Source organism: Sinohyriopsis cumingii, chromosome 14 (genome assembly GCF_028554795.1).
Source record: "Sinohyriopsis cumingii isolate HCF-2022 chromosome 14, ASM2855479v2, whole genome shotgun sequence".
Taxonomy (NCBI): Eukaryota; Metazoa; Mollusca; class Bivalvia; order Unionida; family Unionidae; genus Sinohyriopsis; species Sinohyriopsis cumingii.
In genome coordinates this window covers 47,617,300-47,905,657 of record NC_142974.1, presented here as the reverse complement: position 1 = coordinate 47,905,657, position 288,358 = coordinate 47,617,300, and the positions used below count along the sequence as shown (strand labels likewise).

Below are 288,358 nucleotides of genomic sequence, written 5' to 3'. Positions count from 1 at the left end.
AATATAGACCCCGAAAGCTGTCTTTTATTAAGAGCTTGCATGTCAGCCGCTTTTGAGCGAAGGCTGAATAGTACATTAATCCAGTTCTGTACAATATCAAATCGAAAACTCCACTCTATTGCATTTACATATCCACCCAGCCACTTTAAACTGTAGCGAGGTAATCACTGAGATTTGTTAATAAAAAACAATTGAGTAGATTCAAAATTGTTGTTGATTGCCATATTCGAAATAAAGACGTCATCTTGCCGTTCGTTTGTATGGAGACCATGTTATTGACAGTCCAACATGTGCATTTGGTCATCCGTATGATGAAAATATCAATTACGTTCCAAAATGTAACAACTTTGTCAAGGAAACTAAAACGATTTATATATGCCTTCGGTTTTATGAGTTTTACATACAGTAGACTCCTACTACCAATCCATTTGGATGTTTACATAAACCAGATAATAAAGTGTTCAAAACAGCATATGAATTTATCATCAAATTTTCAATTTGCACCAAAAGCATCATTCAGCGCTATTTAAAATGATAAATTTAACTTAGGTGGAGACAGAAAGGTACAGGTCGGTTCTACTTTTTTTCTCGAAACGTTCGTTCTAATGATGCTCAGTTAATTTGCATGAATAAAGTGAAAACTTAATATCTGCTAATCGAATGTTCACATTATAAATTATATAAATTATATCAATTACAAAATCTTCTTTCTGCGTTCGTGTTTGTTATGTCCACCAAACAAGCACCTCTAATACAGGGTTGTATTGTGTAATGAATTATATTTTTCACACAGCCATTCCCGTGTGATTCCAAAATAACACTTGAATAGTTTGATGTTTTAGAGACATTAACTGGAAACTGCGTCTTAGTCCATTTGCAATTAATATGATATGAACTGATATTGTTTTAGAAAACATTTTGTTAAGTCTTACCTTTATCAAAACGTATTATCCTTGCGCTGTATTGAATAATACATTAACTGAAGAAAATACTGTTATATATCTATATCTTTATCGCGTCTTGGTCTGCTACTTGCCACGACTGATTAAGAGTCTTTGTTGCCGAATATACAGTGCCCTAGATATAGGACAGCTTGCTGGCACATCGAAGGCAATACATTTTTCTCAAGCACGTTATTTCCGATAAATTATAGAACTATTCTTTAACACGTGGTGACAACATGTCATGCACGCTTGAAGGTAAATAATATTTATGCAAGAGAAAGATCTCTATCTATTTATATAGGTTTAAATCGAAGAGGAACACAATGAAATTCTTAGATTCAATGTTTATTGCAAAAATATCCATGCAAATAATTTGCAGAAGAGTTACACATGTACGCTCTCGGTAAATTGATTACCAACCTTCTATTGATAATTTAATCTACTTTTCCTTGTTATATTTGGCGATAGAATATCAAGTTTGATTAATACTAGGAGCATATACAAGTGTAGAAGAGGATATTTGTAAAGTTAGAACTTGTTTAGTTTGTAAAGTATAATTATATGAACTCGCTGCCCTAAACTAACTGCTTCGAGGCTGATCTTGTTGTACTCAACACTGGCAAAACTAAAATTGTACTTATTTCAATACAACGAATAAGATCAAATTTCAATAATGATTGGAACAACTTTCAATAAAGACGAGATATCTATAACTGGATGAATACACTTGCAAATCATCTATCACTATTCACTGTGTTCAAATACGGCAGGAAGGAAATGAACTATATCCAATTACTAACTTTTCAGAACGGGTTTATATGACCTCACGAGAAAGGCATAGGGTCATATATTTTAATAGTTCCATATTCCCATATAAACATTAACTTTGCAGATTAAATGTCAGTTCACAAAATGAAAACATAACAAACCTGGCATGCCATCCACAAAATTAATTCACTCAAATAATTGGCCATTCATACGATGCGAGCTAATTGTATGATTATTCAATTTATATCTTATCTACTTAAAAGCAAACGTATGTAATGCAAATAAAACAAAATGGAAACAATATTACAACCAAAACTCATCTTCTGAGACAACGTTTAAAAATCACGTATTCCATTTCAAAATATGAAAAAGGAATCATGATTTGCTTCCATTAATTGAAAACGTAGAGCTGGAACAGAAAATCTGAAGTAACTTGTAGTACTCTGCATGCTTTCTTCTTTGCAGAATATAATACCAGTTTGTTCAAAGACATACATACAGATTAAAACAGTATATATTCGTAAAAATATACGAATATAAGTATTATGCTTTTCTCTTCTTTTTTTTTTTTTGGGGGGGGGGTCAGGGCATAATTAGAGACATCTAAAATCCAGATAACTTAAATCTAGTTTCCCATCAATCAATTTGCTTTATATCTCTTGACAGAAACATGACGTAGCATATGTGTGTCGACTGTAAGACACACTATGTTGCCAAATAATCTATGGGGACTTGCAGCCAGTTTATCTTCAGGAAGATTCGAAAAAGTGATAGTAAGATTATAAATTCCAGAAATTAAACACGTTAGCTTTCTCTGTCACAATTTTAATCAATTTATTTTTCACAATATCATAATATGCAGTTGAATTCGAAAATCTACCCTAAACTACTATATATTACACGTAATTTACATTTATTCAAATGAGGCACATTAATATTATGCAGTGGGTCTTTTTAATTGGCACTAGAAACAACCTCACTAAACATATATTGTAAACCTCACTGCTCCTTTATTGCACCATAAGCATGTTTACTTGAAATATGATATTTTTCCCCAAAAGATTACTTTCACTATTTATGTTTATATTTTAGCAATATTTTTAAACTTAGAAGCAAGAGAAGAAAGTTGAATATGCATAATAATTTGGACACCACCAGTCAAATGCAATCGTTTTTCTTTTTAAACAAAAGTGCTGAAATTAATGTATTCTCAACAAAATATATACACTAGCATTCCAGCAGAGAAAGCGTGGAACAGTTTCCCATATTAGACCCTTCACTGCCAAGCAACATCAAACTTGTTAATCACTAATCAATCAAAAATGTATAATCGTCAAGAAAATTCCGCTAGAAGGGTATATTAGTTGATAATTCAAATGTACACCGTATTTATTTCCGTTTCTATAACCTACAGGAGAATTTTAATATGTTTCTTTGGCAAGAATTTAAGCCCCATGTCTCATATATATATATTTTTTGTCGACATACATGGTTGCATGGTTTAACATATTTGAGTGTTAACGGTAGTCATTCAGATCCTATTGCTCACTTTATGGACAGTAGGTTGCGCAGCTACAATCGTACGCTGAGTAGATGTTGACTCTCTCTAAACGCACATCTATGTAATAGTGAATCTGTGGAGGGTAAGGGATGTGTAGAAGGAGATAATACAGTATGACATTATGTAGCATATATGCTTTATATATATATATATATATATATATATATATATATATATATATATATATATATATATATATATATATATATATATATATATATATATATATATATATATATATATATATATATATATATCACCCTCAGATATTAATGTATAACACTTTTTGCGTTTTTGTATAAAGGAAACTACTTTTTATTTACTTCGGAACTCTCTTTAAAAAATGATCATTACTATTTGATTATTAGCATTAGCAGTATTTTTAGTATTAGTATTAGTATTATTAACAATAATGAAGTTTAACTAAAAAAAGATATAAAAAAGTACCTGGCTAATGTGAGTATTTGTGAATAATTGTTTTTTTTCTTCTGTTTTGTTACAGTTGGGACAATACGATAAGACTAGGTGATATTAGATTTCAATGACATGAGCTAAGCGAGGATGAAATAGAGGAGATAATCAGTTTCAGATGTATCACAATGAGTTGAGAAGATAACAATGCTTCGTACATTCTGCAAAACAATGCACGTATTATAGAGACAATGTCACGTGCGTGTGGTTCATCGCTCAAATGTTAACTTCATAAATCGCATCAAGATGACTTAACCTATGACAATAACGACATACACATGAATGCAATAAAAACGTATTTCCTTTCCGTCAGATCTCATCTATTTTGCTATGTTCGTGCCTTGCAATAAGGAATATGTACCTCTATGCTAGTGGAAACTTGATTTGCTATCTTAAATCTAAACTACTATAGATAAATAGTTCTATCTTAATGCTTCTTTCTTATATGTCTACATATTTTACTCTCGCACAGTACAGTCTCATGCCAACTCCGCTCTTCCTAACATTAAAAACAAAATTTTTTCCACATTGCGGACATTCTTCATGTTTAAGGTTGTGTGGGGAATCATCTTCGTGTGTACTACACCTCTTTTGTACTACAGATCCAGAGTCATAATTATTAAGTCAATATCTTTAAAAAGTTAGTATTACTCTCGTCCTAATTTTGTTATTGTTAATGGTATTATTTATACGTATTGTAATTGTTATGATTATTATAATTATTGTCATTATTATTATTATTATTATTATTATTATTATTAATGGTATTATTATTATTAATTGTATTACTATTGAAGTTGGGTTAAAAATTCTGAACATCATATCAACAAAACCACCGAGATAATACATCACGTCAGAAACACCGCTGAAGCAGCTTTTAATAATTGTTCCGTTTTGTTTTATAATTGTGAGAAAATTGCAATGGAACCATAAGATATTTGATATCAATGATATGAGCTAAACAGTGATGAAAGAGAGGAGATTATCATTTTCAACAATAACGTATACGATGCGTTGAGAAGATAATAATGTAAAATCCAGTTATTTGCCAAATAAAGTCTGTGTTGTTTCACACTCAGATAAAAGATGATCATGTTAAGATGTAACTTATACGATAAATTGACAAGATCACAATGTAAAGGTTAAGGTTACCGATGCGGGTATTTTCCAGATCATGACAATGTTTATCGGTCACATTTTTTCTTAAAATTTGCGTCTAGAATAAATAAGTTAAGGAATAACGACATGCACAGTGATGCTAGAAAAACTCAATATTTTCTTCCCGTCGCGCCTCGACTTTTGTTGTGTAACTGGCTAGGAATAAAGAAGATTTATCTCTATAACATTTCAAGCTTCAATTTTATTTTTAAAGTTGAATGAGAAATTGCCGCCTATAAGTAGTTGTTTTACGTCTGTCTTACATATCTAAGTCAGTTACACTCGCCCATCATGTTTCGTAACAATTGATACCAAGCCTTACCAACATTAAAAGCAACATACTTTATATTTACCATATTTATATTTACAATATTTCTTACATTATTTAATTTTAAGGTGGGGCCCCGAGTGGCCGAGTGGTTTAAAGCGCTCACCGTTTCTGATCACTGCCATACCACCTCTGTCTGCGTGGGTTCGAGTCCAAGGCTCGGCTAGCGTGGGTACGTGGGAAAGCCTTTCAGTAGCTTCTCGTGGGTCGGTGATTCTTCCCTGGGTTTTCCAGGGTTATTCCTCCACCAGTTATACTGGCCGCCATGTATAGCCTATCTTGTGCTGAAAAATGGCGTTAAACCCATAACAAAAACAGTAATGTTAAGGTCTCGAAACTTTATGTAAGGGTGCATATTTGTGGCAATTAATAGTAGCTATATGTGAGGTATTTGTTTCGTTTATATATCTTTGCCCTAACCTATCCTAAGTTATTATCTGGACGGATCGTATTGAATCTAATTACACTTTATCACAAGCTGCTCCACGTCTAGCTAACTGCTACTCCTAAAGTCACTGAACAGTATGTTACTGGATCAAAGTGTGCGAAATAGAATCATAGTGTAAATAGGTCAATGTGACGCAGAATGTAATCCTTCAGTAAACTAATTTTACCTTTGGTCGAAGATGATTTTAAAACACTACTTGTATGCATTCCTTAAACGTGTTTTCTTGCACCCTGTATTACTGTTACATACGTAGCTGTGGGTGTCCTATATGTAATATATCAATCACTCATTTTGTTCATACCACTATCTGTGAAAAATGAAATACTTTTTCAAGTACGATTTGCTGCTGTTTCTTTAAGCACAATATGTTATCATATCAAACGACTAGAAGCAGATTGTACACGTCCATGTAAATAGCCTTTTCCATGCATATTCCTGGGTTACGGTTCGTTTCTATAAGCAAATAAATCTAAGGTCAGTGAAAGTTATACATCATACTGGAAGACTGCAACTGTAATCAACATTTAATGCTTAAGTTAGTAATGTTCAGATTCAGATGACACTTCTTGTTCTTGGCATCCGTCCGTCTACGGGAGACGATGGTGTAGCTCCAGAGTAAGCTTTTGTTTATCCTTCTTTCTAGCTATCTTTTCAGCTTGTTTTATTTTTCCGTCTTACTCGGCTTTTTGAACTCCCTGCCTGACAGCTAGACGCCAGGTGTAACGGTAGTTATCACAGCTCTCCCAGTCGTTGACATTGATGTTGGCCGTCTTCATGTCCTTCTTGCAAACATCTTTGTAGGGCCGACGTGGTCGTCCAGTCGGTCGTGCACCTTCTGCTGACTTCCCATACAACTGGTCCTTGGGAATGCGGCCTGGGTCCATTCTCTTGACATGGCCGAGCCAGCGAAGGCGCCTCTCGCTGAGAATGGAGAACATGCTGAACCTCTGTGTAGGTACTTTGTCCTGCCACTGGATGTGCAGAATGCGCCGCAGACATCTCAGGCGGAAGCTGTTTAGTTTCCTCTCGTGTCTTGCATAAGTGGTCCATGTTTTGCAGCTGTAGTGAGCTGAGCACAACAGGCTTTGTAGACACGCATTTTGCTTTTCTCTGTCAGGTTTGCGTTGTTCCAGACGCTCTGGTTAAGTCTGGTAATCTCTGCTGCTGCCTTGGCAATCAATCATGCCGTTAACCTCAGAATCAGTGGAGATTAAGATGGAGACGGTGGACCCGAGGTATGTGAAGTTCTCGACAACTTCCAAGTTGTACCCGTCGATGGTAACAGATGGAGACGAGTCTGCGTCCTGCGCCATGACGTTCGTTTTCTTCAAACTGATGGTCAGTCCAAATTTCTTACAGGCATGGGAGAGGCGGCATACTAGCTGCTGAAGTACATCTTCCGTGTGTGATGTCAAGGCTGCAATTCACGGATGAGTACCTCTGTGACTTTAGTCTGAGCACGTAGACGGGCGATGTCGAACAGCTTGCCGTCAGCCCTGGTATTGATGTACACTCCCTCGCTGAAGACCTCATGGTCAGCTCCCACTCTAGCATTGAGTTCTCCTAGTAAGTGAAGGCCTTCATTGTTGTGGATACTGGATATTGCCTGATCTAGAGCCTCATAGAACCTGTCTTTCTCTTCGTGGGTGGAACAGAGGGTTGGGGCGTACACGCTGATCATGTTGAACGGGAGGAGGGCAAGGATTCTCTCAGTACCTGATGACGCAGGTTCAATGAAGGCGACTAACCTGTTCTTTACGGCAAAGCCTACTGCGTGCTGCCTAGTTCATCCGAGTGCTTCCACTGCGAAAATAACGTGTAATTGGCTTCCCTGATATGCCGCTGTTAGCCAGTCGGGTCTCCTGGAGGCAGACAATATAGATGTTCAGTCGGGATAATTCTCTGTCAGTCTTTCGTGCATCGTCAATCTGCTGTAGGTCAGCGTTCAATCCAGTACACATGGTCCTGATGTTTCAGGTTGCAAAATGAAGAGCTGGATTGTTCTTATTTCTTCGTTGAATCTTTCCTGGTGCGGAGTTTTTGGCCCACTTGTCGAGATGGTTAGCTAAGGTCCACGCACCCAGTGAAGCAGGCAGGCCATGACGGGCAGCAACTTACTGACTGGGGGCTGCCCTGCTTGAGTCGGGCGTTAGCTGTCCAGTGATACCTGGAACAACTCTCCCACCGTCACACGTAACCCCTGGCACCAAGCTCTACGCCAATCGAGCTTTGACTTAGAACCGCTAAACTGCTACTTCTCGTCTTGTGCTGACGCAGTACGACGACTCTGGAGAGTCCTCTGAAGTGGAGCTACGACGCCTGGAAAGGATGGTTTGGATGATCAGCTGTTGTCAATGCAGCAGATCCCCCCTTTCGCCTCAGCTGGTGGGTCCAAGGGAACGACGAATTTCGATACAGCTTGGCACCAACGGCGTCGCATGTGTTGCCGGAATGACGTTTAAGTCAATGTCAGACCGCCTTACTCCCTTAGCCTTTCCCATGAGCGGGTAGAGCCGCAAGGCAGCAAATGTTTGGAATCGGAGTTTTCCTTCCCCTAGATTTGCTACCATCCAAGGTGTACGAGTCCCGTCTAATCGAAACAACTGGTTTTAAGGCGCCAGTGGCCCGCCTTCACCCCTTCTCCTGTTAGTGGAAAATGTGTTCCTCCGGATTTCAAATCTAAGCGATGTTATTCAGGGTTTATTCATAGTGATAGCCTGAAAAAAACATATCCCGATTGCAAAACAATTCAGCATAAAAGCTATACAAGTTGTTTGCGATAATCTATTGGCACGGTCGGTGAGGTTTCTGGTAATGCTTTCTAGGGGATCAAAGACAGACTCACGCGATTAGTACACATACCACCATCAGTCCGACGACATGCAGTAAAACTGATGATCACCGATGTGATGCCAGCAAGTGTCGGTAAAAAATAAATTAAACCACAAATGAACGGTTGAAATAATTAGCTGGTAGGCCATCATTGACAAAACAAGCCGGCGCCAAGATGGGAAAAATATAACGGAAAAACTAAGAGCAGGTGTTGGTCTCTCGGGTAGTCGTCGGTATTATTGATCGGCGTTAGAACATCGTTATAGACAGCAGCGAATATAATTAAAATGTTGAAGCGTGTTTCTGATTCCACATTTTACATGGATGCACAAATACTCAAAAATGAGTCGATACGTGATTTTCATTATTATTCTTATGAAGCACAAATACGAAGCTAACGTGTTCGAATCTAACTACAAGTCCAAGATACGGCCAGGTATTGCCTACCCGTCGAGGCTTTCATTGAAGCTCAGGGTAGACATCATAAATTGGATGGTTACCCATATGGTGCTCAACAAGTTGTATTTTTTAGAACCAGATTTGTGCCATTATTTAACAATGCACGATATATTATCGAAGGCCGATACATTGAAGTATGCTATGATAATGCTGTCGTTGCCGTGACGATATTGGGTCTGGCAAGATATGAGGATGATTATTCGCGGTAATCTGGTCCGTCGATTATGTTTGCAAAAGATACCGTTCATTACGCTGATAGTAAACCTCAAACGTTTCGCAAACTAAGAAACAACGGTAATACAGCCGTCGCTGACATTGAAACTTTATATCTTCCAAACGCGTTTTTTTAATCTGAGATTCGCATCACGTATAAACCTAATTGATACGTAAGGAAGATCTAGCTACCCAATACCACTGTCACATATATTTGTGTTTTGAAGAATTGTTTGAAACGATATCTTCGGGGACAAACACACAGTTGTACTTGTGCGAAAAGCCACGGATGATGATGCTATCAGGCATTCTGAAGGAGGTGATCGAGCTGTCTCCAGAGACCGGAGTGTACATTTGCATGGCAAATCAAATCACAACATCGAGTTTCAGCACCACGACATGTATTTGTAGCTTCTCAGGATATCAGACGACAGAATTCTCGAGTAGGAAATCATATGGTATTGGACCCACTAGGGGCTAGTGAAGTCTCTCTGACGATAATGAGATAATAAGTGATGCTGTGTTTTGAAAATATTCATGTTGGATGCACGTATCATTGCTTGATGGCATTTATTCGGTGCGATCAACATGTTGATTTCAGGCTTCAGATCTCTTTCTGATATTTCTCAACGTTATATCCGATCTGCTATTTTTCGTTGGAACACCTAGATTTTTTTAGGCATTCTGTCGTTAACATGCATTTTCGACCACGAGCTATTGCACTGATATTTGGTGATTTATAATTATAGAGCAACCGCACTTATAATATCGGACTAAACAATGTTGTTTGAAGACGTTTTTGGACCAATAAGAGTCATTGATACATCCGCAGAAAACATATTCGGCAAGACGCTGAAAAGAGGCAACCGGACAACGATTTAAGACCTCAAAAGAAGGGACTGGGTCTAAAATTACCAGGAAATTGGAACGGTCTAGGTTTGAGAAGCGAAAACTTCGGCAAAGATTCCAGTATCCAATCTTGTTTTTATCTATGATGCATGGCGATTAAACATAAAAAAACATCGTAGTGGTTTTCTTCTGTGATTAGTTACCAGAAAACCCAAACCTAGTTAAAACTGGTATCATTAAACTCGACGGCCGTTCTGATCCAGGTACTCATTTTGATTATCACGCGGCTGACCCACGAATAGTTGTTTATTTCACTTCGTACTGTCAGTCAGAATCGATAGATTTTTTACAGTATCGTGGCTTCGTCGGTGACACACCAATCTGATATTCAACATTAACAACACAGACAATAACTGATATACCAATATGAAGTCTAGAAGTTCTTGCCTTACTTAAATCAATGTTATTGCCACCGGCGCTGCTAGATACATTTGTGCACGAGTACAACTGCAGAAGGCATCGTTTTAAACAGGTCAATGATTTATAATGTAAGATATTTACGGAAGATCTGATAGCGGCAAGGCCCAGGTGACATTTATATGTTAGCCCAAGCAACACTAGAGGAACTTGCTGATCTTTTGCGTCTCACAGGAACTCATCCGGATGTGATGTTTATATTTCAGGATCGTCATGGATGGCTAAAGACGATTAATTTCAAATGGGTCGATACTATCCTGCGAGTTTCAGGTACGACCAACAACACAATCGTTGTAATTACAGCCGACGGGAGAATCGAAGGCTCAGGCGTATCACTCACAATTATTTAGAGTAATCTAAGTAGGCGTTTTGCTAATGCCGTCGATACAATGACTGGTTAACTAGGGAGTAAATACAGTCGCTAACTTGAGAGAAACCAAGATCGGGATGATGACGTTGCAATGAAGAAATAAGTTGGCATGAAGGTCGTCGCGAACAGAACGTCGTTCAGAACAATATGTGAAGACTTAGCCGTATTCGGAGCTGAATATAACAATCAGGTGAACGAGTTTACAAATTGTCTCAGATACATAGGTAGACACGTTAATGGATTATTTGGAAATCCAGCGGCCGACGACATTAGTCTCACTGAAATTCGCAAATGACTCAATGACATCGGCAACAAATAAAAAATGTTACCGCTGGTGTTGTTCATACGACCAGCCCACCAACGCGGTTTGCACAGTAGCGTCTGGATCAGATACATGGTCACAAGAAAACAACTCCATGAAACATACCGATGACGTCACTAGGGCGTACAACACTGTATGTTTACCGCCGTTAAATTTAGGATATATACATATGGAGTTACTCCAACTATAGATTTTCCGTAACCGTGTCGGTCGTGTTAAATCAAAGAACTTAGGAAAAATTCATACTGAAGCAAGCAGATGAAGTCTTAACTGCTCCAAAGTATTATTGGTGTATGTAATTCTTCGTGAAGATACCTCATTTGAGAACTTAGTATATACCATAATGAATCCCTCGCAGTCCTTTCGGTATAACCAAGCATGTGCGGTAAAGCCATCGCTGGAAGAAATCATCACCGAGCACATGATAAAACAAAAAATGTCGCAGACGAATCATCGTCAACAACAATTTTGTATAAGGAGACTCTTCGCTTGTCTCTGGAACAACGATGTTAATCAGCACGTTATCATCAAACCAAGTGATATCATCCATGGATGGATTTGGTTTCGCTGTTGTTGTCGGTGTTTCTTATAAACAACAACAAAATCAATAGCATATTACATGTTCTTACATGTACATTCACTGGTGAATAAGTTTTACTGAATAAATAAGCAAAGGGAGAAAAGAAATCTACTATTTTGAGGGGAAACCATAGTCACTCTCTGATTCTAACATTTCATCTAATTTTATATTAAAGGTATTAATACATTGTTATGGCAGAAATATTTCATTAATAAGACTGACTAATACAGTAAAACTGTGTTACTGTCATGACAAATCAGATTCTTAATGAATAGATACAATGATGATAAAATGATGTGACCTATCCAGAGAGACCACATAACTTGAGCGAACATCATATTTGGGGCATAAAAGGTAGTCTTTGAAGACTAGTTTATTTCGATGATTTACAAAATGCCTTTACTTTGAAAATGATTGCAACCAAAACAATCATAATAAGGCACACTCAAAAGCCATCTCAAATGTGTCTGAAATGCTATTACTAGTACTTTATAAAGCAATTAATTTTATCTAAGCTGTTCAAATGAAACGTGTTATATCTATTAATAACTGGTAAACAAGCGTCTAATATGTTAGAGTGTAATTTAATGTGTAACACGATAGTGATGTCTAGTATGCAGTCATTTCATTATCAAAATTAAATTAATTAAATAAAGGATCAGTTGAAAAATTCAGAGAAAATACAAAATAGGATCAATACGGATTTTAGTGAATGATATTGTACTAACAGAGATGTTAGTTTCCGGTCTCTTTGACAGGAAAATGTCTCAACCCAAATGACCTCATTAAGACATTTGTTTACTTTCTTGCCAATGGGCATCAATTTCTTACATTGGTGGTCTCAAGCGTAATTGCTCAAATATAATCAAAAGAGCAGAGAACATTTTTTTAACTAATACAAGCGCTATAGCCCATTTTAACTTCCCGAATCACTCCTTCCTTCATATATCCGATATTTGTTTTATTTTATCATGTGCCTGTTGATGATTTATCTCAGCGTTGGCTCTAACGCACACGCATGGTTATAAAATAGGACTGCGGAGTAATCATTATGGTATATATACCAAGTTACTAAATGAGGTGTTTTCACGACGATTTCTAGACACCACCAATATGTCGCTGCGGTTAAGACTATAACTGCTGGTTTTATTATTAATGTTTCTTTGGTACTTTGATTTAACACGACCGACACGGTTACGTGTGATCTATAGTTGGAATAACACCAACATCCTCAATTTAGTGGCGCTAAAAACAGAGAGTATGTACACCCCGGTGACCTCAGCGGTATGTTTGATGGAGTTGATTTGTTGTGACCATGCCGCTGATCCAGACGCTAATGTGTATACCGCGTTGATGGGTAGAGTTGTATAAACACCAACGACGGTAACCATTTTGATTTTTCAGGCGATGTCATTGAGTCGTGTGCTAATTCCAGTAAAACTAATGTAGACGACTGCAGGATTTCCAAAGAAAATGTTAAGTTATCTACCTAAGAATCTGTGCAAATGTGTAAACTAGGACACATAATAGTTATTTTCAGTTCTGAATAAGACCAATCCTCTCTGATTGTTCTTAACGAGGTCCTTTTCGCGACGTCGTTCCTGTCCAATTGATTCTTCTTGCAGCATCATCGTCCTAACTGGGGTTTCTCATGTTAGTTATTCTATTTCCGGTAAAGTTGAGCTTTAGCAACACTTCTACTGATATCACTATGGATCATCGTGAGTGATACGCCTGACTCTTGTATTCTTCAGCCGCTGGTAAATACTACGAATTTATTGTTGGTCGCATATGAAACTTGCAAGATAATATCGACACATTTGCTAGTGTGCGTCTTTATCAATCCATGCCGATTATGAAAAATAACAACCACAGCCGGATCAATCACTGCAAAACGCAAAATATCACAAGTTCATCTCATGTTGAATGAGCTAACATATCAATGTCACTTGAGATATTTATGCGGCGTAGTCGGTGCAATTAACACGGCGTTAAGTAAGGAAAGATATTCTAGACCGTACATGGGTGGATAAGTTATTGTCTATGTTAGTAATGTTGAATATCAGATTGGTAGGTCAACAGCTAAGCCACGATAATGTGCCAGTCAGTATCAATCGAAAAAAAAACTCAACGAGACCCAAGCGCGTATGCATCCCAATTAGTATCTGGACCAGAACGGCCATCAAGATTAATGATACCATTCTCAATTAGGTTTGGGTTTTTTCCGGTAACTGATCACGCACGAGAACACCTCTGATTTATTGTTATGTTCAAATGCCTAGAAGCATTAAGTAAATCAAAATTGGAAAACGGAATCTTTCACGAAGCCTCAGACAACATATGTACCAAGTGCCTGTTAATCGTATACCCCGTCCGTTTTTCAACGTCGTTAATGCTTGACCGGTTGCCTTTGTTATAGCAATGCCTTACATGTTTTATACGGGCGTATCAATGACTCTCATTCCAACAATGCCTTCAAGCAACATTGTTTTGTCCGATAGCATAACAGCGGTTGCTCTATAATCGGCATAACCAGATGACATTGTACCACCTTGAGCTCCAAAATATATTTCAACTACAGACAAAAACAAAATATAGGTGATCCAACGAGAAATAGCAGATCTGATATAGAGTTGAGAAATCCCACAGAGATCTACAATCCCGAACCAATATTCTGATCGCGACCTTTATATGTCTCAACCGATCATCTGCACATGAAACATGATTATTTCCAACATCCAGAAGCACTTTTTCAGATCGTATATATATATATATATATATATATATATATATATATATATATATATATATATATATATATATATATATATACCATTTTAAGTGGGTTATAGGCAGACTAATTGTCCTCATACTCACGTTGTGGGCATTGGAATCTGCCCACAACCAGCCTCATCTTTATCGCCACTATGATCCCAAATTTCAATAAAATAAACGTACATACTCGTTTCTAGATCTTAAATCTCCTACAAACACGGATCTACTACACAAATGATTGCCTTTTTCATGCTGAATTACAATTTCTAGGGTATGGAATTGAATTGAATTATATATATATATATATATATATATATATATATATATATATATATATATATATATATATATATATATATCAGTTACTTCCCATTGTGAACTAAGGCTTAACAGGCAGAGCGAAAGATTGACCAGGACGTAATACCTTTCATATTGTCTGCCTGTTCTCATGTGAGGTATCTCAACTGCCCAGAACGTAAGTTGCATGATGAAAACTGCCTATAAGTCCCCAACAGCCATATATATATATATATATATATATATATATATATATATATATATATATATATATATATATATATATATATATATATATATAGGCAATAATAACTATTATACAAAAAGTATTCAGCAGTTATAACTCTTAACATAACTCATTTTGAGTGATATCTTTAAAAATGTCGTAATGACTGTTTCGTCTTTACTGATTTCTAATTATTTTATTAAAAAAGGAAACAATATGTTCACTCCATGTACTGTCGTCTGGACTCTTCAAATAATACTCTTTCAAGGGGATTTAGAGTATCACGCAGGTGCAGATATAATGCAGTGAATGGCTCCATCACTCGTATTTAAAAGGCCGATAGGAAGCCAATTATTGGTGGTGGTAAATAATCCAATACCTACGTTTTTCTTCTTAATTATGTATATGAACATCGTTTTTAGGTAATAAACTTGACACCTGAATAACATCAGCTGTCCAGTGAATTTGCAAAGTAGTTACTTTGAAATGCTAATGTCTTGATAGGACTACACCACATTTATTTTAGCAAAGGAAAAACAATTTATGTATTGCATAAAGTTGGACAGAAAGGGTAGTTACAATTGCATCCCATATGCTATAATGTTGCTACCTACTGGGACAACCCATACAACTGGAAATTACTATGTTAACTGTCCTGCATATTTGTGCCAGATTCCATTGAAAATCTTCATGAACCATCACTAATTTTGCATAATGGACTTATCCAAATTATGATCATCTTATTGGAATATACTAAATTGTTAGGTTTGTACAGTTTGTGTTCAAACTGAATTATTCCTTTTGATTAAAATTTTCTTTTACAAAATGCCAGTGTAAGCTTATTTGGCACTTACGTTAGACAAGATTCAATATGACACTATTCCCTCCCTGTTACCTGGGAAGAAACTCAATGGTTAGTATGCTGAATTCATGATAATTGGGTTGCCAGTTTGAATCCTGCCTCGATTAACTTGGTTTCCTCCTGTGGGTCTCGGAACAAACAACTTCACTCTCCCAGCCTTAGCACTGAATAGTCAAAATTTATAATGTGCCTTTAAGCACCATTGCCAGCCAATCAATTTGGGTAATGTAGGCCCTTAATTCATGGCAACTGAAGAAGGATTACTATCAGTAGTATTGGTAAGGTCTGACAAATAAACTAATAGATTTTGCCGTGTCATTAGATCAAGAAAGACTCTGTTTTTTCTTGTCTATCTTGATTCGTTCCTGTTTTTCTGTAAATGACTTCTAAAGATCTTATGATACTTGTTTTTATAACAGGCAGAGTTGCCAGATTGCAAATGTTGTTTTTCTTTTCGGAATATTTTACCAGAACTTTATATTGACAGTGCAACCATGCCAACACCAAAGTCTTTCTTTGGCATATCTGTTTTTATGTTCAGGGGCCCTCCTAGTATATCATGTAATTTAATTATCTGTTCCACTCGTTAAGTTTAACAGCCAATCACTATTTTAATAAAGTAACCTAGCACTTTACCAATTTCATCTACTTCTAACAATTTACTGTTTTATCAAAAGATCTAAACTTTGGTACTAATGAACGACATCACATACTTTCCTAGTCTTGGTCACCACGACATTTTGCTTTGTGTCTTCCTCACTATATCCTTGGTCAAGGTATATAACTCCCATTGCCTAAGCACAATATAACCTTCATGTGTTGATATGTCACACAACACAAATCAAATCTGATGCATTTGTCTGCAATTAATATAGCTTGATGATGTACATTTACCATCATCAAAACTATACCATAGAATAAATATGCTTTTCAGTGCAGCTCGAATGTTGTTGACATTTTTATGTTTGTAATATTTATCCAAGTATACTTATATTTCAAGTAAAATCTATTCATGCTATTAATAACCTGGTGACGTTTCTTCATTATTGTTATACAGTGCAACAAATTGTTGGCAGGTGTCAGTTTTGTGTGTGTTGTTGATGGGTTGTCTATTGGTAAAATATCATGTCATTGTTTATTGGCCATAAATGTTGCATCCATGACATCACCTTTTGGCAAATCGTTTAAGAAAATGATATGTGTTCAAGAACAACTCATCCTCAGCCAATTTGTTCTGGGATAGTTCATTCCTTAAGAATTCATCCCCTTGGGTCATTCATTCCCATGGCAATTTTATCATATTGAAATAGCATCTCAGGTATTTGGGTGCTGTGGATGTTAAGTAAAGATAGACGGATTATATATTAATAACTGTTACTGATATATTCAGTGATTTCCAAATTATATTTAATAATAATAATAATATTAATAATAATAATATAATTATAATAATAATCATAATAATAATAAAGTATGTTCAATAATAGGAAAACTTAGATGTAATGTTTAAAAATTGCTATTAATCTAGCGGTCAGACATGGCATACACACAGACACACATACATACAATCATAGAAAAAGTCATCAAAAGGCAATGTTTGCAAAAGGTGGGTTCAAATGACTATTTGCGAACTGGACATGTCGGTCATCGCACATGTCCGTCATCTTTTAACAATCGTTTAAGCACCATACAACCACAAAGCAGAAGATGAAAGAGGCATGAAAGCTTTTTTAATGGACTTGCCAAATACATATACTTGTGCAAGGATAAATATTGATATTTCATCTGATCCATACACCATGCGCTTTTTAACTTGATGGTGTACCAGTGTCAGTACCTATCAGACCATTAAAAAGAATATTTATTTTCTCTGTGTCTTTGGAGGCAGTTGGTTTTCAGACACCACAAAGTGTCTGCCAAAATAATTTTAATGCAGTATAATTTTGAGATGACATGCTACCAAACAATTTTTCATGAATTTCTGTTTTCAGGCGCAATAAGAGAACTGTTGTTTTACTTTCAAGTAACAGTCTCAGTGCGTTTATCAGTAATTGAACAAGTCAAATTTATCTTAATCAGTCATGAAAAGGTATAAAATTATCTCGAAGAATACTTCTGCTTAATTAGCAAGAAATATTGAATGCAATCATGAACTTACCAATAACTAATTATGTGACAGTGGTCATGGAAGATATGTCGTGTTCTCTTTTTTGTTTTGACTGCTATTTTTGTGCAGGTCACCACGTGACAGTGTCTTTGTGTAAAAATGAGATGTGGCATGAATGACTAAATATGTGTATGATAGTGAATGCATAACACTGTAAGAAAGATTTCAGTAGATGTCTTATCATGTTTAATTACATTTTGTGGATATCAAAATGTATTGGAAGGGTTTTTATGATTGTTTATTTTTTAATTGCTAATTCGTTTAACACAAGTGTGTTTGGTTGTCAATGTAGACATCATTACACGAGAGACAAACAGGAATATCAGTATTGTAATTAGCAGCCATGAGCGCCTATTTTATATCATCACACAAGACATACAATAATAAAATTACAAAGAATCTTGAAACAAAATATTCAGCCCCTACTACATTTTGTTTTATTTTTTCTATAGAAGCAGCATATCACGTGGTCACACTGCATCGAATACAGTTACGATAATACCAGTATTATGGTCGGCAGGAACTGCTCAGTTCTGACCAGAATTTGCTCAGAGAATCCAGCAGGGAACTTTGAACATCAGTACCTGTCTGTAAAATCTAATGGACATTGGAATATAATCTTAATTAAATGCAGTTTATCAATAGTTCAGTTGGGAGTTTGAAAATATAAATGTACTTTGTGTTTGTCTTTGCACTCATTTGAGACTGGATGGAACTTTGTGCATTTTTTTAAATGTCTGTGCGGTTGTTATTCTAAGTGAATCAACTATATTTTGTTTGTAAGCGTATTAAATGCTTTAAAGGAAATACGCGTTATTTTCTTGTATTCAGGTTTGAATTTCCAGTCATATGCTATAGGTTTATATGAAAAGAGTTTATTCTGAATTGGACGATCTTACCTTGGGCTGGTGGTGAGCGCACTGCCCCTGACCCCGACCTAAAAACACCTTTTTGAGTCCCAGTAACCATTTGGAAATATGGCAGGTATGCCATTGTAAGGCTCTGCATCTGTCTGTGGACAGTTGCTTCTTACCATCCTGGAGTCTATATTCTGATCAAATTTCAGTCAAACATGGACTATAGGTTTATATCATCAAAATCTCTGCAAATTTCAATAATAAGTAAGATACATGCATATTAATGACTTGATCTTTAGGCAACCTGTTGTTTCTCTAATGCAACATATTAAGAAATTTTAGTCACAGTAAATGAAAGCTGCATAGAGGCATGTCAACATTTTCTCCATTGACCGTGTTGCAAATGCACGTAACTTTACCTTATACCAGTCCCAATATCAGAAGTATTTAATAACCAGAGCAGAACCATAAATATCACACTAGTGTTAATATTTGTACACTTTAATTTTGGTGGTATAGGTGAAACATTGAAATAGTTAGCATTTAAACAGTCCTTTTGAATAATTATTATGCATTTCTTTCACAGGGCAATATTTGTTGGTCCCAAAGTCGGACACATGCCCCCAAACCCCAGCCCATGAGGAAAAGTGGGCTATTTTAAAAATGCATATTGTATTTTCTCAACATAGCAACCAATATTATGCTAAAGACAGGAATACAAGACATATAACAATTATTCCTGAGATGTCATTGATAAAGTTTACAGGTTGAATAGAAACAGAACATATCAGGTTCATAGAGGTCAAAGGGTACAATGTTTGCTTCTTCCAACACTAAGGTACAATTTATTAAATTGCTCTTTATCTACCTGTCTGTTTATAATCTATCATATTTTGCTTGTATACGTACCTACCAGTAAAAATATATATTTCCAATGTCATACACACATACATAGATAAACAAGGTTATCAAATGGAAAGGTTTGCTATACTAGACCAACAAATGGGTTCACTATATTAGACCAACAAATGGGTTCAAATGACTATTTACCTACTCAATATGTCAGTCATCAGACATGAGGTGTCCAAAATTATCCCACGCAGTTATTTGGTCATCATGTTGTAAGACTTGTTTAAACACCATACAGTCTCAAAGCAGAAGATAAAAGAGACATGAATGTTTTTTTCATAGTCTTACCAAATTCCTTAATTTCAACAATTGTGCAACGATAAATATTGACATTACATCCGATCCATGCACCATGCACTTTTTAACTAGAATGTGTGGCAGTGGCAGTTCCTATCAGACCTTTATTTTCTGTGTCTTTTTAGGCTGTTGGTTTTCAGACACCAAAAAGTGTTTGCCAAAATCATTTTTAATGCAGCATAATTTTGAGATGATATGTTACAAAACAATTTTTCATGGACTTATGTTTTCAGACACAATCTAAGTAGAATTTGTTTTATTTTCAAGCAACAGTCTCGGTGCATTTATCAGTAATTGAACAAGTCAAAATTTATCTTAATCAGTCATGAATAGGAAAAGTGAGCTTTTTTAAAAATGCATATTGTATTTTCTCAACATAGCAACCAGTATTATGTTAAATACAGGAACACAAGACTTACCACATTCATTCCAGGGAGTGCTGGAAACACAGTGATTAGGGTCATCTGGAAGTAAAATGTAAACAGTACACACTTTCACATTAAATGTAGATTACAGTGCCGTCTTCCAGTATGATAGATAGCGTTTAATGACCTTATATTTTTTTGTGTATATAAACTAAATAAAAACCTTTGAATACGCATGGATAAAGCTAGCAAGGAAAAGGCTATTTAGAAATGGACATGTCCAGTATTTTTCTAATCGTTTGATATGATAACATATTGTGCTTAAGGAAACAACAACGAATCGTACTTGAAAAATGATTTCATTTTTCATTGAAAGTAATATGGACAAAATGAGTCATTGATCTATTACATATAGGACACATGTAGCTACGTATTTAAGAGTAATACAGTTTGCAAGAAAATGCATTCATGTGCATGTCGCTATTGCCTTATGATAGGTAATCTTGGTAGGAGCTATGAAGATATAATTTAAGCAATAAACTACACTGACGTGACATTATCTGCATTATACGTGCATTTGAAACTGAAAGTTCACAATGTTTTCTTCTCAACTCATCGTATGTGTTACATCTGAAAATTATTATCTCCACTCTTTCATCGGCTCTTATCTCATGTCATTGAAATATAATCTCACCTATTCTCTTCGTACTGTTCTTACTGTCATAAAACAGAAGAAATAAACAATTATTCACAAATACTTGTTCAGGAGTCTGTAAAGAGACGGTATTTTTTCGTATTAGCCTGGTGTGTTTGTTATATTTGTTTTGCCCAGAATTTAAAAGCCGGTCTCATGCATAAGTGAATAGTACAATATTAGTCGACATATATGGCTGCATGCTTTAACAAATTTGAGTGTTAACGGTAGCCATTCAGATCATATTGCTCACTGTATGGACAGTAGGTTGCGCATTTACAATTGTACACTGAGTGGATATTGACTCTCTAAAAACGCACATATGTCATAGTGAATTTGTCGAAGGGAAGGGATGTGAAGAAGGAAATAATACAGTATGACATTAGGTAGTATATATGCTTTACATATATATGTATCACTCTATATGCATTACATATATATGTATCACTCTATATGCATTACATATATATGTATCACTCTCAGATATTAATGTATAACACTTTTTGAGTTTTTGGAAACTACTTTTATTTACTTCGGAACTCTCTTTAAAACATGGTTATTACTATTGGATCATTAGAATTAGTAGTATTTTTAGTATTAGTATTATTATTATTAACAATAATGAAGATTGACTAAAATATATGTAAAAAGCACCGGACTAATGCGAAAAAAAATACCGTCACGCGTCAAACACCTGGACAAGTATTTGTGAATAATTGTTTCTTTCTTCTGTTTTGTAACAATAGGGACGGTACGATGAGACTAGGTGATATTCGATTTCAATGACATGAGCTAAGCGAGGATGAAATAGAGGAGATAATCAATTTCAGATGTATCACAATGAGTTGAGAAGACAACAGTGCTTTATACGTTCAGCTTAAAAATGCACGTTTTATAGAGATAATGTCACGTGTGTGTGGTTGATCGCTCGAATGTTATCTTCATAGATCGCATGAAGATGACTTAACCTAATACCATAACGACAAACATGGATGCTAGAAAAACATATTTTCTTTCCGTCAGATCTCATATATTTTGTTATGTACGTGCCTTGCAATAAAGAATATGTATATATATGGCAGTGGAAGCTTGATTAGCTATCTTAAATCTAGACTAATATAGCCGCCGATAAATAGTTATATCTTAATGTTTCTTTCTTACATATTTAAATATTTCACTCTCGCACAATATAGTCCCATGCCAATTCCGCTCTTCCTAACATTAAAAACAACATATTGTAATTTGTTCCATATTGCGTACATTCTTCAAGTTTAAGGTTGTGCGGGGAATCATCTTCGTGTGTACTACACCACCTTTGTATTACAGATCCATAGTAACACTTATTAAGTCGATATGTTTAAAAATGTAGTATTACTCTCGTCCTAATAGTGTTATTGTTAATGGCATTATTTATACGCATTGTAATTATTATAATTATTGTTATTATCATTATTATTATTATTATTATTATTATTATTATTATTATTATTATTATTATTATTGAAGTTGAGTTAAAAATGCAAAACGTCATATCAACAAAACCACCGAGATAATATATCATGTCTGAAACACCGTAGCAAGCATTTTTAAATAATTCTTCCTCTTTGTTTTGTAAATGTAAGAAAATTGCAATGGAACCATAGGATATTTGATTTCAATGATATGAGCTAAACAGTGTTGAAAGAGAGAAGATTATCATTTTCAACAATAAAGTATACGATGCGTTGAGAAGATAATAATGAAAAATCCAGCTATTTGACAAATAAAGGCTGTGTTGTTTCACACTCAGATAAGAGATGATCATGTTAAGATGTAACTTATACGATGAGTTGACAAGATAACAATGTAAAGGTTAAGGTTACCGATGCGGGTTTTATCCAGATCATGACAATGTTTATCGGTCAAATTTTTTCTTAAAATTTGCATCTAGAATATATGTCAAGTAATAAAGACATACACAGGGATGCTAGAAAAACTCAATATTTTCTTCGTCTTGCCTCGACTTTTGTTGTGTAAATGGCTAGGAATAATGAAGATTTATCTCTATAACATTTTAAGCTTCATTATTTAAATTTTAATGAGAAATAGCCACCTATACGTAGTTGTTTTGTGTCTGTCTTGCATATCTTATTCAGTTACACTCTCCCATCATGTTTCGTAACAACTGATACCAAGGCTTGCAACATTAAAAGCAACATACTTTATATTTACCATATTTATATTTACAATATTTAATATATTCTTTAAGTTTAAGGTCTCGAAACTGTGTGCAAGGGTGCATATTAGTTGTCAGTAATAGTAGCTATATGTGATGTATATGACGTGCTTCAATCTTCATCAATATCGTCGTCAAATATTACGACATACATTGCTAGTGAAATGGCGTTTCGAATATAGAGGACATATTTATTGTTTGCCATGAATTTTAGTTTGTTTCGTTTGTATATCTTAGTCCTACCCTATCCTAAGTTATTCTCTGGACGGACCGTATTGAATCTAATTACACTGTATCACAAGCTGGTCCACGTCTAACAAACTGCTACTCCTAAAGTCACTATACATTATGTTTCTGTATCAACTTCATAGATAGATAGATAGATAGATAGATAGATAGATAGATAGATAGATAGATAGATAGATAGATAGATAGATAAATAGATAGATTGATAGATAGACAGATAGATAGATTGATGTATAGATAGATAGATAGATAGACTGAGAGATAGAGAGATCGATTCAGTCGAAGGATAACTACATGCATCTGATGATTTTCCTGCTTATGAAAATATCTTACAGTTATTAACTACAGATTTCTTGCTTTGAAATTTCCAATTTATGGTTGCAATATATTAGATATTGATCATTGGACATGTGGGAGGGATTCTGCAGTTCAGGAAGTCTGAGACTGAGAGTTATCTGACAACTTTAATGATGTTTTATACATTTGATAACTGAACCAAACGTTGAGATCAGCAAACCCCCATGATGTGAAAAGGAATGCACTCTCAATCTGGATTGTAGCATATATATATATATATATATATATATATATATATATATATATATATATATATATATATATATATATATATATATATATATATATGTATGTATATATATATATATATATATATATATATATATATATATATATATATATATATATATATATATATATATATATATATATATATATATATATATATATATATATATATATATATATATATATATATATATATATATATATATATATATATATATGTAACGAGATGTATAGATAGATAGTTCAGCATAGCATAGTTACAATCGTAGATTATATATATACAAAATCGGTACTGTCTAACGATTTTATATTTAATTGCTTACTTCAAAAGATGCAACTGAGTTTGTATAGCTAATTTGCATTGTTGTTTGGTCTGTTCGTTTTATAATGCCCTATATCCTTTGTATGATTGATGTTTGTACAACACCTTGTCCAAAATCAAACAATAGTTGTTCTTGATTAGACACTATAATGATGTTTTTAATTTTGTAAACAAAAAATACGTAATTAATATTTCACTGGAAGCGCGTTTTCTATGTTTAAATAAATATACAGGTCTGATTCGATGATATTATATTTATCAGGTTTTTGTTATAATTGTATTAACAAATTTTACATTGTAATCTAATCAGCTTGTTATCTGTTTCAACATTTAACCAAAACTGGCATATTATTATCTTAAAATTACAATGATGATCTGGATCAGATCGAAGGTTCATACTGTTGTAAAACTGATAGATTATTTTTTTCATGGTTTGACATTTTTATGCAAAATCTGTCTGATTGTTGCTTTCAATATTGTATATGGGTGGTGTTATGAACTGAATTTCTTATTCACGGGAAATTCAAAGTGCATTTAAATAATATTTTTGGACAGACACAAGTTATTTTGCAATTATTGCGAACTGAGACAAGGACATATGGAATTATATTATTGTGATTGTTTGGAATACTGCTAGCACACCATACTTTCAGTCACTGGTTTCATACTTTATTCAAGAGTCATGCACATCAACCCCTACAGAGCCTTTAATAACAACACCACTGAAATTTGTCTAGCAATTTATTTATTATACCTGAAGACCAAACATTTTCAGTTATTTGGGATTTAGTTACTCTACGGTCCATTTACGTTTTTACATTTTTCTAGGTAAAGAAAAATAACAAGCTATAAGACTTGTTGGTTTTCGGACTTTTATATTAGTTTTAGACCATACAGTCATTAAAAAACAAGGAAAACACGAGTTCGCAATAGTTTCAGTTCATTTCGGAAGTCTTATTTACAAACTGCAATCAGTCGCATTACATTTCTGTAGAGGTACGTTATGTTTCTTGTTTGTGTTTGGTTGGTATATACCACGACATTGTTTAGACAGTAAAGCTGTGTGTTCGAAATATGTTTTCATTTTTACCTATCCTCAAGGAAACTATTGGCTATAAATCTCACACTTTGATCTCTACCTGGGTGTGGTCTCCAAGTATATTACTGGTCACAAAAGTATATACACGCCCAGTAAGGAAGTAAAATCTCTATATAAGTTTAATTCAGACCAATTGGCACAAAGCCGTCTTTTGCTTAGAAGAGATATTCTGTTCCGTGAAACTGCAAACGTAATCGTTTTTAAGATGAGACAAATCTACCTTTTTGTCTAATATGACTATCCATTCAACCATTTAATAGTCTGATAAATACCATTTTGCAGCAGTTATTCTTAAACTCCAAATGTTTAGCCTTTTAATGAATATAATTTAATATATACAAAGTAATTATAAAAATTTGATGTTCATGCCCGAATCGCCCTAATTGTAAACAAAAGTCATTATTGACATGCCGTCTAGATTTATGTGCTGTATTAAGAGTTCCTTTCATGTATTTGATACATATTTCATCGTCTATATATTTGTTTAATTGTTTGTATTGACTGATCATTGTTGAAATAAAATGTTAGCATAATGCAAAACGGGAAATACGATTTTATGCAGAATGCAACTCACTTGAAATGTTTAGGATGAACTCAGACACTTGTTAAGTTGCTGATAATTTACATGCGCCATTTGCAATATGAAAATTCGAGGACTCCATAATATAGTGTTAGCTATATTTTTTCATCACGACGTTTAAACTACGCAATTCATACACCATTTCCTTAATAATAATAATAATAATAATAATAGTAATAATAATAATGAGGACTTTGTATAGCGCCTAATCTTTAGAAGCTCTAAGCGCTTTATAACATTAGACAACACCTATAAGATAAAAAACATATAAAGATATGATTACAAAAACAAACACCATGAAATTAGAAAACATAAATAAAACATGCTGAGAATATTTAAGGTAGGAAAAATTATTATTTCCTATCCAATTGTTTTAGAAATCGCCACTGCTGCTTTAGAAACTGAAAACAACTTGCTGCATTAACCATTATACTTCAAAATTTGTATTTTTCTTAATTTAAGGATGAAGCACGATTAAATCATTTCGCCCCATTTGTTTATGTTTGAAAATATGGTGGGATAACAGTTTTGTTAATTTAACCTTAGCGTTTTCGTTTTTCTTGAATGAAGTGAAACATGTGGAAGGCAAATAGATCAATTATTTGTAACATCGCATAACAGATTGCAGATTGCAAACATAATTCAGATTACATAATGAGTTGTATATTGCCCTCTTGATATTGGGAATAAAACCGTGGTATTGTGGGGAACAGAACAAAAATTGATTCAAATAAATCAACTTAACTTCTTCAAGGTATAAGCTGATCAGTCTCTTAATTGTCTATTCATCCATATGTTGCCTACTTATCTAGGAAATGTATGACATAATTAAATCTTTTCATCGTAGATGACACGTGACTTTCTTTCCGTCTCTATTGTCCTCTTCCTCGTCCTGCTGCCATTGGTTATGTGTGGCACAATAAGTAGTGGTAAAATAGATGTCCAAAAAGACATCGAAGAGAAGGTCGACGAGATGAACCAACTTATGAAGGAAGTCATTGAGGTATTAAAAGCACACATGTACTGTTTATGTGTTTCAATCATAACGATCACATTAGTTTGAACGCATTGTTTCATCATCGATCTAGAATGATTGTCGCATTAAAAGATGAAAACATGTAGACTTTCACAAATATAGAATATCAAGTAATGGTTTTACTTCGTCATCATATGGCAAATCAGAATGTTAATCACTGTTAGGATCCTAACGGTGTTATCAGCACCGACAACATAATTTGTACATTGTGTCATTGCTAAACTTAGTTTTGCGTTCAGGGGACGAACAATAGTAGATGCAGTAGTATTAATTGCTTTTGATGTTGTTGATGAAGATATATATATATATATATATATATATATATATATATATATATATATATATATATATATATATATATATATATATATGTTCAGTTTTAGAACCTGTGTTTTCCGTTGATTTGTTGTTAAGCTTCCATACTATTGTAAATAACAGGAGGTTCCCTATGCAGTAGGAAGACAAATACAAGCTGAAAAGAAGGTTGCCGACGAGTGTAAGATTATTTATACATATATTATAATATTCCGCGTATTTCTAATGATAAAATGTATGATGCATGTACATGCACTACTATATTTTACGTTACAGAACTGTTTAACGTTGATGAGTAGAAATGACGTGCTCAAGATAAATGATAACAACATGACGACTATAACGAAATATCGGACAGGCTCATTATGAACATATGATAATTCTGCAGAAAATAAAGCTATCCAATTAATTCTCGTAAACATTAATTCATTGAGATTAAAAATGGCGTAAATTTAGACAACATTTACGTTATGCATTCCTAAGTCTCTAATTAAATACAATCTCCATATATATATATATATATATATATATATATATATATATATATATATATATATATATATATATATATATATGTATATATATATATATATTTCTATATATACCTGCATATATGTAAATGCACACATAAAAATATATATATAAATGCACACATATAAATATATACATAAATACATACCTACATGCATACATATATATATATACATACAATCGTCCATCTATACAGGGAAACCTACAGTCAGGCATGTGTACATATATACATACATACAGAATACATACACACATTCATACAGAATTATGCATGAATACATGAATTCATACATAAAAGCATACACACATACGTTCATTCATGCGTACATACAAACATGCATACATACATACATACATACATACATACATACATACATACATACATACATACATACATATATACATGCATACAAAGATACATACATACATACATACATACATACATGCAAAATAGAAAACTGAGTAGCTAGAAGTTAGTTATCGGCGAATGATCTAGTGACACGTCCTTGGTGACAAAACCAAGAAATTTCAGTTTGAATTATTTTGACAATGGCTTTTGATTTCGGGGCTAAAGTAATTATCCAGAGGAAATGTACTAAATTGTGCCGGGAAGTAGCTGGATGAAGGCGAGGAAGACTCACATTATATCCCTCAAGCTATTATTGTACCTAAGAGAACAAATGAAAAATATGTTTACAATTATGACAAATATATTTTTGAATATCTTTATATTTTCATAAAATGTACATTAATTCATTGAAATGCACGAAACCATGCATAGCATTAGTCACGTGTCCATCTTTCCCCTATTAACGCCTAAAAAGTCATATTGCTGGTCAGTATAGAACGGTCTTAATAAATGCATTGAGTCGCTGATTCCTTATCGGTAAGGTCGGGGTCTATATTATCTGTCGAAATTGAGTCGTGGCATTTACTGTATGTATCTTGTCTCTAAATTCAAGCTTAGCAGCGTAATTTCAAATGCACTGTTATCTATCAAATATTGTACGCCTTCAACATTTAGTTGATACATGAGGGATAAAGAGTACTAATGCCGTTATAATTGTAAGATGCACATCTTTTTTAATTTTTATTCCTATGCAGCAAACTCATATCCAAGAATATCCTATGTTAATAATGTCAATGTAAATTTATACGTGGAGTTTGTTTAAATTTGAAGTCAACAAATTCATATAAGACATGCATAGTGATGATACTATATTGCCGTGATACCGTATCAATGTTACTTTATTTTCTGTCACAGACGCAGCTGTGAAAAAGGAACTTGAGAAAGAAGGAAAGTGGGTTCTTGGATGGTGAAAATATGGCAGACAGAGAATGTACATGTTACCTTCGTACAAGTTGATGACAACATTGACTCCCTGTTTTGACAACGAATACTCCCGAGAAACATATATATTGATATATAATGTATGAGAAAAACATTGCTATAAAGCTCGTGATAAAAAATGTTCTCTCTTAAGTCTCTCATTTATTTATGGTTGTCAGATGTATGCAGATTCTATATGCAACTGCAACTATCGATCTATCAACCTATCAGTCTGTCAATCAATATATGTATCTATCTATCAGTCTTTTTACATATCTCTCTCTATCTTTCTATCTATAAATCTATGTATCTGTTATTCTATATTTATAGCTACCTATCTTCCATCTTATGTTTGTCTAATATCTACCTCTAGACACACACATATTCAGAGATACGAGGGGACACAGCATGAAGTAACAGTAGAGGAATAATTTGCTTGTAGTTGCGACCCAAATTAACAGACTGGTGTTTAAAATTAAGACCTTAACATAAACATGTGTGTCTGTCTAAATGACTTAGATAAACGATCGAAGACACAGGACAACCGAATTTACAAGTAAGATGTTATGTGAATGTAGGAATGATGGTTATGATTGCTATGAGAAATTCCTCTAATCTTCTTCAAGATCCAAACACAAATGTTAACTATCTACAACAATTTTTAATGGCGAAAATAACGACGTTCCATGCTACATTATAGTACAGTATGGTTGGCAAAGTACTGAAAACAGAAAACGATAAACGATATCCTTGAAGATGAAATTCGTTCTGCCGGTGCAATAACTTTTGACCTCTCATTGTATGAATTGGTGACATTTCGGACTAAGGGGAGCTCCAGGCATATTCTGCCGTTATGTTTATTTTTTCGGCTCTCAGTGAAATATTGTAAGGTAAAAGGAGTTGACCATCAAGCATAAAGCAAGTTACCACCCTTTGGAAAACTAATGACTTTAGTTATTTTAATTATTTACTTCGACCCTACTATTTCTTACTGTGGAAAGATAATTTCATGTCAAAATATTTCCATCATTTATATAGACATTTTTGTACTATATAAACATAAAAATGAGTGCATCCAAAACATTTGAATAATATGCATTAATGTGTTTATATCTAAAACACTATTAAAAATGTGTGTTGCCCATGGCAGTGATCTTCAACCACAAGAGTTCCTGTCCGTTATATACATAGTTGGCAATTTAGGAATCATATGAATGTATGTGTGGATGTAGATATGTATTTATGTATGTATGTATGTATGTATGTATGAATGTTTTTAGGTAGGTATATATGTATGAATGTGTGCATGTTCGTTGGAATGGATGTATTAACACAAAGCGGGGATTTTTAAATGCCAATTGTACTGCAATATATTTCTTTTTAGGGCAGCGTTCACACAGAAACGAGAGCCAAGAATGATCTTAACATAATACTTTGTTAGGGGTCTCTCGCCTTAGATTAGTTATATCATTGGCTGTATCTTGTTCTATGATGTCTGGACAATTTAATCTCTCGTCGGAGTGGTTTGACTACACGTCATCACTGCACGAAAAAACAATTTATACGTATTGTTTATCTTTATATATATATATATATATATATATATATATATATATATATATATATATATATATATATATATATATATATATATATATATATATACTATTTTAGGTTATGGACATAATCACACTCACGTTTTGGGCAGATTAAAGTAAAGTGGGCAGATTGAAATCTGCCTGCAGCCAACGTCAGATTTATCTCCACTATTATCCGACATTTCAAGAAAATAAACATACATTCTCGTTTATAGATCTTAAATCTCCTACAAACACGTATCTACTACAAAAGTGATTGCTTTTTGATGTTTAATTACGATTTCTAGAGTATTGAATTGAACTGAATTATGTATATGAATTACTTCCCAATGTGAACTAAGGCTTAACAGTCATCGCGAAAGATTGACCCGGAAGTAATTCCTTTCATATTGTCTGCCCAGAACGTAAGTTGCAGGATGAAAAATCTGCATATAAGTCGCCAGCAGCCAAAATACATACACATATATATATATATATATATATATATATATATATATATATATATATATATATATATATAGGCAATACATTTTTATTATAGGAGAAGTATTCAGCAGTTGTAATTCTTAACGTAACGTATTTTGAGTGATATCTTTTAAAACATCGTAATAACTGGCCTCTAGCCACGACAGTTTCGGTTTTACTGTATGCTAATTATTTTATTATAAAAGGAAACAATATGTTCACTCCACGTAATATCGACTGCACTCACCAAATACAATTATTTCAATGGGATTTAGAGTATCACGCAGGTACAGATACTGTTCAGTGAATGGCTCGTATACTCGGTGTTATGAGTGGGGCGCAGGGAAGAGGAAATCGTGCAAACGTCTTGAAAAGGCCAATAGGAAACCAAGTATTGGTGGTGGTAAATAATCCAATACCCACATTTGTCTTCCTTAGTAATGTATATGAACATCGCTTTTAGGTAATGAACTTGACACCTGAATAACATCAATCAATTTGCAAAGTAATTGCTTTGAAGTGCTACTGTATTGATAGGACTACAAAACATTTATGTTAGTAAAGGACAAACAATTGATGTATTGCATCAAAGTTGGACAGCATTGGTTATTACAGTTGCATCACATATGCTATAATATTGCTACTTACTGGGACAACCCATGCAACTGGAAATTAATATATTAACTGTCCAGTATTTTTGTGCCAGATTTCATTCACAATCTTCATATACCATAACAATTTTGCCGAATAGACTTATCCAAATTGTGATCATTTTATTTAAATATACTAAAATGTTAGGTTTGTACAGTTTGTTTTCAAACTTAATGATACTTTTTGATAAAACATAATTAACAAATGCCAGTATAAGCTTATTTGGCACTTACTTTAGACAAGTTTCAAAATGACACTATTCCCTCCCTGTTCCTTGGGAAGTAACTCAATGGTTAGTATGCTGGATGTATGATCGTTGGGTCGCCATTTTGAATCCTGCACCAATTAATTGGGTTGGCTGTTGTGGGTGTGAGACGGGTTTTAACATGACAAGATTCCCGCCCATTTAATTTGGGTAGTGACTCAGTAGTTAGTATGCTGGATTCATGATCATTGGCTCGCCAGTTTGAATCATGCCTCAATTAACTTTGTTGGCTGCTGTGGCACACCTGTTTTTCTGTTCAAGGGCCCTCCTGGTACATCATGTAATTTAAATATCTGTTCCACTCGTTAAGTTTAACAGCCAATCACTATTTTAATAAAGTAACCTAGCACTTTACCAATTTCATCTACTTCTAACAATTTACTGTTTTTATCAAAAGATCAATACTTTGGTACCAATGAATAACATCACCTACTTCCCTAGTCTTGGTCACCACGATATTTGCTTTGTGTCTCCTCACTGTATCATTGGTCAAGGTATATAACTCCCATTGCTTAAACACAATATAACCTTCATGTGTTGATGTGTCACACAACAACAATCCAATCCGATACATTTACCTGCAATTACTATAGATTGATGATGAACATTTACCATCATCAAAACTATACCTTATAATAAATATGCTTTTAAGTACAGCTCGAATATTGTTGACTTTGTATGTTTGTAATATTTATCCAAGTGTACTTATATTTAAAGTAAAATCTATTCAGAATCCAAAGAAAACTTTTTTTTTCAAGTAACATTCTCAGTGCGTTTATCAGTAATTGAACAAGTTAAATTTATCTTAATCAGTCATGAATAAGTATAAAAATTTTTCGGAAAATACTTCTGCTTACCTAGCAAGAAAAATTGAATGTAATCATGAATTTACCAATAACTAATTATGTGACATTGATCATGGAAGATATGCTGTGTTCTTTTTTGGTTTGACTGATATTTTTGTGCCACGTGACAGTGTCTCTGTGTAAAAATGAGATGCGGTATGTATGATTCAATGTGTGTATGATAGTGAATGCATTCCACTGTCAAAAATATTTCAGTAGATGTATGATCATGTTTAACTGTATTTTTTGTTAAAATGTATTGGAAGGGTACTTATCATTATTTCCTTTTTACTTGCTTGATTCATTTCACACAAGTGTGAATGGTTGTCAGTGTAGACATCATTACACAAGAGACAAACAGGAATATCAGTAGTGTAATTAGTAGCCATGAACCCCTATTTTATATCATCAAACAACATACAAAATAATAAAATTACAAGGAATCTTGAAACAAAAGATTCAGCCCCTAATGCAATTTGTGTTATGTATTCTATAGAACCAGCATATCACGTGGTCACACTGCATCTAATACAGTTACGATAATGCCAGTATTATGGTCGTCAAGAACAGCTCAGTTCTGACCAGAACTCGCTCAGAAAATCCAACAGGAACTTTGAACAACAGTACCGTCCAGTCTCAAATGAGTGCAAAGACAAACACAAAGTACATTTATATTTTCAAACCCCCAACTGAACTATTGATTGACTGCATTTAATTAAGACTATAATGCAATGTCCATTATATTTTAAAGACAGAAACTTTGTTCATTTTTTAAATTTCTGCGTGGTTCTGATTCTGTGAGTGTACACGTGTGTTTGATTGGTGATGATATTTGACAATGCTAAGTGAACCAACTATATGTTGTTTGTAAGCGTATTAAATGATATGAAGAAAACATGTGTTATTCTCTTGTATTTCCAGTAATTTTCTATAGGTTTATATGAAAAGAATTTATTCTGAATTGGACGATCTTGTTTGGGCGTGGGGGTGGTGAGCGCACTGCCACCCACCCCAAAAACACATTTTTTAGTCTCACTAACCATCTGGAAATATGGCAAGTATGCCATTGTAAGGCCCTGCTTATTCTGTCGCCAGTTGCTTCTTACCATCCTGGAGTCCATATTCTTATCCAATTTCAGTAAAACATGGAATATAGGTTTATATCATCAAAATCTCCGAAAATTTCAATAATAAGTAAGATGCATGCATATTAATGAGTTGATCTTGCATCCGATTGCCTAAACTTGTTACCACTATTTGTATCTGATTTTGATCAAACTTGGAATATATCCTTAAACCATTAAGATCTCTGACAAGACTGTTATTGACCAAGATCCAAGCATGCTAATAAGGTGAACTTGTATTTGATTGGTTGAGCTTGTTACCACCTATGGAAGCCATATTTTGTTTCCTTTTTAATCATAATTGCAATAAGGGTTTATAGCATTAAGATCGTGGATGGAAGAACAAGAGATACATATATTAATATTAATCAGATAATCTTGCATCTGATTGTCTTAGATTGTTACCACTCTGAAGGCCACATTTCTAGTCCGATTTTCATCAGGTTTGGACTATATGCTTAAATCATTAAGATCTTGGTCAACAGTGGCAGATCCAGGAATATGGCTGGGGAGTGTAAACAAGAAGGCATAGGGTCAGTAGGATGAAAACTGTGGTGGTGGCCCAGGAGGCAAAGGCCCTGGAAGGTCCTGCTTTATAAGTGTTTCCAGGACATACTTTATCCATCTATACATTAAAAAAAATACTCTTGGAAATATTGCAGTTGTTCATGCTCATGATTGACGGGGTGGGATTGCATGTCATTAAAAGTCAAGTTCAAATTAACAACGAGTGAAATCTACCTATATTAATATGGTGATCTTGCGTTAAATTGGCTGTTCTTGTTACCTCTCTGGAAGCCGTTTTTCTGATTAGATATTTATCTGACAACCAATAAGTGTTCTTATCATCACGATCTTGAACAGATTTGGTATTGAGTAAGATCCACACAGTGAGATAATCATTTGCATGTGATTGGCTGACCTCGTTACCACTCTTAAGGCCTGATTTCTGATCTGATTTTGATCAAACTTGGAATATACGCATATATCATCCAGACCTCAGATGCATTTGATAGTGAATGAGATCAACGCATATGCATAAGGTGATCTTGCACCTGTTTGGCTGAACTTGTTACCACACTGGATATCATATTTCTGATCTGATTTTGATCAGACTTAGAATACCTACTTATATCAATAAGCTCTTGCATAGTTTTGATAATGAGTAAGATGAACACATATTGATGAGTACTGTCTACTCTGGAAAAATTAATGTTCCCTATTTTAATAACTGCTAAAGCTACCGGTAGTGTATTTTGGACTATTTCAACTTCATTTCACGAGCAAGTGGGAATAGCCATTTTAATCAACTGTCTTCGTTAGGCAGCCTGTTTCTTCTCTAATGCAACATATTAAGACATTTTAGTCACAGTAAGTGAAAGTTACCTATAGGTATGTCAACATTTTCTCCACTGAACTTGTTGCAAATGCACGCAACTTTACGTTATACCAGTCCCGGTCTCAGAAGTATTTAATAACCAGAGCAGAACGTTAAAGATAAAACAAGTGTTATTATTTGTACAATTTAATGTTGGTGGTATAGGTGAAATATTGAAATATTGAGCATCTAAACAGTTCTTTTGAATAATTATTATGCATTTGTTCCACAGAGCGTTTGTTGGTCCCAAAGTTTGACACAAGCCCCCATACCCCAGCCCGTGAGGAAAAGTGAGCTATTTTAAACTTGCATATTGTATTTTCTCAACATAGCAACCAATATGATGATAAAGCCAGGAACACAAGACTTACCACAATTATTCCTGAAATGTCATTGATAAAGTTTACAGGTTGAATAGAGACAGAACATATTAGGTTCATAGAGGTCCAAGGATACAATGTTTGCTTCTTCCAACTCTTAGATATAATTTTCTAAATTGCTCTTTATCTATGTATATTTATTGGAGATTTCAACTTTCACTTTGACTGTCCTGGACACCCATACGCATCAAAACTCCTAGATTCCATTCACGTTTTCATCCTCAAACAGTCAGTTAGCCAACCCACCCATAAACAAGGTCACATTTTAGACTGGATTCTTCATATACCTGATGTTAATATTCTACAGTCTTCCCTGGCGTCCCCTGAACTTGCATCAGATCACCTCTGCGTCATATGCCACCTCGATGCATCCGTCCCTAACCATCCACCTTTATTTGCTTATAACAGAAACCTCCGTATGATAAATAGAACCCAACAAATGCATGATATCCAAGCAAACCTAACAACTTTGTTACCTTCTACAGCAGAACAATTTGATAACTGCCTGCATTCATTACTTGACAAACATGCCCAGCACTAAGTGCAGAGTATCATTTCAACAGTGTTCTCCGTGGTATAGCAGTATGAGGACAATCTTCGTACTGTCAAAAGAGAATACCGTAAGTCTGAGAGGATTAGGTTTTCCACTAGACTCACTATTCATAAGCAAATATATGAAGCCACTAAAAGAATGTCACAAACATAGTCCATGCAGAGAAATCAGCCCACTACAGTAATAAAATCGCTGAGAGTTCCTGCAACAAAGAGCTCTTCAAGATTACTAACAAGCTAATGTCAAGGAACAAATAAATGTACACCACTTCCAACTACCTTCTCTCCAGCCGATCTTCCGGACCTGTTTGAAATATTCTTCCGTGACAAAGTTCCTTACTACTTTCAAGATTGGATTACTGTAATTCAGTTATATCTGGTTCCTCTTAGTATCTACCAGAAACTTCAAGACGTTCAAAGCACAGTAGCTCGGATCATCTTTAGAGCACCATAAACCGAGCACATACACACCCTGCTCTGTACCCGACACTGGCTACCCATTCGATCCAGAATCAAACACAAAACTTGTTCTCTGTGCTACGTTTCGTTGACTGGCTCCAGTCCAACACACCAAATCACCACACCCATGTATACACACCAGCAAGATACTTAAGCTCATCTTCCAACCCGTGTATTCTCATTATTCCCATATCAAAATGAAGTCATATGGACGACGTTCTTTTGCTTACCAAGGCCCAACAACGTGGAACGAATTGCCCACTGAACTTAGATACAAACGTAATGTGATCTCATTAAAGAGTGCTTTTAAAACTCATCTAAACTGACTTAAAAACAATGTTTCTTTACCATAATTATTTTCTGCATGTTTTTGCTTTCTAATTTCATGTGTTTGTTTTCTTAACCATATTATTATATATGTTTTTAGGTGTTATCTAATGTTCTAAAGCACTTACAGATTATACAGCTTATACAGATTAGGTGATATACAAAGTCTTCATCATTTTTATTATTATTATAAACTAAAACCAGAGGATGATGTATTTATTTGATTGCATATGAAAGGAATGATCAAACTACAGAATGAGAGATCTGTAGTTTTATATGCGTAAATGTTATTAACACGTTTCCTTCTGTATTTATTAACCATGATGATTGTATATTGTGTATATTTGATAATAATGTATGGTTATTAGGTAGATGGCCTTTAAATGAGATTACATACAAGATAGTAAAGAAATTAGAAACCCATGTTAAGCACATCAAGATGGCAACAGTATGGGACTTTCAAAATGTCAAATCCGCGGTCCGGATTGTCACAGTCTTGAAGGAGGACGCCGTAAAAATCCCAACGTACTTTTACGTGATTGATTTCCTCCTAATGACCTGGTACAGGGCTGTGAAATGTACCGACTCTGCCATCCGCTGTAGACAGGTGGGTCACTCCCTTAAAGATTGCAAACATCAACTGGTAGCGGCAGCGAAAGGCACAACTTCCGCAGCCAAAGCTGAAAATAAAATCATAAACCAAGAAGAGGGAGAGAGTGAAGGGATGAAAAAGAAATTAGCAAGCTCTTAAAACAAATCAAACGAGGCATACCCCAAGAACCCCAAAACTCTCAAAACGGAGAAAATGCAATCCAAAAAGAGGTACAAGAGCAAGGTAAAGGTGCCACAATTCTAGAGAAAAACAATACTGAGGAAAATTATCTACCCTTGAGTGCAACATATGTAACAACCATGGACCAAACTGCAGCAAGAAACTTAGACTAGCAGAACGTCCTCAGCCCAAATATAGCTGGTAGGGAGTGAGGGGACCATTATAGAAATTTTTTGGGCCTTTTAAACAGTCTGCAGGGGGAAGAGGAAAAATCTCTGGAGGGAAAAGACCCATCCCAGACTGAAGAGGACACGGTGGACCGTATAGGCTCAAAGCCTTTAAAGTCGATACCTATTCCCAAACCAAGGACAAAGAAAAGAAAAAAGACAGTATCAGGATCGAGCCCCTCATTTGGGGATGACTTCTACATCAGGCGAGAACCAAATTGCCCAGATAGTAGTGACGCCTGATAAGTACCTGCAGTAGTTAAAAAGAAGAAAAAGGGGGCAGAACCCCAAGCCGACAATACCCAACTGGACACGGATGCAGACAAAGACAGAAAATGAGACGGATACAAGTTTAGAACAGTACGAAGAAAAATACAATGAAATCAATCAGACCTTCAACGCATTAATAACCTTTCAAGTGAAACCTCTGGTGAACATGACCAGAAAGGGGCCGCTGCCCCCAACCTTAAATTTAAGCATATGACTGAACCTACATAATACTTAGTCTAAAATAATTAAAACACCATAAGCAAGAAAATAATAACAACAATATGAAGTGTAGATGATTCCCTTTCAAGAGATGCGTTAACCTGGTATGAGAGGAGAAATGGAATAATTAAACTTCCATGTAGCCTCAGTAAACACAACTGGGTTTGATAAGGAGAAAGCAGACAGAACGTTCGAAGAATCTAATTATGACATAATCTTCATACAGGAGACACACAATAAATTAACAGGAGAAATGCACGATAGGATATAAATGAAACTTAACGCAATTGTGATAACTATGTTAAAGATGATAAAAAGGGGATTTGCATTGATAATTATAAATAGGAGAGGTATAGTTTGGGAGAGGAATGAAGAAGGGGAATTATTTAAGGGGAGAATGATTCATAATAGTTGAAAAATGTCATTGTATAAATATATATCTCCCATCTAATAGAGATAAGAATTTTTTTAATAGAAAACCTGAATAAGTACTTAAACAACTATTCAGTGGAAAACTTAATAATATGCGGAGACTTCAACTGGGTGGGAGATAACATAGACAGCACAATGGAGCTAACACCCAGTGATAAAGCTGATAAACATGAGATGGAAAACGTTCTAACAAACAATAAATTAGTCGACATATATAGAAAATTAAATATGCTACGAACAGAGTTTACATACCAGTACAAGGACAAACAGGCCAGTAGACTGGACGAGTTATATGTGACTAATTATGAACATAACCTGAATAAAACGCAGAAATAACCGACGTTAAAATTTCAGACCATAAACTGATCAACATGGAAATAAATATAAAAAAGTAGAAATAAATGAGGAACAGGAAAACGGAAATTTAATAACGGGATCATGGAGGAATCAGAGTTTACAGATATGATAAAAAGAGATCTTTTGAAAATTATGGATGAGAGTAGGAACATTATAAAGGCATGAGATATTTTTTACAAATAAAATAAAACAGGCGATCAGTTATACTTTGGAGGAGGAAAGAATTACAAAAACTGGAAAAAGAGGCATTGATACAGTAACTTGGAACAGAAAATACAGAAGAAAGAAGGGAGGAAATAAATAAACATTACGCCAAATAAAGGAAGATGAATTAAGAGGAAGACATATAAGAGCAGGAACATTTACTGAACTGTATATAAAAGCTGAAGGCCTATAAAAGGGAGGATATTAGGAAAGGAGGAAACAAGATATTGAACAAAATAAGGGATACAAATAAGGAACTAATAGAGAAACAACAAATCATGGAGTGTATTTTCGACTTTTGCAAATAAGGAAAAAATAGGGAATATCTATAATAAAAAAACTGGAGACCCATCTCCCTCCTCAATATTTATTACAAGATACTGAGCAGAATGTTAGCTAATGGGGTTAAAAAAGGAATTGGAGTAATAATAAACGTAAATTAAACTTGTGGGGGGCAAAGGGATGGACATTCAGAGCAATATATTAAACATAAGAAGAGTAATTGACTTTATAAATGAAACAGGTCAAAAAGGTGCTATAGTACTTTTCGAGCAAGAAAAAGCATTTGATAGATTAGAACACAGCTATATACAGAAAGTATTAGAAAAATTTGGTGCGTCCAAGAAGAAAAAAGATTCAGAAGACCTAAAGGAATATTTTAGAATCGAAATGGCTCAGACGGCGACTTCGAGAAAATTTGGGCGACTGCTCACACGTACACGGTGAAATTTAAAGACTTTGCGTCCGACGTTCCAGCCAAGGAAGCACCACGTTTCATTAAGGACTTATTTGACTAACTGTTAGATGAACTCAAACGTCAGTGACAAGTCAAAAATCGGGATCGTTTGAACCTATCTATGTATCGCAGCAGTTTGTATTATCCGGTATGTCCCGGGTTTACTACACCGGCATAAATAACGTTTTCCAAACTATTGAGGGCTATTGAATACATGCACAAAATGAGATACATATTTGACATCACATATGGAAAAGTGATCATTCATATGGCGTACGTTGTACCTCCATGGGAAGGAGACAATAACCGCCATTGATCTGCTTATCGATAAGTGTACCTAGGCCAATTGACATAAAACCAGATATGCGAATGAAAGGGACAACGTACTAGGAAATGTCTACGCTAGGACACAAGTGGCAGCTGACCAGATTTTAAAGAACGTGTGTGACGGATAAAGAGATAAATATAAATTTTGTCACATTTGAATGTTTGTTACTTGTTTTGTTTTAGTTTTATTATTTTTAAGAATTGGATGTTAATTTGTAGTATAACAAGTGTCATTCTTTTATGAAATGCATATGCGTTGTATGTAGTGTTTGTTTTAAGGCATGAACTTTAATTTATAAAAGTATTTTTTTCTAGAACCAATAAATAAATAACATGTGAATAGGTTTGTTCCATGTCCAAATTAGTATGTTTTAAATGGATAGTGTTTAGACCATAGTAAAGGCCAGAGCGCCCATGTATATAATTGAATAAACGTTTTATAACCAGAAATTTACTGTTCTTATTGGAGTCTCTATTCTGTATGTGAGTCATTCTTTGGAACATCTCTGTCTTCTTTTATTTGTGTTTGGATGTGCATTTCTTTGTTTTTGCATGTCTATGTTCGTCACTATCAACCTTTTGTCCATACAAGTTCATTTCACCCTATAAATAGTTTTGACCCTATAAACCCATGATATTCATTCCAATGGCCTTTCAGGTGACATTCCCATGTTAAATTCCCACCGACGTCAATTTTGATATACTCATTTTTAACGTTAACGTCCCATTGATGCTAAAGTGGCCCGATCCTTTGTCGTTGTGTACAATTCTATATTCACTCCATATTGCATTTCCCCATGTTAAATTTCCTTTGACGCCAATGTGGCTCACGAACTTTTTGACCGTGATTTCCATTGACACTAAAGTGGCCTACCCTACTACTAATGGATAACATATCGTGAAAAAGTCAATTAAACTGTTAAATGGATACAGTATCTTCGAACGATTGGAGATATATGGCAATAATATGTTCTCATTGTAAATCTTTCTTTCAAATCACTAAAGGGTCTAACAGCGTAAAATGTTATTCTAAGCATGGATAGTTGGTATCCTGTGTCATTTCTGCCATTGTGATTGATATCAAAATAAAACTTTAATATGCTTCGTCGACTGGCCTAAATATCAGGTAACGCCAGCCCATAAGAGGTGGAAATTTGAAAAGAAAGTAAATAATTTGGATACAAATAGCTCTGCAGCAGAAAACCAGGTAATACAATCTTACAATCTCCTTAGATTGGATAAAACGTCTCGTTATATCATCAATTGTCAATGACATGTGTTAACCTTAGATAACAGGATATATATAATTATTGTCACATTTAGCAAATACAGCGTGTTGAAAACAAATTTTTGAAATTCTGCGTGCAATGAAGCTGACATTATGAAGCTAACATTATTTCCTTTTCGTCTGTTCCCTATGAGACTTATTTACTTGCCTTGTGATAAGAAAGATTTATTACTAAGCTCTTTTGAGCTAATTTTGCTATCCTATAGCTATCTATGTTTGGCTGCTGACACCTACTCGTTATGTTACGTTTTCATTCCACTATGTTAGATATATAAAATAGTTACACTCATGATTCCCATTCTCATACTAATCCAGAACCTTCCCCCATCATTTGAACAAGGATATTTTAATTGTATCATAACTCGTACATATTGTGCCTCTCAAGTCTTCGCTCTCTGTCTATGGATGCATATTCGAAGCTATACTTGACATATATCGCACTCTTCAATCTTCCTTAACAAAAAGCAGTTGTATATTATGAATGACCTAACTGGCTACGGGGTTTCTCGTGTCCGGTGGACACAATTCAACTTTCCCACGAGGTTTAGTTCATTTAGTTTAGTTATATTTGTCCTAACATAATGTTTCCTTGTACCACTCTGCTAGCAATTCTAACATCACGATGTTATGCATTACATATTAAAAAACAAGTGCTGTTATCAGCGAGGGAAAACATTTTTACAATATGACATATATCTAAGTTAGTTGTACCAAGTAGAGTATAACATGCCCAGTCGTCACTTGAAGGTATTATGAGTATATATTCAGCCTACTTAGTCGGTCGAGAGAGCGATGAACTTACGACGTGGTGGTGGTTTGGGTGGTGGAGTGTACTGAAGAGTGAGTTTTAGCATTTTAGCTTCGAATCAGACGTTCCTGTTGCAAATATTTAAAAGACGTATTACATCACATGGTACACAAACGGTATTGATTAACTCATTTAAATCTGTATATGATACAATACAATGAAATATATTTTGACCCATTACTATTTTCTTCCCGTTGCATCTGTTGTTTTGTTATGTTCTTGGCTGTCAATAAGACAGATTATAAGCTTGATTTGTAATTTTAAAGTTAAATGAATATTGCCGCATATACGTAATTGTTTTGCATCTGTCTTATATACCTAAGTCGCTTACACTCGCCTATCAATTTCATACCAACTGATACCGATGCTTGTCAACACTGAAAGCAACATACTTTATATTTACCATATTTTAGATGTACCATATGTATTACGTTCGTTAAGTTTAAGGTCTTACTTTGTGTAACGGTGCATCTTAGTGGGCACTAATTGTACCTTGAAGTATATGACGTGCTTCAATACTCAACATCGTTGTCAAATATTATGGCTGACATTGCTAGTTAAAGGGCGGTTCGAATATAGTGGGCATATGTATTGTTTACAACGATTGTTAGTTTGTTTCGTGTATACATCTTAGTACAAACCTATCCTAATTTTATCCATGCAGTGACCGCATTGAATGTAATTACACTGAATCACAAGTTGGTAAAGCAACCAATAAATCATGCATATGTGAGTTTGGGAGTCCATTTGCGGTTTACGTCTCGCAAACATACTACACGTAAGGTCGCCAAATATTATATCACCTGATCAATTTGTGCGAAATATAATCATAGTAGAAATAGGCCGGTGTGACGTAGAATATAATGCTTCGATAAACGACTTTTAAATTTGGTCCAATATGATTTGAAAACACTAGTTGCACTGCACTCTGTGAACGTGTATTCTTGCAAGCTATATTGCTGTTAAATACGTAGCTATATGTTTTCTATATGTAATACATCACAGGCTCATCATATCACTACTACTATCAATGAAAAATGAAATCATTTTTCAAGTACGATTTGTTATTGTCTCCTTAATTGCAATATGTTATCAAATCAAACGACTAGAAACAGATTGGACATGCCCATGCAAATACCCTCTTCCATGCATATTCCAGTGTTTCGATTAGTGTATATAAGCAAATAAATCTAAGATCATTGAACGTTATCCATCTTATTGGATGACGGCACTGTAATCTACATTTAATGCTTAAGTGAGTAATGTTTACATTTGACTTCCATATAACCCTAATCACTGTTTTAACAAAACTCTCTGAACTTCGTCTATAGCAAGATCTGTTGAAGTGGAATGATATTATTCCAAACATAGCTATGTGTGTCCTATACTGTATAATTCAGTCACTCCTTCAGTCCATTCAAGCACTAAGAAATATACCCCAAATTTATGCTCCTACCCTTTCTCATGTGCGAGTTGATCTTCTTAACCTTAAGCGGAATATTTTATCGTAGCAACAGACTATAAATATAATACTTTTTGTTTGTTGAATTAAAATAATTACGCGTTTTTGCATAATAGTAAACTTTAAGTTCGTCATACAAGATTTTTGGAATGTAATCAATGAAAAAACTTAAGGAACTGATGAAATTGTTTCGCTACGAGATGGAGTCTCTTATACATTTATTTCGTGAAGAAGAGGCTAGGGAAAGGGATCAGAGGGTAAAGGCAATGGAACTATAATGAGAGAAACTGGAGATGGAATGGGAAGTCAAGAGGGAGTTGATAGAATTAGAAAATAATGCCGAAATGGAGAAACTAAGATGAAAACGGAAACCTAATAAAGACAAATGGCATTTAAAGAGGAGACGATATAATTAGAAGAGCAGTCCAAGAAGGAGAAGATAGAATTATAGAAGGATAAGATAGAGTTAGAAAAACAGGCCGCAAATGAAAGGATAGGATGGCGAAGGGAAGTAGAAATGGAGAAGATAGACCTACATAAATAAGTAGAGGATAGGAAGTTACAAAGGGAAAACAAGCGAGGTTATAAGCTTTGGAGATAGAAGATAGAAATAGGGAGCGAGAGCACTAATAAACATATATGAGCTATTTCAAACCAAAAGGAAAAAGTAACATGATTCTAAACTGAGAGGTTCTAAATTGCCCCCATTTAAAGACAACATAGATAACATATATATTTTTTTTAACAGGTTCGAAATGTACGCAAATCTACAAAAATGGTAAAAAGACGATTGGTCGCTTCATCTTAACGCGTTGTTGAAGGGTAAAGCATAAGACGGGTATTCTCGTTTACCCTCGGCCGATTTGCAAAGTTACCTTGTGTTGAAAGAAGCTATTCTGAAGAAATACGAGCTAACCGAGCAAAGATTTCCCAAGATGATTAAGTATATCAAACACGAGAGAGGCGAAACATTCACTCAGTTTGTCCGTAGGATGTGCAATTACTTGCAGCGATGGGTGGAATGTGATAAAGTCGTTAAGACATTTGAGGGTCTTATTGATTTCTTTTTTCGTGACCAACTGTTGACAACTTTTGGCATGGAGTTATATTTATTCTTCAATAGCAATGTAGCGCGATTTTATCAATCGTGTGTTGTTTGCCAGAAGACGGTCTCTAAGGGAAGGATAACTAGAGTACCGTTAGGTCAGACAGAAAGACGGGACCAACCATTATTGCTAGACCCACCAACTGTAGTACAAGATACTTTAACCCAGAATGATTGGGCCATCTTTTAGTTGGGCTATGACAGTTGAAACCTCTCCCAGACAAGATAAGAACAATCAGAGATGCACGTATACCAGAAACTAAGAAACAAGTAAGATCTTTCCAAGGTTCGATTGGGTTTTACAGGAAACGTGTTCCCAATGTTGAGTCTATTGCAAGCCCATTAACAGACTTGATATGGAAAGGGCAACCGAATAAAATTCCATGGCATGTATGAAAGGAAAAAGCGCCTAACGCTTTCAAACAGAAACTGGTTAAGGACACCAATCATAAAGTTCCCAGAATTTAACAAAACATTTGTGCTGAGGACTGATGCGTCCCATTCGGGACCTGGGGCTGTTTTGCTACAGGAGCAAGAAAAGATGAACTTGCCCATTGCTTATGCAAGTAGGAAATTGGTCTCTAGGGAGCAAAACTGCTGCGTGATTGAGTGTGTGTGATTTTGGATTTGTATCGTAGCTTTAACAATTTTTCTGTGATATCGAAACGATGTATGCAGTCTGGTAGTTTATGGTGATGTCTAGCAATGCGGTATAATGCCGCAGATAAAGAGCATGATGTCCTACCCATTGATATTATCCTGATACCAGGCATATCAGTCCTAATTTTAACCTCTTAATTCTGAGCGGAAATCGAGGCAACTGTTTGTAACATTTTTGTAGGTGTTTGGTATGACTCAGCCGACGATCAAACCCACGACCATTCGCATCGGAGGCGGACGCTCTAACTACTAGGTCAACGGAGCGGTCCTCCGTGATTGTAAAGTATTGCCTAGCCTTACCATGGGAGATAGAAAAATTATATGCATATCTTTTTGGGAGGGAGTTTACCTTACAAACGGACTATAAGCCCTCTTATACACGATTGATGCGCTGGCATTATTTTTGCAATTGTATAGTTTCTGAATCGAGGAGATTAGAGGGTCGGAAAATGAGGGTGTTAATGTTATAATTTGGGTGTAATTAGGAGATCATTTTCCTTCAGTATTCAAAATTGAATGTTTTAATAATTGTTTATGTTCACATTTCTCCACTTTTTTAAGAGTGTTACAGCAATTTCTTAAGGCGATAGGTATTGTCATGTAATTGTATAATTCCCTTTATTTATTAAAAACATGTACTCGGGTTTCGTTTTATGTGTACAACAATATCCGAGGGGATTGTGTACAACAATATTCAAGGGTGATTTATGTATATTGCATACTATTTCAAACAGTGAGTTCGGTTCATCCTATAAACACATGATATGCCGAAGTGCTTTCAATGTGAAAAACCGAATACTTCTAGCGCACATAGTTATTTATGACTGCATCGTCTGTTTATAAATGCCTCACCGTAATACTAAATCTTCACATTATTTTCAGTGAGCGGTCTACTTTAGGACTTGCACTTCTTCAATTGTAGAGGCATGTTATTTATTTAACTTCTTGTGTGTAAGTAATACCTGTTGTACTACCACGTTTATTTTTGTTTATTTTCTACGTAGCTGCTGGTTACGTAGTATAATGCCAATATTTTATATTATTCTTTGTGAATTAGCAATAGATTTATATCAGCAATATAAAGATGAATTTTAAGAAACGTTTAGTATAGTTGAATTCTTATCGGCCACTTGTAGGTTAATTTCTGAACTTGTTAATTGTCATTATAAATTAAACATTAGATCACTTACTGCTATTCAGTGTCATGTACCTACACCGTACGAAAGTACTCTAAGACAAATTCCTTGAATGGATACTCTTCATCAGATAAATAGATGGGGGATAAACCAAGGTTTTGAATAATAATAAAATGTTTACATGTTTTGACATTTTAGTATCGACTTAGTAGATGTGAAAGGCAATACAAAAGGTTTATGCTAACTGATTAAAGAGTTATGGGATATATTGCACTTACTAGAAAACAAATGCAAGAGAACATCCTCTTTAATAAACTGTGCTTATTTGAGTCAATGCAAATTGCAAGGGTTAATTTCAGGTGTGTTGATGATTTTGCACATCTTATATTATGTTGCAATGGAAATGAACATTATTTATTGCAGTTGAAGGTCAAATAGTATTTAAAGTGCTAATTACTATGTTTACATCCTCGTGAATCACTTCTAGAACGTTTAGTCTGTGAGAACAAAATGAAATACCGCCGGAAACAGATATGAAGTACTCGAACATTTTGCGATGACATAATATTGACGTTTGATCCATGTTAGTCAAGTAGCTCCGATATAGTCTACTTCCTTCTACTACATAAATGCTAGAAACTACGCAATACAACTATCAATTGTTTGATTAAAAAGATGTGAGTTACACGTTAATGTTGTTGTAGTAGATTTAATGCCATTTTAAGCACAAGATAGGCTATACATGGCGGCCAGTATTAGTGGTGGTGGAAGAACAATGGAAAACCCCAGAAGAACCACCGACCCATGAGAAGCTCCTGGCAAGCTCTCTCACGTACCCACGTTAGCCGAGCCTAATACACGAACCCACGCAGACAGAGGTGAGATGGCAGTGATCTGGAACGGTGAGTTCTTTAGACCATTCGACCACTCGGTGCCTCCAGTTAAAATTTGAATTATTGTAATCTGTAGAAAAATGGGCATTGCTTAGTAAGCAAAAGAAGATAAATAATCAGAGCGGAATAATGTCGAAGATCATCAGAAAAACACAGTTGATATTGACGAAGATAGCCCCGTGTTTCTTATTGCCCAATGTCTTTACATAAAATCTAAACGCATATTGTTATTTTGTGCTGATGTTTATCTTTCGTAGTGTGTCCCTTGCTTGTCTGCATAATATCTATATATGATCATCTCCAAGCTCAGCAAATATTCATTTTAATATTGTTCCCAATAAACTTTATATTGTCTTATGAAGGAAACCAATTTATTTCATATTTTGTTTAGAAATATTTTGCTTACATACTTAAGGAAGACGTTATCTCACTAATCATGTCTTTGCCTTTACCTTTGCGACTGTCACTTGATGTATTTCTATTTCTGCCTTTATTATTCTCCGACTCCACATTTTAAGAAAGACTATTTTCTTCACATATACAGTATACACTTTCAATGCTACAACGCGTGGTGTATATATATGAGGGCACATAGACAGCGAGTCAGAGACAGAAAGTGCTTGTATGCAGCGTCCCTTATATACATACATATATATATATATATATATATATATATATATATATATATATATATATATATATATATATATATATATATATATATATATATATATATAAGGGACGCTGCATACAAGCACTTTCTGTCTCTGACTCGCTGTCTATGTGCCCTCACCTGACTCACTTTTCTTGCGTCTACAGTGGCGATTAGCTCTCAAATTTGCTTGCGTGCAACACACGTGAAACTGGTATTACTAGCATACGGTCTCAACTGCACAGTGGAATGCACTGCATCCAGTTTAGTGGTACACCACATCTGTATTTCGATTATTACGTCCGTGAGTTTGCTTTCTCCTTGACTGATATCTTATCTTCGCGACGCACTGAATCGTGACTCTTTGAGATTACTCCATAGTCCCGGTTGACAGACATATCAAAAGTTTGTTTGGTGCCACCTGTTCATCGCACTGCTGAAGGCGGCCTGTTAAAAGAGCAACCGATATTGAAAGGCCCCTCAATGTTCTTGTTAGTGATTCAACCTGGTCGGCTGATGTGATGATACTATTCGTTTGACAAGATTACTAGCGTCGTGGATACGTTCCTGGTTCCACTTGTTAAACGTAGAATGCAACATCCTGTATTCCTACAAAATAACATTTCATATTGCACCTAAAGTACTTGATAGCAACTCTCTGCCTTATATTGCTTACAAAGCGTACATCATATGAATTATGGATAGTAAATGGTCCACACACGGACTTCTGCATACAAGAGAACTAAGCGCATACGCTGGTCCCGTGGGCCCGATTGCTATTTTAATGGCAACATTATATCTGGCGAATCGAGTCCAAGAGATGTTTATTTGGGATATTTAACGCCCTCTATCTCTAGTCTCATCAGAAAGTACAGACCGTTTGATCTTCCAAAATGATATTTCTTGTTTCATTATGGTACTTTTCTCAGTAAGGTACTTTTCTCAGTAAGGTACTTTTCTCAGTAAGGTACTTGGTAATATAAGCAGATATTCAATGCCTTTGATAAGGTGGAATAATACATGGGATTCATGGTGAGCTTGCTGGTAAGCATTTGGTCAAATCCTTATTATTTCCACATCCGGAGGTATGAAGGACACTGAAATGTTTGTTCAGTAGACAACGACGATGAACTGGAGATTCGTGCCTGGGTATCAAGTACAAATTATCGTATGATTTTCCTTATATAGAAATTATATTGAGCCTATGTCTAACGAATTCCCAAAATCCAAAACTAATATAGTACATATATGATTCCTGAACAATAGCACGCTAAACATTTATATAAAAGTGGCAATTTTGGGTAATAAACACGTTGGATTTCGTTGAGACAACACTTATCAGCTCTGTATATAGTCTCTGGTATGGAATACTGTCGACCATCATCCGGGCCTCTCTTCGCACAATACTTTAAAATTACAATTTTGGGCTGTTTTCTTATGTTATACAATTTGTCACATGGGTACCCACCTACATAAGCCGAGAATAAACTTAACACCACTTCAGACGACATAACCAAGGCGTTTTGGGCATAGCAGTGTCTGACAAAGAGTTATATCTTCAATAATAACAACAACTGTACGACCATAACCAATGAAATACTAGTAAAAACATTCAGTTGGTATTGAAGAGGTAGCAAGACATGACTTGATGGCTACCGATAAAGACAAGAACCACAACATGGCATGCAAGATCGCACCGTGAGCTCCGCAAAAGTATTCAGGGAGTATCAGAGGAAATTAAGCAACATACGTCACAATTTCTTAAAGGAAGTCAGCATATGTCGTTTTGAAGCTTGGGGTTTTGCTGTCACTTTATAAAGTATCTAATTTTCTGTAAAATATTCTACCAATTTTCAATTAATTAAGAAAGTGGCAATACATATGTTGGTATTACTGCCTCTAATCATCATTGGTGACATGACAAATTGCCAAAACTCGAGTATTATATACAGCCCTAAGCTTAGCTCATTTACACAGCACGTATTCAAACCTCTATGTAACATAGCATTAGCCTTATCTGAATTTGATTAACTCTGGCGTTAGTATATACAGAAATTGCGGTTGGCTGTGCGTCTCTTTGAACATCTGTCAGTCATGCCTATATATTTTAATATGATGTTCATACTCTCTGACTTTAAGATACTGCCCTAGAAATTAAACAAAAAAACTATTAGAGATCCAGGGTTATATTTTTTCCCCAAAATACTTTTTATAAAAAAGTCGTACCCTATCACTGGAACTATGAATTTCATCCAGCTTGGATAAAACGTTAAAATTATTTCCATCAGTTTTTTAGAATATGATTTGCACAGGAGGAATCAGGAAATTTTGTATAAATATGTGAATGAGAAAATTAGTTTCTGTTCTGGTATATTGAATTATCAGGCTAAATAGTACTTTCTTAAATTATTTGATTCGATTGAGATAATAACAGAACAATGGAAATGCCTCTGCAATCATGTGCTGACAAAGTGTGTAAAACCCCACAATGCATAAAGTCTACTTCTATTATTTCGTTATTTAATTGTATTAAGTCAGACTAACATTTCATTTGCACAAGCCATGCTTTCAGTTAAATCATCATGTTTTTTACTTCAAATAACACGCCTGAATGAGATTATATGGTTGAAGTAAAGTCAAGTCCTAAATTAGTTCCACGTCTCGAATGACTATGATTGTGGAATCCGAGGCGGACGCTCTAACCACAAGGCCAGCTTAGTGGTGATAGTAGCATGAAAAACAAAGAGCGAATGAAGTATAGAATAAAGGACACACATGGCTACCTTTCGCATAATAATATTTAATTTCAAGAGATCAGGCAGTCAAATGAGTTCATATAATGCAGATCAACGAGTATCAAAAATATTGAAAGCAAAGGTAAACGTGGTTCACTGAAAAGTTAATTGCAGGTCACACTGGCATACTTCTAGTTTGATTGGATTTTGCACAGGTAGATCCAGACAAATATTATGCTTGAAGGTCTTAAATGTAGCATTTCGACATGTGGTCCAAATGGGTAAACCAAAGTCACAGAAGGATTATTTGTAACCACAGTAATCTACTTTTAACACGATGCGATAGCAATCACAAAGATCAAAGTCAGGTAGGTTAGGACAATGATATATGAACGAAAAGGTTAGAACAACGACATCTGAATCAAGCGAGCCAAAAGAGCAAGGAAATTGGAAATATATATGATAGACAAGAATAGCTCTGAGGCTATGCACGTTGGTCATAGCGTATTAAGTTTTTGCTATGAAGATTTTGGACAATTGTGCACCTCAAAACCAAGCTTCAAGAATGTACGAAAATTATCAAATTAAAATATTGTTTGCAATGACGTGAGTTCGGGGCTGGCATTATGCAATGAAATGCGAGAGGAATACGCTTAGGTTTGTAAGAATGATGTATTACGAAATAACAAAACAACCACGTATCGGCCGCAATACTAATTTAGCTTTACAAGTTATAAAAAAGCAGATAAAATTTCCTTATACCGGGGACCATACGTAAAAATAGAAGAGATCAATAAGAATACTATTATTATGTTTAGCATTCTTGTGTTCGTCAATATTATCTAATGTAAATAATTATCGTAATACGGTTGAAAGACAATTTGAGCGACGTAAAATGAACTGTTTTTTTACGGTTAATTACAATTTTACTATGAACTTTGGCATTGTTTTCTTCCACCGAAATGTATATGTTACATCGTAAGATTATTATCTCTCTTCTTTTTACTAGCGATTTAACTCATATCACTGAAATCAAATATCCCATTGATTCATGCATCGTAATTTTCTAATCATTACAAACGAGACTTTAGAACACTAAATCCTTGTTAAGTTGTTTCAAACCTAGTGTTTTGCATAGTCAGGGTGATCCTTTTATTAAAAATTTGTCCAAATAATAATAATAATAATAATGATAATAGTCGCTTTAAAGAGGGTGACGTTGTTCGGAGGAACATTGATTTGTATAATATATCTCAAACAAGTTTTATATATATATATATATATATATATATTATATCGATATAAATTGTGAAGTGCCGTTATAAATTACATCATATATATATATATATATATATATATATATATATATATATATATATATATATGGTATGTACGATGTATAAATGATATACCACGAGATATATACTTTTTTATTAAAGGGAAACGGGGCTTGCCGAGTTTCCTTTTAATGAAACATGTATACAAGGAGTGGTATATCATTGATAGAACTTACTATACTATACATATATTCTATTTATGTCACATACAAATAATTATAGATGCCTTTTGAACGGATTTAAGATTTACTAAAGGCAGCTGTGAATTGACCGAGTGAATGAACTTCTCACGTCTCCGAGTGTGTCCGCTACAAAATGCAGTTCGATTCTTTATTTGCCTATTCAGAATCACCGTGGCATATTGAAAAGCTGATTGTTTTTCTTTTAGATTTTCTGTTTCTTTTTTTTTTTTTTTTTTTTTTTTGTTTGTTTTTTACAGCGATTAAATCAATATAATCACACTTATGATTTAAATTTGAATGATTGTTTTAGTATTGAAAATAGATCACTACAAGCACTTGGGTAGCTACGCCGTTCACATGAACGCTTAGCATTTACGTTCCGGCGCATGGAAATTTGTGTAGAACATAAACTAAGCGAAATGACGAACCTACAGTGATAAGACTAGAAACACCGTGTGATGACACAAACTACAATCATATACGTTCGTAATTACATAGGGTTAGCTTCTAGCCATAATATTGCTACGATAGTCCAGAGAGAGAGAGAGAGAGAGAGAGAGAGAGAGAGAGAAAGAGAGAGGGAGAGAACGAGAAAGAGAGAGATGGAGAGAGAGAGAGAGATAAAGAGAGAGCAGTCTTTGAACATTTTTAAATTTAATTAATAATAATCGATGTTTAGAGCATTAAAATAGGTTTAAGAAACAACAACAACAACAGGAAAACATTAACTACATCACAGTATATACACCACGTCAACGAGAAATTTACCGTATAATATAGACATGGTTTGCAACTTTGTATCATTTCTAAGCACTACTGAAAACTCACAAGGAAAATACACCCATATCGTTACAGCGAACCATGTTCTTGTACTTTAATTTGTTTAATTTCTTTTTCAAAGGTTTAATCCAGCCCAAATTTTCTCTCTCACTCCGCATTTCTGCGTTGTTTGTCCATTATCTCTGATATAGGTTGGGGGAAAGAGAAAGCAGAAAGGACTGCGATGAAGATGTGTATCGTGCTAAATTCATTTATAAAACGGGGATTATTAATCATTTATATAGTTATTTTCATAAGTCACGATTGATGAATGTGTGGAAATTCATCATTGATCTTTAATCAACCGCACTCGGTCGCGAGAATATTTATGTACATGTAAAATTGCGCTATTGGCGGATCACAATTTGAGATCCCAGTAATATTAGTATATCAAATTGCTTTATATTAACACTTTAATAGACGTGTTATATATATTGCGTGTGCCATAAATGCATGCTTGCCTAGTAGCGCGTACAAATGTCGTCAACATGCATAGATGGGTAAATCAGAATGTCAGACGCAAACTTTGTAAGTCTCGCGAACCGAGTTTTAACACAACGCAATTTCATACACAAAGGTACGTAACACAGAAAAAGTTTTTATTAAATTTGGACAAAGATATATAGCAGAAACAAGCTAAGAACACTGGCAAACCATACATTTGTCTAATCGACACGAACAGACCGCCCACTAGCAGCGTGTGTCTTGATTGATGAAGATTGAAGTACGTGATGTACGTCACAGATATATACAATTAGGATAAAGGTGTATTACCTAGGAATATACATCTCTAGAACAAGTTTCAAGACCTTAAGCATGAAGTATCTACGAAATACGGTAAAGCTATAGCATTTTTTAATATTGGGGGTTGGTGTTAGTGTGAGACTGTGATTAATAAAGAGGCATTAAGAAATGACATAATACCTATGTATCGGCTGCAATGCTTATGTAACATTAAATATCATAAGACAACCTCAATATATATTTGTGATATCTCTCCTTCATACAAAGACAAATACGCAACAACATAAAAGAATGACGAAATAAAATAATGATTTGCTTAGGAGCAAATGTGATCAACAAACATCACGAAATTGTCGTTATCTACCTATTAGCTGCAGTTTTCCCCAACCTTTGACACTGTTCTATGTTTAACACGTTATATCTTTAACATCTGAAGGTAACTACTCTATCGGGACAACGGTTAACCCATATCATTGAAATCAGAGCGTCCATAGTCTCGTCACACTTTACAAAAAATTACAAAACAGAGGAATTCACAATTGCATTTTAACATAGCTCTTTTCAACTATGATATAAAATTTAGCATCAGAATAATAATAATAATAGTAACAATAATAACAATATATGAGAGATGGGACGTAATTTACTTAAGTACTGATTTATACAGCAAATCTCGTAAACGTGTCATGTATGGATGCTTGTTTGGAAATCATATCGATAGTTAATTAGCAATATCTCCAAACCTTCGCCGATGTATATATATATATATATATATATATATATATATATATATATATATATATATATATATATATATCTTAGCCCGAATGATTCCATACGGGGACATACATGCGATCATTAGGGGACTATGCCAACTAACCTTCGGATTTTTGGTACCCTAATGGTCAATACACCTTTACAGTCATGTAAATGGAAAAGACAACTTTGTTTAAGTGTTACTTAACAAAACAGGCTTAATTAATTTAAGTTTAAACATATTTACAGTTTGGTATATCACATCTGAAAAATAAATAGAATCTTTGAAAAACAATATATATTTGCTTCTTCTGGAAATTGCGACCTTTGGGGTACCTTTAATGTTCTGTTATACATTCTATATATAATATGGTTAAGTTTTTTTAATCTTAGTCCAGAAAGAATACCGATATCTAAATTAAAAGTGACAATAGAAAAATCTTCATCGTAGAAAAACTGTTCAAAATATATTATTTCGAAGGTGAACAAAAGTTGGCCAGAGTCGAAAACTATTCGTCTTCCAACGTCAAATATTGCACGCATGCGTACTAGGTTAGTGCAGCTTTAAAGCAAAATTGTTGCAGACGGTAATGCAGATATTGTGCTCCTTTGGGCGCATATTTTAGCTTTGGTGAAATAATGGTGTGTACACTGAACATAACATGCAACTTCTAACTTTATTTTTTTAAGTCTGGAATATGTTTTGATTGTTAATAGTAATAGATTCAATGCCATTTTTTGTTATTCACATATGCGCGGCAAACGCTCCGAAGTCTAAGCCTAAGAATTTAAACATGCTTTAAAATAAATATATTTGAAAATCACTATTCTCTTTAGTATATTATTAAAATGAACTGCGAAATCCATTACAAAAGCATCCTAACTTAAGCGCTGGTAGCCTGGTAATGCACAAGCCTCCATTTCACACTTGATCAAGTGACGGCTGTTGGGGAAACACCCACCTGTTAATTTCAAATTGGTACCGGTTACTTCCAATTTTATGGAAAGACCCGCAAGTTAAATACATTTGTTTTATTGTCAGATAAGTGTATAATAGTCATACGACGCAAAATTTCGCCTCTGGTAGTATCAGGTTGTGTGATTTCAAATTTAATACGGAATTGCTAGGAAAAAGCTAGTCCTACAATGTAAGACATAGCGCATGTTATTTTTGATTTAGTGCTATTTCGTGTCTTACTATCCAAATAGCGGACTTGTATAGCATGTTCCGATGTCGGTTGACATCGGAAAGGGTAGCCAATATTTCACACATATGGCAGCCCATATCAACACTCTTGTACAAATTGATATGTAATTAATATACTTACTGTGATGTTTTCATCCTGGGGGAATGTAAATCTGACACTAGCAAATGGATGCTTTTTCATGTTCTGCTGGAATAGAGTTGAAATTGTTGAAATGCAATGGTAGTCGGGGTATGCCGAAATATCATGTAGGTTCATGTGGGGGATATGTTTCGTGAGGGAAACGAAATGTCGCTTACAGTTACAATATGCATAATATATTTTATTTCGTTTTCTTAAAGAATAATATTTCAACTGAACCCGATTTCGGCGTTCCCTGCTGTCATCGTTTTCCAGTCAACTGAAATGTTTTGGCCAACGAAACTTGAAAACAAGTCCAATTATTTTGTAAAAAATTGAATTATTAGATAAAAGACATCAGAGTAAGTAAAGTCTGACAAAACCATTATGACTTTACTTTGTAGAAAAACGCCGTTAATTTAGTTGCCAGTTGTGTGAGATATTCCTGAAAATTTGAGTTTCATTGTGATGTTAGTCGACATAAAAACATACTACACAGAGCTGTTAGTTAGGCACTGACGCCCAAAACATAAATATCAGCGTCAAGGTCTTAAATAATAAACAATATTAGTCAAGCATGTTCATATACAGAACCTGTCTGATGTTCATGAGTAACATTTTATTGTTTAAAAAACACCATTCCAAGATTGTAAACAACAGAATAATTCTTAGTCAGAATGACGTGCCTCTCCAGGGAACACATTACGGCTTTCAGGAATGCGACCTTCTGCATCAAATGCACATGAAATTCTCCGCTGACGCACCTTTTCTCTGTGTAATGCATCTTCAATATGTGCCTCGGTTTACACCGTAATACTCCCCTTTTTATAATTTGTGTTAGTCATGGCCGATCTGCAGAATAGCTAATGATTTGACTTAGGTAAACATTCGTGATATCAATTTCACTAATCAACAGCTAATCCTTCTCTGATGTGATGACTTCAAAGAAATTGATGTTCTATTGAATGTGTATTTACATGTAAGCCCCTGCGATGGTTTGGCACATACAAGAAGCCCCTTGTTGTTTAAATCGTGTTTAAATTGATATTGACGCATACATAAATCATGAAAGTGATCAAGGCTTTCTCTGAGTTTGAGTTGGACAGTAGTGTCCAATCATTAATATGTGACAATAATAATTATAATAATAACTGCTAATTCAGTGATTTGATTAGGGCACTACAGTATCCGTAGGCAAATTTTAAAGACTGAGGAAAAGTACTTTGACTCATAAAAAACAAAATATATTTTTCATATTTCGGAAAATGAACTTACAATAAAAACGACACAAATGTTAATAACAGGCATTAAATATACACAGGTTAGGGCACATGTGAAAACAACAATGAGAACTCGACTGGAAAATTGAATGCAGACCCTGTCTCAAGTATAGTAAAAGATGATGATGATACACTCTAATAGTGAAATTGTGAAGAGCTGTCAAAATGGTCTTTGTTATTTTGAATGTTGAAAGCCATACCATCTAAATGGAATAGTTAGATTTATTTATTTTCAACAACCTAGCTGAAACTTGGATGGATTATAAGTTAAAAAAGTTTAGAAAGAGAGAGGTCGTGTTCAATTAGTAATGCTTTGTAACAGTAGCTTTACACTCTGCAATCTCTCCGCACTATCAATACATATATCAACACGTTTTTTGAAACATGTACTTCATTCTTCAAAAGTATAAGTGCCCGCAGATTCTTTTATCTACAGATCCTTTATTTCAAACGATATACTGTCAGAGTGCATCATTTCCATCTTCTAATCAATGTTAAGGTCTGGCGCAGACATGATAATGTGATGTTTAATATTTATGGCAAGTTTGACAATAGAAAATAAACATTGATATTTTAACTTGTCAGTTATATTTCAGTTTTTATTTTTTTAAGTATATAGATGTTCTGACTATAATGTCCTAACCTAGCCATAGGCAGATTGTGATTTCCAAGTGCCGAGATTACTGACTCTAACCAGTCAGTTTATCAAATTGACGAAGTAAGTATTGTTTTAAAGATGTATGAAGTTGGCAAAGCATTTTCTCAAACTGGTAATTGTGACCTAGGTAAAGTAATGGGGCATTTACTCGTGCTTAAGATTAAAACTTCACACGTGCAGCATAATCATTCATATTGTTGTATTCAGTTTTTAATGTGGGTGGAGTTAATTGATTAAATCTACTATTCACTGGAATTTCAATTATCGTAATATAATTCTTGGACTGGAACCTTAATTTAGAATTATAGTGAATTTAGACAAGAAAGTTTTGGATTATATTATTGTGATACATCAAAAGACTGTCAGCACATTACAACACCCCTGGTCATTGGCAGATTATTACGTTCGAAACTAGAAGAACATTAACACAGTCATTGTCTGAATATATTTGGAATGACATGGAATTCGATTTTAACTTAACGCATTTACACTTGATATATAAGTTTTAGTACTATGTTGAATTTAATTCACAGTACTGTAAGTTCTTTCTAAATTTTCAATTGTTATTCTAGGGAAATAAATTATGCGTTGAATTTTAGAAACCTGATAATTTTTGATTTTGTGTTGTTGCTAAGTTTTATACCAAAGAGTCGAAATATATGCAATATTTATGAATCATGTTTCAATCAATGTGAAGAGTTTTTGACATAAATACATGTCATATTTACATCACTATATTACAAAACAGTAAGTGGATTATTCTGATTGCGTCCCAATTATGAATTAACAAAACCGATTGTGGTCCTTTATGGCAGCAAGAAAAGTACATATTTTAACTTTAGCTGGTTATATAACTAACAGTCATGTTTCAGAATTAAAATGTTAAGAAATATTCAAAGCATAATTCCTATATTTTTGAACAAATATGTATATAAGGAATATAGGAAATCTTTCATGACTGTTCTAGATTTTATGTTAGTTGTGTTTAAGATGCGTGAATAGCAATAATAGATGCGTGCATATTAATAATGCTACTACCACTACTCATCCTGCTACTAATACCACTGCTACTGCTACTAATACCACTGCTACTGCTACTAATACCACTGCTACTGCTGCTAATACCACTGCTACTGCTACTAATACCACTGCTACTGCTACTAATACCACTGCTACTGCTGCTAATACCACTGCTACTGCTACTAATACTACAACTACTGTTCCTACTACTAATGATAATGATATTATAATAATAATAACAATATTAATAATACTAATAATGACCTCTCCATTGTCCTAGTGGTTAGAGTTCGGCCTCGGACCCGGTAGGTCGTAGGTCATAATCCCCGACCTAGTCATACCAAAGACTTAAAAAATGGTACTAACTAGACGCTCATCATTGCATTAGGAGTTTAGTGTTAGGACTGGTAAGCTACATGTCTTCGGCATGATGCCCCAGTGCTAGACCTCGCTATAAACTGTTACACTGCAGACATAGTAGCTTTAGGACTGAAATTTTTTTAAAGCAAATTTAAAAATCCAAATCACACACAAGATAATAATAATATTAAACATAATAATACTAATAACAGCAACAACAACAAAAATAATAATAATAATAATAATAATAATAACAATAATAATAATAATGATGATAATAATAATTCTATATGGTAAGTATCAGTTTTGATAATGTTTGAAAATTGTAGGACCGGGCGTTTCTAAAGAATCAAATATAGTTATTATTCCCACACCAAGTGATATACCGTATAATTATCACAGAGCTCCTAATACATAGGGGTTTGAATTGTCAGGCGTCATAATGAGGCTAACATATAATGAGGTAAAGTGCAAAAGGTTTGTGTCTCGACACTAATTAACGATAAGAAAAGGTATGGAAAATGGAAAAACCATGGAAAGAGCGGTTTTAATAATCGAACTTTATAAATAATTCAGTAGCAATTACAATAAGTTAATTAGCCTAATTTACCGGAATTCATGATCATTATCACACTATAACAGGGGCATCAGTACATCGAGGAGATTTATATTGAGCGACCACTGTATATTGTATATTATTGCAGTATTGTAACCTCACTATTGTGTAATTTAATACCTTGGAACTGGTTATTTTCATCTTCATTTTTCATACACTTTTGAAAAAGTAATGCATCTGCCTTTTCTAACATAAAACAAACGAGCTTTATAAATACACATCGTATTTTTAATCATAAAAGTTTTAAAATACAACTAAAATAGAAACAAGAACAGAAACAATATAGTGGATACAACGATAATTCAAACAATATGGAACCAATATGACTTTGATACATAACATTGGCTGATTTATTGAAAAATATCATTTCATAATATTCCACAGATATGCATAGCTCTACAACAGTCCCTAGACAGATATTTATGAACATTTTAAGTTTTAAGAAAAGAGAAAACATGCCTGGGATAATACATTTACTGAGCCAAAGAATAATACAATAGTAATTAAATCAAACCATTACCTTAAGATTGATCCTTTTTATTATATATGTATTTAATCATTTCGGTAACTATGCTCTAAATATGTCTCAGGAGTGTGATTATTATGAGACTGCATTTACTATCGACCATCATATAGGACAATTAGTACATGTTGTTCAGATGGCCTCCACTAATTCAACAAATATCAGCCTTTACACATTTAACGCAATTTGGATAGTATGTAGTGTCCAGGGAATTGATGCTACGAGATATAACGTTTTCTGATCTGAAGGTCTGAACTATGCTGGAAAAAATAAATCTAATTCTGAACATGAATCATATGCTTCCTTTTAAATGTTAACGTTATGTTTCATGCCATGAAAAATTTATCAAAGTCAACGTAACCATATAAACTAATCATATCTTAAAATGTTACGATTAATATGATGTCAAGACCTTGCAAAGTGATAGTCGAGACGTTATTTACATAGTTGCAAAACACTAACATTATCTTATATGGTCATCTCATCTACCAAGCCTGCTTTATATCTCGAGAAAATGTTACGTTATTTTTTCTAATTACGATGACAAGATTGGTTTGCAAGATTATGTAAGAGCTTTATAAAATATGTCCATAACCTTTATACTTATATCTGCTAATGATGGTTTAATAAACATAGTATGCAAAGTCCAAAATCGTTTTGATACTTAATACTGAACAAACTAATTGTCCAAATAGATTCAGTTTGCTATTATATAAAAATTCAGAAAGCTTAACACAAGCGTATGTATTGACTAATTGGTTGGTCTATACAGTTTTCTATTGTAATCAACATTGAATAAAGATACAGTACAATTATGTTTCAGAGTTTTGCTACATACATTTTAATAGTATAAATATGTTTAAGGAGGAAAACAATATCCGATAATTTGAATTGTTTGCCTAGGTACTCAAATTATATTTCATTTGTATTCCATTTTTAAAATATATTTAAGAAAGATTAATTATGATACCTAGATACAAGAATGGTAGCATATCCATTTTATACAGACATGATATGAAATACAATTGTCAAAAGTAGTTATATATATATATATATATATATATATATATATATATATATATATATATATATATATATATATATATAGTTCTGTTTCTGTACACGTGTCTTTTGTAATTCTAAGCCACATCCCTAGTCAGTTCTGAGAAAGGCAAACCTGAAAAATGTTGAATCTTAATGTTATTCATGCAAAGATGATTGAAAGCAACAAATATAATTAACATATTTAGCTTTTCTTGATTAAATATATAAATTACACATTACATACATACACATACATACATGCATACATACATGCATACATACATACATACATACCTGCATGCATGCATGCGCGCACACACGCACGCACGCACTGCCTGCCTACCTGCCTACCTGCCTACCTGCCTACCTACCTACCTACATACGTACATACATACATACATACATACATACATACATACATACATACATACATACATACATACATACATGCATACACATATGCAATAACACACATGCTGACAAACATACATACATTACTATATGAATAGGGACATAAATACATACACACTGACACACGCACACATGAATAATGTAGTAATTTCAGTTAATTCAATATTTTAGTCAGTAATGCCAAATATACAGTCCTTTGACTCTTAAATGTAAACCTTGATCAGACAAAATGTTAGAGATTCGAGTTTCATCATTGTTGGGTTCTACATATAGAACAGTGGGAATATATAGGATTTGAACTTGAAAGTGACTAATCGATAATTAATACATAAGATTGAGTTATAAACATTAAGGTGTACAGTTTTAATCTCTAAAAGGGTATATTCAGATATTTTAGCAAAATATCGACCATTCTACAGCAACAATTAACCACGAAATTACCTGTAGTCTGCTCAATCCAGCTTGCATGAGGGTAGGAAAGTTGGTAAATATCTGGAAAACCGTCTTTAAAGCAGCTATTGTATCCCCAGCTTAATGTTCCCAATAATTCAAATCGTCCATACTTGTTACGGCAGACCAATGAGCCTCCCGAGTCACCCTGTAATTCACAATTTACAACGAAACTCGATTTGTGTTTGCAAGATAAATTACACCAAAATAAAAAGTGTGTAATACTGGTATGATAGCACGAACGTTTGCTCAGGTCGTTCGCGTATGCAATCAAGGAGGCCAAGCTAATTTCAGGAGCCACGTGTGTCCGAGTGGTCTAAAACGCTCGCCTTTGCAGATCAATATCATTCACCTCTGTCCGCGAGGTTTTGAGTCTCAGTCTCGGCCAATTTGGGTATATAAGAAATCTGCCAGCAGCAACCCATGTGTCGGTTGTTATTACAGTGGGTTATCTCGGATCTTCCATCATCAAATTTACTAGCCTCCATATATAGTCTCTCTTGTGCTGAGAAATGTCATTAAGCCGAAAACAAGAACCTTATTTCATGCTTCTGCCTCAAGCAGTTTTGCTTAACCGTGCTAACTGTGTCAGCAATTACCAATAACCAAAGGTTACACTTATGGGCAAAATGAAAATTGCTGCACTGGCTTGTAAATCTAATCACGTCCATATATTGATATAAACATAGTACTAATACATTCTTTTCAGAAGCTAACACAGCCAAAAATGATGAAATATTTTTCAGATGTTGCTGCAATGATGTCGGAAACATCATCACGTACTGTGCCAAATAAAAGCATATTGTAAAATGTGTAATAACCAGAAAAAAGCAGTTGCCATAATGGTTTGAAAAACTAAACAACTCATCAGATGAGCACAAATAGGAAAATGTATATTGTCCCTGCTAACAAGCGTCTCAGAATGGATGAAGAGATCGATAAGATCACTATAAAAGGGTGGGGGGCGGGGCATACTACCACAGCAATTTTTAAATTTCAAGCATGAATGATCTGCTATATATAGTTTAAGTTAGCTGATAGTTGTTTGAACTGACATCTTGTTTCTTTTCTAATATTGTACCCGTGAATGCATCATGCAAATTCACTATTGTAATATGTGCGAAAACCAGTAATATGGCTGCAGTGGGTGCCGCCAACCTCGAATGTACACACCCAACAAACAACGACCGACTAGAATATACAGTATGATCCATCCGTGGTTACAAAACAGCCTATTTCTATAAGAAGATTCAAGTTCAGACGAAACAAGTTAACGGAAACAAAGAACAAAGTGGTCCGATTATTGAGTGCAAAGACTAAATGTGATAATTCAATATTTAGTGATTTCGTTTGTTAATGACGACAATGTTTAAACAAACAATACCGTATACTACTAATAAAGGCCGTACAATCATGCATATTCCTCTTGTCAAAGTCTGTCATCCTCTTCGTATGAAACCATCCACTTTGCTCTTAAGCTGATTCATACTTTCTTTATTGTAAGCTATATTTATTAGTTTGATATATATGCGCAATACGTTTAATTTATGGAGCCTGTGATGGCTTTAGCTATTCAGAGGTTTGATATTTCTTGGCGTGTTTTGTCCTCTTAGAAACGTGGCAAGAAAATTATTCTCCCGTAGATCTATTTTAAATTATTAAAATATTTTGCGCCGACTTGTCGCAATCAAATTGTAATTTTAAATGCTGATTCAATTCGCGTAGTGATGATTGATTTCGAACGCTATATGGGTTTAAACACTGTTCAAGGTAATGCCGCGACCCCCTCGCCTTCCCGCCTCAAACCCCATTCAATTTTTTTGGTAATTTTTGAACACCGGCTGTCATTGTTAATTTGTTTTCTCGATCTTAAACTCGCTATATTTGTCAAAATAAATGTTCCCGTTCATTACAAGCCAATCTTCATCACTGGTTTAGAACTATCCAATAATATAATGCCATAAAACAAATGACAAGTAGTGTGGAAGACTACTGAGAATGTGTAATTTAGTTCATTATAATTCATTTATTAATGCTATTGTATTTAGTCATATCTTGAGATTGTTTTAAAAACATGAGCACATCTTGCGTACAAGTTTCTTTCGGAACCTGCAAAGACGGTCTACAAGTTTCGGAGATTGTGCTGAACAAACCATAACAATACATAATCATTTAATTTTTAATTGTGCTTGTTGATCTCTCCAATAATTTCTACTTTTCAGTTAGACCATATTGGGAAATTATTTCTGAAACAATTCTGAAGTGGAAACTGCTACATTTCAGTAATTAAATCATACCTATCATTGTCTGCTTTAGAGTTTTGATAAAATTATATTGTGAGATAACAGATTTTATTTTGTCGTACCTGTATAGTGTAAATAGTCCACTCTGTACAAAATTAGACAACATATTGGAACAACTGATTCAGTAGAATATTTGCTACCCAGCAGGCAAGATGTGGATTAACCTTCGCTCCTAGCTATAACTATATAGTAGTAGTGTAAAAGTGAGGTGTCTGTCCCCAATTAGTTCAATATAGTATTTTTTATCAACAAATATGAGCAAAAGTGGACAACACTTCAAGCACGAATAGTGTTTCGAGTCGAAAGAAGTGAACTGGTTGAAACTATGAAGTAAATATGTGTGCTGGAACATGTGTGCTGGATAGCAATGGGGTAATCAGCCTGCAGAAGTTAGAAAAGTATGCAGAGAATGCCCATGTTGCATGACGTATGGCACCGGAAAATGGACCTATTACAATATATGTGCGAACTGGAATCTTACTCTCACATCAAGAGATCTGAAGAGAGTAGACGCTAATACAAGAAGTCTTTGTAATAATGTTATATATGAACTATAAACAAGGTATATCACAAGTCACGATGCAAATGCATGTAAAGGATAAGTATTTTGATTACGAAACAGCAATATGTCCGGCAATGACAGGCAGCTCGTGCTATATGAGACTGGGGATTTTCAGCCAGTACCTAAACCACGGTTAAACCTTCGACACCGGTCCCATTGTGAAGGGTGAACCTCCTTTTCCAAAACAGCGGCAAGTTCCTGCTATTAGGTTTAGGCTAAGTTCTATGCAAAATTGTCAGGGCAGAGCCAGCTATGGTGTTAAAGGTTATTGTGCCAAAGTGCAAGGAAATTACAAGCTTGAATCAGACGCTTTGATATTTCATATTAATATGTTACCAAAGACGCTCTGGATACTTTCCAGTAGACTTAGGGAACTGAACGGAATAAAATATAACCTTGTGTCAATGAAATATCTTGACAATACCTTTCCAGGCCTGAATAATATATATGTGTGACGACGAATCTGAGATGGACGTCATACAGTGACGGCATACCATATTGTGATCAAGTCACCATACTGCTGCCAAAAGGCTGCCGCAGCATAAAATGAATCCATGGATGAGTGTCCTTGCTAGATCCATGTAAACGTATCCTGTAAGTTCTGAATCGATACCGCCAGATACATATCGTACACATCATTCATCACGATACTGAGTCACGGAACATACCAGTTAAAGGTAATTGTACAGACACGTACTGCGGTGCTTCCCGAAACCATGTAATCTAATCTGCGTATCTGCCCAGAAAAAACAAGTTCCATATGAAACTCATAACCACAAAGGCACAAACGATCGACTTTTCCTGGACGCAATCGGAACAGCTTTGAAGGAAAGTATCAGCGCCATTTGAATCAGTATGGAGAATTATGGAGAATGAAGGCCTTCTGTAGCTAATTTCTTAGAGAAGGAATCGACGGAAAAGACAAAGTGCTCGCAAAGTTGGTGTAGAAGGCACGTACATGAGAAAGCCATGGAGAACGTCGTGATCCTTTAGTGGAGACTGATGTGCCTCTTCAGGACTATTTGTTTCAAATGCGGTTTAGAAGTGCGCCGAAAACTACTGATAAACCCAACTCAACATGAATGAACTGGGAGTCGCTCCTAACAATACATCCGCAATGCTAGAGCTGCTAACATACATCGACATGCCCGTGTTTATCGATAAGTGAATCAGCAGAATTGTTTACATCTTCAGCAATGTGAAAGTTGTCAACCCAATATGCTGGGTTTATGAAATCGAATTAGCGAAAATACTTGATTACCTACATTAATCAAACAACCTCTCTAGTTGGATCTTGATGGAAATTATGTTAACTGCACTTTTGAAGTGGTTTACATAACTTGGGCAAAAGCATAAACTACCCACTAGTTCTAATATTCGATGTACCTGATTTGAATGCAGCTTTCCAAAAAACATGTTAGTTAACGCACACATCCAGCTATCTAGATCATGATGTTCAGGTCAACACAACTACTCTAGCGTAATTAACTTTCTAAGGTGAGTTCATGCCCTATAAAACACCACGTTCAGACATACGTTTAGGCAAATGACGATGATACTATTGAAGTGGTACTTTAATGTCGTTTAAAGATGTTCGCAACAAACTATGTCTCAGTCACGTTGGACAAAAGAATATAGTACACTGTTGCTGTAAGTTACCAAGTAATTCGTGCGGGCTCCCAAAAGGGCCGATTGGGTACCACACTAGATCTCAGGCCTGTAGATGACTGACACAAACTGGATAGTGTGTATGCTGAGCTACACATATATGATGGCATATAATGAAATGTGCCTGCAGCCTGGACCGAGCTTTCTCGATCTGCGGTGTTCGGCCTTTGCTCGCGTTTTCGAAGCGCCATCAGGACCAGTGGAGCATGTAATATTCCGTTAATTTCAAATCGATAATAAGGACAAACCGGTTTTGATTGAGGGCACAAATATTAATCCATCAGAGACTCCTTCGTCGTTATGTGTACGGTCTCGTCTAACATATGGTATTGCGCCAGACTATGGGCCTAGATCTGATGCTGACAGCGGGTGCCCTCGATCTTCAACGTCATCTAATAGGTAACGAGGTTCTATAACTTCTAGGTGTCACGTCCTTAAACATAATGTGTATTGCCTTCATGATTTTCGCTGCTGTGTTTCGGTGGATTCCTAAGGTAAAGTCCCTATATTTCATCACATCCTTAAGATGGCGCAGCACTCAGGTTCTAAAATGAAGTAATTTTTCCATGTAATGTTTTCGGATCATGTGTGTGAGTTCAATATGAGTCGCAACGTTTTCCACCAAATATATACGGTTGATCGAATAGCTCGCCCCTTTGTTGCTGTTTTGGATAATATTGTCGAAGTCGTTAAACGTCATTTCGAAGATGAAGCCTGACTAGTAATATCCCATCAGCTAATGTAGTAGCTGCAAATTGAGTGGCGATAGACGCAAGGGATTAGGTCTCGCGAACTGTTTGAATACCGCCAACACAATAGTCTGGATGATCTTTAAGTATGTTTGCGAATGTATTGTTGGTATATGACTATGATGTGGTTATACTCTGAGAAATTGTTAATAACAGCCTAACCTCATCTAGTGTTATCGAGGTTGAAAAATCTAACAATGAGCAGCTGATTTTTTTCTATGGTAATTGAGTTGTGAGCAATGGTGTTGTGAGTCTCCTTTACACCAACCACTCAGTGAGGTTAGCGGAATTGGTAAAGATTATCAATATGTATGTGGTGCTATTAGAGGCTTTGACACTGATATATACCGCTAATACGAGAAAGAGACAGATGATTCTAATTTATCCAGAAACCAATGTGTGAGAAGTGATACGCGATAAATACCTTTTCGAGGACCAGTGTCAACTACTTCCCAGCTAAAAAGAAGTGCTAAGATCTGACCTCAAATAGATTACAACAGTTCGTATCCGACTATGACGTCACAACAGTCTGACGTTTCGGAAGAGTGCACGCTCACTCTCGTGTTTATTGCAAAACAAGACCGTGCACTCAACAATAAAATAAAATAAGAGCGACTTTCAGCGGAAGAGCGAATTGGCTAGCTTGAGAAGTGATATCATATTACATAAGAACAATGACAGATATCCATATGCTCGTAATGTCGTGATCCAAATACGCATAGTTCAAATAAGCGTTTGCAATGGAACCTGTCAAAATCTCCATGCGATAAAAACGTTAGCATAAACCAGGCACTTCAATGGATGTAAGGCAAAACTAAGGGGATACAACCCTTGCCGATGGGCTGAAAATCATCATTCTTGCGCAAGGCAACAGGGTTACCATAAATTATGTCGGCATTCGGATTAATCATAGTACAATCATGTTCGCAGTCACCAGCTGGAGTGATATTGCACCATATCCAACCCCAATACCTAAATAAAAACGATAGAATCACAGTCTCCGGAGCAGGTGTTTATTCATTAACCTACACTGGTGAGGCGATGGTAGTAAGGTACCTAAACGTTGTAGTTGCTTTCATTCTGCATAAACGGAGACGTCATGGCACATAAAAGTTATACTGAAATTCAGGCTAACACTTCACATGAAACCATTGCTACTAATTTTAAGAATATGACTGCCACTGGAGACACCAATAGGGCGCGACGGTCTCAACATCAATACAAAGCCCATGGGACTCTTAATCACAGTAACAAAATTTAATTTCCTTAATTATAATTATAATGACTTAGAACAAAGTTATGGGAGAGCAAATAGTCAAGGAACACCAATCATGAACGACAATTGCCTTATTGATACTGAGGATAAAGTATTCACGCAGGTCGTGAAACAAATGTCTCATATTGAGAAATAATATAAATTATTGGTGCAAGAGTATATACTCCAACGTGGTTATGACGCCGGTCAATTAAATTTAGCATAAAGTGAGGACGACAAGTAGGTCATCCGGAGCACCCCAAGCCAGCGCTAAAGTGAGTTATTCGTTACCGTGTTCTCGCTATCAGAACAACAGTGAAATTGTTGTCCTAGGGTGATCAAGTGTGAGATTATATATATAATACTGACAAAGAATTTAGCCGAAAAGACCTCTACGGCGATAAAGTTTATTTCGTGAGGTTTAATTATACATCTGCTTCATTTCAACAACTGAAAGACCATTTGAGCTTCTAACAAGATATGCTATATCGCATTACAACGATCAGCCAGCAAAAACATAAGCAATCACTAGACATGCAAATAGAAGACAATGCAATTATGAATTTTAGTGAGAGTGGAGGCACACGTGCACACAAACTGATTTGTTTTTCATCTGCAGAGGATTACAAAATAACCAACCATCTAGGCTGATGAAACGTTAAATTTATGATTGACTATCGAGAACATGTAGCATCTCACTGTACCCAAAACTGCGACGATAAGCAATACGTTTGTCTACTATAATATTGAAGCCTGAAAATGTCTTTCTGAATGGCATAGAAGTTTCTACGAACGGTACAGCCCGAGGCGGATGGAGTTAACGCCGCAATGACTCGATTTTGTGTAGTTCTGTTTACTGTTGTGAATTCATATCCAGGCAATAATTGATCTTACTCTCACTCTTTACATGGCTTAATCTAATTTCAATAGGAGCAAGTTTTATGTTCAGTCTCCTTACCATAAAAGCCGAAAAGCACAAGGAAGTCCACTTCACAGCCCAATCAATCGTCATAAGGATTCTGGTCCATATAATTAAGGCGATAGCAGATGGCAGGCGAGACACAGTTTACGCTCATTCTCTAATATTACTGTTGATCAGCATTAATACAATATTGGTAAAAACAGTCTTGATTAAATTAAACATAAATCATTTTGGGAAACTTTGAAACTAATGATACAGGAAAGAGTATCTCCTATTCCTCGCTTAAGATAGAAAAACCAGTCAAACTGTTTATTTAATAACAATACATTTGTGTTTTCAAATCGATCATTCATTTCAATACATTTTCTTCAATCGTCAAATAGCTTTATTCATGAAATATACACAAATATGAAAGAAGCAACTGAACGATATCTATCAATGGATAAACTTGTACATATGCTCGAAAAGATGAATAATTGCAAGTCATATGGCTAAGATGGTCTTAAAGCTAAGTTCTCTAATTATTTTCTGTATTGACCTAGTTGAAACACTAAATTATGCTGATGAAAACCATGTCTATCAGTTGGTCACAATTATTTACGAACGGAAATAAAAGATTTATCTAAATGATTCGCGTACCATCTATGTCTTTAATGTTGATGTAAAAGATGCATCATTATTTACTTCTCACAGGAAATAGTATACCCATTTACTTTCATGACATTTTTGTGAAAGCCGTGTTGGTAAATCTGGATCGGTTATTAAGGGACAAATGTCCTATTGAAATAGATTTAACAGAAGATGCCAAATTATTTGGAATAAGAAATTCTCCTGAATTGGAAAACATTAATGTATGCTAAATTCATATAAATATTGCATATGTACTTGCACAATTAATAAGTGCAATTCAATTTACTGCCGCTTGCGTAAGATATATCGAATTATATCAATATTTAGAATTATATTTGGCATAATTGTTTTCCACATTAAGAGCAGATGAAATAAGTACATGGAAGGAAAAGATCAAAGGAGCATTGGCAGCTACTGACTATCTAGTTTTGTAACTAACCAATGTGTATATGTGCAGGTATTTTTGTGTGTATATCAGATTACATATATATATATATATATATATATATATATATATATATATATATATATATATATATATATATATATATATATATATATATATATATATATATATATATATTTAATTTACAATATACGTTGCGAACACAGATCTTGTCAAAAATGTACAAGCGTTATCTATAGCATAAACATGCAATACATTAAGACCCTCTTTTCTCACAATATTTATAAATTTTAAATCTGTGCAATAATTCTGCTGCATACTATAGCAGGTGGAAAAGTGTGTGAACATTAATAAATGGGACAACATTGCATCGTGCGGACTTAATGCCTTACCGTACAAGCCGGAGATCCAAGATTCTGGTTATCCACACAGACAGTGATATTCTGAGGATATGACCCGAATACATCATAGTAGATCTGGTTACATTCGTCTTTGCTGTACAAATACACACGCACCATCTGGAGCTTGTCAAGCCACATCACTGTCGTTTGGAATAAATTTCAATCGTATAACAAAGGCAAAAGTCGAAAGATAGAAATACAATGATATGCGCATTGGCCGTTTAATCTGTAATGATCTGACAAGGAGACAAAGTAATCTAAACTAATTGCCGTTTTATTTACGCGATTAACAGATAAGGTACCATAAATGTAATAACAACACATCTACAAATGATATATATTAGATACAGCTGTTAACAATCAACCGGAAAAAAGTCCCTTGACCTTTGCTCTTTCGATTCAACAATCCAAATGATGCACTATGTACACGGATGAATACGATTAAAAGTCTAATGCCTATCCATGTACATACATTGCAAATTTTGTTTCCACTAAAAATGTAAGACACCGTACACTGTGACCCTGATAGTTTGGCATTCATATCAGTACTGGTATTGATACCCCACAGTACAATAATTTATTTATATTAAGTTATACCTAGCAATAATGTATAACATACCTCACCCTAATTAAGCTATATCCATAAATCTTGCATATCCGCATATACTGCGATAACATTTATGGATCCTATGTGTTTGTCTGGTATCCTTTCATAAGATAACAACAAACAAATGTAGGATAATGACAAAGTAAGTATCTAGTTTAGAAAGGACAAAACTAATTGAAAACTCAATATTCACACAGTTATGATGTTAAAAATTCGTAATATGTTTGATGCGTACGTGGGGAAAGTCTGAAATATAACAACACTCTTAAAAAGTAATGATAAAAATGAAGTAATAACCGAAGCTAGAAGTGATTTGTAAGCTGGTACAGAAAAGTATTGAAGTGAACATTCATATATCATATATCTTTTAGATGCTGGTCGGTGATGTCATGCTAAATTTTATACATTTAGCAACTCATTAAGATAAAGTTGCATTCAACAATTGTATGTACGAAAATATAAGAGCAATGGCAACTAAAGACAATCATGGCTTGTAGTACTATCTAGCACTAGGTAAGATAATGCATATCCAAAAGGGCTTATGCAAATCAAAGATAAAAAGCTAAAATGGTATCATTTTTATTTGTTGTATATTTTGTGGTGGATGCAAATTTTACTTATGCCTCAAAAATATGTATGGCTCTTGCTCTGTATCAAAAGTCATCGAACTATTTTATACTAATTAAGGACACATTTGATCCGAATCTATTGCTAGATATGTAGGCTAGTGTATTGCCAAGATTGGTCAGATCCAATATGACATCATTCATAGTAATGGTCTAAGTGTGCTAGTTTTATTTCTTGAGATACTGATGATACAGGCCCGAAGTCGAACGTAAATACAAATCCGATAGAGACTATGACATTCAACGTGGTAGAAATCTTCGCCTATGAAATGCAAGATCACCAATAATAGATGATCTGGAAACTGATGGGCATGGGACCATATCATATCATCATTTGGCCTTTTCGCCAGGTAAGATCGAATTTGTTATCACGAGTTGTTCATCTCAAGTTCCTGTAGACTCACTGTGATGTTTCTAACATGTCTACCTGAAACAAATATAGATTTCTAATTTAATAGAGACGATCAGTTGTGAGACATATATCAATAAATTAGCTATTTTGTATTTGATTCATCACATTAGCTTAAACATTGTATGGCAGGCAATAGCTCTCTCCAGTACTTGTCTGCATCCCCTTCATATGACTGGTATTGGAAATTATTGACGAATTGTTCGATGAATCTGATGATGATTATACTAAGCGTCGGTGACACAACAAGCATTTGATGTGGCATGACAGGAGTTAAGTGTTCTCTGCGTCTTCAGTCTGAATGTGCATGCGTCTTCAGTCTGAATGTGCCTAAACGACAGATCATCATACCCAGCCACCAACGCCAGTCTGATTTTGTTGGTCATTGGTCTTATTAGTTCTGGAGAAGGAGGTGCTGAGATATGGGTCTGGGTGACATCTATTTCCGGGATTCTCTATCAGTTATTTCGACATTGATCACAATAGCCAGTACCATGGTATTTGTATGCTAATGACCTTTTAGGACATACCCATACTATGTTTGTTTTGTCATTTTAGTGCGTTCTATGTTGGCATGGCTTGGATAGATTGATTGCAAAGCTACATGCAAAGGGATTGTAGAGTGTGAGGGGTGGACGCTTTGAACAGTCTTACTAAATCCGGTAGGCTATACAAGTCATCGTTGAATCATACAATCACTCAGTTCAGGTTTGCATATATGGTATGCATGTGGCACAGCATTTAATACGTTATGTAAGTACATTTTATTTGGGTGCTAAGGAGAAGGGTAGACTTATATGTTGTTTAGAAGTTTGCAACAAATGTTTTACACATTAGTTTATGGAAAATATGTATATTAGACACCAATAATGTACAAGTTATTGCTGAGTTTCGTCATACAATTTGATAATTTTCAGTAATTGAATCATTTATATATATATACATTAATTCTGGGTCATATAGCCATATTTTCCTGTTACATATGGCTAGTTCCCATTAACGTTTGGTGGTTTCTTTGGGCATTGCGATTTTTAACATTTCTATGATGGCTAAGCCATTTTCAGCCTATCAAATTTGATGTCATAATTAGTGTTATTCTTGAAACGTAACTGAAATCTCACATTCAAACATCTTTTCTCAAAGTACTGTATCCGTTCTATTAAGCTACATTACCTCTGTTGATTACATTCTGAGAACGCCCCCATCCACTAACATAGCATTCTGCATTGTAGCCTGCTTTTATCATTTCATCAACAGTTCTTCTGGATGCAATGCAAATGGGTCGCACATAGTTACTGAAGACAATTGGGTGATGGAAGTATAGCAGACTGTTGTCATTGTCAAAATCGCTGTTGTAGAATGGATTCTTGTATATCCGCGATGAGTTGTACAACTGTCCTTCATAGCTTATTGCACTAGTTAATCCAGCTTCTACCGCTCCAACTATGATAGTGTAGGAATCATTATATCTGGCAAAACATAAACATAATACAAGCATCTCGAGGGTCAACAGCATCCTGGGTATCTTTCCATTATAAAAGCCGTAACATTATCAAACGGTCTGTGTTTTAGTCAGCCAGGATGATAAATGATATAGGGATTATTCCAGTGATTAGCTAGTCACATCTCTCCATTATGCTTATTTACGCATTTGTTTGGTAATTTTAGTAACCGAATTGCAAATGCGTGCATTCTATAGCATTGAAATATTGGTTTACTCTTAGCACAAGGAACTGGAGAAAAATTCACTTTTATAGCAATTGTTATCACACCTGTTAAATTCCAATTAATTAGCAGTTAAATTAGTAACTGCTCTCATTTGCACATAGCACTGTTATAAGCAATTTGCAGTCAACATTTAGTGAAAACTCAGCACAATTACCGAAACTGGTAAATGAGAGAACCAACCCGTTTTATATCACAGGAATAGAACAAGCCAAACAATGTTATTTCTTTGTAAGGAAAACAGTTGTATGACAGCAAAGAAAACTAAAGAAAAACTGTATTGAATAAATGTTAAATTAGATAATGACAATCGGTTTTACAAAATTGATGTTAAATCGGTTTCACATTAGGCATGATAGTGGCCACGGTCACAATATATCATAGATTTTAAGACACGCTCTGTGTTGATATTAAGTCACATATAAATCATTTGCCGTAGACACACGACCGTCATCAATGTTTGCATGAACCTTACTTACGTTAAATATTTCAAATATAAAAGTAACTTTTGGAAGTAACTATGTGTTGCATTTAACACAGAATACCATTGGGGACATTCGGAACATTTAATACGGACATTTGCATCGCAGAATATAATGTCAAGGTCGCATTGAACAAGATTTATGAACGAACAGTTATTTCATGTATTTGCGAATCAAAACATTAGAATGAATGAGGAATTTCCACATTTATACAGTTTATCATTCATGTTGGGCACTGTCCGTGTATATTTTTTTTTGTTGTTGAAACAATGTGAAAGAAGTGTCGGTTTTAGTATAACGAAGATATATTTAACAGCGAATAAATGGTACTATCAAGAACATGTTCCAGAGTCACCAATTGTGCTATTGTTTCTGGTGTACCTGTAGCTAACTCTTTTACATTTCAATTCATTCTTCAATACACATTACATATGCTCAAGCTTTATTTGATCGTGAATTCTCACTGGAGAACATTAATATCAATGGATAGGGCAACGGAAACAAAGTGGAAAATATGAATACGAGTTCAGATTTGTTAGGTAGTGAATTCTCACTGAAGAACATTAATATCAATGAATAGGGCAACGGAAACAAAGTGGAAAATATGAATACGAATTCAGATTTTCTAGGTAGTGAACTCTCACTGAAGAACATTAATATTAATGAATAGGGCAACGGAAACAAAGTGGAAACTATGAATACGAATTCAGATTTTTTAGGTAGTGAATTATCACTGGCGAACATTAATATCAATGAATAGGGCAACGGAAACAAAGTGGAAAATATGAATACGAATTCAGATTGGTTAGGTAGTGAATTCTCACTGGAGAACATTAATATCAATGAATAGGGCAACGGAAACAAAGTGGAAAATATGAATACGAGTTCAGGTTTGTTAGGTAGTGAATTATCACTGGCGAACATTAATATCAATGAATAGGGCAACGGAAACAAAGTGGAAAATATGAATACAAATTCAGATTGGTTAGGTAGTGAATTCTCACTGGAGAACATTAATATCAATGAATAGGGCAACGGAAACAAAGTGGAAAATATGAATACGAGTTCAGGTTTGTTAGGTAGTGAATTATCACTGGAGAACATTAATATCAATGAATATGGCAACGGAAACAAAGTGGAAAATATGAATACGAATTCAGATTTGTTAGGTAGTGAATTCTCACTGGAGAACATTAATATCAATGAATAGGGCAACGGAAACAAAGTGGAAAATATGAATACGAATTCAGATTGGTTAGGTAGTGAATTCTCACTGGAGAACATTAATATCAATGGATAGGGCAACGGAAACAAAGTGGAAAATATGAATACGAGTTCAGGTTTGTTAGGTAGTGAATTATCACTGGAGAACATTAATATCAATGAATATGGCAACGGAAACAAAGTGGAAAATATGAATACGAATTCAGATTTGTTAGGTAGTGAATTCTCACTGGAGAACATTAATATCAATGAATAGGGCAACGGAAACAAAGTGGAAAATATGAATACGAATTCAGATTGGTTAGGTAGTGAATTCTCACTGGAGAACATTAATATCAATGGATAGGGCAACGGAAACAAAGTGGAAAATATGAATACGAGTTCAGGTTTGTTAGGTAGTGAATTATCACTGGAGAACATTAATATCAATGAATATGGCAACGGAAACAAAGTGGAAAATATGAATACGAATTCAGATTTGTTAGGTAGTGAATTCTCACTGGAGAACATTAATATCAATGGATAGGGCAACGGAAACAAAGTGGAAAATATGAATACGAGTTCAGGTTTGTTAGGTAGTGAATTATCACTGGAGAACATTAATATCAATGAATATGGCAACGGAAACAAAGTGGAAAATATGAATACGAATTCAGATTTGTTAGGTAGTGAATTCTCACTGGAGAACATTAATATCAATGAATAGGGCAACGGAAACAAAGTGGAAAATATGAATACGAATTCAGATTTGTTAGGTAGTGAATTCTCACTGGAGAACATTAATGCCAATGAATAGGGCAAAGGAAACAAAGTGGAAAATATGAATACGAATTCAGATTTGTTAGGCAGTGAATTCTCACTGGAGAACATTAATATCAATGAATAGGGCAACGGAAACAAAGTGGAAAATATGAATACGAATTCAGATTGGTTAGGTAGTGAATTCTCACTGGAGAACATTAATATCAATGGATAGGGCAACGGAAACAAAGTGGAAAATATGAATACGAGTTCAGGTTTGTTAGGTAGTGAATTATCACTGGAGAACATTAATATCAATGAATATGGCAACGGAAACAAAGTGGAAAATATGAATACGAATTCAGATTTGTTAGGTAGTGAATTCTCACTGGAGAACATTAATATCAATGGATAGGGCAACGGAAACAAAGTGGAAAATATGAATACGAGTTCAGGTTTGTTAGGTAGTGAATTATCACTGGAGAACATTAATATCAATGAATATGGCAACGGAAACAAAGTGGAAAATATGAATACGAATTCAGATTTGTTAGGTAGTGAATTCTCACTGGAGAACATTAAGATCAATGAATAGGGCAACGGAAACAAAGTGGAAAATATGAATACGAATTCAGATTTGTTAGGTAGTGAATTCTCACTGGAGAACATTAATGCCAATGAATAGGGCAAAGGAAACAAAGTGGAAAATATGAATACGAATTCAGATTTGTTAGGCAGTGAATTCTCACTGGAGAACATTAATATCAATGAATAGGGCAACGGAAACAAAGTGGAAAATATGAATACGAATTCAGATTGGTTAGGTAGTGAATTCTCACTGGAGAACATTAATATCAATGGATAGGGCAACGGAAACAAAGTGGAAAATATGAATACGAGTTCAGGTTTGTTAGGTAGTGAATTATCACTGGAGAACATTAATATCAATGAATATGGCAACGGAAACAAAGTGGAAAATATGAATACGAATTCAGATTTGTTAGGTAGTGAATTCTCACTGGAGAACATTAATATCAATGGATAGGGCAACGGAAACAAAGTGGAAAATATGAATACGAGTTCAGGTTTGTTAGGTAGTGAATTATCACTGGAGAACATTAATATCAATGAATATGGCAACGGAAACAAAGTGGAAAATATGAATACGAATTCAGATTTGTTAGGTAGTGAATTCTCACTGGAGAACATTAATGCCAATAGATAGGGCAACGGAAACAAAGTGGAAAATATGAATAAGAATTCAGATTTTTTAGGTAGTGAATTCTCAGAATTGCTTGAAAAATATTTATCAGAAGTATGCATTCTTTCACACAGTAGTGCAATATGTTAGTAGTTTATATCATGTCATTTAATGTTTGTTAAATTAATATATATCGATAGAGACACAACATGCACTGGTATATATTTTCTAACAGCATTTAATACAAAATATATTTTTTATTAATATTACATTCTGTCTTTTTCAAATGAAACATGTTGCATTCCTTGCAAAGTTGATGCACACACGCATGTAATGGATATTTGGTGGGTTTATAATTTGAAACATATCCCGTGATTTGCTACAGACATTTTCATGACATCTAGGTTAATCCAAATAAAGGAAAGCACTTTACTGTAAGTAATCTTTTACAACTGTTTTATTCAGTATGAAGGAAAATTCACATATTGCTTTTTCCATATAGTGTGACACACCTTTTTCTCACATCAATATAGAAACCCAAGCAGTGGAGATAGATGATGTCCGATAGTTAGGTCACCCACCCACCCCGTCCATCTGTCAGAATAGTACACTTTTATGTAAAATCAAAAACGATACGCATTTCAAGAACAACAGTGTATTTCCACTTCAAACAAATCCTCTACCTAAACATCCTGCCTTCCTCCATGGTTCTTGTATAATTCAGGTGTCATGCAGTAATATAAGTTACAGCAACATGTACATATATGGATGGAAAGTTGATTTTTACATTGTTGGTAAATAAATGTAAACATTTAATTTACTTTAATAATCTAAGATCACTTTATTAGTCTTATACAAATACTAAGTGTTAATCATGATCACCTAATGAGATACAAATGATAACGTTCTATCTAGTGTGTCCTACCTATTGTGGGATGGCTGCAGCATATCTTACAAACGTTCAGATCCTAAGACCTTCGTTTCATAAAAAAAAATGACAGTACACACTAGGTTTATTAAGTTCTCAATTTGTAATGGAATCGTTGCCAATTGTTTTGGGAAACATGAAATTAGAATACCTACGTGTACATTACGCTGAACTCGCCCCACTAAAAAGTCACTGCAAGAGGGCAACTATATAATTTGATATGTGAGGAAAAGGAAATGCGATTGATAAGCTCACATATAACTTAATAATCTCGTCATCCATTTATCGATCACTGACAATATAGCAGTTTGGCAGTTGCAGCATTAGATGATAATAATCTGCAAATGAATGTGTCAATGAGTATATGGAGCAACGTGAAAGGTCATCTCATTTAAGACGTATTTAATACAGTGGGGGCAAAACTGTTCAGCACCTGCTACAAGTGTCTTGATATTACTTGCAAAGTGATTTCCGAAATGACGAACGCAGTTATGAAAGTATAAACTCAAAACAGTAGCCAATTTTAATACGAGGCTGCTGCAGTAGTTATGTATTTTCTTTGACTCAAAAACAATATTGCCTCACAAATGAATGTCCGTAGTTGCTAGTCAGTAAACCTGCCTCCAGGATGTAAAGCAAGGAAATATCCGCCCTTAGGATTTCGATACCGAAGAAAGGTCCTTGTAACGGACAATCACACATCATCTTAAATGATTTTATTAGTTGTTATTCTTAAAGCACAAAATGTATATACCTGATTATTTCTAACATTGCTGCTATTACTACTACTACTACTACTACTACTAATAATAATAATAATAATAATAATAACACTGTTTTATATTTTTCACAACAATAACAACACTTACATTAATAACGACTGTGATATGCATAACATATCTGATGCTAAGAAGCTAAATAAGATTTAGAATAATCGAGTTTTAGAAGTAATGTTTGATTTTTCCAGCATTTTGAGGAAAAAGTCATTTTGGAAGCATCGTACCTTAAAATTTATAATGCAGGAAATATCACGTGCATTTATTTTTCCCTTTCTCCATTAATTATGGAATTATTATTATTATTATTATTATTATTATTATTATTATTATTATTGGTGGTGGTGGTAGTCTTAATATTAATATTGTAAAAGTTATGATACTTGCCACAATTAAAAAAGTATTATAAATATGGTAATATTATGTATACAAGTATATTTACTGTTATTAGAAAAGTATATAATGGTTCATTAACGATATTCAGAATATAAATAAGCTTATGTACTGTACTAAATATTCATTTAGTAATATACTCTTACCTAAATCAATTATTATGTTTTCAGATTAGCCTACTAACATTGCATATATTTTTAATAGCTATTCTGCTGTTCAAAATTATTAAATTTTGTTTTAGTTTCCAAACATAAATAGCCTATTATCAGATGTGGATGACATATTATAAAACAGGATATCACAGTAAATCGCAGACCATTTTAACAGCATATATCAGAATGTCACAAGATTGGACTGTTCATGCAGCTGCCTAAATATACATTTGCGTGGGGTTAGTATTTGAAACACAGAATAGGATATTTCTGAAATGGTAGTTTACCAGCAAAATTCTACTTTTTGCAATTAAAGATTATAGTTTATATGGATATATATTGGTACATTTTATAATAAAACATTTTTAAAAATCTATAATTATACCTTATGTTTCCTTTTCAGTTTTAGTATCTTTAACATTTTATATTAAAGCAAAAATAAAAAAAAATATGTATTCAAGATGGAAAAGATAAAGTTTGTTGATCACAAATGCAGCATTGGTTAATTCTTTCATGTCATGCATATGGACGTATATTTGTTATGACTGCAGTATGTTCTTTCAGCATTATGGCTGTAAAGTCATGGATGTTGAATGGTTGTAAAATTATAAAAATCGCTTCCCCATGACTGCAGCTTGCAAATTCAGTATGGCATCAGTTCAATGCGGAGAGCGGAATTGCTGTGATAATTTTTACTCAGTTTATCATTTTCAGCATTAATGGATGTCATCATATGTGAGTGTTGATGCTGGTTTTGGTTTGGTTTCCCACTTTATACGTTATATTTCTTTAAAACCATAGCAGTTTGTGTTCACTGTCTATTATGCAGTGTATAAATATTATATTAGTTTTGAATTATATATTATTTTCATGAGTTATCAAAATTAGTATTGTCCCTACTTGTCTTGTATATATATATTGAAACATATTGCTGTATCTTTGTGCCATACTGTGGCATAATATAAATCGTAACAACATAGCAATATCATGAAGCATAGTAATACCATACATCTTAGTAACATTTGCGTCATAACTATATCAAGAAAATTTTCAACACATGAAATGTAGCAAATGTGTCAAAAGCAGGTGTTCCGAAGAGCATTATCTACGACGATGGTATAGATTATACAGCTTTCTGCTTAAACAAGATACATACAACTGTATTATATATCAAGATGAAAGTCTTTATATCTATTAATATTTACACCAACGTTTTATTTGAATGCAGCAAATAATATAGCCTGTGTATGACTTGCATACTCCTTGGCAACAAATTATGGCATCCTTTTCACTATTGCCACCTTTAATGTTGTTGCTATCCTAAAAGTGAACATTTTCTCACCTTTTAGAGTATCACTAGCTGCAGTATCATCCTACTTACATTGTGCAGTGAGCAGCTGTGAGGACCCAGTTGGGATGTATAATGGAACCACCACAGCAGCATATTCCATTTATGTAGAGTCCAATATGCCATGGCAGTTGCCCAAGTAAAGCGTCTCGACCGAAAAGAATTTTTCCCAATCTGCTATCATCAAACATGGTAGTGCCACATTCTAAGAATACAATGAAAAACTGAGCGAAATGTGCATTGATTCCATTAGTATTCAACCTCAAGTAGTAAACTATTTCACTAGAAAGATTCAATTGCATAATTAACGTCCTAGCCAATTACAAAATATCCTGCGCAAAATGTAGAGCCAAATATGACCTGTCATTGATGCGAAAACCATTTGGTTTCCACCTTGAATGTAAATATTTAAAGCAGAATTGAGCAGAAGATGTAATTTCAATCCGATTTCAGACTGAGGCGTAAGCCTGCATATTTTGTACCTGGATAAGGTCGAAACAATTGAGAGCCAAAAATGTGAGGTGTCATTTTCTCAGTTGAAATTGTAAGGCTAATATTTATATTTCAAAATGAGGATGAACGGGACTTTGAAATTTGTAGAAGACGGGTATTTTTTATTCTGAATTCACACGAGGACGATTTTTGCACAAGTTAAGAGCAAAGAATACTTTCAGGAGTTAATCTAAAAAAGGTTTAAAAATATGGTTTTCTATTTGCAACGTACTAACTTTAAATACAGTATTTATATTTAAGCAAATTAAAACAATGCCATAGTTTTACAATAAAAAAATGCAATGAGTTTAAATATGTGAAATGCACTGTAAAATTACAAATGACATTGTCATGCCTTAGGGATACATTCTTTACATGTTCTCTTTCAAAGTGTTTCAACTTTACAAATTTGTATCTATCCACAAGGTATATAGTTTGCAATAAATAAATGTTTTAATACACTCCATATTACAAAAAGGTATACGTGGTTGATTGTATTTCCTGTATTGTAAATTCCAATGTCACAGATTGGAACCACTCATATTAGGAGCAGCACAGGGTCATGCACAGTCCCCTGAATACCAAATGTTGATATGACTTTCATCTTAGGATAAACATGTAACGATAATTTAGATGGTCGATATGCTGTCATTTTTTATGACAGATTCTTGTTTTATGACCAGTCGGAGACAAAAAGAAGTCGTCTGCTTCAAAAAGCCTATGCCCGTCTGACTTTCATTTGAGGATGAATAGAGATAGCAACATGTATAAGACTAACGTGCCTGCTACAGTAGTTGTCAGGAACAATTTTCAATCAGGACCCTGTGTTGATTGGACCCTCATTTCAAAGCGAGTAGTAATAACATGTTTTTGATAATGCTCACAGTGACCACCTTAATGTATGTTAAAAACGTTCATATGGTTTCGTTTCAGCAGGAATAGTGATAAGAAGGTACACAAGATGGCTGGATAGGTAATTATAGCAGATATCATATCAATTTCATTTTCAATTAGAAACAAACATACCATTGGATGAAACTATGTGAAAAAGTTTATAGCGATCCGTCAAGAAGCATAGTTGGAGTAGCGATGATATCCTCGCGTTAAAGGATGAATGATTATGGACATGACGACATCACAGAAGATCCTTTTGATCTATTGCCAGTAGAGATAAAGTAAAACCCCTAACAATACATCAAAACAGTTAGGAAGACAAAATCCCACCGAAATTAATGTAAATCAATTTAAATTAATGCGAATATATTGTACAACTAAATAAAAGAGCAAATATAAAGATGTTCAAGTTCAGGTTAAAACAGAAGACAAAACTATACATCTTTGAAGTGTAGGATTAAACATGTTATTTAAACCACTATTCCTCCTTTGTGGTGGAAAATCAGCAATACAAGTTTTAATAGAGTTCAAATAATAAATTCTTTCAACAAAGATGGATGTCGAGACAGAAGAGGTAGACAATAGCATGCTATTCACTCTGTTTGAGGTTCACCCTTGAGATGGTTATAGATGGGATGCATGCGAGTAATACAATACTGCCACATAGCTGCAACGGAAGCGACTATATAATAGCTGAAGTTAGTAAATGGAATTATCCATTCGGAAATATTGAGCTGCTGCCAGATTTGTTGCATTATTTGTCCTTTCTCTAACTGAATACCCATTTAACTAGATCGACTACTGTACATAATACCTTTCCTATATTGTATGATCAAATTATGTTTCTGCACGACTTAAGTATTCAATGTGGAAGGGAATCTAGACAGATGAAGACATCTATGTCAATGTATTTCAAGGATTTGAATATTCCTGTAAATATAGTTAAAATAGTGTGTATATATGCCAATCGACTTCAGATGGTGTTAAGATGAAATGAGGCTAAATGCAAATGTAATGTCTGTAAAGCTTTGCATCCAAGAAGGTACTAGTTATAATACAAGTGTCCAACAGAGTGAAAATTAGACATATAACAATGCAAAACTGAAGGATGAAAAGTTTCGCAGTGCAGATACATTCCGCTACTACTCAATGTAATTTAAATGTAAGGGATCATTTACTTAGATTTTAGAAAACGTATAATTGTACTTACCAAACGATGCACACTGAAGCAATGCCGAAAAACAGGGTTCACTAAAATCAAACATAATTTTAGAACTACAATATAGATTTGCAACATAATTAATGGCTACATCATGAACTAAAGTATGTTCTTACATCCAAAATGTATGTAAACCTAAGGTCATGGATGGCATTATTTCGCAGCAGCCAACAATTACCTATTTTACTGCGCTGAACATAATAGTCTCCTCTTGCTAAGATACTGTTTTTTAACTGAACAAGACACACATTCAATTGCATTATTTCATTACTTCCATATTCAAATTATATTTGTTCTGATAATGTTTTACTCACCAAGATAAACGAAAAGCCGCATTACTATTGTGCATCCAACAGATACTTGTGTTAGCAAATTGTTTCATTAACCTAGTCAGATTTGCATTTCTTCAATGCAGCCAGTAATGTCCTACTTTCGTAATGTAGTCCTTTTTTCACCAAGAATCAAATATGCTCTACTGCAGCAGACTATGGTCTACACTTAGAGCTTTATTCATCAGGACAAGGCAACATTGCTTACATCCAATGCTAACACGAAACTATTTGTATGTAGGATAGTGTTTTTCTCACGAAGACAAACACACAAATGTGCCCTACTAAAATATAGCCAACACAGTCCTGTTGTTTGTCAGGTCGGCCAGTGCAGACAAATATGTCAGAACAAATGGTTTAACCACGAATTTAACTTAATCCACCGACTCAAGAAACCATAGTGTACGCTGGCACTTAATTTCTCACCAAGGATATTATACACAAAGTTTAGAGGTTATATTGCCAAAAGCGTCCGATTCTCTGATTACAATAAACACATTCATCTACATTTTTATGAAAATATCAGGAAGAATTGACAAAAATAAACGTTTACAGTGTACGCCACAAGCTGTCAGACAATTGATATCAGCGTAAACTTAAACTGGATTGCTGACAAATAAACATATTGTCAATTACACCTGCTAGAAATTACATTAGTCCACTAAACGATGGCAAGGCGTGAGAATTTATTTATCTGCAGCTATACCATAGAGAAATAAACATAATCGTAACTTTTATGTGTTCAATATATATATATATATATATATATATATATATATATATATATATATATATATATATATATATATATAATTTGTGTTATGTTTAGCATAAAATTACAATAGAAACACATTTATTGTACTATACAATGCCGTTTTAAAGATTAGGTAGAGCTATTTTTACTTGCTGATAGACCTGCTTGTCTAGATGACCTGTACACATTCTTTACTTTTAACTGGATTTATCTCAAGTAGAAATACGCACCCATCTGTAAGGTCAAATATATCTCAGATAATTGTTCAAAGGAGTTGTAATTTAATACATATTGTAGGATAGGTCAAAAAAAAAAATTTCTATCGTTTTTTAATACGTACACACATAATATAATTATGCCGTATTTCATCTTGAGAAACATCTTCGATGTAACAATTAATACTCCAAAATATCATTATTTACATTCCATTGTTTTGAAGGTATGATCGAACTGATAGGAAATAAAAAGATAGCAAAGACTACCCTCAAAAAGTCTTTTCATTAGAGTGTGGTTTTCCTTACATGGCGACTATATTAATGGATTTCATTAGATGCAACATGAACGTGAACATTATAATTAGGCAGTTTCACTTCAAGGTGGTATACTTTATTGCTCCCATAGAAAAGCATTATAACGACGGACTTCTATAATTATAGCCGTCTATGCCGTTATATCGAAATTGTCTCCCTTTGACTGTCGTTGTGTCAACTCACATTGATACTGCGTACCCTGGGACAAGCGAAGAGGTGGTAGAATTTGACTGAGGGACCAGCATTGTACCCTCTGGAACATACTTGTGTTGCTGGTAATGTATAGATACCCTGAAAAAGGTACATTAATAAAAATTCAAACAGAAAGTGAAAACACAACAAATAAATTTGAAAAGATGAAATAAAAAATTAGAATTTAAATTAGTGATAGCTAGTACATGGTCAATCAATATAAATCAATGTGTTCCTGTTGTATGTTCCTATTCCATCTCATTGGCAACATCAAAGAAACCACTTTCTTTCTGTCTTACCCGGATCTTGAAGTTTATTAAAGCTTTGCGTCAGAAGCCGAATTGAACAATTCTCGTCTCATTATCAGAACTCACTTCCAATATGATATTTATCATGTACTTTACTGATGCTCAGTATCGGATGCTCACCTTCACTTTGTAACATATCATGTGGATTAATACTACTCAGTATAAGAAACTCGCTTCCGCAATGATACATATCATGATTCTCAACATATGATATTGACTGATAATGCACAATTAATGACATTCAAGTATGGTAACCTATACCGAATTGATATGTTGACTAGCTAACTCATTGATACGCAGAACTCGTGGTACTATCATGAGTTGGTTGAGCAAGTCAATACCATCCTGCTTTTTTAATATGGACCCGTGTTAGTTGTTTAACAGGAAGTAGCTACTTCAGTTAAAATGAGTTGCACTTCATTCTCTTCCCACTGGTTCGTGTGCTACGAAATAGTAAAATTGTTTAGAAGTTTAATGGCACTTTTATTAGCAGCTGACACAATGGTGCAAACGCTGTTTACAATTAAAAAATTTTTAACATCCTGATCAGCATCCAAAATATGTGATTAAATACCAAATGTAAAATAATCAGTCTTGTTTAAAAACAAACAGTGCATGGAAGGCAAATTGTACATCCGGTGATTATTAGCCACCCGTGTAAATATCTGAATGTGCAGAAACCATGTTTCTTATTTCAGTGATAGTGACCTAGACCTTAGCCTCATAGTAAACTATCCGCAAAGAGCATTACCAACATATGATGTAAAACTGCAGTTATTGTGCAAAAAAAAACATTCGTCTCATATATCCCTGTGTGATCTTTACATTTACTCTTTTGAGCCTAACATTCACAGTCTCCTTCCTTCTCCCAAGTGTAATCCATCAACAATGTTTGGTAACTGTAGATACTTGTGGATAATTGTTATTGTATTGAAATCATTTTTTGATTTCCAGTCAAAGTGAACTGGACTATTGTGCTTGTGAGCCTGCTATTAATAGGATCTCTGACGTCATGTGCAAGGCATTTTATTTATTCTAATGAGGATATAATGGCGGAATCTGAATTTTGCGCCCTTTCTCAAATGAACAAACGTTAACAATTCTAAGACATCCGTTGACAATTTCATTGTACTAAATGAGCCCCGCTCTGTTAGATTTTGCACTATTAAACGTGACTTTTACATACTAATAGCGTTTCACGTCTACTCACCCTTTTCCACATAACGAACACAGAATGTTGGCCAGTGTGTCGTTAATGCTGTCGTAACACACTGGTAGATATGCTGATAAGTGTGAGTGGTAGATCTGTGACATGTTGTTTGCAATAATTACTACAAATGAAACAATACTCGTAAGTAATTTCTGCAGATCAATAGTTGTTATCACGTGTCTTCCTGAAAATTATTTCTCAATGTGTTTGAAATAAAGTTTTATTTGTGCATAATTCATATATTAGTAGATTAGCTTGCATGTCTAGCATTGCATATTAATACAAGCGACCACAATTCCAGATACTGAATAACTGTGATTTTCTGTTATGGCATAAAATATTTACGTCGTCTTCACATAGCTACAAATATTCGCATTAAAAATTCACATTTATTTACATTGAAGGGATTATACCAAAATCGTGCTAATAATGATTTTCTCGGTAACAAGAAAAGTTAAAACGTTTCATTAATTTGAAAATATTGAACTGCTATCTTCAAGTTACTTTAAACTTCAAACAGGTCATTTACGTATAAATATTAACAAGTATTCAAACAATAATTGGCTGTAGATGTAATAAATAGTTTATTTGATTTGGAAGGGATGTAAAGACAAATTAGACTTGTGGATGTAACAACAAAAACAACAAAAAAAAGGTTCTACCAACTACATTTACAGTGAGAGCATAAATATGTAATTATATCTCGTTTTTCCATATACTCATATCTGATCCAACATATTATAAATTGCAATGATCTCTTCTTATATACATTACAGCATATAGCCATATCTGATGTGAATGTTATACAATGCAAATATTTGTTGTATTACACATTAGAACGAATAATCATATAGCATCAATAACATTAGAAAATTTAATTTTATATCATCAGATTACAAATTGTCAACTCAATGTGCACAATGCAGATTATAATTATATATCATTATACACATAGGCACATGGCGTATCCTTCGCAAGGTAAACTAATATCATATTAGAATTTCTCCAACGAAGAAAACTCAGTCTAACAACAGAAAGGAATCTGTCATTTAATTGTTTTGATTTTAAAACCAACGATTACATGTGTCACGTGTATTGTAGTGCTATATGAATGGGTCCAAATTATTTACATACACTACAACTTCCTTTGCAAGACGTATTGTGCTGTGTTTACTGCATACCTTGCGAGGCCTGCCTGCAGGTTAGATCTATTTCGTCTATTAACAACACGTTATGCCTCACATTAATGATGCTTCACTTTTTTAAATTAATTAAGTGCGAGTTCGTTATAACCTTATGGCAATGTGAATTGTCAATAAATATAGCCAATGTTTTTCTTTTAGTAAGAGTAACACTGGTTTTTCGTTGCTTGTCCTCGGGATCAACAGATTGCGTTGTCACTATGCATGTGAGTAATTCCCAAACTTTAATGAAGACAGTCGACATTTGAACTATTTGCGCAGAAACAAATCGTTCTTTTTTCGTGACAATCGATTAAAAAATTTCAAATAAAGAACCTCTGAAAGAATCATTGAAAAAAGTGGTCATAACTAGGTGACATAATGAAATGCATACAACCAGATATATCCGTGTTATATTAATATAAAGTTTCATGTCACAACTTACTGGCATACAGTAATCTTTGGCAAAGTAATGATCCGAATTCGAGTCTACACAATCAGATTTGGTAGGGAGGGTATTATGCAAAACTCATATATAAGTTATGTTATAGAGTGCCTGAAATTAAGCAGATCTCTTCCATACCATGTTACTGACCATAATCGATTGATATTCATCAATGTTGTTAATTTAGTGTAGAAGAAACCAGATGTAATCAATTTATATATGAATTCCCAACTTTGCCAAAATAAAATAAAATCTGAAATTATGTTCATATAAACTGTTGTCAGAACTATGCTCAGTCAAGCGGTAAACCAACTCCAAGTGATGCCAGGGATTCCATACAATTAAACTACACTTAGAAGTCAGTGATATAGTCTACATGCCAAATTTGGCCGAAATCAAACACTCTTTGGAAAGGTAAAGTATCATATATTAACATTAAGAAGACAGACAATGTAGGAATGAGGAACAACTGCTCCAAGTGAGTACAGGTCAAGCTGGAAATTAATTTATTGCAAGGTTCGGTACTACAATGATTCACAGCAAAAAATCTTGTTACAATCGACTAGTACTCAGAATAGATATCTGCTTGAAAAACAAATTGTTAATATATGGATATATCGCTTTATGACAACACAACCTGGAATACAAGCATAATGGGTATTTTATGTTATCTCGTATAAAGCACCTTTATGACAACAACATCGTGTGTGTGTGTGACAGAGACAGAGAGAATAATACATCATGTGCAGAAAATAGAGTAGACTGGTTGTAAAATAAACAATATCGTCTAACCACAGCCATACTCATCCGAATTGTCTCCACAGTGCTGAGTGCCATCACATCGATGGGATACAGGAATACATTCATGGTTAGTGCATTCAAACTCACTGGTGGAACAGTTAGCTGAAAATATAGAATTAACTTTAATTTCACAGGAAAGGGTTGCATTGTTGATGACAAGAGAGAGAAAAAGGGTAGCAGATGCATTTGATACAAACAAAAGGATCGACCGGATATGAATTTTCCAGCTGGATTATATATGCCGGAAATTTGTTTGGAATCATAGCTTACCAATATCCCTGTGTAAGTCGTTTGCTTTCTCATTCAATTTAGCCATATAATGGTCATTACAGTTCATGAACTAACAATTGTGTCAAAGCTGTTATAAATTGTGTATCTTTATCCATAATTTATGACATATCAATATAATTGTATTATAGTCCAATGCTTTCAAAACACGTTGCTTTCTGTTAGTTTGCAAACATTCTGCTGAGCAGCTTTTAAGTATAAAGATATGTACTGATGTTTATTGTTTTAAATCGTGTTCATATATTGCGGTGTAGTGGATTTACTTAAACCAGTTTTAAAAACCATTATACTTGGTGTCTGTATGTCAAATCTCTTTAGTGGTATTTGTTTTAGGTTTTAACATATATGTAACAGCAAGCAAATGCATGACAGACAGCAGTGGTCAGTTTTATCCACTGGCCTCCAAACAGTGCTCTATGAATTACGAAATGGCAGTTATTGTAAATATACGAAGGATAGCGTTGATATACGCAGTTTATGAAGTCGCTATAAAACAAACATAATAATAAATGAGATAGTTTCATCGAACATTAATTTTCAACGCCTGGTGATTTGCAATGTTTATGTCAAACATGTCTTGGACACTGCTTTCTACCATGGTAATACTATTGGACGGATAGTCGATTGTCTGTGGCGACAGTTGATCCCAATATAAGCTGGCTTGCTGGCCAGTGAAACACGTGTACTAATCTGAAACTTGAAGTTAGTCAGTATTTGCAAACCTGAAATCACCTGTGAGAATGTGTTTTAGTCGAATTTAGGTCAATTCAATGAAGTCTTTCTTTAATAACCTTTTAAGCACTTTATCGTTTCTCTTTATCTGGTATTCTAAATGGCAGCCACGCCAATTGTGGATCAACCTAATATGCATATATAGAAAGGCAGTTTGTGTAAAGATGGCTCTTATCAAATTTAGTAAAGCACTTGTATTAGGTGGATTGTGAGAAGAAGTTGTTTAATTATTTTGTATTAATTTACAAACTGGAGTCGTGTATGATGGTGGGTTGGCATATTGCATAAACATCTGAAAACAGTTTTTTTCAATGATGATTTAAATGAATTGGACAAAATTATGTTGTGCAGTTATTGATTTAAAAAACTTTTCTAATCCCTTTCAGTGTAAATATCATTGCATGGGATCAATTTCGAATTAGTAAGGTTTGAATTAAAGTCTTTTAAATACTCTCCTTGCTTGGCTTTGGCAACTCTATTTGTGAAGTAATTGACTACAACTGTGCAGACTTGAAAGACCCCAGTGATCTGAGAAGAAAGTAATGGTATTTATAGTCTAAGTCCACTTGTGGTGTGCTAAATAATAAGAGATACGCTGTGCAATAAACATAGTAACACACACACACACACACACACACACACACACACACACACACACACATATATATATATATATATATATATATATATATATATATATATATATATATATATATATATTCGTAGATATTCTCTGGCTAGGAGAGCGATGCAATACACCATGATTTTGACAATGTATTGATTAATTTCATTATGACATTTTACAGCGTCAACTATTACAAGAACAAACGTTACTAATTTTGAAAAGGAAAGCATTTAATATCAAGAGTTTTGGGAACTTATTTCAATCATCCATTATTTGATGGTAAAGGTTGTGTTCCAAACTTTCGATTCTACTGTATAATATAATATATATATATATATATATATATATATATATATATATATATATATATATAGAGAGAGAGAGAGAGAGAGAGAGAGAGAGAGAAAGAATATATATATATATATATATATATATATATATATATATATATATATGTGTCTGTGTGTGTGTGTGTGTGTGTGTGTGTGTGTGTGTGTGTGTGTGTGTGATTTTACAATATGCAAGCTGGGTATCGCTGCTTTGTTTTCTTAATCCTTTCAAGAAAATGTCTAATCTATTTGCAATCAAGATTGTCTAACGGTTTCCGTGACAACTTATCCAACATTGAGGTCATGCTTCTTAAGATATGGTCGTAACTATATAACAAATGTTGCTACTTATTTTTGAATTTGATCAATGTATTTATCTAAAACACAAGGATATTGGTGTTGCAGATAAGATGGTAAGCTGGGTATTAATAAAGTATGTTGATATTTGACGTATAATTTGTTTTCATTTCAGATCAACATTAATTGTGACTCGTAAGTATGTTTTGATTGAGGTTTTCCAAAGAAGACATTTCGAAAGAATATGGCATATTGATTTTATGACATTTCTTTCCTATCATGTTCACGCAGCTGTAACAATTTATTTAAACCGCAATAAGTTCAGTTTCAACTATTACGAGTAAATGCGTTTTTTTTTACTTGTGCGTTAGTGATCTTCATATGGATAATCAAGCCCTGCAACAACAGAGCCTTGGCAGAGAAAACATGTCGATAATAATCCTGAATCAAAAATTATACTGACATTTCAAGCTTTAGCACCCATTTAATGTTGAACGCTTCAATCACGCAACACGGGGCGTCCATGTCGAACCTGACACAGTAATAGTTACGTCTGATCCATTTTACCAGATGTCAGTAGTCCTTTCCATATTACCAGATTTGCAGTCATAGAATCGGTTGAGCGGTATCACTGATGATTTTACATAGTTGGGCTGACGTTTGCTAGAGATGGGAGCGTAACTGATTTTAGTGGTGCTTGAGTCTCTAATAGTGGTGGTTCGTCTCGACTTGATTACACCACCAACAATCCTAGATTTTCTAACCGACCCGCAGCTGCGTTTTTGATCTTATCAAACACCAATTTCGTGATCGGTGCATATGTCAAGTAAGTGGGTATTCTGGAGTTAACAATAAGCACGAGCCTTACAAGTCCACTGCCTTTATATTATGTAGGTCTCTCTCTAATGTACAGTTGTACCGTGAGAGTCTCCCCACCTAGGTTCAGCAGCTGCCTGGCCTGGTTCATAGTGGTAACACAAAGGTTAGTTAACCGGGGATTGCTACATGATTCATACAAATCACGATGGTAATTGAGATCAGATTACCTTAGAACACATTTAGGTCGAATTCAGATGGTATCCCCAAGAGGATATTGTTGCAGTATCTTTGAATTCGTACCTGATGATAATGGCGCCCTCAAATCAGTTTAACCTGATTCATTGCGATAAGCCTGACAATGTATATATATATATATATATATATATATATATATATATATATATATATATATATATATATATATATATATATATATATATATATATATATATTAAATAGCATGCGTACGTTTTATTTGTCCTCTGTAATCTCAGGTCAACCCAAACGTTCCCTTTGCAACTGACATATCCATGCTATGGAGATTAGATCGTTATGACAGAGCTTGGTGTCACCTGGTGTACGCGTATGAACTTCTTTGAGTCTATTACGTTCACTAACGAAATCCACATTTAAAGCAACTATTGATTAATTCAGTATCAGACACGCCCATGAGGAGTACAAAGGCAATACAGGGTACCATCTAGGCCACCCTCTGCTGAAAACACAAGCGATTTGTTCAAGTTGGATCTGAAACACGACCGCTCTCAGATATTAGCCCAACTGCGATAAACGCCCAACAACGCTAATCCGATCTGCACTGTAGGGATTGCCTCTCTGTAATCGGCGTAAGAAAGACTACTTACTATTGTGACGTCACTCATGAGATTATAATCATTGAATTGCCGCTCGGGATTGTACCTGCAACGACAAGCAACAACACATTGATTTCATCAAACACGTAAAACGCTTGAGGTCTCATTATCGATGTTATATACATCATTGGCGTCTTCAATGAAACGTCACCGAGTCAATCATTTTATTGATGAGCAACTGCTGCTAACTTTGATGAATCATCATTTGTGAATTATAACGTTGCCAGCGTAAACCGAAACCATCCATATGATCATTTCCTACCTGTCCATAAGTGCAACAATAAATACACTCATACATTTACCATGGACTTCTTCAGGATAATAACAATAACCTCATGCAGGCTCCTGAGTTGACTTGTATTTTCTTCTCTTAACACTTAGCCAATTGCTTACTAAACCTCTTGACATGTACTCACCCAAGGCAAATATAAGATGGGCCCTTTTGGAAAAAATCTTGTAAATTAAGTTTACATATTTGATGTAATACTCTGGGAAACGACGCAGTAAATGCTACAATATTCGTTTGAATAGTTTGGCGATTAAGGTCAAGAAATCGTCCAATCTGTGCTATATCTGATCTGCGCTTGGGTAAATGCGTGATCCTTCAAGAAGACCCTGGGCCTTCAACATATTCTGGGCGTTGTTAAATTCTCGCAATCTGAGCTGGAAACCGTTCAATGGTTCGGACTATAACTAACCGTCGATCCCGATTCATCTTTCTTTCTCACCATCGTGGTATTGGGCAACTTTCATTATTACTTACTTGGTTTGGTTTTGACCAGAGCTGCACATTTTTGTACAAGGCCAGCTCTAACGTTTTCATTGAATCCTGTCGTGAATGAACATAGTTTAATCATTAGCGGATAATGATGACCTATTTGACGAATGAAGCGCTTCAGTAAAATCATTGAGTACATCATGACATGGTTAGGCATACACAAGGTGCAAGTACATATACACAATCCCACGTTAATCATCTCGCTAATCAGATTAAATAATATCTGAGTTTTCTCAGATCGATCTGGGCAAATTAACGGCGCGCGATTCGAGTTTGAAACATGCCACTGTGCTTGGGTGGTTTAGGTTTTGCAAGCGCAGACAAATCAATGGTGGTGATAGCAATTTCACTTATTTATTTTCGTCATGCCATGTTAAATGTCAATTGTTGGATAATACGATTATACCTTGATATTCTGAACGACGTCGCTCAAATTCTTGTACCACAAATCTAGCTGTAGATCCAATACGCAGTGGTAGAGACGGAATATCTAGACCTTGTGCAAGATGTTGAGCTAAGAAGTTAATGTTCCTGAACGGGCCCACTGGAAACAGCGGGTTTAAACTTGGCGGAGGTGACGTCGCTGCTGTAAACAAAGGTACCGTGGCCCTATAATCCTATTTAAAAGTATATTCGTGAATACAATTACTGTGCGTCTTGAATACAGCTGGATACACAACTTGATTCTAACAACCGACAACCGTGTGTTTCCGACATGATCTCGCATCCTAAACACAAAGTGATAAATGTGTGCCTCAACATTATTGGGGATCTTGTGTTTCTTCTGCATAATCGTGTACGGCGATGTACATATACATACAAATGAATCATTGCAGATAATGCTAGTATATACAATGATACGGAACCGCAGATGTCTAAAGAAACAAAAAGTGTATCAGATACACTCAAAACGTATTTATACACGTCCACTGAACCAGTGTGGTCCATCGATGCATTTACAATCTCAGACCAGACTTATACTTGGAAGGAACCATTACGTTACATTTGGCAAGACAATGTCTTCGCACGGAAACGCCTACGAATTGGGTGTTTATACAATAGCAGTTTCAAGTGCTATCCACATGCAAACATCAAAGTTCGTATTAGGATATGCGTGTATCCGCAAGAGAAACTAGTGATTTCACAAAGGAAAAACCATCGTTTGATGTAAAGCGGGAAAAAGCTTACTTTAGTGCAACAACGCAGAAGCATCTAATGTCTTTATACCCGACCAAATTTGCTGTGTATGCGAATTAAATTCATTGCTGCACACATTCCACAGGCATATCGTGCCGATGGGTTCTTTTTGGATACTTATACATGTCACGATTTTTTTTGCCAGTTTAATGTTTATGCCAGATGCAGCCTCACTTAGACTTCGACAGACTTATTGATTTTACTAAACAGTGGATCATCTATCGCATGCATCAACAGGCGGATTTATCGAGCAGGAGTAGCGTTGACTTGCCCATATACAACCGTTGTGGGAACAACTTTTCACAAGCCGATGCTGCACAAAATCAGTGAGCAGTTCCAATCGGAACTTGGTTTATTACAACAGTGTGTCGCATGCCATTTCTGTTGAAACAAAAACCAGTGCGCTGGCTCGAGAAATCAAACACCCATGATTGTACCAAGAATGCCTCAAGGACATCCGCGAGCAGCAACACATAATTATATTCGACAAAGGTACATCAATGAAACGAAGAAGAAACAATGCTTTCATATGCGTAGTCGTTGGCAAATATAACTTTGCAAGACATCGAGGAAGGGAAGTCTTTGATCGATGTAAATTGAGCTTCAGCATACGTTTTCCATCTGCTCATGTATTCTTCAGGAGACAACCATTTGGGAGTGAGTAAGGTAGACGCTCCATAGTTGGCAATGCCGTCCCGGTAAGTGATTGCTAAGAATCATTGCCAAGGTTATCTAGACTGGAAGCAAAGAGATAGTCAAAGATCTGCAGCTCAGGAGGCCTAAACGTTGCAAATGTTTCCTATTTTGCTGATGATTATTTTTATTGGCTCCATCGATGCTTCTGCGACTCTTAGCATCATCAAGTGACCCTCGTACCCACGCAGGTTATGAAGGATCACAGGGATTTATGTTTGACATTGGTAAATTCACAACTGTAGATTAAGTCGCTGCGTTTGGCGTCTATATACGGCCACATAAAACTCGCCAATGTCATCGTTGGTGATAGTCAAGTTTGTGGGCATGCTGATGTGTTGCATCTAGTCATAACCTCGTGTCATAAGCTCATCAATTTACTACCCATGATAAATCATTAGAGGCTCATTTTCTCTGTTATATCTAACAAAAATATAAAAGGTCCATCATGTAACACGTGCTGCTACGTGTGCGGTATTTGAACCGAACCACTTTTGATTCCACGGGAATATTCAAAACGTGCGGAATTTCCATGCTCTGTTGTAGAGCAATTTCCATGCTATGGCATGATAGCGAACGTTTTAGCTGATTTCCACCAAAATACATGCCATAATCCGGGAGTAATAGTTAGATGCTATATACATATAACATCTGAGTAGAAATTGTTACTCTTCTACTTGCTGTGCCGGTATACCATTAGTATAAAATAGTTTAGCTCTGCGCAAATATATCACGACTCTTGACCTTGCAACAATAAAAAACTATTTTAATGTACACTTCTCACGGTGGAGAGTCCAATCGGTTGCTGGCCTTTATCTCAAATAAATAAATTTACCACGGTGTCAGGCTTAAGTGGTTCAAAGTAGCTGATGTAGTTAATTTTTTAATTCTGTGGACCTAACAAACTGATTTTCGCGGAAACATTTTTTTATTTTAGGTCGCCTTTATTATTGCCTGTGGGACACATAGAGGAAAGGAGTGCCCATTCAGAAAATATATTGTCAAAATACACGTAGAATACAAGCTGTTGTTTGGGGATAATCAACCCGCGTAAAGCCTTTAACATGTACATCTGATCTTCGACACATCAGTCCAAATGATTTTTATTCTCTCAAGCATACTTTCAAAACTTTATCAATTTCATTATTGATGTTCCCTGAGTCTTTGTGGTTTAAGATTAAAAATGCATTGCAATGAATCAACAGGCGACCAATTTTTAATGTATAATAATTAAAAGTGTTAAGCGAAATAATTTACTGCAAATGGTAAACAATATTCGTATTAATGGTAGAGTTGCCTAGACGCTGTAATTTAGTTTTCTGAACACATATAGAATATTCACAGGGTTTTACCCTGACTCGTATTTGTATCGTGAAAATTATCAGATAATCTTGCTAATAACCACGTCATTTATATAACAAAGATCCGGAAACATGCAATTGTCATAATTTTAGATAGCATAAGTGATGATAATAAATGCGATACTGCAGTGATGCGCTTGTTCTCGTTAATCCTTATATAACTACAGCCAGCTTGACTAGCGTAGAACACTTAAAACGATACGGTGCTCATATTTAGAATAGCAGCTCTATTGAATCCTAATATTTAAACTACGTCTGCTTTTGTCATACCGCAGGTAATCATTTTCCCATGCTGCCATGTGAGTTGCGTTAGCTGATTCACGGTCGTTATGCTCACGTAGGGATCAATCAATGTTTGATTGATACATTTTGTAACTTTGTTTACTTTACAATGGTCAGAAACTGCAATCAAATCACTCCTGGCTGTATCCTTTTTCTCCAGGGCTTTGACTTCGTCACTTGTTTCTACAATCCTAGGTTTGTTCAGTCTTCCATTGCGCAATAATACTCGGAAACAAATCATATTCCTCATTTGATGCAAGGTTGAACAAACAGACACACTTTCACACACACACACACACACACAAGAAACTGACAACGATCAGTGCAAAACTAGTATCTAACTAAATATATTGACCACTGTGTTAGTAACAGGTAAATTAATGCATATAGACATATGCTCGAAACCAACCGATAAACACCAGTATCTACTCCCAACCAGCTGTCATCCAAAACACTGCATTAGGAACATCATATAAAGCCAGGAGGTGAGGAGAAGCAGAAGACGCAGACTGTGCTCCGACGATGAAACATTCCTAAAAAGGTCTGAAGAGCTATATAAACATTTAATTTACCGAGGTTACGACAAAGACCTGATTATGGATGCAACCCAAAGGGCTAAACATACAAAACACGATGACCTACTAAAATATGGAAAGAAGGAAAAGGCTGATAGGATACCATTTATCCTGACCTACCATCCAGACAAACTCAAAGAGGTAAAATCATCAGGAAACATTGACCTATCGTGGAATCGTCGGACGTACTAAAGCTACTCCTCCCGAACAAACCTATAGTAGCCTACCGGAGACCAAAAACAAGGAACCTCAAGGACATCCTAGTCAGGGCAAAGCTAACGCCAATCACTAATCAAGCCTACCATAGTCAAGCTGGCCCCTGTGGCGATAAAAGGTACAAAACCTGTCAACATATGATAGAGACCAGGACATTTTCTAGCGGAGTGACGAGTGAAAATCTAAATATATATGGTCCAAACAAAACGTGCAAAACAGAGAATGTAATGTATCTCATCAGCTGTACGACTTGTAGCCTTCAGTATGTCGGAAAAACTGAAATGCGCCACAAAAGGATCATCCTACATAGATCTTATTGGATGACAGAGAAGCTGTACAGAAGCCCGGTCGCAGAACACTTATCATCTCCTTTTCAGTGATATAACTCTTATAGCAATTGCTCACAAACCCGACTGGAGTTCCGAAACCAAGAAAGAAAAGGAATCTTATAGATATGCCGCCTTAGAACATTGAAATCAAGCGGTTTAAACCAAGAAGTCTAGAAAAAGTCAGCTATGCACTAATAAAATTATATTTTGCAGCCGACACATTTGTTAAAATAATTCTCTAAATTTGTTTAATAACCTATGATTACTACTATTACAATGAAATATCCGGGATATAATTTGCATGTACATAAATCTATTTAAAACAACACATGTCGTTACGGTTCATCAATTTCATTGCCAATAAAAGTATTTTTCAGCATCTGCAACAAGTTGAAATAAACCAGTTGAAACATAATACATTTAAAGGTTTTATTCCTGTAGGAAAAGGCATGAAAAGTTTCGCCAACACAACGGTTTTTGTGTTTTATTTGTTTGTCTTGTATATGTTTTGTATTTGCCTTTGAAATAGACTCATTGAGAGTCGAAAACGCTTAGGCTAGATAGATACTAGTTCGTTGTCAGTTTATTGCATTTATCTTAATCAATCCCTCACACACGTGATCCCTTGCTGGATCCGGTGCGCTTGAAAGGACTGTTATTCGCCACATTAGTTATATTATATTATACACACACACACAGACACACACACACACACACACATATATATATATATATATATATATATATATATATATATATATATATATATATATATATATATATCAGCTCAAATGACCGTTACCAAGTGCAAGATCGTTTTGAATCCGACAAGAATTTTTACTCATATATGCTACAGTGTCAAACGTGGTGGGTGATTTTAAATTTTGGCAAGAGTTTTTCTTCATAGTTTTGGCAACACATTATGAGAAATTCACCAGTTACTGCGATTGTATGTAGTAGTTGAAAGTCTAGTGTGAATGAAACGCTTGTATACATTCTTAAAGTATATTTCTAACTTAATTGCTCATTACTACATTTGCTATCACTGGTGAAATTTTCATATCGATTACTTCACTCTCTGACATCAACATGGAGTTTGTTTGCAAAATATCACATAATGACTGTTCACTCTTTTTCTCACGAGATTGACATGGTTTTCGTTTTTGAGTTTCAGACATAATTTTCAAGGGAATTAAGTTGACAAGATATTCAGGATACTTGATTGAGACATCATTGAAAATTCGTTAGACCCTGTTGACAAATCTTTCACTAAGCAAAAAAAATGATTTAATATTTTGTAATGTTAGAAACATTCAATTGTACGGTCAATATGATATCCGTACTACATATACTCGCAAATTCTTTCCTAAAATAGAATAGTTAATCTCTGAACATTTCACCGTTATTATATATATATATATATATATATATATATATATATATATATATATATATATATATATATATATACCGCAATTCAGTTCATCTGTGTCCCCTGGGCAGTCATGAATCCCGTCACATAAGTATTGGTATGATATGCACTTTGAAATGGAAGGATAGGTGGAATTAGTGTAGTTCAAAGGGCATATCCTTTCACCCGAGAAACATTCTGAAATAAAATAGTCGAGACTGTTTAAACGGCTTATTCACTTGTGTACTGAAATGAATGGCTATTCACTAATTCACAACCAATATGTTGTGCTTGTTAAAAAGCATATCTTCCATGCTTCAACATCTAACCCGGGGTATCGGAGGATAAGGACTTATTGGAAGCAAATTTCGGTCAGTTAAAACTGCTTTAACACTAGGACTTTGGGATTTGAGTTAGATTGATATACGCCAAGTCAAACAAAAGTTACCACAAAATAAGCAGAATTGAGTGTAGCGATATTTGAGCTCTCCACAGATATTGCTCTGTGTGATATTGCACAATAACACAAAGTAAAAATGTTATAATATTCTAATGTAAATGAGATTGTAACTAAATATTAGAAATGCTGTAGTCCATGTTCATTCCCGAACAATGTATACAGCCTTTATATGTGCACTTAATTGCTGAGTAAATCTAAAGTATGCCCCATGAATATAACTATTGAACAAAACATACATGATTGTTTCAATGTGTTTACGTTTAGCAGGATACCATTAACGCAAAATGACTACAAGAACTGTATGGAGTAATAAAGTATTAAAAATAGCATAGCATTAATGAGAAATGTATAAAACAATAAAATGTATAGCATTAAAAATTAATTATTCAGAGGCTGCTGGGTTAGTCCCATTTTCATTCAAAATTAATTATCTTCAAATTCAGACACCTTAATATTTTTCAATATATATATATATATATATATATATATATATATATATATATATATATATATATATATATATATATATATATAAGCCTAGTCTGGTACAACACGCACATTAATATCCCATGTTTATTGCCGAAAATTATGCTCTTATCAACATAAGCATAGGGTCAAATTTGCCTTTGCATAATGCATCCACAGATCTGGAAATATTTCACTGGCGTAAAAGCAAAAGTAAAACTAACAGATCAGACCCAGATATGCTTGTAAATTATATAAAATAATATAACCTATCATATTTGCTTGAAATCGTTAGAAAATTCAAAAACATGGTAGACTGAGACAGAAGAGCTAGGGTCACGCTATTTCCAGTTGTGTTCGTAATATGACCAATAACTTGTTCGTCTTTATGAAAAGATCCAATATTAAGACAACTGTTAAACATAAATTACCTGAACATGGTGTGCATGATTCTTACCATCATTACTACAAATAGCAGCCTGGTAGTAGTAGCAAGAGCTGGTATTTTCATTGGTCTGTGTTAAGTACATGCTACAGTCGGAGATATCAGCACTGTAAGAGCTACAAGATATTTCAAAGGCATGCTGTACAGGCTGGTGCCATGAATTGACAAATGTACCCTGGTATCTTCCACTGAAAATGGATTGTTACTTTGTTATTAATATTATTATTAGTAGTAGTAGTAGTATTGTAATTCGTTATCAGTGTTAGTATTAGTGTTAATATTATTTCGTTCCTATAAATAGAAGCAAGTGACTCATACTAATGGAAATGAATTGTAACTGTAAAAATGCCTATGTTTCATATATGAACATAAGTGCAGATACGTTTTATTATCGAATACAGCGTGACTTTATCGGAGCCGATTACAAAAAGTGACTTTTATTCATTCACCGACACTGAGAAAGGAGCCTATACCATTCCTTGTCATGTCTTTGGCCATATTCATAGTACCTATAGTGATAAATGTCTATAGCAAGACCATTCAGATGAGTCTTGTCAGGAGTATGCATATTTTGCGGACGAACTCTTTACTTGAAGAGGCGTATGCAAAAATGAAGAATTTTTTTGTCATATGTCCGTACGATAATATGGGATTGTTTTAGATACTAAGTGTGACAGTTACTTATTTGTGTTCTAGAAAATCAGAATTTTGGCACATAATGCCTTGCTATCAAATAGTCTGTTTTAGGTTAGAGATTGCATAGCTGAACAGACATGATGAATTCAGTTATTGTTGTACGCATTGAATTTATAATCAAGTGCGATTATTCTTTTCGTAGACAAATCTTCTACAACCTTAGTAATACCAATAATGATTCAATCAAATTGTTCTAATAAAAAAAAAACATTTAACAAAGTATGCTTATGAGCACGCACGCGTAATGTATATTGCTGTATTTTCACTTAAGGGTGTATCATGTATAGCATAGCTTAGTTATTGCACTTTTTATCTGTCACTGCAAGGAGTCGAATTCCATCGGGTTGTGTAACAAGGATATTAGGCATAATGGTTTCACTGATTAGAGTGAAAATACTTTTTAACTCATGGTGATAGTACAAAGGTTATATACCTCCCTGTCTGTCTGCGGGGGTGTCCTTTCCGATTAATCCTTTCGTGGACAAATTTATGTACAAATGGCATTGTTTTAATAATGATCTCACGCAGTCTTTCTCATTAAAGACTAAATGAACGTACAACAAAGTCAGTTCAATATTCACCCATAATTAATGGATAACACTGTATTTGCATTAATAAATATGTATGATCTCTTACACAAATGTGATTTTGCATGCATATCTTAGTTCTTACAGGGAGTAGTCGAATGTTATGTAACTTGCATACTAGGTTAATTATTACTTTGCTTCGATGGACGATGCTGATTAAACCAGTTTGAGAAGCTTACAAAATGTACAAAGTAGGCATGATCTTGTAGGATTCTGCATCATGTTTGATAGAACGAATCTTACAAGGGCTTTCCATAAGTATTTATTGGGAGTTTTGGATCAGAAGTAGTTGCATTCAACGTGAATATTATCTATATCTACAGAAGTTGGACCCTAAAAACCAATGCAATTAAATGTTTGACAATCTAATTTAACATTATACTTTGTTTTGAATAACATTCTGATTATTTAGTTGACATATCCATTTATCAATCGTATAGGCTGATGATATATATGCATTGATCATATCTAATGACAAACAATGTCATATTTGATTATTTGTTGAAAATTCATGTTTTGGTATTATCTTTTGAGGAGCCATATCATTTTGATATATTCATTGTTAAACTGTGTTTTTGTATTCTAGGCTATGGATATATGTTTTATTAGTCTAGTGTATGCAATTGAGACGTACAAGTAGCTTTTTCCAAATTACATGACCTTTGAAAATTTGTCTGCAATTGCTCACCTAACATTTACCTATCAGCCAAAGCAATGTAAACTGAGCAGTATATCTGGGTCAGGTAGAATGATTTTCGGTTGCGATTACTTACAAAAATAATTATTACATATGTAAAAAGTATTTAATAAATACAAAAAATTACAATATTTCTCTCGTTGGTTTTATAGTTCGATTCATACTTGATATCGCCTCATCATTATTTGTTCTATATTGAAATGCTCCAATGCCAGGATGCTATGAAACAAAATTATGTTCAGCCATATTTTCAGATTAAGTAGCGTAAATGTTTCACCTAAGTTCATTTTGCCATAATAGAATGCTTTCTGTAAACTATATCATCAGTTTCAAGAACGAGATTATTTCTAAGACGATTTTTATAAAATTTAGTAATGGTGGTCATATTTGATGGTGGACAGGCAACATTTATACAAATGTGAAGAGACCTTATGTCATCGCCATAAGTCAGTATATCTTGAACTCTTTTGAGAATTGTTCATAATTGTTGATATTTTGATTAACGTTACTTAAATGTTTTCATATGTTAGTTGCTCTTATCATTATTGATGTTAGATTGACATACTTTATATACATATGAAAGCCCTCTGTCCCAGATAAGGTAAAATGTGCCCACTTTCTGACATGCAGTTTGCAAGAAGTAAGTGTTTAAATGTTTGTTTTCTTTGGTAAAGTGGCCATGTGTCATGGTGGATTATCATCACTGAACAAATTTGAAAAACCGTTCTGGCACAGTGTTTTCTTTTAAATTTGGCTGTATACTTTAGGAAGGTTGCCATGCTGGATGACGAATGTCATCTGTTGAATAATAATAAGGGCTTACCTGAATGATCGCTGTAAATTCGTATGAAAGTGGTTTTAGTTTTTGAATTTTGAGTTTTTGAATTTTTTATTTCATTTTGTTAACGAATGATGCACAATGGAAAATTCACGAGGGATTATGTGCCATACGGTATGTTCTCTGGCTATACCCAAATGGCTCAAACATCGTAAATGTGCAAATATGCTGTACTTCAGTCCATGTCCATCTCAACACAATGTTGACGTAACTTTAATTCCCTTTGAATGGTGACAATGACATTCTTACGTGTAACCAACATGTTTACAAGTGAGCTGAACAATGCTGATGTTGCCTGCCGTCAGACTGTATTTGGACATGCACACTGGCCTCCAAAGACCCTGATAGAAAATAGCAATACTGCCATATGAACCATCTCCATTGATTAGCTTGACCTGATAGTCTGGTTTACCTGTTTAATTGATTAAAAGAAATGCATAAATCAGCACCTTAATTTCACTGTGTGACAGAATTCTCGTGCAAGTTCATGAACTCCAAGGTCACTCGACAAAAGATAAATATGGAATGTTCAAAGCTTTTTAAAATTCTGATTGAAACAGCCACAATATTATTCCGCACCAAACGAACACTGGCTAACACATTCAATATCCACCCAAACGTTTAATAGGCCTATATCAAGACAATGGTGGAAAATAGCTGACCCTGGACATTTTAACGGGTCTCAATGACCGTAAGGAATTGGTGTCAAACAAAACTTGCAATGCATAAACCATCATTTTCTTATTAGACATATCACGACTGTGGTTATGGATTATAGACCCCACATTTTATATCATGTTTGTGTAGACCACCATTAGAAAGCATACTACATGGCATCGCCAAGTGCCTTACTCTTGAACTAATAACAAGTAGCAAAATACATTAGTTGAAACAATAATGGCTTTGAAATAAGGACAACAAAGCCAATAGATCTCACTTATATATTAAATTTAACCTGCCTACAAACGTCCTTTGCATTAGATGGCATAAACTTGGGGCTTTTATGCATATAATAGTATTCTTCATTCATTTGCTGTCTTCTTGACCCGCGACCTTTTCATCCAAAATAGTGGGGCTTTTTCTTACCCTTTGTGCATTCTTTCAGCAAATTTAGGCGAGTTAAGTGGCCTAGTACTAATGATGTTGTATATAAACAATGCTTCCTCTAGTCTGTCAAATCAGATTGACTTTTGATAGTTAAACTCCAAATCAAAGGTTTCTGCCAAATGTGGTAGCCATACACCATGGAAAACGTGAAGTAAAGTACAAAATGAAACCTGTAAGAGACACATGGATGGATAGACATTGTAACTGAAACTGTTTAATTTCTTGTTATTTTATATAATTAAAACCTCATTAACGTCCTGTCCATGTACTTCATGATAAGCGATTTGCAAATAAAATGTCCCAAAAAGATCAGATATAACAGGAACTCCATGGACACTTTTGACGTTTGGTTGCATTGTTACCCAGATCACTGAAGCGACATTATCAACTACATTATATATAATCTCCATAACCAGTTATATCATTCAAAGCCACCTGATTATGCAAATGCCAATGCACAATAACGTTATAATAGGATAAAACATTAATGCATTAGACAACAAAATTAAGGCAATTCCATAATAAAAGATGAAACAATACAAGATAAAACAAATAACTTAACGTTTAATACAATGACAGACGTCAATCACGCCAATTTAATGGGATACCTGAACTTACCTGTACTACATAGGGTTTGATTGTTTATAGATCATTATATTAATTAACCACTTTAAGAGCCATCTTAACAGAACATGGCAAAACAACAATGTATAATGAGCATCAATGATATCATTTTGCTTATTATTAACCAAATTAAGGAATGTCTTTCAATTTAATATCAGGTTATCGGACTCACATGATTGTTCAAAATAAAAGCACAATAGCTTAGCATGTACAGAAACAATTATTTGTATTTTCTTTATTTACAATTTATAGAACAACACACTTTCGTATACTCATTTGCAGTTCTTTGTACAGGTTAACTACTAACCTTTTTATGAATGTTGCATGTACTCATTAATTCATACAAAATATGCATCCGTCGTATATTACTTATCCAGGTTTATTATTTTCACTTGTCAACAAAACTAGAACTTGCAAAAATGTGTTATATATATATATATATATATATATATATATATATATATATATATATATATATATATATATATATATATATATATAGTTAGTTAGTTAGAAAGAGAAAGAGGAAAAATAAATAACTCACTAATGCAATTTTCTTCATCGGAACCATCTATACAGTCATTACTACCATCACACTGCATGTAGACTGATATGCAAACTCGGGTTGTATTACACTGGAAGGTGTCAGGACCACAGTATGGGTTGGCAGGACAAGGGCTATGGATGACAGACACATCATCAAGGGCCACAACTCCAGGCCATACTGTTGTAGAAGTAATGGTCTTTGCTACGAAGATGACCTCTGCAAATCCTGACTGAACAGGTACCCAGCCCTTCAACCAGTCACTGACAGTTCTGTTTATGTGGTCATACCTAGTTTGTAAATAATACATGTAATACATGTAACCAGCTATCGACAGTTACTTTCATGTGGTCATACATACTGTTTGTAATAACTATCATATTTTAACGAGATAGTAACAGTTATGTTCATCAAGTCATACATATTGATTGCAAAATCTGATATTAATGTTTGAAAGAAGGTGAAATAATATCTTAGTATGTAAATCATGTTTAACGTATTGAAATCAATGGAATTTGAACGTAATTTCATGGTAGCTGAGGAGGAAATACTATTTCTTTTTTTTTGTTGTTGCGGTTAACTCCAGTTCAAATAAATATTTGCCAACATTGTCACCATAATAAGTGTTAAACAATGGTATAAAAAAGCTGACAAAATTATATTTAGAATACAAAGATCTCCAATTACTGATAAGCCAAATCAACAATGTGTTATAAAACTATGGTATCACAAGGTCTCTTATAGGTAATTTGGCCTTCTTGTAATGATTTTATCTGGAGTCAACAAGTGAATTGATTTTGTTTTGCAAGAATCAAAACTGCATGATGCAAAACTCGTGCTGATAAATCCATATTTATAAATGTATTGCTCCCCAATCCCTCCTTTACCCAGGGATGGTCATACATTATTTATTTTTGATTATAAATAGGCACTGATGTTGAGAAGTAATTAGAATTATCCTATCCATTAGGACACAAAAGTCAAATATCGAATAACTCAATAAGTGAAAAAAAGCAAACATTAAACTGTGCCTTAATTCTTCTGGAACCATCTTGATGGCTCAAATGCAAACAAACCTGCACCAGTTGGGATAAGTGTGTTGATCCTGGTAACTTGTTAATTATGTTTATTTCATCTCATCCCCTGTTTTGAGTTTTGTTTGCAGGGTAATACAACTTCATTCATATTTAGTCGATGTACTTTACAGCAGCTCCGAATGCGATATATATTTAATCCACAGTAAATATATACAAGTGTGCACCGGGTATCATGTGACCTTGCCTGCATCAAATTTCCAATTAAAGAGAAGACGGGAATCTGTTCTGGCTTTGCAAATCACATATAAGTTCCTTATCTCTATTTTGTTGACTACAAATGGTAGATTTAATGAGTATTGGCCTCACATCATAATGCTGTATGAGACTGCGCAAAAAACTATTTATTGAAACTCTTAATGAACTATGGACAAAATGTATTGAAATGAAGCATTCTTCGTTTCATGCACACTGATGAATTAGTCTGCTGAAATATTGTTAGACTGAATACCATGTATATACAATGCTTGACTTCGATGCAATGTTTATACAGCGTTACGCTGATTATAATGTTACAGCATCAGATTTAAATGTAACAGCAGAATTAACATCAAAATAATCAGATTGAAGAAAATATATAATATTTAATAATTGTTTAATTTTATTGAAATGTATTGTTGTTGGATTTTCTTGAAATATTAGCATATGGCTCCTAATAACATAATTTACATCATACTTGTATTGATTTAAATATATTATATGCATATTTTAATACACTAAAATTAGTAAAGTATTGGGTCATTGACTTTTTGTCACCGTCAGATTTAATTTCGTAAAGATCAATGAGATTTATGGATTTTATACTGAAGTCAACACGTTTCTGAATCAATTCTGGTATGTGCACAGCATTGTATCAAGTTCGCAAATTAAAATTAGCCAGATAATCTCTATGTATTAGATGCAATGATGGTTTACTGTTAATGAACTGCATATAAGACACCATAATATTTAATTTATATTCTTTTCAGAAACAAATAATGCAACAAGGTTTATAAATAATTTCAATCATTATCTTGCAAAAGCTGGAAAGTGACGGAAACAATTAAAGTTGTTTCATTTGTATAATTTTAAGTAAAATCACGTAACAGAGCTTCTGCCATTTTGTCTTGCTTTGATGGAACAAAAATTGAATATATTGAAGCTTGTTCTGAACGATCAGGCCTGTATGGAATGTTCTTCTAATAGCGACCAACTTTGCCATTAGTTAATTTATTTAAATGTGTTATGTTTACAATACGAATCAAAATTTAATTGGCTTTAGTGATGAATCTTTTTATGATGCGAATATAGGTATGGTTAAAACACAACAGTAAATAAAGATTAAATTTATTTCCTGTATTTTAGCACTTTAGTCAGGCACTATAACAGCATGGTTGACCTTAGATATTACTGACCAATGGGTAACAATGGCTTTGGTATTTGCTCATGGTGTTCAGTCTTGATCGAAAATTACTGCGCACAGACCATTCTTTTTATTCCTTAAACTAACATGACCATGCCTTTTGCGTTGTCGACCCCAAAGTGTATATGTCATTGTCTTACTCTACGTGCAAGGAACTTACACTTACTCTTCCTCTGAGTCACAATAACATGAATTGTCTTTCCATAAATGAAAGTCTTCCATGCACTTTGGTCAAGATGACTGGCCCAATATTCCTTCTGCACAAAATTTTATACTATTTCAGTCACAGTGATCTTGACCGTATGACACTACAATCAATAGGCTACATTCCTAGCAAACGTGTAAGCTATCCACAAACTTTAGTGAAGGAATATGAGGTCACTTAGTGATCAATGTTCCGAAATATGGAACATGTCTTATGACATTTTGATGATTTGGCCCCAAAATGAAGTTACGAGCATCCATATTGTGTACTTAACTTTTGTCCGTGATTAATGGTTCTGCCTACTTGAAGTTTGGTCACGATTCTAGGAAAACCACAAGACATTACCGTGTTTACAACAAATAGGTTTTTAGTGGGTAATCTGTTATGTCGCAGTCAAGTGACATTTGTATATAAAGATATCTGGTGAATAATTATTCATTTATGGTTCACATCGGCCTTTGTGAATCACAGTTTGTAGGTGTTTTAGAAAAATAGAAGAATCATATACTTAAAGCATTCATTGTAATTATACGTACTTTTAAACTAAAACATTACTTTGAGAATATCGAGGACTCATTCAAAGACATAATATATTGTATCATTTTGATATATCAAGACATTCAAACGATTGAAATGATTCGGAACATTATATATATATTTGGGGGCTGTGATAGAACAGTTCGGATTCTGCTTAATTTCATTCACGATACCTTAAAGGTATTTTGCACGTTCGCTTGGTATTGTGGAGAAATAACTTGTTTGTCGAATTGTACTCAAAGTTGTTTCTTTCCCTTACTTTCCGTTGCATAGTTTAAGACAATAGAGACGTAACGATGAATAGTCCTCTTCTTCTCTCGAAATGTAAGGCATTTCAAAGTTTTTCTCGGTCCCTGATTACTATTGTGCAGAAACCATTGCTCTTCTTGCAGTGGGCGTAGCCGTAATTTTGACCTCAAGTTGAGTATAATTCTTCCTTGTTCAAGTCAACCACAAGTTTAGGGAAGTAGAGCTAATACTGAGAGGTCACTTTTTTAGCAGTCACAGTGACAATAACCTTGACCATTTTACCACAAATTGTGTGACCTTCTTGAGTAATCCAAGTTCAAGTGATCCACAAAGTTGGCTCTCAATTTGTAATATAGAACTTATGGCATGATGTATAAACCGTTTTTGTTTCTTTTATTAAGCTTTTGACCTTTTAGGCTCCAATCAACAGCCTCTTAGCTATCACACGTGCAAGTTGTCCACTGACGTTGGTTGTTTGGAAATGAATAAAGAACATAAGGACAGATGGATTTATAGACGGATGCGCAATGCCATACTAGTATACACTGCGACCGTTGGCAAGCATATGATAACATCATGAATCAGATTATGAATTCATGAACGTGTTCAAGATAATGTTGGTATTGTATCTACAATATTTTAAAGTATACATGAAATTTAATACAGCAGATTTAATTCAGTGCTTACGATATGCTCCAAAAACCTTGTAATTAATCATACATATGTAATTTTTTAACTAGTACGGATAAGTCCAGTGATGCAGTTGTGTAAATTATCGTGTTTATGTGCATACGACTCTCTTGTTTCACAAAGATCTAATGTTCAAGCCACCATGGTCAGCTATTACATTTGCAATTCAACATTTTCTTTCAAAATAGTTTATGATGTTGTTTATTTCATCTTTAATTTAATTCCTCATATGCATGTGATAGAAAATAATTAATCTGTGGATGAATATGTTTCGCAGTGTTTCTGGATAGGATTATGTAGAATATTTTTTGTTTTCTTTTATTAGTCATTGTTGACAACTTTAAATAAGAATATTTATTTAGCAGTTACCTTGTCCTCTTTAAACTAGTTATAATGATCGTTAATATCAAAGTGAAGATGATGATAAAAACTAGTATAATTACCAGGCCAGTCTTCTTCCATTATTACCATTGACATATACGAAGAGTTGAGCTGAGAGGGGGTTTGGTCTTACAGCAGTACCATTAAGATAATAGTAAAAATATACACAAGATTCAGTTGTCAAGTTTACTCTTGGTGAAATCAACGTCGAATTTGAATACTCAAGCCTGTATGGGATGCCAGGTACCGAACGATTCAATGTATTATAATATTCCGCCAAGTCAGAAGTGTTGTAGGCGATCATGAATTGCCCTGCAAGAGAAATAAATACTAAAATTTGCATTCAGTTTTAGGCAGTATGAAGGAAAATGTACCATCACCTACCAAATTTTCCAGAAGAATCTGGACGATAAATTCAGTTATACGTATAATGTTTGGAAGTCGCGGAAAAGGCGTATAGTGTCAATCAAAGTAGACATGAACCAGATGTTTAATTTTAAATCAAATAACAATAAATGATATAACCAAGGTATCTTTAACATACATGATTTATAGTTTCATCCATGATTTGTATTTCTTTCATTCACTTTGATTCGAATACGACTGTGGGTGTAATCAGAGATTTAGCGTTAGTTCTGCACAAAACCAGGCAAACATTGAGTCTGGTAGCAAGTTGACTTACATGCTTGTTGTACATAAACATAAATCTGTAGGGACTTCCATGGTTTCAAAGCTTGTCTAAGCAAAACGACCTTTCACGAAAAATGCTGACCAGTTATGAATGCCAACATATACCAAAACGTTTGTAATTTATATAGCTTAGTATATCTTCTTATCATCGTCATAAAATTATGAAATATGCTTGTCTCCATCGAGGCAAACTGAGACGCTGATCTGTCAACAATTATTTGTTAGCAAATTTTAATATATACTCTCTGTTATAATTATAATTTGGTGAAAAGAGTGTAAACAGTGTTTGTAGTAGATAGTTCGACTGCTTTATACCATGAACAAGTTAAGCTAAAGCAAAGCTGAACTTATGTCAGGAACAACGTTATAATAAGGTCCATCATATCAAATATCAACGCCCCAATAGCAGATATGTTTTTGCAATATTTTCACTAGGCTGTCTGCAGCGCTTGAAAGCATAATAGTTTTATATACCCACAGGTTCGCCAAAAACAATTGTAATGATCCTGCCTAGCTTTCATTCATCATGTTAAATCAAACCAACTCGAGTCCAGTTTCCAAATGAACATATGCTTTTCATTAAAATTAACTCAAAACAGCAACAACCGTATTAAACAAATGAATCACACGATTTGAGTAATCCGCAATTATTGGTATTTCTCCAGATATTCAGTGTAGAAAGTGCACAACATCATAATCTCTTCTGTTTCATACTTCAACCATGTGTTCTAATTTTCTTAGCATTCACGGTACTTTCTTAATCACTTCTCTTGATCATATTAGTGATTTCGTTCTCTTTTGTCCTCATTTCATTGCTGCCGTATCAATGGCGGTTTCGCATCTTGCAAATAATTTCACATTTTACAATTGTACCCACACAATGCACTAAATGTTTTGCAGCAACAATACAAATATTAAAATCTATTTTGGGCTTAATGTTTGATTGTTGTTTGCGTCGGTGAAACAGGATCGTTACCAACTGCTCGTTTCAAGCCTGAGAACATATACTGTTTGTTATCATCAGTAATTGAATCAGTACTTGGGTGATGTACACCAAGCGAGTTCCACCGACACTAAACCTGGTTTGACAATGATTACATTAATTATTTTAATAAGTCGATGAGTGACTTAACACTTGGTCATTTGCGCCGCTTGTTATTATTGTACCTCGTCAAGTGCAGGAACTTCTTAGGTATTCTGTTAACAGGATAAACAGATTAATTGACTATTATAGAAAATGTTGACTTAGGAACGCTTCTTAACAGTTATGCTGGTTACTGGCGGAAATTTTCACTGATCCAAAGGATGAGTCAAGTTTGGTCTATAATGAACCGTCCGTAAAATCCGTAACCACGGGTTAACGGATCAACGTAAATTCCAAGCCCCGTTATCCGTAGCACACATAAATACCCTTTTCATAACATAAAGATTATTAAAATGAAGCAAACTTTCACTATTTTACACGGTATTTGTTTCTCCAGGTGGAGTCAAATTAAAGAAAGTTATTATGTGATATTTGTTTGAATAGGTTTAGTACCAATACTCAAAGAAATTATGGATAAACCTCTTTGATAAGACATAGGAATGGCTTCAAATGACTTCGCATATATTAAATGCAGTTGTATCGTTAAAAACTAATTATACATTCAGTTTGTTACTACTTTTCTTCTTCTTCTTATTATTATTATTATTAGTTGTAGTAGTAGTATGATTATTATTATTATTAACTACCATTCAAGTTTTCTGATCACGAAAGGACAATGTTGCTGTTTCTCAAACGAATTTACACACGAAGTCAATGAAATGTCTGACAAATGTAGAATGAATCTACTTTAATTAACCAAGAAGACGTTTTAACATACATTATTAATTATTTTACTGCAGTGGACCGGCACAGCATACGACATAGACAACCCTGACATGCATTTAACATGGTGTGGAGTTCAAAAATATAACATTCCAGATTTACCATGTAAATGTTAAATTAAGTCATCTGAGCGTGTCTAAATTCAAAGAATAGTCATTCCACGATAATTGTTTCACCCTATAAATTATAAATGCAAGATGCATGTAGGAGCCTACTAGTCAGTCAGTGAAGTCGCTCTGTTTCGCATCAATCGTTTTGACACCGCTGAAGTATACTTCCATTGTAACTTCACTAGTTATTAAAAAGGTGACACCTTAGTCAATGAGTAAATTTGTACTGCCAATAAGGAAAATATGTTTGTCCCAAGAGTTATGTAACGATATACTAACTTCAATGCCACTGAAATACGATAAATATACTACCTGTATTATTGCCATAAGTATGGTCATATCGTGGCAATTTGAAGAAATGGCCCGACCTTTGATACCATAAAGTGTCATTTCGGACATTTCTATACCCACATAGGCAACTGTCCTCAAAATGACATGCCATTGTTACATCTGTAAGAGAATTAAACAAATTAAAATATAATTTCTTATAGAGATTTAGGTCATGTTTGAGATTATTAGATGCAGATAGGATATCGGTGAGAAGACTAATGAAAATAATTAAACATTAGGAGCAACAGATGTCGACACTGCTGAGAAAATAATAATCGCCATGCAATATTTGAAATTCATTTTACTAGTAAACCTACGTATATGAGACTTATGTCTTTATCCAATATTTTGGCTCACCCTTGACTGTTGTTACGGACAGGAACTGTAAATATTATTTCCAACACTTATTTTGAAACACCTTAAATAAAAACGAGCTTTTTGTTATTAATAAGCAGAAAGGTAATTGAATGTGACTGAATTCAGTGATGGGTGTTTGAAAAACAAAAACAACGTTATATGATGCCTTAAAGAAAAACAGGATCACAAGTCTGAGCTATGGTGTTGCGGTATAAATGGTATTAGCTTTAAAATTAAATACTTCATTTTGCAAATACAAGCAAATTTAAAAACAACTGCATTAAAATGCATTCATGAATATTTGTGATAGCTGTGTTTATCATCCTAGATAATATTGTGACAAAATATATTCCTAGTTATAGAATACATGCAAATGAGTAGTGCTGGTTGTCAGTGGGATTCCGTTTTAACTGAACCTGGCCGGTTCAGCAGTCCTTTAAGGTATATGCGACCTGTTGAGTATTATCAATGTTAGCATATGGTTTACTACTACCGTAGTGATCGTATTAGCAGCATGTCTAGTCATTTGTATCCTATGCTTGCATTGTTTGCATGGTCTGAACAAATTTTCCAAAGTCCATCGTTTAATGTTGAAAACCCAGTTAATATACGACCTTTCCAAACACTTTTCCTTACGATATACAAGAGTAAACGTTTCCAGACATAGGAAATAAACATATCAAACGAAGTTTAATGATATAAACTTGTACATTTTTAATAATGTAGAAATTCTTTTGTAAGATTGGATCTACAACACTCACCAGCCTCCTGGCATGGATTCGGTGTTGTCATCAGCCCATGTTTGTTGGATATGTTAGGTTCTGGCGATATCGTGATACTTGTGGTAGTAGGACTTGCCAATGTATCGGTTGTAATAGATTTAGGTATGGACGACATTATTGTAGAGTATGAAGAAGTTACATCTCTGGTGATATTTGAAGTTACTGGTTCTGGTGTGTTGATCCGAACTGTGGTGGTGAATGTTGATTGAAATAAAGAAACGTTAGATGTGATAGCATTTGTTGTTAGCCTAAGATTACTAGATGTAGTTATGGTAGTAGTGGCTTGTTGTTTAATGCTTGTGGTTGTTGTTGTGCTTGTAGGTACTGGAACAGTGGTACTTGATGCAGCTGATGTAGATGCAGTTACCTCTGTGAACAAAACAAACATTTCAATGCAAAATGAAATAAATAAAAGGCATTCTGTCCTTCTATTTCTATATAAAGGTAACATACAGAACGTGTATTGTAACTGAAATAACTACATCACCGTGATGTCAGTTGATAAACCAATGTCAACAAATGATCATTTGATTTGATCTGAGACTTTTAACCTGGACATTTATGTCAGAGTAAGGTTGCTGATGTATATATTGACATCTCTGACATTGTGAGAGAAGACAATTAAGAATTTGGATGTAATCATATAACATAAAAGTCAAGTAGTATGATACCTAAAAAATGAAAGAGGTATACTCACTACTGGGGATACAAATTGAATCAAGACACTGAATATATAAATATATTTATTTAGTTGGTGGAGACAATAACCTGAAGTATACGTAAGGAAAATAACACTTAATCCGATTACCAAGGAAGTTACGTGACTAAACAGGTTGGTATAAACTTTATTGGACATTGATTTGGAATGTCTTACATAACATCAAAATGTGTTCAGTAAATATGTTATGACTATTTATATATAAATATAACTATTCATTGTCAAATACGAAGAAGGTATTATACTCTGAGATAAATAAATAATCTCATTTCTAGAAGTTTTCCGTGAAACCTTTCATTCCAAGAATCAAAACTGTGTTAGTGATTAAGACATACTAAATGATACTTGTCTTTTAAGATTCGTCTATCATATTTGTGCTTCATAAATAGCAGGTAACTTTTGTGTACGATATGTCTGTTTGGCAGAAGTTGTCACTCCCTTTCTAGTATCAACATGGTACTAATTGGTAAAGAAATTTGGTCTGAATGATACGCATACACCATTCTCCATTAGGTACCAATTTTCTTTGCTTTCATAGTTTCGACAAACTACGATTTGAATTACCGAACAAAATATTAGTCCCTCAGTTGAAACAATAGACCACTTTCCTTAAACCACGATTTTAAATATCCAGAGGAAGGTGATTGTTTACCAACAACAATCACACATTTATAACCGTGATAATATATGAATTCACAGTATCTGCCCCACTATATGTTCGCTGCCAATATATGAATTCGAATACATTCGATAGAAGTGATTCATGTTTCTCCCATATGATCATTTTGAACCTCAATTTCTCCCGTAAGGAGCAACTAACTAAGCCGCCAAAAGCTACTTAGCAACAATTGCTAGGCAATCGTGGCCAAAATTTCTGACTGACTACTGAAAACTCTCAAGTGGGGCTATGTGTAGTTTATGACGTAATAGCATAATAATATATCAGAAGCTGAGCTAGTCTGTGCAAAAATGGCAAGGTTCGTTGATGGTCCAATTTTACTATATACTGTGCCGTGCCATAAGTTTTCACCAATATGGTTGACTTAAAGACATAGTTGTCTCAAAACGTTGATGGAGAAGAACATCATAAAATAAATCTAATACGAATCTGTAACATGATCCGCTGGGGATTGGACTTCTATCAGCCCCTGACAGTATTAAAACTCAAATTAATCCATCAGTATGTACATTCCTTTCGTGTCAACAACAACCACATTTATTGCATCACAATTCTTCCCAATTGATTATGTATACAAGTTTGTTTGTCAAGATCTATCCACAGAAATGCAATCTCATGGGGTGCTTTTTTCAACCGGGTTTAGTCATTGCCTATGTTTAAGGGCTTAATCCGTAACTGCTGTACACGGTATGTGTTACTAGAAGCTTTTTGAAACATCCTGGAGTCTAGTTGCTGCTTTTACGATAAAATTTAGCAATGATATTCTAACAAATGTTAATTTAGGGAAAACATTATGCAGTAATTGTTGCAACCTCACATTATTATTGACACTACCAGATGGTAGTAGAAGTCCCATGCATTCAGGATGCCATGCTTCCTCCAAAGATCGCCAATCAAAAATACACTGATTTTGTCCACCGTTTTATACTCATTGCATTACTTGATTTCACTGGTCATCATCCTGAATATTACGTTCTAAACAGCTCAAAATCATCTTTTTTATGGAAACTTTAATTCGATTTACATAATTAACCATTTTTTATCTGCGAAGCGTATCCAACCGTAGCACAATGGAAGGTATCAGCTCTGCATTAATTTAATATCGAAGTAATATATTTCGAAAATTTTTTCACCATTTGGCTCAAATGGCTAACTTTATCACTTCCTCTGATTATCTTTATATTGGTACATTTGATACTCGGTCTGCAAACTTCCTTCAGTGCACTAAATTGGAAATATTAACAACTTCTCAATCTTAAATTTTATTTGTCTTAATTTGTCTTAATTCCTTTGATTGATGCACATTCTAAGGAGGTCATCGCAAAACACATTAATGTAATCTCAATGAAGAATTAATTTCTTTTTTTCTGAACATTTGGAAAAATCTAAGAGGTAAACGTGTACCTTCGTAAAGTCAAATTATTATCATGGCGGACAACGTTTAGTTTCTGTTTAAGACCTTATGTATCCTCTAAAATGCATCGTTAACTTTCTGTTGAAATGCCAAGATGTGTGCATTTATCAGTATATGTTTTATATCATTGAATGTCTGCTCACATTCCACAACCCTTGCATGTTTTCTCCATTTTCAGGTATTTCATAAATAGGTAAAGCCATTTAAGAAACGTACCACCGATAGTAACTTGCCAAATCAACAAAATATCTTGCTTCGGACTGTTTTATGAGTCTGACAAACTTTTTCTGCTTTACTTTCTGATATGCATGTGACAACACCAGCATCATTTATAGAGGGACATAGAAATTGAACCTCATTTCGAACCAAGTTGTATTTGTCACAATTGAGCTTCAAATTAACATTTGCCAAATTATATTTTAAAATGTTGAAAACGTCATAGGCTTGTGAATAACAAATGTTTTCATGAAAGGATAATATGCTATCTCCAAGGGACAGCAAAATGCAACGGTCACCTTTGCATTTTAGAGACTTATGAGATAATAAGTGCCGCTGCTACAGTTTACATTGGGCTATTGAAAGTATGGTTAATGCATATTTCTTTATTTAATTCAAATGTACCATTAACCCGATTTCTAATCCATACATTTGGTTCCAGATAAATGATTACTACTATAAAATATCTGGAAAAGATTTAACAGCGTAGTCATTTAAATCTTGAAACAAATCAAAATATAACCTTACTGAGCAGTCTGGTTCAGACAAACTTTGACAGGGATCACTCAGTTTCTTTTATTAATATTTTGCATTAATGCCATATTCTGTCAGCTTTGATATTTCAGTTTCAGCACATTGTCTTGCAGCAAGTTGTATTTGTTGCAATATATTTTAAAAGGTTTTGCATGTATTGTATTAATGTGATGATAATCAAAGGATATATAACCCTGTCACTCTCTTCCGTCGCCTTTACTCCTTGGGTTCAATATGATGAGGCCATACCACCGAAATGCGAATGCCGAATTTCTGTATAAACAAGGCCGGCACGTGTAAGTGTTCTGGTATACAAAGCATGATTTGATACGCATTCCAATCGATCACCCAATCCCAAAGAACATTGCCATTGATGCATGCCCTCGTGACTCGAATACACACCGTGATACAAATGTCATAAAAACAGACTTTGAATGATGTATATAGTATGTAATCATAATGTTAATAGAATATAATGATATGATCCTTGATTGTTTTAATCCCGTGTGGAAAAGGAACATTTAAATAGTAAAATACCACGTTGACATGGATAGTCGCTACTTACTGTTTAATGCGATGTAAATATAAAAGCACAGCATTACGCAATTTTAAGTAAGGCTAGAGATTCAACGTCAGTATTTTGTAGGGAATTTGCATATGTCAACCATTTCTATCTGTTTACAAATATTCATGATACCACGTTCTAACATGTGCCAATTCAAACTGTAATATAATATTTTGTTCTTCACATTTATTGGCATCTTCATTCTGAACGAAACAATAGCCATTGATACAATGAAAACATTCAGAGAAATCGTTTATTTTATACAAAGTGCTAAAATAATTATAAAGCATGGTTGTCTCTGATTTGAGAATTGGATATTTCAACTAAAAATATTAAAGCTCACACAAAGATGGATATTCTTCACATTTAACCTTTAACTCATTTGAAAAAACTGAGAGCGATTCACGATCAAAGAAAACATTACCTTCTAATTCTGATACATGTGTCACAACTGTACCAAGATGTTTTGGCAGCTCATCCTTTATCAGCTTTATCAGCTTAGCAGTGTCCACTGGGTTCATTTCAATTTCACTGATTACATGCCCTTGCTGCCCATTTTCAATAACTCCTGCTGAAGTGTCAATTTCTTTGATATATTTGGCAACCCAAATGATTCTAAAGCTCACAACGATGCTGCCATTCCTATAAGAAATATTGAAGTATATGGAATGCATGTATGGAGCGACACATGGACACTAGCATTAATGGTAAGTGAAATAAATATATACTGACGATTATTTTACCATTCCAATCAATGAAACCAAGTACTTTTTTGATACAGAAAAAGACCCCAATTTAGTACAAATTTGACACATTCAGGGAAAACTGCCTAGTGAACGCTTAAAGGAATACCAAATTTTAATAATTAATTTTAATTACGTCTTTTCAAACCGAATAAATCCAAACTATATATATATATATATATATATATATATATATATATATATATATATATATATATATATATATATATATATATAGATAGATAGATAGATAGATAGATAGATAGATAGATGTATCAATTGCCCACTGAACTTAGACACAAATATACAGTGCTCCCATTCAAGAGTGCTCTCAAAGCTCACTTATTTCGACTGCAAGAACAAACTTCAAGTCCTAATAATGTTTCCTACCTTAAATATTTTCAGCATGTTTTTTATGTTTTCTAATGTCATAGTGTTTGTTTTTGTAATCATATCATTATATATGTTTTTTATGTTATAGGTGTTGTCTAATGTTGTAAAGCGCTTAGAGTTTTTAAAGATTAGGCGGTATAAAAAGGCATTATTATTGTTATTATTATATATATATATATATATATATATATATATATATATATATATATATATGTAGACATGTTCAGAAGGGTCGTAGTGCCCGAGGGGGTTCTGACGCAATTGGAGCGCAATTTACCTTAGATCACATCGCATAAATTAGTAGGTTGTTGTCCCTTAAACAGTTGTGCACAACAGCCTACTACCCTATGTGCAATTGGTGAGGAAAGACCCAATGATTGTGATAGGTACCGGAAAGCAATTCTGTTCACACATCGTGAGATTTCTCAATAACGTTTAGGCTTCCCCCAGTTTGAACTATTGTACGGAAGGACAGTTCATGGTCCTATGCATATTCCACACGAAATGTGGTCAGACGAGGTGGCAAACGAAGATATTAAGACCAACTACCAATGTGTGGTAGATTTGCGCGAAAGGCTATAGAGTATATGTCGAATGGCTCCAGACGAACTCGCGAAATCTAGTCGCAAGTACGCTAAGTTTTGCAACCGAGGAACGCGGAACAAGAAGTTTGATGTAGGCGATCAAGTGTTGGTGCTTCTCCCTACTAATAAAAACAAGCTGCTAGTCCAATGGAAACAAGTGAAAGGCGAAATGGACTACGTCATTCACATGGAAGGTAGGCCCAAGATATTTCTCGCCAATATGCTCAAACTCTACGTAGAAAGACCTAGTCAAACAATTGATATAGTGGTCTTCAATGTATTCTTTATAGCGGTGATAAAGGATAGGTCGTCTCCAGTACCGAAATGGCCCATGACTTCTCCAGTCAAGTAGGGAAAGAAGGTATAGAACAGATCAACGTATGAATGGATTTATCCGAGGGTCAGTGTACGCATCACTAGGAGGTTTGTCCCAATACCCAGACGTGTTTACGGACAAATCAGGCCGTACTGGATTGATTCAACACGAGTTCAAGTTGAATACATCGGAACCGATCAGGATTAAAGGATATCCAATAAGCTTTTTATGCTCGGGAGACAACCAATGAAGAAGTGGTGAAATGGTAGCCCAGGCAGTGATCGATCCTTCCAGTTCCACGTATTCGACCCCCGTGGTTTTAGTCAGAAAGAAAAACGGGACAAACAGTTTTTGCATTGACTTTCGGCAACTGATCAAAATCACCGTGATTGATGCAGAAACAATGCCAGACATAGAAAGCTTATTTCAAAGTTGGCAGGTCACCAACAAATTTCCAAGTTAGAAATTACCAAGGGATATTTGCATGTACCGATCTCTGATACTGTCCGTGAGTTAACGGCATTCGTGACTCCCAAAGGTCTTTATCAATTTAAAGTCATGTCTTTCTGTATTGTCAACGCTGGTGCGTCGTGCATTCGTCTCATACGCAAACTGTTACACGGTATGGAAATGTCGACAGTTTTGTAGATGATATCTTTGTTTATACATATACCTGAGATGAAAATGTTAAGGTATTACGGGATCTATTCGATGCACTTCACACCGCAAATCTTACAGCTAGGTCATCCAAATGTAGTATAGGATATTTTAACCTATACTGTTTGGGCCATCTTGTAAGTGGACGAGGCCAGTTGAAACCTCACCCAGACCGAATAGGAGCAATCAGAGATGCACCTAGACCAGAAACCAAGAAACAGTTAAAATCTTTCCTAGGTTTGATTGTGTTTTACAGGAAATTAGTTCACAATTTTGCGGCTACTGCCAGCCATTAACAGACTTGACTAGGAAAGGGCAACCGATTAACGTTCACGTAGGTTTGTGATATGAAAAAGCGTTTCACCCTTTAAAACAGAAATTGGTAAGTGAATAATCTTAACTTTGCCAGAATTAAACAAAACGTTTCTGCTGAAGACTCATGCGTCCGATATGGTACTTGGAGCTGTTTTGATAAAGGAACAAGAGGGGATTAAATTACCCATTGATTATACAATTAGGAAATTGCTCGCTAGGGAGCAAAACTACTCCATGATTGAGAAGGAGTCATAGCCTTCGTATGGGGGATAGGCAAATTCCATACATATATTTGATGAAGGATTTTACCATACAAACGGATCATCAGCCGCTCTTGTACTTGAACAAAGCAAAGTATGATTCAAATATTTTCTATTCTTGTTTGCGACTTAGCAAGAGATTTATATTAGCAATATAAATTTGTAATGTTAAGAAACGTTTAAGACCGTAGGATTATTATCGGGCACGGGGAGGTTCACTTCTGAACCTGTATATTGTTTTGTTATTATTGTGCCGATAATGTAATCTGTATAGCTTACCGTATATAACGACATTAGGTTATATCGTATATGCCGTGTCATGCATAGTACACGGTGTTAGATGTATTCAGCTGATCGGAGTTGACGTGGTACTTGCTGTAGAGCTAAAACTTTGAAGTTGACCCTATCAGCTGTAAAGTTGAACCATAGCAGCCGTAAAGCTGAGTGAACAGTGTTGCTGATCGAGTAGCAGGTGATATGGAGTTGCTCACCGATTGGTGGCTCCTGATTACTTGATTGACCAAGGAATTGAATGGTGGTCGGGGAATACATGGAATACTGACTGCTTGATTGACCAGTGTGACTGGTAGACAAGTGTGCTAGTGACGGAGTGGGTAACTCCATAATTGTAATATTTTGCTGTGGTCTAATTTGTGGGTTTGTAATACCAAGTGTTTTGGAATTGTAAAGATATTTTGTACGATGTATGTCCTTTGTTTTCATGATTTTACTATTTGAGTAAAATACCTCATTTTTCACTATTTGAGTGAATTCAGTAATAATATTTGAGTAGAACACGTCATTCCTTTCGTCGTTTGAAATTACTTTGAATCATTCACTTTTGTTCTCGTGCTGTGTAAGGTCATTAATTTGTAGTTTCATTTGTTGCATTATTAAGTTAGTGTGGATTATGTTAATTTGTCCAATATTTGGATCTTATACACGCATGTATTAATCATAATTCTTTTCTCATTGAAGTCATTTATCATTAAACATTGTATTTGCATTAACATCAAAAGTGTTCTGTTATAAATCCGAAATCCAACCGGTTATATTGCTACAATGATGGACAACATACCATCACATACACTAATATGTTTAAATACCAGTAAAGCTAGCAACTGCAATGACTAGTTTTACTAAAGACCGCCAGATGAAAGGGTGGACGGAAGAATGAACATAGTGATGGGTGGACACAAGGAGCATTATATGACCCACCAGAGATGCATAAGTATAACAATTATGTGTATTCCGTGTTCAAATTGCTCTAATTTAATCCAAGTGATTTGCTCATTGGAAATTTAGAGGAATGCTCGAAATATATTGAGAGGTCCGGTTTTATGTCATTTTAAATGTGAACTTGGTTTATATTTCAATGGATTATAGGTTAGATGCTATAAATAGACTTGCAGACGTTCACAATATATTCCGCTGTTTCCAACACTATTCAAGTTAAGAACCATTTGTGGGATCGCCGTTTGCACCAGTAAGCAGGTCCATACAGAAAAAGCAACTAGTAATGACTGCGATTGGCAGCACTTTAAACGAGCGATTTAGGTAATACTTTATATTATGCAGAAAGATTAAACAAGAGATAGTATACTCATTGGCCCATGAAACTGCCAAGAGTTTAAGCGAAAGTAAATTATCCGAATTATGTTTTTGTGGACTGGTCGCTGGAAATATCTGAGTTATGTGCCTCACACATATCAGTAAGTACACTAAATCAATAATATTTTTTTACCAAGAACCATAGATACTGATTTCTTCAAGTAAATTGCACGTATTCAAATGGTCGTCTGGTTCAGGCGGCATATCAGCAAGAAGGTTTGTTATTTTAGCTGTGGCCATGTTGATGCACAGATCAAAACTCCTTTTAATTAAGACAAACTATGCGTCATTATTGCAAACTCATTGCGACATAAATGGCACTACGGTACTCCGTGACTGAGGAGCTGTAATAACAGGCTTTCCAAAATGATCACACATGAGACATGAAATAGACACTATTTCCATACGGTCATTTCACAACTCGCTTCGTATTTTCTTTAAAACCCCATGTTTAAGCCGTAGTTAGCTATGTTAGCAATCACAGTAGTCATAATATTGATGACATTTCCTTCCGATCATCTTCATTTACTTCCCCAGAAGGGCTCATAATTTACCACCAGGATGTAATTTTAATTGCAGCAACTGATCATGTGTGAATTGTACTGACCACATTTTACGAGAAAATCTCATTCCTGCTTGTTTATACGTTGCTGAAAGCAGTAATAAGTAACGAATCTCAAAACTGACTTTTGTTCTTTGAGACGTGCTCTAAAAAATGTTACACTCTCTCCTCCCCCGGTTAACGTTTGGTGATAGGTGATTTTAAAAAAGGGTAGTCGTGCTTTGGTATGTGGGATATAGTTGCTCAGAACACCATGATTTAGGAGGTGTAAATTAATGCTCTATTTCCCAAGACCATAGTTTTAAAAGACAGTAACCATGGAGCTTCCAGGACCAAATCTAAAACAATTGTGCATTGTTTTGTTTCCTACAGGGAACTTTATGTAAAGCTAATTAATGCTATGTTTTGTTTCAATTATCTTAACCTTCATATCAAGAAAATATATTTCAATGTGCAATTTAATACTAATCATGCCTCTAATGTTTGGAAATTAGTTACTGAATGTGACTGATGCACTCAGCTGCAATCTATATTTATAACTACACTGTAAATACATTTACTAGCAGAAAACATGTGTACACCCTTTTTTTGTAAAGAGTTTGGGTATAATATTTAAATTGCTTATTATTTTGTTTTCAAACACCTTGAAGGATAATACTCCTTGTCTCCAATGAAAATGAGTTTTCGTAAGCAATGAACCGTATGAATTCATTCAACACAAATACATGGAGTATGTATTTGAAAGGTTATTACTACACAACAGCCCATTGTGCGCATATATATATATATATATATATATATATATATATATATATATATATATATATATATATATATATGTGTGTGTGTGTGTGTGTGTGTGTGTCTGTGTGTGTGTGCATGTGTGTGTATATGTATCTATATTTTCAAGAATAATACTGAAATAATCGCACTTACCTGAAGCCATCCACAACTGTGTAGTTGTATCCTGGACTGTTTCTACATACTGCTCCCATCTTAAGTATAAAGCAAAGAAGACAAAATAGAAATTATGTGTACTAATGGAATTCGAATTTTAACACAATGTAACTACGTGACTTAAAGCAACAGCTTTTAAATCAATAATCGCACTCAAGAAAAGATAACACTAGAGAATTATAGATGAACAAATTAACTCAAGTGAGGAAAAATGCTAGACAGTTTTGGCATATTTTGAATGGGAAACGCATTACTATCAATAAAAAGTAGAATAAATTTTCCCCTAAAACTGCTATGAATAATTTAAATCCTTATTGATAAAGCCTGTGTGCGAGTTAGATGACTATGACAATAATGTAATTAAAGATCGACCTCACTTACAGGTTGATGACTTAAATAATCTAATTACAAATGATGAAATTATGAGAAGTTTACTTAAAGTCAAAAGCAAAACCACTAGACCTGATATGATCTCTACTTGTTTTTATCAGTGCACCAAGGAAACAAGCTCACCATTCTTTAATGATATTTTCAATTACATATTTTAATCCGGTTATTTTACTTCACAGCGGGCGAAGAGTATTATCTATCCTACATATAAATGAAGCAACCAGAACTATCAAAATAATTACAGAGGTATTTATTTATCTTACTGATACTCTATGCAAAGTCTTAACTGATATATTGAAACTCGTATATACCCGTGGGAGGAAGACAGTGGTGTTTTAGACGAAGCAAAGGCAGACTTTAGGAAAAGATACTCCGCACGCGACAATGTCTTCATTATTCAGCTTTAGCTCAGAAATACATTTCCAAAGCAAACGGTAGATTTTATAGTCTCTTTTATAGATTTTATAAACGCTTTTGATAAAGCACAGCATGATAGATTACGGTCGTCAATAATATGTAAGGGTACGAATGGTAAAATAGTAAACATTTTAATAGATATGTACAAAAATCTAAAAAGCTGTGTCCGAACACCCAAAGGTTTAAGTACTTAATTTTAATGTACATTAGGTACTAGGCAAGGTTGTGTTTTAAGCCCTATTATATATTCCCGTTTTATGAATGATATCTGAAGCTCGAATGCAACAAAGATATATTTATCGCAGAAGGTATTGATGATATTTTTGCAATACTTTACGCTATTGATGTTGCTAATTGCGCCGATACAGTAAAGCTGCTTAAGAACCAAATAAATTTTATCGAACTATGACGGTTAATGTCAATAAAAGTAAATCATTGTTTTCAGAAAGGGGGATATTTCAAGCAAAAAGGGTCATGTTTGTTTCAAGGAAAGTCGTATTTAATGTTTGCCGTATTACAAGTACATGGGTTTAATTTTCACCCCAAAGTTGGTTTGAACGAAATCAAAGCAGATACTAACCGCTCAGGCAAAGACTACAGCTTCAAAGATTTTGAATTATCAAAAACGATTCGGCTGCTTTAGTGGAGATGATGCAATTAAAATGATTCATTCGGTAATAAAACCAATTGCTTGCTATGGGTCAGAAATTTAGGAATATTAATTTAGTTGAGATATGGAAATTGTGCAATACATTTTTGCAAACAGTATTTAGGTGTTCCTAAATCTACCAATAATGCTACTGTGTTAGGGGAGTGCGGAAGATACCACTTTATACCTCGTATTGTGTACGTTGCATTAAATACTTGTTGACGGTCGTAAGAATGCATTCAACTCGATACCTACACCAATGCTATTTAATATTGAAAATATTAGATACAACTAACCATGTCACCTGGGTTGCCAACATTAAAGACATGTTATTTTGTTTCGGATTTAGGTATATTAGGCTAAATCAAGATGTTGGAGACGATAAACAATTTTTCTCACTATTTTTGCAACGAATTAAGGATTCGGCACTACAACACTGGCAATGTAAAGAACTTACATAAATGTGTGTATTATAGCACGTATAAAACCGAATTAGGACTGGACAATACCTCTCATTTGGATTATTGTATCTTCTTAGGAAATTACTTGCTAAATTTAAATGAACAGCGCATAGTTGAAACTAGAGACAGGAAAGCATAGCAGGATTAAGAGGAATGATAGGTATTGTGAACTTTGCCGGAAAAAAATAATGATTATTTAGTGAAGTCCATTTTTTCAGTGTTTGCCCAGCTTACGACCATATAAGAAAGAAATACTTCAGTGAAGTTTATTATCTCTTTCCGTCTGTAGAAACATTTGCATCCCTAAAGAATCATACCAATGTATTAATTATAAGAAATCTTTCTTACTAAATCAATTACTTTTCGTCTTAGACAATATTTTATTACTCAAACCAATGATAAACTATTGGACATTATAGATCTATACTCATGAGGAACACCATATTTAACTTCTTTAAACCACAGAGCACATTATATTTACTTGCATTGTACATTTTAATATGTGCCGGCGGCTTAAATTATTGAAAACTTATTAGTATTATTACAATTAAAGCAAACGTTGAATCACTGGAATTATAAATGTACAATTTTACAAGTATAATACTATATGCCTCCTCGTGGGGTCTAACATGCACATCATTCACCAGAAATATTGGGATAAACGGTCTGCAGAACCTGCTATTTTAAATGCATCTGTGTCGCTGTGTATCCAACTTACAAGAACATAGCAACGCTTACAACGGCGTCGCTGCTCTTGTTGTCACTGAAAAAGTGCTAACTTCTGTGGATCTCTCAAAAGAACTTGTGACAGTAAGGTATACAGTAGGTGTTCGTGCTGAAAGAGGTGTTACAAATAAGTATTCGAAAAAATACAGGACATGTAATATTTAAAGCTGTATTGAATCCACGTGGCGAACATGGTTAATGTACGAAGCATTTTCACCAACTTGGCTACATGATAAATATGTTGTGAAAGAACGATGTCGATGTGAACTTCCATCCCTAGGGGGCATCAAAACACGAGTTTTGCGGTGGCATAGCGGTGGCTCTATAGGATGCTGGCTAGGAACTTGTTTCACTTAGACCAAGACAAGAAATCATGAGCTGTCTTTGCTGAATATCACATGTTAAAAAGATCACTGAACATAAAAGTTGCCCAACCGCGTTCTCAAGATGGCAATTTGACAGCTATCCTGGATAACAAATTAGCACAATTAGGACCGACTTGATACAATAGGAAATCGTAAGTGATAATTCATGTCAATACGAGCATAAGTATATTCATGTGAAACCAATTTAATGTCGGCATTAAAGACTGGGATAAATGTGTCTCAATAGATATGTGTTCGCAATCCAGGTTCTAAGAAAGAGTAGCCTATCCACTTAGTTCGGATGAAGCACGCGGACGTTTTCTTACATGTTTCCTAGATGTACTACAATTGTTTTCACTAGCATCATAAATATAGTGAATACCTAGAAATTGTCCTGCGAAATAAGAAAAGATTAGGCATTACATAACTTTTATATAGTTTTACACGGGCATATTAAGTGCTGAATACGTCTTAAGTGATGTGTCTGTCGAGCTTGAGTTTTGCACGAATATTACTGCGGATTGATTGCCTTACACTTCCGGGATTATGATACCCGACATCAAATAAGATTTTAGATTCGTTGCAAAGACAGCTTTTGTGCCTTCAGAGCCGGGAACATCAAAATGTTATCTTCATTGTAACTTCCAGAATCAGACTCTGAAATAAATAGCAACCTCCATAACTGAGTCAGATCAGGCTGAGAATCTCGGAATGCATACTCTGTAGAATAACAGCGCCATCTAGCCTTGCCTCAGCAATCTGGCAGTTGTACTTTTATTGCTTCATTTTAATTTGATACTGTACTATAGGAATTGTATTCAATTGTATAAGCTACAAATCAGTCAATATGTCTTCCTGTGTACAAACGAGACGCTCTTAACTCTAAAGTGAAGTAGAAAACAAGTTTTGAATTTCGTGAGTCCTGCATTTTGTTTATAAGTTGGTGTTAACCTATTGTTAGACATTTGTATGATATATTCAGCATTATCAAGCATAGTGAGCTTGGCCGTTAAGTTTCCAATTACGATAAATGCTAGTTAAATTGAAAGGCTAATTTTTGGCCATGTAACAGCTGATTTTGTTTTAAGGTTTTCAGAGCACCAATAATCTTAAATGCAACATTGTGCATTTTCCAATCAGGAAGCCATGATCTAGTATTCCTGGTTAAGAAAGGGCAACGTATAGCGCTTCCAGTAGCCGGTTATTGCTGTATGGATCTCCCATGGATATAAAATGTTGAATTCTACTTAATTTAGAAGAAAAGAATAATTTTTATTTCTCCATATTTATCTTGTGTCTCTTCAATGACTTGACAAGCCAACCTCTGATGCATTCCGAATGTGGTGACGATATAGTTAACATGCTAACGAAACACACGTTTTTGCATATGAACTTACGTTTCCGGGATTATGATTTCTTATATATGTATCTATATAGTTATTTAAGTATTTGTCCATACAATAACAGTTGTATTAGGTTCAATGATACGATTATCGGAACTCATCTAACAGAAACAAATCAAACTGAATCCAGGTTCGCTAGTCGCCAGTAGTATACAAGTGTTTTACATGATAACTCCGTTTATAATATTAGTATATGGTATATAATTAATTTTACATGAAACTGTGACTATTATTGTAGTCGAATATAAGACCAGAAAACAAGATTTCGATATGTCTTGAGAACCATCACCTGCTGTAAGTAAAATTTTCCCTTAAGCTGATCTTTCAATATGATCATCATGTGATTTACTGCTTCCACATTTCAACATCGTTCATGCGAGAAATAACATTCAATCGTGTAACGAGTCATGTTATAAGAAATGACGTTACATAAAACATGTTTCATAACGGTGCATTAACAAGACCTCAACTATAGTATGTAAAGACCGAACCAAGGCATTTATGACGTGATACGACATTATCATTGATTCTCTTCAGCAAGCAACTAATTGAGTGACTGGATAACGTGTGAACTCAAGTATAACGCAAGGGCATGTGTGGATCTCGCTTTTGTCTGATAAAAATGCAAAAGATCCTTTCGCTGAATATTTCCAAAACAGATATGAAATCTGGTGATTAAAACGAATATATCGCCAATGTGTTCATCTGCAACTTGACATTTTTACCCGAAGTTTGGAATATTCTAATTCTCAGCATTTGATAAGAAGTCACATATGTTGTAAACTATTCCTTACAACAAAATATTGATCAAAGCAAATATATGAAATAACCACCAGTGACAACATTCTAAGAAATACATGCTAGTAAAGCAAGGATTATAAATACAAATTCGCTCTTCAGTTATATAAATTAATACTGTCTCAACGTAATAATCGTGAGCATGCTATGTCCGCTTCTCCGCAAACAAAATTGTTAAAAAGTATGCGAACCGTAACTCCCCTAAGAGATAGCAGTCAGAGTCGTAGGTTAGGTCAATTTAGTTCAATTGACAATTTCAAATATTTTTTATATGAGCATCAGTCTATAAATTATATTACATCAATAAGTTTGTTATCCTAATCAATTAAAAATATAGTCATTGACAGAAGGGGAATAAAGTAATATCATACTGGGTGCATGAAAAGCTAATATTCATTGTTATTGATTGTTATGAATAAAAAAATCCCAAACTTGCAATGAACTTAAACTGCAAAGGTATTCATTAACTTTTTCAAGATATAGTAAGCATTGCAGGAATACTGAAAACGATGTCACATCATCAACATCATCAACATAGTACTGACACAGATCGACGTTTCTGCCTAACTTTCTTAAAAAAGCAATACTTGATCCTACAAACATACTGTCAACCATGCATAGTATATCATGTGTTGAAACATATTAACCTAAAACAGCAACTGCAATAACATCATTGTAATTTATACATAAAAGAGTATAAATTCGCCAGCAACACACTTGTTATAGCTGAGTATATTCCCATCACAGTCATTTAAAGGGCAGTGAACTAGTATGTCAGCTCCTCTATCTCTTATAACAATCAACGGACATAACTAGCCTAAGATATAGAGAGTACCTGTGCAACTCGTACCTCGGTTATGGTATGGTCTATGTGTATGGCTCACGTTGTGTACAAGGTATCAGGAAAGCAATATAGTTAGATCATGACCACATCTGTATCATATTACATGCAGTGGTAAACTGAATGTTATTATACGTAGTTACCACTGTACAAGGAAACCAACTGTTGCCTGAACAATCTGGTACAGACAGTTGGTCAGGTAAAAACGGATGTATTTGAGAGCAGATTTCAGGAACTTACTAGTAACTACATCCAGTCATTGCAAAACTGGTGATTATTTCCCGAAATGTGCTTACAAGTATTGACAGAAGGTCCAAATATCAAAACATATTTTCCATCCGTATCTTTATCTACACTATTGTGTTTATTCAGAAAGTCTCATCCTGCTTTTGGTGCTCTCATATGTTTCAATAATAGAATAAACCTTTCGGTTCTGTCCTAGAATTTATTGGCTCTAGTGCCACTGCTCGAACAGTGACGTCTAAATCGCGCCATAAAACACAAATTGGGAAGAATTAATAAAATGTCAAAAAAATCTCACAGCAGAGGTAAAGTTGTGGACCTTCTCTTTTGATAAATCTGAGTTCGGATCTTTAAGGAGTTCATTCCATTCCTGTTCTATCCTAACTTCTCCCTGGAATGCTTTCATCTTGGAAACTGTCGAAGAGAACATAAAATACATTAAACTATGGCCACCCTTTGTAATTTAGATAAACATACAAAATAAAATAAAACCAATGGCTATTAAAACTTTATTATCTGTATGTGTTGGATGACACAAATCATTCGTTTTATATTGTGTGGGGTTTCTAGCACAACATAAATGCCATGTGCATTACAGTATAAACACTAGGCGTATAGTAATAAGACGAAGAATCTCAAAAAGAGAACTTTGTAATAAAACTACATTTGGAAGTCGATGAAGTTTTTACTTGACAGAGGTTATTAATTTTCTCCACATAATTTAGTGTGATCTGATATATTTCCTCTTACACACAAGTATCTGTAATGAGTTCAATATAATGCCACACTATGAACTTAATGGACTATTATTCTGGTAGATTTGTGTAACTTTAGCCTCATGATTATCAGCACAGTGACAATTAATATACAATGTCTCAGTGATGTATATGACCATACTGAACTGATCAGCTTCCTCTCTCTGCATTGGCGATACACTATCTGCCCCAATATATTATCTATGTAGCCTAAGCAAAAAGTATTTATCAGACTGATATCACCCAGTGAGTTAAGTGGCAGATATGTATCATATGTAGAAACATTATAGTATTTAAATGATAATCTATATGCTATGGTAGTTTTTAAGCAGTTGCATTAAATTCATTGCGCTAAGCTGAATAGGCTTTATGCAGAGTTTCGATTGTTAAAGTTTCACTCTAGCGTAACAAACTTCTAGTATTCTAGTCCAATAAACAAAAGAATAACTTTGCAATTCGTTCGCTCGAACAACCTTAATTTTGATGTTACTGATGTTATCACTGCAAGTGAGAAAATATATGTATCCATTACCTTATTTAAGATAATATATTTGCTACAATGAAATTACATAATGTAACAATTATATGAAGTATTTGTATATCAGACAAAAAAAATAAAATGCATATAAACACTTACAGAAAAATAGATTACACTATATCTGCACTAATGACTGGGTGTAACTATTGCAATTGTTTCAAAGGGTCATATGCTTCCTTAAAAGAAAAACATTTGTAAACGATGTTTTGACCTCAATATATACTTAACGCAGGAGAAGTACAGTATCCAACAGTGAGTGGACACCAAAACGTCCTTTCTATGTCAGTATTTTTATACCGTAATTTAGCATTATTCAAGTTTTAAAATTTACAGTTTCATTTACGAATATATTCATGATGCAAAACTACAGTTATATTAATTTCTTTTATTATAAGCATATATCTTAAATTGGGGTTACGATGTCATAACATAAAAGACAGGTTTCTAGATAAATACATGATAATGGGCGTTACAAATTGAGAGAAGGCCTTATTATCAGTAACGCTGAGTAATGAGTCCATGGTAGACTTAGATGTCGCTATCGAAACAAGGAGAGGTTTTGCTCTCGATGTTAAATTAAGTTATATGAAACATAATGTGCACTCCTAGATAGAGCGATTTGAATTTAGTATTTATACTTACTTTCAAGCCTTGCAGTCGCATCTGACTTGCTTTGTGAAGCTGCTGCAACAGAAGAAACTACAATCACACGTTTGTATCATGGTTCATCGATATTATAATAGGCTTCAGTGACATCAATTTTAAAACATCATCCCTACAAGTACATTAAACGACCTGACAAACTACTATTTGTAATGCCCCTCTCCTCACTCAGCAGGCAAAACACAATTCACAGTACTTTTAGCGGAAGAATATAAAAGGACATGTACTTTACTTGACACATTGATATATTCCCGCAACCTATAGATTCTACATATAGCTATGAGTCCTGTATAATATCGTCTTGGAAAACTTACTTCACCTGAGGCAGTTTATACAGTTGATTGTCATCGAGATGATTATAAGTTTAAGGTGGTAACAAATAAACAATTTTCCTTGTAAAAATCCTTAAAGAGTTGAAAATAGCTAATGACATGTTTTTTTAAGAGTCGTTTCAATGTGAAATCGCATTTGCTAATTTGCATAGGTAAAGTGCATTCAATGGAAAAAACCGGTCATTTAAAGTTTTATTAACAAAAGTGGTGATCTAGAAGCATTGCTGGCTAGTTTACGAACACCACTAACGTTCATTTGTAGGATGGATTTTCCCAAATATATCGGAGCACTGATCCCAACCATCACCCAATCGCCTTAATCTCTATTTATATCTCTAAACACGCTATTTTGGTAACAAAATAATGAATTAGAAAAGAAATCAGTGACTTGGATGATGGATGTTGTGAAACATACAGCTATATTTTGACATATACTGATATTTTTGGCTCGCTATCTGATTTTTTAATTCACTTATTTTAAAGCGTATGTTTACACTTGCGAAAATCAGTTCGAACCTATACTTATATATATATATATATATATATATATATATATATATATATATATATATATATATATATATATATATATATATATATATATATATATATATGTGTGTGTGTGTGTGTGTGTGTGTGTGTGTGTGTGTGTGTGTGTGTGTACCATGCACCACGTGTATTTTACATACAAAAATTTAAATGTCAATAATGTTGACAATATCATTTGGTTGGTTATGTGACACTAACTATTGGCCCAAATGAAAAACTGTTTTGCTTACATACTCTTTATGAATTGATTTCATGGATAATACTTCCTTAAAATTAACTCATATAAATAGAAAGTCATTTTAAAGTAGGAATAAACTATTTAATGGATAAAAATTGAAATTATAATGTATTATCTATTATTATTGTTACTAGTTTTTTTTTAGAAATTGAGAATATTTAAAAGTACCACTAAAACAACAAGAGGCTCAAGTGGGATTGATTTTGTATTTTTCTCATGTACCATGAATAGGAATTTAAATGCAAATACAGTAATAAGGCAGGAAAATTCGGTATATCAATATTTTTCAGCTACTTGTTAAAGTTGTATGGCATTAGCAATGTTATTTAATTGTGTTTCTACTTTAAATAACGTCCGATGAACTAAATTGTTGTAGTGGCATCACTGAGATAAATATGAATGTTGTTGATGCTAACATCTGAGCCTATCGAAACTGGTGTGATCAGGAGAGTGAGATTTGTACAGAAAGTTGTTTCATGACAGTTTTTAATATAGTGCTAACATTAATGATTAATCGTATCACTTCTAGGTTGAACACCTCTTGATATGCAAGACTCATCATTTCGTGGCAGCCATCACAAATATTACTGCAACAGTAGACCGTATGCAACAAGATTAATTACACTTCGTTGGGCAGTTATAAGACAGACTGAGAAAATAAATTGTATTATAGAAGTCATACCATGGTTGGGGCTTCGACTCAATACAAATTCCCGTACAGTACGTCCATATAACGCTTCTTTCATATCCATGAATAAACGTATATGAGAAGTTGAACCAAGACAAGGAAAATGCTGCTTTTTAAATAATTTATTCTTGTGTTACACGTTTAGGCTCGAATAAACAATAACAAAAGAAAGAGTGAAATCAACAAACTTTCAAAAATGTAATAACTTATTTCCCTGAAAAAGTCTGTAAAAATAAAAAAAAATATGAATTTGCGGTTTTAAGAATCAAATCCAAAAATAATACAAGAAAAATCCAATAATAAAATTTTAGAAGTCCTAATAATAAAATGTTCAAATAATTTCAAGTTCTAGTCCCGACGAAGAATTCAAGACGGAAGACGATGACGTATGATGTAACCCGTAGGGTGTTGAAGTCTACAGTTCCTTGTTTTTTAACGTCTAATGGAATCTTTCTAATGCTCCTTGACTCTCAGGATGATAGGCAGAAAATTTGAATTATTGGATGCCTACGTCGGACATAACTTCCTGTAAAAATTCCAGACATAAAACTTGAGCCTTGATCAGACTGGACATATTTGGGAAGGCCCAATTGGGTAAAAAAAACTATATTAAAGCCTTCACTATTGCTTTAGATTTTATATTCTGCAAAGGAATTGCCTCTGAAAACCTTGTCGATGCATACATACTGGTCAACAGGTATTGGTTACCTGACATGGTCTTAGGTAAGGGAACAACACAGTCTACCATAATTCTACTAAATGGTTCATCAAAGGCAATAATAGGTTGTAGATGAACCTTAGGCATTTTCTGATTGGGTTGTCCTACCCTTTGACATGTATGACACGATCTATAGTATTTACTAACATCACTTTTGATTTTTGGCCAATAGAAGTGAGTTAAGATCTTGTGATAAGTCGTATTGATCCCTACATGACCAGCCAATGGAGTTTCTTGGCCACGATTAAGTAATTCTTGTATGTAAGGTTTTAGAACTACAATTTGATAGTGGTCTGACCATTCGTCATCAGCAGGTACATCGGGTGGTCTCCATTTTCTCATAAGAATTCCATGTTTAATGAAATAACAGACAGGAACTTCAGTAGCTTAAGTTCCACTAATGGCCCTTTGAAACAAACAGGAAATATCAGGATCACTTTCCTGTTCAACGACAAGTAATTGTCACCCTGTTTACAATAAAGAGAATGTGTAGTTAAAAGAGCTTCACTGTGATCAATATCCTTTGAGTAACCCAAACAAGGAGCGAAAGTGACCTCATCAAAAACCTTACCAATGCATGTGTCAGCTAATGGAATATTTTCCTTATCTACATCATTCTCAAGAGCTTTCTTTGCCATAGCTCTAGTAACTGCACAGGCTGGATATAAATCAGGGAATAATTTTTCAATAGGGTCGTCTTTCTAATCCAAACAGGTCTTGTCAGTTACAAATGGATTAACCACAACTTTATCTCCAACTAGGTCATTGCCAAGTAATAAATGAATGCCCTCAGTGGGAAAACCAAACAATGTTCAAACTGTCACGGGTCCTGAGACTAAGTCTGATGACAAAGTTACACAATGGAGAGGAACATTAACACAGTCGCACTCTACTCCCTGAATAAGAACACTCTCATCAGAAAAAGGCAAAGTACCTGATAATAATGACACTGAGAAACTCGTGTGTCCCTGAAAATTTTAATAGGGATGGGATTGGCTGAATCACTCATGAGTGATCTAGCATCCTTCTATATGAATGGTTCATCATTTTCAATAATATAATCAGACCGGTGTGTATTAGACCCAACAAATATATTGCTTTCAATACATGATCTTGTACTTGGCCTCTTATAAATAGGAGCATTTGGAATAGGTATGTCTTAATTATGATGCTTAGTTTTCAATTTATATCAATCATAAATAACGTGTCCTTTCTTCTAGCAATAGGTACACGTAGGAAGAGATAAGGATTTCTGATCAATCTTATCAGAAGATTGATTTCTAAATGGTGTGCCAGATTGAAATACAGAAGGGCTCTTTTTAGGCTGAAATTTGTTTTTACCAATTGACTGCTGAGTGGAAGACTTACTTTAAAAAAAATAGTTTATGAGCTCAGGAATACTTGGCAGCAGTACGAGCAGGTTTTCCTAAAGTTTCGACTTGATGCTTATACTATTTCACTATGTACACAGTTTTTGAACTCTTCAACTAATGTGAATAGTTTAAGATTTTCGTAATTTTGTTAACCGTTTTAGAAGAGCACCATATATCAAATTGTCGTGATTTTTCCCATGCAAATTCGGCATACATCTGGTCGGTTGATTTTCTAGAACTCTTAAAATAATTGTCAATAAGCCTTGGGTACCGTATCATAATCCTTTATGATATAGTCCATGACCACATCATAATCGGAATTCTGCTGTAGTGACAGTGAATGCAAATATCACGAGCTTTACCAGTAAGTTCACATTGTAATAATAGCGTCCACTACTGGCTTGGCCACTTCAAAATGTCAGCAAGTTTCTCAAAATAAACCAAGTATGGATCTACTTCTTTTTCAATACAAGAGGGTACTAACTATGTATTTCTTTAGATATCAAACGTGGGGGAAAGTTTAAAACACATCGATTACAAAATTTACTTAGGAATCTCCTACATCCTGACCCTGATCAACAGATTTTCGTCTTCTTGTTTACTTGAATAATAATACTGACAATAAGTTCAAGCACGTATAGAATAATGAAGCTATTATTATTTATGTACATAAATGAAATAACAAAAATAAAAAACAAACATTAAAATTAAATATACATAACACTTGTAATAAGGTATAATTTAAGAGGAAATGTTTAATTAAATTGTTCAATGGAATTTAAAAGAGCTCATTGATTACTGAACTAAATCATTGCTTTGGGATTAATGAGAACTCATGCAAAGTAATTTTTGATTGGCATTCAAGACTATTGGTACATCATAGCATTCAAGTATATCATTATATTAGAACATAATGTCATCAGAATATAAAGGACTATATAACTTCATTCCGAACATTCTATAGTTTTGGTCTAGTCTAGCAAGCAAACTGTATTTGTCTATCTAGAATTGTGTCTGTCTCAGCATAAACTTTCCATCCCATCTTCGTATTTTTGTCCCTTTGCTGCAAAGGAAGCAATGGCTATTGTAAATCCATAATAAAGAGGTTTTCGTTTCATCCAGAAAATCTTTGTTCTTAATTAAGATGCGTCTTTTCAACTAATATATTATATATAATAAGATGTTTTATGTTCTCTACAGTTCAAATCGAGGCTAGATTTCTTAAGTTATCTAGGTGCGGAAATTATGCTGAAAAAACAACACATTTCCTGCACCTCTTTACCTCCCTTTCCAAACAAAATCAGAAACTTGAGGCAAATAATGAATCAGAAGGGTTAACCAGGTATTGAATAGATATGTAAAACACCTGGCTCATATCGAAGACAGGAAAGGACCAGTTAATAACGCCATTGCTTATTCAACTCCTTTTTTAAAGGATGCGACTATGCATACACAAATTATCTTCTTTTTCTCCTGCGTGATTCAACTATGTGTTGGTAAGTTAAACATCCTAGTCAATGAGATGTATGTATAACTCATAATCTGTATCAAACTATCGTTGACTTTTACCTTCTCAATAAAGCTGTTAAAGCGGTCTCAATTGTAAGAAACGGTTGCAATATACAATGAAACTTAAGTAGTACTTACTATTAAAACTAAACAACAACGGAGGCAAATATCACAAAAAGACCTACTTTACGAGGAGTAGCTAAGGAGTCTTTATTCACATAAAACTGATTAGTCATCTAATGAGATATAGTTATGTCTCCTCGAACACATATAATCTAACTCTCTGTGTTCTCAATTGTCTTGGTATAGTGATTTTGCAAGTCGTTTATACCAGTCCAATAAAAACAATGCATTAAGGAGCCCATGGCTATAACTAATATAGTTTAATCCCGAAATCATCAATGTTTCTCTTTAATGATCATTCTCAATCACATGTGTATCATTGCTTAGTCATTTTCTCCAAGCTGCACTGACAATTGTGAAATGTTGTTTAACAACTGTTAATGCAGCTACATAATCACAGATGTCATTCGTTCCCTCCACTACATGAAGTTCAACGTTGCACCAAATCACATGACGGTTAAACAAATCTACCTTTTCATTCTGATCTCAAGCAGGAATAGGGGTGCAGACCGAGAAATGATGGAGGCCGATATTGTGGGGGTGAGCAACTCACCAAGGACCGTTTTGCAAAATGGGGGGGGGCTTAAAAATTGTTGTTTTAGCCAAGTAGTGTTGACTCGTTAAACTATCTAAAGGCCAATAGGAGTACGCTACCGACAGTTTTTTGGAGAGGCACCAATAAAAATGGCGGCCGACTAATTTATTTGACCTATAAAAAATTGCAAAAAGAACTAACTGCGACCAGGTTGAATGATTTTAAATATTGGGTAATAGTTATATTTTTCGTTTTCCATTACAATTGTTGCATCGTTAAATGCCAAATTTAAGAGATTTAGAGGATTTTTTATTTTCCATTTTTCTTTTTTGATTCAACTTTTTTGATCTCTAAGTACGAAAGAGTGTTTTTTGGTTTGTTAATTTATTATCAATCACACCAACCCCACCCCCAAGTGAACCGCGGATGGTTAATAATTAACACCCTTCCTGGGGCTCGAGGGCGCAGGCAAGTTCTACCTTTTTTCAATGCGTCACGGGTTCCCCCACTATAATAGCATTTATCGCTTACGATGACGACATGTCTATCGCGTTTTTTGGACTCAACCCATCAAACAGTTTCCACTAGTCGATGGAAAGTTTGTCTGTACTCCTTAACCACTTCGGCCACTGCCTAAGTTAAGACCATACGATAAAAAAAATTATCTGAGCATACGGGCTTACTGAACAGACAAACAGAGAGACGTTAAACATACACACGTAATTAAATTGTATGACTTATGTATCAATCATTTACATTTAATGTAATAGGAGGATTTCTCTACAGAGTGTACGATAATCAATTTTAATTGGTGAATATCAGCAAGTTATAGTGCCTTCAACCACGTAACATGCATTTTTAGCACAAAAACGTGACCGTGACAATGTCTAAATAGTGAGTATAATTGAAATTCCGGCAATTCCCTGTTGCTGAAAATTTACGTTACGTTATCGGACGTACTGAATTTTTTTTTCATTAAACACATTTGATGTAGCTAAGTTAGCTATACAATTTGCGAAAAGCTGTACTGAGTAGGGATGAATACGAAAATAATTTGCAGCTTCTGTAATATTTTTAAATTCGTGTATTTCACCGGTTTCTAGATAAATTGATTCAATTGGCTTAGGTGTATATTTATGTTTTACGTTTTTTTTCCACGTTTACTATTCTCACTTGGTGCGATTGCTGGAAGATTTCCAAGATGGTTGCCTTTTCTATCGGAGTTGATACGGTCGATAACAAAACTATCGTCTATCATACCATTGAGGCATTCGTAAATAAATCTGTGCGAATGATAGTTTTTTAATTTTTCACAGCTGGTAATTCTGATACTGATCATGTAAGCCATGTTACTGACATTTGCAAGAGTGTTTTTAGAACGACAGTTTCTGATGATCCCAGCTCTGCTAGCTTCAGATTGATCATAGTTCGGATGGCTCACAAATTCATCATGATCAATATCATTCTCAATTTGGTCAATTTATATAATATTCTCTTCTTCTAATATAACATTATTTGTCAGCATAGGAATACTTCTCGGGATAATCTTTGGCGTCTTTTACTTTTATATCATCAGAAGTGATTTTTTCTTTTTCTTCTCGTAATATCGCTTAAGCGCTCGATATTTTCATCCGACATTAGAAACACATAAATGGGTCTTTCCCTTGACCCCCACCCCACACTTCAGACATGGTAGTGATCCAGTACTGCCACGGCGAACACTAGCCATGTATTTTCCACAGTACTCTCCACGACAGTTTTTTCCACAAGGTATGACTGATACGATCATGAGCCACCGAGAACTATATTTGGCCTGATGCATAATATATTATTTGATATCTTCCAATTGAAGAAAATACTTTTCTTATATATAAAACTAACCAATTTTACTGATGCAAAAGAACTGCAACAACAGTATTTTAGTATAACCGGAACAAAACCAGCTTTCCCAAGGTCGAAAATTGCACAAGAAAAATTACGAAACTATATATAATCGTTATTACCCGCGTGTGAAATTGAGAGATTAACAAAAAAAACCCAGAAAAGAGCAGAGACAAGTTTTTTTAACGAGAACGTAAAGATATTTGGAGATTGAACCACAACTCACTACTAGATTTGATCTATATAGATTAAGCAAGAAAAGAAACAGATACCATTTGAACTACAGCTGCATGATTTTATCAAACAAGCAAAGAAAGAATTTATCAACGATGATGCGTCTCATGTTTTTTCAACACTTCAGATTGATGGCGATGAACATTTTTCGGTTCCACAATGGATGACAAATGAGTGGCAACTACTATGAATAATATAAGTAAGTACATATTCAGGATACAATTTATTGTCGAACATATCAGCGAGGATGGTCCGACTTGGAATATTGGTGTTCCACTCGAACCTGTTATAGAATCACGGAGACATAATAATGTCTTCACGATAGACAAACATTCTGAACCAATTATTTTTTTCTGGAATAGACAAACCTTGCTATAATAGCTCCAATCCAATTTCTGCAGATGTTTACGCAATTTTTTGTTTAAATGAACCAGACATGAATGCTCATGCTCCGATGAAAACAGGCTCGCTAAATTGTGTTGCTCAACGTATAATGAAGCATTTTGTAAACTCCAAACGTGGAAATGGAATTACAGAATCAGGAAAAATAAGATAGCACAATGGGAAAACTCTCTCAGTCTGATTATTTCACGTAGATGAATCAACATTTGATGAGATAATATTGCCATTTGGAGTTATTTATCGCAAGGAATCACTCCAATAAAATATGAAAAATATTTTGCTATAATATAACATAGACAACGATGAATTACTCAAAAACTGTTTTACGGCGTCGTCTGCTGTTGTGTGTTTCACCCAACAAAAACTTCATGGCGACTAACTTCAAAATAATTATCGATGATGCATCACAATCTTATGTCGAATTTGGTCATGTCGGTCTTTGGAACACAAAATATAATTCCTCCGATATGATTTCTGTCGATAATATCGCAGCTCGTCCGGTGGCTTTTCTTGGCTTCGCGAGACTCATCGTTATTTTGAAAGATTCGGGCACCGAACACACGAAATGACACGAGTTGCAATAAACGGGCCACTACCAAATATATATCTTACTATTTAATCTAGATTGAATCATTCAGGTTTTCAGCGAGTATTCATCCGGTTATACCAATTTGGTTTTGGTAGACACATTATTAACCAAGTACAAATGTCACTCTCAACGACTGCTGCGAAAAACAATCAGTGTGGTTGGGTTCCAATAGTGTTATTACGAAACATGCTCAATGCTAGGACTCTCGCATCGTTGATTGTAACCTCTGCGATAATTTCATACAAACAACAAAATCAAGTGTGGTTACAGCAAAATCACAAAGAAATATGCAGAAAAATTATTAGCAAAATTGCACAGTGTTCAACACTTTGTTGTACAAGATTAATTATGGATCAAGCAAAACTAGATTTTGTCATCAAGGACACAGAGGCAAAAGGTATATTGGTGTTATGAAGAAATACGACCACGTGATAAGGAATAATTATTGGCAGGATCATTAGCTACTGCGACGGCAGTTCTACTCAGTTTACTCAGTTGCGATCATCCATATTGGTATAATCGTCAATAAATTTCGTGTCGATCATTAACAGATTTCCCAGTGACGTTGGTAGAGTCGCCACGGACTAATTTTATATCATCGTTGTAAAATGGATCTTGTGAAACAATTTATCGATAATTCTGGCGATTCCGATTGGGATTCGTGGCGAATAAAACATGAATCAATGCGCAAATATCTCAAGTGAGATGACGTTAAAGCACCTGAGCTTTATTATTGAAATGATAATTTATCACAGATTTCATCATCACCGTCGGTGTATGATCCACTCACGAGACATAGCAAGGTATATCTGAATGGTCCACGTAGTTCTGGTAAAACAACACGTGAGATAGAAATGATTTCAAAACTATGACATGAATGTGTTGAACCCAACTCACCCTGCCTGAGAGATGAGACAACGTGTTGTCAGCGCATGCACGTATCATAGTTACCTTAGTTGGCGAGGTGATACATGGACGCCCATAACGAATGAGTGAGAATTATATCCCGAGAATAATTATCTGGGATGAGATTTGTACAGTATCCAAACATGTTTTAGATATGTTTATTGATTGGTTGTTAACAGAATCTACTGTAATTATCATGTGTGGCGATCATGGACAGCCTCCGATATTTACAGGTGAATCGCCACACGAAAGGTTGGTCAACTATGTATGCCACTATGAAGACGTTTTTTACGACTATCCATCACAGGATGACCAACTACGACAACTGAAATCGTTAATCAGATTACAACCTGACAAAGTTTAGTGTGAAATACTGCATACCGGAATTTCATAGACTCCAATGTCAGATTTCTGGAACTTATGGCGCCCTAATGTTTTAATAGTTGTGTCCAGGAAAAACTCCGTTAAGCACTTCAGAGTAAATTATTTGAGCTTCACAAGGAAAAATTGACTGATCAACTAGTTCCATTATGTTATCAACCAGAAAATACACGCAGACAAAATATACTTGTTGACATTTCAGGAACGGAGACAGAACAGGACCTTTTACTTAGTGATATCGTCGAGGTTCCAGTAGTGGCTGTACAACAGGCTTTGTCGTCATGGTGGAGGTCAGTCGTTTCAAGAGCACACCCATCGTGCTAGACTCTGGGATATGCAATAACAATTCATTCGTCTCAAGGATTAACAACATCAGATACCAATATCTGGATTTTCGATGATCGCGTCGAATGCTGAAATTTAGTTTGGCTGTGTCTAGAGTAACAAATCTATCTCAGTTGCACAAGGTTGTCTACGTGCTGGGGTTGCCAACAGCGTCACAAGCAACAACAGAGTCACTTGGAATTATTAACGCAGTGAAGAAAAAATAAGCTGGTTATGAGAGATATGACAAAACAAAACAGCTCCAGTTTGATCAGGATGTGGAATTTGTCATGACGCAAAAACAACCACAAAATAATCACTGCGCCTTTTGTAACATAATAATGTTGTGGCAATATTTTCCTAATGACGTGCGACAATTTTCCGTGGACCGAGTCGATAGTAGTCTCGGCCACACACGCGAAAATGTCTCTCTGACATGTTTTGAACGTAATAGACGTAGAGTAGCTTCGTTCGTCATAGTGTGTGACTACTGATTGCGTTGTTTGTTGGCGAATATCCAATCTGGTGGTAATTGGGTGTTTTCATGAATTACCTGTAATTATTCACGAACACATCCACGTTGAGAAGCTGTTCAGTCTAGTCCATACATTGGTGGCTGCACGCTGGAAAGTTTGTACTTTTCACTCCACACGGGATCAGTTGCTCTGGCTGCACCACCCTCAAGTTCATCAGGTTCATACAAAAACCTAATTGTTACTTTACTGCCCGACACTGCTTGTTGTAGCTGATCTCGTGTTTTTCGTCGTTGTATATGTTTTTTTCGCAATTGCATCGGCAGGTTTCATGTTCATTCCATTCTTTACCTCGTTGTTTAACGCGGCGATCACATGAAGCAGTCTCGCAACCCATTCACGAGATCTCTCCTGAACGTACAATACTTCTTGGGCATTTTGATGTCAAAAGAGTCGTTGTGCAAGTGTTTGATTAAATAGTTAAATATTGCCTGATCGCGATACATCGGGGCGTATCCACGTCTGATCTTAAAGTGATGTTGTTGCATCAGCGTCGTTAATGAACCTAGCAATTCTTTGCCAGCATTAACCTATAGCAATTGTGGCCATCGCAGGCCAACATTAGGCCCGGCTCCTCGCGAATAAAATGGTTCAAACACTGCTGCGACATTAGTTGCTGTTTTAGAAGACAACGGTTCAGCCTATTTGCATCTACGTGCAAAGTCTACAACATTCAACGCCTATTTGTATGTGCACTGTTTATGTACGCAATATGGTAAAAACAAGATATCTGCCTGATGAACTTTGTTGGGCGTGATGACATCAAACCATCCATGCTTAATCGTTTTGGGACGTGGAAGATACATTTGGCATATGGCCTGTCGTGCCCAAACAATCTGCAGCTGAAACACGTGTTACGCCTGCTGCATCGGCAAGTTTTTAATTGCTGCTATTCCTCTCCAGTATCCTCTTGGACTTTAATAAATCGACTCCATTGCCTCTCATCGCTTATCTTTTACCAACCAATTCGCGAGGGATTCTGGTATGTTTTTATTCTTTATCGAATTTAGCGTGTGAATTAACCTGACATCCGCGATATGTCGTTATTGTATATCTGGATTTTTATTGGCGACCTCATGAAAGTGGCACGTTGGATCAATCGCATTTACCTAAAATTCGCCTTTTTTGTAGATTTTTTCGTCGAGTCTTATATCAAGGAGAACTCCAAGATAGCAATAATTATGTCCTGAAAGATTTTTCTTTCCTGAGGATACTTAACCCATGGCGTTCCAAGTGTTTTCCCTAGTGCTTTAGCAACATCACCGTCTGCTGGTGCAACAGGAAATACTCGCAAACATATATTTTTATGTGCCGCATTTTACACATTTTACTGTAAGTGACGGCGTTATTTATCCACGTAGCTTCTCTCAGAAATGTTATACCAGTGACTCTCTTACATTGAACAAAATATAAACTCATACTTATAAATAATATGATATTTGTACAGTCTGAACGTAATTGACTTTCCAGAAACACGTGAGCAAGCATCATCAAGTGTTACTAAATTACATTCCAACAATTATGATGTGTCCATCTGGGTCGGGTGAAACTCAGTTGTTCCTCAACCTGATTATGAGGTGGCTGAATTTATGTAGTAGCTCCATCCGTGGATGTCCAATGATGCCATAATGTTTTTAGGGAATTAAATGAATCTTCAGTGGCTTAATATGATGTCAATGAATGTATCACTGACATCGATGAATCGCCGTCCGTCGAAGATCTTAAAGGGAATATCAACAATCTAGTGGTTTACGATGACGTCGTACTTGACACGATAGCAAATCCAGCCAGAATATTTTCTAGGGGCAGACATAAAAACATCAGATGTCTTTAACGTCATTCAGCGGTATACTCTGATTCATAAATTAATTAGAGATAATTGCAATTTTGGGGTTATTTTTAATGGGGTTGACACACATAGGCTTCGATATATTCATCAGACATGGTGTAACGGGCGACGTAGACATAGGTAAGATTACAATTTTCATAGCACATGCTCAATAAACACCGCATGGATTCATCACGATGAGTTTACACGTTTCAGCAACACGTTATCGAATTGGTCTAGATAAAATATTTTATTAAAGAAAAATATTGGTTGTATAATGAACCAGGAAAACATTAAAGAGATTATCTCTACGATCGAACAATTTCAGCAGGATGGTCTTGCGGTTCAATTCGATATTGAAAAAATCAAAGATGATTTTGAGATGATACAGCAGCGACGTGAAGAGGGCTGATATACACTCGCGATTGAGTACTAATTTTTTCAAATTATTCCAACGCGAAATGGAATTGTCATTCACGGATTTAAACGAACAAAATGATAGAGTTTCAGTGGCGAGTGCCGTTGAGATAATACGATCAGATTTGTATGGACAATATGAAACTCGAGCGGCTGTAAGTGCACGAGCGAGACAGTTATAAATAAACTTGTATTGGAATCTGTTAAGATTCTGTATAAAGAAAAGCAATTCCTAAGGATGAATATCAATAGCCCAAACAACAACAAAAGGTTAAAGACAAAATATTAACGACAAAAATGTTTTTTGTGTTATCGATATGCGTAATTTTTTTTATTTTGTTTTTTATTTTTCATCATGGTGGCCCTTTTCATGGACTGTCACTCACATACAAACTAACAATTAATTCTTCACCACGTGTGTCTAACAAACTACCGTCTTGATCGGTTATACGTAAAGGCATTCGTGACAGCGATTGATAATGACATCGTACATAAACAGGATTAATGGGCACCGACACAATCCGGAGAAAAACTGTAAAAACATGTCCTCGCTGGGCCTGACCTTGTAATGATTGCCCAGCTAACCTCCACTGCGTCACAGACTAGATTTACACAAATGTTCAACGTGATATTGGATGGTTGGATTGTCGGAGAATATCTGGAAGCCTCTTATTTTGCCCCACACCGCAAAGAATTTTGGAAAATATTAGGCAATTATAGATTCAAGATGCCGCTGCATTTTATCAAAATCCAACCCCAGCCTATTGAACGTAGACAGTTGATCTTCAGTGGTCTTAACATAATCAAGAAATAATTTTTGTAAACTCCTCCTCCTCTTCAATTCATTATATCTACAAGTTGAATGTATGTTTCTAACACAGAATTGTGGAAGAATTCTGCATAAGATTTCACCATTTTCATGTGTACCACAACATTAATGCTTTCTGTTTTAAGATCATCATTTGGATATTATAGTATATACTTTTCAAGTATTTTTTCTTTTATATGTTTGTGTTTACTCGTGTTCTTGTGCCATTTCTTCGGCCATATATTTGCTAGAAATCACTTACTGTACTTTTATATTACTTGTGCTTCAGAGGCTGTTGTTTCACTATAACCCCATGAATGTTTTCCGTCACTTCCGGTAATTGCTTAATAAGAATTGTTTCCAGAAGTTAACTATTGATCGAGGTATCTATATTTTGGTTTATCTGCAAACATTCTTCCATCTCTATTATCAAAACTTATTTTTCTGAATGCTTGTCTGTCTGATAAATAGTCTGATTGCTCTAGTTGTGGCGGCCCAGTATAAATCCCAGTATAAAACGGCGAGTGCAACGGCCATCCCAGCACAGTTCTGATCGACGACTTATGTGTGTCAACGGTGTAATTGGATTCAATAGCAACTCTCAGCATTGGCTCGTGTACCTTGATAGCGATCATTGATTCTTTTCTTGTTATTGATTTAATTACGTGCTGAAGTTCATCATTTATTTCTTCTATTTGATCTGATCCTGTTTGTACTCTGACAACCTCCCAGATTGGGACTACCAGTGATTTGTTAGCGTCTAATCTACCTAATGATTTTTCTTTGATAATGGGCTAACTACAATAAAGCCGTAATTTTGCAATTGCGATTTCATGCGATCGACCATTAGGAGCTTTAATCTGAGTTGGAAAACCAATATCGAATTATGGCCGTGTTTATGTTGCTGATATCATTTTGGTCGTCGGCGGCGTTGTGTTAGCGATGATCTGTTACAGTCCTGTGGATATGTCTGCGGTCCAGAGACCAGAGAGGAAACCGCGTATACAATATTGTCGATGACGATGATTAGTCTGCGATATTCATTTTTGTTTTTTGTTTTGTCATACGCTCGTCGATGCTTTCTTCCAGCGAGTCCTTCCACGCACACGCTTGGTTATTCCGAAAGGATTGTGTGTGATTCATTACGGTATATACTAGTAATCAATGAAATGTATTCGCGACGAATTCCAGACAGTAGTAGTATATCACTGAGATTAAGGTATTATCCTCTGATTCCAATATGAATATTGCCTAAGAATTCTGTGTTATCATGATTGTCATCGTTTAGAAGAAGATGTTTCGGAGCCACAAATCAAAGGAAAGAATGGAACTATCCTAAATTGCTCAACAGGAAGCAAGAATAACCTGTACACCTCAGTAAACTCAGCTGTATGTTTCATGGATTTGTTCTTTTTGTTCAAGTTCCTGATCCAGACGCTACTCCGTTTACCATGTTGATGAGTGGCGTCGTGTGAATTACACCATCGGCAATCATTTTGAATTGATCGACTTCAGTGCTGATCGAATTGATTTTTGAGCTGATGTTGGCGAGCTCATTGTTAATAATTTCGGTTGTTATTTTAACGTTGACTAGATCAACAAGTTGTGTGTGAATTTCAGAGAGCCCGGTGTTGATGACCGTTGGATTTCTAAAGATATTATCCATGGTTCTATTTTTTTCTACGAAAATTTGCAAACGCGGTTACATGATTAGTCTATTCAGATCTGAACGTGGTCATTCCATCATTGATTGTCATTAACGAGGTCATCATCGAGATGGTGTTGTTGTCCACGTATTTCTTCGTTGCAGCGTCATCGTTTGATGTTGGTTCTCTCAAATTAGCAATTATATTTCCACTCATGTTGAGATCGCCAGTTATTGTGTCATCGGCTTAATCAACGCACATACTGATCTCAGTTCTAATCGTGGAGGTGTTGTTGTCCACGTATATGTTTGCCACCTCATCGTCTGACTTTGGTTCTCTCACATTGATAATTGTATTTCTGCTCTTGTTGAGATCACCATCCATTAAATGTTCAGTCTTATAATACGTTCAGCAATCTCTCCAATAAGTGTTAGAAGTGATTTCTTCGAGTTTTTTAATTTTACCGGTTTTAGTAAACATCACAAAGTTATCTTCGGACGCTTTCAAAACTCGCATAATAACATTTTTCAACGTGATATTGCTCGTCTTTAAACGTCCTTGCTGATCCTGATAAACAACTACTTAATTTGTGTCAACATCGGCGGGACGAAAAAAGATCAGCAAGTTCATCTCGTGTTGCTTATTTGGATAAATCAATGCCACCCTGGGGCTTGCCTTTGGCAGATCTTCTGCAAATATCTACCATTATCAACTATTCACCTGTTTAAAACGATGCCGTCGAATGGTATACTCGTGCAAAACTTTATGAGGTGGCGCTGATGAACTTGACACGGTGTTAAGTACAGCGAGTACTTCTGGACCGCATATAGGTGGATCTGTTATTGTATGTGTTGGTAATGTTGAAAAACAGATTGGTATGTCACCCGCTAAGCCATTATACGGTAAAAAGTCTTTAGTTGGTGTCATTCCTCACGAATCGAAATAAACAACTCCACGTGGATCAGCTGCGTTTATATCCCAATGAGTACCTCAACTGGAACTCCCATCAAGATTAAAAATACCGGTTTCAACATGGTTTGGTGTTTTGGTAATTGATAACGCATGAAAACACCTCTAAAGTTTTGTATGTTTAATCGCCGAGTGTCATCAAGTAAATCTAAATTGGACATTTGAAGCATTAACGAAGCGTCCCCGGCAGTATCAGACCTTGACCATATATCGTTCCTGGTAATCTTAGACCCTGTCCTTTTTTGTAGTGTTTATGATATATCCTGTTGCTTTATTCTATGCCAAACCGGCAAGTGCTCCAACAGCACCAAGTTCAGATGCTTTTGTGACAGCTGGAGACGCTGATGCAATTAGCGTTGGTAATGCCGCTAGAAACGGAAATATATTACCGATTTTGTTGTGTCGCAACTTGCATTTGCAGAAAAATCAAGTCGAATGCCAGTTTCTTTTTTCTTGGTGTCATTGTAGTGTTTTAGCTGACGTTTAGTCAACAATAATTTATTTAGGGCCCCGCAACGCCGCTGAATTCAGAATTGCTTTTACACCAGAATTCTTCTTTGATACCGGTTGCAGCTTTTTAATCTGACCGGATTTCAGAGTAACATTGATCTCATGATATGACATTTGAACATCATGAATGATCTAAGTACAGATCGTTTGCGATTCAATTACATGTGATCTGCGGATGCATCAATGTTTCTCATTCGACCACTAACACCTTCAAGCAAAATTGTTTTGTCTGACAGAATAACAGCGATTGCACTGTAACTACCAGCTGGTTATCATGCTACACGAAATCGGAAGTGTATGTCAACGGCAAATTGTCTAAACAAATCATAGTGTTCCAGTGAGAATAAAATAGATCGGACACAGCGTTGATAAACCGCTCGGAGATATCTGCAAACCAGAATCAACATTCTGATCTCGCCCCGTGAATGATATCAACCGATGATACGCACGTGCAATATGATTGTTTTCAAAATTCAATAACACCTCCTCGGATGGTTATTGATGTCCATTTATTCTCAGAGAAACTTCACTAACTCTGAGATTATCAAATACCATTGGGGGTTCTCTCTTGTGAGTCTACGCTGACGTTTACCTAAAACGCTATACATATATGACGTGGCGCCGACACTCCCTGTTGTGATGTTATCTGTCATATAGATGACCCAGCAACAACACTCTGGACACTGCCGGTCGTCATGTGTTGACCTTCCGCCGTTGACGCTGAAAGAGAGCAGCTGTTATTCTTCAACGACTGATTGCGTCATCGTTGCCATCCTCAATGAAATTTTTGTCAGCATCGCTTTACCAGCATCAGCTGTATTGAGTCGCCAGATTACGTGCTTGTCGGTGGCTTTTTCTGACAAGTACCACTGTGTGTTTGGCCCCGAAAAAGAAAATTCTAACATGTCTACAGAATCCAAAGATATGTGACAGCGGAATTACACAAGACAATTCTTCATCGCCGTTTAACACTGATATACGTGTTGCGAATCCTAAGCTGACATTTTCATTCATCGATGTAATTTCAGTTCCAACGGCATACAGTGTTTCGTTAAGTTGCTCTCGGGGTAATCAGTGTTATCTTTGGCAAAAGTCATTAACAGACCAGTGGACCTTGAATAATCATCGAATATTTTTCGAGGCCGAGTATTGTTGTGACAATGTCAATGTTTTCGAGACATGATTCACTGTTTTTCCGTCAATGATGTATGTGGTATTGTTAAACAATGCCATAACACCGTTGTTAACAAAACCAACTCGTTCTAAATTTCGGTGTGCTGTATTATCTGCTTTCAAATTCTGACTTTCGATCGGATTGAATGCTTCGGCGGGCAGGAAATCTCTGCTTGTATCTTGCACTTGTAGTTCGATTTGCTACGTGCTTCAGGTATAAATGCGTCATAAGAATAATACTAATAATCATGCACTGATTCATCTTTGAGGACCGTTGGGTCCATGTCAAATGCTGCATCAGATACACGCTTGAACATTTTATTCGTCTATTGGTTGTAGTCTAAAACGATCGTCGATCTAGACCACTTCCCGCTAACAGACTTGCTGTTATATATTTTTTCTCGGCGGCTACTTGTTGTTTTGTCGGTAATGGCACTCCAGCTAATTCTTTCAACCGCTCGTTTGCAGCTTGATTTTTTATTTCGCTCACACTTGGTGGCATCACTTTGGTGCTGCACAGTTTTACTGGCTGTGGTTTTCGTCAAACTAATCATGTTAGTCTGTCTTTGATAGCCGAAAATGCATTACCAGCAGCATTACCAATGGTACCAATATCCTTATCACGAACAACTTCTATGGCTTTCAGGCCCAATTGTTTTTCAACAGGGACAACCTTTGGAGCTATCCTTCTAAAAAACCTTGAATAACATCGCCGAGTCCATCTCCATGTATCAATTTATAAACTGGTAATCGTGAATTTATCAACCTGACGCTTTCATGTCTAACATTGGCATTGTGTATAATCATGTTATTTTGTTATCGACGATCTAATTGATCACTCACAGTAGTAATCGTCGTTAATTGCATCGATCAGCGCCCGATAGACGCTATATTCAATGATGCCTCAGGTAATGACAAATAGCGGCTGCTTCATTGGTATTTCATGGGGATTGTTACTGGCTGGTCTCCCGCCAATCAGAATTTTCCAGTCAATCATCATCAGTGAGGCTGCTATTGGGAAAATATTTATCTTGAATTAATGGCGACTCAGCAATCATATTACCATTTTGTTTTTACGACCTCCTGCTGTTCCTTCAGGTGGTCCTAGTTCTGGTTCAAGAGAGTGCTACTGTAGTGCCTCTGATGAAGAATTTCTCTTTTCCTTCCTTGTTTTGGATCTAGTTTTACTTCTTTTTTCCCTGCTTTATCAAGGCCACGCTTCATTTTTTTGTTCTTCATCCCTTTTCTGTTTAAATGGTTCAACATGTTCATCTACCACCCCAATAAAATTCAAAAGTATTCATCATCACCTCTGACCTGTTGAACACCGAAATCAATGTCATATGTGTATTAACGCCAATCAGCACGAACTACATATTTAATATGTTCAGGTTTCACAGATTTTTTTTCATGCCACCCAATCCCGGCAATGTCAAGTATTTGGTCTGGATCCTTGATAGCTCCAATGCCTTCCTCAGTACGTTTATCTATCATGTCTGTGTAAACTCTTGATAGTGGTGGTTGTTGAACTTCGGGTGGTGACTGAACTGGTGGTGGGGGTAGAAGACAGCCAGCAATATCATCCGGTAATGTCTCAAAAGATTTTGTGGCTTGCGTCAGTTGCAGCAACATTTTTGGGGTAGGTTCTACAATTTGTTTAAATAACTGTTCTGTTCCCTCTTTGATTCCCACATCAGTTTCCATGGACTTCTTGTAGTTGTTGTTTTACAAAATTAACGACTGGAAGATACTTCTTAGTTGCATCTAGTCGTTGTCAAGCTAATTTTGCCGCAGGATATTCCATAGTAAGCACAGAATCGTTGATTATTATTATTATAACAACGATTTAATTACAGATCACTAAGTCAGCAGATAAGCAAAGTTTTACTGTGATACAGTAACGTAAAATATTTTGTCAGCAACAGCGAATTGCAAGAATCGCAATTATACTCACAATTTTGACATTGACACGGTCACGCGTTTGCACTAAAAGTACCTGTGCTCTATTAACAACACACATGGTTTCCCAAATGAGGTCACCTGGTTGAATGCGCTATAAATCGATGGTATTTACAAAGTAAAATTGATTACTGTACACTCTGTAGAGAAATCTACCTGTACAATAATATAAATAATTGACAAATAAATTATACTATCTAAATACGCGTATATGTTTAATGTCGGTCTGTCTGGTCAATAAGCGTGTATGCTCATATAAATTATATTATCGTATATTAATAACTAAGACAGTGGTTGAAGTGCTTAAGGAGTACAGGCAAACGTTCAATCGACTAGTGGAAACAACTTCATGGGCTCGAATGAAAAAAGAAAAATGCGATATAAATATTGTCATCGTAAGCGATACATGCTATTATAGTGGCGGGAACCAGCGACGCACTAAAAATAAAGACGTAATATACTTAAATTGGTAATTATAAACTTGCAACATCTAACCCAGGTGCAACTTGCATGGGTTCCCCGAGCCCCAAAACGGGTTTTAATTATAATGCACCCGGGTTCAATGGAGGAGAGGAATATAAATTAACAAACCAACAATTGCAGCAGAAAAAGAAAAATGGAAAAAGAAAAATCCCCTGAATCTCTACAATTTCGCAAATAGCGATCCAAAAATTGCAATGAAATAAAGAAAAATATAACAATTATTTAAGATTTAAGAGATATCCAATGTCATTCAAACTGGTCCCGGGTACTTCCTTATGCTATTTTTTTAGGTAAGATAAATTTGTCGGCCGCCATTTTTTTTTTTGTTCTCACCCCCACCAAAGAAAATAGGTAGCGTACTCGGATTGGCCTTTGGATAGTTTAATAAGTCAAAACCATTAGGCTAAAACAACATTTTTGCAAAACGGGCCGTGGTGAAGGTTCCCCCAAAAACTTTGCCGCCCTTTTTTTCGGTCGCTCCCCCCACCCTTTGCTGCTTCTCGAATCACGTATTCGGATGACGATTTATACTAATCACAATGAGGAGGACAAACATATTTTGGATTGTGATTTCCAGATTTTTCCAGTTTACGTGCATGTTAAATGAAAGTCAAATGACCTAATAACATTCACATTTGAGCCATGAGAGAGACGAGAACACTCCAAAATTTGCAGGATCTGTAATTTAATATATGTAAATACCAAGCGCTAAAAATGAAAATGACACAACAGGAGGAGGGGGGGCTGAGTATGGAAGAGGTTTCAAATTACACACTGTTTAATTATGGATGAATACTTAAAGTTGCAAGATAGCAAATTCTGAAATATAACACATTTATAGTGAAGCCCGTGATTGCTAGATAGCAATGTAGACTAAGTGTAGTCAGGTTGTATGTTTGTATATTGCCGTACTCAAATCCTAAACGCTGCCTACTTAAAACATACTGATCAAATTAAAATGAACTTGACACTTGAGTTTTCTTTAGAAACGGCTAAGCTATCTTCAGCGAAATGAATTTAATGTCTGAATGACAAGCACAACCACTATTTAACAGCCGCGCGTTCATAAACTCTATATTGTTAGGATGCATTCATGTGGAAACTAACATTTGCAATCTATGACGAACAAGCACTCGTCCTGTTTCTTGTTACTCACATATACACTCGAGTTCAGATTAGGGAACGGTCCATGGAGAAATGTAATAATAAGCGTGCTAAAAGCAAATATCCGCTAATCGTGGAACAAACATGGCTGTGTAAATATGACGTTACTTTGCAATAAATCTGTATGCAATATTGTGCCTCCACTGACTCTGGTTTTAAATATGGGTTGATTTGGAACGCATTTCAAACTATAAATGACATAATGGACGAACATAAGAGTCGTCTCTCAACCAAATGTAAATTGTTTTATCCAATACGTACCGTATATAACGGCCGATAGGTCAAATCCAACTAGGCGGCCAGATCTGGGTCCATTCAGTTTAAGACAAATCATTCAAATAAACAAGGTCGCCCCCTTTATGCAGGCGTATCATGGCTATTGCAGGACACAATCTTTTTTTCTGGAGCAATAAAATTGTGTCCGAGGTTTAGTGTACGCCATAGCTTACCACATAATTTGTGTCGATTCCCCGCCCCCCAAACAATGTGCAGATATGCCACCTAACTACACATATACGTATTTGGAGGTTACTCCTAAATGAATAATTATATTGACGTGACGTTTCACTGGAAGACTTCTTATGATGTCTTGTTGATCCTTAATGGAAATGATGCCGATGTTACCTCCAATATGGCCGCATTTAAATCGCGGGATCGCTTCCTCTTCAGGATTGATGACTATCGTGATATATTGCTTTCACTAAATTATTTGTATTATGTGTATTTGACCCCAAATGTAAATATTGCCGATCTTACATCATACATAACCAACGATGGTCTAGACATTCAACATTTATCAAGTGGACAAGATATTATCCTCGTTTAGGAAATTAGTGTCAGCCTGTAGAGTATCCATCCGTTTGGGGGACTCTTAATTTATTTTGCATTTGAATTTGACTTTCACGCGAGCATATACGGTATTTCATTTATTGGCAACTCAATATAAACAGTAAAAGAACCAATGGAAGGCCTAAGTTGTAGTTTTCATATCATCTGCAATCTTACAAGAACAAATCTTTTGTCTGTTATGTTTCCGTCATTATCTACCAATTAATTCGGCTTTTCCAATCACAGTAACTTAAAGACTAAACCAAGTGACAGCCCGTTTTCATGAACTATCTATCTGAAACAATATCTAGTATAGCAACACTTTTATTTAAAAATATTTGTTTCACACGCTTAACTAACCCATGCGCACTAAACATGTTCTGCCCTATATAGCCACTAGCGTGCTGATGTACCCGTTAAATCGTGCTAAAGTATTATGATCTACAGTGAATGTGACCAACAGAATGGCAACTGTCTATAAAGGACAACAAAGATCCATAAAAAATGTTTTCTTAAGGAAAGATATCCTAACTACAGAGGATAAAACTGAAAAGATCATGAATGTACAAGGTGAGACGAAAAGTGTTGTTCTCTACTAGCAGGTGTCCTTTATATTAACATGATCATTAAGGAAGGTTTCATGGTATCAACAAAACTAAGGTGTTTCCTTGGTGTGGACTAGATCTGCTTGTTCTCTTTACTACATAACCTGCTTCTGAGGCTGCTATATCGCATGAGTTAAAGGAAAATACATCACAGAAAGGCATACAGAATAATGATAACGGGATCGTGTACTTCAAAATATAACGTCAATTGTTCACATAAATATCACTTTTTCAAATACGTTCAAGAACAGTATTATGTATCTTGTCTAAGATCAAAAAGGATTACATCATCAGTCTACTCTGACACCTGGCGGTCTTTTTCCGTGCTCAAGATCGGGGGAGGGGGTACAATGTATAATCAAAGCAATCGCGTGAAACATAGTTTAGTGAATATGCTTTACTTAATTAATTAGCTAAAGCTGGGCGCTGCCTTAGGTTTCTTGTTTCTTATTTTAATTTGTAGTACGAGAAGCTCATTCACTTGTATACATATTCAAACTCTCCGTTGCATGTTTCCTGAGTATGTGCAAATGGGTGTCTGTTTTATGTATATATGCATGCAAAGGGTCTAACGACATATCAGCGAAAACTTGGCTATATATATATATATATATATATATATATATATATATATATATATATATATATATATATATATATATATATATATATATATATATATATATATATACCTGAATACGATTTACGTTTTGTAGAATTTGAAAACTGTATGTTTCAGAATATATTCCCTAAAAAAAACGGAAACATGATAACATTTTTTAACACGTGTACCAATAAAACGTTTCTAAAAATCCTTAAAATATATTATCAAATTTCATATGAAAGAATAAATAGTTCGTATCCTGAAAAGTATATTTCTTACACTGATATGACGTAAACTAAGAATATTGACCAAATATTGGTATTTAAATATAGTATTCTCATTCGCTATATCACGGTACACTGCTTGGGGTAGATGACATACAAGTGTATCATGTTACGTGCTCAGCTACATTATAATGAGGTGCATTAAATGGGAAGGGAAATTTAACCACTGTGATGGCAATCATGACCATGTCAGTGTTATGTCATATATAGTGTAATATGGAAGTTCTTTATAGCAATAGACAATATATAACGGAAATTATAAAATATTTTGATTTTATATTATTCCACTTAGTGTGGGTTATCAAACGTTTAGTTACAAAGTATAATCAGGTAGAGGAGTATATCGAATACAGTACATGGTTCGTTGTTCCAAGCTGAACCCATCCTCTAGTCTGTGACATATAATGAAGACCATTCACGGTTTCATAAAGATTCAACATTGTAGTTACATGTACTTTGAAAACCTATTTTGTTTTGTGTTTTTCTAAAGTCTAGTCATCCTTACAATCATAATTCAGGCCCGTGCAAAGCTATTTATGTCGCCCTTATAAAGCCTTGTGTGCACAAGATCTTCTGATGATGGACATAACACATTGCATTGTATATATTGAATGGTACATGATTGATCTTCCAAGGGCAAGGGCTAGTATGTCGAGCCTATGATGACAGTATTACTGTAAAACATTGACCCCAAGGACAAAAGACTAAGAGAGAATATAATTTAACTACTTGCCCTAATTTAATAATAATTCTTACAATGAATGAATAAAAAAGGATTTCGGAAATTTTAGTAATTGAAAACACTTTAACCTAAACCGTGATGCAGATCGCTATACTACTGATACCTTGATTGTATTGTCATAGAGACGATTAATTGTGTAGTAGAATGAACTGTATTGGCTTTGACACAGCCTGACTGAGTCAGTTAAAGCTTCATTAACGATGAGTTTCATAATCATTTTTGAGAAGTATGGGTTAAATACCGTTTGCCACACATGATAGGTTATACATGACGGATATTATAACTGATGGAGAAATAACATGAGAAAACCATGGAATGAACAACTGACCCACGGAAAGTTGCTAAGGACTCGAACCTACTAGCTCAGAAGTGGGATGTCAGTTGTCGGTCCCGCCAGGTATATTGATATCATCGGGTTAAGAAATATTAGGAAATGAAAACAACATTAACAAAAACCTTAGGGCAAATTTTATGTAACTGAACCAGTACCAATAGGAAAAAGAGATGCGAACATAAACGACAGCAATTTTGTTATATATATATATATATATATATATATATATATATATATATATATATATATATATATATATATATATATATATATATATATATATATATATATATATTAACCAGACACTTAACACCTTTACAAACAGTTTTGGATCTATGCGTGTTGCCACATTAGTCATGATTGTTTATATGTGCAGCTACATTATATTGATATAAACAAGGACTGAAACAGACAATTAGACGGACACTTCGATAATCACAGATTTACTTACGTATATTTGTAAAATATACTGCTACTACTATTCCAGCAATTACTGCACCTGCCACAAGCACAATTGCAACAATTATGGCTATCCTATTATTGCTGATAGATGAACATTGTCTCGGGTCCAGAGTGGTGGATGATAAGTCATAACTGCGTCTTCCCATGGCCGCATATAAAAATCCAAGTTCTGGAGGTTTTCTTAGAAAGTAGTCTGGGGTATCGTAGTATCTCTCCCCGTGCAACGGCTGGTTTACTGGTCCTTGAAGAAGGCAATCTGTTAAATATAACATATGTTAAATATATAAATTAAACTTTTAGCTTTATGTACTGTAATTTGTTGAACAACAATTATTCACAACTTAAACAAAGTATTTTACACGTTTCAGTTTTGGTGTTAGGGTTTCCTCAATCATTTTCCACGCCATTTTAATTTGTTTGTTCACAGTTATACTGAGGTGTGAATTCAAAGCGCATTCACAATTTCAAAGATGGACTTCGCAAACACCCAGGGGTGTCGACACAGGAAAGTCGCTTACTACAGGGCCGCACACACTGTATAGATATTTATCATCTGCATGCTGTTAATATGAATAATATGTACGCTCAAATTTTTAGAATAACGTTCGTAATATATTAAATGCGTTAACAGACCAGACTAAACTAGAACGTTGACATCAATGGACATGGTCATCTCCATTTAGCATTTCTAGTCATACGAATCTTCAAATATTGCGCCCTACGTGTGAATAACATCAGAGGCCCAATACAATTAGGTAATATCAAGAAAATTCACTTTCATATGTTGCTGTATGACAAATTCGAAAATGTTTGTAAAAATGTCATTAAGTGTTAGCGCGGTTTTTTATATCGCGTGACTACTCGCTGATATGTGCTCTCTGCGTGATGAATGTAGTTTTTATCAAGCTCAAAAGATCAGAGACATGATTATGGTTATTGATCTTAGAATAAATAAGATAACATTATATCTCCATATTAACGTTGATTAGAGTACTAACCTGGTATTTTCCTCAATGTAAATGTCTTGAAACAAACTAATACCTTTATCAAAGGTTGAACTGAATTTCCAGCTCACTATGAACACCAACTGTGACCTCTTGCTCGTTCAACCATTAACATTTATACAATGTTATAACATATGTAACATAATACTTGGCTCCGTAGAACTGACTATTTGTTGGTTCACCTTGCTTCGAGGCGTGCATAATAAATGTGCTTTTCATTATGAAAAGGTTAACAATATCCGAATTGTCCACCTATTTATTTGTGCTCGTTTCAATTTAAGATAAAATTTACTCTGCTATCTGAATAAACTTCATTTTCAATGTGCTCTTGTGTCAGATATTATATGTTTGTACCTAGAAGTAAGTTGCATTACCGGTATACAAGTTTAGCGCCGATCTTGTTTGGTGATAAATATCAAGGTACTTTTTCACTGTACCGGTACTTCGTTACTTACCTGCAGTGTTGAATTTACGCAAATTGTCAATTAATTTTGTTACTAATTCAATGATAATAACATCATGTTTTCATTGTTTAAATATTGTGACAAATAATTGAAAAAATTAGTATTTATTTTTAGGAAAACATTAGTATTGGTCACAATATTTTTTTAAAAATATAACAACTATAACTATATTTATGATCCTTTAATTAAATACATAAAATGTGTCACTTGTCATATGTCCTCTCAAGGTGACCAAAGGTCAAACATGGTCGGGGAATTTTCACCTTTTGGAAAATATCAGGAATTTAAAAAATATACTTTCTTGTGTTGTTTACTAGCGTAAATTAATGTGTTTAGTATTACTTTGTAAGACTGAGAATCATCTTAATACTCCGAGGAGAGCAGTTGTTCAATTTTTTTAAATTTACGTAATTTCACAAGACCAATAAATATTTTCTGTGTTGTGTCAATGGGAGATTGTTTACTAGCCTCTCATATAAATATCTTGCCCGGATGTTAGCATTATACTCAAACTTTCCCTTCCTATTATACCAGTAGAGTAGCTAGTATATTTTAGGCTTTGTGTCAACACTATTTTTATCAACAAGCTCTCTAATATTAGCATAATGCCTTTCACCATGTATCAGCTATAGTAAAAGCGTAATCTCCCTACTTTGCGTGTTTTAGATGACAACTAACCTACGAAAATGGTACTGACCATTTAATTGGGTTGGGGTTGCAATGTTTTTTGGAGTTAAGATATTTTATTTTCATTTATCTCAACATAATTCATTATTACCAGATAATACAATGGATATAATATTATGTTAGTTTGATAAAAAAAGAAAAACTCTTGTTACCATCGCCAATTGCAGGAACTTTTTCTCGGCTGCCCGTTTTACTCCACTGGCGGCGGCCAATCGGTGAGTATATGCTGTATAGATTGGAGGATCTTGAGATAACTTGGCCTGCCCATTGTTCATGCCTCATATTCGCTGTGCTTTTTGCGTCCAATGTCCATTTGACGTCTTGTGCCTGTCATGCATCGTTCTGTTGCACAGGCCGCCCCAGGAGGTCAAACTGTTCCCAATGTATCTGCAGTTATTTGTGATTCCTGAGGTAAGGTAGCCAGACCCTCGCTAATCCCACTATTAATCCCGTGATCCCGACCGTTGCGCCTGTGACATATATTGTTCTCTATACTGTATGCTTTATGCAACGTAGCTCTAATTAGCTTGAGCATATGTCGCATTGCTCCTTTCCCCGTACGAAAAGGAACTTTTACGTTCCTAGCATGCGCACACATTGGTGTGCAGCAGAATTTAAAACTGCTGTATGACATTTTTCGTTATGATGTAGCTTGAATCTAAATTTGTCGTTACCACACACCCGACTAAGCGGAGTCTTTGCATGTGTCTCTTTGTCCAACAGTTCTGTACGGCACTGGTAGCGCGTATCCATTTATCAAGGATTTACTGTATAACCTGCGCTATTTTGTGACACACGGCACATCGTATAGCTCTTGCTCTTCCCAGCAGCAGCCACTCTCACAATGTGTGCAACCTCGTCATGTTGATATATGATACGCAAAATATATCTCAAATGAAACTTTTATCTCGTTGGGGTATGAGTCGCCTCTGCGTGGCGAGTCTTCGCCGGTCTTCAACCTAAGTGCGTTAAGGGCCCTTGTACAGTGAGCCTTTTCACAGGCATTTGTACAGAGTATGGCACCTTTTCCGGTCCCACAATGCAACCTACTTTGCTGTTGTTGGACTAGATGTTAACCAAAAAAATGTCTGATTTAATATGTTCAGTTGCGATGTGATTCAGCATGAAAGTGTTTGTCTTTGGCACATACATGAATGAACAGACTCATGTGTGTGCTTTCTTGCGGTGTTTTTACTTTATATTTTGCTTTAGAGTTTACAGTAATTAACAAGGAGTTTGGTTGACATCACAACGATGAGATAGATCTTCTCTTAATTTGAATTATCTAACTATTTTAAGTTTGAAACCATTTGGGAAAGTCACAACACATGTTGTCTTTACTTGCTTAGGTACTGAATAACTTATTCAGGCCTATGGCAGCATGCCAGCTAACAGCAATATTTACCAAGTAGAGCTTCTAAATAGCCATGAGCAGAAAACGTTCAGTTAGAAGACACTTTATATATGTTTACAGTACACTATTGCTTCAGAATTTAATTACAACTTTAGCATTACAAAACTTGGCTGGTATGGGATATTGCTAATAAGTATGCTCCCATAAGTGCCCGATGGATTGGCGCGTTTTTGGAGGGTACTGTAAATATATCAAACGTATTGTATATATTCTATTGTTATATACTTATCCTGTCTGCTGAGAAATAAATTAAGAATATATTTTCTAACCATCTTTTCTTTTTTCAAACTTGAGGTGAATTTTATATATATATAAATATATATATATATATATATATATATATATATATATATATATATATATATATATATATATATATATATATATATATATATATATATATATATATATATATATATATATATATATATGTCTTAGACACAGCTGGCTCATTGGAAAAGACTCCATGAATTGTTGTTTGAATTTCTTTGTAACGAATTAAAAAGATAATATATAACTTCAGATTAACATTGTTCTAGCCTTAACGATATTAAAGTTTGCGGAAAAGCTTTGTCTCAAAGTTTATGTCATAGTAGGTACATCAGCCATAACCAAACAGATACAGGTGAAATTGGTTTCTGTGGATCATCTGATTTTTGCACTAAAGCCAATTTATCTTATTTTCGGCTTCATCTGTATGAAACATTTCTCAGCATTGGCATCACTCTAGGATATTTAAATGTGTCAGCGTGGTACAAATATTTAGGATATTTTAAGAAGACATATTGTTGGTATTTTTCTTCATTTTGGAGATATACCAGTATAAATCAGATGTCTTCGGTTTATAAACGTTTATTAGCAGATACTAATAGTAATACTAATAGTAGGAAGATGAAGATGAAGTATGTGTTTATATTTTGTTTTAAAGGTAATTTCATTTATTTGTATCGTTTTGTTGTATTTTTCTTGGCTATGAAAGATTGATACATTTGTATATTCTCTTAATTTATGTAACTATGATTCGTGTTAAATATGCTTTTATCCAGACTGGCTTCAGGTGCTAGTGGTTACAATTAGCTAGAACCACTCAGCGAAACAAATAAATCCATACTGACGGGAATAATATTAGAGAGCTTGCAATACATGGTTAATAGCACGTATGCCTTAATAGTCATACATTTAACTATTTTGATCATTTATTTACTCACTGTTAAATCATTCCCCAGCTAGATTGGGTAAATGTTAGATGTCACTACTCTTTTTATCAATGATTGCAATATGACACCGTGCCCACAATTCAAATGCAAATATCCTTGTTAAAAGGGATCACTTATAGTTTTCACATAGATAAATTGGATATGGCTGCAGTCCGTGGTACGCGTTAAAATTACAAATGGACTTAATTATTCATTTGATATAATAAGTTGAACGATAATTTAAAACTTTATGTTAAGTCATTTGTTTGGTTTGGGTAAATTACAAGGTTTGCTGAGTTCTCCAGGAGTTCGGAACAAAAGATTGAATTTATCTGTGTAGGTTCTATCTTTATATCGGATTTCGTTTGACGTAGTCGATCAGTATTGGACCCACTCATTTTATGCTTAGAGAGAGCAATTATTGTGCCAATAGTGTGAGCGAGAACAAATTTTTAAACAGATGGTTTGCATTTTGTAAAGTGTCACAAAACTTTAAAGTATTTTTTCCTCGTTGTAGGCAAACACAAGCACACTAGTTCTTATGTTTATTATTATATGACTGGTACAACACAAAGTAGTTATTCCCGTAATTATATACTGTCTATGCTAGGTAACTTTAGAAAAGTGAAAAATAAGTCCACACCTTATTTAAATATATCCATTCTTAAAACTTAAATCATGTAAGAAACAATACATATTACAGGTGAATCTACACGTACATGGAAAGGTTTCTAATTTTAAGTAACAACTATTTACGACATACCACAGAGTCGCAACCAACTTAAACAATTGTAAGTAATTCAAGGAACTGAAATAACAGGTTTCAGATTTAAGATTTATACAAATACACCCCTATTGAAAACAGGGTCGAAAGGATTTGTATTGCTACTTCGATAAAGGGGAACGGGCCGGTCCATTTAGAGACTTAAGTGTCGGGCTACATGGTGCTTATTCATTTCATGCAGGATGAGTAGCAATTATTATTAAATCCGTCATTGTGAAATAGGGGAGTTGCCCGGCCGACAAATAGACTGGTGTGTGAGGTCACATGTGGCATAGGAATTACTATGCTAAATCATCTATAAATCAAGCTATAAATAAGTCCACAGGCGCACCTTTGCTCCAACCTCCCCACGCGCTTCGTTATATGCAATTGAGCTTGTTATCGTGTTTCGATTCAATTCAAGGTCAGTCTTGTTTACAGTTAGACTAGGCTTTTCTTCCGTTGGAAATCTTCACAGTCTATTATAGTACAGGTCCAGTGAAAATATGTATAAATAGGGACTAAACAAATAAATAATTCCTGTTTCATATTAGCCTGTGAGGATCCGTTGTAAGAGTATGTTGTTCTTTTGTGCAAATATAGCTCGAGAAGAATTAATTATTTAACATATTCATTTGAATTATTAAAGTGCCCATTGACTTTTGGATTTTTGTGATCATTCAAAGACATTCTGGATTTCGAAATTGTTTTCTTTAAGAACATTCAAAACCATTGGAATTCATTTGAACTATTCGTTATATCTCGACTTTTCATAGGATGTTTAGGATTTAATTCAGAATACTTTAAATGTGTCTTGAATTTCCAATTCGTATTGTAGAGAAATAAAGAGCTATCCGATTTTGCTTAAATTGCTAGTTTCACTTCTTCCTTTTCCTAGAATCGTAACAGGATCATTTTGAATTATAAACATCGGGCACTAAAGGATTCCATGTATTCGATATCGGCTATGGCCTTTATCAGGCCCAATTTATTCATGCGCTAAATTGTAGATATTAGTTCTTCCCGTATGATTATAACGTCACAGTCTATAAATTAAAATCATTTCCGCTTAAAGCGAAAATAGCCTTGTGTGAGTAAAATTATGATGTGAAGAGAAATTAGATGGACACGATATATATCCATCTTTATTGATCTGTCCTTTCTCTCTCTCCCTCCATCTCTCTCTCTCTACCTCTATCTCACCCTTTCTTTCTCAATATATATATATATATATATATATATATATATATATATATATATATATATATATATATATATATATATATATATATCAACTGAGCGTATCCCATAATATTTTGGAGGCTGTGTTTCACATCAGTGACGTCACGATTAAATGGAGTTAAGGATTGGGGTCATAGCATATAAACCTCGATCGGCGGTAAGCTGTCAGGTCGCATCCCTACAGGCAAAGTGTTTATTAATGATACGTGACATTCTTGAGAGCGGGCGTGAAGTGGAGTGAATTTAGAAAAGACAATAAAGCAAAAAAAGAATAATTGTCTTAATAATTGTCATTATTAGGCACAAATTAATATTAAATTTCAAAAAAACTTTGATCAATATATATTTCTCATCACACTCCGGAAATTTCAAACAAGTTGAAACGTCAATGATCCAGACGTAGTAGACTTCTGGTGATAGCAATGTCCTACACCACTATACACTCTTTCTGAAACATCCATACACCATATGACTGTATCATCTCTCTCTCTCTCTCTCTCTCTCTCTCTCTCTCTCTCTCTCTCTCTTTTGTTTTCAGATGTTTCAGGATTGTAGCTTTAGCCACGTTCCAATAAAAGACACAAAACAGTCGCATCTATTCCATTCAGTCTTGTAATTACTCGCCTTCTTTATGCACAAATCTCAGCAGTATATGTCTCTGAATGGGTAAAGTAGATCCTCGGCTCGTTACAATATATATTTGCAAAAATGAGAAAATAAATGAATCTTTTAACCTTATATACAAAATATTTATACCATGGGCAGGATCTATGCAGCATTTTACAGACTGACATGTTAACATATCCATTATTAACCTGCAATAATTTGATAGATGCAGATACTTCGAAGAGTTTGGTTTAGGGTGACTTACATAATTTCGTTGATTCACTATATGTGTACAGATGTAATTTGCTAGAAGATTATTTACGCTTAGTCCATCATGGGATCAGCCATATTGGTTACATCGTATTGGTCTAGACTCTTTCTGATTGATTTATTGACATTACGTCGTGCAAATGAAATATTATTATTAGATTTTCTTCAGAGCTGAGGAGTTACTTTTTATCCTTGCAAAGAAACAAATGAAGATTATATTGTACACATAGCCCATGTATAAAAACAATCACCATGTGAAACACAACAGGAGAAAACAACAGCGAAATGCAGAGCACAGATGGAATAGTAGTGTTGATGAAAGGGGTTTATGAGCCTAACCCATAGTATGTACTTGGACGACAGCATGATTTTTACCCCACTACTTCTCCACCTGGTTATTCTAAGCAAATACGAAAACGACTTTGTTGAGACAAAAACGTCGATTTCATTATCAATTACTTAACTCGAGGATCTATCAGGGAAAATTATCATCGTCGTCGAACAAAATAGACTACTGCGGTTGTTATTTTATATTCCACACAAAATTTTACGATTCTTATTTTTGACGTTCACACAAAATATTACACAGCCACTAGTCGAGATATTTTTAAAGTCTCAGATGTTGCAATTATATATATATATATATATATATATATATATATATATATATATATATATATATATATATATATATATATATATATATATATATAACTCTCATCATCATGACAAAAAGTACAAATTAATCTTAGGACCGATAAGAGAGCCAGGTTCTAGCATTTTGATAAAGTTTCCATTGATTTATCCACATAACACTTTTTTAGTTCGTCATCGACTATGATCTTTGTGTATTAGTCTTGTGATATTGGATTGTAAAGATTATCAATAGCATCAGAAAGTGAGTCTGCAACCCATGTAAGCTTACTAGAATAAATTCTCCTTGCGAACCAGAGACAACTTTATCTTATTTCTGCTTTTGAAATACGTGCTTTACTTTTCATTTTCAAACATAAATGTCATATGCTTACCGCGTAAAAGTATTATTTTCATCTTTAACGCTGTATCATGTACTGTAACATCTTCAATATTTCATATTTCACATAAAAATTACTGAATATTTTTTCGTCTGTTACTAGTCTGTTTGGTATCATATAAACTAGCAAATCGTCTTTGACACGTAGCTCCTGTATCAGATCTAACATAATGAACTTTTCACCTCTGAGATAAGATCCAAGTTGATTAAGAATTTTACTATAGGTAGCTATTGCTATTTTACACGAAGTATTTTTGTTCTCATAATTTGGCTCGATTCTTTTTAATACAATACCTGCCCCATACACTATAAGGAGTAATGTATTTTGATGTCCCTCATGCTGATGCTATTCCAATTGTTGTCAGTAACAATGGAATGTAGTTTAGCGCGCCTATTATTTTGCTGTAATATTTTCTCGCACATCTGACACAGTAAAGATTTCAATGATATTATTTGTAGTATTTGATCATCTCGTCTATGTCGCTGTCAGTGAGTCCTGATAATATCGCATTGAAAGCAATAATTTCTTTTTTGTCATTATGAAACTGTTGCAGTTATTATTTCAATTGACGTAGTAAAGGTATTATCAGTTCCAGCTTTATCAACCAGAGCACTAAATTTATTATTAACAGGATCAGCAAGGAAATCTCTTTACGTATCATATACTTCAAATGAGATATCATTATATATGTTATCTGTTAAAACTTTACTATCTGAAGATGAAAATGGTGGATCAAAATTTGTTGGAACTTCAGTAATATTATTGATTCTGCTTTATCCATATAACAAACAACATAACGTAACTGTCCCAGTTTAAAATTTTTAAGTACGAGATATTGCCTGAGAATTGCATATGCTGTTACAAAACTCAAAAGACCGCGAATATCTGCCTTTTTTAATTTATGTCATTGACGGGTAGGTTTGGGTTTCAAGCAATCAACTTTTTCTTGATATTTCAGTATTTTGATTCTCTCAGTAACTTTCCAGTTTCCTTTTTTATAGTTTTTCAAACGAAAACGTCATAGTCTTCATCAATACTAGGTTCTACAGTTGTAATATAGTTAAGCTCCTGATAAAATATGTCTCGTTCAACATCATATGATTTAATGCTACGCTCAGTTTCTGATACTGCGTTTAGTGCAGCATTAATGCGCTACACTGTTTTTTTATCACTGGTGGGAGAGTCTATTACAATTAGATATGTTGTTGTTATTAGGTTAGTATCAACACTATTATCTACCATATCCAACAACGTTTTTTTTTTCTTAATAATCCGAGCCTAACACATTAAATAATCGACGTTTAGCAAATATGTCTTCGAGTTTACGATTTTTAAGAAAATTTTGTTTCCTTGTTTCAGATAGTTTGTCAAGCTCATCGCGAATCTTTGTCAGTCGTTCTTCTTCTAGCGTTTTACTACCATGATATTTTGTTATAACAAGGTTATATATGTCGATCGTCAAAAGATTTTCTTTATTTAGCTCAAGCAACGTATTTAACAGCAACCTTTCAACCTTTAATCGCTATTACTGACAGTCACTAACAAGACAGTATTTGCCGATTATATCAAAGTCACCGATTGCATATTTTAGGTGAGGCCTCTCATTCCAGCAGCTCTAACAAAGTTGTCACTATTCTCATTTAAACAGGGTGAATTTAAAGTTGATTTTTTTCATTCTAGCAATTATATTTACCCCTCTTGCTTCCTCAATACTTTCTGGGTTTAGCGAATCAACATCAGCTGTTTTGATCTTTATTGTTGGGTTTTGCATAAAATTATAAAATTATGTTGCGATTCTGATCGATGGAGGATCAAAGACATTATAGATTACAGTCACATTAAATCGTCAAGTGTAAATATCTGAAACATACTTAATCCAGGATAAGGACCTTTAGCTCTGGAAACATAAATACGGAAATACAAGTACATGTTTGTGGTTACTTCAGGATCAAGTGTAATTTGCCGGAAAGGACTGAAATCACTCCTCAATATACTATACATCGTAGTCCATGTCGAATAATTATTCGATCCTTCTAATTTCAAGGTACAAATAGATCCCAAGTTATAACTGAATCGACCTCGTACTTGAAATGTCCATATTGCTACGACCGCTGGACATTGTATTTTGATCATATATTCACTTATTTCTCCGTCTGTGATCAACTCTAACCCTACAATAGGTCTGTTAAAGCAAACGCATAACTCGGATAATTTCCAGGATAATGGCTTGATGCTATTGCAATAAAACCCTAACGAGTATTTATAGCATCAGTGAGATGTGGAATGTAACCGACACTATCCAAAACTTGTTTATTCACAAGATCGGATTAAGCAACATGTACATAAGTAGAAGTTATCTTATTAGCAACCATGTCGATCTCACATGTGATTGTGCCACCGGTTTGCTTAACGTAAACTGCATCAGCAGCTGTACTTGACATATCAAAAGCATTATTTGTTGCAGAAATTGATCTCAAGTCAACATAAGATTTGTTTCTTATATCAGATGCAGTAATATGTAGTAGTTATTTCATTTACTCCCATATCTAACGCGCCAGTCATCGTATCTAAGGATTTTATCACAACATTATCCGTGATAATCTTCACATTTGTTGCAAATTATATGCTGGTCAAAGTTATATTATCGATCTGAGTATTCGATATTAATTTTCCTCCCATATCGATATTTGCAATCATAGTTCAACCAATTAGTGACAACTTGTTATTATGGACGGCGCTAATTGGTGAATAACTTATTGTTTGTGTTATTTATGTCAGCAGGAGGGTATTTAGCTTCCCGATTTACTATTGTATTAACTGCCATGCCTATCGATCCAGTCATTGTTCCGCCTCTCAACGATAACTTACTATTATCGATGGTCGTTAGACGAGAATATCTTACTGATTGTGTTTTATCTACACTGATAGGTGGACATGTTGTTCTAAGGTCTAACACTCGCTGACATGACATACTTAAATTACCTGTCATTGTATTTCCAGATTGTTTAGATCGTTTATTAAATCTGCGCCTGTTGTAGTGGTTGTACTTCTTCCTTCTGTTGAGCTGTCAATTAACTTACCAAATTGTGTGTTATAGTTCATTATCATTATTACCGCGCTATACAAATTTAACTTTGACCGCCTGATAAATGTTTGTGAATACCTAGTATAGAATGAGCAGAATTAACTTTGACACGGAGCGATTAATCAAACATCAACAAAACCACGGCATACCAGACTGTCATTATCTGATATTAGGACGAACTGGATCAGGTAAAACTACCCTGCTGACGAATCTGTTACTTAATGACATGTTCAACTACGACAGATTTTTTTTATCTACACAATAAATCCACAGCAGGACATTAGTGAATACAGCGAAAAGCGAAAACAAAAACAACTTGGTGCTGGTGATGATATTTTTATCATAAAACAACCTGAACATCTAATTCCAGTTGCTGAGCATAAAATAAGTGTGTTTGATGACATCCCTCTCAGCAACGCCGACATGGGTAAGATAAAATCTTAATATTTAGTGTCGCGCAACAGAAAATATAATGCAATTTATCTAGCACAGGATTTCTATACCGTCGATCGATTTGTCAGGCGTAATACGGGTTGTTTTGCATTATTCGCTGGACTCGACAACCTTGATGTACAATATTTAGCACTAGAACATTGCCTAGGTGTAACACAAGACAAATTTGCTGAACTTTATCATGACGCTACTGGCGGGACACTAGCATCCCAGGGAAAGCACATTTTTTTTAATCTTATAAGCTAGCACGAGATCGAAAGCACGTGTTTAGATGTGGAATATACAAGGTTTTAGATTGTAAAATTGATCTAACATATTCTTATAAACTACTTATAAAACTGGACGCGAAACGAATAGAGGTTCTAAAGAAACTTGTTGTAACGAGAGCCTCATTAAAGAAAAAAGTTGAATAGGAACGTCGCTGGCAACTACAAACAGCAGCAGAAACTACTAGACATTTTAAATCAGTAACCGACGCTGTGCTTATCAAACAGCCAGATATTTCTTCTTTATCACCAGAAGATCGCAAAAAATTGTTGGAGAAAGGATTACTTTGTCTAGTTGAAGAAGGACAGAATAAATGCTGCAGAACAAATTGTTGCACAAATAGGAGACTCAGCTGCACAAGAAGCTGCGATTATGCGAACACTTGAAGAGCAGAAGCGATTACCTCAAGAGCAAGAAGAAAAATATAAGAAATATATTGTGCAAGAGCAGAAATAAGAGATTGAAAAGCAACAGATCAGAACTTATCAGGATCGTGTTAATGATATTGAGTATGCTATGTTAATAATTTATCAAAATTAAATTCTATGATCTTTAAAACCTAAACCATTCGAAACCTGATAATATTAACAAGTTTGAAAACGATAACAAAATACCAGAAGAATCTGATTATTTTAAAAATATTTTATATAAAGCCAAACCAGTTGATGATGCTAAGGAAGCTTATAGCTCGTTGTTAGGGTTTGCTCGACAGCAGTACGGTTCTAGATCGGAAAGAGATCAATGTCATAAGATGGCGAAATACAAGTGGATATAACAAAAACTAAATACGATTTTAGTAAAATGTTAGTTTGTCTCCTGATGTTCCTCCAGGTTTGCTGATGCAAAACTCCACGGCAAATAATCTACTATTATGTTAGTGTCGAAAATCAAATACTTTATATCAAAATGAAGCTGACTGGACAATCAGATCGACAGTTAAATCGCAATAACGAAATTATAACATAGTATCTGCATTTGAAGACCATCAGTTAGTTGATGGAATGAGGTCCGCTCACCAAGATAAAATTTGTCATGCAGTTTTGTATAACAAAATGAAACACCGAATCATTTATCGTAGAACAATTGTATGAGGTTTCTTTGGAAAAATATTGTCTAAAACAATTGAAAATGTACCTGGAATTACAAAACTCACGGTGAACGCTATGAGAGGTCTTGATGTTGAAGAGTTATTGATTGACTGTGAATTACGATACAAGCTCTAAAGATTTAATTAAAAGAATGTGACAGTTCCTTCAAAATAAGAGACCATGGTCACGTTGGCGTACGACTTTGACGTGGTGAGATTAAGTACTAATTGGTTTTCAGAGTTAGAACCAACTGTTGAAGGTAAACGCATACCAATAGTGGCGAGGGCCGTAGTTAATCCGATTGGAAAAAAAGATCCCATTCAAAATCTTGAACTTGACAAAGTCCCTTGCAAAACCAAAGAAGGGATTTTTGCCTTTGATCTACACCAGATCGATAGTATTCATAAAAATGAGATGGGAAAAGAAGACGTTTCAGATCAATGTTCTAAAGACACTTTTGTAGCAGCTAGAGATAATAGGGCTAAAATATATTTTACCACAGAACATTCGTGACCTGTACCTGTACAAATGTCAAAGAAGTATTCCGATACCATTTCAAGTGTCTCCACGAGCACAGAGATGTTTGTGCCGTTTTATCAAAGGTTTAAGCGTAAGTGCATCGCCTATAAGCATGCATACAAGACCAAACGTCGATTAAAATAGTCTGAACATTATTAAAAAGGAAACAAAGGCGCTGACAGAGACAATAATAAACTCACATTGGTATATCCCAAAGAATGGTCAACTTCTTTGTTCACACAGAAACATAAACAATCAAGATTACAGATACAGGATAAGAAAAAACAAGTTATTGCATATGGAATAAAGAAACTAGACAGACATCAGCAACGTTACAATATAACAAAGAGAGAATTGTCAGCTGATAACAAAGAGAGAATTGTCAGCTGTCTAAACTTGTATCATACAGTTCAGTTATTATAGATTGGCTCAGACATTTATTTTAAAGGATCCATCACAAGCTGGCTGGCAGTACTAGCTCAATATGATTTTGAAATACAGCATATAGAGGGAGCAATACGTGAAACTGACGGCTACCTGTCGAGAGAAGATTTTTAGCAGATGTAACGTTCGCACAGAGAATTTACAGCTACTGTAATGCTTGTTTGATGATCAATAACAGAATGACCAGATTGAAAATATAAGGTAAACAATGTTGGAGATCTCTGGTGCCTGAGGGATAGGTAATAGCAGAAAAAGAGAAAAGCAAATTTCAATTGTATGGAGTGCTAGAAAGGATCAACATTATAAGTCTTCAGAAGGTGCACCAACTAACTAGAAAGAATGCTACTAAGTAATGATTTAGAAAATTTTCAACGAGGAAATCCAGACGTAAATCTGATGAATAAGTGGTTGGATTATGGAAATGTTCTTGATAGAGAAAATGTGATTACGATTATCCCAGCTGCGAGAAAGTTAAGCTTAAACTAGGAAAAAGAAAATAGAATGAATGGTGTCCGGTTCCAGTTTTGGCGATTTAGTAACGGTCAAGCTCTAGATGAATTATGGTCACTGGTAGCCAAGGTCGCAGGGAAAGAAGTCATCAGAAATTCTCATGAATTAATCTATATATGTTGCAGAAGGGGTTACATATAGTTGTCTAATCTAGGAACGCTGTACTTAGAAGAACCTCTTCCCGACGAAAAGATACAAATTAGTACAGCGGATGGTGGACACTACGAATGACAGGCACATAATAAATTCCCCACCTTCAGCTCCTGGCCCTTCTTCATCGCCTAATGAGGAGGCGATAAGAAATGTCACGAGAGATGTGAGTGACACCATCAATACTCATGTGGGCGGCCCATTGTCCAACATTGTCAGCACCCTTCAGATGAATCAACCAGATGCCAATCAGTCACCTGCTGCATCCACGTCACAGCAACAAAATCATGAGACGGTTGACCAGGCCGTAGAGATGGCAATGTCCGTATTGATGGGGGATACACTAATATGTACCAGTACTTTGTGTGTCCTTATTGATATTCTCAGACTGTGCCTCCATGTCAAAACTAAACTAAATTTGTTGAAGCATCCACTCAGATCACAGCTGTTATACTTATAAAGGTCATACAAGCTATTCAGGAAGGCCTGTACATTGATGTACATATGCTCCTTTCTGATAGCAGTGAGGAGACCTTTAATATGCAAATTGATATAAACCAGGCTTCTCCAGAAATTGAACTAACCCCGAATCACAAGAAACCTCAGAAGTGATTTGACTGGAATATGTTCTTAACAATCCTTGGAGAAAGTAAAACAGTACCAATTGCATGCTTGTCGCAATACATGAAAACAGTAATGACTCTCCCCAATACACAAGCCAACGGGTGATCCTATGATGAGCAGTTCTGTCTGTTCAGTGGCCATCAATCTGAGTGAGGCACAACACACTTAGATTTGTACCTGCAGTCAGTTTTAGACTCACAAGGGATTGCACATTCCCCAAGAGTTATGTTTCCAAATGGTGTGTGCTTCTGCTATCACAAAGGTATAAACTGTACAGCTTGTCTGGATTGCTCATTCAAACACACGTTTCAATTGCATTGGTAACAATTCCCTAATATTACGCAAACAGAATGTGATGCAGCCTTTCGAAGTCATTACCCGTTACTCCCCTGAGTTGGAACTGCATAGCAAGCCTTTGCTGTTTCATGGGATATCAAAGTCAGAAGCAGCCCGCCCACACAATGTCTTTGAAAGTGTCCCACCAGGCCCCCTAGACAACCCAAGTGGAACTTTACCTAGCCAATTGCACTATATCGCCTTCAAGTTTGGTTATAATGGTGTGACCCACCCTCAACACATTATCTAATCAGTGGTTTTACTCTAGGCTTTGACATCGGTCATAGAAGGTCCATATCTACATCCGTTTGTAACAACTTGACATCGGCTGAAGCTCAACAAGAGACAACCACATCCACAACGGATGCCAAAATTCAAGAGGTATCGGCGCTGTGCAAATCTGTTGATCCATTCCATTTCCTACCTATTCCAAAAATGACGATGTTTCCCTTAGGCTTGATTGAGAAAAAGACTCCTGGCCCTTACCGTCTCATTAAACCACTTACCACATTCTCATAGATACTCTGTCAATACTAATATTCCGAGAGCAAAGTCGCCAGTTCAGTACTCTTCCATTGATTATGATCTATCTTCCATTAAGCAGTTAGGAAAAGGGTGTTGTGGAGCTACAATTGATGTGGCTAGAACATTTTTTTAATCATACCTGTCATGCCTTCCCAATATACATTGCTTGGTTTTTAATGGGAAAATAATTATATTTTGATAAATGTTTGCCGATGGGCTGAACAATTTTTGAAAGTTTTAGCACGGCATTGCAGTGGCTAGCCAACACAAAATTGGGCATAAGTCATATGGTGCATGTCTTAGTTGATTTTCACATATTATATAGTACTATAGATGGATGTTTGAAGAAACTCAACTACATTTTACGGTCTTGGAGACATTAGCATTCTTATGGAGGAGGATACAACCTTCCTGCCTGCTCTTGTGATGATTGTATGAGTTATGCATTGGATGCCTGCAGAAACCAAAGATTACACTTCATAATTTTCAGTCCATAGTTAGTACCCTCAATTTTTCTTGTGGCGTGGTACTCCGAGAACGAGCATTCCTTTGTCTACTCATTAGTCTCAATTGGAGTTTCACTTATTCAATTCCACATTCGACTCACCAAAGCAGTAAAATCTGATTTGATACTGTGGATCCAGTTTCGTCGGCATTTAAATGGTCACTTGTTGAACTCGGACACACTAAATCTCTTCATTGACGCTGCTAGTGTGGTGGAGTGCAGGGCTGTTTTAGGCTGTAGCTAGTTTCATGGGGTTCGGAATGAGGAGTGGAAGGGAAAAAAACATTACTATTCTTGAACTCTATCCTGTTGCTATTGCTATTCAAATATGGAGGCCTTTGCATGCTGACAGTTGTATTCATATATAGGCTGAGCACATGGTCTTAGTTCATAGTATCATTAAGCAATCGTACAGGGAATCTGACATTATGTATTTAATTCGGGGACTGGTACTCACCAACTACACGACACTATTGTGTTCTGTGTTCGTCACGTCCATGGTCTTCAAAACGATTTAGAGGATGCTCTTTCTCGCCAACAGGAGCACATATTCCTCCAACTACCAACATTACCGGTCTGGGAGTAATGTTGTCCATATTAGTAAAACACGCACGTTCTTACTCTTAGACCGAGGCTTACAGGCACATTTAGAAACACTACGTCGAGTTTTCAACCGCTTGAAAATTCGACAGCACTTTCCCTGATTCAAGTACCAATTTGGCACTTTTCATTTACTATCGTTTTGAAAACCTAGTGATATATCTATCATATATACCTATGTCCCCGCTATTGGCTATTGGCACATGCTGAAACATATCCATGGTCCAACCAATTCCTGTCTTATGCAAAAGCTTATGCAAACATTTCATAAACATCTACCTCACAAAGAAGCCAGACTGCCAATTTATAAATGTATTCTACAAAATCTCGTTCTAGTCCAACCGACATTTACTTACAATGCCTTCCATGAGGCTCTATTAAAGTACATGTTTCTACTTGCATTTCATGCATTCCTGCGGGTAGCGGAAATGACAGACAACCTGGTTTCAGAAACCCAAACTTATTTCAGTTCTCTCAGTTTCATATCAGTGACGATGGCTTAGTTGTCAAGTTTACAGACTGCAAACGCTGAAAGGGTACACTATTTTGCCTAAGTGGTGAGCACAAAATTGTACAAGACCAGTGCCCTGTCCACAAGCTGAGTTAATATTTACAACTGCGGGGTTGTCATTTCGGACCACACTTTCCCATGGAGGTTGCACATAACTAGGCAGGAGTTCAACCATGCCTTGCGCACATCGCTCCTGCTATTTGGATTTAATTCTCAATTATTCAAGACTCATAGTTTTAGGATTGGAGCAGCAACAGAGGGTGCACATGGTCTCTCAGACAGTCTTATTCGGGTCTTAACTAGGTGGCAGTCAGATGTCTTTAAGAATATATATCCACTTTGTAATTAAGTACTGACTTCGGTCTTTTTACACATCGCCATAGCATTTCCTACTGCCTGGTTCTGCTTTCCAATTTTTCTTCTTCCAGGTCTTGTGCATGCACCACACTTCATATGGGTTCACTGAAGAGCACTTCGCTTCATATGGATTCATTAAATACGTGACTATCTTGCAGAACATTATTCTTCTAGTGCCATGATGATAGGATTTCTCACAGGTTGATCCATACATATAATGTTTGAAGATCTTAAATGTATCATTTCGACATGGGCTCCAAATGGGTAAACCAAAGTCACAGAAGGATAGTTTGTAATCACTGTAACCTATTTTTAACACGATGCGGTAGCAATCACAAGGGTTAGTAACAAAGATCAAGGTAAGATAGGTTAAGACAATGATATCTGAACGAAAAGGTTAGGACAACAACATTTGAAATAAGCAAATCCAAAATCAATGAGACGAGAAAGTTTCCGATAGACACGAATAGCTTTGTGGCTATCCATGACAGTCACAACGTATGCAGTCTTTGTTATGAAGAAATGCATCTCTACACCAAGCTTCAAGAATGTACAAAAATGGTCAAATTAAAATATTATTTTAAATGATGTAGTTCTAGTCTATTTTAGAACATGTTTTCCTCTCTCATCTTGGTGGTGATAAAATAATTTTATTTGTGCATTTTTGGTAGGGATTTAAAGGTAATTGTTTAATTCTTGAGAATGTGAGCTCAGGGTGTGGTTGTCCGTGTGTATTTGGTCGACTGTGCACAGTGAGTAATAAGACCTTAGTGATGAACCAGAAGTGAAATCTGTGTTATGTTTACATGCTGCTCGGTTGACAGTCCAGCATCTCAAAAAAGAGTCACCGTTAAAGGTATTTTAGATTAACATATGATTTGTATTGATTGTCACTCTGTGGAAAGGTCAGTACGGAGAAACAAATGTAGAGAACTTAAGTAAAATTAATTGTGTTTTATGGCCCTCTGGCGTTAGTATTAAACGAAATTGCTGTTCATTGTGCATCTCTTTGAACATCTATCAGTCATGAATACTTTTTTTAATATGATGTTCCTCTTTTAACTCAAGATACAGCCCCAGAAATAAAAAAGAAAAGATTTCAGATCCAGGGTTCTTTTTTTTCAAGATAATTTTTTTTAAAAATCGTATCCTATCACTAGAAATATAAATTTTGTCCAGCTTTGGTTAAAGTATAAAATTATTTCTATCAGCTTTTTGAGAATATGATTTGCACAGGAGCAATTAGGAAGTTTTGTATAAATACGTAATTGAGTAAAATTAGTTTATGTTCTGGTCTCTTGAATTCGGAGGCTGAATAGCAATTTTCCAAATTATTTGATTTGATTGAGATAACAGCAGAGCAATGAAAATAGCTCTACAAGCATGTGCGGAAAAATGGCGTAAAACCCCACAATGCATACTCTATTCTTTCGTTTTTTGATTGTATTGTCAGACTAACATCTCATTTAAACAATCCATAGTTTCAGCTAAATCATCATGTTTCTTACTTCAAATAATACGCCTGAATGAGATTATATGGTTGAAGTAAAGTCAAGTCCCAATTTAGTTCCACGTCTCGAATGACTATGATATTCACGTGCATTAAAAGGGAATATTATGATGATCTCCAATTCTTTAACTGTCTCATCATGAATCTATCACTTAGTCTACCGCTGTCTAAACCTTATATACATTTTCCAAATTTTGTCTCTAGCCGGTTGATATTAAAATATATTCCGCTATAGCTGTAACAATTTTTCAGTCATATCGCTACAATGTCTGCAGTATGGCAGTTTATAGTGATATCCAGCACAGGGCATCATGACGCAAACATGTACCATGATGTCCCGCTCAGTCACATCCGGACACTAGGCCGACCAGTCCTAACGCTAACCTCTTAATGCTGAGCGCCTAACGAGGCTGCTGTTAGTACCATTTTAAGAAGTCTTTGGCATGACTCGGTCGAGGTTCGAACCGTCGAATTCTCGCATCCCAGGCTGACGCTCTAACCACTATGCCACCGGATCAGTTATAGCAGTATGAAAAACAAAGAGCGAATGAAGTATACAAAATAGGACACACTTAGCTACTTTTCACATTAAATTTAACTTCAAGATATCTGGCAGTTAAATGAATTCAGATAGTGCAGGTCAACGAGTCTTTAAACAAATGTAAAGCAAAGGTAAAAGTGATTCACTGATTCATTAAATGAAAGTACGTAACTATTTTACGTGACCTACACACTACTCCAAGATAATGTTTGTTACATTTCTGATAAAAGCTGTCATTAAATTATCTTACTTACAGGCATTTTTCTCGTTTTTATTCACTTAAAAACACTAATTGTTCATGCAACAACATGAATGCAGAATCTGCTGTTTTAAAACTGATGGGGTAAAGTGAAAAGGGTCTCTACAAATATATGATTTCATATGGAATTATACGAAAATAAAGAAGACAATAATAGACATAACATTCTTTATTACTTGTTTGGTATAAAGTGACCCCCTCCCCCCAAGCTAATTCAACAGTTCTTTAAAAAATGGAACTTTCTATAAAATATAATACATAATATTCATTTCCCGATTACATATCCGCTCTGATGGAAATGTATTTGCACTGTGAATTATCAAAGGAAAAATTCAGTCCTTAATACAGATGTTTACTGATATCAAGCACGGTTTAATGTGTTAGAACAATGTAAATGAAGTCGCTGAGATACGCCTGATTAAGCAGGGGCCGCCAAAATGGTCCAAAGTGTCGCAAAGGGGCACTCCTAGTTCAGGACAATGTCTGATAATTTGCGTGGGTGCTCTATCTCTCTCTTATATATATATATATATATATATATATATATATATATATATATATATATATATATATATATATATATATATATATATATATATATATATATATATATATATATATATATATATATATATATATATTGTTGTACAGTACTGGTTCAAAGCTAGCAATGGAATTAGTAGTGTGGAGTTTGTTGCATGATGTTACCTGTACCACACAAGGTCAAAGTGCCGCTAAGAAATAATGCTATCATCGCTAACATATACTTTAAAAAGTAACAGCGAACCCCAAGCTTCAAAACGACATATCCTGTATCCCTTTATGAATTTGTGAGGTTTGTTGCTTTATTGTTTCTGATACTCCCTGACTACTTATGCGGACTTCCCGGTGGGATTTTGCATGCCCTGTTTGCGGTTCTAGTCTTTAATGGTAGCCATCAATTCATGTTTTGCCACCTCGAGGATACAACTGAACGCCATTACTAGCATTTCATTATTCATGGTCGTATACTTGTTGTTATTATTGAAGATGTAACTCTTTGTCAGACACTGCTTTGCGTTGGTTATATCGTCTGAGGTAGTGTTGAGTTTATTCTCGGCTTATATGCGTGGGTACCCAGGTGACAAATTCTATAACATTAAAAAGCAGCTTTCAGCCCAAATCTGTAATTTCAAGGTCTTCTGAGAAGAGAGGCCCGGATGATGGTTGACAGTATTCCATACCAGAGCAAATATACTGAGGTATTCAGTGTTCTGTCAACGAAATCCAACGTGCTTCGTACCCGCTTTCGCCACTTTTATATAGATGTATGGTGTGCCGTTGTTCTATCATAGATAGATAGATAGATAATTGATAGATAGATAGATAGATAGATAGATAGATAGATAGATAGATAGATAGATAGATAGACAGACAGACAGATAGATAGATAGATAGATAGATAGATAGATAGATAGATAGATAGATAGATAGATAGATAGATAGATAGATAGATAAATTTCAGCTTCTTTTGATCTCTTCCCCGAAATAAATGTAATCATTGTGACCATAAGTCACAGCATAGTCTATATGCTCATTTTTTTTAAAAATATGTATCAAATTCGTCTGATCATCAACATTCCTGATATATGTAGAAATACAGTTAATTATTTGTGAACTTTAGTTTTCTAACATTTTGCTTCTTTTATTTAGGTATCAAAGGAAGTAACTAGCATAACAAGTTAGAACACTACCTAACTTCCTGTACTGTTACCACTTTCTCTAGCTTTTAAACACACACATGAGGTATTATACAAATATAGTAATAATTTTATATTCAAACAGTATCAATTTTATTGTATAAACGACTAGCTTATTCCCAGAGTAAAATATTCCTTTCTTGGCCATGCGACATGGAAAATTCAACTGAGGGGCAAAATCAAACCAATGTTTTGATTGTGCAGTCGTTCCATTATTGGACGTTTTCGCTTAATACCTTATCTCAGTGCATTAAACATACACTTTATTCCAACTTGGATATAAGTAACAAATATGCAGAAAACTTGTCTTCTTCATTCAGCCCAAATAGGCGGATGGATGGAGAATTTACAGTACCGATTTGGGCACATTTCCACACTTTACTATCAACAAAGCGATCAAACAGTCCAAAGTTCTGACATTTTCTTCCTCAAGAGTTTCTAAGGATTAAACTGGTGTTCGACACTATGGAAACACGAATATAGGATAAACAGATTCGTTTTTAATGAAACTGCTATGAATAATGTTTGGAGCCTAAGGCATTCAGCGAGAGGGTACTAATAATTGCTCTAAGTGCCTATTTCATTATTGCTCACCATATCTTTATACATGATCTTAACGTTAATCTCTCTGATAATCACTCGTCTGAGCTTATATACAATGTCGCGATTGATCTCAAATGGCGCTAGGCGTTAATGCATCTGTAAATGCCAGTCTCGGGGCTCCAGGCACGTTCATATCATTAGCAGCAAGATTAGTTTTGGTCGGCTGTGCTTAGCTTTTCTACAATGACAATTACTTTCCGCTATCTCTTCAAATCTAGGAAAATGTGATGGACTCAATGCGGATTGAGCTGGTTGTCGTAGTGTAACAGGTGCTATCATCAATGTATTTGTAATGGTCGAAGTCGCATTTGTATCCAAATTATACCTATCCGGTGACTGCACTAGCAACAAAATTGATACAAAATGGCTCAAATGACCTATGACTTAGAAATAACCCGCGTTGTGACAGTTCATGTTTATGTAAGATAAGATTATGTACATAGCTATATTTACCGACCCAAACTCCATTAGTCACACCTCCACCCTGAAAATTCTATGCTGACTTCTTCAACTTAAATGACTCTATAACCTGATCGAAAATCTTGACGGAACAATTTTGACAGTATCTTCGAGTGCAATCTATTACTCAAAGGTTAATCAATCGTGTAATCCTCTCCCCTGCAATGCGTCCTCATTCAAATCTGCTATGAAAGTTACGCTGTTGAGGATTGCGCATACTTCTGTCAACAATCACCATTCATTTGCTTCCAATCTGCTTGTTATAGCCAGAGTTAAGTTTGCTGCCTAGGAGATAACATCTTGGATGCATATGTCATAACGTTTTGTGCTTGCTATTCTTTGCTTCATTGTTCGTAGTTGGTGTAGTATTCACTCTTTTTATTAGCCGGAGCCACATTATAGTCGTTTGTACCTCGAATAGGGGGTGGTTTCACTGGTCTACAACGTCGGACTGCGTGCATACTATTCGAGTGTCAGCTATTTCTTCTTTCAGAAGTAAACAAGTTAACCATGTCCGCTATCACGGGTTACTTAGTCTTTTATGGACATAAATCATCAAGGGTATACTCTGTTCGCTACCCTGTTATAGACGTACCTCACCGGAGGATACGGCAGTCATCAACAATTAATGGTGATATCGAACAATGCTATATTAGGCAATAGGTATACAATACACATCCAGGCCATGTCCTGCTAACAGACTATAAAAGCGGTGTTAGAGCTGTTCGAAACTCGGAATCATCAGTAGGGCACCACATTGATAACACCTATTGCATTCAAACTTGTTGCAATAAATGCGATAATTCTAAACGTGGTATAAAGTTTGAGTGGGGTACACTATTACTTTCAGTTTGGAAGCGGAGGATGAAATATTTTACTGCTACCAAGAATGGTGGCAAGAGGGCATTGATAGTCTTGATCACGAGGATGAACCATAACGTCTTGACTCTGTACTTGAATCGTTGCCAACCCCTTTTGATCATCGCCCTTTACGGCGCGCGTTTAATTGTATACAAGAGTGAGACAGTCCGCCGAAACAGTAACAGGGTTGATGTAAGTTGGGCACTGGATTAGACTGCCAGATTCACGTGCAAACGAGTACTCCTCCATAGAGTGACCAATGACTTTAACCCTGCATGACAGTTCCTCGAAAAAATAACTTGACATGCAGAAATATCAATAACGCGATTGGTTAAGGCATCGAGCAAGCAAAAGAAATATGGCCAGCTTTATGGCTAAAAACGTTGCTAACTTTATATGTCTACTCAAATCCCTCATAGTCCTGGACTCATTTTGTATTACACTGATCACGGAAATTACATGTTTCAGGCGTATTTTCGTTTATGAGAACGGTAGTTCTAAGCTGCACATTTTCATTTAGAGATAGGTGTTATTTGTGTATATTTCAAAGAATGCTCGCCCTGTTCTGAAGTCTTGATCACAGATTTAGAATTTAGAGACAAGCTCGATGGACTATGATACAATATATTAAAGACGACTAAGAGAGAAAAAAGTTGGTAGGCACCCGCTGCTATGTTACAGATGTTTCATTTAGATTGGTCTGCTAACAATACTGAGCATAGATAATAATGTGGGGGGGGGGGTTGATCTCAATTGTAATTTTACGTTTGAAAGACGTTGATGAACATTTTTGATAATTTGATAAAGATTCAGTTCTAAGCCGCATTGTTATTTTGTCTATGCCCGCGTGCATGTCTTTTTTTGTGGGAGGTACTTTGGTGGTATTGGTGGTAAAACAAATATAGCACCATGTTTGTCGTCCACACAAGGATGCACAAAAACATGTATTGTTATCATAATCAAATGAGGACCAATTTAATTGCTCATTCGCACATGGTTATATTCATTCAGATCTCCAAAATGGTAAAAATGATGCAAAATGTTTGTTGCATCCGTTTGCCAGGTACTCATCTAATATAACAGCCATCATTGGATATATTTATATTTTTTACATTGTCTACACAAATGTAGTCTATACCTGCTAATGGTTGAAAGTGTCTAACATAGAAAACAAACAAAAATCATTTTTTGTAGCTAAGATATTAATTAACTTGCAGAGAGGATCATTTATGCGAAAAGAATGAAAAGTACAAAACATCAAATAATATACTCTGTGCGACATCTAGCCCTAGTGACAAAAATACTGAACATGCATCTTTGAAAATTTGAAAGCAACTAATTGTCAAAACAATGTGATAAAATTAACAGTCAATATACATATTTAGCTGCATTTACTTATCTCACTATATACATCGTATGCTTATATTATGCACGTACGTGCACCTTTGCCATGAAAACAACAAGAAATGTAAACTGTCGCTGTCAATTGGTATGCATTACTTCATTATCATATCTAGATACATCTGCAAATATATTCCAGAAACAGCAAGTGGGATGCACCTATGAGCACATTTGAATTATATATACTTTGGCTTAAGGGTGAAAACTGCTTTATTTCTCAGTCAAGAAAACCAAAAATAAGCGTTCCTTTGGCACAGAGACTACCCTACGACCGTCCCGGTCCGTCACAAAATGTGATCCTTGGAATCACACCTATGGCGATATGTGCTAACAGAGACATTACAGACTTTCTGCGGGATATTGGATGTCACCAAGAACGTCCGAGCCATTAGATATAATGTAAATTGATCCATCAGCTACCATTTGGCAAACAACCATCGAATGACAAAAATTTCAAGTGACCACTAACTGAGCCCAATGTATGTTGTGTGTGAATCTTTGCATTATAAATCAGTCCAAGAAAAGATTGTCTAGGAGAGTTAGGCTGAACAGGATTGTCATCATTAACCATAGATAACGGCATAAAAATGTGAAGAGTAAGAGGCAGAGATGAATTTATACATTGGGCTAACATTTATATCAATAGAGAACTCCTTATCTATAATAAAAAATATCATCCATTCCCTTTTGATATGCAGATAATGACATGACAGGGATAGCAGAGCTTTCAATGGCAAAAGGGACCTTAACGATACATAGCTTGTAAATCATACTGCTTCACTATTTTATCAGTCACAAGGAAGCTTTAACTCCACCTCATTCGCGATAGATGTAATAATGCATTAGATTAATTTATTTTTAATCTTTTGAGCAACATCTTTTAAATTAATGGATGATTTTTTTTACAAAAAAATATTTGCTCGTAACCAATACTATAACATTTAAATAAACAAAATTACTGCTTATGTATCAATGATACGACAATGGAACTTATATTGTTGTACATAAATCACACTGAAAAGTGCATTGTTGCTATTTAATTGCTATTAAATAACAAAATGTTTGTTGATGTTCCATTGTTTAAGACATCTTTCACTAAAGATATATCAGTTTATGTTAACCACAAATCAGATACAAATATCAGAACAGAAGAGTTAATTATATTTTGGACTTTTTAAGTTCAATATGTTGCTTCAGTTTTACGGCTGGTATAGGTTTGTTTCATGCGACTATTAACTATAGCCAGTAACCTAGGTACTACACCTCAGATGCATAGCCATAGGGGATTGTAACCCTAACCATTCCTTTCATCACATGATTCAACAGACAACTAGTAACCTCATTTGCATATTTAAAGAAAACACATGATATATCAGAAATCAGTGGAGTTTTCAATTCCACGTGTTCGTCCGAGATTAAATAAAATAATTAAAATGCTCCAAAAGTTGGCACTTATCTTTGATCATGTTGTCAAAATAGCGTGTTTTACCATTATGTCAATATGAAGATTGTGTTTAATTTTAGAAAAGCAATTTTTATATATTTGGACAGCAATATCTCTTTTCGCTTTGAGTTTATGTAATGCTGTAATCCCTGGTCTGATCTGAACGTATTTACACAACATATTACCTCAATGTTAAAATTCTTTTGTAAGCTATATCTAGCTAAATAAATTTGCTCAAAACGCAAGGGCTGGCCTGTCATATATGACATGGACAGCCTCTTGCCTTATAGCACATACCAATTAACTTCAACTACACTACTGCACTAGACGCATCACACACACTCTGCGGCGCAGCCACTAGACCCATTCATGCATCCGAGTGCTGGACTGATCACAGACTTGTCAGAACCAAACTTAACCTACACATCATCCCTTTGGACATGCCACCATCTGAGGAGGATGGGTGGATGGCCATTGAACAGATGAACAATGGCAGAACACAATGTAAACATGGAATACCTGTAGAGATATTCAAGGCTCGTGGCACATAAAGATTTGCAGCTTTCCATGACATCCTATCTATCATCTGGGACGAGGAGGAGATGATCAGCAGATAAACGACACGACACCATCGCTTCACTGTACACCAATAAAGGCGTTAATGCTGACTGCTTCAGCTAAAGAGGAATTTCTCTGCTCTTCATTGCAGGGAAGATTTTGCCTGCACCATCCTCAACAGACTTGTCGCTAAACTCTCAGAGGAACTGCTTTCTGAATCACAATGTGGATTCTGCTTTGGCCGCAGCATGGTCGACATGATCTTCACTGTGAGGCAAATACAGAAGAAATGAATAGAACATAACGTGGATCTCTATACAGTGTTCAATGACCTCACCAAGGCTTTTAAATAAAGAAGCCCTGTGATTAGTCCATGGAAAACTTGGCTGCCCCAGCAAATTCACCAGGATTATCTTTTCGTTTCATAATGACACGACAGCTGAGGTCGTGGCCAATGGATAGTACTCAGAACACTGTTGTCTCCCGACCGGAATAACGCAGGATTGTGTGTTCCCACCAGTGGGTTCAACCCCTTCTTCACCCAAGTAATACTCCATGCAGCGAAGGACCTAAACAATGGAGTCTACATCTAGTGTCCCATTGATGGATCCATGTTTGACTTACGTCGGCTGTCTGCAAGAACAAAGACACTGGACAGACTTTCTTGAAGCTCTGTTTGCAGGTGACTGTGCACCTATGACATACAAGCACAACTAACTACAGATTATTGTGAATAAGTTTTATGTGGCATCCAAGCTGTTTGGTCTGACAATAACCTAGATAAAGCAGAGGTACTCCTTCAACCAACTCCTTTCATGAGCCCACCACAACCCACCGTCAAGATCGAGGGGAGATAGCTAAAGAACGTGAAATGCTTTACATACCTTGGAAGCACGATATCTTCAGATGGGTCGCTGGACAATGAAGTTACATCCAGGATCCGGAAATCAGGCCAAACCCTAGAAAGACTTACTGTCAGAGTCTTGTAGCAAAATGACATTCGGATGCCCACCACGATAAAGGTCTATAAACCTGTTGTCCTCACCACCTCGCTATATGGCTGTGAAACCTGGACTGTATACCGCAGGCATGTGAAGGCTCGGGCAATTTCACATGCGCTTACTACGGTCAATAATGCACATAAGATGGCAAGACAGGGTGTACAGCTCAGATGACCTCAACAGGGACTGTCTTCCTAGCATTGAGGCATTGCTACTTAAAGCCCAGTTCAAATGGTCTGGCCATGTCATTCAGAGGGAGAACACCAGAATACCGAGACAGCTCTTTTATGATGAGCTCAAACAAAGAACGCGGAAACGAGGGCGCTCCAGAAAAAGGTACAAAGACAGCCTTACGTGTAACCTGAAATGGTGCGAAATCCAACCCAGCGAGCTGAAAGAGTCGGCCAAGGAAATGTCTACATCGCAGGCTCATGACAAAGGCTGTTGGAGTAGTGGAGGATAACTGCCGTCAAGGACTCACAACTATGAGAGAAAACGGCACATCACAGCATCCCAGACAATCACGTATAAATCACATGCCCAACCTGTAACATCCGGTGTGCTTCCTGCATTGGACACAGGCACCTTCCGCAGCACAAAAAGCACAGCTTTCGTCATCATCGGTCGTAATGGACAACTGCTGATGCATACTAACTGAAATCATTGCTGTTTGAACATTTTATGGCAAAGTTTCATGGAATTAACAAAATATATAATACATATAAATCTTGTTTAATCCACAGAGAAAGGTCAAAAAAAGAAAAATGTGTGGATTACATCTTGGTGGATTATACCTTGTTTTTCTGAGGTGTCATTTCACAAAATAATACAAAATGATAACATTATGCCAGATTGCATTATCTTTCAGTAATGCAAGCAAATATTTTCCACTTTATTCTTGTCAAACAAATGTCATTCATTATTTATACTTAAAAGGACTAAACATATTGCTAGTGTAATTCTTTTATCTTGGAAAAAATATAAGGATATAAGGGCATTGGAGAAACCTCCTGTTTTCAAGTTTGTTCCACATTTTATATTACTAAGGGTATAATATGAATACATAACATTGAACACTAATACTAATAATGATAGTAATAGTAGTAGTAGTAGTATTAATAATATTAATAATAAACAATAAACACGGATGGTGAATACAAATTGACTTCAAATATTAAAACCGTATGAATGGAAAGTTTTTTATATAAAAACAATCAAACAAGACTCCACGCGTTGCCCCTTTATTTAGTGAACAGCCCCTTCTTAATACTTTGATCATTGACTGTTGTAAAAGTATCACTGTATTAAGGTTAACCATGCTGAGGTATGCTACTAGGCTGTGTTCCAAAGCTGGATAATATAATTGAGCCAACATCTATTAACGATGACAAAAACAACATTTTTTGTTGTTCTTATTAACCAACCAAAGTTACAAATCGGCAAACGAAATAGCAAGTATAATACTACAATGTACTTTAATTATTGAAATCCTTGACCAAAACAGCATTTTAATTGTGGTAGCCATAAATTCAGAGGCTGTATAGCGACGGAGCACTAAATATGTCATTTTCTTACAGTAATGTAACCTCATCACATACATTCAAATGCCATCTGAATGGATTGGTGTATTTTATATTATTTGTAATATACAACTGACACTGAACATCAGCTGTAGCAATGAATCATATAACTTCATACTATATAACAGACTTGTTATTGCTCTCCAACGATGTTTTTGACATGTCTGAAACATGTCAATGTCTGCGTTTTAAAAACATGCAGGCAATTTGAGAATTCAGATATGGCACGTTATCTAATGTAAATCAAATGGGTTTCAATTGGACAATTTTAGTACGATACATAAATAAAAGAAATAGCTAAGACAACGTATTCATATGTTATCTTCCTAAAGAGGAAAATACCAGATACAATTAAAAAATACTTAATTACAATAGCATTAATCGAAAGTGCTTTGATAAAATTGGATTAAGACATAAATGTGTCTATTTTAGCATGTCATATTTTATAGCAGGACCAATGTTAGATAAAAAGCAACATTAAGTATAAACATTATAGATCAATATCAATAAAAGTGAAAAGTATAAACAATATATATCATAATACATTTTACCAACAATGGGCCCATACAAAAAGCAAAAAAATCAGGGCTAGAGGGTATGATGATCGCTAGTCTAAAAAATATCTCGGATTATTAGCTACATTTATAACATGTGCAAAAATATGACTTTTTCTAAAATCTGCAATATGATGGAATATAAATATCTGTTTAACGTAGGAAAAGACACAAATCCTATATTGTCTCTAAGATATGTTTTCTGTTTAATAAGTTAAGAAATGCATACAAATCAAATTAAACCTTCAAAGTCTTCATGTATAAAATGTGTTGTTTGATATGGTGTCTCTCACAAACTGATAAAGTAGAAATGTTCTGTACAGAAATATAAACGAATGCTATGGCTAATATTATAATGTTATATATCTTGGTAAGCGGGACTCTACGCAGATTGCATCTGAAAACATAAGAAGACATCAATATATTTCCAGACGTCAGTGGTTCTCGAAGCACTATGATGAAACTGTTGGGCAGACGTTTTATCTCCAATACATTTACTTAAAAGAATGTTTTAACTGTGTTACTATTTGATGAGAAATATAATTGTCCCATGTCGAACTGGAAAACACGATCATACACTCATACAAATGTGACAATGAGACATTCCGCAACAGTGTCCCACAATGTCACTCATAACAGCGTGTGAAAGATATATTCTCCATCAATGATATACAAGAGAAATAACAGTCATATGTCAGAAAAGAATGTCTTCCATTATGTGAAATACGCATCCATCTATGAATCCTCTCATCAGTGTGAATAGTGTACTCGCACAGATGTGTCTTTCACATAAGTACAAATCAGAGACAATAATGTAATGGTATTAGAGTATTTAGAACCATCAAAGAAAACAGAAAGGACCAAACCAACGAGTATACTTTTAAAACAGTAAACATTAACTATTCAAGTTTTCTTTATTGAACTGTTTCATTGTAACATATTTAATTTTAAAGTTTCAATGCATCTACAAAATATATGTCATTAATATTCTGTACTGGACGTGTAATGCTAATAGGATATCCTTGTGACAATTCTTTTAATTCTGGGTCATATATAAACAGTCAACATATGCAATACAGCAATGAATGTACAACATTGTACCTCAACCACAGAAAATCTTGCCAATGAAAGGCAGGAACAAAATTGTAAACTAATGTTAAAATGACATTCACATCAGAAAACTGTCTGCACATATCTCACTTTCCCGTGATGCGGAAATGATTAAAATAGCTGATTGATAAGAACTGAACATCGATCGCCTAGTAATACTACAGCTCCGGGGCAGGAGGCGAACGCACCAGCTCAGTTAAAATATAACTCTTCTTCCAGATATGTCTAATGAGAGCACACAAAATGTCACAATAAGCATAAGCAGAAGAAAAAGTTGGAAAATATCCCTTAACCATTCTCATATCCCAACGGGTCACTGAAAGGTTGAAAGTCTTTTTTCTAGGATTGATAATCACGTTATATGTCTGGTAGATGAAGAGCGTTACATCGCAATAATATGAACCCAATTTTGTGCCAGGCATTAGTGTCACACTGCTAAGGATTTGTCACACGCTGTTGTTGATATATACAATGTATCTGCATTCATACATGATTCTGGAATGAACTGCATATTTGTTTTACGGTGATCAACATCACTGCGTATTTCCCCTCGCAATAAAAACATTCGTATAGTTTAACTATCCCGTTGAAGACAATGTGATTAGAACAACAGCCGGATTATAGATGAATGTGAAGAAACTAAATATAGTATCAATTCTAATTGGCATACACGACAACGCTATACAATTTATGGCATAAAACCTGGAAAAAGAGAACAAATCACGGATTCTTCTCTCTTTTTGTACCGGGGATCTGGGGCCGTTAATTAAAACATCCACCGACAAATTATCAGTAAGATTTGATTTAGAAATCTCTTTATCAATGGGTCCCTGCCCCTTTCGCATTAAGGGTAGCCCCGATTTCCATCATGGGAGTTACACTAATGGCAATAGCAAATGCTCGTCTAGTGCATCTAGACCACAATCTGCTCCTATGGTGCATCGGTGGAGATAGCTCATAAGGTAGCAGATGTTCTCATTGAGATTCTGGAAAAGTCGAAACTATAACTGTCTTGTGCGACCATTGAAGCCTCATCATGAAAGAAAGATGATATGAATGACCTTGATATTGCGGGGGTACTAACTGATTTTGGTTTCGAGGTAGGCCAGCACAAATGCAAATGAAACAATAATTTTAGCAACCTGCGAGTGTCACCGACTGTCTGAGATAATGATTCCTGGAGCAACGACAGAATGCACAGGCCGGCATCTTACCACTACGAGACTCAAATCGATGAGTGATGAAGAGATATCGAATATCATGCCATATGCTAAAATGTGGGTCATAATTACCACTTCGCTGGAGTTGTCGCTGCTTCCAATATACACTTTATTCCCACGGACGACCGCAAGAACATTTCGAGAATTAAAAACTTGACCCGCTAATCTAGGCCTCTTCGACAGGCATCAACAGCTAGCTGCCACGTCTTCAAGTACGTCCCAGTATTAGTGCCAATTGCAGCTAGTATGATAACATACAAAACGTGTTAATGAATGCCATGGTCAAGACATAATAAACGATGAGCACAACAGCATACACGAATACGGAACTGAGAACGGTACTGGAGTCGCGATCGTCACCGGTATTTTCTCAGAAAGTGGGGGGGGTGCTAAGGTTTAAAACCCAAGTTTGAGATGCTGCATCTATAAGACAACTGCGATTATGAAATGACCGGACTCGTACATCCGTGAATCCGCGTGTTGCAGTCAAAGGTAAGCAGATAACCTTTCAGAACATATCCAAGAGTTTTTATATAAAACATAAGCCTTACAGGTGATAAACACAGTTTCTTGAACACCATAAGCTATAATCTTTGGATTGTTGACCTACCACAGAACAGTTCTCACTCGCGATGTGGATGGGTATATAAGTTTCAAAAGCTTACTAGAATGAGACTGATAGACCACGGCCGAATAGAATTCCTGATGCAGAAAACGCCACCAGCGTCACAACGCAATGTCTTCATTCAGTGCAGAACAATTAAAGTACCATGAGGCAGACGGTATTCTGTAAAGTTTAATTAGTAATGTCCAGTATCTGAAAAGTCTGACGCTATGGGCGTTTTCTACAGTGTGACCATTTATAATGGCATTTTTGGATTTTATTTTGGAAACATTTTAGTTTTGTATTTAAGCTGGTCTGTTCACCATCCCATGTGATAACGTTTCCTATGACTTCCAGTAAATGGCATTTACCGATATGACCCAGTGCAATATGCATCGGCAAACCTGGGTGCACACTGTTTGCTTTTGGATGTACATTTTGTACTCTTAAATATGTTAAATGTTTCCCAATGATAAGACCTTCAATATAATCGTTCATTAAATGTTGGATCCTTTCTCGGTGTTTAAACATATTTTCAAACGGGTAAAGGGCTGGTCAATCAAATAACACTTAAAATGTGTGTCAGTTCATTTTATTGCATTATTCTTAAGTAATATTATTGACCAAAAAGTGTCACTGCTTTAAGAAAGAGTGACATAGAGTACCAGGTCACTAACTGTCTAAAGAATAATAAGTTAATGCGTATTTAAGAGTTCATCAAAATGAAAACTGAAGTTCAAATATTTTCATATCAAATAAACACATATACATATATGTTGATGTTTTTTTCAGTATGACGCAATTATTGATGTCACGTTTGTTTTTTGTACCATAAAGCCATTAAGGCATTTATTATTAGTTCCTGTTAGGCTGCTAGTCACTTTAGATTTCTGATATATACTTTTCAGTGACTTATCATTTTCAGAGCGTACGAGTATAAACTTAAACATGAATATCAAATTTAAATTATTAACTTCAAATAGATTTTGCTTAAAAATGGTAACAAGGATAACATTTTTTATGGCCCGAGTATTGAATGTTATCGGTATAAAAAATATGTCTTGCGATATTTCAGTTCTCCATTGCAAGCGGTACTTGTTTAATTACAGTAACAAGAATATGTGTGAAAGACAAAGTAAAAGATCAAAATATGTCTACAAAATGAATTTTTTTTTGGATTGGCCTTAAAATCTAATCTTATCGTTTATGTCAATGCAAAATAAGGTCTGCAAATTATATTACTTTGTATACCTTTATTAAATTTTGGGTCATCCTGCGAAGCGAACGATCTTTTCAGTAAATTAAGTCAAATTCCTCAAAGTTCATAAGAAGGCAAAGCAATGATATATTTCATCAATCGCCAAGCCTTTATGAAAACGCGATCAAAAACTCAATTTCATACACTTTACATTTAACAAACTGATTGTCATATTAGATACAGATTTCAATTATGTACAGATCTGATGAACATATTTCAATTCAAGTATTTATATAGGTTCAGTTTTTCGTTAGATACATCTGATATTTATGCATATTTAATAAACAAGACTACACTCACTTATTTCTATGGTTTCAGCATGTAGACGTAATTGATACTTGATTCTAACGAAGCTAATAAAATATCGTTTTTTTTTTGTCTTCTCTGATGACGTTGTTTGATACAGTTGAGTAATTTATGCAAACTTTGATAAAATAAAGCCTGATTTCAGGGCTTCCTGCTGTGAGCATCCACCCGTCTTTAAGACCAAACTGCAAGAGCAAAGATCAATTTTATATTATTGAACCTTCAAGAGCGACAGCGTGCATGAAACCAGTGGTCATAATTTGAATGAAAATATGTGTTGGAAACTGCAATGAATGTCCATATCATGAAATCCAATACAAACAGTACTGGTCTTTAGTTAATATTGTTTGATTATCATCACTGAGAAGAGTTTGCAATGGAATGCCGTTTTCAATAAATCTAGATGAAAACCCCAAAAGACAATGCAAGAACTTTCATCTAGCTAGTGATTTCGTAAACTCTACAGGTAGCATCATATGCTACCTACTATTGCCCAAACTGATGTTCACGGATCATAATTATCTAATGAACATATAAAATGATCAGTACACACACAAAAGTAAATAGAACACTAATCTCTGCTGCGGTGCCAAAGATCAATATCATGCTGAACATTACAAATACTTGATCATCATGTTGGTGGTGACAAAATCGTGGAAATTCAAGACACTCATTTGTACAGGCTCAGGCAGTGATAATCTCTCGTAATTTGGTATTTATAATGAGTAATCTTATAGCAGGTGTCTGTACTAAATTGTACTTGTATTTATATCTCTTGTTTTAAACTCTTTATCAGATGGAAGAATTAAGATAACTAGACACATGAATACTAACCTTGGTATAAATAGACCTGTTACATTTTCTCAATATTCCATATCCATAGTCAGATCGGAGAAATTTAGACCTGAAAAATAGTTGGATGGTGGTGTCAATCCAGCAACAAACAACAACAGAAACACTATTAAAAATTAAAATAATAATAATAATAATAATAATAATAATAATAATAATAATAATAATAATATCGGAAGAAGAAGAAGAAGATGATGCTGATGGTTTGTTGCTTTTAGGAAAGAAACACTATTTGGTGCCCAGGCAAACAGAGCAAAGTGTCTTGCCCACAGACACACCTGGGCAGCTGACCCAGGCTGATCCGATGACAGGATTCGAACAAGTAAACATTTCGTCGAGAGTCCAACAAGCAATATACAGAGCCACTGTGACTCCAAATAATTATGGAGATGACGATAATGATCAAGAAGAGAGAGTGATTAGGAGTCAGGATGAGGATGATAAAGATGAGTACAAAAATGACTACAAAAGTAACCAACATGACTTAGATGTTTTGTTTATTCACTTTATGCTTATTATTAAAGTCACATTTCAGGCTAAGATAATTCAAGAATATATATATATATATATATATATATATATATATATATATATATATATATATATATATATATATATATATATATATATATATATATATATATATATATATATATATATATATATATATATATATATTCGGCGAGAGTGAGAGAGTATGGTTACTTCTTTGAATTCAAAATTGGAAGCAGTTATGTGCAATGTGCAATGTAACATTCTTTCACACTTTAATAGTAAGCCATGATCGGTAGAAACAGTAAAGAACTTAGCTGTATCTTGGACGGTTGCTAATTATGAGGAAACGTTAATGATCTAATCATGATACTGACAGATGGACAATTAATAAAGAATACTGGTTATGTCCAGGAATATGAGCATTAACGTGCAAAGTCTTAATTTTAAAGGTAATATTCAGACATTGAAGCAAAAAAGGACCAATTACCCAAGAACTTACCCGTAGTCTGCTCTATCCAGCCCGCATGAGGGTAGGAAAGTTGGTAAATATCTGGGAATCCTTCTTTGAAGCAGCTATCGGAACCCCAGCTTAATGTTCCCAACAACTCAAATCGACCATACCTGTTACGGCAGATCAATGGACCTCCAGAGTCCCCCTGTAATCCACATTTTTTACATTGAAAATATATCCGAGTTCGTACAGTTCAATGCAGACGGAACAAATTCCTCCAACATTTCAAACGTAAAACAAAACGTTAAATATTGTTAAAACTGCAGAAACATATAAGTAGGTTATTAACAAAACACATGCCTACCTATTTAAAATTGATGTTCAAGTTGTTTTGCTTTACAGAAACTAATATGTTTTGTGTCAAGAGAATCAAGAATAAAAGGTTAAAAGCATGGTCTGAATATCTAGTCATTTATACATTTGAACAAAATAATTTTCTTTCTGTACCTCAAGTGGGTCTTTACATAATAGTACTAATACATTCTTTTTCAAGCAGTCCAAACCGTAGAAGCAAAAACATGCAAACATTTCTAACGTGACCTGAAAATCGAAAGGTTTGTGTCAAAATATGTTAAATAAAGTGAATTAATGTAACGGTTTGAAAATGTAGTTAAATCATCATCAAATGCTTAAAAATAGTGTTGGGTGATTTTTGTGCAGTAGTGCTAGCAACCTACTTAGACTTAATGGACAGCCCAGAGAGATAACTTCGAAAAGGTAGTGGCCTACCACCATTGTATTTCTTAAGTTTATTGTGTTATTGATATGCTATTAATAGGTTGAGAGACAAGTCAGTTGAATCTAATCCGAAACATTGTCTTATTTCCTTATTTTGCAACTTCCAAATACAGAACATGAATTCACTAATGTATGCCTGGTACCATGTTTCGTAAGTCCGTATTAGGTGACTTTTGTATAATAATGCTGACAAAGGTATTTAAAAATGTCTAATAATGCTATTAAGGGTGGGATAAAATGTATATGTCAAATGAATAAAAGCCTCACCAAACTTGACTACCAAATTTCATTGTAATATGTCATTTCGTTTCGCGTAATTGCATCAGGGAGCAAACCCTGTACAGGAAGACGGGATGTATTCGAGGCATATGTTATTGCTTGTTTGACAATAGAAACAAACAATGCTGTCTAGGGCACTGGGAAAGAGTGACGTGAAGGTTTAAAATGGGCACGACTATGTGTAGCCAGAAACATCAGCAGTATGTATTATTAATGAAACAATGTATCATAGAAACTTTTATTTTGTATTCGTCAAATACATTACTCGATGAAGCTACGCCTGTAGAATAGAAGGAATTTGCATCCTGCCCTTCTGACTCTACGTGACTCTGTGCATGTACTCATTTCATACGCTTCTTTTAAAATCAGCGCATGTTTTACTCCATGAAATAATGTCCTGAATTAATAGTACAATCCGCGTACAGAGCTAAGCGGAAGAAATGTGTGTATCTGAGTATCAGCACCTGCGACTGTGGTGTTCAGTCTTAATACAACAAAACCTGTATTATATTTTTACCTTCATAATTAATTAAGAATAGTAAGAGTACCCGCAGTGACCATTCCATATCATCGTATGTGTATCGATAGTCAGTAGCACCTAGAGAACAATATATAATGTTAGCATCATCATCGTCTACTTCAGCTGTTGGCACAGCCGGCTCAGCATGAGCAGATCCAGTTATAAACTTTTTGCTGGCTGCATTCCTGTCCCCGTGTCTTTCAACCAGAACATGTTGGTGGCCGCGCTCCTGCTACAATCATCACTACATATCATCAAATTTGCATTGTACTAACAATAGGCAGGTTCTGAATACTCTCAACAGTATGATTGTTTAGTTTGTACATAACCTATAAAACAAGCTCCAGCTGTCGTTGATCACAGTAGCTTGAGTACTAACTGTTTATGAAGCTGGAGTAGTAGAGATTAAACAGCAACACTAAGATAAAGAAGCCTTCTCCGACACCAATAGACGTCCTATTTTCGTGACTAAAAATATCGAGTATTACTTTCATTAAGATTCTGATGGTCCTTGTCCCCGTGTACTCATATGTACTCATATTCTCCTGTGGACTCATCAATAGTATCCTCCTGAGAAGGTCTAAGGTAATCAGGCGCGCACTAAAACAGCATGATATTATATATTTTGGTTATACAGAACTACGAGAGAACATATAGTTCTCTGCCAATCATCATATTTAACAATGCTGCTCTGTTATTAAAAATGGAAGTAGGTTTATGGCTGGCAAGGTTACTGAGTATATCTTGTTCAAACTGTAAATGAATACGCTTGGCTGTTTTGTCAAAGCCTTAATGGATTCGGTGGATGGGACTATTTACTTAATATCCTCATGGATATCAGCTTGTGTCATGATAACAGGACGACTTTTTACAGTGCTTTTGAATTTATATGCGATCTTGTCCCCAGCAGCTTTTACTGCCAATCATGCCGTGCTGACAGAAACATACATTGTTGCCTTAAACTCTATTGGACTGACTTTCTTTTCTAGTCCTGGCAGGCATGTCCGATGTAATGTTTGAGAACAAAGTCGAACCTACCTATAGTCATTTGCGCTGTATCTTGCTTGGTTGCATGTCTGATTCAGTCCGGTTACATTATTTTATTAGGCCAATGAATAATGATTAACATGTGTTCTGTTATGCTTATGACTGCATCTACAGGTCTACATATATTTCTAAGTTGCAAGTTAAAAGTAACTCGTTCGTTATTAAAATCTACCCTACTTCAAAACTGATCGGTTTTTGGCACATTGACTTCTAAGATAATCATAGCATTGTTTATAGCATAGTTAATCAAAGGAGACGGCCTTACTGACAATAAATTGCCTAGTGGCTGGTTGGGGGAAAAACATGCTGTAGATCGTATTGAGGGAAATGTCACGACTGTCATATGAACCTTGAGCAATAAAACAGTTTACATCGGTAATGTCCACTACACTCTAGCTATCATTGATTTCGTCGCGCAAATGATTCCTGACTCAAACCATCGGCAAATAGTTATAATGCTATGTTCAACTGTAAAATCGACACGGTATTCACCAGCCAGTATGATCCTGTTCTTTATGGACGAATGATGTAATATTCCTAACAGTATGACTGTTTGCTGTTATCATTTCCTAAATTTCTTTGGCTAGGTCTTTGATGGTATATTGTTATATGCTCATGGTATCAGTGTCAAAGCAAAGTGAATGTCATTGTTGTTGCAATACTGAAACACTTCACATTGTGAAAGACGTACCGTCTTACAGGAGAGATCAAAGCTATATATTTTAGGCTATTCATCAAGCCCAAGCGAGTTAGAGTATCCGACAGTAAATCGATCAATCGCACTTTGGAGTCAAGCACTAGAGATGATCTGATCAATTACATGATGTTAAATCAATTAGTTCTGCAAAGCAACCTTAATTTACAAATCATTGTAAAGCACTTGGTGATCTGTTGTATACAGGGAAAAAAAGCTGTCAAATGGTCAAGAATTTTTACGCCCTCATCCTCAATCATCCCGATAATTCCGGCTTATTTGCTGGCTTTTGGAGAATATTCTCCAGCGTTTCTATGAGCTCATAATATGTGTCATTTAGATAATTATATTCTAACAGTGGTTTGCCTATTCTGCGCTTGATGTTTGCCTTAGATTATGGTTAATATGATGCTTAAGATTGTTCACATCCTTATATTGTTGCTGTTGTGTTCCCTCTTCAATTCATTGGCTTCCAACAACGCCTTTCAGGTCGTCTGTTATAACAAAAATCGGACCTTCTGGGTCTTCTGTTGTATCCTCAAAATCATCTTCTTATTCATTATCATCCTAATTTCATCTTTCTCTATATCAGATGAATAATCGTATCAGCTTCTTGTATCATCTTTTACCGCTTTCCAACCATTGTACAGTTGTGTTAAGAACGCAATAATTGTTTTTCACTAACTGTTTTTTTCATTGAGCTAATGGCTTTTTATTGTTTTTATCATATGATGTGGCCGCGTTGCCAGTTTCAATTGTCACTGGATTGGGCATAGGTTAAACAATATCTCCCTGGAGCTCATGCTCATCTATTTGTGTTTGCGAAAAACGCGTTCTCGCAGCTTTTCACAGTGTCCAAGAATGGATTCTCGCCGTTGATAAGCACCTTAAATTTGTTCCAGAAAATCTGCTCGAGCTTAAGTAATTATGCAGCAAATAACCAACGGGTAGATATAATGAAACCAGTCCTTGGCTTCCATAACATCAGCAAGCAAATGTCACCTGACAAGCGTGACTAAGGAGCTGCTTGTTACGAACATTACCGCAGGCGCATTGATTTTTACAAGCATCTGCAACTTTATTATGGGAGAATATCCAGACTAATGACAATTGTTAAAATATATACAACTATCACATGCATCAGAAGCACATGAACGACATCTAATCCCTTCATCCCCATCTTGTCAGGAGCAGACGTAACTCTAATGAGCTGGGAAAATGGAGCCCCATATTCTGCACAAAACATAACAGGCTTTATGTATTCATTGTCTACTCGAAAATATTAAATAAAATCCAAGTGTGCCTATGTGTAAAGTTTTATCATTTATGATCTGATTACGGAACGGCAAACAATTGATGACATGATCGCGGACTTGTAGCCTATAGTCATGAGTCATATCACAAGCAGTTCCAAATGCATTTGCTGTAGCAGTTAACGACTTAACATACTGTGTCTCACCAGTCGATTGATTCGTTGTAACCACAGGCAGTATGATTGTCAATATGATTATAGGTCTTATTCTTATCTAGATGATCACTTTCTTGTTTTGGTTGTATCAAACAATGGAGACCATCAACAACAAAAAGGATCAACACACATAGAAATGCATGGAGTATGTTCCTCATTGAACCTGACGGTTTACGGTGTAAGTTGAGTGTGCTTTACCCGTTTCTCATTTGATCACATTCATTTGCCTCGTGACTATTGTAGATCTGACATGTTTGCAAATTTATTTTTGCATCTATTTACATAGACTCGGTTTGTCTAATTAATACCTTTGGCATTATCACAGATCTGAGCCACTGCTTTAAACATCACGCATTAATACGGAATTTTCTTCAGCTTTTGAAATACTGCAGCAAACAACTTAAACGGCATAATTGCATTAACGTCTTTATCTGGAAGTTTCAACAGGCAATGTCACTAATCAGAGTACTAATGCTTTGTGGCAAATTATCACCGTTCAAAACATTGCAAATTCACTCATTCGAGTATTCTTTAGTAATTATAGCACCTCTGACTCGCTTGACATTTCCAGGTCAGCATCATCATCAGCCTTGCCAACGAAAACCATGATACCAATTGCAGCTGGATCTGTTTTGTATCGATTACAATACTTGCACCGAAAATTGGAATCATGCCGGGGTTAGGTACAAACTGATCCAATGATCCACTGAATATTTCTGAAAACAGCACAAATTAACAGTGCATGAGCAGCAATTAGTGAGACTTCAAAAAATAAGAGTAACGGCGGCAAATGGTACTCAGACAGTTTTATATCGAGCAGAGAAAGGGACACTTGAACACTCGTAATACGATTTTATTATCAGTAATGATGTTATCATCCGGGCAGTGGCGAAATCATGGTACGTCTTTTATGCAGTTATCGTTGTCAACACATGTGCCTTCGAGTGCGCGCTCATTGTAATACCTGATCACAAGTTCGAACAAAGTGCCCCACCACCATGGTAGTGCTGATGGAAATTCCTGCTTGCTAACTTTTTCTTGTTGGTGTCATCAGCGTTAACAAATAGAAACAGCCTATGACATCAGCATACCCTGATCACTCAAATGTTATGTCCTTCAGCTGAAATTATTGTGGGTCTTCTGCTACTTTTTATGTTTTTTTTCGCTAAGCCTTCCAGAATCAGTTCCAGTGAATTATCGCAAAGGCAAGTTGTTGAATAGCAAGCAAAAATATGTTACCACCCGATACTGTTAAACAATATAAACTTCGAATTAGAGAAATCAAATAACAATGGCGAAGGGTATTCGGTTCTGGTCGCAGCGAAAACGGAAGCTCAGCCACCAGATATGGAGGATATGGAGTTTTTGTGATCATGAATTAAATCAAAGTGGATGATTATCTGCTATTGCAGAAGACATAATGATCTGGAGTATGATCTTGCTAAGGACTGATGGTAATGCCAACAACTGTCCAGCCGGATGAATAGTGGAATGGTCAATATTTGCGGTTTTATTATAAGCCGTTGTCCGCCCTAATAAGCGTAAAGGACGCTAAATGCTCGCCAGAGAAACTAATCAGATAAAATTCTCACTAGGGTGCGGCCGACGAACAGTACCATCAGATTCATCGGTTAGTACATATTTGGCATGGTGAGGGCTTCGCTACTAACGCTAACACTCCCCTTTGCGTTCTGTTTTCTGGCATTGCCACGCTGAGCTTTGCTCAGACACGTATTCTAGTATCCTAGTCTTGATTACATTAATGTTGGTTTCAACCATGTCGTCGTTAGCCTCCTGAATGATTTTTATACCCAAGATCTATGTCAGATGGAATCATGAAAAATATGCCTCAAAACACGCTTTTTATTACATCCTTATAATTAGCTCTCGTCATTATGACGTGGTCAATACCACAATGTTTTTGCATTTACTATTGCAAGAAAATGATTTTAGCCATCGAATGCTATACCTCGTCTGATGCTTGAGGTAAGCGCCTGGAACTGCAAACAAAGGATTGCCAGAAACATAATTCAGGATTCTATCGTTTGGATCGCACTACTCCATATTGGGTCAAGACGTGCAGATTAGCCAGCATGAAGTATACAAACTCATTTTGAGTAGACCCATCTTCGTCATTTACCAAATACACGACGTATTATTTTTGTTCCTTCTGCAGGCGCCCTAAAGTTTTAATGGTCGGTTGCAAATACAGTCGGATATGGCACATGGGTGTGTAATCCTTTCATATGTCGTTGGGCCATGTTGCAAAATTGCCTGCTCCCACAAGTCGGGGATGTTACTCATATTCATCATCGACATGCTGTTTTTTATCATGTTCGTTATCGCCAGTTGTCCTCTCCACCCTCCATTCACGAGTAATGTATATTACAGTATTATTGCATGGCACTTCCGCTTCCAAAAGCTTCGTTCAGTGTATCACCAGGAATGGGGCACTTCATCTGATAGATAATCGTTTTCAACTGGTAGTAAACAAGAACGTAGTTAAAGATTCGTTCGAAAACATCCGTAACCTTGAATTTTCAACAGGCAACAGGTAATCGCAGCCGCCGAAACTGCAACCAGTGGCTGCTCACCATATCATAAAACTAACGTGATTTTAGCTGAACCTCATTTCATAGTTTGCATTTCCTGAAATCAAGTGCTTGTAAACCTAATCGGTCTCGATGTGGGGTTTGAAACTTTCGTTCCTAGATGAGGCGTAACCCGCACGTACATGTCAAGGCTGAGCAAGAGTTAGCGGGTATGCACTCTCTCTCTCTCTCTCTCTCTCTCTCTCTGCATTGATATAGTTAAAGAAAATGCTGATGATATATTCTGCTTGGCTATTAAAGTTAAGTACTCATGGTAATATCATCGTAGCGGAGCTGGAGTAAACAATGTGTATTGAACTGACTAATCACCTTACTGCGTTGGTAGCTCAAAAGAAAAACAAACGATATTAACTGGTTGTTGTACACGCATATCACTCGGGACCGTTTGTACAGACAAGGATACATTTAAAAATAGATTTGCTGTACTAGAAACCATCCTCTATTGAGATCATTATGACATTATTACCATTTGGAATTTTTTTTACGGTGGACACATGCTAGAAAGCAATGCATATTGTCAGTATGGAATTGTTGAGGGCCTTAATGTGGTACTACGGTGGCTCGGCGTTACATGGCATGTTGACAAGACCGACTTACACCTTGAATTGTAGCTAGTCCGCTTCTTTGGGTTCAACAAACTTTTTATATAACATTTATCTTCCAACCGAGTAGACGTAAAGGTGGAGGCCAGTAACATTTATTTTTCTGTGCCAGGAAGCATACATGTAAAACCTAATCCACATCTATTTATCAACAAATCATGTATTGATGTCTCCTAGATCAGACAAACGCAACTGGGCTGGGAGTGTTCTTGATGCGAAACAAATACACTGCTAAAATAATTCGTACTGGTGACGTGTCATACAAAGTTGATGAAATGCAAGGTCCAATTGATATGCTGGGCTGCCTATCATCCATGTACTTAAGCACCAGTGCCTTCTTGGTGATAATCACGCTACTAGTATACATGGTAATAACTTAATTGGCGGCAGCATTGCTGTCGGTACTGTTTCACTGTCCCAATTAGCTCCAGTGACTGAAATTCATGGCCGCAATATTTTCTCTGTTAGCACCGCTAACGCAGGCTATGGTACCATATTAAAAGTGTGCTTAAATGCCCACATAACCACTTCCGTTTGCGAATACGGTATTCAATGAGTCCGGTTTGTGTCGCTAGGATTAAACGGGAGACCTTCCAAACGTTCTTGGTTTTACATTCAGCACAGATATCGATTGCTTTCTCTAGAACCTGATTTTACTTCATTAACTTCCACTGGAGTAGCGGTGACAAAACGTTGGCATAGCATTCCATCTGTGTAAACCATGTCATCATGCTACATAATGACAATACTGATGGTCCGGCTAATGCCACAACAAACAGCCTCACAATTAGCTTTACGTATATATACGCAACCTGAGGCACTATTAGGTGGGATGGTCTAAAAACTAATGCACTGACGACGTGATTTTTAACCACTCTATCTTTCTCTTTCTTAATTAGATTTCTAGTTGCTTAAAATAACGCTGTGCGGGAACAATTAGACAAGGAAGGCGAATCTAAGGTGCCACCTGCCTATACTGATATCAACGATAGCAGCTCGCAAACAAAGTGCTAGACATTGACAACAAAAAGAAATGGTTCATGAGTATCTGCGACAAAATAATGACTTGATTCGCACCAACTGCAATTGGAATGAAATGATGTGTCAAAGTAGGATACCCAGAGCACCCTATTCCGACTTTTAGTCACGTAGGGATTATTGCGCTTTCGCTGTCAACACACTAGTCACACATTTACCCAAGAAGGTCGCGTGTGTGATTGTTACTATAATACTGATGCGGTAATTAGCAACAAATGAATACGGCGATAGCAATTCCTTCATAAAATGTAATGCCACTTATTACCAGTCTCAGTAGGAGAAAATACAGAGTATGCTTCAAGAAAGAAAGGTTACATGGCGTTATAGTTGTCAGCCCAAAACAAACGTACACCAAGCAATCTCTAGACCTGCAAATAGAAGGCAAGGTAACTGAAAATCTTGGCGACCATGGGGGTAGGCGTTTTGAAGATTAAATGATCAAATGCAAACTAAAATTTATTCAATGCCATCTTCACCATATTGCTAAGGCGATTGTTTACACATTTACGACCGTGTATCTGGGAACCAATATGCATTGGAATCCTGTCAATCTCCATTGCCGCCCACATTTCAGTTGCATGAATTTTATTATCCGTTGCCCACCATGAAACCCCAAAACCACAATGGAACCCACGTCTTAACCAATGCCAATTTCATAACAATGTATTATGTGTGACAGAAGCGATGGTAGATGATAGATGAGGAGGAGTTTAAGTTCATTCTGGTGCTCAAAACTGAACTGTAGTCTAAAATGCTCAAAGCATACGCCACGGTTATAATGAACCAAGTGGTAAAACTCAGCTAGTTACTCGTGGAAAGCTAGTGATGTAAATGTGCAAAGTCTCGACGGAAACTCAAACTGTTTATTTGCTGATCATAATTTTCAGTGCTTGTCATTTTTAGAATTTAACTCAGGCAGCACATATTCAGATTTCTCAGTGCATTATACGATGGCAGATCTGTTTGTATCGTAAATTAGTTTTAGATCTAGAGAACTTTAAGTGATATGGCGGATAGAGAGGAAGTATGCCAAAATAGATCAAATTTGCTACTATTGTCTACTGTTCTTAAAAGATAAACAAAGCCTTTTTTCTTCTCACACAATTGTTACATTTAATTCTGCTAAAGAAATATGCTAAATATGATAGCATGTGGTGAAATAATGGGAAATTGGTAAATGAGACTATATGGTATGGTGCAAACTTCGTTAAACTTACCGAACAAGTCGGAGACCCAAAGTTCTGATTATCCACGCAAACAGCGATATCCTGAGGATTTAACCCGTACTTGCCGTATATCTGGTTACATTCCTCTTTGTTGTACAAGATAACGCGGATCAGCTGGAGTTTGCCAAGCCATGGGTCTGTCACAAAGAATATTTTTAAAAGGTTTAACAAGCACAAAGCAAAAGAAAGAAATTAAAAGGAAGGAAAGTATGTACATTCACTAGTTTATGTCTGATGATGCCGTTGAAGACCTAGTGACGCAATACTAAACAGGAGGTTAACCACTAAAAAATTAACTACTTGGATGATCAGTTAGTATGCAGCAAAGTTGATAACAATACATGTATGCGGAAGATATAGTATATTGTTGTTAGCAATCGACCTAAAAACAATAAGCAAGAATTTACCTTATGACCTTGACCTTGCATGCCAAATGTTCCCAGTAATGCACTATGTACACCTCTTAATCGCGTTAAAAGCCTAATGCTTATCCATCAATAATATTTTCCATGATTTAACAAAATATACGAAAATGACCATATTGACCATGAACTTTTGATCTTCACACCTGTTGTGGTTTGTATACCCATGGAACTTTATTTTAATTTGATGTATGCTCATCCCTGGCAAAAACAGATAGTATACCACTCTCTTGTTATTCAGTGCCCGGAAAACTTGCAAACCATATGTAAATACAATTACATATATGGATCTCATTTATTTGCTTAGTATAAGTTGACAACAAAAATGAAGGATGATGACAAAATAAGACTTTTTTTTAATGAAAGTCAAATCAAACTGAACATGAACTATTCATACATTAATATGAATCTTAAAATATCTAAATGTTTGTTTTGGATATTTATTGGGGAAAGTGAAACATAAGATTTTATCATTATATCCTTTACCGTAACACATGACTGCTTAGTCTTGTACTTAATGCCCAGATCATTTAACATTATGAAACATGATAGATATATAAGCAGATGTAACTAGATCAAGTAGCGACAAGCGCATCAGAATGGAGATAGCTACAACTTACTTAGAAGTGCTTTAACCAGTAAAATTATTACAGAAAACTAGTTTCAGGATGGGAATTGGGGGAGAGTGGATAATATATTTAAATGATGGCATTGATTGCTTAAATCTAACTCATTCAAAATATCATGAATATACAAGATCATTCAAATTTTGCCCATATATGTATGTATTTATCTGGGTTAATGGCACACAAAATCAATCCTGACTAGGTGATGCTCGTTACTTTAAGGCATCTCCAAACTGGTATATACAAAGCAAAGACACGAGTCTACAATTTACCCTCTGTTAGCTCCTCTAATGAGGAGAAAACAAGATTTAGCTATGCCTATAAAATATGTACTGCTCCAGTTCATTATCAAAGTTCATCCAACACTCTGGTGATTCAAAACTATTTAAGATTGTTTACTAACAATTTTGCACAAAATATAATGATAGGTATGTAAGGTTGTTGTCAAGCTTTCATTCAGATGCAAGATCATACCATTAATATGAATGACTTTGTTACAGATATTTTCTGAGATACTGTTGATGTAAGGACAACTTCAAATTAAATCAAAATCTGATAAGGAATATAGTCTCCAATGTGGAAATGTGCTTTGCTAATCAAATGTACGATCACCAATCATTGTGTGGACCCTTGTTGTAAACAATGGAATAACTCGTAATATATCAGAGGCTAAATTTATTCTGATTGTAGATGCTAAGATATGATCAAGATTATCTTTCGTAAATCAATTCTCAGGCAAGGATACATTACTGCAAGTTGTTATTTTTTTTTATCTATGTGCATGCTGATAACATCTTAACATGGAATAAACAGATTAAACAAGTATTGAAAAAGGTCTCATCTACATCCATGTTACTGTCTAAGAATGATCATTTCCACCACATCTCTCACTGAGTAAGATGTTCTACAAAATACTTAATATACAAAAACAATTTGTATTTAAACCTTCAATTTCATTGCATGAACATCATCAAGATTATCTAATGCAACACATTATTTTTCATATAAAGATATCTCACTGCTGGTTGTCACACATGATAAATTTCTCAGTATGCCTTTTAATAACAGTTTATTTTTATTGCAAGAATACATCATTACAGGTTGTTACATATGATAAGGTTCCTAGAGTTCATTTCAATAACTACAAGATTTTTCTGCCAAGGATGCATACTTGCTGGCCGTAACACATAAGAAAGTTAAAAGTGTGCACATCTTTAACAACACTGGCTTTTCTAACAAGGATAAAACGTTGCATGTTGTCACACATGATAAGGTTCTCAATGTTCATTTCCATAACAACACTGGATCTTTATCACAAGGAAATCTCACCTCTAGTTTTACACATGATAATAATAATTGATGTGCATGTAAATAACAACCTAACATGAAATGAACATGGTATGAACACTCTTGCTAGCCCAGGAAGGCCAAAGTCGAATCCACGTGTCCTCTATCCAATCAATCAAATTTTACCTGTATGTCATGCATGCGGCGAAACAAGTAATGAAATGATTTATGTATAGCTGTTACAATGGGTGCTGACCAGAGTGGTTTTCTTTCAAGTTATTTAGAAGTTTGAAAACATATTTTACAAACAACTTTTTATGCAAAACATATCTTGCAGGCAGTAAGTTTTTACCAGGTATTTCCTAACTTGTGTTATTTCTTACAAACATGAAGAAATCATATGTATGTCATTAGCTTTAATTTTAGGTCAAATATAATTAGCTTTCTGTTGCCTGAAAAGGTTATTGCCAACGTAAGGTTGGTGGTTTCCTCCTGGTTCTCAGATATTCATCACCACCATGATGATTGAGCCTTTATCAGCTTATCACATAAGTTGTAAAACGTTGTGTAATTATTATCGCATAAATCAAATGTTGAACTTCAAACAGTTCAAAGTAATATATCCATATTATCAAACGGTATTACCTAAATTGATTAAATTTTGATAGTATCCCCATCCACTGACATAACATTCTGTATTATAGCCTGCTTTAAACATTTCTTCAACAGTCCTGCTGGATGCAACGCATATAGGTCTCACATACTTGCTGAAGAGAATAGGTTGACCAAAGTAGAGCAGGCTGATGTCATTGTCAGCACGGCTGTTGTAGAATGGATTGTTGTATGTCCGTGATGAGTTGTACAACTGTTCTTGATAGCTTCCTGAAGTGTTTCTTCCAACGACTACAGCCCCAACTATCACTGAATAGGAACGCACAGTTCTGACAAAAATGAAGGAGAATACAAATATGTTTAGGGTCAATTGCAAACCGAGCTTCGTTCCAATAGAAAATCCACCTTAGCATTATCAAACATTTTGTCTCTTTATCGGTCGGGAGGACGAATAGAATAGGGAATATACAGTTGAATAGCTAGTCACATATTTCTTGTATACATATTTCTGCATTTGTTCAAGCATATTAGAAAATGATTATAATGGGGTGCACGTGATAGTATTGGAAATTTAAACATAATGAGGAACCATTTGATTTGCTAAATAGCACTGCCAACACGAATTTAATACCAAGAATACAAATGTTGATGTTAGGCAAATGGAGTCATATTCTGTCAGAATAGAAGCTTGATGCCTCAAAGCATAATGAATCCTTTATCAGTATAAGGTGTAATTATTTAAGCAGATTTAATCTATTTGTTTCTTTTGTATCATTCAGTGTATGATATTACACTTTTATAATCATAATCATAATTATTTCATATGAGTGCAAAACTATTCTCATTCCAACTTTTATTGGAATAGATAACAATTTTACAGTATAGATATATATGTAATTGTAGAATAAAATGCATGTCATATTCAGCTGAATAACAGAGGGAATCCTTGAAACATTGTAGCAACAGCATAAGTACTTTATAAAGAAAGTAAAAAGTCATGAAATGTTGAAAAATGTATTGAAAACAATTTTTCTTCAGGATATTACTTATAAAGCATATTTGCGAGCAATGCATTAATTATTTGACTATCAGGGTGCAAACACAAGGCAGATAACAACTTAAATTGAAGATACATGAATTGAATTTCATAAACTCTATTAAAGCAGATTAGCAGACATGTCAATAAATTACACCATTAATGTTGCTGCAGTCCATAAAGTGAAAAGTGTCTGACCCTTCACATGCATGAAATGCGGGCAATTTATGCAAACTTACATTGTGCAGTGAGCAGCTGTGATGACCCAGTTAGGATGTATAATGGAACCACTGCAAATAAACCGTCCACCTCCATAGAGTGCTATCTGCCAAGGCAGCTGTCCAAGCACTGCATCTCGACCGAAAAATATTTTTGGCACTCTGCTATCATCAAACATTGTTGTGCCACATTCTAATCAATCAAGTGAAAGATAAATTGAAAGTTATATTGATTAGTAATAAAAATCAAGTAGCAAACTGTCTGACGTGGAAAAAATATTACAAAATTAATGTCCATGCCTTGTACAACAGCTGTCACCGTCCGCCAAGGAAATTTGCAAGACAATTTTATGAAATCCATATACAAGTTTTACGTGTTGTGTTTGCGTGGGTTCCTACTATTGTACATGAAGTGATGGGGCACAAAAATAGGGGTAATTGTTATTGCCAAATGTGCAATACTATCGGAACTAATAGTAATGCCTAGTGCCTATGATGACAGATACAATAAGAGACTCACATGTTTCTTAATAAATGGTGTTGCATCACTGCAGCAGAACAAACTGATGTCGTTATGTTTGTTTATATGTTAAGTACTAGGAACAATACAATTATCATCACATGAGAAAATTAATTCTTCATGCACAAGTTGCTGATATCTCATGTCAGGTACATTACACTGCATACATTTTCTGCTTTCTCTGGCTCATGTTTTATACAAGGATACTAAACGGATTTTAACTAGCATTATGTTTATATGACATATTTGGAAAAGTAAATATTTGGTCAGGATGGGTAGGTCACTTCTTGTATATTTGCAATCAACCAGTGTTCATCCCAAATTATTATGTATATAATAATACCATTGATACTACTAATAATAACACAAAGTAAATAGAGAAACAGAAAGGCCGTTAATTGCATCACAGAATGGTGCAGATATGTACAATACAATGATTGCAATAGCAAGATACAACACCATGGCGACAAAAATGCCAAGAGTAAAGTTGAGGAGGCAAGTCACAAAATTATTGAAAGCAGCTATAGTAATCTGTGTACAGACAAATCTGCCTTAAAGGTCACCTGTTTTAAACAGTGACATTAGGAAATTTATCAACATAATATTAAAAGAAATTAACAAATATTACGCATCTAAATGATTTTTTCTAATAACCTGAAATTACAACTTAAAACAGATTTGACAGTACAAAAATTGTCAGTAAAAATATATCTAATTGTACAATGGATGAAACTGTCTTGCCGCTATGGGCAAGTGATACAGTCAATAGCAGAGGATAAGGTTTACAAAGCAAATTTCAACATAGAGGTTAACTACATGATATAGAAATGGAGATTAGACACAGAAAATCTTGTCATTGAGATGCATGTGTTAATGTTTTATCAGTGCTATAATTTGTATATGGTGCCAATCAAAAGTAAAACAAGAAGAGACTGATGCTCTGCTGTCCAAAAAGAATGCTAGGAATTCAAGACAAAATCATTTCTCCTGTCCCAGAATGACCATCCATTCAAGAGGAGCTGAATAAATAGATTAGTTTCAAGCTGGCAATTGTGACAATTATAGTTATTATAAGATTACATTTAGTACCAACATGCTATGACAGAGAGTATTTTTTTCGAAACCCTATGTCGATATAACCATACGTTCTGGATAATAGGATTAAAACAGTTGTCCGATGTGGAGATATTGTATGTTAGATTTGTATAATTTTCATTAAGGCCCTAATAGACACCATTCATGGTATTCAGATAAAAATTATGTCGATTCGACTTTCCACTTTCGGAAAGTATCAATAACAACAGCTTAAGATTGATGCCATGTTTGACATAATAAAAGTCAAACTATGACCATTTCAACTGAGTACTAATAAATACCATAACACATCTCCTTGTGAGAGCCCTATAAGAATATTAATTTTCACTTCTGATGACTAGCAATGACAAGATTGTCTAGATGGCGGCCAAGGTAGCTACATTTAATATCAGAATGGCACAATTGTCATTTAGGAGCAACTAAAAACCTTACCATCTCTACTGGCAGATACACAATGTCGATATGACTTTCATCTTGGGGGAGAGAGAGTAAGAACAAAATCTTAGTTCTAGTTGTTTTTCGGTCATATTGGATGTCAGATTAGCACAATCTGAATTTAAGATCAAATGGACACAATAAGAAGTTTTCTGGTCGGACACCATCTTCATATGATTTCAGTTCAGGAAGAATAGCGATAACAATATTTTTAAGAAGGTTGACTTAGCGACCACATTAGGTTTCAGATCGGACCAATTTCATAAAGGACCAACAAAACATCCTATGAATTTTAGTAAAAAAATAACCTATGTTGATCAGACCTTCAGCAGAAGTTGTCAACAATAGATTTTAAAGATTTCCACTGTGATGGCCATATATGTGTATGATTGGCAATAGTTTTAGCTAGGACCAACCTAACATCAAAAAAGGTCTTCCATTGAAAACTCCATGTTGATATAACTTAGCATTCAAGAGGAGTAGTTGGTCATAATGTACATCAGATCAACAACTTTTTTAAAATTAGGACCAAGTGTGTGTGTGTGTGTGTGTGTGTGTGTGTGTGTGTGTGTGTGTAACATTACATGGCCATACTTTAGGTAGTTTAGGAGGAGTAGTCAAAAACAGACTTATGTTAAGGGATGGATAGGCAACAAGCAATGATCATAGAACCCATAAGGTCTTTTGGTTTTGTAAGGAACTGGCTCCAGATGGTGCAGTGTAATTTCAAAAGAAACTAAGAATAAAGCACAATTATAAAGGCTTTGGAAATAAAATAGTAATTAAATTCTAAATATAGAACAATTGTTTGCTCAAAGGACAAAAATATGAAACTATAATAAAAGTAGGATTAATTTAGTGCTTCAGTACTCCCATAAGTCGGTTTTGGTTGTAAATTCTGTGCAGAATTTACAGAATATATAATTCTACTTACCAACCGATGCACATTGAAGCAATACTGAATCACAAGGTTCACTGAAATGAAACAATCTTCAAAATTGAAACACGAAATTGTAACTAATTCAGTAGCAAAATAGCAAACATGCCCGGACACATTGACCAACATTAAGTAGGATAGAGATTTTACTCACCGAAACACTCTCACAGTTGCAGTATTTCGTTGCAGCCAACAATGATATATTTTGGTAGGACAGTAGTTTACTTATCAAGACCCACAAAAGCCCCATTAATCCTCTGCAGCCAACAATGTCTTAAGTTAGGCGGAATAGAGCTTTACTCCCAAGATATATATACAGCGGTATTACTCCACTGCAGCCGCCAATGCGATACTTACCAAGATACACACGAATTTACATTACTCCTATGCAGCCATCAGTGATCTACTTTCAGTAGAATAGTGTATTATTTATCAAGAAACACACAGTCCTGCATTACTCCAAGCTAGTAACGACCTGCTTGTGCTAGAATGGTGTTTTACTCACTATTACAGGCGCAAAATGTCATTGCCCAAAGTCTTAAAACTACTTTCAAAGACCTAAAACCTAATTTAACTCACCAGGGCATGAAAGACAATTGATAATGATCTACTTTGCATTACTGTGCCAACTTAGTACTCATCAAGACAGATCCACAAAAGTATGTTCACATCTATATACAAACTGGCTGAAAATGAAAGCTAACAAATGCATGAAAAAACAAAGACAGTCAGACAAAGGTAACAATGTGTGGTGATGTTTGTTTCTGGAAGGCATAACAGTTCATATAACTTTACAATGAAAATAGCTGTAAGAATCAACCAACCACAAACTTGTACCATCTGGCACGAGCTGTTTGTCACTTGTCGCCTATGTATAGTTCAAACAGATTGCTGACCAATCGAACTGCAGTATCATTATCACCAAATGAGGTTCATCTTAACAGTCAAATTCACCTGACTTTTTTTATAGAATGTATGGTAAGACAGTTTGGGACGTGTAACTACACATTACATAGTTTTATCTTGACTATTTGTCATCAAACATGTGCAACATGTACGAGGAAACCCTAAAACACCATGTAAATGCAAGTGAAATACATTCAAATTAAAGCATAATTTGTTAAAACAAATGATGTACCAACCCGTTTGGTCTGTATAATATTTTCGCATGGATAACATTTTGCAAAGATAGAAGAAATTAACTAAAAAGAAAGATATATCATCAATATAAAACATTAATACAAGCTATAACAGGTTATGCAATATTCCTCTAGTTACAAAAAATTAACTCAAAATGTTTATCAATGAATGTATTGTATTTAATTAATTTAGTTCAAGACTGCTAAAATTATTGGAAATATATAAACACAAACCTTCAAAAACTGGTTGATAATTGCATTACACTGATGTTACAACAATGACTTACTTTTTTAGTAATCTTAGCCTCACAAAAATTGCACGTTAATAATAAATTGTGATACACACAATATGAACTCCAAAAACATTAAAAATGTTTGCTGTTTGTGTCTGACAAAGCTTCTACAATTTCGAATCAAAACTATGGCAGAAAGTTTTCTGAAGCATGTCATTTTCAGTTCCTTTACTTTAAATAATGTACAGTGAAAATTCTCAAGATTCAACAGCAAAAACAACAAACTGAACATTTTCCTTAAAGACATAGCACTTTTTCAGAGTTAATTTTATTAATACAAGCGAAATTTGATATCAAATAAATATAACTTTATATTCCATAGAATTTCAAATTATTGAGGTTTGTTCATACTAGGTTTATCCATGGATAAAAATAGATTGTTTGTGATAAAATATAAATTACAAGTAACAACTGTCGCTGAAGGAAAGCTGAAACAAACATGCTAAAAATAATCTCCTCCATGAAATCATGACCTTGGTTTATTGTCTTCAAATCACCTCTAAGTTTGAAATATGATTAATATAAAATATATGCTTAATTTATATCTCAGCAGAGACGATAGGTATAAAATAATAGAATATATACAATATGTGTTATATATTTATAGTACCCTCCAAATTAGCACAGCTTCTTTAAGATTATATTGGTATAGGTCAGGTTCTCTATATAAATTGTACATAGTTTTCAGTTTTGATTCGATTTTCCTCCCTTTAAAAAATGTACTCAGCTCAAGGGTAAGACTTTACATAATTCTGACATAGTTTTAATTTATAACATAATATAGTATTGGCCAGAGAAACACAATTTATCTTTGATCTATTAATGTGTACCTAGTTAACATAATTATAATTTTTTTCCAGAAACATGAATTATTTAAAACAAATAAATTATCCAAGGAATAATTTGTTATGGAAGTATGACTCAACAGATGGCAGACTAATACTTTAAGGGGGATAGTTACAACTCTCCCTCAAGAGAATGGCTTTCAGTACAATAATTTTCCATTATAAAGTGTGGTCATGGACCCCAGTTCAAAAAATGTTAGTGAAATTGTGTGTATCGGGTACTTGAACATTATATACTTACTACAAGGTGGGATACACCGCGGATCTCATGGAAAGCATTTTAATGAAGGACTACTACAATTATGGATGCATATGGCATTATATCAAAACGACTTCATTTTGACGGTCTTCATGCCAACTTACACTGATATTGTATAACCTGGAACAAGAGAGGTCATGGTAGCATTTGACTGAGGTGTCAGCATGGTACCGTTCAGAACATACGTGTATTGTTGATAATGGCTGCTTGACCTGGAAAATTGTACATTAATAATAAAAGCAAAGATAATGCCGCAAATACAAGAATAACATTAGAAAAGATGAAACAATATGAGATAAAACATAAAGGAAATAATGATGATAAGTCATATACAAGTTAATATGCCAAGTCAATTTTTCATATCACTATTCCATCAGTCTTTGGAAATGGCAAATAAATTACTTGTACTCTTAATTGTCACCCATGCGATCGAGTGTAGTATGTCCCAGTATCAGCATTTCACTTATGATACATATCAACATTCTTAAGATAGGATTAAAACCTAGTTTGAAAAATACTTTGTCATGTTCGTAATAAGAGTATAGTGAAATGCAAAGTATACACCCACCACGATGGTTAATGGTCCATTATATAACGAATTAAAATATGTGTGCAGAGGAATTTTTCTTATTCCATTAAGTGACAAGTGAACTGAAATCAATACGTTTATTTCTTTCTTCAAGAGAGTGCTTCTTCACCCATAGTGTAAGTCATTGACAATGTTTGCTAATCATACATGATGCAAAACTCCAGCCATTGTTCAGAATGTTTCCTTCTTTCAAAATGATCTTGTTCTTTGATGCTGTGAGCCTGAAATTATTGGACTTTTTACTTCCCCCAAGGGTATGCCATCAACAAAGTTAGGTAACTGTCGATGGTAAAGAATTCAAGTTAATGTACAGAAATACATTTTAGTTTTTAAACTGTCAAGCCTAAAAATAACAGAATTTCTTCTTACACCATGTACAAGCAATGCAAGAAATGTCACAGCTGCAGATAGCGGACAAAACGACAACTCGACTTGCTGTGCGAATTTGAAATTGGTAATATATGTGTGCACTATAATTATATATATATAGAATAGTACGGACACGGATGGACTTTACACTTACTGTTTTATCAACAACTTCAGATTCGAATGTGCTTATTTTCATATATGTGCCATTAGTTGGGCACAACTGTTAAACAAACGAAGACATGCACACATAAATAGTATATTTTGTTTGTAATGATATGTTGAGATTTTTTTTCAAGGGAGTGGTTTTAAACTTACACTGATGGGAAAAACTAGATGTTGCCAAGGTGGTATATACACTCAATCTGTAAAATTTCAATGTTATACCAATCCAACAATATAGTCTAGAATATAAAGGCATCCTCAGATTTTGTGTTGAAATCAATGTATTCAAAACATTTCTGATTGATACGGGTTCAGTTAGAAGAATATGGTTTATCATATTTTGATGTTCTCAGAGATGTATGAATAAGACATCAGGTTGAATTCATTCCCATGAAAAAGGATTGAAAATGCATTTTGCACACATTCTGAAATATAGGTTTCAACAAAACCCTAACAACATATGTTATTACTGCTGCACTAAATGTGTCTTGATTTGTCTTATTTTTCAATAATAAACGTGGCCTTGATATACAATTGTTTCATCACTTCTACTCACCCTTGCCCACATAATGAACACAGCGTGTTGGCAAGATTGCTATTCATGTTGTTATAGCACACTGGGAGATATGCCAACAAGTGCGAATGGTAGATATTTGGCATGCTGTTCGCAACAATCACTAAAACAAAAATTACACTAAATATCAGTTAAAATCTTCATTGATAATGTGACATATATCATGGATTTGTTTGCCTTCTATGAAAATATACACTTATACCACTTTATCTCTTTCTGGCAATCTATGAATTCTGAAGCGCAACAATATTAATTATTATATAATGAAAGTAGAAGGATTATGTGTCTTCCTAAAAATGCACAAACATTTTTTAAATGAATTCTCCATTCACCAGTGAATCAAATATTTGTAGACAAGGTTTGTGTTTCTAATGCTGCAGATTAATACAAACCACCAAAATTCAAAACAAGGACTAAATATGATTTTTTGGTAATTGCACGAAACTTGATGTCATCTACCTATGGATATAAACATGTAAACCAAATATCATATGTTTGTCTAATCGGTTGTTTGCTACATTGTGCATATAAGTTTTCGTCCAGAGAGTAAAATAACAAAAATGATCCCTAACACTAGTGCAATAATGAAAACTGTCTGTAATAACCAGGATATATTAGCAATATGCATTGTCTGTTTTAAAAATAATTAATATCATTATACAATAACCACTTGCATTGTGTCAGTCATTGGGATTGTGAAAATTGACCTTTTGGCTTCCAAATGTCATATCCCAGGTGCAATCTATCCACATTATTAGGTTTAGATATGTGATACATAAATAATTTTAGAATTCTAAATCCATTTTGTATTTTCATTCACATTGATATAGACCTTTTGACCCAAAAATTGACAATATGTTTTCATTTGTCAAAAGAAACTTACCCATAATGTCTGGGAAAGATAAATGCTTTAGGGGTGAGTGTAACTGTTCAATACATCAGACATTAGGGACAAATGCATAATATTCTACACCAAAAGAGGAGGATATTAAACGTGCTCGACAACCAAAGTTAGAAAATCTCCAAATAATGGTAGTTGCTCCCTTAATTGGCACAAGTAAATATATGAAATCAAATACATACAAGGTTATATTCCACATAATTCTCATTGCTGAATTTTTTTCCTATCCAACAATCCTTGGTAATATGGTATTGGAGAGGTCACTGTCAGAGGCTAAACAATAAGATGAAGTACAGCAGATTGTCATGGAAGAGCCATATAAATAATGTCATATAGTACTTGAAATCACACAGGTCTTATGGAATGCATGACAAATATAAATGATTACATGGAGTACTTGAAATTATACATTACTTAAGGAATGCATAAGTGATATAAATAATGTCATGGAGTATTTGAAAACACACAGGTCTTATGGAATGCATGACACATATAAATTAGTACATGAGGTACTTGAAATTACACAGGTCTTATGTAATGCGTAAGTGACGTAAATGATAACATGGAGTACTTGAAGTTATACAGGTCTTATTCAATGCATAAGTTATATAAATTATTACATGGTGTACTCAAAATCGTACAGGTCTTTTGGAATGCATAAGTCATATAACTGATGACATGGAGTACTTGAACTCACACTTGGTTTATCGAATTGTTGTTGCAATCCCAAATGTGTTGCAATCCAAACCACGTAAAATTCATACAGGAAAAAATATTAAAGTCAGGTGGATTGGTAAATCAAGAAAATTATACTCCTACAGACATATCTTGGAATGTTAGAAATCACATTTATTTATCGCAATAAGACTGCATACATTTATTGGTTGAAATTTATCAAGTTACGGTATAGTTAAAATGAGGAAAATAAAACCAAAGGGAAGGGCAATATGGGGGCAAAACATCTGCAAAACAAAATCTTATGGAATGCTGGAAAGTGAATATCTCATGAACAGGTAGCTGCATGCCAAACATAGCTTAAACGAAAAAAACCTGCAGGCAATTATGTAGTATAACAACAGCATAGTATATCATGGAATGCCGAAATTCTAACATATTTAAGGCGTTAGGGAGATATAGCTCAGCATGCCAAATTTGGTTGAAGTACACTGTTCTTTGGTAAAATTAAGCCAGATAAATTAAACTTGAGGACAGAGAGGTAACCAGGAAGATCAACTGTGATAAATGGAGCCACGTAAGGCTGGAAATAAGTTCCTAGGCCGCTCGTCATTATACAAAAAGTAGATTCTAAATTTGTCTAAAATCTAAAGTCATCGTGTGGAAAATAAAATATCACTGTATGAATAGATGGATGGATGAGTGCTCAATCTATTCACATAAGATGACAATTTTTTATCTTACGAAAACGCACGTTTATCATAATAAAGGGATGTGCGTGTGTGTGGGAGAGAGTGTGCATTTAATATAGAGAGAAATACAGTGGAGTGGTGTACAATTGTATGGATATATTGGTGTATGTTAGATCATCATGGCATACAGATGTGATGACTACCTTGAGTTACATCATATAATATACATCTATCATAACAATAGTGTATGTGATTTGGAAGGGGAGTAGATGATATACAGTATATGCAGAGAAAGATAGCAGACGTGTTGCTTCAGGAATAGTTGTGTCATACCACAGCCATACTCATCTGACTTGTCTCCACACTGTGGGGTGCCATCACATCGCTGGGATGCAGGAATACACCCATGGTTAGTGCATTCAAATTCACCGATGGAACAATTGACTGCAAAAGGTTGCATGATCATCAAATGTCATGAAACAGATACAATGTAACATTGAAAATAAAAATATAAAAATGAATGAGACAGGTATATGACACAAACAAGAGGCTCAAGTGGGCATGAAATCTCCCATGTTGATGATATACCATATAAAATAAAAGAGTTGTTACTGTTTTATAACTTATGGTTAAACTTTTAGTTAACCTGGAACATAGGTCCCAAAACTTATGGACACAAAACAGATTGTATTGAATTTGCAACATCAGCCAGGCATGCTACAATAAAGTATCTAAATACAACATTTATTTGAAAACGCACTTCAAGAAAACAACCTTGTGCTGTTCTTATTTTTTATTTGGTTTGTCTTCAATAATTTGTGTCCAAATGAAACATATCCTCTATCCAAAATAGTATGGTATTTGATGAAGCTAACACGTACATGATTTGAATCGATTATGTTGAGTAAAAACTTTCACATATTGTTCATGTATATGACGATGTATAAATAAATCATGTTTGGTTCTACTCAAGGGTTTCAACATATTATCAGACTGATAAATGGAGCCAAAACAATCACAAACAAGAGAACAAATTATAAATAACGATTGCCCAAACTTCAAGGTGCCGGCAGATCATGGATGAATTGGTGTATGATGCAAAAATGGATCCATGTTAATAATCCAACACAATTTCTCAAATAAAAATCATTATTATGTACATTCACCGCTCCGTTGCACAGTGCTTAGTGCATCATCCTTATATGAGGGAAGTCGCAGTTTCAAATCCTGGTCGATTAATACAAAAGACTTATAAATGTGGTACTAACAGTTGCCTCGCTAGGCGCCCAGTATTAAAAGGCTGGTGTTAGGACTGGTCGGCCTGGAGTCAAACTAATGTGACTGGGTGGAACATGATGCTACATATCTGCGGCATGATGTAGCAGTGATAGACATCACTTTAAACTACCACAAGGTATACATCGTAGCGATATGACTGAAACGTTGTTAAAGCTACTTTATTAATCCAAGACTCACATACATTAAATACATTCAGTGTGAGTGCAAATGATACTTTTTTTCCTACTACAGGTTACAAAATTTTCTTAATGAAAATTAACTTTGTGCATTCTATTGTACACTGCCGACCCTGTATTTAATCATTGATTGTTTTGATGTCCTGTGGCAGTAGCAATCATCTTTCCTTCATTGGGCAATATTCAAACTAACACATGATAAACTTTGTCCTTTTATTCTATAAGTGTGTAATATTAAGGTAATCAAAGTAAGATGTACGGTAAAATTGTAAGGATTGGCAGTTATAAAACAGATACAATATTGATAGAAACAAGAATACTTAGAAATAAAACAAATAAAACAAGACAATAAACAAATCAAAGAAAAATGTAACACAGAAGAAGTGAAGCTGGTAAATTCTGTGAGGGCACTATATTTGACTGGGTACACATTTTCATGGTTTTGATGGTTGCTACAAACCCCATAAGTAAAGACCTAGTGAACCATAATGTTTTTATAGAAACTATATGATTCCTTACAAGGAGCTCTACTTTACGTCGTGCAGAATTATTTTGCAAAACCACAAACGGTGATACAGACCTTAACATGGTTAATTTTACAAGTAAACGAAAAGTGGAGTGCATGATCAACACAAACAGATCACAAAATGAAAGCATCCAACATAATGAATACATTGTGAATAAAATGCAGTTTGCAAATGAAAAACAATGAATACTAGTCAAAGATTAATCTGAATAAATGTATTAAACCATAAATTAAAAACGTTGCACTGTATCTCCTCTTACAAATCCTTAGAAACAATACCGCAGTTTACTTCATCTGTTACACCTGGACAGTCAGGGATCCCATCACATAGATATTGGTCTGATATACACTTTGTATTGGAAGAAGAGTTGGAATAGCTATAGTCTCGAGAACATAACCTTTCACCTGAGAAACATTCTGAAGATAAAAATAAGAAATGGTGAGAAAAATATATTAGCTTACACACTGAATGACCGGCTACTCACAACTTCAAAAAAAAACATTCTCTGTTTGTAAAAGAGGTATCTACCGCATCCCTGTTTTAACCTTGACGCTGAAGTTTGAGCCTCTCGTGTAGATGACCAGTCAGTTGGATAAGTATATTTGTCTTGTCATGCCAATCAGATATTTGCATCTATCAATCTCTTCATCTATTAATCTCTATCTATCAACCTACCTACCTATCTCTCTCTCTCTCTCTCTCTCTCTCTCTCTCTCTCTCTCTCTCTATATATATATATATATATATATATATATATATATATATATATATATATATATATATATATATATATATATATATATATATATATATATATATATATATATATATATATATATATATATATATATATATATATATATATATATATATATATATATATATATATATATATATATATATATATATATATATATATATATATATATATATATATATAAGACAATGTTATCCTGTTTGTTTTAGTGACATTTACTTTTTTGATATTTCGACCTCCAAAGCAACATATTTTATTATTTTCCCACAGACAGTTCATAAACAAAGATTCATCACGGTAGAAATGAATTTCCTATTTAGAATTTTTTCTGATGTGGAACAATATGACTTTTAATTCTGATCTTTTGACCCCAAAATGTTAAGATCCTTACCTAGGTGGAAACTATTGACACTGTAAGGCTGATGTACATTGGCAAGAATGAAAGTTATTATGCAGAACTATATTTCCCAAATTTTAGTCATAGTGACCATGACTTTGGCCCTGAGTTACAAATTAATGACTTTTTTCTACAACGGAAATTCAATCACAATATTATGTCGAGGTATGTCGTTCCAAAATTAGGTTATAGTGTTGAAATTATATTTCTTCTATGAGTCGAAATTATCTGGACCTGTATCTATTTGATAGGCTTCTTCCTTTTCTTAATCGCAAAGCATCCATAACAGCTTGGATGAAGTAAATAATTGATAACGTAAAGCTTTTTGTGCAGAATTAATTTGGATTCTTTCAGTCAGAGTGCTTAACCATTAACATCTTGACAATAACACTAAAAAGTTATAATTTCTTAACCCAGATGCACACAAATATTTATCTAGATATATGATTTCGCACTAAAACTATCGTGTAAAAACGTAAGCAGGCAGAGAGACCGATGGAGAGATGCATGGCATGATGGACATACTCAATAACATAATATGAGTCACCTTTAACATATTCATAAATTTTACATTTTGCCCTATCATACATCCAGATTAGACGTATTTGGGTGTTTCACTACGATTCATGTGTAAAGAGTAAGTGCACTGAATACAAAAGTTATATATCGCAATCTGCGTTATGGTCCATTTGCACGTTATTTTAAAGGCATTTGGAAAGTGTAAAAGAGTGGGGTGTGCAACAAAAGTACAACTAAATGTTTAATTTGTTCCGAGTTGGGGTAAGTAAATTCTTTCATATAACTTTATCAATACATAATGGACTGATGGCTCTGGTGTAACCATATGACATCACCAAAGTCTTCTTTTCGGCCAACTTGAAGAATTTATGTATAAAGGTTATGCATCCATGAAAAGCCATATGTTCTACAAAATCAGGTAATACAGAAATTTGGAGTGAGAGAGAAAAGAATTTAGCGTGGAAGAAAACCTTGAAGCTGGACTTACACCAATAACCTACAAGAATATGGATTATCATAATGGTATGTGTACAATTTCATTGGGATTTATCTACTTCGTTTATATTATCAATGATACAAAGTTGCAATATCCTTTCGACACAATAAGATAAATTTCTCGGTTATATATACATATATATTTGTTTGAAATCATTAGCAACAGTCTGCAGCAAAGTATGCCTTGGATTTCCCAGTATTGTATGTGGCAGCAGATTATATATCTACTGTTTACTTGAAATTATTAGCATAACCAAGAACAGGGTAGACTCATATTTGCTAGTTGATTATGAGGCAGCAGATATGGTTTTTTTTGCTGTTTATGGTTGTGTTCATGATGTACACAAGTGAATGTATAATGAACGATTCAAAATGCATCCTAACCATACATTTCTGCAGAGTGTTTTGTCTTACTTTTCAATCGAGTTGAGATGACATAACATCTACTTACACACATAATAACAAATTTTGTTACATACGTAGTGGCCCATCAGTATAAAGAACCTCAGTAATAATACTTAGTATAACCCAGATTGCTGATTGGTCAATAATGTACTTTGTTATAAGGCAATGTCATCTATATCAAAGTACACTTTTAAGGCTCCCTCAAAGAGCATTAACTTATGTGACTACTATACAAATTTTATTAAAATCATCCCTAAGTGTATGTTGTATAAAGAAACAACCATATAAGATATGAACTTATAAAAACTGCTGACTTTGCTACCCTCACAGTCAAAATGGCGAAAGTGATTCCTAAAATACAGACCAAACTTAGGTTGAAAATTGTGCTTGCTTTCAGACACAAGTTAAAAATCAAGAACTATGCGACCTTTTTTTTTACAAGATTCTTACCATTATTGCTACAAATGGCAGCCTGGTAGTAATAACAAGAGCTGGTATTTTCTGAGGTCTCGGTTAAGTTCATGCTGCAATTATGAATATCCACATTGGTGGAGCTGCAAGATACCTGCATGGCATACTGCACCGGCTGGTGCCATGAGTTAACAAATGCACCTTGGTATCTTCCACTAAAATGAAATATTGTTATTATTATCAATAGTATTATTATTATTATTATTATTATTATTATTATTATTATTATTATTATTATTATTAGCAGCAATAGTATGATGGAAATGTATGCATACAAATACATTTGTACATGAGCGTAGCTGTTGGTGGGTTTTGTTGCCAAATGAAGTGACTTATGTTCACTCAATGAAGCATCCTAGAAGCATGGGAAGTGTGGGGTGGGGTTTACCTACAGTTCTCTAGCCAAAGATTTGACCATGTTCGTATCAGTTTTAGTGATAAGTGTATTTATATTTACACAATCCAAGAGAGTTTTGTGAGGAAGTTGTCCACTTTGTGTAACCAATTTTCAGGTATATGAAAATGAAAAAACTGTATTATTTGCATTCAAAATGGCATGCTATCAAATTGAAATAGTCTGTTACAGGGTTGCGCATTTTAAAACTGAAAAGACAAGATCAATTCAAGTATATGTATCATGCATTAAACCAAGTATTCAGTGCAATCATTCTTGTCATAGGCAACTTCATATAAGAATCCAGTTATTATAATAATAATCTCACACAATCTTTAATTATTCAAGTCAGTTCATAAGCATGTGTCCATAATATATATATATCACTGCATTAGCACCTAAATGCATCTCATGTACATTTTGATAATTTGTTGTACGTGTTAGCTGTTGCAAAGAGACCTCAATTTCCTTGGGTTATGTAAACTGTATACTGGAGTAAATTGTGATGTCGTTTGCGGTACAATACTGATTAACTCACTGCGACAAACCAAAGATATTTAGACTGATATACCCGTGAGGAAAGGGTGTTCTTGAGGGATTATTGAGCAGGTTGGGTGCTGCGGACCATACAAGGTCATTCCTATATATATATATATATATATATATATATATATATATATATATATATATATATATATATATATATATATATATATATATATATATATATATATATATATATATATGAATATATATATATAAAAAATGTGTGATAGCTGCTTGAAAATTAAACTTATGGCGCCTAGATTACTAAATGACTTCCCTGTAAACATTAATATCACTAAGAAATCAAGCTATGCGTGCAACTGCAATTTCTCAAGTTTGAAACATAATTATCTAAGGGAAACATTATTTCTTATTTAAGGCGCAGTCTATAGGAACATAATATTGTCATAATCTTGACCCATGTAGCACTGTAGTGTATATGTTTGCTGTGCTGAGTATAAGGAGGACAGGGGCATGCAACTCCTGCAACTAACTTGGCCCCAGGATGAATGTTGAGAAAAGTTTTCCGTAGCTCTGAATGCATAATTGTTATATCCATTGCTGAGTGTGTGTAGATTTGTATGATAACGTTCTGGGAACTTCTAATGGAGGTTATCAGAGATGGGGGAAAGGAATGAACAAGTGTTTCAGAGATTTCGCTATTATAAATTGGAATTATAATGAGGCATCTCATTCACCAACTTGTGGTAAAGATATGTACTAGGTTAAGTCTTCCACCTTCACATGTTTTATGCTGTTACACCCAGCATGCTATTAGGTTTCTAGAAATTACATCATCTTTCTGGGAAACTGGACTGAAAATGCTCATGTAACCGACATTTGTCCAACGGCCAATACGACAGAATCTTTGCAAGAAATGTGATGGAGCAGAAGGATGCTTTCCCCTTGAAATTTCGTACAATTATGTTTATTAACAATAACAATATTATGTTATAAAATCAAGTATTTCATGGTTTCTCTAGACTTTTATATCTTAATCTAAATTTACTATCACATCAGCACTAGTTGGTCTATATCGAAAGGCTCAAATAACAGAATGTCAAAAGCCAAGTTTAGATGGTAAAATTGCATTTTGCCCTATTTTTAGAGATGTGTAAATGTTTTTACTGTTTCAACAATGGTGGTTATATTTATTGCCAGAAAAAAATCACGTGTATAATTCTGACAGGCCTGGGACACTGAGGACAATTCAAAACTGGGACACTTGGGACACATCCAGCTGTCACATGTTTGTCAGATTGTGTTAGGTGTTTGTTTATGTCAGATTAGAACCTGTTGTACAATTTTACCAAATTCTGTTGAGCAGCCTCAACTATGAGTTTGGTCAAAACATTGTATCTTTAGTAATGATTTCCACATTTGATGCTGTGCTGAACTGGCATTATTGATACAAATGTGAAAGGACTTATGATGTTTTCTCAACATTTGTCACCTTTTGCTGTGTGGTTTTTGGGAAGGTACTTTTTCCCTTTTTCGTAGTTATTGGAAGTTAGATTAGCACATCTGACGGAGCTCTATTCCATATTGTTTTTTGTAAATTTATTCACATTTTGCTGGGCAGTTTGCAAGAACTAGTTGTTTAAATGATTTTCTAATTTTAGCAATGTGGTCATATCTATTAGTAGATCAACATAACATAACAAGATTGAAAGAACTTTAATTACGCCACAATGTTTTTCATAAAATGTGACTGAATTCTGTACTTTTGTGCAAAAGTATTGTATACATTTTTCTATTTGAATCAAGGGTGGTAAAATTTGATGATGGTTTATCATCCACTGAATATATTTAAAGGTTTAAGAAAATGCTTTCTTTGAAATAGCATGCAGGTTTTTTTTAGAAGAACTTTCTCAATTTAACTATTGTGAACACAAAATACTTGACGGACAATGCATCGGGGATGATAGACCATGATACACGTTATCTTGGCATTATGCCCAGATGATCTAAACATTAGGAATGTACAAGGATGCTATACTTTCATTCCGTGTCTCGCCGCTTCTAAACCTGTCATGTCTGTACTAATGCTTGAAGACTAGAAATGAGCCATACATACGTGTATTCCATATGTTGGCAAGCTAGCTGAACAGTTGAGCTGCTCCCTGTATTAATACTGTATTTTGACATACACACTGGCCTCCAAAGACCCTGGTAGAAAATGGCAATACTGCCATAGGAACCATCCCCATTGATTAGCTTAACTTGATAGTCTGGTTTGCCTGTGAAATTAATATAAATGCATATATAACTATATTAGTTTGTGTGACACAATTACTGTCAAATTCCATGCATGAGATGTACAGTATACCCATATATATATATATATATATATATATATATATATATATATATATATATATATATATATATATCCTGATTTCCTGACATCCTGGCTTCCTGGCTTTTATGTAAGCCTCATAAATATGTATCTTGTACAAAAGAAAACTCTTATCAAATAGTGCATTCACATAGGCATATCAATATATTATTGAGTGTTTTCAAGTCCTTAAAGAAACTAACGTACTAGTAATTAACCCTGTTCAATCGAAAACAATCCAGGGCAATACCCCTGCCCAGGCCAGGCTATTTCCGTTGATTACTTATATTGCATTGATCAGTAGACTGAATCGATGTGTAACATCATCCATTGTTATTTCTATTGCTGTGGAACATTTTTGTTCCGTGTAACTAGCCAAGGGAGTCATTTGAAATATCCAAGCAGCCATGCAATTATTTTTCAAGAAGAAAACAGGGAACATCACATTATATACCCACCCCACAATTTCATCCACCCGATATCTAATGCTCTTTTATCAAGGTACTGGTAGAGAAAATTTACTGCTGAAATTATAAAACAATATGTCTCATTGATGTGGCCCTGAGGATAAGGTGTGTGACCTTGAACTAAACTTATTATCCAAAACCCATTATTTCCTTATCCGACTAAATATGATAATGGCCTGTTACATTTAAACGAGAACATTTATAGGACTTTGTAATCAATGAACATCCAAACCACTTACAAAACTTGTAACCAGGAACAAAAATCGTATTGAAAAAAACATTTTATTAGCCATATAATCTCCTCAGTCTTTGAACTCTAAAATAAATTGGTACCTTTTATATCTTGAATGGAAACCTGCAAATTTTAATCTATCTATGTGGTATAGAATTAAAGTTATTACGCAATATAATTGCTCCTCCTCTGTTCATAGTCACGTTGACTTTGATATTTGATCCTAAATCCATTAAGACTTCTTTCTTATCTCAAGTGCACGACATCCACACATTTCTGCAGTTATGTGATTTGCAACTATTTTTACTGTATCGAAAGAATATTTCATATCTTCCTTCACCATGGCCATTTAACCCTAAATTCAAAAGATTCTTTCACATAAGATATACTCAAAGTCTGATAGATATAGATGGCGGCAAGCTTGACTTAATGTGCAAATATGAAATTGGTAAAAGCCATATGAATGGACAGACATGATTAAATAAGCTTACACTTTATATCATTCTTGTCCCTTTTTCCCTTCCTTAATTCATTCAATTTTTTGATCTTCTGCATTTGACTCCCACTAAATTTCGGCTTCCAGCATATAAAATGACCGTATTATAAGGGATCAGCAATATTAGGTTCATGGAGAATGGAAGTTAATAGTCTAGAAAATATGCGCAGTTTATATATATATATATATATATATATATATATATATATATATATATATATATATATATATATATATATATATATATATATATATATATATATATATATATATATATATATTGTACATGAAACGTCAATGGAATGAAAACAGATTATTTATGTAAACTTGAAAGCATATATGCATATCAACTTTAAAATAAGGACAAGTCTTGAATGCAATAGCTACGGAAGAAATGTAATTGCATAAATGGACGTCAAAACATGAAATATATGACATTCTAAAACAGCATTGAGAACCACAAATTGTTTGCCAATTAAAATGTCAATAGTTTTCATCATGGGGATCCAGAGTTTATGTTTGTGTGTTAATCAATTGTATCAATCTCTCTGATATTAGAGTTCAATCTCAGTTTTCTATTTTAAGAAAGAAACAAGTAAATAAATACTAATAATGATAATAATAACAATAATAATGTCTAAGATGAATTTTATTATTGTACCAATAATTTGTATCACTTTTATAAACTAAACCAAATGTATAAACTAGATTCAATATTTCAGATGTTATGATCAAAAACAATGGAGAACAAGAAACAGATGCACACACTGATTAAAGTCAGGTTGAAGACTGTACTGCAGTTTTCAATTATTGTAATACTCTTGATGGAAGTCACAAAAGTGTACCATAATAAGTGTACAGTTTATACTGCAGTAGGTGACAAAAATACCGTCATATGAACATGAAAAAAATGGCAATGAAGTAAAACTACATCACAAAATAAAATAATGTTAAATGTAATTAGCGTATATGATATAACTAAATTAGACTAATTTAATAGAGTACGTGCCCTTACCTTTGCTATACTTTTTTGTGATATAATGCATTATTGCGAGATACCGCTGTGAAAACAATCTGAGCAAAATATGGCAAAACAGGTCCAATTTATATTCACATACCGAATTCTGATTTTTATATGAGCTTTGCATTTATATAGCCGTATAAAGTCAGGTGATTCATCCAAAGCTTTAAAAAGGCATCATCGTCAACATCTGCATAAATAATTATTTGTACTCTTTGTGTCATTCAGCAGTCCGCTTCCTTAAAACAATGTGTATTTGAGTACTAGTCTGTAATGGCATACAAGTTAGCCTTCAATCTTTGGATGAATGTTACATGTACTCATTTCCAATGTCTTGTCCATATTTGATTGCAAGTGTATATCAGTTGTCCAGCTTTTTTAATGTTTGTTGTCCTAAATGAGCTTCTTCGTTATATAAAATCATTATTTTTAAAATAGATTTCAAATAATAAAGTCTATCTTTGACATGTTTCAACTAAATTGCCTTCCTTAGTCGATTCTGAATGTAAACTGGAGTGAAATACAGCCATTAAGCACTCTGTCTCCAAGACTAAATTCCCAGTGTCAATTGTACTGAGAGATCCAACTACATGACATGTAAAAATATACATCCATTACACACTGATGAAGCTAGATTAAACAGCATAATAGAATCTCAGAAAGATATATGACCAAAGGGATTCTTAGTACCTATGACAAAAGGGATTTTAGTGTGAGAAAAAGTAAAATATATATCAGTACCAATAGCAGGTTTCCAACTAGTAATATGTGGGGGGTGAATATGATAATTTCAGAGACAGATGTGAGGGAAGCAATGCTAAATCTGGGTAACTAGGTCAGCATCATAGAGAAACTAATTTACGTTGGGAGTGAGAAAATATCAATAGCAAGTAATGTTTTGGGGTTCCGGAAGGCTTTGACAATTCTGGGTAAACAGGTCAGCATCACGACATATGTGGATAACTGGGTCATAATCATGCCGTTGCAGCACAATTTAGTTATGGTATGATCTAGGGGAAGGGGGCTGGCATTCATCTAGTAATGTTAGCCAATCATATTCTGTATGTGGGGTGTGGGATAACGATATGTGTATATAGATAGATACAAGATATAGTATGGGGTAGAAAGCAGAAGGCAGAATAACACCAAGCAAAATAAAGAAAGCAGAAAGAGGGCAGAGAAAGAAAAAGGGACAACAGAGATAAGATGCAGTTGCAGATAAGAATCCGACAGAGATATACAAAATGGGGCGTTAAGAGAAAGAATACCTAATAGACATAATGGAGTGATATAAAGAGTTTCTGAGTGGACAAATATAGTGAGAAAAATGTACATGAACATTAGTGTAAAATGTGGAGAGGTGGACAGAACTAGTGTGTATTTTGGATATAAACAGTAGATTACAATATTACTTAGTGTTTTAACTAGTATACTCATGGTCCCCGCCTCACCCGGAAGTCAACAGAAGGACCCAACAAGAAAGACCAAACACATCTAACGGGTCAGAAGTGGTTGAGTATAGTCCGGGGGTAGCTGACATTTTAGCTCAGCTGGAACTGAGAAAAACAATAAGAAAAAAAAGCATGGCTTCGGGAAGAGATTTCATCACCATTCCAGCCTTCTCTGGGGATTAGGACAATGCAAAAGCGTAGCATTCAAAAGCTGAAACGTTTTGCAAAATCAAACGACTAAAAGAGGAAGAAAAAGCACCACATATGCCATTAAGTCTATCTGGGAAAGCTGATATCTGGCTTTATTCACTCCCAGAGGATGTACAGGATGATTATACAGTACTGTCGCAAAAGTTTAAAGGAATTTTCTTCCCATCAGAGGTCTCACGATACAGCAGAGTGAGAGATCGTTATTTGGTGGTATAAGGAAGTGACTCTGTGCTCTGTTATCTTGAAAAGTAAAATCAAAGGGGAAAGACCTGGGTAAATCAGCTTTAGAAATCCATGACATAGCCATAAATGGACTAGATCCAAGTGTTCGCTCATTCGTCTTGGCAAAGGAGGCAAAACCAATGGAGGATATTGCAAAGTATGGACGCATGGCTCATTCGGTGGAGGTAGTGAATTCACAAAAACTGGATTGAGAGATTTTGAACATGAGAGCTGAAAGTCAACAACTGAAGCTTAAAAATAACTATCATAACACCCTGCAGAGGGAAAGAAGCAGCAAAAGGTGCAAATTACTGGAGATCAGAGGAAAACAACACGACCATGTTACCGATGTGGTGAGTACCACTATAAAACATCCTATCGTATAACTGTAACGGCAATGTGCTTTCAAAGCAACAAATTGGGGCACATCAAGGCTGCATGTCGGACTGCACAATACACACCACTAAAAGTAAAATCAAGATAGGGATATGCGCCAACCCCAGAGTATCGTACCCAGATCTCCATGGATAGGCAGCCAAATGTTTCTAAGGTGTGCAAAAGTGCAAAGCATAAAGGGAAAGAAAATATGGAGTATAATAGTAAATAATACTTTACATAGGAACGTGATACATAATAGAAAAGGGAGACAAGTATTTCAGGCTCTAATAGATACAGCAGGTACGCAGAATGTGTCATGCATTTCGGAGAGAACATAGAGACAGTCAGGGTTAGCTAATGAACATTCGTTGGAAAATTCACATTCGGAAAATTTGCGGGGTGCTGATGTAAAGGGTATTGCTAATAAGGGACATGTGATGCTACTTATATGAGTAGGCCAATTAAAGTTGGCACAAAAATTTCAAGCCATCGAAAACTCAGTTACTCAGTCATATTAGGTCCATATTTCTTGCAAAACCAAGAAGCAAAGAGAGATTATGCAAATAACGATATAGAATTACAGGGTGGTATATCAGTGGTCGGAGTGTCACACTTAGAAACCTGATATTGGTACTGTTATATGTTTTACTTTTTAAAAAACTAAAATCCCTTTTGTCATAAGTACTAAGAATCCCTTTGGTCATATACATATATATATATATATATATATATATATATATATATATATATATATATATATATATATATATATATATATATATATATATGTATATATATATATATATATATATATATATATATATATATATATATATATATATATATATATATATATATATATATATATATATATATATATATATATATATATATATATATATATATATCTGTGTGTGTGTGTGTGTGTGTGTGTGAAGAATGTAGAATATTTCCAAACTATGCATGGAGGAGAAATTACATATAAGATAAGGAACAAAGAAAACCCACCGATGCAATTTTCTTCATCTGATCCATCTAGACAGTCATTTCCACCATCACACTGCATGTAGACTGGTAGACAGACTCTGGTTGTGTTACATTGGAACATGTCAGTGCCACAGTCTGGGTTAGCAGGACAAGGTCTTTGGATAACAGAAACATCATCTATGGCCACCACACCTGGCCAGACTGTTGTGGTAGTAGTGGTCTTTGCTACAAAGATGACCTCGGTTTGTCCTGGCTGAATACTTACCCAGCCCTTCAACCAGCCATTAACAGTTCTGTTTATGTGGTCATACCTATTATATGCAATAAAATATTAATGGTAACCACCCGCTGATAGTTCTGTTTATGTGCACATATCTGATATTAGTAACAATTGCAATATTTGTAACGAACCACTGATGTGTTCTTTTATGTAATCATATCAATTGACATTACTATTTGTAACCAGCCACTGATGTTTTCTATTATGTGGTCATATCAATTGTCATTAATAACTGCAACCAACCACTGATGTTTATGTTTATTTTGTCATAACAACTAGTAAAAATTGTAACTAACCACATATTTTTATGTTTATGTGCCCATACAAATTATTTGCAATAATTAAAACCAATCAATTATGGTTCTGTTTCAGTGGTCATATACATATATTATTACTTAAAACTTTTACTAGCTACTGATGGTTTTGTTTATGTGTTTATATTTGTCATTTAGTAATAATTATAATAAATGTAGCCAATCACTTATGGTTATGTTTATACAGTCATGCCAAGTATCAGTAATAAAGATAACCAACCATTTATGTTTCTCTTTACATGGTTGAATTTATTAATTAACATTAATTTTAATAAGTTGTTGTGCATTGAAAAAAGTTGTCTTTAAATCAAGTTTAATGGGATGATATCAAAAGGGAACTTCAAGGTAATTTGTGGAGGTCACACTTTTATCTGATTCATTTTGTTATTTTCAGTTCTTATAAACACTCATTTTCCCAATAATACGCTCATTCTCTACAATGTTTCTAAAGTTTTATTTAATAAAAGCTATCATCAATTATAAATCTGATGATAATCTTTGGCACCACATAGTTTCTTATAGGTACCGTATTTAGCGTATCTGTTGGGACAATATATAATAATTATATGTATTCCTGTCCCAGAACGTATGGTGCAACTTTTTCACCTAGGTTATATGTCACAAAACTTAAGAAACAACAAAATCGGTATTGGTTTTGTGCCCGTTCCCCACTGCATGTTGCAATACAATTGAGAAACAAAATGCTAGTTTTATGATAAAAAGAAAGAAACTAACCTTGTATTGTTATCATTTATTCCATTTTTCTGTCATAAGCGTTAAAGGATAAAATATATCTACGAACTCCTTAAATGTAGCGTATGCTTCCACACTGTAGCGTGTGTATCGCTTATGTCCAATAACACAAGACACGTTGTTCATTCACATGAACATTGAAAAACAAATCGTGTTTGGTTGTGCTCAAAAGCTTGAATATGTTATCCGACTGAAATCGCATTTAACTAGAGAGAAATAATCAACCAATATCTTGAAGAATATTGTCATTCACCCATGACAGAGTGTTAGGTGCAAAATAACCAAGATTGAATTATATCCAGGTCAAATGTTTAACAGTATCTCGAGAAAAAAATCGTTATTTGAAAACACCACGGCTTATAAAACCATCATTATAAGCAAGTTATTTCTGAGTATACTATTTACCAGCAAGCGTCAATGCCCGTTTGTATTAATTATAACTACAGATGCCAAGCCCAAGCAGCGAGAAGTAAACGCATTCTTTCAACTTACCGACAGGACATCAAAGACAAATGTTTTTTTTTATTACAAAGCAAGCTGACCTCGGAAGCCGACTTTTGGATACATTGAAGCCGTTTTTTCTTTTTTTAAGAGGCTATTAATGCAAAGGTTATTTTATTGCAGTGCAAGCCGACCTTGGAAGCTGACCTTGGATATTTTTATGTGTGCCGACTTTTTATTATTTTTTTAATATACAAAGACGGCCGAGATATGGAAGCAATCTTTGGTTCCTTTTCACCGATATTCACTGGAATTTTGCAAATCAAATGAAACAATGGAACAAATTTTAAAGTGACACATTATAAAGCTTTGTGCACGGACCTCGATGACCCAGCATCGCCTTGAAGATTTGGAAAAAATAAAATGAATTCGTGAAGGCCAGGAGTGAAGCAGATGCTTTCGCAAAGGAGACTAAAATAATGAACCGATATCTTGAAAACAAAATGTATGAAAATTTATTTTTGACTAAGCATTTATAAAAATTATCAAAGTGCACTATATGATTCTTGTGAAATAATATTCGTTAGTGGCAGTATTGGTTTATTTATAATTTATTGAAAACAAATGTACATTTCATTATATAAGATATAGCATCTTTCATTTTTGCTTATTTCAGGAAATTAATGTATGAATTTTTAAAACTTATTTCAATATTTGACTAGACAAGGCTGGAAAAAAATAAAACAGTGACAAGTACCGTTTTGGCATTAATTTCATTTTTGTTATCAATACATTTTTGCCTTAAAACATGGTACATTTTTGATGAAAATATACCAAATTGATGAAAGGTTATGTTATACTTGCTAATTCTTTCTTTACTTGTTTCAGAAGCAAGACCATCAAACGTTTATTCAAACATATTGATCGCTTCACACTGTTGAATCATACATGCAATGATGTATTGATGGTACGAGGATGCACAGTTGCATATGTTTGTGTGTTTTTGAGCGAGAGTGATTGGATTGATCAGTAGTAAGGTTATGTAGACTATTATTGCTTTGTTTTCTTAGTCTTAGTTGATAACTTTAAAAGAGAATACATTTTATTTTAAGTGACCCGTTTTACCATTCTTAATACAAACAATAGTGACAATAATGACATAAAAAGGAAAGATAAATATAATTACCAGGACAGCCTTCTTCCACTACTACTATTGACATAAACAAAGATTTGAGCTGAGAGGGGGTTTGGTCTTACAGCAGTACCATTAAGATAGTAGTAAAAATATACACAGGATTCAGTAGTAAAGTTTTCTCTCGGTGAAATGAGTGTGGAGTTTGAATATTCAAGTCGATATGGGTATCCTAGTGTAGACTGTCTGCGTATGTTATAATATCGTTCCAAGTCAGAGGTGTTGTAAGCAACCATGAACTGTCCTGAAAGAGAAAAAAATCAACGAACAACTTGCACGCAACTGCAAACAGCATGAAGGCAAATGAACCATCACCAACCGTGACAGCATACAAGATATTAGTGCTAGTTACAACTTTATAGTTTTAAGTGAATAGTGTGTTCACAGCTGATTTGAAGCAGAGTTTTAGTTTTAAGAAACCAACACAAGATAATATGATCAAAATATGAACAACCATTATGAATTATACTTTCTTTAATGATTTCTTGCTTTTTTATACATTATTTTGTGCACATATCAACTTTGTTTTTGTCAGAGATTGACTGTTGACTTTGTTTATGCACATAATATAAGACAACTGACAGATCTTGGTCTACATAATGTTTGTACTGCGGGAAGAATGTATGATGACAGATAAGTGGACAACTCCAATGGACTAGTGGTTACAGCGTCCGCGTCGGATGCGGGAGGTCGTGGGTTTGAACCAAGACCGAGTCATACGAACGACATAAAAATGGTACTGGCAGCTGCATCGCTAGGTGCTCAGCATTAAGAGGTTAGTGTTAGGACTGGTGGGCCTGTTGTCAGGATAATGTGACTGGGTGGGACTTCATGATACATGTCTGCGGCAGTATGCCCCAATGCTAGACATCACTATAAACTGCCACGCTGCAGAAATCGTAGCGATATGACTGCAAACTTGTTAAAGCTCCGTAAAAAATCCAAACACACACACACACACAAAGATAAGGGCTTTTACCTTTTACAGCAGGATGTACTTTACAAACCGGTAATACCGGTGTTATATCAGGGACCATGTTATGCTAAAGCGTGTTTTAAATATGTTTGTGGCATATACATTTGTGAATGAAGGAAAATGCTGGCAATACATTATTACTATTTTAGCAATCGTCAGTTTTGCCACTTATCAAGATTCGAAACAAGTAAAATGGCTCCTGTTGCTGGAATTAGTGTACGTTAAGTCGAATGTAAAGTGGCAATATTAGTGAATTAATATTTTACTGGATTGGACCAGGAAAATAATATATGCAAATACTTTATTCCTGTCCTTGAATAAAGTGCTTAAAACATGTCCCATTCTAGATTTACCTGGTAATTATAAAGGGAGCATAAATTTGATATGACTGAATTCACAGAAAAGACATTCATGTAACTGTATGAAACAAAAACGCCTTGTTTGCATATCTACACTATGAATTTGCCTATCTTCGTACGGCATTAAAACCTGCAAAAATGATCTTTACACATCACAAATATAATTACCAAATTAGTCTATGGCTTTTTTTGTAAATTCTAGATGTTGATGTAAATGTTCGCCCCCACCCCATGCTTACACAGTTAATGAAATTGATCGGCCTCTCATGAATCTTTCTGACACCCCCTAATATTGACACTGCCATTTTTACTTCAGTAATGTTTAAACATTTAACACCTTACTTAAGTAAATATATATTGCCAGTGAGGTAAGACCTGTACGTCCCAAGAGTTGGGTAACCTTATATTCAGTTCAAAGACATTGAAATGTAACGATGTGTAATACCTGTATAATTGCCATAAGTGTGGTCATATTGTGGCCGTTTGAAGAAATGACCAGATCTTGGATACCATGTGATGTCATTTCGAAGGTTTCTATACCCACACAAGCAATTGTCCTCAAACTGGCAAGCCACAGTAACAGCTGCAATACAATTAAACAGAGTACAATACATTTTGTTTTTTAGGTCATTTTCTATATCAATGAATGTCTAGGGAATATTGGTGCGAATAATAAACTTAATAAAGAGTATTCAGAAACGTTAAATGACCACGCGTCCGATTGTGCTTGTTCGTAACAGAACATAAGCAAATACATTTTCATTTCTAAGTCTTGGACTTCTTTTTGTGCAAATTTCTGGAAACAATGTAACAGGCGTAAATAACAGCTTTAAGTTATTAAAGCTTTCCATTTGTTTGTCTAACCCAAACACCAACAGCATAGCCAATTGCCAATGTTCCGATAAAACATTTGTCTCTCTGGGGTACAAGCAACGGAACCATTATCTGGTGTAATACAATGCCACTGTCCATGTACCAAATATAAAAAATATATCCAATCAAGAAATTAGTGAAACTAGTCATCAAGTGCTAAATTTCAACTGATTCCCAGAACTACACTAGCTATGAAATCCAAAATCCTCCTATGTTTCACCAACTGCCAGTCAATCACTGTAGACTGTTTGCGCATTTTGTTCCACTTTAGTTATGCATCATTAATATGTCTGCCATGAAATGAAATATGAAATATTTGCAAACTTTTAAAACAATTTCAATTTAAATTTAACAACAGAAAAAAATAATAAATGCAGTATAAAATTCCATCCTCGCAATGTTGCTGGTAGCACAACATGTTGACACTATCAAACATTAAAAGCAATGGAAAATTTGAAAACCCACTGCACTGTTAGCCTGGTGTAATATAAACACTCTTAAATGTTGGGACAGTCAAGTTTGTTAATTTTATTTTTAATTGGTATGGGATAAATGGTCTGGTATTTACGCCTTTATGCAATTTTAGGTCGAATGTTCTGCATAATGACCTTATGGTCTGAATGACACATTGAAATAACAAAAATTGCATTGATGTCGTACATTTCTTTACATTTTTTAATTTAAAAACAAAAAATTCCCAGTTATATTGGCACATCACTAAAATATTTAACAGTATGCGGAATATATTTTTGTACAGTTTATTTAAGTCGATTGAGAACTTTATATCCAATATAATAGATTCAGTATTCCCTTGATAATCAATAATGAATGGATTCTGTACAATACTTCTTACTTCTTCTAACCATACTGTTTTTGTTGCGATTTTCAAGCATGGGATACTTGAAAATAAATTTAATACATCAACAGAATATTTAAGAGATTCAAAACATCCATCAGGAAGCAAAGTAGTATTTTCTGCAGCTGTGTAAGTAAATTTTATGTTTATTTCAGTTTGATGCCTTCCATGATCTTGTTGTATTTTAACAACACTGACAACTTTTCTAAACATATTAAAAACGTTATGGAGATAGTTGGACACTGTTTAATACATATAAAAACATTGCCAAATTCTGGTATAAAGTCATGTTCACACACTCCTGAATACATATTCCTAAAATAGCTTTAACCTGGTGTCTTATCATCGGTTCAAAATTATGTATCGTTGCTTTTTCATGGGCAAATGTACTTGTAAAGAATTTCGTAAACTATAGAAATCTTTACATCTGAAAGAATGAACTATCGAAAATTACGCAAATCCAAGTTCTTTATCAAAACATATTTGTAATCCAAAGTGTTTAATATCAACAAACTGCAATACACTTGATTCGAAATATGTCAGCATCTGCATTCCAAAGCTATATGAACTAATTTGAAACTTAAGGTTCAAATATTTTGAAATATATTGTGAAAATCATCCCCTTACAGATAAACACCACACACTGGACACTAATGAAACTGAACATACATGCAAACTATATAGCGTCTCTTAGGGTTGTTTTAGACGATATTGATATCGTTGTTTAAATCACATTAGATACATCGTTGATGTAACCCTGAATGTTTCCAAATTATATTAGCCTTGGCTCAAACATTTATGCCCATAATGCTTGTTTATTTCTTTATCGAATCCCTTACTTGCTCTGATCTGAAATCGTGTTGGAAGTATCATTTGTGTTTTGTATCGCGTTCGAAGGGACATAGATGGTGAATAAAGACATATACGGTTATACAATTAAAAATAAACATACAAAGGTATGTCTACCATCTCTAGGTCGCTCCCACACGTTACGTCACTCCGATTTAGTCAAGAGTATATACACCTGCTTGATTAATTATAGCTGTAAAATGCGTTGGATTAAGGTACAGATTCATTGGTGAGGTCAATACTCATATTACCAATACAGTTGTGTTCTCAGTGACTTTGTATAACAAGTCATTTTTGGAATATTTCATAGTTGCGTATCGTCTATGCTAGACACATAAAGCACTCGTTAAACATTTGAAACCAGATATAAATTATATTATTGTGAAAAGAAACAATGCCAATCAGATACCTTTAGACCAATACTAATATGAATCTTACAAGTAACAAGGCAGGGCATTCTTTCCTCAGGTCACCATTCACTGAGTTCGTCTACCTAATGTTGCCCCATTTTTCTACATACATAGCTCGTTGCGTATTCTCTGTGAACATGTTAGATCGCAGAAATATAGGAAAACGATGCAAAATGCTTTATTTCATCAGTAGGTTCAGCCTGAGATGAAGAAAAAACCATTACCATCCGATGCTACTACCCTGCAAATGTTACAGAAGAAGAAGCGAATGAAGAATTATATGGAAGGTAGCAGAATGTTGTTAACCAGGTGTATAAAGGATACCTCAAGAAACTAATGGGCTACTTCAATGCAAAGTGGGCCCCGAAAACAATTGGTAATAAATGATCATGGGAAAACATGGACTGACCATTAGCTGGAGACTGAGAAGAACCCTCCTAGATTGTACGCATTAAAAGAGGAGCAGATGCAGCATCCGATCACTCTTAAGTAGTAGATCATTAATTCAGAATGAAACTGAGAGCCTAGAGACTAGAGCGACAGGCCACGTACAAATTTAAGCTGGTAAAATCAGAAGTTCAAAAACATCAACAGGAATTCAGCTGCTAAATCTGCAACATATAAGCAACACCTGAGAACCTGACAGAAAAACCTATCAACAACCACTGAAACAAAATAAGAGAGCTATGGCAGAGTTATTGTAGCACAATACTTGGAAAGTGAGAATAAAGGCACAAACTATGGCTGACAACAGGTAGTTGGTCGCCCTTTAACAATCGTGAGCACTGTATGAGCAGATTATTCAGTGCCCCGACGAATACAGGAATAATGAAGACAGAGCCCTGTTTGGGCAGGTTAAAATACAAATAAAGAAAAGTGTTAAGAAAGTCAAAAAACATAAATAACCTGAATATAGAGGCCGAGACTTAAGCTGGAAAAAAGATATACATCAAGCGCACACCTTTTAGGGAGAATAAGGAACCAATCGCGGATAGTCAAAGACAGAGCCTTTACACAGTAGAGTGGAATAGCAGCAGCAACAATGGACTACTATTTAAAAGAAATCCTCAATAAGCCTCCTCAAAAGGAAATGCTTGACGTACCACGAGCAGTGGAACTGAGTCGAGTCAATGTGACTCCGCTCCAAGTCAGCAATTTATTTCAAAGGCACCTAAAGCACTCAAAGTAACAAGGCATTAGGCCCAGATGGCATTCCAACTGAAGCTCTTATATCCGTCATCAAACAAACAACAAAAATACAGCATCAACAACTTCATAAATGATCAGAGGGTGATCAAGTCCCTATTTAATGGAAGAAAGGAAATATTGTCCAACTAATAACGTCAGAAAACCTGGCTTAAAAGATGGTGCTCTCAGATGCCAGAAAAGCCATCGCCGAACATATCTTGAAAACACTAAAGGATTCTATCAAAATAAAAACTGACAGAAGAACATGCAGACTTTTAGCAAGGACGACTCCCGCACAGATCATATCGCTGCGTATAAAAATTAAAAACAATCCTTGGAAAACAATCAACCATCTTTGTGAACATTGCGAAACTTTAGAGGGCCTTTGGTACCGTAGACAGAGAAGTAATCTGAAAGCTGATGCGCCACTATGGTATTCCATGAACTTTTATATCTTTAATTCAGCAGGTTATACGAATATTCCACTTGTCAAGTAATTGATAACGGGAAGCTCTCCTGGTCAGACATGTATGCATCCTACTGCCAATGATCCTTTTTATCGTGGTCGACTGGATACTGAAGGCAAACATTAATGACAAGCGAATTGAAATACAGCAGAACTTTAAAAAAGTAGAGGAATTGAACTTTGCAGATGACCTTGCACTACAGTCCCACAAACACGTCCACATGCAGGCTAAGGACAAGTGACTGGCAAAAGAAGCAAGAAAAGACTAGACTTACACGCCTCGGAATCATCCCTAATGAAAATTAACAACACAAAAGCTGCAAATTAAAACTCGATTGAGTAGATCTAGAAGAAATACATATGTTCACCTACCTGTCCGAGTATTGTTCGGACTCATAAAGACGCATATCAAGAAAACCATAACAGACTTGTAAAGCCAGACAAGCATTTAAAATCCTATTTGAGCTATTGACCTCTTCATCAGTCACTGAAAAACACAAGATCCAACTGTTCAACATATATGTAATGTCGGCTATGCTCTATGACACAGATATCTCGAGGGTGACAACTGTAACCTCCAGCAAACTGCAGTCCTTTGTGAACAGCCGCCTTTCCCGTATACTCAGTATGCAATGTCCATTGAGGAACAATATCGCCGACCTGTGGGTAACCACCGGCCAGTTGAACATGAGCCATGAAATGTCTAAATGGACATGTATGTGGATCGGACATACACTTAGAAAGACACCAAAAACATCACTAGACAGGCCATAGAAAATAACTTCCAAGACAAGATATAATAAAACTTGGTAAAGGTCAGTCGCAGATCGGAACAAGGCTGCCAGAACAATCACTGGCCTAACTGAAGAGGACAGACTAGATCCGGGGCAGATGCGAGTAGTCAAGGCCCTGTGTTCCCAAGGTGTTCCCAAGGGGGAGGAGAGGCAAAATAAGAGAAGATGCTTCATTCACAACAATCCCCAGTGGAAGTTTGGATCTTTAATAATAAGTGATTTTATTTACTGGTATGTCATTTAAGTTATTAACAGTTACCTTTATATAGCACTTGAATCCTTCATAACTGACCAATTATTTAAAATCTAAATCAATAACAGTGCCTAACTCTCACAGACTGAGGCCTTTATAGTTGTAATTCTCATTCGTCGAGCTTGCCAGAAACAAATTAACGCTGCACTCAGAAACTAAATCAGTTCCCTACCACACTATATTTGCTCATACGTCTTTTGAGGATTTGAAGTAAAAGAATTCATACCTTTCTCACACATTATAACTCCAAACAATCAATGACAGAAAATAAATTAACGTGTAGCGGCATCAAGGCCAGTCCTAGTCGCACGTACATAGTACGGACTTGACTCATCAAATAAATTAAATCTATCACAAGTAAAAACGCGGTAGTTAATTAGATCGACAGAAAAATAAAATCCATGTATTCCAAATGAAATGTACAAGATTTTCATGGCGCATTCATTCACAACCTTATTCTAAATTATAACTTTAAGTAGCCCAAAGTGATATTTATTTTTGAAAGAAAGACTGAGGGCAAGATAGTTACCAAGTTCAAAGGTCGCAGTGCCCTGCTAAGTGCGCATGATAATTGTCTCTCTACATTTTGTTAAACTACCGTTGCCTATTTAAGTTCGAATCCAGCCAAAAAATTAAATTACTTTATTTCTTGTAGCTTGTTCTTTCTATTATTCAGCCCTTTGGTACAAAAGTAAAATGATTATATAATAAACCTGTTGCTAATGTTATATGGGAGAATATGAACTGTGGTTTTTCTGAGTAATAATGCTCTCTCATCATCGTTCAGTATTGCTAAGAAAGGCTCTTTCATATGCACCCTTATAAATGTAGTAACCTCTAATTTCGAAACCGAATATCCGCACAAAATAGATAGTGTACAGTAATCGTGTTGCACCATTTGTGTTCTGTTTTTATTTAAAGGACTATGCCCGCTCTCCCTCAAACAGTAAGAAAATAAAACATTCATGACATGTATGTTTTTCCCAAGTGCATCACAATGATTTTTAATGCAACACTTAACTATGTCGAATGACGAACAACGATCATATGGTATACCCTACCACTTTTCTAATGTGTCATGAAAATTTGGTTTCTTTGGACACGTTACCCAGATGGTTAAATAGTAGACAACCTTAAACAATTACAACTCCTAATAACATAATTACATTGTCAGAGACTGCAAAAAAAGCCCAAAATGAAAGCTTCTAACATTAACGGTTACCAAAAGAGGTTTAAAATTAAATAGGGAATGAAATGATATTCAGGATCATAAAACATGAATCTCAAATGCTATAAAGGCACTAATGTACAAATCATATGCAATAACTAGCAGTTACAAATTATGTGCTTGAAAAAGTACTTTATCTTATAAAATGAGCATTTTGCTTGCTAAAATAAAAACAAAAGTCTAAATATTCATCATGGCCTACCAGTTAAGCCATTCGAAGAATAATCAACAAGTTCACGCACAAAATCGGAATTGGTGAGAGTACATTCTGTTGCAATTTCAGTAAAAAGTTTATCAAGTACATCATTATGCTTTGAAGAGCTTTGTTAGTAAATGTTCTCTAAAAGTTTTACTTAAGATCTGGCAGGACATGTAAACATATCTAATCAGGTAGAAAGATATAAATGTTAACATTTCTTCATAATTTCGAACTCTTTAGAGCTGGATTTATAACACTCACCAGATATTTCGCAAGGATTTGGTGTTGACATCAGCCCATTCGTAGTCGATGTTCTTTGTTCTTGGGTTGTTGTGATACTTGTGATAGCTGGTCTTCCTGTTGTGGCGGCTGTCACGGGCTTAGGAATATTTGATATTATTGTAGAGTGAGGTGTATTTGTGGTTGTGGTGATATTGGTAGTGACTGGCTTTGTTGTATTGATTGTCGCTGTAGTGGATATTGATTGTTGAAATGTAGAAGGTGTATTTGTCACAGAAATTACTTTACTAATTGTTGTAGTTTTTATAGGTTCTGGTGTAGGTCTGACTGTTCCGGTGGCATTAGTCTGTTTCGGTGATGTAGTTTTTATGGCAGCGGTAATACTTGGTGTAGTGGTTGTTTTTGTAGTGGTGATTGATGGTTGACGTTTAGTGGGTGTAGCTGTGGTAATAATGGTTGGCTCTTTAGAAGTTGTTGTGGTTGTGGTTGTAGGATTCAGTGTAGTGTTTGTTATTGACTCAAGTGTGGTTGATGAAGGTATGGAGGTAACGGTTGGTTCATTGGTAGGTTTTGCGTTTGAGTTTGAAGGTGATGATTTAGTACTAGTTCCTGTGGTTGGTGTCACCTCTGTGAACAGAATAACAATATAAATATGACTCACAATATCAAAAAGTAATTGTTTCTTCTATTTTATACATAGTATGTGCGAAGTCATATAAAATAAATTTACGATGTTCTGTATATCACATTTTATGAATCACCATCACACTGTGATGTTTAACTGGCACATTTTTGTAAGCTTTTGTGAAAATTACATTTTCATCTGACATTTTTTGTCTTAAATTATATGTCATGATGGTCTTCTGCCAGATGTATATTTTAACATCTTTGACACTGTGTAAGAATACGACTAAAGTATAATATGTTCGTATCTAATGCACAATATCTGAGTTATTTAAACATAATTATGAATTGTGTCTGCCAATATAATTGTTGAATTGCGTGTGCCTGCATCTCGTGAAAGGCTAGACAACTATTTTTTTCGTTGCTGAAATAGTACACAAAAAGTCAAGAGTACGCTATTCCTATTGTGTTAGAGATGTCACACGCCTCAAGCTTCAACAGTGAACAAGTCATGTCAAATGAGTACTACATGTCACACACTTTCTAGCAACAACATTCATCTGATTTAGCTTGACTACTAATATACGCTATTTTGCATCGCATACCAGTTTCCTTTGATTTAAATTCGATACAAACCACGATTTTGAAGATCCAAGAAACAATAGTGCAAAAATAGTTCCCTCTTCGTAACCTACGATTTAAAATAGATTAAATTTTTTACCAGATACACAACTTGATACCCAAGGAATTACACTAATGCGTATTATCTGCCTCACTGCATGATCACAACAAACATGTGATGTCATCCATTGTCCATGAAACGATTCATGTGTCTCCTGTATGATCTTTTCCCTAATTTCCACGATAAGCAGCTGCTGGCAAATCTTTGTGCTGCAAGTACTTAACAACAATACCAGTCAGTCATTTTGATTAATGTCACGTTATGGGGAAAATTTGCTGATGCTTCACGGTTCATGCATACCCATATTTTTCTATACTAAATTCCTAGCTAAAAGCACCTGGATAATGTCAATACGTATTGTACAAGATTTTGACTATGGGCCGGATTCTAGACAATGAAACTGCCTGTCTGTTGTGTAACCATTACGCAACGACCCTTTAATTCAAAGGAAATTCTACACGCAAGTAGAGACGCATTTGTTTGTTTTGCACTCAGTGATGTCACGACCGGGCATCCGAGTGAGACAAGTAAGTGATAAATTACCCCAGAGTAGTTTTCAAAGAGAACGGGCTGTATCCAATCGAAACCGAGAGATTCAAATCTAGGGCGGAGTCTCGATAAGCAATTTGCTTGGACTAAGTCCATTTTACCGATTAGTGCATGTTTGCACGTTGGCAAGAGTAGATCATTGAAACGTCGGGAGACAATAAACTAAGCTGCGAGCGCCGAAGTTGTGCGCTCGTTAAAAGACGGGAAAGGAATTATAGAGAAGTCTGGATTGCGAACGAAAGGCTTAAGGAATAAGATTTTTTAAGACAAAAAAACAAACACAAAATCACATACAAAAGAACGTGCCGACACAAATAAACTACATACACAATCAAAATACACACACACAAAAGAACGCGCGCATGCAATTACAATACATACACACACACGTTTTTGTTAACGGTAATCCTTTTTGTCAAGTGAAATAAACAAACACACAAGCACATACAAACGTACGCGCGTACACATGCACACACATTCAAACGGACGCGTGCATAAAAAATACATACATAAAAACACACACAATCGAAAACGTGCATACAAAAACATGTACACAAACTTTTTGTTAAGGGAAGAAAACAAACATATATACACAGACACATACAAACACACATACAAAAGTACGCTAACGCACACAAACACAAACATAAAAACACTTTTTTATTAAGGACAAGTATTTTAATAGGGGAAGGAAACAAACACACATACACAAACAAACGTACGCGCATGCACACAAGCACAAACGAAAATACATGTCACAAACGTACGCGCACGCACACAAGCACACATACAAACACGCAAACATGCGCGCACTCTTTTGAACGCACACATACAAACGTACGAGCACTCACACAAACACAAATACATAAACACACAAACACTCAAATAAACATACATGAACGCATACAAACACAAATTCCCACACACTCAAACATACGGAAACGAATACAAACACAAATGCACACACAAGCACACACACAAACAAACGTACGCGAACGCATCCAACACAAATGCACACACACTCACACACATCAGTAAAGGGGTTAGTGTGTATAGTCACACTACTCCACATTAACACAAATTGGCAACTTGATTAGTCTCTATTTTCTAGAGCTCTGGTTTGCCCTGAGAAGGGCTGTCTCTTAGAACACCATATGCACCTCTTAATGCTGGCAACTCCCAGGTCTCGACCCACACACGCAAAGTCTGCTCCAGTCCTAATCCCAATTTATGCCTGTGGTTGGGAGCGTAGACGGGGGTGAGTTGCTTCACTATCCCATTGCTCCGTTTGAGGGATAGTGAAGACTTGTTCTGTCTTTTATGCGCGGGGATGATGAGGTCTCATTATCTCCTGCCTACGCTCTCTCTCCAGTTTTTCTTCCCAGTTTTCCGTCTGGAGAATCACATACGTTGGTACTGGTGATAGTGGTTGTGGCTGTGGCTGTAGCTGACGTGACAGTGGTGGTACTGCTAGTGGCTGTGGAGGCGCCCTCACCTCAGGCTAGACCGCACACAAAAGTATAAGTATAAGGTAAGGTAGGTTTTTTTTTTTCTTCCCTCTCTTCTTTTTCCCCTCCTTCTCCACTTCTATCGTGGCACTTTCAGCTGCGGCCTCCATAGCTAGCTCAACCAATAAACGTCTGGCATACTCCTGGTACATCTGAAGTTCCAACAATTTACTTATTCTGCTCATATTCATTAAGTTGACGAGTGAACACTGGGTAGCCAGACTGAAGAACCTTCCCCTTCCACCATAAATTACAATACTACTCCACTATCCATAACATGGAACGCAAGGACCTAGAAGAAACACTCACGTCCACATTTTTTACTTACAAAACACACACTATCTGACAAGACAGGGAAACAAAGTGCTTATAGACACACTTCTATCTTTTGAAATAAAACAGAGAAACGATGTGTTTATGTGCACACTTTTCGTTTTTAACCTATAGACATATATTATGGCAATTTGACTAGTATCTCTTTTCTAACTGGTTGGGGTAGCCCTGAAAAGGGCTGTTTTGTTCGGGGTTATGGCAATCATGTATCGTCTGAGATTGCGTGACCGTCTGGCTGCAAGATTTCCCACAGGATAGGGTCTGTTTCTTCGGAAAGAAAAGGAGAACCCATTCCTGTCCACAAGCCAGTCCGCAATACCTCTGTATGGCTCCTGCTGCTGTTGCTGCCACTGCTCTCTGCTGTCTCTGAAACCTGTACTTCTCCGTCCACTATTCTTGCTCTCTCTCTTGATTTCATTTCTGAAGACATCTTCTATCAGGTCTTGGCCACTTTTGACATCCTGACATTCTTTATCTCTTCAGTCTTGGGTGTCAGGTGTTGCCTGACACGATGTAAATTCACGTAAGCTTCGTTCAGCTTGGCTAGCCTTGAACACATCTTCATAGGTGGATGAGTAAACAATGGATGGTCAGCCTGGAGACTGTCCCACTTTATATGGCTCAAGCGAGGACGCGATGGAAAACATCCCTACGGTTTTGTTGGGTCCGAACGTTATAGAGCTTATCTTTATGATAAGGGACAGAGAGAAGTCAAAGAGGATGTATTCACATTGATTTTTGAAAACAAACGACCAAGACTTTTTTCAAAACAGACTATATTTTATTCAACGAACAAGCAACCAACAATTTTATAAACAAACAAACAAACTATTTTTGACAAGGTTGACAACGTTATGAAATCATGTTAGTCTTCCGCGGACGGAAGTCATTGGGCCATTGATGTACACTACGTTTCCTAGCTAAAGCCAAGAGATATCAATGATGGACACAAATTTATCGATCTACTTTTTCATCGTTTCTAGAAAAGTTACGATCAAAATAAGTCACTAAATGTTCTAAGGGATATCAAAGACTGCGCTGATGAAGAAAATACACACAATATTGTCTACACGCCATGGAATCTGTGCCTTGTAATTTCACAATATTGAGTCGTGTCGTCTGGGCATTTCTTCTCATAAAGTCAATGATGACGTCTTCCGAATACGGTAATCCATCCAAATCAAAATACTCCACACAACCCTATTTAGGGAAGTAGACGGCTACCCAGTGGATTTCTGGGAGATGACTGTCGTCCGAGGTTGATGACATAAGCTTGATATTCTTTAGGTTTGCGATAAGGCAGTTAATTTTTAGCACACACGACATAATTCCAAGAAGCAGTGTACGAACTGTTGTTCAAAAGGTAATAAAGTTCTCAGGTATCCCTTATTTGTTTTCTTGTTTTTAATCTTGCTTTTTATAAGTAATGATAAGTCATGAATTCAATCCTGACATTTTGCTTGAAAATATCTGATAAGTAACCGTCTCCGCACTCTGGGCCAAGAGAGCTTCGATGTGACGGATCTCAAGAGCAATCAGTGGAGGAGAGGAATGACCACGCAAGACTATACCACTGATGCACCACTGCTTCTTCCGAGATGAGAACCCAAGCGTCCTACAGATAAGTGTCCAATTTTTCTTCTTGATTCATCAGCAGACGCTTCTGGTGTTGAATTTGACTGCGGTGTTCGTTTTGACATCCATAGCAATCCTTCTTGGTCAATTCCGTAATTTATCTGCCAGGTATTTGGCAAAACAAGAGACTAAATGATGTTCTTGTTCTGGCCATGTAGACCTCATCACTATGTTTTCTTTGTCTTCCACGGCTTCCACGATATCCTCCCATTCCATTTCCAAAGCGTCTCCCCCATTCAAAGAGGGATAACTGTTTTCCATAGCTTCTAATAGTCCAGAATAACTTGTCTCAAACTGTTGATTTCTATCGTATTATCGAATGCGGCATACAAGAGGATGTTTATCGTCTCGGGTAAGCTTCTGCAAACTGAAGTTTCACACGCAGTATACCCGATTTTATAGGGTGGAAATGTACATCGTGGATTCCTTGGTCTGGAAAGAACTCATAGGCCCACAAAGCGTAGCCTTCTGCATAATCGTCGTACAAAATACAGTGGCTGCTGTTGCTCCCTAACTGTCCCGCGGCTTCGTACAGGAACAAATACGAGTAATTCTTCTCGGCACTAAAGTCAGGTTCGATCGGTATGGTACACAAGGTCTTGAAAGTGGAAAGAATTTTGACTGTGGACTCCGTTGAGGGCTGCATTTCTAACTATGCCAAAGATCAAACGTTTGGGTAACTGTCTTTGGCACAGATGATCTTCGATCTTGGATCGGAGTCCAGCAGCAATGGTGAAAGTTCTCACCTCGATACGTTGTATCGGATACTTGCCGGTCATGTTGCTCAAAGTGTGACTGATGTCGTTTTTAGGCAACACTTCCACACGGCGTCTGGCTTCTTGGATGATGGTGTTTTACTCGTTGGCATGGGCCATCAAATGGAATACGGTACTGCTACGATTCAGTCTCAGGCGGATATCAACCTCGTTTAGCAAATACTTTTCAACCACATGTCCAAATGCAAACGATCCATCAGTTCTAAACTACGTCCTTCCAGGAATGTCTTTCGACGGTCGTTAAAGCCCAATTGTGACGATCGTCATCTACTGTCAGTGCTGTGTCGTTAAACTTGGTCTCGCCCGCTGTGTCAGGTTTCCATACGACGAAAGAATCCAGCTGAGTGTTCTTGGCCATTTTCCGTACGTCAAGATATTTTCCAGGTACGCTCGGTAAGGGAAAGTATCCATGCTGCTATTGACCAGTTTGTTATTGAAATACAAATCGACTTCATTGAACAAAGAATGCATAAAATTGTTGACGGAAGCTAATCTAGCATCGGCTCCCGGAGCGCTGTCGTCCGTTTTGATCACTTTGACTTTCAGTTACAAGTAACTGCTATACAGGCCTATGTAATCATCGGGCTGTCCTTTGAATTCAAATTCGATGAGAGCTGAATTCGTCAAAGTTGAGACTGGATGGAATTCTACCCATTTGGATTCTTGCATAGTCATCATAATGGGTGGCATGGCAAAACGATGCAGTTCCAACTTGGAACATGCGCAAGACTACCAGTTCATCATTTTTCTCTCTCTGATTTAATAACCAAAGACGTCTTTGTCTCAGACCATTCTTCTTTTCTTGGTCTTTCTAGCTCTGGGGTATGAAGTCCTCTGGAGGGGTATCTTCGTCTTCGTATCTTTCTGCCTGTTCCTTGCTGTGGCGCCAGGGAAGGAGGAATGCCTGACTCGGCAGCGTCCTGGACATTAATAAGAGTTTCTTGTCAGCCCAAAATGTCTTTGCCTGTTTGAAGCAAGATATTGTTGCCTGCTCTCAAGAAAGTTTCTTTGGGGTTTTGTTTGTCAACGATGACATTTTGGAGACATTCTTTGCCTGGCGTCAAAGCGGCATCTTTCAAAGCGTGCGATCCTCGTGTAACCATCCGTTTCAAAACGGGGTCCACCGAACAAAACACCGATTTCAACATCTCTACTAAACTATGTCCTCGCGTCGAGCGACGCCTCCGTACAGTGATAAATGACGTACGAGACGTTAGAAAATTGTTTTTCAAAAATGAAGTTTCACCGTGACTTTCCATTTGGTAAAAGGAATATTTTGTCCCAGATCTCCTTTTAGATAAATTATGACACTGTCGAAATATGACTTAATGACGGGCAAATGGTGAGGATGTACAAATTCACGGTGAACTTGATATATGTTTCTACCTTCCTCATCAGCGGCCATGGCAGAATCCACTTTGGAAGGAATCACTCGCAGGAACGGTACTGAGGTGTGTCCCTCCACATTATACTCCACCACATCAGAGTACACAAAGATCAAATTTAATCCTTGGTTCAGTTCTATAGGGGATCTAAAATACTTCACAATATCTAAGTTGTCGCTGATGAATAGTACGGACTCTCCTGACTTAATCATCTTGACTACCCAACCCAAAATGTCAAACAATTTAGGACATAATTGAATGGCCAACATTTTGTTATCCGGAAATTTCATCAGCAGGCGACGAGTTACTTTATTGTACTCCAGGTCACACATTTTTATTTTTGTCCAAGGCTTTGCCAAACAGCTCATTAAATTTGCCATCTACTGTGCGCACCAAATGTTGATCGCTAAAATAATAGCCTGCCGAAATTTTAATAGTTTAGATGTATCAATGAGTGCATGACATTTCTTAGAGCAATCATCAGTTGGGTTTTTATCCAAGTAGTCTTGCACTTTGGCGTCCAGAACCTCGCAATCAAAAGTGTTTTGCTTTTCAATAATGTTTTTGATTTGTGTAGGGTGAATCATTTCCACCAAAGTCACTTCTCAATGGGCTTCGTGATCTGTTTGGATGGCCTGAGGCAATTTGGCCGTGAAACAGCATAAAATATTGAGGGGAAACACCCCCATGCAACTGTCGCTGGGTAACGTTAGGTAAAATTGGTTGTCCATAATTCCAGTGTTCTGCCGTCCGAAGGGTCACTGGAAGTGAGAGAAGTGTCTAAAAGAGGGTTGGTGTGATTGTTGTTTGGGTGGTGACAGTTGGGAATGTGAATGACGTTAGGCGCAAGGTCCCCGTTGTTACCGTTAGATGAGTATTTCAGGGAAGGATTGGGGAGAAGTTAACCGATGCAACTGCTCATTAAAATGGTCCACAATTGTTTGTATCCTTGTTGCAAACTCAAATTGGCAATGGCAGCACCGATGACACAATACACCACAAAGATTTGACAGAAAAGTACGATTACATTCTAGGCACACGTTCTCCACACCACACCCACAAGGGATGCTTTTGTAGATCTTGCACAGAACAACTGGGTGAAGGAGTGGTCACTGCTGTGGTGGTGACTGAGGCAGTGTTGAAGAGCATGATGGTCACTTATTTGTATATCGATGACTTCCGAAGCGTTGATCCAAGAATCAAAACTGGGAAGATATACATTCCAACATACATTGACTTCTATGACACGGCGTTTTTCCACTTTACGGGTTCTTCGATCGAGAATGCATTCGATGTCTTACACTTCGTCTTCCTTTTTGATCAAGCATTGTAATTCAGGCAAGTAAAACGTTTCTTTCAACAGTTCCCCGTTCGTGTTTTCTAATTACTCGACGGCAGAATGACGGTCAACCACTCGGCCAGTGACACGACAAACTCCGTCAGTCCAGTTGGGTATGTAACCTTTGTCGAAAATGCGTTTGGTTTTGCCAATACGCACTCAATCTCCCGCTACCAATACTCCACCTTTCTTGGGGGTAGCCACAGCTGGCGTCGTACCAAACAGACGCTCATAGATGGTCACTTCGTTGTCGGGAGTCATTTTCTTTTTTTTTGGGGGGGGGGGGCACAAGTGCGGCACGACATCGATGTACTTCAGAGTGTGTTGATGAGTAAATTATTTTTACATGCGTTCTTTCAAATTGCGTTAGTTTGGCTTTGGCTTCGGGATTCTCGGTGGTGAAAAACAATTTGTCTTGTTTCTTTAACTCTTTTTTGAAAGCTTGGTTAGGAAATTCGGTACCTTTCTCTGTTTGCCATCGAAGAGGGTGACGACCGCTTTGTTTCAACACCAGACTGATGGCTCGTACTAACTTAGTGCTCGACGTGGAAGTCAATGGCTCGACACAGGCAAATTTGGAAAAGACGTCGATGACACAAAACAAATATTTGTAGCCACGATTGCAGATGGTCAAATGAGAGACATCAGCTAAATAGGCTTGCCATTGCTGATCGATACCCTCCACTAGGCTACGACTTCTGGCTAATTTTTGTCTAATGGGTTTGTGTAAAGTGTACCTGGCTTGTTCTCGTTCCTCTTCTTCCTCAGGCATCCGTGGCGCTGCGTCTGTCTCGGTCACTGGGGTGGTGGTGGTGGTAGTGGACATTTCATCAGGGACTTAAAGTCTTTCAGATTCGCTGGAGCTGTTTCGTCTAAAGCTTTCTGGTGAAAGAGGTTGCTGCAACACTTGACCGTACCATTGCTTTTATTCTGTTTCCGACCAATCGCTCTATTCCATCAATGATTGCAATTCGTGTTTTAACCGAGACATCTCGGTCAGATGAGGATTGGGTGGTAAATGCGAGGTCCGTTGTTCTTGCCACCGATGGAATTCCATCCATCGTTTGAAAGGCACTAAAAACAATTTTCGTCCTTCTATCGTTTCCAAAGGTCATGTATGAGATCTTTTGACTCTAGATATCCCTTTTATCTTCTTGTTTCCGTTTTATCTCCCAAGAGTCCTCTCAGCATTGTTCCAAATACTCCTTTCAGCAAGGGTTCTACCAACATGGACAAAATTCATCCGCGTTGTAAGAACATCTTTTTGCTTTCGAAGAATGGGTATTTTCTTATTGACCATTTGGCAAAGAACGTGTCCATGTTTGGCTAAGCATTCTTTCTGATGTAGATACAAAGCTATCAACCATTTCAAGACATTTAGTCAACATTCACACACAGTATCGACAATGTCTTTGGAGGCAGTTTGAATGCTTGAATAAACGAGGAGGTAGTCATTTCCTTTTCTTTCCTTTGGGGGTAGATAATGGATGACTAATGGGGGATGACATCTTCCGGAGCACTAACACCACTGATACCGAGAGTGTGGTACAGGTATTTTTTGTAGTGGAATATGTCGCCATTGATTTTCTTTACGTCTTATCAACTTGATGACAGGCATCAAGGGTCGTCGAGGGATTCTCAACGGACTAAATCTGGACAGTTCTTTCTTGGATAAATCCAGTAAACTCTGTAACATGCCCCATCTCTCTTGGACATTGATTTTGAGGGCATGTACTTTCTGAGCAGCGGCCACTGCAGCTAAAGAGGAGGAGGGTGTCACCAGTGGAGAAGTTCTTGAAGACACGGGTTTCCATTTTTTATCAAATTAGGATAAACGGGTGTCAAGTTGGATTTGGATTGCATCACCAGCAACGGAGAAGAGAAATAACCTGAGGCTACTGGAGACGAGGTCACCGTCGCTGCAGGCCTTGGCTTGGGGATGTAAGGTTGCCTCCTGGTCGCACTGCCTCTCTTGCGGGTAGAAGTTGTTTTCTGGGGACTTGTCTTTTTCGGTGGTTGTGACTTGGTCTTCACACCACTGCTCTTTTACTTCTGGGTACATTTGGGTTCGGGAGTTTCTTTTGTCTTGGGAATGCCTTTAGAGGCATTGATATCCCATTTTAAGATGACACCTAATAGAGAACCGCTACCTCTAGGTTTCAAAATTATTTGCTTTTTGGTTTGAGTGTCGATGCGTCAAGGCTACTTTGTTTCTTTCAAAACACTTTGGAATGTGAATGATGCCTTGCAGTAACTGACGTGTTGTCACCGTAAACCATCGTACGGCTTCTTAGAGACTAGCTTCTAAGACACGAGCATTTGTAAATATTTTTCTCGACTGATGCCGGCCAAGGCACGAATCAATTTGACGGGGAGATGAGACTGAAGGGATGTCATGTTGACGATGTGTGAGACAGATCCAAAGTGTCCGAGATTGTTAAAGAATTTTTTAAGTCGACGGGGACGTGTTTACGAAAGGCCCTCTGTCTTGGCATCAGTGGTGAAACAGATGGGTATGAAATCGTAAATAATCGGAGGGTTAAGTCCGAGAGTAAATAGGCGTGAGGAGTTTGAATGGCATTGTTGTACGCTTGAGTCAGCGAAGTAATTCCTTACTGTTTGGCTAACACATGCTATTGCGATTTATATCTAGGGCTTTTAAACAAGACCACGTAATGAGCATTGAGAATGATAGTGAGATGGACATTACTTTGTTAAAACAAATTTTGTGTCATGTAAATGACACTGGCATTACGATGATTCCCTTTGCGAGTAAGCCACAGTTTAAATTCTTCTTCGTATTGTCCTAACATGTCGTCGAAGATGACCAGAAGAGGTTGACTGGAGCCAAACACGATCCCGTCGTCTTCGCCAGGAATGCCTTCAACAAACACGACATAATCGCCCTGACTTTCTCGCAAGAGACTGTAGGCCGATTGCCACTCTTTGTAACACCACACGATATGTTGAGGTGGACGATCGATCAAATGATGAAATTTATGTTTGATCAAACGTTTGACAAATTCGGTTTTGCTTGAACCGCTCGGTCCAGCAATTAACATGTTAAAGGGATGGCAAAGATACAAGGCCTCCCAACTGGCACGATCTAACCTTTCGTCGATGACTTTGAAAGTGGAGGAAGAGGGAGCAGAGAGAGCAGAGTAGCCATAGTGCAGGAAACGTCACTTTTGAAACGAAGAAAGACAACATTTTTATACATTCAGGACATGTTTATTTCCAAAACATAAGTGCCAATGGGTTAAGTACATAGATAAAATACACATCAAAACGATCAAAGTGGAATATTAACATTTTTGTGTTTTGTTTGTAAGATCAAAATAGACGTGTGTCTATAAACTCTTCGTTTCTCTCCCGTGTAAGAGAGTGTGCGTGTGTGTATTTTTGTTTGTGCTTGTGTGCGTGAGTGTTTGTTGGTTTGTGTGTGTATGTGTGCTTGTATGAGTGCGCGTACGTTTGTTTGTGTGTGCATGTGTATGTGTGTTTGTGTGCGTGTTCGTACGTTTGTGTGTATGTGTATTTGTGTTTGTAAGCTTGCGCGTATGTTTGATTGTGTCTGATTTATAGAGTGCGCGTAATTTTTCTTGTGCGTGTGTGTGTGTTTGTATGAGTGCGAGTGCGTTTGTGTGTGCATGTGTGTTTTTATGCGTTCGCGTACGTTTGTTTGAGTGTGTGTTATTGTTTGTTTCTTTGCATGCGCGTACGTTTGTTTGTGTGTATATTTATATTTGCATGTGTTTGTGTGCGTTCCCCTACGTTTGAATGTCTTTGCATGTGTGTGTATGTGTGATTGTTTTCTTTCCCTAACAAAAAGATTATCCCTTAACAAAAAAAGTGTCTGTGTGCATGTCTGTATCTGTTTTTGTCTGCACGTGTTCGTTTGTGTGTGGTTGTGTGCTTGTTTTCTTCCCTTAACAAAAAGCTTATAACTTAACAAAAAGGTGTGTTTTTATGTTTGTATTTTTCTATGCACGCGTTCGTTTGTATGTGTATTTATGTATGTGTGCGCGCGTACGTTTGTATATGTTTGTGTGTTTCTTTCTTTCCTTTAACAAAAAGCTTATCCCTTATGTAAAAAGTATGTATATGCGTCTGTGTGTATACCTGTATATGTATTTTTGCATGCACGCGTTTGTTTGTGTGTGTTTGTGTGTTTGTTTCTTTCCCTTAACAACAACCTTATCCCTTAACAAAAAAGTGTGCATGTGTGTGCTTGTGTGTCTGTATTTGTATGCGTTCGTGTACGTTTGTTTTGTATGTGTGTACATTTGTGTTTTTATGCGTTCGCATACGTTTGTTAGTGTGTGTGTGTATTTGTGCTTTTATACGACTGCGTATGTGTCTGTGTGTTTGTGTATTTATATTAGTATGCGTTCTCTTACATTTATTTGTGTGTATATTTGTGTTTGTGTGCGTGTGCGTACATTTGTGTGTATGTATGTGTGTGTTGCGTACCTATAATTGTGTTTTACATAGTGCACGTACGTTTGCTTGTTTGTGTATGTGTGTGTGTTCGTATGAGTGCGTGTACGTTTGATTGTGTATGTGTGTTTGTATGCGTGCGAGGACGTTTGTTTGTGTGTATTTTTGTTTGTGTTTATGTGCGTGCGCGTACGTTTGTTTGTGTGATTGTGTGTATGTATGTTTGTTTTCTTCAATTAGCACAAAATTTATTAACATAAACGTGTTTGTATGTCTGTGTTTGCTTGTGTGTTTGTATGTGTTTGTGTGCGTTCCCGTACGTTTTTATGTATGTATGTGTTATTGTATGTGCGTTTATTTTCTTCCCTTAACTAAAATATTATCCCTTAACAAAAAAGTGTGTGTTTGTATGAATCTATGTGTTTTGTATGCACGCGTTTGTGTGTGTATGTATGTGCTTTTGTATGAACATGTTCATCTGTGTGTGTCTGTATGTGTGATCGCGTTCGTTTTTGTGTTTTGTGTTTGTTTCTTTCCTTTAACATACAGCTTATCCCTTAACAAAAAAGTGTGTGTAAGTATGCGTTTTGTATGCACGTGTTCGTTTGTATGTCTTTTATTGTGTGTGTACTTAGTGTGCGTTCGTACGTTTGTATGTGTTTGTGTGGGTTTTTTCTTAATAGAAAAACCCTTGTCCCTGCTCAGTGTGTTTGTTTTGTGTGAATGTGGAGTAGTGTGACTATAAACTCTTACTCTTTTCCTGAGGTGATTGTAGGTAATAGTGTGTTTTGTAGAGAACAAAATTTGCTTCTACACAATGTATTGATAGTAAATAATGTGGATTTTTGTTAGAATGAGTGTTTTGTTTTGTATAAACATTTATTTTTTATTAGTAATCTCATCACTATGGAATGTTTGGTCGGTGATTCAATGTCTATAAAGTTATATGTCCCGCCCCATCAGGTGTCATACATTTTTTCCGCTGTCGCTGTTTGGCCCGATTGAGGTCAGCCACTTGCAACATTGTTTCCAATCTTCAGTACCGTGACGTCGTCATTCCTATTGTCCCTACACAAACCCAATATTTGTTGTCTCTTATACGGGCCCAATATTCCCATGTTAAAGTTCCATTGTCCCAACAGTGACGGTCCTGTATTCCCCATGTTAAATACACATTGTCCCCAAAGTTGCCCATAACCTTATTGATTGGGATTTAAATTGTCAGTGAATCGCCTTGAAAAGCAAGAAAGCTTGGCGGGGCGGGACATACACATTTTTATAACGCCTGACGGAATGGGATATATAACTTTATATAACGCCTGGCGGAGCGGGACATATAACTTTATATAACGCCTATCGGACATTGTTGCCAATGTCCAACACCTTGACTTCATTATTCCTATTCTCCCTATACAAACCCAATATTTTTTCCCTATATAGGCCCAGTATTCCTATGTTAAATTCACATTGTCCCAAAGTGCCAGTCTTGTATTCCCCATGTTAAATTCCCATTGTCGCTAGACAGTCCCAATCCATTCTTACTATACATCCCGATGTTCAATTCCCCTTGTCCCGATACAGTCCCAATCCATTGTCACAATACATCCCTATGTTTGATTCCGCTTGTTCCTATACAGACCGAATCCATTCGATTTCCATTGTCCGTATACTGACCCAACCTGTGTTAAACTTTCTTGTCCCTATACAGGCCCAACCTTTATTCAGCATATTCCTTGTCCGTATACAGGCCCAATCCATTATATTTTCCATGTACATGCCCAGGGGCTTTTGTAATGCTAATGCCCATTGTCCGTATATCGCCCCACTTAACTGCTAACCACACGATTATTTGTAGTCTCATTACATATCTTACTAAACTGCGCGGTTCCAATTTTATTCTGCTGAGTGTACTTTGTTTAATCATCGATTCCATGATCTGATTTGATCGCATAAATGTCATGGTCACTAAGTTGTCATTATCTGGCACCTGTTTAAGTGAAAAAAGATATTTTGACAAATAATTGACAATTATTGTCAGTGAATGTTATCATATAATTTTTTTGTTTATGTTGTTGAATATTGCTGCCAATTAGTGGTTGAAAATTATTGACAATTGTTGAAAATCAGTGCTGTGTCCGAAAAATAATAGCGTGTCGCGCACAGGTCTAGCAGGTCTGCTCAACGGCGACGATTTGAGCGCAAGCCAATTAGCGGCGAACATACATCCAATGGCATGTGCGAGTGGGACAGAGCCGGCCAAGTGATTGCCTCGTCTAAACTGAGCGTCGTGGTGTCGGTGGACATAATAGCTACTTTTTGGAGGCGTAGAGGAAGTGCGCCGTGGTTTGCTCAATTCGGTCATAACACGCAGGAATTTACTCGTGTGGCGATAACTGGGGATTTGACGAAATTTATTCTTTTGAATTTCGCAGCGATATCCATGACGTTATCCATGCGTGGTTTGGATGTCATTTTAATCCGGTCTTGTTATGATTGATGTTGGATGTTGGTATATTTGGCTATCGGAGAAGCAACTATAGCGTATCGACCTAGAAAAAAGTATGGATGTCAGAATTTGATCAAGATGTTCCTGGCGAAATCACGTTTGCCAAAGAAATTGGACGAAAAGTCATTGGAAAATACATAATGCGGACATCGGCAGATCACAAGCGTACATGATAGTGGCTCGTTATTGACCATGCCCAACTGGATTTTATTATTGCAAATACAAGACAACGATGAGTGTTTGATGGAACAAGAAACGCACGACTACCAGACGAAACTACACTTGCATGGACATCAGCACCAATTTGTTATAGATGATAATTCGATTTCCAAACGATACTGTCATAGTCACCACTGATTCGTTTTATAACAACAGAGCAAATTTACCATCGATGATGTATAAGGAGTTTTCAATGCTCCCACTGACCAATCGGTGTTGTGTTGATGCGGCGATGGCACGACGTGATCATCAATGCGAGTGTTCTAGAACAATAACAGCACCTGTGACAACAACCCGTACGCACACTGGAGAATTAAACTCGAATAATTGAAAGCTGGAAAGCAATCGTAGACTATGCTGTGGTGAATCAATGACGGTCATGCAGCATTATCAGCTTCTCTGCGGGTGCATGACCCTGTAGCACAACACTGAATGGATCTGGTCGTTCTGGTAAAACAACAAGGTGATAGCTCTGTTCAACGGTGCTGACATGGATGTGTTGACACCGACACAGACTCGTCAGATGATGCTTGGCAATTGATCAGTTAACGCACAAGCATATCAGAGTTTCTTTCGAATGCGTGCTGATCAATGAGATCAGCCTGGATGGGCCATAAAAATTAACCCCGTTTTTCACGTGACTGACAAAACACGGATTGCCGTTATTATGTAATTGGGGTCTAGATCAAATTGCACATATTGCAGGTGACTTTCCTCATGCGAGCACGTACCCCAGATTTCCGTGTTTGCGATTGTGAATCAACACCGAGGTAGAATTTTAGTCTCGGTGATAGGGTTACACCGAACACAACATAAATTCATTATTATAGTATACCACTTGCATCCAATGGAAGTGATTGATTTTGCAGCTACCAACTATGCTAACCCGGGTAAACATCATCGTTTGGTACCAAACAATTCAAGTCGTGTGATAATTATTGATCCGCCTGTGTCTTTTAACACTCATCGGTTGCTCAATCGGATTTTTAGGTGGTTGAAATGAGCCAAACTTTACTTAGCTTCACCGTACACATATGATCAGCTTTGTCACGGTGTTATTTAATATTTTAACAATTCTGACACTGAAACCCGCGACATTGACTGTTTATCGGATGATGTGCCAATCAGTTGTATGCAGACATCAACGATACACCGCTAGTCGACGACCTTGATGGAACCCTCGACAACCTCGTGGTTTTCAATGGCGTTATGCCTGACAAGTAAGCAAACCCTGCTAGCATTTTCTAGCGAGGCCGACATAAAACACATTTAATCTAAGCCTGGGATGTGCCGATGTGATAGTATTGTTGATGATTCAGAATGATATAATCAAGACTGAATCACAAAGTAGTGCTTTAGGCCAAAAATATTAATGAGCACTTTGTAATGAATAATTTAAATAACTAAATCTTCTCAGATTAAAACGTAACACAAATATAAGTCTGATTCCACTAAAAATGCTTCAATAGGAATGGATATTTCTGATGTACGCGACATTAGTATAAGAACCCAAGATACACTAAGAGGAACAAGACAAGACTAAAAGAAGCATTTTTAGAACAGTTTATTTTAAAACAAGGTCAGGTCAATCTTCTAACAATTTGGTAAAGAAAGTGACAAATAAAATGAAGACTGGACATTTTCAAGGGAAAACCAATGTACCGCGCTCAGTTCTAAATTCATATTTGCATAAGTATTATCTTAATGCTTCGTCTACACTCATGGACAAAAGCTAGTAATGAAATATGTTTATAAAGTGACCATTACATCTACAACCGTGACAAACATTGATCACACTATATATATATATATATATATATATATATATATATATATATATATATATATATATATATATAATCGAACATTTACCGTACAATGTGACCTCTGTTTACTTTATGAACGTCACGCCAAGCATCGAATGTCTTTTGAACACGTATGAACTGTCAATAATTAAATAGACACTTTCTATATTTGACTTCAGTCAACAAACACCATCTGCATTATGCAAGCAGCTGAGTCAGCTGGCCTCTTTTCCGCATATATATGCATGAGCAGCTGACAAAATAAGGTTTCTGTGAATGAAACGCTTATCCACTTGACTATTAAATGACATATTAATATGGTTAGTTACTTGCAAAAGAAATTTTGCCAGTTGAAGCTCAATGAAAGTCTTATTCCAAGGAGTCACACACATATGAAGAATATAATTAAGTTACCTGTAACAATAACATAAACAATTTTAATAATAATAATAATAATAATGATAATAATAGACAATATACACACAAACACACACACACACACACACACACACACATATATATATATATATATATATATATATATATATATATATATATATATATATATATATATATATATATATATATATATATATATATATATATATATATATATATATATATATATTAATGATGCTACACACACATATATATATATATTAATGATGCTGCTACTTATTCTTAGCATTACCTTGGACTGTTATTACCATTATTATTACCATTATTATTATTATTATTATTATTATTATTATTATTATTATTGATCCAATTAATATTATTAATATTATTGTTATTATTCTTCTTATTATTATTATCAGAATCATCAGTGATAGTAGCAGTTGTAGCAATCAATATTGTAGTAGTATTTTTGTGGTGAATGCTAATAAAAATATTTTTAAAACAAGACTCTTGGTACATCATCATTCTTTCAAAAACTATCTTGCTTTAATAGGCCGATGTAACATTTATCAAATTGTTCTATTGTTGTGGAAGAACATAAATATTTTAAGTCAACCAAAAACGGACACAGGGCCGGGATAACAGCAAGCACAGTTGGCACGTGCATCCACACTCCCATTCATAGGTCGCCCTCTCTCTCATGTTACCATACATACAGTTACATGCGTTTAAATAAACCATATATATGTCTATAGCTATCGCTATAAGAATTATTAGGGAAGTTAAAGGACTGCTTTCATGATTTATTTGTTGACATATTCGGGTCCCGAACTTACATTTTCCGGGCCCCCAAAGCCTTAATCCGGTCATGACAAGACAACTGCTAATATTTGCAGTATTAGCACACGTATCCTGAAAATGTCCTTGACAAATGTATTTAAATGAGAAAATTAAACCTTTCAGTACCTCGTCTAAAATTTTGAAAATGTGATATGAAATGTATTATATATGACACGCCAAGGCCCATTGAAAATGTAAATAAAACGTTGAAAATTCAATTTATAACTTTACCAAAATAAACGAAAATACTTTATTACTGTTACGTCCGTAACTTTTTAAACTCCCTCAATTTGTCATGAATCATACGAAATTGAAACATTTTCATTGTCTTTTTTGGTAAAAGAAAATTGTATCATGCCAAAATATATAAAACTATAAAAAAAATATTTGCACACCAGATAGAAATTATACAATGCATATGAAAATTACTCAACATGCATTACAGTATAACTGCCCTCACAATCTGTTGCAAATGTTCAATACGTTTTCTGACTCAATTTTCGGACGACATTTGTAAACGTACAAAATGTTTTTTATAAAATCAAAATTAGACATATTAAAGGAGAAGCACGGTGTCCGACAGAGGGTAGACATTCATGTTGTTGTTTTCAGTCTGTCAGCATTGTATTGTAGCGTAAAATGAAGTTTTATACATTCTGAAACTTTAACACATTTCAACCAAAATTTGATATTTGAACATGCCCATGTTGTATATGACATACTCTAACATGTGGTTATGATGTAATAATCCAAAGGAAAGGTTCTGCAAAAAAGACACTAGAATGGTAGTTTCAGGTGTATAAAGGATTAACATCAGGAACGACCAGATAATAAGACAAAGTTATCATATGATGCCATCAAAATAAAGTACATTGTCGCAGGTTAAAAACGTTTAAAAGTATACTTGTAATAAAGTGTTTTGAAGGTATTTTTAAAACTTACCTTCAACTCTTGTAATCACATCTGATTTGTTTTGTGAGGAAGCTGAAACAGAAGCAAATACAGTACTTACAGTGCTTTCACAGATGTGTACCTTTCATTGTACCGTAATATATTCCCTAAACCTCTAACGTAAACAGTTCTGAATCGTATTTGATTCTTATGAATTCTTATGAAAAAATGCTGTCAGTTTATAAAGTACGTTATCATATAGATGAATATAAGGATATCTGATCAAAGATAAACAACTACAATAGCTAAAACGTACTTAACTGGCTGGCAATAGCTAAGTGGGTGTGTTAAGAGCCGTTTCGACATAACTGTTCACGATACCATTATGCAAATATGTATACTTAAGGAACGTAAAATGGAACATCCCGAAATTCCTGCAGACCTCTATTTTTTTGGGACTGAGCAGAAATAATGCAAAGTGGGTGGCTTACACGCTTCATATGTTATGACAGTTTGAAGATCCAAACTGATTCTTTTCTGTTGTTGGTTATAACGTTTATATTCAGGTCTTAGTATGTTGATAAAGCCTAGTGATCTACCCATTTTTTACGATTTAGAATGTATAATCGAATTTCAACTAAGTTATTTACCACATACTCTGGAAAGTCATTTTGTAAACAATTTCACACATTTTATTTGGCATCAATATAATATAGATTTCAATATATTCTTCATCTATGTGACTGCATCAAAAAAAATCATTTTATAACTGTATTCCCTATGATGAGAATTTACTTTCCTAAATAATGTTTTCAACCTAAATTCTGCACAATGATACTTTTATAATTGTCTTGCTCACATAATGTGTGTGCTAAGATTTCTTGCTACCCTCTCATACACACTTCTTCATACAAAGCCCTAAATGGACCATCCCGATTCGCTCGAAGTTAAGCAGGTTGAAGAGCAAAATGTCATTATTTATCTTTACGTCGACCAATAATGCTTAGAAATTTTTCATCCTATTAAACAATGGTAGCTAGTTGATGATCAGCACTAAAGTCTATTTTTAAGTCGGATTTTACTACATATATCTAACGTTATTTCGTCAGTTGGAATAGCGCTAACGTCCATGTGTGATTCATTTTTAAAGCAAACAGTTTAAACACAGCTGTCGTTCAGAGAAGACAAACCCACTAGTAAATTTAGCAAACGCCCAGATAGTAAAATGCCCCGCGCTCTCCCTTGTGGGTGCTCTAAGCGAAGCTATACTTAGTGAAACAGGAATGATAGTTGATGACACCCTAGTACGAAAGTGTATAGGGTGTACTCAGATAATTATTCATACTATGTATGAGACAAATGCAGACATTCTCAAGCAGAAACAAGTGTTATATATGCCGTTTTCTAACAAAACTGTATTATTTCTTGTGGAGCCAAAACACAATTGTGACTGGGCACGTCTTAAGAAAAATTCTGATCTGGTTCAACAAAACTAAGATCAAACTTTATGGATAAGCTGCAAATATGTCTTCCATCCATCCATTTGCTATGTATGCCACGTCATTTTTATGAGAACCAATAACAAGAGAGTTATGCAGAACGTGTTCAAAAGACACTTCCTGCTACGTTTATCTAAAGTGGTTTAGCAGCTTTTAAGACGCTCATGTGGATGGATAGATAAATTGACACACAATAGACGCAAGGCTATGCATTAACAAAAAGAAATATAATTTTTCATATACTAATGCGGTGCAAAGTTGAATGTGTCTTTTTAATATTTTCAACTTGCTCATCCTTCGGTAACTTATTGTTAAGTAGATTTATTGCTGAGAGTTCATATTGGTGAGTCAGACCCTTTACATAGCAGATTTGGTTTCTCGGGTTATGTAATTAACTTATGTTGCATGTATATACACACCACAAGTAAATCAGACAGCACTCAGTCTCTTCTGTCCATCAATTGAAAACATGTTATGGTAATCTTAAACCAGTAAATGATAATACAATTGTAAAATTCGCAATTGATCACCCACTTCAGTACAGTCAAACATTTGCACACAGTAGCAATTTTGGACATGTTTTATTGATGGGTCTAAACTTCTCTTACTTGCATTATTCTCTTTGAAAAGTATTCTGTATTTTCAGAATAAATTCTGGCTGTCAAAGTTGTCAACGTTTCATCAAAAGCAGTTAAACCCCAAAACAAAACAGAAAGCAAACAATAAGTGATAAACTTCCTAAATATATGTTATAGAAAATCAACAATTACACCATTTGTTTTAATTATCAAAGATAATTACCTGTTCTTCCCTAGCTAAGTGTACATGTAAACCTGGACAATTTTATATTCACCAGACATACTAAAAGAAACTACCAATGGTTAATACCATATTGTTTTAGGTATTGATCTTAATATAACATATAAACCGATTTGAAAATTAAACTTCATTGACCAAGTTAACGTTTGAGCGTAATTGTATAAATCTCACAGGTAAATAAGTGAACAGATAATTAGTCTACTGAAGAGAAATGAAGATCGTGGCAGTGCGTAATTAGATCAAAATTATCTAGCATCAAGCTCCCGCAATGTTTAAATACTAGCAGCTCGTAAAAGATTCTTGTAATATACACGTTCGATTGCTCCCCGCGGCGTGGTTGGTCTAATGATACGACCATTCTGTACACCCAATGAATTTAAGTTTAGGAGTACAAGCATATATTATCATCATTTGCCGAATCGTTTTTTGCTGATGGAAACATCTGCCTATGAATAGCACCTGTGGTCTGTGGTCAATATGGACTTTCATACAACACATTTTAGTATATGTCGTCCCGATCTGGACCTAGCAGTATTTGGAATTTTCCAGTATCTATATAGCTTAAAATCTATGTGCTCTGTTTTATACTACATTACTATATTGGTCCCTTAGGACTAAACCAGTCATAACTTGCATCACTGCAAATAATATTTCCCTAGTTCACCTGCTAATATTCTAAACACCAACTCAAACGTATCACTTTTTGCACTTCTGTCAACACATATGATGATTTTCCCATTACTCCCAAGGTAATCGATCTAACAATATTCTCATTGTCTCGTTGTGGACTAAATATTTAATATTTTTGGGAAAGGTGTGGGATGGGTAGCGGTAGTGTGCCACTTGTTTGTTGTTTTGTCCGTTCACAGCCCCAGTAACTACCTCTATCTCAAGACAAATAATAGGGGTTCTGTTGACACAAATCAAAACAAGCATGTTTTATAAAGTTGTGTGATAGTCAGAATTGTTAAAACAAATCCCACATCAGTCATGAAATAGAATGGTCGGTCCCTTTTATATCCTTCAGTTAATCACCTTCCGTCTATAGGTTTCAACTGATGTACGTTACTTTCAATATGCTGTGCCCATAGTTAATTGATAGAAGAGGAGTGTGTCTAAGCAATAGTTGTCGTTGTCTCGTTACTAACAGAAACGGTACCAATGTCTCTAATATCTTCATATCTTGCACTTCACACAGGAATGTTGTCTAACTTGTGTCTGTGAGCTAACTCTAACAATTTATATCATGATATTGGAAGCCTGATATTCTCTGTCTTGACTTATAAAGGTTTGATCTTCTCTGAAATATAAGTATTATTGTGTCCAATATTCTCATTAGTTTCTCAAAAAAAACCACATTGAATCAAACGATTTGACCAGAATTTGAATCCCTGCTTTGATTTTTTTATTAATAGTGTCCCCATACGCGAAAACACACAGATTATTATGTCTCTGCCAAACCAAACTGGGACACTGCAGCATCCAAAGTTGTAAAGAGCAGTACGTTTTACATTACATCAGTTTCTTTTTTCTGTTTAAGTATATTCCACATGGATATATATATATATATATATATATATATATATATATATATATATATATATATATATATATATATATATATATATATATATATATATATATATATATATATATATATATATATATATATAAAGAGAGAGATCGAGATCGAGAACCAGCCAACACATCAATTAATTCAGAGTTGTGTAACTACTGCTCAAAGACTCGTCTAATCTTTCAGCTTTTCAAAGTATTTTCCTTAGATAAAGTTTAAAAAATAATAAAAAATATCATTAAATCATCAATATGACGACAATTGTTGCCTAAGTGACGATGTGAGTTCTGGAAGAGAGTGGTCGGTAAAATTACACTTTTATTAAACCATTAAAATGAAATATTCTTATAAGATGTTGACAAATGTAATAAAAGTTATGTAAAAGAAAATAAGAAAGTCAGCAAAACGTAGGCGAGACTTAGATAATTGTCTGCGCTTTATAACCTTCCGTAAATCAGTCGCGTTGTCTTTATTTGGCAGAACAAATGTTGTTTTATGTGCAAAAGGTCATATGATACTTTCCTCCAATATTGTTCTCTGTGATGACATTTACCTTGGACATGGTGTTACATCTTCAACTAAGAGGAGAGCGACAAATCACGTCATCTAACACATTTTTGTAAACAAATATCTTTAGAAAATTACTATAAAGGTGCTTGTACTCTTAAGGTGGAAAGGCTGAAGTATTGGTATACGCACACCCATTTGTGCTTCTAATTAGGGAATCTAAATTGAATTCATTCATTATTAGGAAATCAGTAATCATAATTAGGAAAGCCAGAAATACGTGCATTCGAACTCTAACTTAGCGAAACAAACGTTATTGTATACTTTAAAACGCACTCCCAATAGCCTCGGGTATACCGTATTATAGCCTGCTAATTGTCTTGCTTACCAGACTAGACACGGTTGAAATCGCTACGACGAATGGGTGGGGCATAATTGTTAACTAATCGTGTCTTCCCTTTTGATGATATATTGTACTAGGTCATGTCTGTACACCTATGTGAATACACTTTGGCATGTCTGTGTCAGTCCATGTACGCGTTTGTCACAGCTATTTTAACCTAAATGTCATCAATACCAACTAATGGGAATGAATATCATAGGGTATGATGTTTTAGAAGAATTTGTAGATAACGACTGAGAAAGCCGATAGGATCAAGAACGGAATCAAAGTTGGGGGTTGAAAATAGTCTAATCCTCATAGAGACTCGCTTTCGAGCGAAAGCAAAACAAAGAATATCATCGTCTTGCTTGCACGATGGTTCCCATCCGAGGAAACCATTCGCTACCAATTGAAGGGTTATTAAACGCGATGATTAGAACTTCCATTTATTTACCGCGAAACAGACACTAAACACCTAACACTAAGAATCATTCCTATCTCAAATTACCGCCAACATGTACATGAGAATATCCAGATGTAAGAAATTATGGAGGTTTCATTTTATGAACCAGATTAATATATACTTCAACAATGTCTCAGTTTGAGAAATATCTTCCAAAGACTGACTCTTCGTAATCACCTAACTCTGTCTAGGTAATAGATGTCAATATCAATAACACATACCCTACATTTGTTACATTACCCACAATTAACACCCATCATTCTCTTTCTGACACCTAAAAATGCTTCCAAAAGAGAGCACCACAGTTATCCAGCTCCAACCATTTTGTCATTTTGAGACCGAAAGTCTTATCATCAGATATCACAGTCCAAGCACTTCAAATGGATAAGAATACATATTCAAGGATACGGATTATCACGTAATAGACAAATGGTTAAAGCTGGTATCGCAACGGCCAGTCGACTAATGCTTCCAGCAAAGTTGTGTGTACTATTAGCAGCCACCAAGAGTCTGGTCTTTCGCAGTAACGATTCGGCTAAAATGGTTGACGTTGTTTCCAGATGATGTTTAGAAATATCTGAGGAATGATTGCCTTTGGAAATTAAATCCATTCATCCAATGTTCACGCGACCACGTCAAATTGATAATTTTTGTTTAATTTTTATTTATTTACTTATCTATTCTTAGCTAATGGCTGAAAAAAACCCACTTCATTGAGGGAACGCGAATTGCATGATACGGCCGCTAAAACTTGCACATGCTTCACAAATAATGTAATATAGACGTTCTATTAATTACGTTTGGGTAATTCGTAACTGAATCCTATTACCATATTAGTTTGTAGCATGCACGGATCTTTTGCGGTTAAATCAATTGCTTAAAATATCGACAATGTTGTATGTGGTATGTGTCTTTTATCTTTATCAACCCTCTGTGGTTTGTGCAGGAGAGTCACCTTTCTCGGGTTACATACATGTGTTGTAGTCATCGTTCCAACCCTGCATGTTAGCAATTTTCCTTGATATAATGATTGTTCAAGTGCTCTCTGCCAGTCCATGTGCACGCTTCCAATCGACATGAGTAAGACTGTAATGCTCTTAACAGAATATTGTCAATTATCTGCTTGTCAGTGTTAAGTCAATGACTCCATACTAAAAGTGGATACCCTAAGCGCGGACTCCATTCTACATGACATACTCTAGCTGTGAGCTCCATATTACATGGGAATACTCTAGATGTGGCCTTCCGTTGATTTATGCAGCTTCAGCATTACAAATATCAGTTCTTACCTCCATGAACTAAAGATCAAAGTGGCACCTAATGCAATGTCCGGTTAAATGAAGATACGTTAAATTTCTAAAAGGAAGCATACAGATTAGATGAAGGTTCATATCAATTATTGTCAATTAAAGTTAAGTCCGGATGTGGGTGGGAGATGGGAGTCTGTGGAATGCTCATTCACGTCTTATAAATACTCAGCACCTGTATATATACTAGTTTTATGACTGTCATGATAAATTCGACAAAAAGGAATACTATTCTCGTACCAATAATTTCGTAATATAAATGACGGCAGTTTAAAGCATTTGAGTTCAAGTAGGATTTGCCTGCTTCGGTACTCAGAATAAAAATGTTGCGTACTGAAAACCTTCCTAAAAAGTTAATTCAAATGAACTATATATCTGAGGGTTTAGAGACTGTAAACAAACGTCCAATTTCAATTCAGCCAAATGTCTATAATAACAAATACCTCCGCTATTTAACACCAGCTCATTTTATAAACTCTATATTGTTATGATGCATTCACTTGGAAACTTAATTTGCAACCTATGATACTCAAGCACTCGTCCCTTTTCTTCCACATACAAGGTAAGAATTACAGGTAAATAAAAAAGCGCAGACTAAAGCGTGATATAGTAACTATAAGGGACTATAATTACAAACCCCATGAAGGTTGAAAACCATTACTCACGAAATACAAAGTATGTGTAAATGTACAATTATGTTCTATTAAATCTGTACGCAAGTATGCGCTTCACCCAACTCTAATTTGTAAAGGGGTTGATTTGGAACGTCAAACAAACTATACGTGGCAATGGGTTAATAAAGGAGTCGTCTCTGAACTATATACAAGCTGTCTTATCCAAGATTTACCTTTACCTCAGATCCAATTGAACCGGCAGGTTTTGCTCCATGTAGTCGTTAGAAATAATCATAGAAACAAACAATATACCCCGTGATATGCGGACTTATCAGCTATTGCATATCTAGATCTATTTTCTAGTTTATCATAGTCAAAGACAAGTAATTCTAAAGCATTCACTCAATTTCTGTGAAAATTTGCCACATAAGTGTTATCTCTAATCCTCCTGCCCTAATATTGTACAGATGCAATGAACGCAACTACTTTTCAATAAATGATCATATCAACGATAGGTTGTAACCGGAAGACTTCTTGTAATGTCTAGTTGGCCCCTAATTAAAATGATGCTATATTATCTCTAATATGGCCACGTTATGGCCATCTTGAAATAATATGATCGTTTCTCCTCATAGACAGATGGTCATCTGCATATGTTTTTCACGAAAATACATTTATCATGCATAATTCACCCGAAATATTGCTAATCTTGCATCAAGCGAAGCAACAAATTGTGTAACAATCAAACGTTTACAAAGATGAAACTGTAAAATTTTGGTTTCGGAAATTCTAGTCAGCCTGTAGGACCTCAGTCTCTTTGCGCAACTTTTAACCTGAGTTCAAATTTGAGATCATATACGGTATTGCATTTACTGACAACGCATCAGACGTACCCATTTCACTATTTTGTCATAAATTAAATTTACTGAAAAAGGTAATGAAGGTCTTCATTGGTAATTGTCTGCAATCTTGAAAGAAAAAAGTGTTCTCTCTGTGATTTTCGCTTCATTATTTACCAACACAAGAACATAACGACTAAATCTACTGCAGCACATTTTTGTGAACGACCCATTTTAAACATTATCTAGGATAAACTAGCTTGTAATTAACAGTTTCTCACTAGACACTTAAAAAAAAAAAAACTTGTCCCGTTAATATATCTGCTCAAACCGACAGCTACAACCGCCCCAAAGGCATGTTATATAGTATTGTTGGATAAATAGATGTCATCCAGACACAGGATTGCCCCGCAACTTTGTTTCAGAAGCTGCGAAACATGCTTTAATGTTTGTATCAATATAAGGAGCTCCTGCCCATAGAGAACAACACTTTTTTTTGCTTCTCTAACTTTCATGATGATCATCTGAGATTTAACCTCTGTCTTTAGGATGCTTTTCCCTTAAGAACAAGTTTCTGGCGGATCTCCTGATTGGCCTTTTCAGAAAGGTGTCAATGTATTTGTTTGTAAATCATAATGCCTTAGTATGATCTAAATGAAAATCAGCACGCTTTCCGATAATAAAAGGCAGAACATGTGTTTTATAAAAATGCATACAAAACAAAATAAGGGGTAAAGTGTGTACAGGCTTCAAAATAGAATAGCAAATGTTTACACAAACCTGACACTTTTATACAAGTCCAAGTCAGTTATCGTGTAACTTGTCCAAGAGCAAAACACAGTCTCTCCATTAGTCTACTATCACGCTCACTGTACGCGCGCATGCGCCCAATGGAGATATTTTCAAAACATCATCATATACAATTCATGAAATATATGCTTGTGAATATACTTTACGTGTTTTATCGGCTACAATTCTGCTCTGGTGTATTTGTTTGATTTATTTTTGTGATTTGTAATATTAAAACATCCTCCACCTGAGTGTATCCTCAGTCTCAACGTTATAAGTTTTGTGAGTGTTTATCTATGCGTGTTATGTATGTGTGCATACACAGGGTCTAAAGTCATATCAGCACATTCATAGATATACATAAGTTTATTAAAGGTAAGATCTGTATAATTTAAAACTATGATTCAAAACCTAAACTCTTCGAAATAAGCGAAAATATGTTGTACATGCATTATAAAAATTCAAACTAAGTATGAGAACTGTCTGCAACAGATATAGCGACAAAACTTTCAAAATTAATTCCTAACATTTAGTGTCAAATATATTATATAAGAATGAACACAATTTTTAAATGCTCTTGATCATGAGCATTATAGTTAATAAAATGATATAAAATATAGTTTACCCGTCTACCAGATAGCTCTAGTTGAAAAGTGTTCTCGCTTTAACAAAATGTCTGTGGGATGGGGGTGGGGACAGATACCTGTACCACGTTACAGACGAGGCCATCTTATAGTAGGATGCATTACGTATCAAGCAAACTTAATGCGTGCAATGACATCCATGCCTAGGTTATGTCAAAAATAGTGTGCTTTACAGCGAGAGACCACTGAATGATGAAAAATGAAATATTTTGATTTCATATCAGTCCACCAATTGCATTTCATCAACATTTTAGCTGCAGTGTTGACTCAAGATGGGGTGTCTAGTGAATACAGTAACATGCATATATGTATTTTCTTTATGTAAACTAAATAAATGTACTAGTCTATTAACTGTAAAGGAACGTGTTCACTTTTGAACACAGATTAAAAACTGAACAATTTTCTATGATCTGAATATTGCATTATCTAACAAACCGTTTCGTTTTTTATGCAGATTTTTGTAGTTACATGTCCTTTGAAAACCCCTTTTTACTGATTATGTTTTTATGGTCTAATCGTCATTAAAATCATAATTCAGGCCACTGTAACAGGACATAGTTCTGTGCAAAGGTATTTAAGTTCATTTAAGATAGCATTTTATGCACAACGATATTCTGGTTACAGACGTATCACCTTCCATGGTATGTATTGTTTGATTCATGATTTATCTGTCAAAGGCAGTATTCCTGTAAATTCTTGATCTTAAGGACACAAAACTAATACACGATATCAAATAAGTACTTGCCCTAATTTTATAATAGTTCTTCCAAAGTATGAATAAAATAGATCAAGGGGTTAAGGAGGAATAAGAAAATGAAAATACTTTAACCGAATCCTTGAAGCAGATTTTAGTGAATTGACTTAGAAACGATTAAGCGTGTTTTATAATGAACTTTCTGAGTTCATATATCTCATAAGGCAATGCGTATTTGATTATGTCAGCAATTCATTCACATGAGCTTCACAATGATTCGTGCAAGTATAAGGAGTTTGTGATCTTGTGGGTTTAATGCCATTTGTAAGCACATGATAGGCTATGCATTGTTGAAAGTATATCTACTGAAGGAAGAAATCGAGAATAAGCCCGAGACAAACCAACGACCCACGGGACGCTTTCACGCATGTTCACGTTGGCCGAGTCCATGGTTTGAACCCGAGTGGAAAGAGGTCATATTCCAGTGATCCGGCCCGACAACGTAAATTGAAAACGTGTCAGCGGGTTGAGGAACATTAGCAACCGAAAAAAACTTGAACCAAAATCTTAACCTAAATTTTATATATCTGGGACGGGAACCCAATGACAAAAGGGTTTGCGATCATATATGAAATTAATTCAAATATTAGCTTCATAATTATTTGTGCAAATTATGATGAGAATCTATAAAATTATTTCATTTTAGTCCCCTTATTGTAGATCAAAATATGTGTACAGAAATATATGGATATATTACATATACAAACGTAAACCATTACCACACTCTTTTACAACGTGTTGTGAATTTGAACGTGTTGACGTCGTTGTCAATTATGAAAATGTGCTGCTAATATAATTTAAAGTTGATAATAAACAATAACAGAAAGACAGACGATTAAACGGACAATTACGTAACCATAGATGCACTTACGTATGCTTGTAAAATATACTGCTACTACAATTCCTGCAATTACTGCACCTGCCACAAGAACAACTGCAACAATTATGGCTACCCTGCTGTTGCTGATCGTTGAACACTGATTACGGTCCTGCCTGGCCAGGTCAGTGGATGATAAATCATAACTGCGCCTTCCCATGGTTTGGTACCAAAAGCTCGGTTCTGGACGAATACGATGAAGGTAGTCTGGGTTATCGCAGAATCACTCCCCCTGCAGCTAACGATTATATGGGTTGTCACAGAATGAGATCTTTTAAAAAATTACCCTTGAAAAAAATTAAACTCCGAACTTTATGGACTGCAGGTTTATTAAACAACAAGTTTTCACAACTTAAACAAAATATTTCAAAAATCTTCAAAGTGGGTGTATTAGCCCAATGTTCTTCCAAATGTTCCCACATCATATTAGACATTTTCACAGAAATACTGCTGTGTAAAGTCAACGTGCATTCCTAATCGAAAAGACGGAATTCGCTTAACCGCATGATGTTGTCATACTACGGAGCCTCGAAAATTTGATTGATCTTACGTCGAACTCTAACTTCGTGACATTAATAGGAAACCATTGTATATTTAAGTCGTTGACAGATCAGACTAAACTACAGCGTTAAAAACAATGAACTTGGCCATTGCTATTTTGTATTGTTACATGTCGATGACAGTCAAGCTCCAACATAATTAGATGATACCAATACGATACCCTTCTCCATATTATTGTACGAAAAAGTCGAAAATGCTAAATGCAAGTCACGTAGCGTTTGCAAAATTACGAAATGACACAATTTTCAACATATTTATTCTGAGACTACGAATAATCGGTACATATATGGTACATATCGACGCGACTTTATTGTTACACGTGATATGTGCTCTGTTACTGATACATGTAGCCTTTTACAACCTGCTATGACCAGCGGTCATATTTCTTATCATTGATTACAGAATAAATAGATTAAAAATACGTGTCAATATATAACCTTGTTCAGAGTACTAACCTGGTATTTTCCTCACTGTCAATGTCTTGCAACGAACAACAACATTTATCTAAAAGGTTTGGTTGAGTTTCCAAGTCAGTAAAAAAAATTATTGAAACCTCTTCCTTGTTCAGTCATAAGTATATATAATATCGTGACAGCTTATGTATTTAGATACTAATCTATTTTTAACTGTTCAGTTCACCTTTTTAAACAGCGTGCATTATAGATCTCTGAAAGCAAAACAGTATACAACATAATAATTGTGCAGCGGATATTTATTAGTTACTGCATTCGTATGGGAACACATGAACGACTTTTTCTAAGTAATAATGCACGACCTTCGGTGTACAGTATTTATCCGAAAAAACAAGTTCATATTTCCCTTAAAAATAAAGTAACCTTCTTCTTACATACTCATTCTGTTTTTCAAACTCAGGATTCATATTAAAAAAAATGCACATTAAAGAAAAAATAACTGAATTTATTCTGTATTCCAAATTAAATACAAAACCGTTCATTCATCAATACACAGTAACAATAATAAGGCGCACATATCACCGCCCATCGATCTTTGCGCTTCAACGGGTGCGCGACATTAGTTTCAAAATGAATTGTCGTTTTGGTCTACTTAAAACTGAACATGAATCAGCTGTATTTGTGTTCCTGTTCCATCGTTGATTGTTTGGATACATAATGTGGGGCAAATATGACCTCTTTCAATTATCACAAAAACGCTATGGAGTGCAGTATGGATAATGGGATCGGTATTGGAAATTTTTTAGGAATTATGGTACAAATTTGCGGCGTGTAATCAAGTGGCATATCTCATGTAATTCGGATTTGATGTTCATTTTGAGGAAATTCAAGATGCAAACATGCAAGTATATTTTGGCATTCTTATTACCAGCTAAAAAAGTGTTTATGCCTTGCTATTTGCATGCTCTTTGTAGGGACCCCAACTATTTAATGACCTGTATCACTAGCCTAAATTCAAAACATTGCATCAAAAAGGTTAACGTTGAAAATTGCAAAGCAGCTGTTATGTGACAGTCCATTCAGCAAGCGGTAATAAGAATTCTTCGTTGTTTTGGGTTACTGGCTCTATGGTCTTACGTTTACCAAAACCTACAGTTGTATTTATTCCTCGAATTTAGTACTTTGGCTTATAAAATTGTACGTCCCTAATAGATATGCATTGTCCTTGGCCGCATTATGCTTCTTTGTGCTATTTTTATAGACCCCAGTGAGCACTGGTCATAGTACGAAGCTTGTCATTTACGAAATGTTACGAAAATTTCTCCTGAATAACTGGTTAAATGATTAGAATGGTATTTTCAATACAGCGTCTCTCATGTTTTATATAGGTGCTGTGAATATCACATTTATTCGTTAGTTGTTTTTTTGGAAAGTTTTATTTGTGAATCAGTAAATTTGTCCACCACTCTCTACTTTCAACAGACGAAACGGCTTTATTAGTTCATCCATAAACAACTATAACAAACGAATGGCTAAAGCGTATGCTACATGAGCGTACGTTGTTAACAATTAAATTACTTCCTAATCCACGATACTATTTTTAGACATACGTGCCATACAATATGAAGCCGTTCAGTAGTGGGAAAATACTGCACGATACTGAGTAGGAATGTTGTTGTTGTTGCTGTTCTAGGGTTTAACGCCATTTTTCAGCACAAGATAGGCTATACATGGCGGCCAGTATAACTGGTGGAGGAAGAACCCTGGACAACCCAGGGAAGAACCACCGACCCACGAGAAGCTACTGGCAGGCTTTCCCACGTACCCACGCTAGCCGAGCCTTGGACTAGAACCAACGCAGACAGAGGTGAGATGGCAGTGATCCGGAACGGTGAGCGCTTTAGACCACACGGCCACTCGGGGCCCCCCAGGTAGGAATGTAAAGTTAACGGTAAAAAATATAAGCACATAATAAGTAGATATATGTATATATAAATTATGTATATTTGATGTTAATATTGCTAACATACACATATCTTGATATAAACATATATATCAATATCTATATACATACTTATTTCGAGAAATTACTGTGTGCATTTATCAATACCCGACTTTGCTTGTCATTTAATGTTTCACTGGATTACGGAAGTTGCAATCCAAATATGAAATGTTTAAACATCGATTCATATTATATACCTTTATATAAGCCATGCCTTGCTCATCAAACAAAAGAAGTTAAATCGCTTACTTTCAACAGTCACTGCTGATACGTTCTGGTGACCGAGGTGACCCCTTATTACATGACATTTACATAAGAAATGAGATTGGTCGCTGACCTTTAGGGCAGGTTTGACTGTATATTTAATAGATGTTACGTCATAAATGACGCGAAACATGATGCAAATTTAAATACTAACGACCGAGGTATCCAAATGTATTTCGAAACTCATTGTATTGCACTACTCGATAAATATAATCGTTTCTTTTTGCTCATTCAATTAAGAAAAAAACGTATTCGATTAATATAATAACGTTCACTGACAGTAATTACCCATGTAAGATAATATATAGCAGTACGCGACTTTAGTCAAAGGTGTTATACATGTTAAGATTTCCTTAAACAGTACACATCAATACAAATGACACTAATTTTTTCTGTTTGCCTATATATATAAATATATATATATATATATATATATATATATATATATATATATATATATATATATATATATATATATATATATATATATACATATACATATACGCATATATATATATATATATATATATATATATATATATATATATATATATATATATATATATATATATATATATATATATACATATACATACATAGATATATACATATATACATACATATATACATATATATATACATATATACATATATATATACATATATACATATATATATACATATATACATATATATATATATATAACAACTTTATATAAATCACATTTACATATAAAAGGCAGGTCACACCGGGGAAAGGTTTAGATGATAGCGGTCGCTTGAGTCTATTAGTTAGAAGTATTCCCCGCATCATGTAGCCTTCTGCAAGATTAGTACTGAGTACCATAGATGACTATAAGGTTCGGATCGGAATGTACTTTAGACGTGTATCGTCCCATCGTTCTTAACTTCCTTATTAGCATCGTGAACGCTGAAGGCGCAAGATACGAAGATTGCCTGTCGAGGCTAAATGAGACCACAGTTTCTTTGGGACTGATGGCACCGATCCGGGCTATTTCATGCCCAATTTGTTTGCTGCACGGGCTGCTCTTCTTGATAAGTCTGTTTCAGCAACTACTGCAGTGATTAGGGATTCTTAAGATCACATGATAAGACCTGCGTTAATGTCTTACATTCATCATGCCTTGTTCGTACCCACTGCGCATGTGACGTCATCCGTCCACCATGCGGTTCTTCTACCGCACGAGTGGCCCCTGGTGGTGGACAAACTGTTCGTGAAGTACTTGTAATTCATGGGATAGGTTGGCTGGTCCCGTGTTAACAACACATATTCATCGAGGAGTGTACGCAACCATTTTGCCAGTGTAACACAAATCAAATATAGTATATATCACATAGCACATTTATAATGCACACAAGTTATCATGTGTCTTCCTAGCGTAGGAACACTATAATGAGCAGCTCTATCCATTTAAAACTGCGTTGCCCTTGCTTCGTTGTGACGAAGCTTGTCGTTCTCAAAGGCCCGACACAACCGCCTCTTTGGTTCTGTCGATTGCCAAGATGCTCCGTACACTGCTGCTAGCGTCTACCCCTTTCTCAACCATTGATTGCACAATTTGCCTCATTTTCTGTCAGTTGGCTCTTCTGTTATTTCCAGGGCAGACAATCGCACACTTTTGTATCTTGTTGGTATATACAACATAACGTAAGTGTCTAATGAAAAGGTTATTATGTTTCTATAAGGGTTCGCTCGGTGTGGAAAATGTCCGCTGGCCATCAATTAAAAAGCGTTTAGGGACCTTGAACAGTGAACGTTTGATAGGTATCTTACAGAGTATATTTTGTTAATGAGGGTTGCTACTCGATGGGATTCCGCAGTAGGAAATCTTCGGTGGACCTTCTCTATCCACGTAAATTCCTATGATTTCCCTCTCTGCTAATATTGCCTAATTTAATATGCCCAGTTACGAAAATTTTAAGCATGTAGGCATTTATGTCGCATTAACACTACGCACAAGCATGAATACGCTCAAAAACAATTATATATATATATATATATATATATATATATATATATATATATATATATATATATATATATATATATATATATATATATATATATATATACAAGATATTTTATAACAGTAATAATAATAATAATCATGATGTTTTATATATTTTGCTTAAATATCTTAATCCTTATCGTTACTTCTGGTTGTATTGTCTTTGGCCATTTATATATATATATGCTTTTATTGTGAATTTGTGATTTATGTCTGCAGGTTTTTGTTTTGCTAGACATGGAATTTAGTTTCCAATCAGAAGAAAACGCGATAGATACTCTTCGAAAACTAATTCGCTGTCCTGCATATTTTGGACTTGGAAACCACATGGAAAAGTCAGAAACGTTTTGCAGTTAACTGTTTCGATATTGAATAAATTATTCAGGCCTATGGACACAAGTAAAGAAAAGGTAATACTTCCCATGTGGACTCCTGAAATAGAACACCATGTTCAGAAAACGTACATAGGAAAGATATTTTATAACAGTAATAATAATAATCATGATGTTTTATATATTTTGCTTAAATATCTTAATCCTTATCGTTACTTCTGGTTGTATTGTCTTTGGCCATGACCGATGCGTACTTTTGTATATATTTGTATACTTCTGTAACAGTACCTCTTGTAATATAAAGATAATTATTTTACGTTGGCCTCCAGTGCTGGTATTAACCATTAGCTAGTAAAGCCCAGTGAAACAAATACGTAACTATTCAAGAGAATGGCGTTAAAAAGATGGTAAAAAATCGCTAATAACAAGTTAATATTAATCGACAAACATTTAGTCGTATGATGATATTTGCTCCCTGCCATATGCAACTTCTGTTATGGATCTGAAAGAGACCCTTTTCTTACGATACTTACATAATACACGAGCAAACGGCATTTCCAAACACATCTGGTGACAAATGTAATAGACTTTCAGTTACTAGATACATTCGCTTATACAAAATCTAATTGTCATGCTTTTAAGCTCGGACGTTTGAACAGAATTTCTGACTATTGTATGAAGTTAGGATGATATACATCGTGGGATGTCTCTTCGCTGTTTGTCAATAGAGCTACAGCTTTGAATGGGATCAACGGGTACAGGGTATAAAGGTTTCCACGGGTGTTTCGGTTGCTTAATCGAAGCGATTGCATAGTTGTTCACACTGTATACATTTTTATATCCATTTAATTGAATAAGTGTAATCAACATCTTCATAGAGAAGCGTCGGGCATATAATTTTTGGAAGGCTGTGGTTCGTTTTTCTTCGGATTATAAGAGTCTTCACACGTTGTTTTCATTACCAATTTCAACGTATTCAAATGGGCAGATTACAACTTGAACCATTGGGCATTAGCAGATTTTTTGTGACAAATTCCTAGGCAAGATAATTTGGGGGCAGTTTATAGAAGAAGGCCTTTGACTACCATAAACTAGGACTGTGTATCTGTCTGAACTTTCTTTATTTCTGAAAATTGGTAGATTACTCTGCTACCGTCCCTTGTTTTTCGTGGTCTGTCATGGAAATTTAACTAATCCTCTAAATTTCTGTGACATTTTAGGGTAATGTCTCCCCACATGAATTGTCACTTTTTATCACTGGCTATAACCAACGAGTTTGGTATTGTGTTACCAGACACTGTTAAGTAAGGTTTCAGGGTTATGATGCCAAGTTGACCAGAATTCCAGAAAATTTCTTCTTTGTTTCTTGTGATAGGTACAGCTTTATTTGGGCGATTTCCTAATTATTTTAGTTTACTATATTTGCGGCAATAATTCAGAAATTTGCGCCTGGTAGCAAATTCACCGGAGAAAAAATTGTGTAGCTATAGTTATTTTCTCTTATGTATTTATCTATTGCTCTATGGAAACTGGTAAGTGTGCCTGGTTCATAGCACGAACTGTCCGGTTTTATTAAAGTGCTAATGTAGGCACCTATATAAGTATCTACGTCGACAAGAGACATATCGAAAATGTAAATGTGGGGACATTTCTAACCGTGCGCTAACGTTGGGCATGACTTCCAGAGTCTTTCTTACCGTTTCTGGATTTTATTTTAGTTTTGATGAACGATTTTAGATCCCGTGTCCGTAGCTGCAAATTTCTTTGTCTCGCTATGTTTTGATGTCACTTTGCAATAAAGCTTCATCAGGGAAATCATTTTCAAACATTCAGTTGAAACTTGTTGTCAGGCTCAACAAACTGATTATTTTGATGTAGGTCCTGTGAAATTCCCAAATCCTCCTCGTCGCTACATTATTTACTCCCTTTTGAGGCCCCAGATACGTTTAAGCCATTTTTCATCAGCGATGATTGCAGATAACATTTAAAGGTGCAGTGTATGAAACAAAACATAGGACTGCCTTTTAATACAAGGACATCAGACCGTTTTGTGTTAAAAAACATTTCACATTACAGTTACAATATAATATCAAGAAAAAATAAATCAATTTTATATTTTATAAGTAGATTATTTTTGACAATTTAAAGTGGCAAAGGTATTACCAGGCTGGGTGTGTAATACCAATACTGCACAGTGTGCGATACACAAAGTACGATACAGACTCATAAATTGAACAGCTGTATCAAATGCCAATTTAGGCACGTAAGGTTAAATGGATATACAATAAACAAATTTATAATTTATTTAAATCTTTGTAAATGTCTTTTTTGTGAATATTTGATTTGATGATTGATTTGTACACTGATGAACTGAGTTGATTATGATTATATAAGTAAATATATGCTAATATTTTAATGACAATTTTTAAAGACATTTCCCTATATTTAGATTGATAACTACACATAAACCTGTTTCTTTTTCAATAATGAAACATTATTGTGTTTGAAGAGTCATAATGAACATCTTTTACAAGTTATGTCTTATTCAAGTGCTATTTCTGGCATATATCACAAAGGAAACTCCATTCTAATACGAATGTCATTGAATTGTATATTTGTTGCACATATGACAATAAAAATTACCAAAACAGGTTTGAGAATTAACGTGTCAACTGCAGAAATTTTACTTCTTGTTAACATTTCAAAAGTTAAGCATTGCTAGTGAGATATCCATGCTGACTGAGATGATATAGTCTCCTTTTTGCTCGTTTTGGTCTGCATTAGGTTGACAGCAATGT

At 35.2% G+C, this 288,358-nt stretch overlaps 1 protein-coding gene and 1 long non-coding RNA gene across 10 annotated transcripts; one reads left to right on the top strand and one right to left on the bottom strand.

Annotated features, from left to right (window-relative positions):
- The first annotated feature begins 27,127 nt into the window (after positions 1-27,127).
- On the top strand, positions 27,128-29,560 carry LOC149783717 (uncharacterized). The gene is made up of 3 exons (XR_016414056.1): positions 27,128-27,279; positions 27,751-27,808; positions 29,423-29,560. It is a non-coding gene; the product is annotated as an uncharacterized LOC149783717 (long non-coding RNA).
- A 31,540-nt stretch (positions 29,561-61,100) lies between these two features.
- Positions 61,101-281,111, bottom strand: LOC149783716 (enteropeptidase-like). 9 transcript variants are annotated; one of them, XM_089931966.1, is made up of 22 exons: positions 198,565-198,617; positions 162,058-162,324; positions 135,917-135,958; positions 134,280-134,395; positions 127,668-127,726; positions 121,715-121,932; positions 117,144-117,533; positions 116,008-116,145; positions 113,091-113,340; positions 108,471-108,760; positions 106,445-106,607; positions 103,390-103,565; positions 102,068-102,205; positions 91,195-91,305; positions 88,777-88,897; positions 87,250-87,357; positions 85,445-85,485; positions 82,882-83,053; positions 75,052-75,347; positions 72,228-72,376; positions 63,332-63,488; positions 61,101-62,612 (listed from the first exon to the last, which is right to left on the bottom strand). In XM_089931966.1, the coding sequence occupies exons 2-22, from the start codon at positions 162,212-162,214 to the stop codon at positions 62,575-62,577; spliced, it is 3,330 nt and encodes a 1,109-aa protein (XP_089788092.1). In that variant the 5' UTR covers positions 162,215-162,324; positions 198,565-198,617; the 3' UTR covers positions 61,101-62,574. The 9 variants fall into 9 exon arrangements, 8 of the variants coding, with proteins under 8 accessions (XP_089788092.1, XP_089788094.1, XP_089788091.1 ...); XM_089931968.1 differs by lacking the exon at positions 198,565-198,617 and adding an exon at positions 163,067-163,333 and having other exon boundaries at positions 135,917-135,955; XM_089931965.1 differs by lacking the exon at positions 198,565-198,617 and adding an exon at positions 163,067-163,332.
- Between the last annotated feature and the right edge of the window lie 7,247 nt (positions 281,112-288,358).

Excerpts from the sequence above, each read along its gene's own strand:
- LOC149783716 (XM_089931966.1), bottom strand. The coding sequence starts at position 162,214 with ATGGGAAGACGCAGTTATGACTTATCATCCACCACTCTGGACCCGAGA. Across the intron at positions 103,566-106,444 it reads TGTAAACATGTTGGTTACAC|TGGAAGATACCAGGGTACAT; the intron begins GTAAGAATGTCA and ends ATCCATTTTCAG. Across the intron at positions 102,206-103,389 it reads TGCTATTTGTAGTAATGATG|AATGTTTCTCGGGTGAAAGG; the intron begins GTAAGAATCATG and ends ATTTTATTTCAG.